The sequence below is a fragment of the Sminthopsis crassicaudata genome, chromosome 2 (assembly GCF_048593235.1).
Source record: "Sminthopsis crassicaudata isolate SCR6 chromosome 2, ASM4859323v1, whole genome shotgun sequence".
In the NCBI taxonomy this organism is placed as follows: Eukaryota; Metazoa; Chordata; class Mammalia; order Dasyuromorphia; family Dasyuridae; genus Sminthopsis; species Sminthopsis crassicaudata.
Genome location: NC_133618.1, coordinates 602,955,054 through 603,198,604, shown reverse-complemented (window position 1 = coordinate 603,198,604; position 243,551 = coordinate 602,955,054). Strand labels below are relative to the sequence as shown.

Here is a 243,551-nt window from a genome sequence, read left to right as displayed (position 1 = left end):
TCTGAAATGGAGGACTTTTTTTTTTTTTTTTTTTTTTTTTTTACATTGCAAAATGTTCACTGAATCATTCTGTGCTGTCATCTTTTTCTCATTCTGAAAGAATGACACCACCATGTCTGTCTCATGAGTGCCTCAGCTGTATTGAATCACATTTTTTTTTTTTTGTTCCAAACTTATGATTTCACTACAAACCAACAAAAATATAGGCAATGTGACCAGTTTATATGCAATGGCAAAAATCCAAACCAGCTAATTGCCTTATCAGTTGTAGTTCCTATACTCATTGGACTAAGTTGCTTGAAGGTAGGGCATATATCATTCTGAATTTCATATATGAGGAAATAGCAAAGTTTCCATAGGATGATGCTATTAGAGTGACAATTCATCTAGTTCAATGCCCTCACTTTACAAATGAACAAAGTGATGTTCATGGTATGCTGGCAGTAAAGAACAGGGCTGGGATTTGAATCCAGTTCTTCTCACTTTAAATCCAATGTTCTTTCCACTATACCATGCTGCCTTGAGTCCTTCCCAGGAACTGATCAGAAAACTCAAAGTGAGATCCTCTGATCTGCCTCTGTTGTGCTATTTTTGTTCTAGGCCATAAAATGATACGTTTAGAGCAGATCTCTGAGGTCATCTGCTCTAACCCTTTCTTTTTTTTTTTTTTTTTTTTTTTTTCTTTTAACATATAAGGGAACTGAGTCCCAGGGAAGTTAAATAATTTGCTTAGAGTCACACAGGTACTATCAGTTAGGATTTGAACCCAGGTTCTCTGAATCCAGAGCCAGTGCTTTTTCTATTATAAAAGGTCTGTCATATAAAATAATCCAGTCAAGTTGGCATCTCATAAAGAAATGTACTTTCTTATCTAGAGAATGTATCTGAAATTACTTGATGACTTTTATTGAGCCCTTTAAGTTGATTAGGTCTGACTAATGAGAGATATTATTAAATAATAAAAAAAAAAAATGTTTCCAATGAGATTTTGATTGATGTGGTCAGCCTTTTTTTGTTGAGATGAAAAGCAACATGGCAGATTCCTACCATTGGCTCCATGTCACTACTTGAGACAGAAGTCATGAACACATCAGACAAACATTGGGCTTTGTATCTGTCTTAGAATTAGCTTGCAAAGTGTCTGCTTTCATGTGACTCCTAGATTTCTATTGTGATCATATATTTAAATGGTCAAAGTATACCAATTTATGACCTTGGAAAATGAAACCAAAATTGATCTTTTTTTGGTGTTGAAGATGGCTCAGTGTCTTGTTGAAGAATGAATTGATTGAGCCTTTCATTGTTTTTACATTATTCTTAAACAAGAAACATTCATCATCATAGGCCACATTATTTGTTATCAAACCTTGCAGGGTGTCTGTATAATCCCAATTCAAAACTTTTAAATTTTTCTATTATTTCTGTTGTATTTTATTCTTCATGACTCCATTTTGGAGTTTTCTTAGTAAAGATACTGGAATGATTTGTCATTTCTTTCTCCAGTTCATTTTATAGATGAGAAAACTGAGGCAAAGAAAGTTAAGTGATTTGCCTAGAGTCATACAGAAAATAAATATCTGAAGCTAGATTTGAACTCAAGAAAGTGAATCTTCCAGATTCAAGGCATGGCACTTTATGCACTGTATCATTGCTTATCCTATTACTTGTTTCCTTCTACTTATCTCTCTCCAGTCCATAGTAAATCCAGCTAAGTGTTCCATTCATACCCATGAAGTATGAAAAGCCCTGAAGAAAAGTTTCTTTTATAGAGAATATATTGGAGAATATGGACCATAATATTATCTGCCCTAAATTTTTTTAAACTTTTAAATTAATAGCCAGTAAAATAAACTTGTATTATTATTCATCCTCCTTCTCTCCCTCCCTTCCTCCCCTCCCCCCCTCCCCCCCATCTCTCTGTCTCTTTTGTGTGTACATACACATAATCTTTACTCCTTCAACCCTGCAAGGTAGGTGCTACTCCCATTATATAATGCTGGAAAATGAGGCTAAAAGAGTTTAGGTGATTTGCCTGCTTCCAGATACCACAGATGAACAATGAATAGATCTCACAATTTAATAGGAGGAGCACTGTCAAGGGAATTGCATTTTGCAAATTTTAGAATGCTTTTAGTGATCCCAAGGTGTTCGTCAACTCCCCAAAAAGCGTCTCCATGATTCTGTATCTTGGTACACTCTATTCTTCAGAGAATCAAAGTTATGAGTAAACCCAGTGGATAGTAGTAGGCATAGGTAAGCTACAGAATGTTTTTGAAGTTGACCTTTGCAAAAGAAATAGTCCAGAGGATATAATCGAGAAATGAATAAATAGGAAAGAGAATCAGTGATATAGCAAGACCAAAGGATTGTAGATGAACAGCTTGAATTAGAGCTGAACTGATTATGAAATATAAGGGAAACCAAGTTCTCTAATAGGCCAAGAAGCTTCTGGGAGACCTGTGGGAGAATATGGGCAATAATTGAGAAGTCAGATGCCTTGTTATTAACATACCAATGGAGGGAAAAACCAAACTGATGAAATTACAAATCACAATGCTTATTGAAATATTGCAGAGTACCTCTTTTTTAGGTGAGAAAACTGAGGTAGAGAACAGTTAACAGTTTTTCCAAGAACACATGCTGCAGAGCTGGAACTCAAATTTCAGATATTATACAAAGAAATTCTACTTTATTCCTCTTAAGTGTTTACCAAAACTTGTACCAGTATAGCAGAGTGTCAACTAGTATAGATATTCCTAAATATATGGTTCTTCATTTGAGGTCCATGGAGAAGAATCTGGGGATAGATTTTGAAGGAGTCTGCGAACTTGGATGGGGAAAATAAAATATATGTTATTTTCAATACTCTCCGACTGAAATAAACATTTCCTTCAAGTATTTTCTGAGTAGGGATCCATAGATATGGTTAACCAGATGATTGTCAGAGAGGTGCATGACACACAAAAAAAGGTTAAGAACTCCTGCCTTCAAGAGTCTATTTTAACAAAAAGATAAGAATGCATTTTCAGTGCTTTGCTTTGGTTAAGCTACACAAACTAATAAATAGAATTTTTACAAAATTTGAATTTATATACTATGTCAGTATTAAATTTTTTTGCACTTTTTTCGATTTAAAAAACAAAAACAAAAAATGAACTAAGTTTTTGGTTTAAAAGATGGAATGCATCTAGTTTGTAGCCATTTTAATTAGAAATTATTGCTTCTACAGTATTTGAAAAAGTCTCTACTTGTATAGTTTTCTTTCTACAATTTTAAATGATCAATGTTCATAATGAATTCAGATTCTCACAGATGGGGAGAATTAAAAAAACCTAGTCTGTAGATACTTATAAAAAACTGGGCTTTTTATAAAAGTCTTAAAAAACTTGTAGACATAATTCTCATCCCACTCCCAGGTCTCCTCTATGTGTTGTTTTTTTCCTCCATTAAAGAATATAAACTCCTTAAAGAGACAGATTTTTTTGCTGGACTATACTCTGTCTCTCAGAAATCTCTGTCTTTCTCTTTGTCTCTTTCTGTCTCTTATCTCTTGTTCTCTCACCTCTGATTTCTTCCTAGTCTTCATCCTCTTAAGTTCTGTCATCTCTGAGTTCTTTGAGGACAGAGACTATCTTTGGCTTCATTTTGTGCCCCTAGGTTTAGTATGGTGCCTGTCCCATGATAGAGGCTTATGGGCAACAAATCCAGCCTTAGATATTTGACACTCACTAACCATGTGACAAGTATTTTAATCCTATGTCTAGTGTAAAAAAAAATCTAATCTATAATCAATTTAGTTAGCAGAACTTCAAGTTGTAGAATTTTTGAATTAAAAATAATTCATAAAACATGGGAATATTAGGGTAGGAGGAAACCTTAGAGATCAATTAGTCTGACCTTCTTTTATAAAGGAGGAAATGGAAGTTTGGAGAGGGCAAGATACTTGTGCAAGGTAATGCTTAGTAAAGCATGAAGTTAAGATTTATACTAGTGTCTTCTGATTCCACATACAGAACTCTTCCATTGCATTGTTAGCAGCACTGTCTGTAAGATCTTCATTTTTGCCAAGTCCCTAGTGTTGCACAATTTAAATTATCCCAACCATAGTTTGATTTGTTTTTTGCATTTCAAATTTAATATTACTTAATAAGTCACAAACGTAATAATAAGTCACTACCTACTTTTGTAGATGATTAGAAAATGCAGTTACCAAGTTATACAGTGGGGTACACTGTGATCAATGTTATTTCTTTTAGAGTTCGCTACTCATAGACTTTTTCCTAGAAGGAACCTTACAAAGATTATCTCAATCCCTTTTTTCTGATTGTAGAAGAGATTTTGGCTTTAATTTGCATATATTAGAAACTCAGAAGAGACTTAAATTTATTTTGAAGTTGTGACAAATCTAAATGATTTATCAAACATTCTGAAGCCATGATTTTCCAATGATTTCTCTTTTACTAAAGCTTGCAGGGAAGATTCAGTCAATTTACTATAACAGGTCAGACATTCAAGTAGCAATTTTTTTTTTCTTGGTGGCTCTATGTTATACATATATATATATATATGACCAAGTTATTGTTAAAAATTGATCATTAGTGGAAATAATGAAACTATGCCCTATATATATCTAACATGAAAATGAATTCAGTGAAAATGGATTTGCTACTTTAAAATCTATCAAATGACATGTTTTGAAAAATTAGCCTTGAGTGTTTGTCTATAAATAATTACTTACTGTTACAATCATAGGTATATTGGTTTAAAATACTATGTTGGTCCAAATAGGCCAACCTTAATATAGGTGGCACCCCTAGAATGAAATATTTCTAAAGTAGATACTTTTTTGTTTTTATGGCATCTGAATAATCCAGTATATATCTCCCATTACCACCCAAATATTTATCCTTTTTAATAAAAAAAGGAAGAAAAGAATGAGGCAGTTCAGAAAGACCATAAACATAGCAAATTTTTGTTATTCCAGGATCTTAGGAATGGCTCAAACTGGAGTTCTAAAAACTTTCCATGCTCCCAGAGTGGTCTGATAGAGGGCAAAGTCTGATCAACGCTCTCTGAGTTCTGCAAACTCCTAAACTGAGTTTGGGTTTGTGTAACCCTTCAATTGGCTTGTCCCTGAGTCCTCCAGACTCAGCCACTATCAGCCAGCTAGAAAGCTTTACAGCTTTAGAAAGACAGAATTGTCAGATTTCTTTTGATCTAGAATTCCTGTGCTGGTTTATTCTGTTCCAGGTTTCAGAATGGACTGAAAGCTAGAACTAAAACCCTGTTCTGCTCTTGGGGTCAAAGATAGCAACTGTTAGATAGAAACCTGTTCCTAGCTAATTCCATGACTGTTCCTCAAAGTGGGGCTTCAATCTGGAATCCCACTGCTAGGCCCAGATTCCCTTTTCAGTCCACTCTCAATGTGTTCCAAAATTGAATAGTATATGACAGAACTACCAGTTGGCAACAAATTCCATAGGCTGAATAAGGTTGGGATCCTCCTGGATGAGTCTGGTATTTCTTCCTTTGGTGCACAGACTTTAGTTCCTACAAGCTAAAATATCTGTGCAGCACACCCCTGACCAGATTCCCCAGTGTCTACTAGCCTCCTTCTACTGAACTGGGCTAGAAATATGACTCACCATTTTTTTCCCCTTGGATTTACTTATTAGGATTTAGTCTGGTGCATTTTCTAATTCATTGTGGAGAAATTGTGTTGGGGGGAAGCTAAGCTATCTTCCTGCTCTTCCACCAACCAACATGTCAGCCAAATTCAATAATATATGAGGTGTTCCATACTCATAGACTCTAGTATTGCAAAGAAGGGAGAGAATTCTCTCACATCTCTTCTTCCAGACCAAGTCTGGTCATCATAATTATACAGTTTTGATTTGCACTATTGTTTCCATTTATATTACCGTAGTAATTATGTATCTTGTTCTCCTACTTTCTCTTTCACTTTGTTACATTATTGAATGGAATACTTCCCCATGTTTCTTTCTTTACTACTATATACTACCTGATTATATTCCATTATATTCATGTACTTACAATTTACCCAAAACTCTTCCCAGGATAGCAACATCTGCTTTGCTTCCTTACTGATCTTTTGATGTTTTTTTTTTTTTTCTTTTTTCTGTTTTTGCAGATCGACATTTATTTCTTAGATACCCACTATATGATAAACCCTCAGCTGGGATTTGTTACTACAAATACAATGAGTTAAAACATTATGTGTTCCTCAAAACCTTATTTTTTAATCTATCTGAAAAATAGCATTAATTATATTGAACCGTTTTCATGGGATGGATGTTTTTGGGAGTTTGATGAAGCCTATGGACCTCTTTTTCTACAATAGTTTTAAATGTATAAAATAAAGAAGGTAAGGTCATAAAGGAAACCAGTTATATTGAAATACAACTATCATACTATTTAAAAAAAACAAGGTTATGAATCCAGGCTAAAAACTCCTGGGTCTTAGGTTGCATTTAAGATTTTTATGTAACTTGAATATAGAGAGAAACCATAATCTTTATTCAGACCTATTTAGTCAATGAGCTGCTTAAATGATCACATGACTTTTTTAATACAGGATTTTTAATATAGAAAACCACTGGGTAGTTGTTCTTTTTTTCCCATTGGATTGTTATTTATAACCTTTGATTTTCAAAATAAATTATGAATTAATTTGAATTACTTTTATGACTCAGATTTTATTTTTAATGGGAAAAATAGTTTTCTGTCAGGCTACTCATACAAATTCAGTTCTACACATATCTTTTTTTCTTATTTAATTTTTTTTAACATTTAATGTAAAGATGGTTTTCAGCATTCATTTCAGTAAGATTTTGAACTCCAAACTTTCCCTCCCTCTCTTAAATCCCTCCTCCCCATGATAGCAAGCAATATGATATAGGCCATATGTGCACATTCATTTTTAGCATATTTCCATATGAGTCATGTTGGTAAAGAAAAATCAGAACAAAAAAGAAAAACCACAAGAAAGAAAAAAAAACAAAAGAAAAAAGATGAAAATGGTTACATACATCTTTCTTAAGTACTTATTATTTGCAGAGCCTAAGGATAGGCTCTCCAAGAAATTTTTTAAAATGTAGCCAAGATATTGTCCTAGTCTTGTGAGTTGTATAGTTTGCTAAGGGTTGTGAAACATAAATGTAATGTTGAGGTAAGGAAGAGGTTGGAAAGACCATCATTAACAACTCGGCAAAAGGGAAGTTTTACAGAGGAAGTGTCTCTAGGCATATTTTAAATAGTATCTATTCAGATTATATTTTGATAATCAAAATGAAATACAGTTAATCCAGATGATTCTTGCAAAATCCTTTGCTACTAATGTTGATCTAAGTGCTCTAGTTTATCTCCATAAATCAGTAGATAAATAGTTCATTTTGACAATTTGTGTAACCTATGGATAAGTGTTACAAAGAAATCGGAGAACTTGAAAGTTAGAGATAATATTTTTAATGACCATCTAATCCAATCCATACACCAAAATGATCTCTACTATAATCTGCTGGACAAGTGTTCCTCCAACCTAGCTGGAAGATGACATTCTATTCATCACAGTCATGCCCATAGGCAAGCCATTCCATTTTTGGACAGCAGCTCTTTGTGATCTCAACCCATTGATCCCAATTCTGCCCTAAGAGGCAAAGCAGAAAAAATGTCTTTTTCCAAATAGTCCTTCAAATTCTCAGACATTTATTTTGTGTTTTCTGAACTTTCTCTTTTTTAATTTAAAAATACCCAGTTCTTCAACTGATTCTCATATGTCATGGACTTAAAACCCCTCACCATCCTGGTTGCTTTCCTTTAGATGCTTCATTTTATCAATGTCTTTCTTAAACTATGGTACCTTTGATTGAGCATAATAGCTAGATGAGGGTTGATAAGATAAGAGTACAATGGGAAAATCCCATATTTCTGGAGGAAATGCCCCTCTTAATGCAATCCAAGAGAGCATCCATTTTTTTGTCTGTCACATCACACTGGTGACCACAAAAGCCACTAAATTACATTATAGGCCATCACCACTACCACGGATAATATCTAACATTTATGTAATGTTTCCTAAAACCCAGTGAGCTTTTTTCCAGTACAACTGCTTTATACTTATAAAGTTGATGTTTGTACCTAAGTGAAGAAATTGATAAAACCCTTTTGAAGTTCATTGAATTGGATTCAATCCAGTGCAATAAGCTATCAAGATCCAATTCTTTTGGATCCTCTCATTCAGTCTGCTTGCTGTCTTTTTCAGCTTGCTGTCATATGCAAATTTAGTGAGTTTACAATCCATACTTTAATGTAAATTAATAATAAAAATGCTAAAACAGCAGAGGTCCAAGCACAAATCTCTGGGAGTACTCTACTGGAGACTTCCTGTTACATTAGACTGTTAACAACTATTGCTTGAGTCTAACTATCTATATGACTATTTTCATCTATTCTGTTGATCTCCATCTTTTCCATGAGAAGAAAAGTTAAGAGATGTCACTGAGAATTTTATGAGAATAAAGGAGTTAATTTTTTTTTGTTAAAATCTTTACAATATTCACCTTATCTAATTTATTGAACCTGCCAAAAAGGAAATAAATTGAAACTGGCATGATTTTTTTTTTTTTTTTGATAAAACTATACTTCTTTGCAATCACTGTTGCCTTTTCTAAATGTTCCCCAGCAAAAACATAGAATAAAGATTACTAAGGGAAAGTCAATACTCAAAATAAGAAAGAGAGATCTCTCTTTTCCTAGCTGCACTTGATTAATTCTGGTCACCTGGTTCAGATGAAATACACCCTTGAGTTCTTGATAGATGTGATTGCTGAACAATTGTCAGTACTAGTTGAAATGAATTGTTCTATTATTTTGTCCTGTTATGATCCTCCCTACACTTTTTTTGGTTAATACTCTTGGGAAAACAGATTAATTTAGTTCTAGCCATGGTTTCTGTAAATACTTTTCTTATTCTATCAGCTATTTTAGAAGGCAATATTTTTTCCCATAATCTTCTACTGATTTCCTTAATATTTTGCTTATATTTAAGCAAAGGAGATGCTCTAGATGCCATATTTCTCTGCTAGCTTGTTGGGATAGACTATGGAGGTGTTTCTTGGCCTTCTTGTTATGGTGACTACATAATATTCCCATTTGAAATAGTGATAATCCTTGTCAATATCCTTTCTTTTTGCCTATTCATTTTTTTTTTTCAGATTCAATAGCTTAAATAGGTTGGCTTGAATTGTGTTCTCATGAAGCATCTTTTTATTTTATGTGTTCCTCTAATTCAGTACTAATTTTGATCGACTAGTACCTTATTTGACAGCACACAGATTGCTGATTTAGAAATGAGCTCCATATAAGTGTCCATTTCCCCATAATTTTTTAGATAGTTAATTTCATTTTTTTGGTCCTGATGTTGTTATCCATTTAACATCAATGAACATGATGCTGTATGACCAAATTATAGAACACAATCTCTGAAGAATCAATCTGTGAGTGGTCCAAAGTCCAAAGAAGAGATGTATGGTGGTCTAAGTAAGTTTTGGCATTTTTGTTACAACTAAAGATTATTTTCATGTAAGAGAGGTTGGACCATCCTTGAAATTTTTATCTGAAAGGGAAAAAGGCCAGCAATATGGTAAGAGCAAGATTTAATAAATGATGGATTTTCCCAAGTGCTTCATTGATATCCATAGAATGTTGAAATTTTTAGATAAAACCCTTGAGATAGATCCCTTGTGGGAATATAGATAGAAACTGCACAGAATGAGAAGGTGAGGATGGCATCTGACATCTGTACCACTGAAAGGAGAGTCCATATGGAAGAGATCATACGTCCATTAAAGTGTTGAAGACATTCTGTGGTCTTCATCTTCAGTCCTAAATTCCTCCTAGAACATAATATACAAGAAAGATGGCTCGAAATTTCTGAGGTTGAATACCTTTGGCTTCTTTGATGTTTTAATTCTGAATTAGGTTCACATTTGTTTGTTTTTTGTATTTTTATATTGAATTCTCTCATTTTCAAGTTATTATTGACTTAGTTCAGAAACTCTTCAGGTTTTTCCATAAAAATTCTCTATATCTTCATCCTCTACAGGAGAATCTGAGGTTGAAAAAGGATCTCATAGGCCACATAATACAACCACATCTGATCTTTTTACAGTATCTCCAAAAAGTTGTCATGCAATGTTTGAAAATTTCTAGTGAGAGAAAACTCTTTCAATAGCCAGTAACAACTAATGACTTTATTCTTTGTTCATCTTTCTTGTGCTTAACAAAAAGCAGATTTGGGCAATTTAGGCCAGCTTTCATAGAGGAATGACAAGAAAAAAAAATGAAAAACAAGAATGGTTGAGCAAGCCCCCAAAGAGTCAGAGATTCTGGTACTAGCAGGCGGCCTACAATCTTGGCGCTGGGGGAAGAGAAGAAATAAACAGCTTTGGATTCACTATAAGACAACCTGGAGGTGGAAAAGAGACCCATTTGAGTGATTTAAGAAAGAGGCTTTCTCACTGCAATCCTAACTTTTTGTGTGGAGGATGAGGCCTGTAGAATCCATATAAAATAACAAAAAGATTTAAATAGTAGAGAGAGACACTGACCCCAGGCTAGTGAAAGACTTGTTTGTCAACAATTAGGATAGTGTATCGTTTCACAATCCAGCTGTGTAGCACCATCTGCTGGAAGAAAATTGACAGAAATGAATAGAAGAACAAAACTGGAGGAGTGGAACTCAGCCTCTTTCCTTATTGTGCCCTCCTCCAGGGTAACACTGTAAGTCATGGAGAGAGTACTCATCTTTGTTGTCCTACTGAGAGGCTCTAATGCAAATGCTTTGTATACTTTATTGAATTAAAAAAAAAAAAAAACCAAAAAACAACTATTGATGGAGTTTGATGTAGTTCAGGGCTAGGGAACTTTTTTTTTTTTTTTTTTCCCCCCCTCCAAGGGCTATTTATATTTAGAACACTATTCATGGACCATATAAAATTATCAATGAAGTGTGGGAGATTGTTGTCAAATGTTAATGCCTTTGGGAAATGAGTGTAAACTGTGAACATTGTTTTTTGTTTTGTTTTGTTTTGTTTTGTTTCTCTTCCCAGATTATTTTTACCTTGCGAATACAATCCTTCCTTTGAAACAACAACAACAAAATTCGGTTCGGCACATATATATTGTACCTAGGATATACTATAAGATATTTAATATGTATGGGAATGCCTGCCATCTAGGGGAGGGGGTAGAGGGAAGGAGGGGAAAAACTCGGAACAGAAGGGAGTACAAGGAATAATGTCGTAAAAAAAAAAAATTACCTATGCATATGTACTGTCAAAGAAAATGATATAATTATAAAAATTAATAAAAAACAAAGTTAAAAAAAACCCAAAAATAAAAATAAACCCTGGACAAGCAGGAAGCTGGCCAGGTGCCAGGTGCACATGGTGAGAGTTGGGATGGCTCCCAAGTATGTTTGAGCCTCTCCCTGCAGGGATTAAATAAATGCTTTCTCTTTGTACCTGGAAAAAAATGTGATTGCCTTGGCAGGGCTAGACCAAAAGATTTCATGGTCCTTATGTGGTCCATGGGCGAAATATTCCCCACCCCTGGTATAGTGGATAGAGTTAACTAGCCTTGTTGTTGGGTAGTCCGTGGTTCAGACCTACCTTCCATCATATGTTAGCTGGGTGACTATGGGGGGAATCATTTAACCTTTTTTTTTCCTCCCATAAAATAAAGGTGATAATAATAGTGTATTTATCTCACAGATTTGTTGTAGAACTTAAGTGTAGTAATGTGTGCAAAGTTCATTTTAAATTGTAAATCACTATGTAAATTATTATTTTGAAACCCTGTAAGGTTAAGTGCTTGTGAGAGGTACTAGTGGCTACCCATAGGGATGGTGATACAGACATTTCCAGCATTCACATTGGACAGAGGTAAGGAACCAGAGAAATGAGAGAGACCCAAAGTTTACTTAGATCTTTTGTATCAAGGGAACCTCCGATGCAAAGGCTTACATTAACCTCAAGCCTAAATCTACCTCTTTGCAACTTTTATCCACTTATCCTCATTCTGTTCCCTGGTACTATGACAAACAAGTCTAATTTAGCTTCCTCATACAGTCCTTCTCATATTAAAACAGCTATCATTCCCTCCTAAGTCTTATTTTCTTCCTTAAACTAAATATCCTTAGTCTCCAGGCATCAACAATGGCAGTGTAGAAGTTGTAATTATCTTGACATTGGTCTTTTTGCTTATGTTCTTCAAGAGCACAGCAAGGTGAGATGACTAAGCATCCCATGAAATTTTGTTTCCTATTGTCTTTAAATATAGGAGGAAACTAATGCTTTTTTTTCCCCTCTCTAAGCAGAACTTGTGAAACCTTATTTCTTTATAGCTTTCTAGCATCTTCTGGTTTCAGTTTAAAGTAAGAATGTCAATCTTGATATGGTTCATTTTCTCCAGTGGTATAATTATTCATCATTACATAAAAAATTCTGTGCACTTAGTACTTATTCTTAATTCCCCTTTTCTCACCTCTCTCCACCATAACTTTGGAATCAGAAAGAGGTCACTCAGAACTTAGGATCATTTTATATTTTTCTTTATTTTATGAGTTGCCATAGCCACTCAGTAGCCAATTTATACATGATGAACTTCTCCATGAGTGTCCAGGTGAGGTCTTCAGATACCACATGGAGATTTTGTCACTGGATCAAAACTTAAAGAAAATGCCAGAATTGTACCTGAGAACCCAGGGCCATTTCCATATCACAATGACTTTCCTGACCAAGTCCAATTCCAAGCGTATCCCAGTATCACTGTCCAAATTAATTCTCAAGAGCAATTCAGTTGCTGAATTTGATATTCATGTATATTGATCAACATTTATTAAGGAGGCACTGGAAATATAAGTAAAAAAATAAATAACTCTTGTTCTCATGGAGGTTACATTTAATCAGGAGTTGGGGGATAGGGTGGGAAATAGCATGCAACAAGCTGGAGGACTTATTCTTTCCCTTTCCTAAGAAAGCTCTCTTCTTTCTGCCCCCACATGTGTAGAGCATGTTCAGTCTGGTTCTTTCTCAAACCCTCTGTCTCTCTACATCCCCACCTAGGATCCCTAGGAAGAATCACTTGAGAATTAGTTTGACTTGTATGTAGATGCTTCCTCAAAGAGAAGAAAAGAAAATATATCGATCAAGGATAGGACAGCTATTTATTTCATTCACACAAAAGAAATGCTTAGCATAAAAGACTCACCAGCTGTTTAGATAAAGATTTAAACAGATACTAGTAATTTATAATAACTGTTATATTCTTCTGGGGGGAATGATACTTAAAAACACAGAAACACATAGTGCACTATTGAATCAGCATTTCATCTTCATGTAGGCTCTACATTGTGTGTTTCGAGGTCCAGTGTTCTGATAAGCCCAGAGCTTGCTCCTTTTCCTGCCAGTGGTCATTATCTCTAATACAGAAACTCCTGCTGACTGTGCACCGAAGGACCAAGTTACTCAGATCTCTTAAACTCAGAAGTTTGTTTATAAGGCAATTTCAGGATCAAAGTTTAGGGGAAAAAATTACAGAAAAGACAGGCAGGAGCTCAAGGCCCAGTCTGTTTGGCTAACCCAGGCATTTTAGCTACAGGAGCAGGGACATTTTTCCTGGGATGGGGGCCCTCACTACTCCTTTATTCCTCATGGGAAATTTTAGAGTGGGGAATCTTACATGCTACACATACAGAGAGAGGAAGGGAGGAAGAAAGACCCTGAAATTATCTCTCTTTTAAAATTAATTTTCTTCCTATTCCTACTGTTGTTGGGGAGTGCTGAGGAAGGTGAAGCTCCAGGACTTTGCTACATAATATGAAAGTACCAAGTCTTTTAGCACTGAGCGTACACAGATGGTCTATTAGAACAAGCAGACTATTATTATTTATTATTATTATTATAGCTTTTTATTTACAAGATATATGCATGGGTAATTTTTCAGCACTGACAATTACTTTTGTTCCAATTTTCCCCCTCCTTTCTTCCACTCCCTCCTCCAGATGGCAGGTAGACCAATATATGTTAAATATGTTAAAGTATAAGTTAAATACAACGTATGTATACATGTCCATACAATTATTTTGCTGCACAAGAAGAATAGGACTTTGAAATAATGTACAACTAACCTGTGAAGGAAATCAAAAATGCAGGCGGACAAAAATAGAGGAATTGGGAATTCTATGTAGTGGTTCACACTCATTTCCCAGAGTTCTTTCACTGGGTGTAGCTGATTCAATTCATTACTGTTCTATTGGAACTGATTTGGTTTATCTCATTGTTGGAGAGGGCCACATCCATCAGAATTGATATCATATAGTATTGTTGTTGAAGTATACAATGATCTCCTGGTCCTGCTCATTTCACTCAGCAAGGGAGACTGATTTTTGAGATACTGGAAAAGATCTTCACTCTGGGTATATATGGTCAATGGGTTTTACTCTAGTTAGAGCTAATAAGAAGGAGGTACCCCTTTTTGCACTCCTTCTATAAGTATACATAAAATAGGGGAATCAATAAATGAACATTTGTTAAGCACTTACTATCTGCCAGATACTGTGTTAATTGGTGGGGATACCAAAAAAAAAAACAAAAAAACAAAACAAAACAAAAAAACCAAAAAACAAAACAAAACAAAACAAAACAAAAAAACAACAATAAAAAAAGAAAGAAAAAAAGCCAAAAAGGAAAAGATAGACCCTGCCCTCAAAGTGCTTACTATTTAATGAAGAAGACAAAATGAAAACAAATATAGATGAAGCAAGCTCTCTGCAAAATAAACAGGAAATAATTTACAGAAGGAATAAACAAGAGGGAACAAAAATTTACAAATTTCTCATTTGAGCCTCACAACAACTCTGCTAAAGTGGCTATTCTTATTAATCTCATTATACCATTGAGGACACCGAGGCAGATAGAGTCTGAATAAGATAAAAGAAACAAGGAGGCAGAGGTGAGGCGCTAGTGCATTTATGCCTGAAGGATGTTCAGTTCAAAGGCAATAGAGGCAAAAAATGGAATATCACATGTAAGGAACACAGAGAAGACCAGTTTGACTGAATCGTATGGTGAGTCAGTCAATAAACATTTATTAAGTGTCTACTATGTGCCAGGAGCTTTGCTAAGTGCTGAGTGTGGGAAGAGAAGCAACATATAACTAATCTGTAAAGTATAGGTTGTGAAAAGGCTGTAAAAGCCACAGGGAAATATTTAAGAGTCAAGAAGAAGTTGCCATGATCAGACCTGAATATAAACAAAGTCACATTGGTAGCTATTTGAAAGATGGATGGGAGTAGGGTAGCTAGGCAGTTGCAGAATCTGAACTAGACTGCACATCACTTGACTCAGCACACAGACAAAAAAAAAAAAAAAACAACATGGCTTGATTGTTCTAAAGAAGGGGAAATAAACTGGTTTAAGTTCATTACTTAGTGGGTAGAGGTGGAGGGGAGAATCAGGGAAGCCTTCATGATGGAAGTGGTAGCTTAGAAAAATTTAGTTATCAGTTATTCATATTATATTCAGATGTGCAAAATGAAATATTTAATGACGCCTTCTGTTTCTAATGGAAAATGTGATTTTGGGTGCTCTGAATGATCTGGCTTGAGAGTTCAGAACTATCAGAGGAGAAAATGCTTTCTTCATTTCTCTTTATCCAGAGCCCTAGAAACATAACTGGAAATTAATCTGGAGATTTTTTTTTTTTTACTTATTGAGCTAGTCATAGCTCATATTTCTATAGCTTTAAGGCATATACCAAGTGGCGGAGAGACATTTCACAAAAGATTCAGACAGATCAGAAACATGTCTTTATAATAGCCTGTTTTAATTCACAAAAGGTGACTAACTCTAACTCTGAAATACTTCCCAGTGGTTACAGCATTCAACTGTGTATTCAGAGGAAGCTCAAGGTCTAAAGCAAAAAAAAAAAAAAAAAAAAAAAAAAGGGGGGGGGAGTAGGGGACAAGAGTGAAAGGAATAAAGGGAATGGGAATGATCTAACTAGAGTGGTTCTCAAAACCTCTCATTCATTGTGTGAAAGATTTGCTTCTCTATAGACAGTTACATAAGTTTTTTCTTAAACAGTGAAATGCAAATTAATGATTTTTATAGTGAATCTTTTTTTATATTCTACTGTGTACATGAAAATGTTCTCCCTCTTTTTTGTCTTTATGTATTTAAGTTCAAAATGAATATTTTTTTTCTTTTAAGAGAGATTTGCCTCTCAACTTGGCTTGTCAAACTTGCCTCTCAATTGCACAGCTCACTTTTCTTTCATTAGGATTGATTAGGGATTCCACCTTTTCTTGTTTTAGATAGAACATTAAGTTGTTCTATGTCCTCTGCAACTCTGCTTTTGCTCTTTGGGGATTTTAGTTTCCTTGGGAAAACTATATTGCTCTTCAGATGAGACAACCAAAGATGTAAACCTTAAACTAGATAGTATATCTTTTTTTTTTTTTAATTCATTTTTCCAAATTATCCCCTCCCTCCCTCCACTCCCTCCCCCCGATGACAGGTAATCCCATACATTTTACATGTGTTACAATATAACCTAGATACAATATATGTGTGTAAATACCATTTTCTTGTTGCACATTAAGTATTAGATTCCGAAGGTATAAGTAACCTGGGTAGATAGACAGTAGTGCTAACAATTTACATTCACTTCCCAGTGTTCCTTCTCTGGGTGTAGTTGTTTCTGTCCATCATTGATCAACTGGAAGTGAGTTGGATCTTCTTTATTTTGAAGATTTCCACTTCCATCAGAATACATCCTCATACAGTATTGTTGTTGAAGTGTATAGTGATCTTCTGGTTCTGCTCATTTCACTCAGCAACAGTTAATGTAAGTCTCTCCAAGCCTCTCTGCATTCCTCCTGCTGGTCATTTCTTACAGAGCAATAATATTCCATAACCTTCATATACCATAATTTACCCAACCATTCTCCAACTGATGGACATCCATTCATCTTCCAGTTTCTAGCTACAACAAAAAGAGCTGCTACAAACATTTTGGCACATACAGGTCCCTTTCCGCTCTTTAGTATTTCTTTGGGATGTAATCCCAATAACAGCAATGCTGGGTCAAAGGGTATGCAACAGTTTGATAACTTTTTGGGCATAGTTCCAAATTGCTCTCCAGAATGGCTGGATTCTTTCACAACTCCACCAACAATGCATCTAGTGTCCCAGTTTTCCCACATCCCCTCCAACATTCATCATTATTTGTTCTTGTCATCTTAGCCAATCTGACAGGTGTGTAGTGGTATCTCAGAGTTGTCTTAATTTGCATTTCTCTGATCAGTAGTGATTTGGAACACTCTTTTATATGAGTGGAAATAGTTTCAATTTCATCATCTGAGAATTGTCTGTTTATATCCCTTGACCATTTTAGATAGTATATCTTTAGCTTAGTTAGTAAGTAGCCCCACTCTCTCTTGCCTGTTGGTACAAAAAAAGAGTCATTCTGATATCTGTGTGATTTTACTGGCATGTTATTGTTTAACAGTGGAGAAAATAATGTCAATCAACTCATTGATTTGTATTTGAGAGGATATCCCATATTTCATATCAGTAGTGTCTCACCTATCTCCTGCAATGAGCAGGGATGCATTTCATCATCTGTTACCTGGGATCAATATTGATCAAAGTAAAATGATTAGCGTTTGATTTCCTTTTAGTATTCATTTAGCATAGTGCCTGGTACATAAGAATCACATACTTTCCCTCTTTCACTTCAGTTGTTGTAGTTGTCATGTTTTGTTCAATACTTTGCTTACTTTGTTCAATATCATTTCATGAAGGTCCTTCTCTGTTTTTCTTAATTCTTCATATTCTCACTTTTATTATGGTAAAATTGCATTACATTCATTTGCCACAGATTGTTCAGCCATTCACCACCTATTTTATCAATTCTGTTTTCTTTATAAATGAAAGTACGGTTATGAATATGTTTCTTAATCTGGGAGTTCTTTTCTGTCATTGACTATTATTCTTTGGGGAGGGGGGTGAAATATATGCTCAGTAATAGGACCATTATCAAGGGGTATGAAAAGTTTAATTAAACTACAAATGTTTTTTCAGAAGTCAAACTATTGTGCCATTCCCCTAACAATACATTAATATGCATATCTACTCAGCCCCTCTAACACTGACTATTTTCCATTTATGTTTAAAAATGCCAAAAAGCCTAGGAATAAAAGAACATTTTCTTGATATAATCCCAAGGATTCATATAAAATCAAGATGAGATTCATTTGTAATGGAGAAGCATTCATTTTCCAATAAGATTAGAGATAAAAAAGAGATGCCTATTATCTCCACTATTTCACATGATTCTATAAATGTTAACTATAAGAATATGAAAAGCGAAATAAATTGAGAGAATAAGTATAAGAAAAAGCAAAATTATTTATATCTATTGGTGCGACTAGAACTGTTAGCTAAACCACTTTTCAAGCCTTCATTCAGTGCATTCTCTTTCTGTCTGAAATATCTATTTTCTATCTCTTCCTTGTTTTTTTTAAAGTAATATTTTGGAGTAAACTGATAATTTTTCTTATTTTATGAGGCTTGATTTTATGTCCTGCTATTGTATTAAAATATTTAGTTTGATTGGTTTTTTTCCCATTAAATCTCTTGGGACATAGTGTTAGGAATTGAGTTTTCCATACTAATTATGTTCCATCTCTCCCTGATATCATGGAAACCTTTGGGGGTCAGTGCTAGTATGGAGAGATTTTCTTTGTTTTTTTGTTTTTATTTTCATTTATTTATTTTTATTGTTACTCTGGGTTGATTTTCATGGATTCACAAAGAAGAGAGAGCTTGTAGAATTTTAGTAGTAGAAAGCAGTTCAATTTTACTAGGATGTATAGAATAGGAAATAGAACAAAATGGAAAGGTAGGTGAAATCTAGAATAATTTTCAGGTTAAGGGGTGTGTGTGGTGTGATGTGTGTGTATGTGCTCATGCATGAGCATCTTTTCTATAGACTATTATAATAGATTTTCTGAGAAGGAGAATTAAATGGTATGATTTAGCCCATAGGAAGTTTAGCTTGACAGCGATGTGAAGGCTGATTGGAAGTCTCATAAAAGAATTGTTAAACCTATAAACTCTGATCCCTCAAATGGAAATGTACCATATGGTAAGACATAAGTTGCTTCTTTCTATCCAAAAAGATGCTAAAAGAAACATAACTAACTGGTAGAATTTATTTTTTAATTTACTTTTAATTTCTTTATTAAAGCCTTTAATTTTCAAAACATATGCATAGATATCAGCATTCACCCTTGCAAATCCTTGTATCCCCAAAATTTTTTCCCTTCTTCCCCCCTCCCCTACATGGCAAATAATCCAATATATCTTAAACATGTACAATAGAATTTCTTTTATAAAATATTTACTACTAATAATGAAGAAATTTATGTCAAGGTATAAATGAAAATATTATAGTTTCTGTCTAATCATTTAAAAGTGTATTTAAAATCATTGTCAAACAATTTTTTAAAAAGAAAAGTTTTCAATTTTCTTCATATTGAAATAAATTTATTATACTTTCTGTCCTGTTTGTTGATGTACTGTTTTTCTAAGAATTGATATAGTTACATGAATATTTATATCTAACTAAGCTCATTTAACTCCATTTGATTTAATTTTTTTCCATTGATAAACACAGGAATGATTTTTCAAAGTTAGACTTCAGTAAATATTTTTCATCATAATTTTTGGGAAGCTCAAATTCTTGACTTTGCTAAATAACATTTCGTCCCTTTAGCAGTTACCTAAATAGTAATAAAATGAAACTTATATAGCAATAAAAAGTAATCCATTGGAGATAAGTGTAGTGATACTAAATGATGTTGGAGATCTGTCATTGATTTGCTAAGTGACTGGACAAAGCATATCACCTTTTGGGGCCTCAGTTTACTCCTCTGTCAAATGGACTAGATGGATTCTAAAAGTCCCATTTAGTCTTTACATTCGAGATCTTAAGATGAAAAAAAAAAAGGTACTGTGGTATTTTCTACCTCCCTTCAGCTCTAATATCCTATGTATCTATGATTTCTTTGAATTTTTTCCTATTAAGAAGATATTTACTGCCCAAAGGGAGCAAAAGTTTCATGTGGAGTCCTCTTATTCCTGAGAAGAAAAATGTGTTCTTGAAAAATTATGTTGGGTTACATGTTCTTTCATAGAATAATTCTTCATGCTCAATACCTTAGCACAGACAACACTATTTAAGCCATTTTAGTATTATTAGCACTCAGACATCTTAAGACTGTTTTAAATAAGGGTTAGCTTGTTTGCAACATAAAAAAGCACAACCATACTTAGAAGAAACCTTAGTGATTATTGGCAGAGTGCCTCTGAATTTCAGGGGAGAAGAGCCATATGAGGTGGAGCTGCTGACAGAATAAACACAGATCACCATCCATATGTTTCAAAAGCTTCTACTTCCTTGAAACCATCTCTCCAACAGGCAGATGGAGTGGGTCCTATTCAGCATCCATAGAAAAGCTGTGAAGACAATAGAAACTGTATAGGACTGAGGGGTTTTTTGCATTGAGAGTTTGATGTTGATGCTCTCTTTTTTGCCATCTCACTCTCAATTTCGGTGCTTTTTGGCACGTTTTTCTCATAACTCCCTTGGAGTGGGGAAGAGAATGTTCTGATCTCAGTTCACAGGGAAGAAGGAATCTATGAACTCCACTGAAACTCAGCTTGGGGCTATCTTGAGTTCAGTTAGGGTGAGTCATTACCCATTCCTAAATTAGAGACTGATAAAAGATGCTTTTAGAAGGTCATCAGGCACTTCTTCATGTAATTTTTTTCTGGGAGTTGTATTAAAGAATTTACATTATCAAAAGACTCTAAAATTTTATATGAGGAAGTGAATCTTTCAGTTTTTTGAATGAATACTTGAAATTTGAATTTCATCTAAAAAGAGTCTTTATGGGCTTTTCTATCATGAATTTAATAAAGAGTAGAAAGTGCCATTTATCCTGGACTTACACTGAAGCACCATGCTAAAACTTTGGACTATTTATTTTTGGTGTTGCTGAGTTGTTCAATTGTGTATGACTCAACTTGAGGTATTCATAACACAAATGCTGGAGTGATTTCCCACTTTCTTCTCCAGCTCATTTTGCAGATGAGGAAACTGAAGCAAATGGGTTAAGTGACTTGGCTAGGGTTACAAGCTAGTAAATGTCCAGAGCAGGATTTGGATTCAGGTCTTCCTGATTCCATGTCTGGAAATTTATCCACTGTGTCATGTTGGAATAATCATAGATATAGGAGGGATTACAGAGTCCAATACTCTCATTTTGCAAAAAAGGATACTTGTATCTAAAGAAGTTGAGTATGGCTTACCTAAAGTCATATAGGAAGCAAGAGTAAATTTGGGCTATAAACTCAGGCCCTCTAACTCTGAATTCATCACTCTATCACATCATGCTCACTTCTTTCCTGTTCAGACTTAGATGTAATGAAGAATTAACTGTAACATTCCTTACAGGGGTCTCCCCCAACCTCCACTGTCTCTCATTGGATACTCATTGTGACTGACTACTTTTTCAGGGTTCTAGTGATAATCATGATGGAGTAGGCTTCTGATGCTATCACTGATGAGCCCCCATTGGTGTCACCCCATTAATAAATAGCTGACTCTATTAATTTTTTAAAGAGGAGTTTTCTTTTAAGGTATATTTAGCAGGAAGAGTTAATATACAACATCAACATTTCTCCCCAAATCTAGCGTTTTTCCCATAAATATATACAACTTTGATGAGAAAAATTAACTAAAACTTAAAGTACAATGGTAGAAAAGCATATATGTAAAAAACATACATGCCTAAAGGATATCTTTTACTCTTAGGCTTAGAAGTCTTTTTCTTCCTGATAGAGTCCTAATGAACTTCTCTTTAGTGTAGTTCTCAGCTGGCTTCTGAGGACCTGGGCCTTTATAGAATCTATATTCACTTCTCTCTGATATGAGATATCATTTCTTGAAGCTGCTCAGGAAATTTTCCTCACTTGATTAAAGCCTCTTCAAATTTTTATAACCACTTATCCAGCTTCAGATGGGAACTCAGATGGAGACTTTGAAACTCCCAAATAATATTGCCAGGGCACTTCCATCTCAGAATACTTAGAAGAAACTCAAAGATACAGATAGGGAGGCAGGTTCATAGCAGGATGGGATATAGGCCGACTCTCTTCCTCCAACTGATTCTCATGACCTCATCTAAGAAGTTCTGTTTCATCAAAGCTGCAAAAAAAGAGAAAGATGAAGAAACTATGTTGCCCCTTTTCAAGTTTACCCAAGTTCAACTTAGCAACATCTGAATTATTACTTCTTTCACCTCTGTTGCCACTTAGAAGACTTTGCTATCACAAAATATAAGCTCTTTAGCCAGAAATGGTCAGAAGTTAGCTTCTACCAATTTCTACCTGGACGATTGGATAAAAACCATGCAGGAAATATCTGAACATGTTCCAGGATATTTTTAAAGAATGTCACCCCAAATTATCACTATGTACTCACTAACATATATTTATTATGTTTTAATTATATATAAAATGACATAGTCCTTTGCTTTGGAGGGAAGTCTTATATACTTTAAGGATGGGAATAGTAACATATTCTCAAAATATTGTGTATATTGGCTCTCTTTTCTGGAGAGCAAGCTTGGAATTGGTCCCCTTCCAATGACACATTTATTTTTTGGTCCTTCCTTGTGGATTTTTTGATAGAATACATAAACAACCAGAGGTCTCCATCTATGGTTTGTCACTATGTTCCAACTTTTCACTCATCTCTACTCCATGATTGGTCCTGCACCAAATAGTATTTGCCAGTGAACAGCTGGCCATTCAATAGATTTTAAAGCATGAGATAATTTTCATTTTTGCCTCTTCTTCCTCTCTTCTAAATATAGTTTTGGATTGGACAATGATAATATGGTGGTAACCTGTGTTATGGTATGCAAGCATGAGGAAAATAATTTCTTGCCACTTTATTTACTATGTTTTTTGATGGATTAAAAAAATCACTAATATTATCCCTGATTAGCAAATAAAAATAAACACTTTGGTCACAAAAGGCCTTTAAGCAGAGGTAGCTGTAATGAGAACTGATGAATCAAGGGATATTTCAGATGCTACAAGTGACAGCATCAGATTAGGAACCTGTAGAAAAAGAGATATTACGAAAAAGAAAAATGGTTGATTGTTGGGGCATGTTGCTAGAGGTGACAGATGAGATCAAGGATGGCGGGGGAAGTAGGAATAGAAATGGGAAAGTAAAACAGAAGGGACAATATTTTCTTAGATATTAGAGTAAATCAAGATGGAATGGATTAAGATGTAGAAGGGTTTGAAGATACAGAGTAGGAGAAAGAGGGAGGCCATGGTGAATGGCTTTTAATTTTGTCAGTAAAGCAGGAAACAGGGTCTTCTGCTGAAAAAGGTACTTCAATGGGGCTTATAATTAGCTAATTAGAAAATGACAAAAAGGAATACAGTTTAGCAGTCAAGGTCAAATGAAGATTAAATGGCTTAATTTTGCAATGAATCCAGTCATATAGTTTCTTGACTTTCTCCAATAGCACCTCAAAATTTAGAAGCAGAAATGAAGATATCTAAGAGTGACCCAGGTTCAATGATAGGCATAAAAGTGATAGATCCAAAAGAAAGGATTCAAGGGTAGAAAATTATATATGGGGGGCAGCTAGGTGGCGCAGTGGATAGAGCACCAGCCTTGAATTCAGGAGGACCCGAGTTCAAATCTGATCTCAGACACTTAACACTTCCTAGCTGTGTGACCCTGGGTAAGTCACTTAACCCCAGCCTAAAAAAGAAAAAAAAAAAAAAGAAAATTATATATGACTGAAATGATTTTACACAGGGTCAAGAATGAAGGGGGAGAAATTTTTGGGATAAGAATTCATTATTTGACAAAAACTGCTGGGAAAACTGGAAATTAGTATGGCAGAAATTAGGCATGGACCCACACTTAACATCAAATACCAAGATAAGATCAAAATGGGTCCATGATTTAGGCATAAAGAATGAGATCATAAATAAATTAGAGGAACATAGGATAGTTTACTTCTCAGACTTGCAGAGGAGGAAGGAATTTGTGACTAAAGAAGAACTAGAATCATTATTGATCACAAAATAGAAAATTTTGATTACATCAAATTAAAAAGCCTTTGTACAAACAAAACTAATGCAAACAAGATTAGAAGGGAAGCAACAAACTGGGAAAACATTTTTACAGTTAAAGGTTCTGATAAAGGCCTCATCTCCAAAATATACAGAGAATTGACTTTAATTTATAAGAAATCAAGTCAGTCTCCAATTGATAAATGGTCAAAGGATATGAACAGACAATTTTCAGATGATGAAATTGAAACTATTTCCACTCATATAAAAGAGTGTTCCAAATCACTACTGATCAGAGAAATGCAAATTAAGACAACTCTGAGATACCACTACATACCTGTCAGATTGGCTAAGATGACAGGAACAAATAATGATGAATGTTGGAGGGACTGTGGGAAAACTGGGACACTAATACATTGTTGGTGGAGTTGTGAATGAATCAAACCATTCTGGAGAGCAATCTGGAATTATGCCCAAAAAGTTATCAAACTGTGCATACCCTTTGATCCAGCAATGTTACTACTGGGCTTATATCCCAAAGGAATACTAAAGAAGGGAAAGGGACCTGTATGTGCCAAAATGTTTGTGACAGCCCTTTTTGTAGTGGCCAGAAACTGGAAACAGAGTGGATGCCTATCATTGGAGAATGGTTGGGTAAATTGTGATATATGAATCTTATGGAATATTATTGCTCTGTAAGAAATGACCAACAGGAGGAATGCAGAGAGGCTTGGAGAGACTTACATCAACTGATGCTGAGTGAAATGAGCAGAACTAGGAGATCATTATATATTTCAACAATACTGTATGAGGATGTATTCTGATGGAAATAGATATCTTCAATAAAAAAAAGATCTAATTCAGTTCCAATTGATCAATGATGAACAGAATCAGCTACACCCAGAGAAGGAACACTGGGAAATGAATGTAAACTGTTTGCATTTTTGTTTTTCTTCCCAGGTTATTTTTACCTTCTGAATCCAATTCTTCCTGTGCAACAAGAAATTTGGTTCTGCACACATATATTGTATCTAGGATATACTATAACATCTGCCTGCCATCTAAGGGAGTGGGTGGAAGGAGGGAAGGGAAAAATCGGAACAGAAATGAGTACAAGGGATAATGTTGTAAAAAATTACCCATGCATATGTACTGGCAAAAAAGTTATAGTTATAAAATAAAAAAAGAATTAAGGGAGAGAAAAAGAAGCCTAGAGGAGCAATGATAAATTTGGGAGAAAATGAGGGGAATGATCAAGTTGGAACTTGAAGTAAGGATGATGAGTAATTAGAAGAGGAATGAGACTCAGGGAGAAGTTGAAGAATAAAAGTGAATCATAGAAGTGTATAACAGAGTCCAAGATCATAGAAGTGAGATTTGGATGATGATGAAGTATAAATGATAGTGAAGTATAAATTCTGACCATCTTTATTCATGGCTGAGATAGAACAGAGATCACAAGAGGATCAGAGATGACTGAAAGTAGAGTCTGAGGATCCCTGGGGGGGGTCCCTGAAACCTTTTCAGGAAGTCCAACATATTTTCATAATAATGCTAAGATGTTTTAATTTCATTTATCATAATTATCAATAGATATAACCTACTTAAACAAAAACTCTTTGAGGGGGTTCTCAAATATTACCTTTTTATCTTTTTATTTTAAAAATACATGCATAGATAGCTTTCAACATTCACCCTTGCAAAACCTTGTATTTCAAATATTTTCCCCCTTCTTCCCCCTCATTTCCTCCCTTAGACAGCAAATAATCCAAATACATGCTAAACATGTGCAATTTTTGTATACATATTTTCACATTTATCATGCTGCTCAAGAAAAATCAGATCAAAAAGGAAAAAAAATGAGAAAGAAAACAAAATGCAAGCAAACAACAACAAAAAGATGAAAATACTGTGTTGTGATCCACATTCAGACCCCATACTCAGACTAATCCCACACAGAGAATGCAGATGGCTCTCTCTATCACAAGTCCACTGGAACTGGCCTATCATCTCGCTGTTGAAAAGATCCATGTCCATCATAATCTCAATTATTTTTTAAAAGTGTAAAGGGATCCTGAGACAAAATGTTTGAGAACTTCTGATTCTATGAGTTAGAAAGGAAATTATCAGGTCCTACTTCCTCATTTTACATTTGAGGAAACTGAGGCTCTGTAAAATTAAATGACTTAGAATTACTCCATTTTTTCATCCATGAAATAAAAGGGGTTGAATTTATTTACCTTTAAGACAATGTTTCTAAATCTGTGATCCTAGAGGTGAAAGTAGCTTTGTATGAATGAATAAAAAAAGAAGCATTTATGAAATGACAGATACTGGGCTAAATGCTAAGGATACAGATAAAAAACTGTCAGTCTCTCCTCTTAAGGAGCTCAGACTATTATTTGGTGAGATAGCACATAAAGGAAGGTTCAGTTGCCTGAGGTGCTTAGGACCCATTTCCTTACTTGGAGTGAAGAGGAAGATTGTAAGCAAGGTACCAAAATCCTTGACACAAGAAAGACAGTGCCTTAGACACTGGTAGAAGCCTAAGACAAGGGTTTGGATATGGAGGATAAAGTAGAACTCAAAGAAAGAGAGATTTTGAACGATGTGGGAGAGGAAGTATTTCGAGATGGCAGCAATGAGCAAAGAGTTTTTCAGCTTGTCCTCGGCCCAGTGTTTTTGGGAGACATGAAAGAAAAGCAGCCAGCCTTAGAGAAGGTAATAGGGGTAAGGTGAAGAATCAGAGAATGTTAGGAAAACTTTGAGATTATTTAATTAAATTTCTTCTTTTAACAGGTGAAGTAACTGACTTCCAAAGGAGTTAAGTAATGTGTCTAAGATCATTCAGCTTAATAACAGAATTAGGTCTATTAATTTCCAGTTCTGTACTATTGCCACCAAATTTAAAAAACAAAACAAGACATTCTCTATATAGTGCTTTAGTCAAGGATAATGCAGGAGAGGGGCCCTTAATGTGTCTTAAAATTCTTTAGACAAGGAGAGTAGAAGTTAAAAATGAACATGTGATAATATTTTCATTCTTCTAGAGTCAATTTAGACTTCTTCAAAAAGCCATATTTAAATTTATAGCTCCTGAAAGCACATTACCCAGCAAAATCTGAAATCATATTAAAATTCAGGTTATTAAAAATACATTCTACTTTGAATAATGTACTTGCTTAACATTTTCCCTTTCTTGATCATATTTTCCTTAATTATTCCCAGAATGAGAAAAAGATTTTAGTGCCTTAGTGAAGTAGATAATAACAAATCCTCTGCCTCATCTCCCGCCTTGAGAAAGCCAAAGGAAAAATGGTATTCTTTTGAGGCCCCTTTACACACAATGCTATTTAGAAAGGACCCAGTACATTTTGAATGCATGTAATTACATAAATAAAAAAAAAGCTCAGGCTCCAGCTTTTACACAAAACTTTTCATGATTTCACAACTTATTTGTGCTTTCCCTTGCCAAACTGCCTTGTACAGGCTTATCTTGGTTTATTGTACTTTGTAGATATTATGGATTTTTGGTTTTTACAAATTGAAGGTTTGTGGCAACCCTGTTTCAAGCAAGTTTATCTGTGTAATTTTTCTAATAGCATGTGCTCATGTAATGTCTTTGTGTCACATTTTGATAATTCTCACAATATTTCAAGCATTTTCATTGTTTTTAACATTACATTATCTTAGTTGACAAAGCAGTGGCAGGGTTTGAGAAGACTGACTCCAATTTTGAAAGAACTTCTACTGTGGGTAAAATGCTATTAAACAGCATTGCATAATGCAGAGATTCTACATGAAAGGTAGAGTCAATTGTTAGAGTAAACGTCATTGTTTTCTTATTTTTAAGAAATTGCCACAGCAATAATAGAGGAAACAAGTAAATATAAAAATACATATAGCACAAATACAAATTAATAAATACAAATATATTCAAAATAATTAAATACAAGATAGTTTGAGAGGAAGGATAATAGAATCGGGGTATGAGGCATAGTTTCATGTTTGAGCTGCATCTTAAAGAACAATGAGACCTGATAGGGTAGAGTCAAGAAGGGAGTACATTTCCAGGCTTCTGGGACAGCTGGTTCAAAGACATGGAAGCAGAAGGTGGAGTGTCATGTGTGAGAAAAAGAAAGAAGACCAGTTTTAATGGATCACAGAGTATGCTAGAATCATATTTAATGATCAACTCTTCACATGTTTTTGTTGCATCTTTCCATGCCTTAGCAATATTCCAGATATTATAGGACTTCCTCAGTCTCTCATTGTCTAGTTTTTATCTATATCCAAAGCTATAATTACTCGGGCAAATGCAATGCATAAATAGTATGCCTTGAAATTTATAATTATTCCCTGATCCATAGGTTCTAATTGTGAAGTAGTGTTAGGGGGGAAGGTAGACCACTTTTACACTTCATTAAATCATCCAGATAGGGAAAGTGACTTGGGAATTATCCACATTCAGTTAAATGTTGAAATTATTATTACAAAATTTCACAGTTGCTTGAATGAAACAGTGCATAAACTATTGTTTAAAGATGAAAAGGATTATTCATGCCTTAATGTTGGCAACATAATTCATGGATAGTGTTTCCTTGATGATCTGGGATTCTCTGTATTTTGCACAAGAACACATTTTAGATTTGCAATTCCCTCCAAGGAGAAGAGTAACCAATTTTTTTCTCAATGTATTTTATTTTTCCAAATGCACATAAAGATATTTTTCAACATACATATTTGTAATACTTTGTGTTCCAAATTTGTCTCCCTCTCTTACCTCTCCCTTTCCCAAGACAGCAAGCAATCTGATATAGGTTAAATATGTGCAATCCCTTTAAATATATTTTCATATTTGCCATGTTGTGCAAGAAAAATCAGACCAAAGGGAAAAAACAGCCATGGGAAAGAAAGAAAGAGTAAAAGAAAGAAAGAAGGAAAGAAAGAAAGAAAGAAGGAAAGAAAGAAAGAAAGAAAGAAAGAAAGAAAGAAAGAAAGAGAGAGAGAGAGAGAGAGAGAAGGAAGGAAGGAAAGAAACAAAGAAAGAAAGAAACAAAAAAAGAAAAGGAAGGAAGGAAGGAAGGAAGGAAGGAAGAAAGATGAAAATACTATGCTTCCATCCTTAATCAGTCTCTATAATTCTCGCTCTGGATGTGGATGGCATTTTCCATCCCAAGTCTATTGGAATTGCTTTAAATCACCATATTGTTGAGAAAAGTCAAGTCCCTCACAGTTGATCTTCACATAATCTTGTTGAGAGTCACTATTTTTTTTATAGTCTGGAAAAAGTTTTTCCTTCACTGAGATATGGTTCAAGATAGCATTTTTTAAAATAAAATAAGCTAAAATAAGCCAGTTTCATCTACATTACACATTTGCCCCAACAAGTAAGGACTTTTATCCATTACTTTTTGTAGAATCTTTAGGAACATTCTTCTGAGTCTTCATTTTCCATCCTCCATTATTTGGATGTATCCCTTCTTATAATGTTCACAGTCTACATGGCGAGAATACATTCATATCCTACAGATGCCAATTTTTGTTCTCTTTTATGTTTTCTAATTATTTTCATTTTTATTTCCAAGTCTATTGACTTGAACTTATGAGATGGTTCACTTTTCCCCTAGAGCACATTTGCTACCAATCATGATAAAAATATAAGGATTGAACACAGGGAAAAGTACACTATCATTCAGATGGGTGGGAACTGACTTTAGAGACGTTTCTCAGCTTCTCACTACCATTTATTATGCTTCCTGCATCACACAATCATACAGCTGTCTGTTTTGCCCAAGGAATTTTCATAAAAACTTTGAATGTGGTTTTCTTTTGGAATTCTTTATTGAAACTGAATTTCCATATTGCAAATTTACACATATAAAGAACTATCTGTACAGCCAGTTCTTGTTTAACCTAAGTAGATATTCCACAAGTTTCCTCTTCCCCTCTGGAGCCCTACTCCCTTTGAGGCTACATGCCCCATAGTTGGAGCATCTTTAGTGCCTGAGGTTCTGCAGAAGGCTGAATAGCTTCAGTTCTAAAAGCAGAAGCACCTGTACCACTATTGCTCCTGCAGCCACCTGCCAGAACCATAATGTGATTTTACATAAAATGAGAACTGTCTTTGGCTATTACTTTGTCATTTAGATAGAGGTCATCTCTCATGGTCAACTTCAGGCATGGCAAACAAATAGTGGTGTGGCTGTCATGAGACAATGCTACTTTTTTTTTTTTTTTTTTTGTAAAAGCAAAAGAACAACATGACTTCCAATAATTAGGAACTGTAACTTACCCCTCCCCCCCTTTTTTTTTGCCAAATGTATTCTCCAAGCTCTAGTTCCTTTACTCTTAGATTGTGTATGTTGTAGGAAAATCTGTCCCAGATTTTGGGGGGAAGATTTGCTTTGTGATATTTTTTCTATTATCTTTTCTTTGTAAATATTCTAAGTTAATTCTATCTGGCTAACTGGTAATCACTGGGAAGCACAATGACTGGGGACTCAAATTGATAATATGAGAAGCCCTAAAACTTCCAGAGTTACATCTAGGAAACAGGAGAAATAGTGAAGCTGGTCTAGCAATATCACAGTTATCACTAGACAAGTAATCTCAGAGAGGATGTTATACACACACACACACACACACACACAGACACACACACACACATAAAAATATATACTTAACATAACACTTGGGATGATTGCCACTGAATAGATTTTTCTTCAAATACATATGAAACAAAAGCTATTCTAGTACGTGTGGGAAAATTAACTATGTTTTCAAATTAAGTTTTAATTACTGTTTCATATTTTGAAAACCCAGCACTTCTCTGATCCCTTAAAACAGAAGTCAGCATGAGATATACACAATCCTGAAATGATTTTGACATTTGAAGCAATCATATCATTTAGGTCAAGACTCATTGTTCTTTATGACTGCCCATTAAAAATTCATTTTCCCAGAAGCTGTTTTAATGGCTGCTTATTCTCACTTCCAACTGAGGGAAGGTTTAAGTTAAGACATTTCTTTTTTCACAGGTAATTTTTGAAGCAATTATTTGTTAATATTTCCCCCTCTTATCCACAATGTATTTTCCTTTTAAATAAAAGAACAGGATAAAAAGGGGAAATCCTACTTTCAAATAAAGTCAACATTGTTGTTTCAATCAGCAAAAGGAAGAGAATAAGAAGTGCAAATTACTAATCAGACCAGACCACATCCTTATGAGCACCATCAGAATAAAGTGATGATTAAGAACAACTGGCCAAACCAAATAATAATGATGATGATAGCCAAACAAATTAACCAAAAAAACACTTTTAGCATGATTCTAAAGGACTTTGTTGTTGTTGTTGTTTTACATAAAATAAAGATTTTACAATATTCCATTTTGCTTAGAAAATTTATTATTATTATCATATTCAAGATTACTTTGTATTTCAGAGCCACTTCAAAATTACAGTCCTTTTAAACTAAATTTCCAACTAGTCCACTGATTGGAATAACTGTAGAAGGATACTTTGCCTTTCTTTTAGTATAATAATTTAAAATCAATAACATGGTTAAACCGATTCCATGGATAATGGACAAAATGCATTGGTGAGATTATTACTGCTTTGTTACTTTGCTATTACAATATATTGAGCACCTTTTGTTTTCCTTTAATTCCCACCTATCCTCTGCAACCTTCTCTTCTCATACCTTTCTTTTTAGGAAAACAAGTGAAAAACAGAGCATTTGGAATGTGACCTGAAATTCAAATTCAAAAATTCAAAACCAAAATTCGTATGCATCCTGAGGAAGTTAAAGGTCCTTTCCGAGAGCTGAGTTTTTTGGGCTGAGCAGGACCTTGGAGACCATCTAGTCCAACTATGGAATTTTACAACTATGGAAACTGAAGCTTGGAGAAGCCATAGGTAGATATCAGACATAGTTGGCAATATGACTTCTGCTTGCTGAGCCAGGCTCTTTGCCTCCTCAGGACACATTAGAATTGCAAGAGCAGTGAAGCAGAATTACTAGGCTTCCAGCTAGGACTGGAATGCACATGCCAGAATAAGGGGCCCCCCGTTCCGTTATTTGTACCCTCTGTTACAGACACACTTGCTGTTCTGGCACTTTATGGGCTCAAACCTGGCACTTTTCCCACACTCTAAGCCCATTACTATTGCTCCCTTCAGAAAGTTTTAAAAAATCAGTGTTTTTTTTTGACTTAAAGGAGATTGTTATGGCCCTGTTGCTGCTAAAATACTCTTGATTTGCAATGATCATGTACAGAAAACTTCCCTGTGACTTTAAAACATTGTTTCTTAATCGTGTGTGTGTGTGTGTGTGTGTGTGTGTGTGTGTGTGTGTGTGTGATAGACTTCTGAGAATCAGGTGAGATCTTGGATACCTTCTCAGAATATTTTTTTAAAATTCATAAAGGAAAATACATAGAATCGCAGAGGAAATCAATTGCATTAAAAATTCCTTCAAGAGAATATAAAACAACAGTTTCACAGACGCAAGTTTTCCAGTTAGTTTTCACTAGATTCTCTGCTAAATAAATTACTGATTTTTGCCGATATAAAAAAAATTCAATTTCAAGTTTCCTTGACATTTTGGTCTATATGTTGTTATACTGAGAAGAAAGAAAACAGACATTATCACTTAACATGAATCATCATTTTCTTCAAACAATCATGTACCATATACCTACTTTGAATGATTTCTTACCCAATCTTAATGAATAATTGGGTGTTGCCTCAGTTAAACTGAGAGCTGTTAAAGACCTTAGATTAAAAAGACCAACATCTCCCACTGCATCCAGGATCATCTCCAGACTTCTTGATCTATATCAAGATTGGAAAAAGTTTAAGAAACCTTGCCCCAGATAAGCAAGTAAAGCACTCAGTGGCCCTTGATGAATACAAGTCACCTGGTCCAGTTGGATTATATCCTTGGATTTTTTTTTTAAAGAACTGGCAGATAGGGGCTGTTGACTCTTAGTAATATTTGAAAGATCATGGAAAAATTACTAGAAGATTAGAGAAGGGTAAATTCTTTTGTTCTCAAAAAAGAAAACAAATGGTCTGCTATCTATAGACCTGACTTTGATTTGGGGCAAAATTCTGGAACATCTCATTAAAGAGATAGTTGGTAAATAGCTAGAAAGGAAAGTGATGATTACAAAGAGCCACTCATCATGCCTTCATCAAAAGTAGGTCATGCCAGATTAACCCCATTTTCCTTTTTGATAGGATTACTAAACTACCAAATGAAGGACTGCTATGAATATAGTTTGCTTAGATTTTTAGCAAACTTAAGGTTTAAAAAAATGGGAACTTAAAAAACATCAAATAAAATGGGTATTTCCATATATATAGTAGAACAGAAGAAGAAACAAGAAGAATTTTCATATGCATACTTGCATATGATAATATGAATCTCTATTATGTATATTAGGACAACTTTTGAGAATATGAAGTATTTCATACTATTCTGAGGGAAAATGAGATGATATTGCAGTCAGATTGTGCCAGAAATAAAGAATAGTAAAGATTTGATATCTATGTGTTCTCCAGTAGAATCCAGGGATCTGTGTTTGCCTCTGTATTGTTTCACATTTTTATCAGTGATGGATAAAGGAATAGATACTCTCCTTATTATATTTTCATACGACACAAAGCTGGGAGGGATAGTTCATATATTGGACAATGGGCCAGGATATAAAAGGATCTGATAGACTGTATTTGAATTGGGCTAATAAAATAAATTCAATGGGGATAAATATAAAAATTTTGCACTTAGGTAAGAAGCAACTTCCCAAGCAAAATAATAACAGCTAACATTTATATAACACAGTGGTTTGCAAAGCATTGTATAAGTATTACCATTCAATACTATCTGATCCTCATGAGGTAGATGCTTTATAATTCCCATTGTTATAGATACAGCAATGAAAGCAGGCAGAAAAAAGGGACTTGCCCAAGCTCACATTACTAGTAAATATCTGAGATCAGATCTGAACTCAATTCTTTCCGACTCCAGTTTCCTCTTGGGTTGCCTTATGAAGGGCATAACTTCCAGGAATAGGGAATTGATAGCCTCTCTGTATTCTGCCTTTGTTAGTTATCATTGTTCTTGACAAAGGTTTAAGAAGGGTACTGATAAACTAGAGAGCATCGAGGGGAGGGCATGCAGGATGACCAGTAGCCTTAAGTACATGATATATGAGGACTGGGCATGATTAACCAAGAACATGGAATACTCAGGCAGCCCATGAAAGATGCATTCACGGTTTTGAAGAAGTGATTTGAAGAAAGAATTAGTCTATTTCCATATGACTCCAGGAGAAAGATCTAGGAGCAATGAATGGAAATTGTAAGCGGCCAATTTAGGCTTGAGAGCAGCAAAAACTTACTAATAATTTTGTTATTGAGTCATTTCAGTTCTGTGTAACTCTTTGTGACTCCATTTGGGATTTTCTTGTCAAAAATACTGGAATGATTGGCCATTTCATTCTCCAACTCATTTAATGTTTATTGACTATGGATATTGCTAAAATGAAGTTTTCAAGCAATAAAAACTATTCTCCAGAGATGTTATAAGTAAATTTTACCTGGACAGTATATTGCATTCTGAAGAGGAATGGGGGTGTGAATGGGAAGGGCGCTTAAGGTCACATTTTTCTTTTTAATGACTGAATTAAGATTTTAAAAAAGTTCTTACAGGTTAAATCTAACAAGCTGAACTTCAGTAGACAACAAATATTTAATTTAAATAGTGGGTTTATCATTTCATTTACTCTAATTTTTACCACTAGATGGCAGTGCAATACAATTTTACTTGGTTGCCCATGTTGGCACTTTATACCAATAAATCTCATTGAATGTCAGAACTGCATCTGATCCCACCTCCTCATGATGACCAGAGATGGCATGACTTCTCCAGGTTGTCTAATTTCATTAGTTGTTTAGGAAAAATAATGTTCATTAGTAGGATTAGGTCCAATCCAATAGTTGGATCCCCAAATCCAAGAACAGTGCTTTTCCCATTTCTTAGTAGTAACAATAATTCAAGAACTATTTCTATGGCCTCAGATAATTATTTGTAATAATTAGGATTGTGATGACATCACAGTAAATAATTTTATTGGAAAAAATCCAGTGTGTATAGTTGCATAGTGGCAATAGTTGTCCATCCATAATTTTCTTTTTTACTTTTGCTTCTTTCTAAATGTTAATTTCAAATATATTTGAAACATAAACTGCATTTGAATATTGTAGGTTTATGCTAAGTCTGAGGCGATAAAATCCCTACTCTGATCATCAAAATTTGAAAACTAAGCTTGCATTGGACACAATATTTTCCCTCCAGTCCTCGGTTTGAATCCTAGCTGTTCTACCACCATGACTTTAACTTAGTCATTTCCTAGCCTAGGGAAGAATTTGGATTTGATGACCTCTAAAGACCTTTCCAGTTTTAAAGATCTGAATCTATCATTAGTTACTCTAAATGTTTAATCTGGGTTCTAGGATAGTGAAGATCATGCTGGAAAGGCTTGAAGTACGGACCAATAACAAATTTTTGTTCAAGAACCAACAAAGCTAAATTTAGAGAGCCTCCGCAGGGGAAGGTTGGGCGCTGGAAAACAAATTCTGTTTGATTTTTTTTTTTTTAATTTTTGGTCACATAGATTCATTAAACTATCTAGGTTTTGAGAAGTTGTTACGTACTTTTACAGATATATCCACAGAGATAAAGTCACTGCTCCTTCAAATATTATATTGAAGTGTAAGCAAAATATATAGACCAACTACACGCTCTAAACCAGGGATGGAGAACTTTTTTTTTGGTCAAGGGTCATTTGTATATTTATAACATAATTCTGGGTCATACAAAATTATCAACTTATAGAAATCAAGGAGTGGAAGGTTATTTTACCAAGCTTTTACTCATCATTGTTTGTAGTTGCTTTAGCAAATAATTTCATGGGCCTTATACAAAACTCAGGGCGGATGTTCCCTACCCCTGCTCTAAATAGATACTATGACCTTTAAGGCTGAGTTGAGAATTCAGCTGGTTTATATGACAAAGTATTGTTTTTGTTTTTGTTTATGTTTTGTTTTTTTTCCTGATGGTGATGGTAGCTACAAACAAGTGTATGAAGAAAATGTTAGTAATACCACAATGTGGAGGATAAGCAGTATGGTAATAGTAGGACCCTAGACTTGAACTCAGGAAAGCCTATTTGACAATTTTGACAACTCCCATTTATGGGTGAGGAGGATTGGGAGGTGGAGGGAAAAGTGTTGTGTTGTGTTTTACCCATATAGATTATGTGTTTCTGCAGAAACTAATTTAAATATAGCTTGCATAAGGCATAAATAGGTATCTCTAGAGTCTTCTCCATCCACCTCTCTCCAAGAGAGACTGATTCCTTCCAGGAGGAGAAGAGGAGGTGGGTCTAAGGCTGGCTACTATCCTCTCCTCAAAGAAAGATATAATTCTAACCTGCCACAACCTATCTACCTATCCCCCTAAATATTGTTAGTTAAGGAAGATAATTATTAGTTTCAAAGTGAACACCTGATTAATATCTCTTAACAGGATTGCCCAAAAGTATAAAACCAGTGCTTGGCTACTTTGACACAAAATGCCAATTCTATAATGAACTCATACAACAAATAGCAAACAAGCCCATTTATCCAAACTAGTGGCAAACAGAAGTCAGAGAAGATAGACAGGTGAGAATAAATCAGATATTAGACAAGGGGGAATGAGCTCTTCCACCTGGCTGAGTTAATTTAATTCAATCAAGAGAGAAAATCCTGTATCCCACTCAATGAGAAATTCCTTGAAGATTATACTGAGGATTGGATTATTATTGAAATGTTAACTCTTTTATGTTCCAGTTTCTTCCCAGAGTCTTTCTTTCCCTTTAAGAACTTGAAAAGGATCTAAATCATGTCTTCTCTTTCAAAGATCTCTCTTTTCCCTCAAATTTTCACCAACTCCATCCTTGAAGTAATCTGATTCCCACCAATGGGGAGAGTCTTATGCAAATAAGTAGAAGTAGAATAAAATCTCATGACTATGGACTTTGAGCTTGAGGCCACTTTCTAGGATTATTTTTATTTTATTTTATTTTTTTCTGAGGCTGGGGTTAAGTGACTTGCCCAGGGTCACACAGCTAGGAAGTGCTAAGTATGTGAGACCATATTTGAACTCAAGTCCTCCTGAATTCAGGGCTGGTGCTCTATCCACTGCGCCACCTAGCTGCCCCTCTTTCTAGGATTATTAATTTATTTTATTTTATTTCATTTTATTTATCTATTTATCTATTTATTTATTCATTTATCTATTTATCTATCTATCTATCTATCTATTTATTTATTTATCTATTCATTCATTCATTCATTTATTCATTCATTCATTCATTCATTCATTTATTTATTTACTTATTTATTTATTTATCTACTTGCTCATTTATTTATTTATCTATCTATTTATTTATTTACTTATCTATTTATTTATTTATTCATTTATTCATTTATTTATTTATCTATCTATCTATCTATCTATCTATCTATCTATGTATTTATCTATCTATCTATCTATCTATCTATTTGTTTGTTTGTTTGTTTGTTTGTTTGTTTATTTATTTATTTATTTATTTATTGCTGAGGCAATTGGGGTTAAGTGACTTGACCAGAGTCACATAGCTAGGCTGTATTAAGTGTCTAAGGCAGGATTTGAACTCAGCAATCTAGCTGCCCCCAGGACTACTAATTTTATACGAGCTTTCAAGTAGAGATAATTAACACACAGAAAAATATAAATTATAGGGCCTTTATGTATTGACATATCAGAGTGTTGATGGCTTAGAATAGAGGCTAATATTTACAGTATCATTGAAATAATGTAATCTTAGTAAAACTGAAAAGAAATCAGTCTATCAGAGATGGAGATGAGATTTTGGAGAGTGTAAGAAGAAAGTATTCAGTGCCTAAAACTCTTTGAATTTCTCTTTACATGGAATTTTTATTGTCTTTTTTGTTTCTCTGCAATTGGATAGGTATTAAATTGTTTTAATTTATATCTATCTGATTATTAGAGTGTTTGAATACTTTTTCATTTGATTGTGTATTTTTTTGAGAACTACCAAAACCCAATCTACATTACCTTTCTGGTATCATAGTTCTCTTCTAGAATGGAAGACAACAACTTATTCAGGACTTTTGAGCAAGTGTCTGTTGAAGAATGGAGCTATATCTATAGCTTTAAATTAATTACTATAAGTTTTAACAGAAACACATGACTAGTTTGAAAAGTAGAAGAGATTTCAGAAATTAATTAGCTCAAACCATACCTCAAAAAGAATTGTCTTTAATGATAATAGCTAGAATTCACATAGTCCTTTATTTATAATTTATAATGCCTAAAGAATTTCATATTTTTTATCTCATTTAATCTTTATAATAAACCTGTGAAATAGGTGTTAATATCAAACTCATTTATTAGCTGTGAGACCTTGGGCAAGTCACTTAATCCTGCCTCAGTTTCCTCATTTGTAAAATGAGCATTGACAAATCACTCCAGTATCTTTGCCAAGAAAACTCCAAATGGAGTCATGATTGAAATAACTTAACGACAACAATAACATATGTACACATAAATATATATCATTGTTCATTAACTTCTATTTTTATATTTATTTTTTTAAAATGTGAATTGTGAATTCATTTGAAATTTATTTGGTATAATTTATACAGTGTGAAGAGTGGGACTACTTTAATTTTTGGCCAAATTGCTATCATTTTCTTCAACATCTTTTATAAAATTATGAATCATTTCTCTGATGGTATTTTAAAAATACTAATTTACTATATCTATTGGTATCCATATTATGATAATCTATTCTTCCACTCATAGATTATTCTATTTTTTTCTAGTATCAGATAAGTATTAGGAATTACTTCTTTAGAATAACATGTGAGCTCTAGCAATGCAGCTCTCCTTGCTTTCCATAATTTCCATGTAAAATCTTGACTTTGTGTTCTTCCATCAGAATTATGTTATTTTATCCAAGTCAGTGAAATAATCCAGAAATTATTTGTATAGCACTAAATCCAGAAGTTAATTATGATAGAATTGTTTTCTTCACTCTAACAAATAGCATGGTAGATGGAGTGCTAGGTCTGGAGTAAGGAAGACAGGTTTAAATGTTTCCTCAAACACTTATTAGCTCTGTAACTTTGATCTCTCAGCAGTTTTTTCAACTGTAAAATGGGAATAATACATCTACCTCCCAGGGTTGTTGTGAAGATCAACAAGATAATATTTGTAAATGCTTAGCACAATAGGAATTATGTGAAGCTCACTTATTCTCTAGTTCTTTGTTGGCAATCAATTCCTCCCTTCTCCAGAGATCTGAGAGAGACAATCACTTGTCCTCCTAATTTGCTTATAGTATCATCCTTGATATCTAAATCATGAAACTAGTTTCACTTTATCTTAGTATAGGATGTTAGATGTTGGTACATTGACCCAGTCAATGCCATGTTATTTTCCAGTTTTCCTAGCACTTATTGTCAAGTAATGAATTCTTATACCAGAATCTGGGGTCTTTGGGTTTGTCAAATACTACATTATTGCAATCATTGACAATTGTGTCTTGTGAATCTAATCTATTTCCCTCATCTACTATTCTTATTTCTTAGTACCAAATGATTTTGATGATTGCCACTTTATAATATAGTTTTAAGTTTCATATAGCTAGGCTACTTTCCTTTGCATTTAAAAAAATAATTCTCTTGAAATTCTTACAGATAAATTTTGTTATTTTTTCTTCTAGCTCAATAATGTAATTTCTTGGCAATTTGATTGGCATGACACTGAATAAGTAGATTTTGGAATTGGCACTTGTATTATATTAGCCCGGCCTACCCATGAACATTTGATAATGAATGCTTACTATTATTATTAGTTTGATAACTATTTACATTTAATAGCTTTTCAATTATTTTTCATTAATATTTGTGCAAAAGTCATTTTTCTAGTTTTCTTTATATTGATATTTCCTTGATAAATTTAGTCTCAAATACTTTATTTGAATTATTTGAAATGTTTTTCTATTTCTATAATTTTTCTGTATTTTGCATTATTAATAATCAAATTGCTAGTGATTTTGTAGTTCCATCTTGTATACTGCTATTTTGCTGATGCTATTATTTCAGATGTTTTTGTTGAGTATCTTGTATTTTCTAAGAAAACCTTCATAGAATTTTAATATAGACATTTTGATTCCATCTTTGCCGTGACACAAAATATTCCTATTTTAATTAAATATGTAAATAGGTTATTCTTTTATAACTCTCTTAGAAACCTAATGCTTGATATTTAAAATTAATTTAAGTTATTCTTTTGGTTTCAATTTTGTGAATTTGACTAATTCATCATAATATTTTTGGCCTACTTACTTTTGGTACACTAATTTGTTTCTTTTTTTATCTGTACCATTTATTAATTTTCTCTTCATTTTGTTAATATAATTAGCAAGAGATGAAAATATTTTTATGAAGATACTTTAGTTATCCCATAAGTTTTTCTGTGTTTAATTTATGTTTTTAATAAAATGTTTATATTTTAAAGATTTGGTCTTTGAACTAAGGATTATTTAATAATTTATTTTTAATTCTCCAGCTAGGCTTGTATCTTTTGATTATATATTTTTCTTCTTGAATAATATTTTAAGGTACTATTGTGAGAGAAAATATGGAGTGGTGGATAGTGAATGAGCCTCCAATGCCAAGAAGTTCTGAATTTCAAGCTATTTCTCTCTGATACACATGCTCTATGATCCTGGGCTAATTATTTTTGGTTTTCTAGACAATTCTCTAAGATGGTAAGATGCACAGGAAGTAGTCATCTGACTCAGTGGAGGGGATTTCTTATCAGTAAATTTTCTGGATCAATGAAATCAAAGAAAGGCCTGTTTCTATTTCTATTGTGTGTAAAAAGTTTTTTTTTAAACATAGAAATTCTTTATATCCTGTGCTTTTATATTTTAATCTGTATCTTGATTCATTTTTGTGGATATTCATTCCATTACTGAATAGAAAGAAAATTTCCTACTAGTTTCCTGGATTGTGGGTTCCAAATCATCAATAAGAAAACGGGGCACTCAGGGCTTTATTTCTAATCTTGCCTTCTATTCCAGAGGAAGAATTTTATTTTTGGTTTTAGTCTTAGGGGTCCTCTCCAGTAGGGAGTGGAGGAAACTTAAAAAAAAAAAATATATATATATATATATATATATATATATATATATATATATATCCAGAATATAAACATGAGTCAGGTATGAAAGAAGAAATTTTATTTCTATATGCAAAAAGGGAATATAATAAGTAATAAAAACCATAAAATGATGAAAACATACTAATATTAAAGCCTCTTTGGGATCTTACAAACAGCTGCTTTATAAGAACTGTTTAATAGCTATTACACATTTTCACTTCCATTGAGTACAGAACGATCAGCATTAAGCAAGCTCTTTCTTTCAGGGGTTTTTCTCTCACTAGGGATCACTGGGGGGAAGAAGCCATGGTTGCTATTGTTTCTGTTGCTGTTGCAACTTCTCTCTGTCAAAGATACCCTGGTGCTCTGTTGTCCATGAAGGGAGAAGACATCAACTATTTTTTGAAATGTCACTTGGCTCATTGTTTTCTAAAGAAGGCACAAACAGGAGATGACCAGATTCCAAATTCAAGCTTACATAATAGGGAAAGGGATCCTCATGAAGTTTTATCTCAGCAACTGATTAAGAGTCCTTATTGATAGAAATCAGTCAGAGAATACCTGCTCCTGTTCTGAAATGCGGGGTTGGCAGAGGGAATAGTGCCTTTTATCATGTATCCCTAAAGGGGTGCTATTTATTGTTGGTAAGCTGTTTTTCTGTTGTGTACAGATCTCTGTGATCCCATTTGGGACATTTTCTTTTTAACAAAGATATGGGAGTGGTTTGCCATTTCCTTGTCCGACTCATTTTACAGATGAGGAAACTGAGACAAATAGGGTGAAATGACTTGTTCCAGCTCACACAGCTAGTTAGGGTCTGAGGCAGGATACACATGAAGATGTCTTCCTGATTCCTTTATGTACTGTCAGCAATTTGTCTCAAGGGGTTATATTGTCATATGTAATAGATGTGTATAATAATAATAATAATAATAATAATAATAATAATAATAGCTAGTTTACACAGTACTTACTATGTGTCAGGTGTTAAGTGCTTTACAATTATTGTCTCATTTGATCCTTATAACAATACAGGCAGAAAAGTGCTATCATTGTCCCTATTTTACAGATAATGATAACTAACATTTATATAGCACTTTTTATGTTCCAGGAAATATTCTAGGGGCTTTGCAATTATTATTTTATTTTATCCTTACAAGAATCCTGTGAGTTAGATACTATTATTATTCTCATTTTACTGATGAGAAACTGAGGCATATAGGGTAAGTGATTTGCCCAGGGTCACACAGCTAGTTGGTGTCTGACGAAAAATTTGTTATGAGTTCTTCCTGACTCTAGGGCTGGTGCTCGATATATCCACTGTGCTACCTAGCTGCCCCATGGGATTTCTTTAGTACCATGAATTCAATGTGGAGGAACTACCTCTCCCAAACCAACCAGCAAATTAGAATAACAGAATATTGTTTTAGGAGTTGAGAGGTTGATCATAGTGTTCACAGTTACATGGCCAGTATGTGTCATGAACCCAGGTTTTCCAGACTCTACAACTGGGGCTTTCTCGATCACAAGACACTACTTTTCAAGTCTTGATCCTCATTCTATCTCCATCAGTGTCCTTGCTTCCTTCCAATTCCAACTGAATTCTTTCCTTCTCCAGGAAGGCCTTTTCTGATTCCTTTTAACTCTGACAACTTCCCTCTGGTAATTATTTCCTGGTTGTCTTGTCTGTAACTTTTTTTTTTAAACTTATTTGTTTGTATGCCCAAATGGCCATCAAACTGTATATACTCTTTGATCCAGTTGTGTCTCTACTGCGTCTGTATCCCAAAGAGATCATAAAAAAGGGAAAAGGACCTACATGTGCAAAAATGTTTGTGGCAATACTTTTTGTAGTGGCAAGAAACTGGAAACTGAATGGATGCCCATCAGTTGGATAATGGCTGTATAAGTTATGATATATGAATGCTATGGAATATTATTGTTCTATAAGAAAGGATAAGCAGGATGATTTCAGAGAGGCCTGGAGAGACTTATATGAACTGATGCTAAGTGAAGAGAATAGAAGCAGGAGATCATTGTACATGCAACAACAAGATTATGAGATGATCAATTCTGATAGGTGTGTCTCTTTTCAGCAGTGAAGTGATTCAGGTCAGTTCTAATGGACTTTGAGGAAGAGAGCCATCTGCATCCAGAGAGAGGACTATGGGAACTGAATGTGGATCACAACATAGTATTTTCACCTTTTTTTTTTGCTGTTTGCTTGTATTTTGTCTTCTTCCTCATTTTTTTTTTTTTTACTTTTTGATCTGATTTTTCTTGTGCAGCATGATATTTGTGGAAATATGTGTAGAAGAGTTGCACATGTTAAATTATATTGGATTATGTGCTGTCTCCAGGGGAAGGGGTGAGAAAAGGGAGGGAGAAAAATTTGGAACCTGAGGGTTTGCAAGGGTTTGCAATATATTTTTGAATATGTTTTAAAATTAAAAGCTATTATTAAAAAAATTAAAGGAAATTAAAAAAAAAATAACAACCCTTGTTTGTCTGTGGTCTCCTCAATTAGAATGTGAGCTCCTTGAGGGCAGAGACTATATTTTATCTTTCTTATTTTCCAAGTACTTAGCACACAGTTCCTGGTAATAGCAGGCACTTAAATTCTTAGTGACTTAATGACTTACTATAGATATGTATTTTTAATATAATCTAGTTGATCTATTCCTAGTGCATCCACATTAAGTATTTGCCTCCCATTTAGGCATGTCATAGTTTTTATGGTTTTCAGAGAGTTTTAAATGTGTCAGTATCACCTGTCCCTTAAACCAAAAAACCCTATCATCCTGACTTCTAAGATCTTACAGCATCTCTCCCATTTTATCCTTTTGTTTCTTCTATTATTCTTTAAAAGTCTACAGAATTTCTTTCTTGACTTCCTTTTATTCCTGGGCTAATTTCCAGTAAAGAACTTTATACCTTGGGATCCTACTTACCCTTTGAAAGCTGTTTTCCTAAAATCTAGGATGTATTTCAGGATCCAGTATTTCTGATTTTCCTTTCCTTTATTACTGAGATATAGTGGTCGATTCCCTCAAAGTTCCCATTATTTTTCCCTTAGTAATGTATTAGTTCATTCTTTGTAGCTGAGAAATAATTGTAGAATAATTCCCTTTTCCCTTGTTTCTTGCAACTTTTGGAAAATTAAATTACCACTACCTTTATTTTGCATTTAACAGAGAGAGAAAGAGAAAAAGAGAGTTCAACAGGTGTCCAGATAATGAGGGAATCAATTCATATCCTTATTTAATAGGAACAGCTCCATGCCTTGGGTCAGCTCTGATCCCCAAACTAAAAAAAACAGAGGATTCATGAATAAAAAGGGGAATGACAGATATAGTGGCAACTGAAAGGACTTCCAAGGGACAAACCAAGGGATTTTAGATTTGCTTCTGGGGGTAATAGTACCAGAATTTATTGAGTAGGGATGTGACATGATCATATTTATGCTTTAGTAAAGTCACTTTGATAACTAATTGGAGGATGGATTATACTGGGGAGAGCCTTGTGGTAGGGACACCTACCTTTGGGCTATAATAATAATCCAGGAATGAGGTGATGTCTGTTCAGAAACACTGGGATGGGAAAGGTATGATGAGGGAATTTGTTTATCATTGACAAAATGAAGTCAGATTAATTATAAACATCACTAAAGGCTTGACCTCTGGATGGAATTCTCTAAGGGTGTTAGGTGAAGGGACCAAAGAGTTGGGGTCAATGAAACATTTTTTTCTTTTGCCTGTAGGCAGACCAGGCCAGGAGATGAGCAAGAAGAATAGGATGGACCTTTTGTCTCCTGTAAGCAGGAGGGCATACTATACGTGGGAAGGATAGACTACAAGTGAGCATCTCTGTTCCTTTGCAAACAGGAAGAGGCTAGCCTAAGAGACCAATGTGTTCACTGATTCCCCTGAGAAAAGAAATAGATTAGCCATGAAGACTAGCATACAATTAAATGATGTTTTTCTAAAACCCAGTGGGTAGGAAGAGGCAGAAAAAAACACATTTTCTGTATTTTTTCTGAATACAAAGAATCCAATCTCTTCCTCTAGGATCCTCTAGGAGACTGGCAAAATGATGGAGTGGTATCTCTGATACTCTGAAGGCAGGAAAAGATTGGTCTGAAAGACCAACATATATTGGAATGATGTCTCTATTATCCTCTAGTCCACCTGGGATCTGGTTCACCTTATAGGATATTTTCAAGAAAGAACAGTTTTCATTTGGCCATCAAATAAACTAGCATTCTTATTATACTTGAGTTATATATGTATGTGTGTGTGTGTGTGTGTATGTATGTGTGTGTGTGTGTGTGTGTGTGTTATTCATACATATCAATGTAATCCTTGGCTCAAAGAACCAGTTGCATAGGACTATTTTCATTAGTGGAGATTGATCAAGCATTTGCTTGAGAGATAAAACTGGTGAGAGCTAGAGAGAAGAGACATTTTTCTCTTTTTATTTTGAGGAAGATTTGTGATTCCAATCTCTCTTCAGGTTTCTAAAGGGAGAGAAAAACTCTGAAAGCCAACAAGTAGGTGATAATCTCTATTCTATTTTTGCAGAATTTTCCCTTGGGTGAGATTTGAGGCTCTCTATATTGAGATGAGTTATCTCACTCTCAAAAGGAGAGCTCATGATCTCTGTATTATTTAACATATATTCTCTTATGTATATTTTCATTGATTTCTGTTTTATTATCAGCTTGGGTAAATGACTTTATTTGCTATGTAATATCTGTGTTCACTATGGAACCAGCATTTGATAGGAAGGGAGTCAAGTCTTAAATAAATTGTTTGGATCTTTCTTACCCATTAAGAGAAAAACAATCAATAGTGCAGTTTGAACCTAAAAATCATTTCCCCTTTAATAACAATAGTTAATGGAGCAAATATATATATACACACACTCTTTTAGCCTGCTACCCCCTCTCTCTGAGGAGAGCAGAGTCATTAGCCTCCAGATTCCATCTCTTCCTATCCCTTCTGTCAGGAATCAAAATCTTACTTAGGAAAGGAGAGGAACAGGTTATTCTACAGACATCGAGTTTTGTCTATATCTGAGCCAAATTCAGACAGATTCATGTAGATATACCTAGTCTATTGGAACAAATCCAAATTAAAACAGTACAGCAATCTACCTACCCACAATATGCACAGAGCAGAGGATAGAATGTTCATCTTCATGAGTTCCAATATATGCTTAAGTCACTTAACTCTGCTTGTCTCAGTTCCTCATTGAAAAAATAAGCTGGAGAAGGAAATGGCTAACATTCCAATATCTTTGCCAAGTCGGATGGGACTGAACAACAAATAATATAGTATATTAAACATACATATATAAGTATATATTGTATATAAGTTGCTTATAATGTATAATATATTCACAATAAATAATATTTACCAGCATATTACTGCTAATCATTATTATTGGATTATAGTTTGCAGAAAAGTAATTCCCGTAATCACTAGGAGACTGTATAAGTCCCTTCAAGTAGAAATTTAACTACAATTTCCAATTTACTTAGTCAATAAGTATTTATTCAGTACTCACCATGTGCTAAGTACTGGAAAGACAAATATCAGCAGAAAGCTAGTCTCTCCCTGAAGGAATTTACATTCTGATGGGAGAAAGAAACTCTTAGAAGAAAGATAAAATGGAGGTTGTGGGAAAAGGTACCCTCTTCCCTTCTCAGGACACTGGTAGATGGACAAAATATAGAAATTTGTTAAGAGCAGAACCTGGAGAAAAAAAGGAGACATGACTGATCTAGACTCTTTATTTAAAATGGAAACGCTAGGAGGAAATCACTAGGAACTTTAGGAAAAGAGTATGCTTCCAGTGTAAGAAGGCCAGGAACTGAGTAAAGTAACCGTCATAATTCACACATAAACAATATAAACAAAAAAAAAGGAGGGGAAGACAGATATATGGTGGGAATGAGCAATATGGTGCTGTTTGAAAATATTTGCTTGTGTAAATATTCTGAGAGGTTTGTTAAAGTTAAAGCAAACATGCTCCAAGGAGACTTATTTCTTCTCCTCTTTTTTTTTTTTTTTTTTTTGGTATGCATTTTTGTTAATAACATACCTGTTTTATGTGCTTTAAGTTTTTCTTTGTGTATAAATGATCTGCTGGATAGAGACCTGGATCGAGTCAAAGGAAGACTTGAATTCAAATTTGGCTTCAGATACTTGCTAACTGTGTAACTCTGGACTATCTATCTGTGAATGTCTTCAAGTGTAAAATGAGACACCTACCTCAGAGGGTTGCTCTAAAGATCTACAAATGCTTAGCACAGTGCTTGGCAAATTGTCAGTGCCATATAAATGTTTATTTCCTTTTCCCCTTTAGTTAAAAAATTTAAATAAAAAAGCTGATGTGATAATAGCACTAGAGCTGGAGCCAGTTCATAAGACATTTACTTCAGTGATTTCTTTTTATACATGAGTGCACTGAGGCCTAAGGGAGTTATGATTCTCCTAGGGTCACAGAGTGGTACCTACTTCAGAGATGGGATTTGAAGCCAGGTCTTCTGACTCCTGAGGAATATTTGTAACAATATTTTAAAAATTAATTTTAAAACTTTAAAAAAAATTTGAGCTCCAAATTTGTGAAGTGGTGAACAAAAGATGGAAGAAAAAAAATGGAAAGAGATAAACAAAATCTATTTGGAGGGTATATATAGTATTGCATAACACTGTTAATAACCACTGAATTATAGAATTTGCTAAAAGGGACTTTAGAGATCATTTAGTTTAGCCATTAGAAATCTATTGTAAATCAGAAGAAAATACATGAGAACACAAGGTGGTCAACTCTAGGTTTTATGTTTCATACCCTAACTTAATCTATAGGGCACTTTGGTAGCCCATAGCACAGAGTCCTGAGTCTGGAGTCAAGAAGTCTCATCTTGCTGAATTCAAGTATGTCCTCAGACATTTACTAATTGTATGATTCTGGACAAATCATTTAACCCCTTTTTCCTCAGTTTCCTCATATGTAAAATGAGCTGGAGAAGGAAATGGCAAACCACTCCAATATCTTTGCTAAGAAAGTCCAAAATAGGATTACTGGAAAGTCAAACATAGATGAAAAAAAGGTTTAATAAATGATTATGGATGGGGTTTTTACTTATAGCAGACTCAGAGTATTAAGTTAATACTTTTCAGGGAAACATATTACTTCAAATACTATATATTTTTTTAGCTACAGAAGATCTCCCAGTACTATCATAAAAATCATAAGGAAGAAGTACTTAGAGATTCTTACTTATTAGCAAATGCTATGCTTAGATAAGACATAAAGTGGATTTTTTCCCTACATGGTTCAATTTGGCTCTTCTAAAATTATTGACCAAATCATAGAAGATTTCTCCTTTACTTTTGTGGGTTTTTTTTTTTTTTTTTTGTTGTTGTTGTTGTTATTTTTTATTTATTTATTTATTTATTTATTTTTTGAGGCTGGGATTAAGTGACTTGCCCAGGGTCACACAGCTAGGAAATGTTAAGTGTCTGAGGCCAGTTTTGAACTCAGGTCCTCCTGAATTCAAGGCTGGTGCTCTATCCACTGTGCCACCTAGCTGCCCCCAAGTTTTTTTTTTTTTTGTTTGTTTGTTTAATTTATAAGTGCAAAGTAAAAAGTATCCTAAAAATTAAAGAAGAAACATACAAATTGAAATTTATGATAAATAGAATAACTTTTTTTTTAAAGAAATAAATAGACAAACTTTAGCTAATTTAATTTTTAAAAAAGAGATAGAGAAGGAAGTTGTGGAAAGTAAAAGTTACATTTCATCAATGTGTTATTTAAATCTTTATGTATTTTCTTTCCAATTAGATAGTAAGTTCTGTGAAGGCAAAACCGCTTAATTTCCCCAAAGAGAGCCTAAAATAAAGCCTTCCTTGCACACAGTAGGTGCTCAGAAAAATATTTGTTGATTTGATTTCAAGGAATGAATGAATGAGAACAGTCTTCTTAGACCTCTGCAGCTTGGTCACTTAGTAAAGCAGCTCATGGAAAACAGGCCTTTTCTTTCTTTTTCTCCACAAAGAAATGGCTCACAAAATGCCTTTTCCTGAATACTTGAAAAGAATAGCAGTTTTGAGAACAGCATAGAAACATGGACTTATTTTGTCTGGTTTCCAATAAGTTGTCTCTTCTGAACTAGCATAAGATTTAAGATTCCTAAACACAAAAAGATGTTTTGCTACTAACACCTAAAAATTGTATAGTACTTTACAGGCTTCAAAGGTTCTTCATATACATATTCTCTAGAATGAACAAGTAATTTGGACAAGAGAATGAAATTCTGAGCCACAGTTAAATCCATAAATCAGCCCACATTACTGTAAAGAGTGAGCAATCATGTGGAAAAAAGATTTCAAAGTTATGCACTGGAAAAATGACATTTCTTTCAACTTGGGGGGCTTAGGAAGTTAACTTAGATAAGCTGATCCCCCAGGAACAGAATAATAATCATAATAACAATAATTATAATAGTAATATCAAATCACATTTTTATAGCACTTTATCATTACAAAATGCTTTACAAACTTTATCAATTAATCCAATTGTTGATTAATCACTTTGTGAGACAGATGAAAAAACTGAGTATCTAACAGGTTGTCTGACATTCTCAAGGCCATATAACAAATGAATGGCAGAGCTACTCTAACCTGCATCTTCCATTTCAAGTACAATACTCATTCTATTATGCCATGCTGTCTAGATTACTGGGTTTGATGTCTAGCTCTCCTTGATTTGCCTCTAGTTCTAATATTTCTATCAACCTACTTGGAATGGCAAGAGTATCATACATGGAAAAATTCGAAATTCTCATAGAATTACATGTAATTAAATGTTAAATTGTGTAGTAGAACTCAAACTACAACAACAAGGGGGAGCTGGAGTAATGGGGGGCAGGATTTATGGAGGAGAAGCAATGTGAGATGGGCTTCAAAGGATGCATGTTATTAAGACAGAGGAGGGAGACAAGGGAAATTTCAGAAGGGGAGAAGACTTTGAGCAAAAACACATAATTAAGAAGGACCACACCAAATTAAAAAGAGAATGAGTTACCTGCTCTGACTGGAAGAGAGATTATGAGTGAGAGTGGGGAGAAAGAGTTAGAAATAAAAGGAAGCCAGATAATACACGTTCTTTATGGCCAAGAAGAGGAATTTACGTCCTAAGCAGCAGACAGCCTTTGTTGGTTTTTAAACAGAGGAGTGACCTGATGAAAGCAGGGTAAGGAACATTAGTCTGTCAACACTATGTAGACTGGATTGGAAGAGAGGGAGATAGGAGTCAAGGAAGTCAGTTAATTAATTGGCTAAAGTAAGCCAGACATTAAGTGGTGAGTGTCTTTAACTGAAGGAAGTGTGGTGGGAAGGGAGAGAAAAGCAAGGATACTTGAAATATTTCAAATAGACAGGATTTAATGAATAACTGGATGACAGGGAAGAAGCAATGAAATGAGTTAAAGATAACTTCAAATTTTATAGCCCAGGAGATTGGGAAAATGGTGATGCCTTTTATTTTTGGAATAATATTTTATTTTCCCAAATTACATACAAAACAATTTTTAACATTTGTTTTTGAAAAATTTCAAGTTCTAAATTCCCTCCCTCCATTCTCCAAAACCCCTCCCTGGGATGGTAAAAAATTTGATATAGGTAATACATGTGCAATCATGCAAAACTTATTTCCCTATTATTTACGAAGGAAAACATAAACCAAAAAAAAAAAAAACCCTCAATGAAAACAACAAAGTGAAAACTAGGATGCTTTGATTGGCACTGAGATTCTTTTAATTCTTTCTCTGGAAGTAGATAGCATTTTTCATCATTAGTTCATTGGAATTATAGTTGTATTTCTGAGAAAAGTTAAGTCAATATAGTTGAACATTGAACAATGTTGCTATTACTGTGTACAGCATTCTCCTGGTTCTGTTCACTTCACTTTGCATCAGTTTATGTAACTCTTTCCAGTTTAAAAAAATATCCTGCTTATAGTTTCTTATGGAACAATAGTATTCCATTTCAATTGTATGCCATAATTTGTTTAGCCATTCCCCAATTGATAGACATCCCCTCAATTTCTGATTCTTTGTCACTAGAAAAAAAGGTGTTTTAAATATTTTTATACAGATTATGTGTGTGTATATTTGCATATATGTAAAATCATTCTATATATAGTTATACTTATCAGTTTTTCTCTGGATGCAGATAGTGTCTTCCTACATAGGTCCTTGTGGCTAATTTGGATATTTATAATAGTCAAATTTTTCTATGTCCCTTTCAACATTTGTTGTTTTTCAAACTTTTATTATTGTAGCCAATCAGATCAGTGTAAAATGATACCTCAAATCTGATTTAGCCTATGTTTCTCTATTCAATAATTATTTAGTGCATTTTTTTCATTACTATAACTTGTTTTGATTTCTTTATCTAAAAATTCCTGTCATATCCTTGGATCATTTGTCAATTGGGGTATGTTGCAAAGTTCTTTATATATTTGAGATATGAAATTTTCTGAGCAACTGTCTATAATTCCCTTCCCTCAGTTTTCTGCTTTCCTTCTTCTCTGGGCTATTTTTTTTTTTATTTGTATAATTCCTTTTTAACTAAAAGTATCCATTTTGCTGATTTTATTCTTGCAAAAACTCAGGGAGGTAGGTGCTATTATTGTTCCCATTTTACCGATAGGATAAAGAGAAGTTGTGGCTTGTCCTAAAGCATATATACAGCATGAAACTGCAACTGTAAGTTCAGTATCTAGAAATGAATCCTTTCCTCTGTCCTGTTTTTGGATTTATAGGGACTTTCTCTTTTACCTTCCTATATAGGACCATTCCTCCCAACCCCCTTTCCTATATCCCACACTCTTTGAGAGAAGTCTTCTTTCTATTCATTCACTCACAAGAAGAACAGCAGGAACAGTGAGGGTGGAAGGGTTTAGGATGCAACTGATGGCTTGTAATTGCAAGGGATAATTAAAGCATTATCACCATCAATGTGTTTATTAAACTTGCAGGAGCTATTCTAGAAGAATCATACAAAAATCAAATGTCTAAACTCTATTAAATAAAATCAATGGTTTTATGCAAGAGCCAAAACAATATTTAGGTTTTATTTTCAAAATTGAAGTGGAAAAATTAGGCTGTGTGAAGTGAAAAATAGAAAGTTATGTTTCCTTCTTTTTTCCTCAAAAATTTTTTAAAAGAAGCCAGTTGTCAAACATTATTGTAATAGACAAATATTTGCCTGACAGCAAAATAGCCTTTTGCTACTTTTAAATTGTTTATCAAAGAAAAACATTTAGCTGAAAAGGAGATGTCTCAGAAGCTAATTCTCAAGAACCTCTTCTAGAGGCATATCTTAACTCATGTCCTACATTTCAATTTATAGGCTTACTTGGAATAGTTTAATGAAGCCTCCATCAAACAATATTTGTTAAATCCTGGGGTTTCAGACAACAGTTAATCATCACATTAAACTAGCCCAAGGCATAGCCCTGAAGACATGCCTTTGACATTTATAATTCAGAGGCCTAAAGACCTTAAAGACCTAGACAGAAGTTTATCTGGGAGTCCAAGATGACAAAAGCCTGAAGGTGTCTGGAATGGTGGGTGGGGCAAGAGGTAGAGGCCATTGGATTAAAGACTTTACTAATCAGTCTCACTTACCATAATTTGTTTTAGAAAGAAACTTAAACTGCCCTTTCATATTATTCTCCAAACTCCAATTTAAAGAAAAGGAAAGAAAAAGAAAAGAAAAGAAAAAAGGAAAATATCCCCACTTTGCCTATTAAGCCCAGAGAGATTGTCACTAAATTGGTGTTTGTCAAGAAGTTGCTCTCTCTGAAAGGTACATACATGTAACAATCTGAGAGAAGCTGCACTGGCTGAAGCTCGATGGAACGAGGTGTTCTTCCCTGTGCCCTCAAAAAACTCCGTTCACGTAGAGTGAGTTTACGGACTGGGTTCATCTCCATGACATCTGGGTGCCTCACTTGTCTCATCTGTAAAATGGAGAACTGAATAGTCACATGCTTCTTATAATAATAAAGAAAAGAATCACTTTCCTTCAGTTATTATGTGCATTAAACAGTCCTCAAGCACGGAGGCCATCATTTAGTAAGCACCTATTGTGGGTCATTCAGTAATAGATACTAAGACAAAAGCAAAATAGTTCTTGAGTTTATTCAGGGAGTGAGAGATCTATCAATACACAATATTCATACACACATATGTATTTGTAGCTACACACACATATAAAACTGTATATATGTATATACTTAGGTATACAGATATATGCAAAATGTATAGAACTGGATAACAGTATTTTTGGAGGATTTGAATTGTATATCCAAAATTAAAGTGGAAAATTTTAGCCAGTTAAGAGGGTTATTTTTTTTTCTCTTTCTCCTCCAATAATTTTAAAAGAAGCCAGCTGTAAAACAATTATAATGGACATTTACCTGACAGCAAAGTAGCGTTTTGCTACTTTTAAATTGTTAAAGAAAAATATTTAGCTGAAAAAGAGATGTTTCAGAAGCTAATTCTCAATAACATCTCTTAGGGACATATGATAACTTGGGCATCTTGGGGAAGCACTAAGAGCTCTTTACATTTTTATTTACTTTATTCTATCGTTTTTATTAAATTCTTCAGTTTTTCAAATGACTCCTCGTCTGTAAAATCCTCGTGAACCCTTCCCGCTCCCGATCCTAGACATACCCTTGTTCGAGAGTGCCTGATTGACATATTTGATGGGATTTGATGGTGGCTGTTCATCTCCAGATCTATCTCTTGGTGGGTCAGTTCCGCTAGGCTGGTGAAACACGGAGCTTCACTTACATATGGTGGGCAGTTCCATTACAGGACCCCAACACTCTTTTTCCTCTATTTTACCAATGCAAAACTATAGAGTTCTTCCGAACCCCCACCCCCACCCCAACTGAAAAGTGTCGGGAGCTGAGAGAGCGGAGCTGCTCTGTGTAATTCGATCTCCAGGGATCGAGGAGCCAGGATTTCTCAGGGACTCCTCCGCGGCCACTGGCCAGAGCTCAACTGAAGGCAGCTGCAGCTGCGGGCCCCCCTTTGCGGCCGTGGACTCCCGGTGTCACTGCTCCCATTCCCCCCTCGCCGGCCCCCTCCCCTCCCCCCTCCGTCCTCCTCCCCCTTCCTTCGGAAGCGCTGAGTAAGCCCAGGGCTGGGAGGGTAGGGACTAGGAGCTGCCGAAGCAGAGTTGGGGGTATGTCCGGATCCAGCTACAAGTGCCCCGAAGCTGCAGCCGCCTCTGCGAGGTGAGGGGGTCCCAGGCTGGGCCGGGGTGGGAGCTGAGGTGCTCCGCGGAGAGTCTGAAGGGATAGAGGGGCATTTAGATGGGGATGGTGGCGGGCAGACTGAGGATTCTCTGGCATCAGGTTCCCAGGTAGGGGGCTATCCACAGAAATCTCTAAGCACCTTGTTGGTCTGAGAAGAGGGAAAAGTGAATGCAACTTCTTCACTTCCTCCGCTGAGAAGGCATCCATCTGAAGCTCGGCTGCTGCTCAGTTGGATGGAGGAAAGGAAGACTGGGTGGATCAGGTAACCAGTGCGGGTGATGAGTGCGTGGGACATTTGAAGAAAGAGGGGGCCGTGGGCCTCGGAGGGGAGCTCAGAAGGGCTCAGGCAGCGTCAGTTTTCCAGGGGCGCTCTCCGGAGGCTTGGCCCACCCGCAGGCAGACAGAGAGGGGTCCTGAGTTCCTAGTTCCGGATGCTAGACGGAGCTCCGCCGGGAGTCCCGTAGCCAACTTGCGCTTCCCAGAGAGAAGCGCAGTCCGAAGGTGGATTGGACAGTCGGCTTCCTATTGACCTAGATTTCTGCCAGCACCGTATTGTATCCAAAAGGAAGAACCGGTGCCCGGCTTCACTAGAAATCAGACCAAGCAGGACTCTGCTAGCAGCGATTCGGAAGCCGGGAGAGGCAGGCAACCTTCTTGGCTGACTCCTCTGGATTCTCATGGGGGCTCGATCGTAGGGAGATCCCCGTTGGTTTTCCGATTTCCTGGGATTTCCAAATACAAATCTCATTTCCTCTGGGTTCTTTCTTTTAAACTTGTGTCTTTTTCACTAGAGGAAAAGAGTTACTTTTTGCTTGTGATATGAGGTAATTGAGTTATATTAAAATTGTTTTAAACTTTGAAAGGTTTCACGATTCCCTTCTTAAGCTGAATTCAAAGCACAGCAATTGCTCTAGAAAATTGCTTAAGAAAGTGACCTAAAATGTTTTCGTGTATTTCAGGAGGGATATGTAACTAAGATGTTCCCAACTTGGAGACAAATGTCATTATCTAGAGTACTTGGTCTTGCAATTGTTTGATGGATTTATCATATACCATTGTATATTAGGGTATCTGTTTTTGTGTTTTAACCCTGTGATATAATGTGAGCTCCATGAAGGCAAAAGCTACATCTTATTTAACTATTCCTCCAAGCACCTGGCATAGTACTTGTGCAAAGTTGACTTTTAATTTTTGTTGAATAAACTCGTCGTGCTTGGATGCATGAGTCATATTTGCAGTAGGTCAGGTAGAACACACTGTTTCCTTAAGCACTGGGAGGAGTTTAAAAAAACTTTTTTTGGGGGGGATGGTATTATGCAATGATTTTCACAATTCTGAAACATTTAAAAAAAAATTATAATTTGAGTTTACAAAGCTAGGTGGCGCAGTCGATAAAGTGCCCAGACAGGAGTCAGGAACACTAGTCTTCCTCTGTTCAAATCTAGCTTCAGACACACTTACTAGCTCTGTGATCCCTGGCAAGTCACTTAGCCCTGTTTGTTTCAGTTTCTCATTTGTAAAGTGAGCTGGAGAAAGAAATGGCAAACCTCTCCATTAGCTTTGTCCAGAAATCTCAAATGGGGTCCCGAGGAGTCAGACACCACATAACTTGACCAATTAAAATTTTATAAGATTTTGGTTTAGTGCTGGAAGGGACTTTACAAGTCACTGAATCATTTTACAATTGAGTAAACAGAGATCCAGAGATTATTTCTTATTCAGTTACTTAACCAAGGGTAAAGGAAGGGAATAAATGGTATAGTCTGGGATTTGAACTTTCCTTGTGATGCTGAGTTTATCACTCTTCCTACCTTGCCAAGTTAGTACATTTTGGTAAAACGATTGTATTTTGAGTACAATGAATTAAAGACTGAGAAGTGCCATATATGTACATATATTAATGGTTTCTCAGACATATTCAAATCAGATACAGATTGAATATTACAATATAGGAAGGTTATTTTTTGACTTAGCAGTTTCTTGGAATGAGAAAGATACCCATTTTTCTGTGCTATAATTTGTTTTTCCATAACAATAACAACAAAACTATCATGCCAGAAATAGCTTCTGAATGGGCAGCAGTCACTGTTGACCACAGATTATCACCAATGGCTCCTCAATTTTTTGCCACTGCAAAAAGTTACCATAAATATTTAAAACATATTTCCCCACTTCCTTTGATATCCTTATTGATTTTACTGGGTCAAAGGATATCTGAATATAGTTTAGGAACTTTTGGAGCACAGTTCCTAATTGCCTTATGAAAGGCTAATTCACTGCTCTACCAAATAATGCATTATTGTGCCTGTTTTCCCACAGTCTCTAATATTTATCATTTTCCTTTTTTTTTTAAATCACTTCTGTCAATTTAATGTGTTAGATGAAACTTCAAACTTGCTTTAGTTTCTCTATTAGTGATTTGGAACATTTTTTTTTTCATATGGCTATAGGTAGGTTGGATTTTGTCCATTACTTGTTACTTGTTCATATCAATTAGGGAATGTTTTTAGATGATGTAGAACTGGTAATAGGGTACCTGGAGGTCACCTAAACCACACCACTTATTTTTATGGAAGAAGAAATTGAATTTCAAAGAGGAGAAGATAATTTCCAGAAACCACAGCTCATAAAGATAAAGATCTGCAAGGGACTTTAGACAGCATTTAATACAATCCCTCATTTTATAGATGGGAAAACAGATTCAGATAGACTGGTGATTTACTCTTAGTCTCAGCAAGTAGCTTAAGTAGGATTTGAACCCACTTCTCACTCCAAATCTAGGCTTATTTTCACAACATTGCCTTAGTCACAAAATAGATTATGACAAAATGGGTTCTAAAATTTAGAAAACCTAAATTTCTTACCTAATACTCTTGTTTTCATATAGCACTTCCCTATTTGTTGCCAAAGTATAGAATCTTAAGATTTCAAAGGTGAAAAGGACCTTAGAAAACATCTAGTCCATCCTTCTGCCTAACATTATTGAGATAAATCATTCAAATCCATGCCCTTCATTCACAAATGATACTTTTTATGCTTTGGGGGGGGGGGCTTTATGCTTTTTGGGAAAAGGAAACCATCTAATCTTATTCCATTGGCATAGAGAGCTCCCTTTACTAGTGTAAATCAGCAACTGTTGTATAACTTATAGTCTTAAAGTCACTTGTATCAGTGGTGGGAGAGAAGATGTACAGTTAGTTTCCTATCTACTATTGTACAACATTTCATTCTTTCTTTATGAAAGTTGAAACAATATTAGTAATGATCTACATCTATATACATTGTAGTACTTAGTTTGATTATTTGATGATTTTATGCAGTTCATGAAAAGTGAATGAAATAACATTTCCTTTGGAATAGAACTAGTTAGTAAGTCAGAATTAGCTAGTTAGGTAGGTAGAATTTAATGAAGTATAGGAGAAGAATTGCTCTCTTCACATCATTTTGCCATTCTGGTTTCATAGTGCTGTTGATCATTCATATTATAAATTTGTTGGTCAGAAATGCCTAGTTTAGTTTAGTTTCAAAGATGTTTTCCAGTTTATATTAGCTTTAGTTTCTGTATTTTCTTCTCTTTATTCCTTTAAACTTAGATCTAAGTTGTCACTATTGATATTGATGGATGGATCTATTAGTAATTATTAGTTATTATTTTTATCAGTTGCCCCCAACTTTAGCATTATCTTAGTAAGCTTTATTTAAAACTTCATGCTTCAAAAATGACTTGGCATGCAAGCTGGGGTTTGTTTATTGCATTATTAAAAGAAAGGATTATCAAAATGTAGTTGGCTGCTTTTCAGTCACCTTTAGCCAAAGAAGGGTATTTTGTCCACTCTAGTTGAATATTGATGCATTCTTTATCTTTAGCCAAGCATTTTGTGTTTATATTTAATATAAGCTTGAAGTCTAAGATCTTAGAACTTAAGAAAAAAATCTTTAGATAACCAATCTAGTCAAAACTTTATTTTTATTATTGTAGAAAGTAGGGTCCAAATCCTATTGTAAAGAAGTTCTGAAAATATGCTAAGATCTGGCCAGTTCAGTGCTAATTGCAAGTTATGTTGCATATAATTTATATGTTTTAATTTTATATGCTTAAAACTTGTCCTTAAAATAGTTTAGTTGTTTAATTTAGAAAACTAAATTCAGTCATAAGAGAATGGCTGATTCAAGCATATTGTCTTTTAGTTTGCATCAAGGGAAATCAACTTTGTTGTGATGTCTATTTAATATTGTGCATGATGGTGAAAAGGTGAAAAATGGGAAACTTGGAAAATCACATGAAACTCTTAGAAATAATAATAATGATGGTAACTGACATTTATATTATGTTTTAAAGTTTATAAAGCATTTTACATACATATACTGTCTCATTTCATCTTCACAATGACTCTAGAGAAATAGAACTTTGATAGAATGATGGATAGATAGACATGGTAGATGTTATCTCCATTTTACATGAAGAAAGTGCAGCTGAGAGGATTTAAATAATTGCTCATGGTAACACAGATATTAAGAATTGTTTCTCTTGACTCCCAGGCTTTCTATTGCCTCATAATAAATTACTACCATCTGTTGAATCCTCCTTAAGAGATTACTTATTTAGTTGCCTAGGAATCCAGGAGAGAGGAACCTTTTCTCCCTTTATGCCTTTTCTTCATTGGGGATCCTTCTCACCATTCAGGATTATACCTAAATGAATAAATTGCTGTACCTACTCACATATTGGTGATAAGGCTATGATAAAAAGATAAATGTGGCAGGTATGTGTGGCAGTGCATACAACACTGGGCTTAAAGTTAGGAAGAATCATCTTTATGAATTCAAATCTGTTCTCAGATGCTTCCTAGCTATGTGACCCTGTGCAAGACACTTTCTTTATATGGACATCAAGTAGTATTAAGTTTGCTGCAGTTTCCTCATCCGTATATGAGCTGGAGAAGGAAACAGCAAACTATCTTGCCAACAAAACTACAATTGGGGTGAAGAGTCAGTCATGACTAAAGTGACAGGACAACAATAAAAGGAAGACATCCACCTCTCTAGTTATTAACTTTAACTATCTTCTTTACTTTTCTCTGTGTTATATACTACTTCTTTACCCTTCCCCTCAAGTAACATGTAGGCAAAACTCGAACTACAGGGGCAGCTAGATGGCACAATGGATAGAGTGCTGGCCTTGAAGTCAGGAAGGCCAGAGTTCAACTGTGACTTAGATACTTAACAATTCCTAGCTGTGTGACCCTGGGCAAGTCACTTAACCCCAATTGCCTCAGCAAAAAATAAATAAAAATAAAAATCCCTAACTACAAATCATGAATGTCCATATGATCTCACATGGGTTAAAGTCACTGCCTTTAATATTCTTTTGAGTCAGCCATTCATCTCTCCAAATCTCAGAAGACCAGGAGATATTATAGAATGTTTCCTGTACATAAAAGAAAGAAGAGAGCTTGGTATTTTTGAGTAACTGTTCAGTATTAACAGTCACTATATTGAATGTATAGAAGACATGAACCCATAACTTTCAAATTTAATTCTGAAGAGCAGGATGTATCCTCAAATCAGCATGAAAAATTGCCATGTATATGTTTATCATGTTGAATGTTTCAATATTATAATTACCTTAGAATCTAATACATTTTAAGTTCCTTCTAGACATTTTTAGGTGAGTTACTATTTTCTAACCCCTAAACTATATTCACAAGACAGTTGAAGATAGACCTACCTGTTTGTTGCACATAAACTCTGATTTCAATTGGTGTTTTTTGTCAATTTCCATGGAGAGATAGGTGAACTGATTTGCCTGAGAAAATACACAGCTGCATGAGTGACCCCATTCCAGACCAGTTGAATCATTTGATTTAGTAATTTCATCTCTTTGAAGCTGTGGCTTCAAAAATAAACAGGCCAGAGGACATAACAGGAGTTGCTTTAAAAAAAAAAAAAGGTAAATCATTTTAAAGGAAGAAGCCAATGGCTTCTTCACTTTTCAAAGACAAGTCAATTAAGCAAATGAGTATCAGTTGTCTTAATAACAGATGGTCAGAATGAAAGAAATCACTGGCACCATATTGAATAGAAGCTGAGGTCAAGAGTGGGATGCATTTACTGTGAGACTGTAGTACTGAAAGCTTAGTTCAAGCTGATATCAAATTAGTTGAAAAATGGGAAATTGGCCAATTAAGGGAACTATTTAGTGATATCATGGCTATTTGATTTTTCTAACTAATTTGAGCTGTATAGACATAAATTAATCAGTTTACTGGGAAAATAAAATTAAACGAACTATTTTATTACATCATAGCCATTTGATATTTCTAACTAATTGGACTAAATGGAAGGTATAACTTTAATCAATTCAATAGGGAAAAACCAAATAAACTAAGTGAATGTTTCCCCTACTCCCACCTTTCAGCTGATTATTATAATTAGCCTATGAAACATTCAAATCTGCATGCTTGGAAATGATTCATTGATTGAATAGATATTTGAAATTCAAATATCCAGTGGGATCTGGCACATACCTTCAACAAGTATTTGTTGAATGGAATTGCAATGATGTCTGACTTTTTTTACTTTTCACCTCCAATATAGGAAAATGTGAAAAATTCAGCCAACTCAATAATTAATGGAAGTCATACTTATATAATGTTAAAACATGCAATCTAGTCTAACCAGCTAGAAGAGTCAGTTAATTTATGTTTTGATGTAATTTCTATTACATGATCAATTGACATCTCATTGATATAGCCTATGTTAATCCAAAACCAAATGACTTGATGTTTTTAATCTTTAACCATTTGGTTGTTTCATAGTGCTTCCTTGTTCTTCATTTATTTTCTTTTATTGATAAAGTGGTCAATCTTTCTGCTTTGAAATCTTGACTCCTAGGATATTCCAAGATATTTCAAAGCATTTAAAACCATATTTATTCAACAGTACAAACATTCAGAGCATCTTGATGATACAGTGGATAGAGTGAAAGGCCTGGAACCAGGAAGACTTTTTTCCTGAGTTCAAATCTTACTTTGGACCCTTCTAACTATATGACCCTGGGTGAGTCCCTTACCCCTGTTTGTCTTAGTTTCCTTATCTGTGAAATGTGTTGGAGGAGGAAATAGTAATCCACTTTCTTTGCCAAGAAAATCCTAAATGGGGTCAGAAAGAGTCAGACATGTCGGTAAATGACTGAACTACAATAGCAAAAAGTACAATTATACAGTACTTCAGAACAGCTTTTGATTTCATATGGGTATTTCTCTACCATCAGTTATTATAACATCTCTGTATCACTACCATTTTTAGCTTTATTTTCTTATTCAATGCATTCATTCATTCATTTGGCCAGGAAACATTAATGAAGTACTACATGTTAAGGCATAGTCCTAGGCACTGTAGTTACAAAAATCAAGAGTATTGACTTCAGAGCTTTTATATCATTTTGGAAGAGGTTCAAGATATAAAGAGATAAGGATACACATGATTTGAAGAGAGAAAGATCCCTAAGAACTACTCTTGCATGGTGAAGGACTGCTTGTGGAACATGGTGCTGGGCTGAAATGGCAGAGGAAAGGAAACTAAGCATTCCAAGAGGCAGAAATGAGGAGGAAGTGAGGGTATTTCAGGGAGACAACTGTTTAAGAGTCATTGAGGTAGGTGATGCCATTTAGGAACTAGGCCAGTTTGATTAAAATCTAAAGTGTGGCAGTTCATTTCCTGGTGCTTGGGCCTCTGCTAGCATACGATTTTAAAAAAGGAAGAAATTTTAAATGTTTTTACTTAGTATTTGGCTGTCATATGGGAAAGAAATATGATTTAAATGGCATACATATGGGACTGATAGACTCAATCTAAATGACTCATTTGGATTTTGATTTTCATGTCTGATTTTCATTTTTAAAAAAGGCCAAATACATGTACTGTTTCATTATTATTCCCTCTCACACTCTATGGCTCAGCCATAATTGTAGCTATCTGTGGAAGCCCCTCCATCTTTTCACACATTTTTCCTTGCCTGGATTATTGTACCTCTTCATTACTGGCTCTGGGATCCCTAGATCCTTTCAAGATAGCTCAGGTGTCCTCCCTACCCCCATGGGACCTTTCTTCATTCCTTCAGTTACTAGAATTTTTCTTTTCTATCAATATTCCTTATCTGTGTACATTTTGTATCCCCCAATAGAATGTCAGCTCCTTGAAGAAGGAGCTCAGCCTTCTACATGGTAGGTGCTAAACAAACATTTATTGAGTTTAATGATCTTTCACTTTTGCTAGTTTAATAATCAAATCAAATCATAGGTACTTGGATTATGACCTTCAGTATTTCATCTGATTGATGAAGCATCTTTTTTACTTTGAATGTTGTTTAACTCTGATCAATTTGTATATAACTTCAGAAAATTCTCTCATAGACTATTTCTTTTAGTATTTTTTTTCTCATCACATTTTATTGTTTTTCTACAAAATCAGTATTTTTTTTAACTGGCCTATACTCTCCCGTATTGTTTTAATTTCAAAATCCACATAGCATCTGTGATTGATAGAGGTCATTATTCTTAGTTATTACTACACATTGAAATTTGATGAGAGATACTTTTCCTACACATTTTTTTTCACAGCTCTCATAAGAGTTAGGGAGGGCACAGTACAGGGCATGGAAACTAGCTGAGAAAACTTTTCCATGAAGATTCTACTCATATCCAGCATGAAACCAAAGGGCTACTTCTCTATGTAGCAGGGATAGTAATGAAAGATTTGAGGAGTCCAGTGAGTTTTGATATCATAATCAGGAAACCTAAGGAAGTTCCTTTAGAGCTCTTTGTTTCAGGAGCAGTTTTTTTTTCAAATCCACATAAAATAAATTTTTTTCCATGTAGAAAAAGCCCATCACTTGTACCTGGATTATTAGATGGAGTAGTTCACATGAGGCTTAGGATGTGAATGCCTTAGTCTATGCTGAAGAATTTTCACAGCCATAAACTGCCGGACTGGCAAATATCTTCACTGGGGTGATCTAGAATGTGAATAGACCAAATAAATCGTCTTTATGGTTACAAAAACTCAAAATATTGATGATGGGCAGGGGTCTCATGCTTATATATGAAAGGTCACAAGTGACACCACGAGCCATGTCAGACTTAGTATGATCTTATTTAACAACAAAAGGATGCTCCATATGATGGGATTGAGTCTTACAAGTAATTTCTCTTTCATTCTACCTTCTACCCTGATTTCATTATTTAGGTGGTATGCTTCAACTTTTGTGTTAATTTCATCCAAAGCAGGAAAAAATAGAGAATAATTGAGATAGATGATATTGATCTGAGAGTTTCTATAGATGGACTGACAAGACCACATTTATGTGACAAAAATAGTTAAGTGAGGAATGGAGTGGGCTGGGAAGTAGAGAAGTCAATGGTTCAGAGAAGAGTTCCCCAAAGATGGGGGAGACTGAGGAGAGAATGGCAGCACAAGGTTCAGAAGATGATGAGACTGTGAGCCTCATGTTTCTGTTAAAGGTTAGAGGGAAGCAGATCTATGAGATGGAAACTATAGATAGTTTCTGAAGGATTCTGAAGGAAGGGGGTGGGAGGAGTAAGAGTAAGATCTGGGCTAAAGAGAAGGGTCATGAAGGCTGATAGTTATCTCACAGGGGGAGGGAGTCTCCTGGGAATGGAAAGTTTCCCCTAGAAGGATTCCTCCTTCAAAGTAGTGTTCTAGGGCAAAGCTCTAGTTGCTTTGTTTTAATTATGACTTTGATAAAATGCAATTGGTGATAATATTTTATTCCCTCTCCTCATATTTTGGGAAAAGAAGTGGCTTAATGTATGATGGTAAGAATGATGAATTCAGAATCAGAGGACCTGAGTCCAAATCTATATGACCCTGGGAAAACCACTTAACCTGTCTGGGCTTCAGTTTAAAATAATTAAAATGAAAAAGTTGGACCAAATGACAAAGAAAGGGATTTCCAAATAAGTGATCCTTCATGTAGCTGATGATTTAAATTAATTGAAATAATCAAATTGACCATATACGATGGCTATTCCATATAGAGGTGGAACCCAGAAGATCTCAAGTACAAGCTATCATAGTTTTATTTGATACAGAAATCAGTATCTACCTTACAGATATTAATTGTTATATATTTTGATTGGAGTATTAAAGAAGATTAGCTAACCATCTCTAATTATATTTGACAGTTTTTGCTTAAGATGTAATTTGACAAAACAACAACTCTGTAGCCAGAATCAGCAAGTTTTTAATTGAGACTGTAGGAAGTAAAAATCTATTTTCGTGAAGTTTCTTTTTGTTTTTCCCATGCAAGAATGTGATACTAGCCTCTCTGGGCTGCTGAAGATCATCAAGCTTCCAGCTGTGTTGCTTTGTGACAATCCATGTGGGTGGTGTGGGTCATGAGAGAGGTGCAGAAGACTTCAATTTGGCACAGTGTGGCGTCATCAGCTTCTGAGTTAGTTGTGTCACGGGAGACCAGCAATGTTGTTTTCTGTTTTCTGAGCCGATTATCCCATTATCTCATTTCCTCTTTGAATCTTGGATTTGAGTATGCCCACTAGACCTGTATGTTATTACTGTTAATTCCTCCTAAAATAAGTATATGGAACCTCACATGTGCAAGAAAGAAATTTCCTATAAAGGGATTTACCTCCTCCCATGACCTTGACCTCCCACTGTAGTATCAGACTCTGGCCAACTAAGATAGGTGATAGGAAAGCTCCAATGAAACATCTCTGCTTGAATAAGACAGACATGACATTTTCTCTAACAAGACAGGAAGGAGAGAATTAGTGCAAAGTAGAATCAATGAATCACAGAATTTCAAAGTTGGAAGAACAACAATCAGGGAGTGAATGAAAAACAGTTATACCATGTGTCACACACATCATCTACAATCACTCCTATTTTATTCTGGAAAATATAGAATCACAGAATTTTAAAGTCATACATGATTTCATAGATCTCTGGGGAGGGGAAGGCCAAGGCAGGAAATAACTGATCACCATGTGCTCTTAAATCACAAAGGAAATCATAAAGCCAATATAACACTTTGCTATGTTTAGATGTGGAGTAATGAAACCTCTGCTTTACACATCATCCATTGCTGGTGCTGAAATATGGAAAGGATTGGCTTCTGTTTTGAAATATATCTTCATTTGTTTTAATCATCAAGAATGAGGTTTCTGTGTTTTCCAGGAACCAATAATTCTAGATAACAATTTCTAATCCCTCTTCAGTTCCAATGATGACAACATGTACCCTGAAAATATAATAGAGTAGGGATATCATTCAAGCCCATATGAATTATTTTAATTGCTATGGCTTTTGTCAAGTCGTTAATTTCATTGGACTGGAAGGTAGGAATCATTTATGTTTTTCCCACTACTAGATTGGAAACTCCAAGAGGAAAAGAACTTGTCAAGTTGGTTTAGTGGGTAAACAATTGATTTTTTGTTGTAATCTCCAAAGAATATAGATAACTTTCTTGATTCCAGGTGGTGGAAAATCTATGATCTAGAGAGAGTGAGTATTGGAATTTAGGAAACTTGTTATTGTTGGTTTTCTTCCTGGTGTAATGAAGGAACAATACATGTGGTTAATTGTAGGGGTGTTTAAATGTTTTCCACATTAAAATGGGAGCTTCCTGAGGACAGGCTATGTTTTTTTCCAACTTCTGCTTTTTTATTTTAAATTTTAAAAAATTAACTAGCTAGTTAAATTTTTCCCAGTTTCATTCAAAATAATTTTTACATATTTTTAAGATATTTGAGTTCTAGGTTCTCTTCCTTATTTTTACCCACAGTTAAGAAACTACATGTGAAGTCATACAAAATATTTGTTTTTCACAGAAGTCAAGCTATGAAAGAAAAGATAGATTTCCCACCCTGGTGAAAATGAAAACCCTCAAGAAAAATTAAGTTAAAAAAGAGAGAGAGAGAGAGAGAGAGAGAGAGAGAGAGAGAGAGAGAGAGAGAGAGAGAGAGAGAGAGAATGCTTCATTATGTATTCAGGCACAATCAGTTATTTCTCTGGATATGGATAGGATTTTTCATCATAATTCCTTCAGAGTAGTTGTGGATAATTGTACTGCTGAGAATAGCAAAGCCATTCACAGCTGGTCATCCTGGAATATTGCTATTATTTGTATGCAGTATATTTCACTTTGTTCATGAAGGACTTTCCAGGTTGTTGTTCTTGTTGTTGGTTGCTTTTTTTAACTGATAGCATCCTACTCATCATTTCTCAGAGAATGATAATATTTGATAATATTCCATCATAAATACATAACAGTTTATTGAGTTATTCCCCAATTGATGGGCATACAATCAATTCCTAATTTTTTTTGTCCTGAGAAGAGAGCTGCTATGATTTTTTTTTGTACAAAAGGGTTATTTTACTTTTTATTTTTTTCCTTCTGAATCTCTTTCAGTATTCATACCTAGTAGTGTTATTAGATTGAGGATATGCATGAATTTGTAACTCTTTTGGCACAGATCATCCTTTTTAAAATCATTTATCAATTAGGGCATGATTCTTATTTCCTAAATAAATTTGACTCAGTTCCCTCTATGTTTGAGATATGAGGCTTATCAAAGAAACTTGCCTCTAAAATTTTTTTTGCAATTACTATTGCTAACTATATTTCCCTCCCATTTATTCTCTCTCTTCTTTCATCCTGTCCCTCCTTAAAATTGTTTTGTTACTGACCACTTCTCCCCCAATATGCTCTCTCTTTTATTAACTTCTCTCCCTTCCCATATCCCATTCCATTCCTATTTTCCTGCAGGGTAAGGATAGATTTCTATACCCTTATTAAGTATGTATATGTTATTTCCTATTTGAGACAATTCTGATGAGAGTAAGGTTCATTTACTTACCCTCTCCTCCATCTCTCCCCTCCAGAATAAAAGCTTTTTCTTGCCTCTTTTTTAATGGTAGATAATTTGCACCCTTCCACTTCTCCCTTTCCCTTTTCCCCAGTACATTCCTCTTTCACCCCTTAATTTCATTATTTTTTTTAAGATATCCTTTCACATTCACCTCACAGCCATGTCCTCTGTCTATATATTCCTTTTAATTTTCACAATAATAAGAAAGTTCTAATGAGTTAGAAGTATCATCCTCCCACATAGGAGTGTAAAGAGATAAACTTTACTAAGTCCTTTATGATTATCACTTTTCTGATTACTTTCTTATGCTTCTCCAGGGTCTTGTATTTGAAAACCAAATTTTCCATTCAGCTTTGGTCTTTTCATCAAAAATGCTTGAAAATCCTCTGTTTCATTGAGTAACCACCTTTTTCTCTGAAGAATTATATTCAGTTTTGTTGGGTAGATGATTTGGTTGTATTCCTATCTCAACTGCTCTGCAGAATATCATATTTTAAGCCCTCCAAAACTTTAATGTAGAAGCTGCTCAATGTTGTGTTATTCTGACTGTGGCATCACTATACTTGAATTGTTTCTTTCTGGATGCTTGCAAGATTTTCTCCTTGACCTGGGAGTTCTGAAATTTGACTATAATATTCCTGGGAGTTTCCATTTTGGGATCTCTTTCAGGAGATAATTGGTAGATTCTTTCAATTTCTATTTTACCTTCTGTTTCTAGAATATCAGCACAATTTTCTTTGATAATTTCTTGAAAGATGATGTCCAGGCTGTTTTTATGATCATGCCTTTCGAGTAGACCAATAATTTAAAAATTATCTCTCTTGGATCTGTTTTCCAGGTCAGTTGTTTTTACAATGAGATATTTCACATTCCCTCCCCCCCCCCAATCTATTTTTTCTTTTTCTTTTTTGGTATTGCTTTATTGTATCTTGATTCCTCATAAAATCATTAGATTCCATTTGTTCAATTCTATTTTTTAAGAAATTGCTTTCCTCAGTGAGCTTTTGTATTTCCTTTCCCAAATGGCCAATTTTGCTTTTTAAAGCATTCTTCTGCTCATTAATTTTTTTTTAATTTCCTTTTGCATCTCTCTCAATTCTTTCCCTAATTTTTCCTCTCTTTCTCTTACTTGATTTTCAAAGTCCCTTTTGAGCTCTTCCATGGCCTGAACCAAATTTTTATTTTTCTTAGAGGTTTTGGATATAGGAGCTTTGACTTTGTTATCATCTTCTGAGTGCGTATTTTGATCTTTCTTATCACCATAATAACTTTCAATGATCAGAAATTTTTTGTGTTGTCTGCTCATTGTCAGCCTATTACTCAGCTTAAAGTAAGGCTCTGTTTCTAGGGTGGAGAATGCATTGTCTCAAGCTTCAGGGGTTTTGTTCAGCTGTTTTCAGAAATCCTTCTAGGAGTCTAACTCCAAACACTCTTTTCAACCCTAGAGCTGTTAGGTGTGTCCCCGCCTCACTGTAGCTGTAAGATCTAGTATGCTGGCTGGACTGGGGCTCTGTAGACCCTGGCTGTGCTGGGACTGTATACCAGACTCCCACCCCATTCCACAGACCTTCTCCATTGACCCTCCAAGTCCTCTTTGTGTCTTGGCTGAGAGGTCCAGAAGCCTCCAACATAGCTGCTGACTCAGAGACTGGGCCCAAGACTAGAGTTGGGTCTGGGGCTGCACCGGCATACTCTGCAACAGGACTGCACATTGAACTCCCACTCTGTTGTCACAGATCTTTTCTACTGAGCTTCTAAATCGCCTTTAATTGGAAAATGTTCTACTCTGTCTTTTTGGGTATCGTGATGTTCTAAAATTTTTTGAAAATTATTATTTAAAGGAAGTTGGAGTAGTTTGAGGAAAAAGTTGGGTAAGTCTATCTTTCTGTTTTTACTCTGCCAAATTGGCTTTGTCCCACCAAGGGTTTGTTTTTTTTTAAACTTAAATACAAAATAGGGTGGGGAGGAGAATTACCATGTGCACAGCAGAACATGTGAGGATTCAAAATATAAAGCAATATATTTCCATTTTAAGAAAACTTATATGATAAATACTACAGATTGTGTTCAGAGCTGTTCAGCAGAACATGTGAGGATTCAAAATATAAAGCAATATATTTCCATTTTAAGAAAACTTATGTGATAAATACTACAGATTGTGTTCAGAGCTGTCTATCTTTGCTTTTTTGTAGGTTTTCTTTTGTCTGGTATGCACTTTTTACTTAATTTTTATTCCCTTCCTTCCCACCTCCCCCAAGAAGGTTACAATTAAATATGTGTGTGTGTGTCTGATCTTGCACTTTTGATAGTAAATGGTGACTAACTGAAAATAATTTTTTCTCTTGACAAATATATAATCTATAGTTGAGAAGTTAATTAACTTGTAAGTTCACATAGCATAAAGGGCAGGGAGTCAATACAGCAGAGAAAAGACAGGGATTTATTTGAGCTCTCCCAAATTTCCCTCCAAATAATTTTAAAATAACTCCTCAAAATGAATTCTGGAGGAGAACCAACAAAAGGTTGGATTGAAACAATTTTCCAATCCAAGACAATTTAGAAAGTTGAAAGTAAAGATTTATTTTAATGGGGTGTGAGTAGTCCAGTGCAGGCCATATCAGCACATATTGCATCCCAGCAAGTCAACAATAGTCCTGGGGAGTGGCTGAATTAGCAGCAGTGGTGACTTCTGAAACTCTCAGCCCACAGTTGGTATCAAGGTACCTTTTGCTGGCATGAGGTGTAGGATTCTGTTGCATTGCTCATACATGATTCCAGGTCATAGTCTCAGGGTAAGGAAGAACAATTGCAGGAGTGGGAACTCTAATCACTATTCAAGGGTGGAAAAGAGTGCTTGTGGTCACTCACAGACTAAAGCACAGGCCAAAAGAGTAATGATTACACCTCTCCTTAGAGCATACTGAATTTAGATCATAAGAACTAAAAATGTACAGACCTCAAAACTAGCTCCAAGAGCAGCAGCAAGAAAAGTCCAAAGTTTGGAATATTGCTCCCTCCACTCAGAGTAGAGTCAGATTTTAAAATAAAGTCAAATTAAGAAAATTGAAATTTAAGAAATAAGTTAAAAATAAGCAAACAACAACAAAAAAGGATCTCACCATAGAAAAGCTGTTTGGTGGTAGGGAAGATCAAAACATGAATTCAGAAGAAAATAAAATCAAAGCAGTTATATGCAAAACTTAAAAGAAAAGTGTGAATATGTCTCAAGACCAAAAGCAAAGCAAAAGAAACAAACAAAAACATAAAATCCCAAACTAAACAAACCTGAAATCCAAAGATTTCCTGGAAGAGTTCAAAAAATATTTTAAAAGCCACGTAAGAGAAATAGAAGGAAAAAATTGGGAGAAGAAATGAATGATGCAAGAAAATCATGAAAAAGGAGTCAACATTTTTGTAAATGAGATCCAAAAATTAGTGAAGAAAATAATACTTGAAAAAACAACTTAAAAAGGTATTAAAAATGCACTAAAGAGAACTCCTTAAGAAGTAAAAATAGCCAGAAGAAAGTGTTGTAGAAAAATTTGCTAAATAGAACATCTTAAAAAGTAGTATTAGCCAAATGAAAAAAAATGTACAAAAATTCACTGAATAAACTAATTTTAAAAAATTAGAATTGGTCAAGTCAAAAAGGAGGAATAAAAATTCAATATAGGAAATAATTCCTTAAAAATAAAAATGGTCAATTGTAAGCTAATGACTGAATGAGACATCAAGAAAAACCAAAGTAAATGAATGGAAAAGTAGAAGAAAATGTGAAATATCTCTTTTGAAGAACAACTAATATAAAAAATAGATCGAGGAGAAATAGCTTAAAATTATTGGATTATCGGAAAGCATGATCAAAAGGAATACTTATATATCGGCTTTCAAGAGATGGAAAGAATCCACCAATCACCTCCTGAAAGAGAACCCAAAATGAAAACTCTCAGGAATACTAGAACCAAATTCTAAAGCTACCAAGTTAAGGAGAAAATATTGCAAACATTCAGATAGAAACATTTTCAGTCAGGATAACCCAAGATTTAGCAACTTCTGCATTAAAGTATTGGAGGAATTGAAATATGATTGTTCTGAAGGGCAAAAGATCTTGAATTACAACCAAGAATCACCTACCCAACAAATTTGAGTATAATCCTTTACAGAAAAAATAACTGTTTAATTAAATTAATGGCAGACCAGAACTGAATAGAACATTTAACTCTAAAATGCAAGAATCAATAGAAGCATAAAAAAGTAAAGAGAAAAGAAAAATAATAAAGGATTCAATAAGAACTGTGTAATTTTTAAGGCAGATAGAAAGAGTATACATAGATAGAGGGCATGGATATAAACAAAGAACATGGGTATAGACTATGTTGAAATAATGTTCCCCCAAAAAAAGGAGTGAGAAAAAGGATTGCATTTGGAAAGAAAGGAATGGAGAGGTAAAGTGGGGTAAATTATAGAGGAGGGGAAAATGGAGGGGGGCGAGAAATGTTTGATCCTTACTCTCATTGGAAATGATTCAGAATAAATAAAACATACACACTCCATTGGGTAGAGAAATCTATCTTAATTTAAAGGCAGTAGGGAAGTGGGATGAGAGAAGGAAGGACCAGATAGAAAGGAGGGCAGTTTTGGGGAAGTATTGGTCAGAAGCAAAACACTCTTGAGAAGAGACATGGTGGAGAGAGAGAGACAGGGGGAGAGGCAGAGAGAGACAAAGAGACTGAGGTAGATTAAGAGACAGATAAAAAAAATGAGAGACACATACAGAGATAGATAGATGCATAGAGACAGAGAGACAGAGTCACACAGAGAGAGACAGATAAAGAGATAGACACATAGAAAGAGACAGAGACACACAGAGATACATACACACACAGCCAGAGAGAGACAGAGACAGTGACAGTGAGACAAAGTGAGAGAGACAGAGAGAGAAAAAGAGAGACAAATGGAAAGAGACAGAGAGACAGAGGCACACAGAAAGACATAGAGAGACACACAGAGAGATAGAGAGAAGAGAGAGAGAGAGAGAGAGAGAGAGAGAGAGAGAGAGAGAGAGAGAGATAAAAAGACAGAGACAGATAGGAAAAGAGAAAGACAGAGAGACAGAGGACTAGATAGAGATAGAGAGAAACAGAGACAGAGGCAGAGATAGAAACAGAGAGAGACAAAAAGAAAGAAAGAGAGAGAGAGAGAGAGAGAGAGAGAGAGAGAGAGAGAGAGAGAGAGAGAGAGAGAGAGAGAGAGAGAGAGAACACTGAACCTGTAGTTGGAAAAAATTCAGGCTTGGATTTTGGCTTATCTTGAGACCTTGCACAAGTCACTTTAATAGTCCTTGGATTAGATGATCTCCAAGGTCTCTTAACTCTAACTTCCAATATATATTTCCTTCTCATAGATATAATTTTCCAGAGAGCTTTTTTTGAAAGGATTTCAGAAGGTGATCTTTTACCTATGAGCTGGAGATTCAGCTTATTCTTTTCCCTGTAAATGAACTGGAAGAACAGGGCAAGTTGTGTATGGGGCAATTAGTCCTGGTACTTCAGTTGATTACCACAAGCATATCCAATAATAATTCAAAAAAGAAGTAAAGGAGAGGCTTAAGGGGAAATGAGAGGGAAAATGACAAGAACATTATGATCTCATTTATTCCTCCCCAAGGCAAACACTGCCTCTTCAATCCCTTGTTCTTTGTTTCAGACATGAGTTTAGGTTATAGTTATGGCAACCATATGTCCTGAATTTTGTGGAACAGTCTTGATAGTAAGACTTGCACACTCATAGAACACACAGTCCCTAGTATTTAGCACGTCTTATGCCTCATACATTATTGTGAGGCTTTGTAAAAAGAATATGTGTAATTGTTAGTCCAAGCATCCTGTTTTGGCTTCTGTAAAAATATATTCATTGTTCTTAAAAAGAAAAAAAAACGAGTGATACACTATTGATTTAGAATAAAATATGAATTTCTATGTTTAATTTTTAAAGTTCTTCAAAACTTGGCTTCAATCTATTTTTCTAGTTTCATTTTATATTACTCCCTCTCCCATATCTTTTATTCAGCCAAATTATCTTTCTCTGTGTACTTTATTCACAAAATTCCATGTTCCATCTCTTTATCTTTTCATCGGCCATCATCTGTGCTGAGAGTACACTCCTCACATTATGTCTTTCCCATAGAATCTGTTTCTCTTCATGATATAACTTAAGTATTACTATTTACATAAGAAATTCTTAATATGCTTTAAAATTTTATTTTGGCAACTATATTTCAGCATAATTGATTTCCTTTGTAATCCTATGTACTCTATTTAAGGCATTAAAATATTATTCTGAAACATCTGTAAATTTCCCCAGATAAACCTGGTGCCTAAAGGTTTGTCTAACGAGTATATGAAATAAAATTTCTTTAAAGGACCTCTGGTCTACATGGTCCCTTTCAAGGGTTAGTGCCTCCCCCCCAAACTGTTTGTAATTTACTATCCTTGTACTTATTTGTATTTATTCTCTGTATGGCTATTTTGTATATACTTAAACTCATTTGTTTCATTTTAAAATGTATGATCTCTGCAAGTAGGAATATTTTCATTCTTTGTAATTATCTCTAGTGTTTAACATAGTGTCTGTCACATAGTAGTAAGTATTTAATAAATACTAATTAATTGATTATACTTATAATCAATCAAATTGGTTTGAGTAGTCTTTATTTAAAAAGTACCCTTGATTTCTGCCTGATAAAGGCATTTCTTTTGATCACCAGAGATTCCCTCAACAATCTATAGGGATAGTTCCATAAAATGTTATTACATGATTGAGTGAGGGTTTTGACTAGTTTTTAAAAGAAAACCTTTGAATTTTATAAGCAAGAAAATTGTCAGTAATTAGCTTGGGCAATATCATTAAGTAGAGTTTTTATTTCAAATGTTGACAGATATAATTAAAAAATAATGTTAGACTAGCTTTTGATCAGGGATACAGCTCTTTAGTGCCTTCTTTGATAGGAGCTCTCCACAGAAGTTCTCATGAGAATCTCACAGTGAGCTAAGAAACCATTTCTCAACTCTCAAAATAATTATGATATTATTGAAAAATAATGTAGCCTTCATTGTCATTCTCTTTGTGAGTAAACAGGGAAATACTTTTGGCATCGTGGTCTCTCTGATCTCTAGCTATATCTATATTTATACATATATTCTCCAAATTACTGATGCTTTAATAAAACATATCAGTGCACTGACATTTGATTGCTTAACTAGTCATAGTCTCTATGACCAAATTAGTTTATGTAAAAGCTTCAAATTGCTATATAAACATTAGCTTTTATTCACATTTTCATCTAACTTGACCATTCTCTTCTTGTGACATTTCTACCTATAGAATTGTTTCATACTGAACTTCTTAGAACTGTAGACCACAAAAGCTAGGTGAACCTGATCATTTTACAGAAAGGAAAAAGACAAAATTATGTGACATGCCCAAAGTCATACAGTTGGTGACAGGAGTTGGTTTCAAATCTTGGCTCCGTGTATTTGTCCATATACTTTATTAATGTTTCATTCGTTATTCTACTTTAATCTCGCCATAAAAGTTACAGCATCCAACTTCTGCATGTAGCCAAAATCTACAGATAATGCTATTTTGAACTGATTTATAGTTGATCAGTAAAATAATTTTCTTCCCATGCAGTAATCCAAACCTAAACACATTGTTTAATGATGGCTGTCATCCCTTGGTTTTCCAAAGTTAATGACAACCCTCTTCAGTTGCTAACATGTGGACTAAATCTTGAAGGTTAGTTTACATGATGAAAATAAGCTAGCATGTCCATTTTCCTTACTCTCCCAATGGATAGGGGGATTCTGGCAAGCTTTGGCCTTTGGGGTGGTGCTACTTTTGGGTCAAAGTCATCAGAAAGCTAATCTCATTTCATTACAAGGGACATTGCTCTTTATAACTTAAAAGTTGTGTCCTAACTTATTTACTGCCTGTTGTTCCTTTTTCAGGATAATCAGCAAGAAGTAAATGACTCCATTAGTGCTTCTATAAAAAATGGATGGATATTTTCTCATGATGAGACATTGAGACCATCTGTGGAGGACTAGATACATGACTATCACTCTGAATCTTCAAGGCTATTCTCTATTATTGCTCAAATTCTTTTTTAAGTGTTTACAACATCCTGAATCCTATCTTGGATGCAATATGGATCATATTTAAACACATCACAAATATAATGATGACGTTTCCTGGAGGTATTGCAACCAGAATCACACTTAGCATGACTGACGAAGACAGATTAAAAAGTTTAGATCACCACAGAAAAAACAGTGTGAATTTTGTGGATTTTTATCTAGTTATTGTGTCTGTATTGTTCCATACCTAAAACTATAAATTTTACAATAGATTGGAACAATCTCACTATAGTACATTATCAAGGAAGGTGGTGACAAAGAAAATTGGGAATAACTGCTCTTTTTAAAAATTATATTTTATTTATTTACTTTTTAATTTTACTTGATCTTTTTATAAGCCAAACTGAGGGTATTCCTGAAGCATCACTTTCTGGTATGCCTCCTCACCTGTGCTTTTCTGCTTCCGTGTTCAATGCTAACATTTTATAGAATTTGCAGCAGAGAGGAGAAGGGAGGGACATTCCAAAATGGGTGAGCAACCTGAGGAAAGTCAAAGAGGCAAAAATAAATGAGATATTTTTATGTGGATAGTGAATATTTTGGGGGGGATAATTCAATTTCTCCCTATTTAGAGCAGTATCTTTGAGCCTGACTCTGAAAAAAGTGTCCCTAGTTTCTGAGAGAGTTCATATACTCTGGAAATCCTGTCCTGGAATAAGATGTTTTGATTGATGACTGAATATTCAGTCAGCCAGTTCATTATATCTATTGGTTCTATATCCCTAGACCAGATCATGCTTCATATCTTATCCAATTGCTCATCTAGGACATCTGACCATCTTGTGCATACTTTTCTCTGTTCCCTTTCCAACTTTTACTATGGGCTCAGCAATCAAACCAGTTTAGTACTGCTAAACTACTCAAGGAAGTTGGGTGCCAATGTGCTGTGCTATGGCTCAACTCAACTCATTTTCCTTTTGACTCCCTAGACACTTCTTTCCTAGACCGTCATTCCCATTTATGTGTTGTATCCTTCTGTTACTGATGATGTAAGCTCCTTTTCTATATTGGTCAGATTACATGCTTGCTGATGTAACCTCCAATTTGTTGTTTTAATATTCTGGTCACAAGACTGCCTCATTTTTGTACTAGTATCATCAGTACTTAGCATAGTTCCTGGTACATAGTACTTATTAAATGGTTTTTAAATGAATTCATTATATTAATTTCATCAATTCATACATTCATTGACTCACTAATAGATCATTCTAGTTTAAGTGGCATATTTGTGTAGAGAAGTAATGGGAGATGATTAAAAAATTAATTTGGGATCTATCTTTCTGAGTCTTTAATATTAAATAATTTGTATGTTATTCTATACATAAAATGGAATCATGAGAAAATTTCTGAGGAAAGGTATATCTCGATAAAAGTGGTATTTTATAAAATTTATAAAAAATTAATGTGGTAGTGGTATGCATTTTCAAATTTCACAGAATAATATGGTGACATTTCCATAATTATGAGTTAGCTTTTATAACAACTATTATTCCCGATATCACATCAAATCTGTAATTGAGGATGAATATAGTAGATTCTTATTATTACAGTGCACTGTATACAATTTTATTGCTAATATAGTATAAACCTAGTATAAATTCTGAGTAGGTGGCTGTCATAGCAGTAGTGCGTAGTGGGGAAGGTAATCAATCAGTCAATCGTGATTGAGTGTCTACTATATAAAAGACAGTTCCTGCCCTCAAAGGAGCTCACTAGGTAATTGTGGAGACAACATGCAAATAACTATGTAAAGCAAGGTGTAAATAGGATAAGTTGAAATGATCAACAGATTAATCAGCTACAATTAAGAGGGATGGAGAAAGGCTTCCAAATGTGGGTAAGATATTAGCTGAGACTTGAAAGCAGTCAGGAAAGTAAGGAGACAGGTATCCTACTAGACTATCAGTGTTAAAATCAAATGGAAATAAATAGGTGTCACTAAACCATTCACCAAGATCCCCATAGGCTGCATATTGTCTTAGAAAACCATACCAATTCATGTATTTCTTTTTTAAATGATAGATCTAAACATAAAAATCAGCTAGGAACTACATTTTAATCTGGTTCAGGACATACTCAGGAGTGCTATAAGCTGCATTTGATCCACAAGTACCATGTTTAACATCTTGGTATGAGATTGTAAACTCCATAAATGTAAGAGCTTATTTTATCTAAGCACTATATCTTTCCTCAGTGCCTACTGTGTGGGATAATGACCAATAACCCAAAATAATTCAAATATAAATTTCTCAGAGCTATAGCAGAAAGCAGTTTATTCAATTCCTGCAAGAAAACAGCATTGCTTCCACTAGCATAGTCTAGTGGAGTAAGGCAAAGCACAAGGAACAGAGCAGGTTTTTAATATCCTGAAACAACTTCTTGGGCCCCAGCTGTCCCTGATTTAGCACCAGAGTTTACAATCTGTCACAGGAATCCACTCTACCCTCAGGGTACAAGAATAGGGGGACTATAGATTACCAAGCAGTTTGTGCAAGATTAAGCAAGGGTACAATTAAGGGAGTTTTTCCTGGAACTGTAGCCTGAAACTATTGCAGGGGTCAGTTTTCTGAGAAAGCTTCATGTCCATCCCACTTAATCCTCCTCTTTTTTGTTTCAAAAAAGGACTTCTCACACCAATTCTGATATAATTTTTCAAATTCTATCTCTATCTCACCTTCGGGATTTTCCCTATCTTCTTGATTCATGGGCTTCCCCCCCCCCCCGATTCCCCATTAATTGGATGGTATAGAAATTATAGGACATGAATCTCCACCTCTCATTACCTAGTCAGTCCCTGCTCCCAAGGAGCTTACATTCTTTTGGGAGAAAATAAATTCTACTTTTAATTATTCCTTGATATACTTGTGAGTTTCAGTTTTCTAATTTAAATTTCATTTCTCCAGTTTAATTTCCATAACTGTGGAAAACAAATGTCCATCCATTTCTCACAATTTCTCTTTTTAAAAAATAATTTGGTTTCCACATCCTTTTCTAACCCCTCACATTTAACTAATTTTTTACATCCTACTTCATAAAAGTCTATTAACTCTTGCATATATATTCTTACACAGAGTAAATAATTAATCACTGATTTCTCTGCTAATTCTTTTGATCGGTCTGTATTAAGATTGAAACTTCCCAATTATAACACATGTTCCTCCTCTTCCTACCAGTAACCTTTCCCTGAGTCATTCTTTTTTCCCATGCCATTCTGCCAGCTGCATCTAACTATTTTTCTATTCCCTTACTGCCTCTCTAGTGTAATTTATCCAATAATATTTACTCATCAGAATAGGAATGACCCAAATCCAAAATTAGATTACTAGCCTTGAATTAATTCATCAGTAACTCTCCTTGCCTTAATTCTTCCTAAGTTTGTCTTTCTTACTTCAGTCTTACTGCCAAGAAAAAGTAATAGCCAATTGGATTGGTGAACAGGTACCCACTCAGTTCGTGGACAAAACAAGTCTGAGACTGCTGTCTTCCCAATACCACCAAGGTTTGTTTAGGTATGCTCATCCGAGGAATTGCCAGAGCTGCCCTCAGTTATATCCCAGACTCAGTTACATGTCACTACAGTCCCGACTGTTTTTGGGGATTTTGGAATCTTTCACCCTGCTGTGAGAGGCAAGCTGATTGATCTATGAGTTAAGGAACTAGTATAACGCATTGCAATTTCCCCCAGAAATGTTATTTTGGGAATAGGAGTAATTCATTCTCATGTTTTTCCATATCCAAAGGGAATGGTATTATTCTGGAGATGGGGCAACCTCTAGCATAGACATAGAAATTCTTTTTGTTTAGACTCTTATTGAATACTTTTCCAATTCTATTCAGACATTGATGTCTGTCACTTGCCTTAACTTGATTCCAAATCTTCCTAAGAGATCTATACCTATTTCATGTATAACCAACTTACTCTTTCATCTGCCTTTTCTAGATGTCTAGCCCTTGTAGCAAACCAAACATTATTCCAAATTGGACAGGCAGTTCCATTAAAAACTTCTCTCTCTATTAGGATACAATTGTACCTATTTGTCAAGCCTCTACAATTACAATTCTGAAATTTGACAAGCATCAAACAGAATTGCTTATGCAATATCCTTTCCGAGTAATATCAATCCAAATCTTAACCTAAGCCCCACATACTATTGCAACAGGGGAACAGCATTAATCTTACATAACCACCCCTCTTTACAAGATTGATGAAATATTTATGAAGTAACCAACTCAGACACTGCATGATTTGGGGTCCAGTCACCAAAAAGTTCCAGTTCCTTCCCAAACAAATAGGGCCCAAAGTCTTTTGGGGTAGGAGTCAATGAACTTATCTTCTGAAACTACTTCCTGCTGAGAATGGATGTTGAAGTGGGTCATCATACAGGGCCCCATTTGAAGGGACTTGAGAGATTGAAGATCCAATGGGTTAAGTCAGAATCCTGAAACTAGTCAATACAGCTGTCTAATGCTGGTCATTTCAAAGTGAATCACTCAAGTTTAGAGGAAAACCAAAATCTAAAAACAAAATCTTAAAGAACTAGAGAGAAAGAGCAAATACACAGAAGAGAACTCTCATTCTTGGGAGGTGTGCTTATACCCTCCCTGAAGAATCTGTAAATAGTTAAGCATCATCTCTTTTTAGAGACTATATTATAAATAAAAATGACTTTCTCACTGATGAAACAAAATATTCCATAAGTTATATCCCTCTAAGAAAACCTGAATACATTAAAATCCTCTTCTCTAAACCACACAAAAGACATTTCAGCTTCAGTTTCAATAATCAATAAAATTACAGGTCCTACAGGCAGTTGTATCAATTGTTTTTACATTTTATATAAGTTTTTCAAAAGGCCTTATTTCATATAGACACATACATATAGTAATAGAAAACCAGGCCAAATACTCATTTACCTAATTATAAGATATAATGACTACATATTTTCAGATGGAAAACAGCAAAATGTTACATAATAGATCTGTGCTTATAGCTTCTATTGATTACTTATTCTGATTATAGAAATTTGCTTATAAGAGGAAAGCAGGGGCATGATTATAAAAGTTTCAAAACTGATCCTTCAGGGCCTCAGTTTGAGGGCATAGTTGACAACCAATCATATAGTAACAATCCCCCTTCAACCAATTCAAATCTGAAATAGTGAGTTTCACAATAATTCATCAGATAATCAGTCTCAAATTCAAAACTCAAAACAGTAACTATAATCACAAGAGATTTCATCTCAATAGCAAGTTTTATTAATGAGGTTTTAAATTCTAAACTATCTACCCCATGCACCTGTTGAGCAAGAAAGCTATAGACTATATTCATTAAATAATGAGGCCATGATGCACTTAATAATATTAGATAATTTTCTGAATGAGTTTTGAAATAATCACTTTCAGAGAATTTGAAGTTAACTAGAAATCTAACAAACTTCTCTTAGAAGTTCTTTGCATTAAGTGGCAGAACCTTTGATTTAGCATCATAAATGACTTTGCCTTAAAACAACCACAGACTTGAAAAATAAAAACAAATATTCAGTTATTAACACCATGTTAATGTAAGCTATTCCTTTAAACAATAGAAGCAATTAACATTAAAGTAATTTCATTTAACCAGAAAGATGGTGGAAGAAATTGTTGGGTTGAGCTCCAGTGAGTGGGTTTGTACTCTCACTTCTAAGAAGCTACACCCAGTAGGAGAAGCCTTCACCTTCTCAAGCCAACAGATCTTTCCCTTTCCCCTTCCCCATGCCACAGAGTGTCTCTCCTAACTCCACTATACTCTCTGATCCTACTTCTTTTTTAAAATAGCTTTTTATTTACAACATATATGCATGGGTAATTTTTCAGCATTGATAATTGCAAAACCTTTTGTTCCAATTTTTCCCCTTCTTCTTCCCACTCCCTCCCCCAGATGTCAGGTTGACAAATACGTGTTAAATATGTTAAAGTATAAGTTAAATACAACATATGTATACATGTCCATACAGTTATTTTGCTGTACAAAAAGAATCAGACTTTGAAATAGTGTACAATTAGCCTGTGAAGGAAATAAAAAATGTAGGTGGACAAAAATAGAGGGATTGGGAATTCTATGTAATGTTTCATACTAAATTCCCAAAGTTCTTTCACTGTGTGTAGCTGGTTCAATTATTACTGTTCTATTGGAACTGATTTGGTTCATCATCAGAATTGATCATCATATAATATTGTTGTTGAAGTATACAATGATCTCCTGGTCCTGCTCATTTCATTCAGCATCAGTTCATGTAAGTCTCTCCAGGCCTTTCTGAAATCATCCTGCTGGTCATTTATTACAGAATAGTAATATTCCATAATATTAATATACCACAATTTATTCAGCCATACTCCAATTGATGGGCATTCACTAAGTTTCCAGCTTCTGGCCACTACAAAGAGGGCTGCCACAAACATTCTTGCACATACAGGTCCCTTTCCCTTCTTTAAGATCTTATCTTACTTCTTATAGATAACCCTTTTAGAGTGCTAAGTCCCTTTTAGGATTTAGCCTGCCAACTAAGGGCAGCCCCAACTTCATGGGATGTTTCCTTTCTCCTGGCAAAAGACAAGTTCCACTAAGGAACTTGCCCTTTCCATCATTAATTATTAAAACTTCTTTCTATATTTTCCCACTCTATTTCATATTTACCATTCCTGGTATCTACTCTATCCTTCCCTTTTTTGGTTCTGGAATCATATATTTTGCTCCTCTCCCTCTATCACACCAACAATCCTTAACAATTGTAAGTTTCAATACTGTGACAATAACCCTAAACAACTTAATTAACAATTTCACAATTTTCCTAAGTGATAACCAAGTAGACATAACATAGCCCATCATAAAAATGGATAGAAATCCCTTGTAATTTATAGTCAAGTTTTCAATTTTATCATATGCACCAATTGAGAAAAATTATTTAAAAAATCAATACTTTAGCTTGCAAGATTCTAATTGGATGTTTCATTCAAATTATCAAATGCTTTTGCAAATAAATTTTTCTTGTCCTTTGTTTTTAAAACCAATTTTTTTAAACTTTAAGATTCATACTATAGGTAATATCTAAATAATTTTGTACCAAATTTCATAAAACTTATACACATATCCAGCAGAGCTAACTAAATTTTAAAGCAGAGCTCATAATTTTTTACAAATTACATGATACATAATTAATTTATTTATTTTTATTAATTTTATAATTATATTTTTTGACAGTATATATGCATGAGTAATTTTTATAACATTATCCCTTGTATTCATTTTTCCAGACTTTCCTCTCCCTCCCTCTACTCCCTCCCCTAGATGACAGGCAATCCCATACATTTTACATGTGTTACAGTATAACCTAGATATAATATATGTGTGTAAATCCAATTTTCTTGTTGCAAGTTAAGTATTGGATTCCAAAGGTATAAGTAACATGGGTAGATAGACAGTAGTGCTAATATTTTACATTCAATTCCCAGTGTTCCTTCTCTGGGTGTAGTTGTTTCTGTCCATCATTGATCAGCTGGAAGTGAGTTAGATCTTCTTTATGTTGAAGATATCCACTTCCATCAGAATACATCTTCATACAGTATTGTTGTTGAAGTGTAGAGTGATCTTCTGGTTCTGCTCATTTCACTCAGCATCAGTTCATGCAAGTCTCTCCAAACCTTTCTGAATTCATCCTGCTGGTTATTTCTTACAGAGCAATAATATTCCATAGCCTTCATATACCATAATTTACCCAACCATTCTCCAATTGATGGACATCCATTCATCTTCCAGTTTCTAGCCACTACGAAAAGAGCTGCTACAAACATTTTGGCACATACAGGTCCCTTTCCCTCTTTAGTATTTCTTTGGGATATAAGCCCAGTAGTAGCACTGCTGGATCAAAGGGTATGCACAGTTTGATAACTTTTTGGGCATAGTTCCAAATTGCTCTCCAGAATGGCCGGATTCTTTCACAACTCCACCAACGATGTATTAGTGTCCCAGTTTTCCCACATCGCCTCCAACATTCATCATTATTTGTTCCTGTCATCTTAGCCAATCTGACAGGTGTGTAGTGATATCTCAGAGTTGTCTTAATTTGCATTTCTCTGATCAGTAGTGATTTGGAACACTCTTTCACGTGAGTGGATATAGTGAGAATTGTCTGTTCATATCCTTTGACCATTTATTAATTGGAGAATGGTTTGATTTCTTATAAATTAGGATCAATTCTCTATATATTTTGGAAATGAGACCTTTATCAGAACTTTTAACTGTAAAAATATTTTCCCAATTTGTTACTTCCCTTCCAATCTTGTTTGCATTAGTATTGTTTGTACAGAAACTTTTTAGTTTGATGTAATCAAAATCTTCTATTTTGTGATCAATAGTGATCTCTAGTTCTTCTCTAGTCATAAATTCCTTCCTCCTCCACAGGTCTGAGAGGTAAACTATCCTCTGTTCCTCTAATCTATTTATGACATGATACATAATTTAGAAAGCAACATATTTTATCTGATTAGGAGGTACAAACATGTGACTTCTTTAGGTAAGTTTATTTTAATAACAATTTTAACTTCAAATCAAATACAGATTTAAACTTCTAGTAGCAATATTACAATATTAATACACACATAAATCTTATTCTCAATACAGCAATTGAAAGTAATTCTATCATATACCATTTAAATTTAAGTACACATTAAGTTAGGCCATATTTTTAGGAAAAAAAACTCTTTTCCTCCCTTAAAAACTCTATTCTCCTAACTTGCCCCAAATCTCTGAAATGTCAGTAAGCTATTTGAGACCTGAGATGGAGACATAGGCCCCTGGAAACAAAATGGCAATGGTCCGTGTATCTCCCCCTAAATTTTGTACTTTTCCTTGTGTGTGGACTGCTATTCCCAAGCCACGTGGAGATAGACTACACCCTTTTACATAATCCAGAGTCCCCTAAGAAGTTGGGGGTTTGGTAACATAGAGACACATTTAGAGAGAAACTGAAGCTGACTGAGTTTTTTGGGGAGCCTACCATTCTTGCAGAATCTGGAGTGGATATAATTCCACATGCAGCAGCTCTAGTTATTCCCAGTCCCTTCTAGGGAGAGAAGCTTGAAAGCTTAAGAAAAATTCAAGTTATTTTGCATCAAGATGCACAAAACAAGCACTTTTACATTCCAAAATGGCATTTCTTTTGCTTTGTAATTCAGCTGACTGAAAAAACCATAGAAGACAAAACACAGACTCATACACACAAACATGAACAATTTTTAAATTCTTTTCTTATTTTTCCCTTTACACCGAGGGGACTCACCCCAATTTTGCAATTTGTTTCTTAGGTTCATGCATTGATTTATTGGATTTAGATTGTTCCTTGCCCTTTTACTGAATTTGGTAAGGAATCTCTTCTTTATAAGTCAAATTCAGAGGGGTTATCCCCCTCCCTCAGTCACCTACAGGAGTTTTCTAGGTGCTGCCCCTTTCCCTGGATCATTATCTTTCCAATGATAAAGATCCCAGGGCTCCATTCAGTTTTTCCTGAGAGTTATATGTGTATATTTTATGTGAATGTTCCTCTCACTGACTGGCCGGCCTTTATCTCTCTTAGTCTATCAGAGCTTCTTTTGGTTTTTGCTAGCCAGCAGAGATGATACCCTTTTCCTGTAGGAACCGAATAAAGTGTTTTCTGCCCTGGCTCTGAGAAATGTCTTCTTGAATTATTTTGGGGTAGTGGTTGTTGTTCCAAAAATTTTTCTGGGGGCTCATCTGGGATTTATGTTCTCAGTGGCAACTCTGCTTATTCCCAGAGGCAGGGAACTGTTGGAGGAGCACCCCTGATAGTCTTTGGACTTGAGGGGGGAGAATCTACTGTGGGAAAGTAGGAGCCCAAAGAAATAATCACCTCTGCTAGCATAGTCTAGTGGAGTGAGGCAAAGCACAGACAACAGAATATGCTTTTTATACCCTGAAACAACTTATTGGTTTGTATCTGACAGTACCAGGACTCACAATCTGTCACAGGAATCGACTCCACCCTCAGGGTACAAGAACAGAGGGACTATAAATTACAAAGCAGTTTGTGTGAGATTAAGCAAGGGAACAAGCAAGGGTTTTTTTTTTTTTTCCTGGAACTGTAGCCTTAAACCATGACAGGGTCCAGTTTTTTGAGAAGGCTTCCCATCCATCCCACTTACTATTTAAAGATTCTGTATATAGTATGCATGTAATTAATGTATGTTGAATTGAACTAGAAGAGATGGTTTACCAATTATTTCTGTAATTCATCAGCTCTATTCCTTCAGCACTCACAGTCAAAAAAAAAAGGCTAATCAAGGTTGATACATGGCATTGCAGGACCTGAAGGAAAACTCTGAGACTATTTTCCTTCTCTTGTTTCTAGTGTAGAAAAGTTCAAATGATCTTTTGTATGTGTCAATGCTTTTGAAAAATATGCTTCCTTTGGATTGAAAAAAAATTACTTATGACATGAAAATCATCTTTAGGACCTTTCTTTAATCTAAAAAACCCTTTCTCTCTCCCTCCCTTATATTTAATTTTCCTGTTTATTTCCATAAAAAGTATTATAAAACATGTCAATGACTTCAACCGAACTCTTGGGTTGCCTCTGTGTACTATTGTTGTCAATCTTATCTCACTGGAAAATTACATGTTTTCCATGATGCTACTCTGTGGTGTGACTTGCATTTTATTCTCCTTGACTATTGTTATGGATCAACATTGAGTATTTTTAAACATATAGAACTTATCATGGTATAATGGCACCAACATAGAAAAATTAATTTTCCAGATAAGATATCTGAAGTAGCTACTCAACTGACAAAATTCTTTGTTTAGATGGAAGTGTAGTATATATATATATATATATATATATATATATACATATATATATATATATATATATGTAAAACAGTTTTAAGTTCATAGAGGAACTGAAGACAAATGATATATATAAAAGAATATTTTAAATGATGCATAATAAAACAATACCACAAGACCCAAGATTGTGGTTTCATTTCTTTGTTTATTTATAAAGGTCTACAGAAATTACTTAAAATAATGTTTAGCCTCAGGGAGGGAGAAGGTGAGAGAGGAAGAAAGAAAATTTGGAACAAAATTTTTTAAAAATGTTAAAAATTTTCTTCATATGTAATTGGTAAAAATAAAAAAAATTAAAAATTGATTGGTTAGATTATTTGTAAAAGTCATATGACTATATAGTGTGATCATCAATTATGTCCAGTTACTGAAATGTGAATGCAAGAGACTATACAAATCAGAATTAATTTATTGATACTAATTAAATAAGGGTTGGAGATCATTTTTCCATTGTTAGTTTAAAGTAAAATTGCAAAAGAAGAAAAATTAAATTTTTTTTGAGGTGGGGAAAATTCAGATCTTGGAGCAGATTGACAATCTTCATGAACTAAGCTATTTGATAATGATCATAAAGCTAGTATATACAATGGGCAGGAATGTATTCTCAGTCTTCTTGACTTCAGGGCCAGCTCTCTATCCAATATATCATAGTATGATAAGGTTAATCTTTACTTGGCATTTACTTTACATTTTCAGTCATTTGGGCAGCATTCATTTATTTTTACAAGCCTAAAGTAAATACTACATTTAGTTAGCATCTTGGAAAATGAACTGTTTCATATAATTAAAAAATTTAGGTAAAGAAATTAACTCTTTTAAGTATACAAATTTTTATTAACTTTTATACATAATTCTTTTTTAAATGCATCACACACTTTTTTGATTTCTCAAAGAATATTATTTAACTTTTTTATTTTTTTCTTTAAAAATTAAGAAAAATTGAAACAAGCACAAAAAAAGAAAATTTACAATTTTATAGCAGAAAAAAGAGGCTTATATTTTAAAAGAATATGAAAAATAAGTATATGCTTAAATGTATATAGAAGTATATCTTCTTATATAATATGTGTATACATGTGTATTATATTAATGTATATAATAATTCTACAAGTTCCTTTCAAACTTCTTTGTTTCCTTCTGAGCTTCCTTCAGTTACCTTTTTGTGTATTAAAAAAGATGTTTCAATGATTCTGTTTTTTGCAACACAGTTGCTATGATCCACTTCTTTCTCAACTCATACTCCACCCCCAATTAAAAATTGAGAGAAAAAGAAACATTTTAAGAAATAAGCTTAAGCATGATAATTGTGGAAATATGTATAGAAGAATTGCACATGCTTAACATATATTGAATTACTTGCTGTCTGGGGTGTGTGTGGAAGGAACAGAGGGATTAAAAATTTGGAACACAAGGTTTTGCAAGGGTGAATGTGGAAAACAATCTATACACGTGTTTTGAAAACAAAAAAGCTTTTAAAAAAAGAAAAGAAAAGAATTAATTATCATGCCAGGTAAACTCATGCAATGGCCATGTCCAAAAATGTATATCCCTTTGTACACTTTGAGTCCATTACCTCTGTCAGGAGATATTCTCTAACTAGTCATATGCTTCATCATAGGACTTCCCTCTGGAGGCATTGCTGATCATTGCATTGATAAAATTTATTAAGTTTTTCAAAGATGTTTTTCTTTATAATGTTGTCTTTATATATAATGTTCTCTTGATTCTGTTCACTTAACTTTTCATTATTTCACTGTATCTGGAATATTCTGCAATCATATCCATCATTTCATACCAGCAAAATAATGTTCCATTCTCAAATTGATGGGCATGTTCTTATTCTCTTAGAATGCTCTTCTTTTTCTTTTATTAACTCCCCTCCCTTTAAGATCAGGAAATCTGTTTTGCTTATGGCCATTCTTTTCTTAGTATTATTTTCCCTCTTACTTCCCGCTGCCTCAAGCCCTGCTGGTTTCCCTATTGAATTGGATGCATTTCTTCATCAACTATTTTATATGTGTGGATGTTCAGCCCTCCGTTGTTCATTTCAAGTGAGAAAGAGGTCTATCCCTCTGTTTTATGTTTGTGTGCTCTTCTCCCACAACCTAAATATGAGAAATATTTACCTTCCTTTCTATTATTACTAGTAGACTATTTCTACTTTAGACTATTTCTTTCACCCTCTTTTCTCTTTACCCTCTTCAAACACTTAGAACAGAACCATTCCATCCCCATTTCTGTTTTTTTTTAATGCTTTCGTTGAGAAAATTAAATGTCTAAGAGTATACTCGTTTTTTTCTCCTTCTATTAGAATGTCAGCACTTCATTATCATATAACCCTTTCCAAATGCTCAAATAAATTTACTTTTATAGACTTATATATGCACAGCAGAACATCAGAGAGGATTCAAAATGTAAAATAAATTTACATTTCAGGAAACCTTGTATCATAAATACTTACAATGTGTTCAGTTTTCTTTTTCTTTTTCTTCCTTGTAGGTTTTTCTTCTGTTTTCTATGTACTTTTTAAAACTTTTTTCCTTCTTCTGCTTCCTCTTTCCCCTTCACCATGAAGACTACAAGTAAGTTTGGAGCTCTATCTATACATAAATGCATACATAAATACATGCATACACACACATAAATATATCCATTATATAAATAGATCACTGTAATCATAGGGTTAATCTTTTCTTTTTTTTTATTTATTTAGAATTTTTTTCCACAGTATATATGCATGAGTAATTTTTTAATAATATTATCCCTTGTATTCATTTTTCCAAATTATCCCCCCCTCCCTCCACTCCCTCCTCCTGATGACGGGCAATCCCATACATTTTACATATGTTACAATATAACCTAGATACAATATATGTGTAAATACCATTTTCTTGTTGCACATTAAGTATTAGATTCCAAAGGTATAAGTAAATAGGTTTAATCTTTTCAACAGGAATGCTTAAAAGTTCTTTATGTCATTAATGATCCTCCCCTCCCCATATATTTAATTCAGCTTTGATCAATAAATTGTTCTTTATTGTGAGCTTTTTTGATTATAAGTTATTTTGCCTTTTGGAATACTGTATATTTGTAATAAAAGCTGTCAGATCTTGTGTGATATGGATTGGTTTATTGGTACTTGAATTCTTTTCTGGATGCTTACAATATTTTTTTTCTTTGACATGAAAGTTTTGAATTTTGGCTATAACATTCTTGGGACTTTTCCTCTTGAGATTTCTTTCAGGCAATAATTGGGTTATTTCTTGTTACTTTGGCCTCTATTTCAAATAGATCTGAATAGTTTTCATTTATGATTTTTGAAATATAGTCAGACTTTAAAAAAATATTGTTTTCAGGAAGTATAATGCTTCTCAAGTTACCTCTGCTTGATATGTTTTCCACATCGATGGATCTTGATAGCATATATATTACTTTTTTTTGTTTAATTTTATTCTAACATACTTGTTTTTTCAGGGAATCATTGATTTCTGATTTATTATAATTTTATGGGATTAATTGGGTCATTGCCCTGTCCCTAGGACTTTCAAGATTTTTATCTAGGGGCTTTCAGAATAGGCTGGCATTTTGTGACCACTCTGGATCTTCCTTTAGTTGCTCCCTGATCTTGCTATGTTTGGACACAGACATTTCCACATATCTCTGGCTCATCACTGGTTGTACTAGAAGGTTGGGCTTATATGTCAATACTGTTTCTGAATTGTTTGATGACCCCCTTTCCTTTTGCCCACAGGATTCTGACTAATTTTTTTGTAAAGTTCTGGGAAAGAAGAAGACACTAATTTCTCAGTGAATCTTGTTAATGATTTGGTTTGGTCTGAATTTTAAGTTTTTGCTGAAGTAGGTATGTTGGAGGGGTAAATTCTTCACTATTCAAATTTCCATCTCTACTGGAAATCTTATTTACTTTCTTTTTAAAGCTAAGTTCAGGGAAAATATGTGGTTTTGACATCTCTATAGGCTTTTCTTGGAGACCTCTAGGCCTTAAATTTCATTTTAGTGATTTCAAATATTTATTGTGACTGAGTATAGTGATAGAATTAGAGGCAATGGTGGTATATTATCAGAACTTTGGGTTTTAAGCCAGATCCTGGGGTTATAATCTTATTTTGCCACTTATTCTAGTGTGACCTTGAATAAATCATATAACCTGTCATAGATTTTTCCAATGTGTAAAATGGGGGAGGGATAAATTAGGATAATTAGGAATCTTTAATTTCCCTTAAAGTGACAAATTTTACAATGTAAGAATAACTTATCAATGTTAATTATTGTACTATAATATATGTAAAACTGAGATTCTTAATCATTAGAGCTAATAACTATTTGTCCTGGAAGACTAGTATGCTCCTTTGTTTCTTGAGTCAGAATTTTTAAATTTTTCTTTCATCTCTCATGGAAAGACTGTTGAAACTTTCCATTGCTGTCCATGTCTTTTTCTTATATAATATGTTTATCTGTACATCTGTATAAAATGCTTATATTCACTTCTACTTTAATTTGTCTTTTAAAATTTGTTTTGGGTACTATACAAGAAAAAAAGATAGCTACAATTGAGTTAAGAATAAAAAATCTCTTAGAACTTTGAGGAGCTCTTCAGATAGTAAAATGGATAGACTTTGTGACATTTATTTACTTTGGCTGTTCATAGACTTTTTTGCTTATTATATAAATGACTCTTAGGTGAAGTAGTAATGCAATTTTATCAACACAGGTTAGGCATTTTTATTTGACTGGCCCTTCAATTTGTTTTAAAAATCTTTATAATCCTATATTTTTGCATCAAGTAGATACTTTTAAATGTTTCTTGTTTAGTATACTTCTAGCAACATTGAAAAGTCTAAGTTTTAAAAATTACTTAGACTTTCAGCTGAATGAAGCTTTTTTTTCCTTCAAATTAGATCAAATTAACGAGCTCTATTGTAGCTTATGACAATTGTATTAAATAAGCCTAACAATTTAGTCATGAAACTTTTAAAAAGTATGAGTAGGCCCATGGAGAAAAAATGGTCACCAGAGTGATCTTTCCCATTCTATTCCAGTCATATGACTTTTGCAACTAATCTGACCAATAATATTGTTAAAAAATTTATTTTTACCAATTCCATGTGAAGACAATTTTTAACATTCATTTAAAAATTATTTCAGAGACAGAGAGATAAGAGACAAAAACATAGATACAGATTAAGAGTAAGAGAAGACAGAGACAGAGAGGGAGAGGGAGAGACAGACAGAGAAAGAGAACATGGCAGATACTATTACTCCCTGTTCTTATCTTTCAATAAACTCTAGTGTTTTTCAGCATGTTAAAGGGGTTTGGAAGATGTTTAAAGGAAGGTCTTGATTCCCAGAAAAAGCAACAGAGTTGCCATGGACTATCTTAAGTACCTCAAAATGAAAACATTAGGATTAAAGCACAAGCACAGAATTTATATACAGTAACTATCCCAGTTAAATTCTACTTCAGTAATAGGCCCTTTGCTCCCAAGAAAATTCTTTTTTGGGGGGAGGTGATTGTATAGTATCTAAACAAGGAGTATTGTGGATAGCTTTTGGGGAAACTTGTTTGGAGCTTGAAAATTTAACCATATCCTTCTGAGTTAAAGTTTTTACTTTGAGTTCCTTAAGATTAGTAAATCCTGTAATCTCCTTCCACAGTAAGATTTCATCCTTAGCTTTGAATTCTTAGCAAGCTAGGGTTTACACTAATGTGAGTAACCACAGAGGAGGCAAGGGCAGAGTCATATAGCAAATATAGTGACCTAATTGCTAAGAAGCTGGTTAATTCTGAGATTCTTCAATTTAATCCCCCCTTCCACCTTCTTCCCAATGCACATTCCTATCTTTAGACTTTATTTGTACCCTTCCAATCCTATATCAGTCTGTTTTAATCTTTTGATGTTGAAAATTTATAATCTGGGTGTCATGCATTCTTATGTTCACTGAAGGGCAATCACCAAAATATTTCCTGGCATGACAAGAATGAAGAACCTATTTATTTATTTATTTTTCACTTATTAAGTGAATACATAGTCCATCTCCAATGGAAAAGTAAATGTAGTCAGGAAAACCCCTTAGGAATAAAGTACAGAAATTCTTTGAGGATTATCCCTCAGTGACATCCTATTTTATATATCATATTTTACTTTGTATTTTATATATTTTTTTCTATTTTAAAGAATTTGTTTAATTTTTAAAAAATAAGAAAAAGAAACAGAAAAGGAATACAAAACAAAAGAGAACATTGTCATGTGCCTAGTAGAACATTAGGGAGGATTAAAAATATAACAACAATAATTTTCTGTGTGGAATTCCTGGAAATTGAGCATTGATATTGGCTCTCATATGTTAAATTTTAAGATCGACATCAACAATATCGACATCAACAATAAGACATTTCAAAGAAAGATTTGGGCAGAGTTAAGGCAAAAATAGTAATTATACAAATAAGATGCAGAGGGAGAATAGACACAAAGACATTAGGGGGAGAAGAGGATTCATGGTTCTGAAAACCCACTCACAAAAGGAATGGATTAAATAGTCAACATTATACATATACTATGAAGATTATAATACCCTCCAAAATTTATAAAGAAATAAGGGAGGAGGGATAGTCAGACCAGGAAACAAAGGATATGGGAAGAAGACAAGGGAGTGATTGATTCATGGGTTGGGGGGAGGTGAAATAATAACAAGGCAAATTAGGGACAGAATTAAAGCAAAGAGTTAGCAGGTCTAGGAACGATCTATGTGTGTGTACATGAGAGTGAGGGTGAGGTGTGTGTGTGTCTTTATCTGTGTATATATAAATCTATATATGTAAGCATAAATATATTCTTTCTTAATTACTAGCCTGCTTGGGCATAGAGAGGGCATAAAAGAGGGGAAGAAAGAATAAATTTTAAAAAGGTGAGCAGCAGGAGAACAAAAGAACAATTTGCAAGCAAGGAAATAAAGAAAAGATGAACACTCATAAATATAATTTCTTCTACTAAAATATATACTCTCTTGATTTGGTAATTTGTTGTTTTATATATTTATATATATATGATATGTATATATATATATATATATATACACACACACACACACACATATGAGTGTGTATGTGTATATGTGTGTGTGTGTGTGTGTGTGTGTGTGTGTGTGTGTAAATTTGTGACAGCTAGCCATTTTGTGATTATACAACCAACTGGTTTTTTTATAATGAGAAATGAATACCTTATGTTTTACTTAAAGTTTGTTAAATGTCCATTTTTTCTCAATGTTACATATAATTTTGCTGAATATCTTTGGGCTGTTGGTAGTTATGATTCCAGGACCTGTGATCTTTGTTTTTGTTTTTGCTAAGACAATTGGAGTTGTGACTTGCCCAGGGTCATACAGCTAGGAAGTGTCAATTGTCTGAGGTCATATTTGAACTGGGGTCCTCCTGACTTTAGGGCTAGCTCTCCTAGCTGCCCCCAGGATTTGTGATCTTTATTGTGCCTGCAGATTAGTCCTGAACAATTTTAATCGTAGCTACAACACATATCAATTATTTTCTTTTCTTATTTCTTCCAAAAATTTCTCTTTGATTTGAGGTTTTTGAAATTTGGCAATAATGTTCCTATGTGTTTTCTACAAAAGGATCTCATTGAGTCAGTGATCAGTAGATTTTTTCTATTTCTACTTTCTCTTCCTGTTTATCATTCCAGAAGAATTTTCTTGGATTATTTCTGGCATTATTGTATTAAGGTCTTTTTTTTGGGGGGGTCACAATTTTCAGGCAGTCCAATCATTCTTATGTTTTCTCTTCTTGTCCTCTTTTCTAGATATGTCATTTTTCTTATAAGATGTATCATATTCTGTCCTAGTTTTTCATTATTTATAATCTATTTTATTTCTTGGTCTCTCATAGCTTCACTGGTTTCCCCTTGCCAATTCTAATTTTCAAAGAGTTATTTTCATCTTTGAGATTCTGTCTCCTTTTCTAGTTGGTTAACTTTTTTTTCATAATCATCTTGGGTTTTTTTGGGTGTCTTTATTTATTTATTCATTTGTCTATTCATTCATTTGTTTTTTTTTGTTTATTTTTATTTTTCCTCAAGGTCTTAATTTAATTTTAATTTTTAAATCAGTTTTTTTTAAGTTTTTCTATAAATTCTATTTAGGCAGGGAGCCATTTCACATTAATTTTTGGGGTAGATTTCTTTTTTCTTTTTCCTTTTTTTTTTTACTTCAGAAGATGAACCCTGGTTTTCCCTGTTCATAGAATAAGTTTCTATGGCGGGGTTCTTCTTTGCCAGTTCACTTTTTAAAAAGAGATATTAATGTAAGCATCTCTAATCCTGGGATGGAGAGGATGATGCTTCTGGCTTCATCTCAGCTCTCTCCTCTGACCAGAAACCCCAAACCAAGAGTTCCACCTTTCTGCAAGTGCCCACAGCTGGCAACCTTCCTGCCCCACTGTCTCTGCACACACTAGATGCTGGTTCCTTCTTGCCCAGGGTGGTGTCTCAGCAGCACAGCTAGTCTTGGCATTCCCAATCAGCCTAGGTTCTCTCATCTTCCCAACTTCAGACCCTGACTCCTCAAGATGTCCAGGAGGTGAAAGTTTCTGTAGTTTCTGCTGAGGCTCTAGCTATACCCAGCTAACCCCAGGGCTCCCCACTTGGTGATTTGTGCAGGTAGCCAGGAGTTGTTTGCACTTCATATGGGTTAATTTGGGTTTTAGTCTTTCTTCAGATCTTCTCAGATTGTATTAGGAGGACTCCATTCTTCTCCAAGTTTTCTTGATTTTTCACGTCACCTTAAGGCGCAAATTTATTCTATTTGTGGAGGAAATTTGGAGAGCTTGAAATTTACCAGCCTACTCCACCATCTTCCCAGCATCCTCCTGGGAGAAATTATTTAGATTTGAACATGTAGCTCTTTTTTTGCCTCATTCTCCTTCAATCTTCTCAGTCTGTTCCCCATTGCTTTTCTCAAGCACCCTCTTCAGTGCCAAACATAGTGTGCACGTATAAGACTCTCAATAAATATTGACTTGTATGCCCTCCCCAATTCTCCTTGTTGTCACACTGTTTTATTAAGCTGGGTTTTTCCACTTGTATCTTGGACATTTGTTCCAAGTGACTTTGGATTTTACTTTATCCTTACCTACTTCCCATTACTCAGACTATTGGTAAATCTTGATTTTCCTTTAACAACATCTCTTGAATTTCTCCGTTTTTCCCTGCCTCTATAACTACAGCAATTTCTAGGTTTGTATCATCGTTGATTTGGTATTTTGCAAACTCTTCCTCAATTTACCCTCACAAGCGCAGCTGTTCACTCTAGTTATTTCCCAAATTTCCTGTAGAAGTTGTTCTCCATTGTTGTGATTATACTCTTGTTATGACTATTCCAGTCCTCTCTTTAGAACTTTTCTTTGGTTTCTCAGTAAGCTTTCAATTTGATCCAAGGCTCTGCCTCTATCCTCCATCATTTAAATAAATGTTGTAACTCCAAACTCTCCATGTAAATCTCATGACTTTTTATACATTCACTAGACTCACAATCAGCACTTGATTCATTGCTTGTATCTTGACTCACCAACCTGAAATCCAGGGATCTATAGAACCCATATTTCAAAGGTCTGTGAATTTGGATGGTAAAAAAATTGAGTGTTTATTTTCACTAACTTGTAACTGAAATTAAGCATTTCCTCTAATTATGTAAAACATTATTATAAGAAGTCCATAAGATTTACTATATTTGCCAAAAAGGTCCATGACCAAAAAAGGATTATGAACTCTTGGTTTAATTGAGTGAAGGACAGGGATGGCAAAGGTCTTTCCTGTTCACTAAGTAGAATGCAAGCCCTTTGAGGGCAGGGATCAGGTTTTTCTCAGCCTAGCACAATGTTTTATACACAATAGTCACTTAACCAATATTTGTCAAATTGAATTTGCAGATTTATTAGAATCTGTTTCTTCAGAAAGAATGGGGAGATTGTACTCTATGGAGCTCAAATGGAAGAGTTGGGCTTAATATTCTATTAAGCTCATTGTATTGTTCCCCCCCCCCCATTTCTAGATGGATGGATTCAGAGGATCTTCCATCTTCTGTCCCACTTCTGTTCCTGTGGTCTTTTCCTACAATTATAGTTTTTGCAAAAATCTATTGTTACTTAGGTTCTGTATTCCAAATGTAAAATGTAATTTTAAAAAGCTAGAAACCCTTAATGGAGAAATAGATCTATAATTTAATATTAGACCAAAGGAGACATTGCATAAAGAGAACATGCTGACTCATCTTCTATATGCCAGTTGTTCTTTAACTGAGTGTCAGCACCTTCTTGAAGATGTACCTGGAAAAAAAGATCAAAGTTCTTGCCTGCTTTGCAAGGTACTTCCTGTCGTCTGTTTTTTTTGATGTTAATCAGAATATGACTCCTGAGAACATTTTTTAAGGGGAAAAAGAGAGGTAGGTTTCTTTAGTTCCTTACAATTGCAGCCTTTGATAAAGAGGTATAGACCAGAGAATGAGAGAGAATATGCTGTCTTATCTTTGGCCAGATCAAGAGCCAGGGCTGATGTTGGAGGTTGGGGATTCCTGATCCTCTGCCAAGTACAAGTTTAAAACAATCACATTGCCCTCTAGCCTGTGGCCGCCAACATGAGCTGGCAGCTGGGAACTTTAATGTGTAGTGCTTATGGAAAGAGCCTTCCTTCAGCAATGTCAGAGACACACATGCAGTAATAATGACTGGCATTTATATGGTAGAGCCTCTTATCCCAAGGGCTCAATGCACTTAACATTCACTTCACCTGCCAAAGAAATACCAGCACCTCTAAGTGCATTACCCAGGAACTAGTGATTGAGGGCAAAGAAGTTCTTTCTCAGTTATACAGGGAATGTTTATGTGGGCTTCAGGATACTATGAACTTCAAAATAAAACAGGCTATACTATTGTGAACAATCATTTAAGAAACACTTACTATGTGCCAAGGTATTGTGCTAAGTGTACATTATATGCCAGATGTTAATTTCCAGTCCCTTTGAGTTCAATATAGTAGTGAGCATTCCTGAATCTGTGCAGTGGAGGGTCAACCCTGGTAACTGAGGTTAAACAATCCCCTTTGAGGATTAAATTGGTTATCTTTATTGCCAGATGAATTTAGTAATAAAGCTGCACACTTATTTACATAGCACAGCTCCTGGCACAAAGTAGGTGCTTAATAAGTGCTATTTGACAGATTTTCATTTGTTAGCCTTGATGACCAGCAGTCAAGCTATTAAGTTATGTGTTGTCTGAAAGCTGTTTCCCCTAGGACACAGTGCACATATATAGTAATAGGGAATGGATCTATTTCTTAGGTTTCATTGTTACAGAGAATTCCCAGGAGAGGAAACTCCCTTCACCAATGCAGTTTAGCACCTATTCTTAAAGTTTTAGTCTTAGAAAGTTGCCTAGAATAGTGATTCTCAAACTATTTGATCTCATAAGCCCTTTTTACTCTTAAAAATTACTGAAGATTGCAAAAAGCTTTTGTTTATATTTGTTATATCTATTGATAATTTATATCTATTTATATTTTCCATATTAGAAATGAAAACCAAGACAATTTTTAAAATATTGTATTCATTAAAATAACAATAACAAGTCCATTACATATTAACATAAATAGAATTTTTATGGAAAAAAAGTTCCGAAAACAAAACAAACTTACTGAGAATGACATTATTTTACACATTACAAATGTCTTTAATGTCTTCAATATAAGAGAGTGGGATCTCATATCTTATGCTTTCCATCTGTTGAAATCTGTTAGTTGATTTAGTTGAAGTAATTGAAGACAATCCAAACTCATGCAGATTTATAGTTGAAAAAGATAATGCTCTAATAGCCAAATAATTTCTTAGTATTATTATCAAAATAATTTTTATCTTAAAGGCCCCTCAGGAGAATCTCAGGAGATTTGCAGACTACTTTGAAAACAGGTGGCTTAGAACACTGAGAAGACAGGTAACTTTTTCAGGGTCACATAGTTGTTATGTATAAGAGACAGGGCTTAAAGCCCAGATCTTTGTGCCTTTGAGATCAACTCTTGATCCACTACATCAGAAATGACTTTCTTAATGTTAATAATGAATTTATATAGTTCTGGTGAGCTTGCCAAGCTCTTTCTGTACCTTATCTCTTTTGAGTATCACAATAAATCTGTGTGAAACAGATACTGAAGACATCATTATCCCCATTTGATAGTAAAATCATTATTATCCTTTCAGTGCACTTACTTAGTTTTCAGGCAATTTCTTCCTCTCCCAATGTTTGTTTACACCTTCCTGATATTTGTTCATGGTTATCTCATCTCCCATAGTCATTGTTTAATTTAGCTGTGCTTTCCTTTCCTAGTATTAGGTATGAGGAACAGTGTGAGGAAGCCAAAATAAATAAGGCACAAAGTCTCAGAAAATTGGAGTTAGAAGAAATCTTAGGCATCATTTAATCTACCTCTTTCTTTTATAGATGAGGAAAATGAAGTTCAGTAAAGGGGAAATGACTTTATCTTAAATATAGTTGGCCTCTAGATTTTTAGTTCACTGTTCTTTCTACTGTACTGGATACTTTGACCTCATGAAGCTTATGATGAACAAACCCAACAGGACAGGAAATAATGGACAATCATGTTGTGAAGATCTAAAAGAATTGAAGGAAATTATAGAAAACATGTAAGGCAGCTGAGACATTGAAAGGACAGAAAGGGTATTAAAAGGATAATAGCATCTAAGCAGAAGAAAGTAGAATCTGTTCATAAAGATCAAAACTCTCTTCTTTGTCATAATTTAGCATTTTTAATGAGAATGACAGGGTACTTGTATTATGTAGAATGGAATGGGATAAATAAACCGATGATAGGATTTTTTTTATGATATAAGATGGATGAGAACAATGATAGGATGATAGAACATTTTTTTAAATTCATTTTTCCAAATTATCCCCCCCCTCCCTCCACTCCCTCCCCCCCCATAGCAGGTAATCCCATACATTTTACATGTGTTACAATATAACCTAGATACAATATATGTGTGTAAATACCATTTTCTTGTTGCACATTAATTATTAGCTTCCGAAGGTATAAGTAACCGAGGTAGATAGACAGTAGTGCTAACAATTTACATTCGCTTCCCAGTGTTCCTTCTCTGGGTATAGTTATTTCTGTCCATCATTGATCAACTGGAAGTGAGTTGGATCTTCTTTATGTTGAAGATTTCCACTTCCAGATGATAGAACATTTGTAATGATGTAAGGACTTTATGAGTAGTTGCAATAGACTTTCCTTATAGCCAAATCCAAGTATATAAGGTGATCTTGGAAAACCTTCTTTACTTTTGAATTGGGTCATCACATTTTTCAAGAGTAGTATTTTAAAAATTCTGGATTTGGCAGGTCTGAGAGTCTTCTATGTCAAGGCCTAAAAAACCCCCACATATTTTAAAATGTATGTACATAAACATTGAAAAAATTTAACAATGTGACAGCATTGTAGATAGAATTCTATCTACAGGATCAGGAAGTGTAACCTTACATTCTGCCTGTGATACAGTATTTGGGTCCCAATTGACTCAGATTGAATATAAATAGCAATCATTTCTCCTTTGGCTAGAAACCCTGAGGATTCCCCCCCCCAAAAAAAATTCATTCATTCATTCATTCATTCATTTAAATTTTGGGGGGACTAGGTTAAAGAGGAGATTCTTTGCCTCAATTGCTACTTAGTTTTAATTACTGAATGGTGCATTCTCAGTCAAACTGAAACCTTAAAAAGCCAGTCTCCCATTGCACCGAGTGCCACCTCCAGTCCTCCTGATTTATATCTGGCCCAGGGCCCAGATGACCCTTGAGGGGAAGGTGAGACAGGTAACCTTGCAAGTCCCTCCCTCACTTAAATTCAGTTCATTTGCATGTCATGGAATCAACTCTCTGATGTCATGGCCCTCTTTGAGAATGAAGAACAAACAACAGCATCTTAGCTGTGTTGGTTATGCATGGTAAGTCAATGTTCAGTGTGACTATATGGGTTAAATGGAGGTTTAGGAATTGTCCCCAAGCCTGATAGTTTTGCTTCAGTCTGTTGGGACGAAGACAGAACTTCATAATATGCAGCTTCTATTAAAAAAAAAAAGAAATTAGTGAGACTTCTATAATGCAGGATTGCTTTAAGACATATGAAATAATGTATGTTGAAGGACAGAAATCTTTAAAGTGACATATGTGTCCTTTAGGTAAAGGGTTGGGCTTACCATGATATTTAAAAACCTATTCCAGTAATAAAAATCTCTGATCTTACTTGTGAAATAAGATATAAGCACAATAAAGCATAGAATGACTAGTATATAAGTATATAAGTCCTTAGGGTCAGAGAGTAAAGAAGTTTTTCAAACAGGTTTGAGCAAGGCGTGGAGCATGTTAATTTTGAGAAAGATTTTGAAAGAAGAAAAGGAACATGGATCGTTAGAGTAGAATGGGGGTGAGTTAATGGGGTGTTTGAAAGGCCATTCAGATGAGAATTTTGGAAGCAATCCTTTAAAGTCTTGTTTTCCCCTCTTTTAGGCAAGTTGGGAGAAGAACAAGTGGTCATAAATATGTCACTCACCTATAAACCTGTCAGTGTTGGATTTAGAAATTCTTGCATTGAGATTCTAGGACCATGCTACTAGGACCATTTTATCACTATATTCTCTCATAAATGTCTTGGAGCAGACTTTTCTTTACACAGATTTTCAACTGAGAAAACAAAGCAAAACACAAAACTGTTGTTTTTGGCTTCCAGAAGGGAGGCTTTGATGAAAGCTGTCCAGCTGTCTCAGAAAAGCCAGGGATCCTGGAGAGGGTGACCCTTTAACCCTCTATGGCTTAGGAGGGTATTGTTGCACCTGCTGGGCTGGGGGGTGGGGAGAAGCATCCAGCTTTATGTAGTTCAAATAAAGCCCTTGTAGGTCAGATGGCAGTAGAGTTAAGTCAAGTCAGCAAACATTTATTAAGCTCTGACTATATGCTAGGCACTGTGCTAAAGGGTGGAGATATAAAGAAAGGCCAAAAAATAATCCCTGCCCTTAAATGACTCAGAATTTAATAGGAAGACATTATGCAAAAAACCATGTACAAACAAAATACATATAGGATATATAATTTTAAAGGGAAGGTACTAAGATTAAGGGTATTAGGAATGGTTCTTTGAAGAAGATGGGACTTCAGCTAAGGCTTGAAGGAAGCTAGGGAAGCCAGAAGAGAAAGGAAAAGAGTTCCAGGCATGGAAGACTGTAATTGAAAATGGCTGGTATCAGTAGTTGGAGTATCTTGTTTGGGAGGCGGCAAGGAAACCAGTGACACTCAGTCACAGAATATATGGAAGATAGATTAAGCACTGGATTTTTTTAGTTACTGCTAATTTTCCTCAAGAATAAATAAAATTAGAATGAAATTTTAACCTTAACTTTCCCTTGGCTCAGAGAAGAAACTACTGTATGAGTCAATAAGGGGATGTTCAGTAATATGGAATATCCCTAACAATGGTGGTTAAAGACTGTTGCAAAAGTAAAAATGCTGCTGCTGCTAATAATGATGAGAAAGATGATAGTGATATTAATTGACATTCTTGTGATGCTGTATTGTTTGCAAAATACTTTATATATATTATCTCATCGGAGCTTCATATCAATCTGTTGAGATAGGTAATGCAATTATTATTATATCCATTTTATTATTAAGAACAATGAGGCTAAGAAAGGTTAAGTTTTTTGCCAATTATTTAGGATCAGAGATGGGATTTGAACTCAGGTCATCATGATTCCAAAACCCTATCTACCCCATGACATTCCAGGCATAGGGAAGCTTCTAAAAAATGAGAGATGACAAATAAATACTAAAGACAATTTACAAGCATTTCTTAAATGTCTTTTATGTTTCAGACGTTGTTCCACATATTGAAGATAATGAAAACAAAACTTCCATCCTCCTATTAGCTTACATTCTTTTTAAAAATACATATTTTATTTTTCTAATTACATGTAAAACATTTTTAAACTTTCATTATTTAAAATTGTGAGTTCCAGATTTTCTCCTGTCTTCCTTCTTATTGAGAAGGCAAGCATAATTAGCTTACATTCTACCAGAGATGGCAGCAAGAGTTTAGGCAGGAGGTGATGGAGACCTTAACTAGAGTAGTGGGTAGGTAAAGAATGAGAAGAGTTAATAGTCTGATTTTAGTGGGAGTGGAGAGTATGTGAAGGAAAATGATGAGAAAGGTAGACAGAGAAAAGTTGTGGAGATCTTAAAGAATAAGCAAAGACATTCTAATTTTACGATAGTCAGCAGGAGCTATTGAAAGTCTTTGAGGGGCAGCTAGGTGTGGCAATGCATGGAGCACCAGCCCTGGTCAGGAGTTCAAATTTGACCTCAGACACTTAATACTTTCTAGCTGTGTGACCTGGGCAAGACATCCCAATTGCCTCATCAAAACAAACAAACAAATAAATAAGAAAATCTTTGAGCAGAGTAGTGACATGATCAGACCAGTAGATTAGGAAGATGACTATGGTAATTGTGTGGTAGATGGACTGAAAATCAAAGAAGCTGAAGGCAGAAAGACTAATTAAAAAGGCAGTGCAATTGTCTAGATGAAAGTTGATGGGAAGTTTTTTAAAAAAAGAGAACAGATATGAGAGATGATATAGAGCTAGAGTTGACAGAACTTGGAAACTTTGGATAAGGTTGTGAGGAAGTGAGACGAAGAGACAAAAGTGACATCTTTTTTTTCAAGAATAATTTTTTTTTAAAAATATTTTTATTTAAAGTTTTGAGTTCCAAATTCTAGCCCTTCTTTCTTTCATCTTACCCCTTCCCTGAAATAGGAGTTATTTGTCCTTTATTCTTAAAGAGACATTGAGAAAGTGAAGCTGTGACATGCAAGTGAATTGAATTGGATTTAAGTGAGGGAGGGCTGTACCAAGTTACAGTCTCATTTTCTTCTCCAGAGCCATCTGTGTTGAGTAGCAAGGTATAGATCAGGATCACTGGAGATGGTTCCAGATGTAGTGGGAGACTTTGATCTTTTTAAGGTAAGGTCTTTAACAGATTTCAGTTTGACTTGAGGTGATGCCCAATAAGTAAGCAATAAGATACAAGCAATATATGTGTAATTATGTGAAACATTTACATATACAAGAAAAGTTGAGTAAAAGAAAAAAAGAAATAAAAAAATAAAAAAATGCATGCTTCAGTATGCATTCAATTAATATCAGTTCTTTCTTTGGAGGTGGATTTGGCTGACTTTGAATTTGGAAAGACAAGACTTACTGAAAAAAATGTTTGTATCCCATATAGAAATGTGATATTTGGGCAGAAGGGCTGAATTAAGAGAAAAGATGAATTCAGTTTTTAAAATGTTAAGTTTTCAAAAATATTTATTCCATTTTTAATTTATGAAATAAAACAAGCATTTCCATGCCATAGTAGAATTTGAAAAATGATTATACATGAAACTTAAAATCTATTATGTAGAACTTATTATTCCTTTTAAGCATATAATAAAGTTTTCATATAAATTTCACCTTTTTTTTCCTTTTTTCTTCTTTCCCCCAGACATGGCTACTATTAGATACAAATATATGCGTGTAAGATCCTTCTATACATACTTCTATTTATCAGTTTTATTTCTCTGGACACAGATAGCATCTTTGTTCATATGTCCTTTGTAGTATATTTGGGTATTTATAATGGTCAAAATGACCCAGTTTGAAATGACAGTTATTGAAGGTAACCAGCTCTCAGCTGAGATGTGGAGCTGGATTTAAGGAGGGAGATTAAGGCTGTTTATAAAGTTTTAGAGATCATCTTCATGGAGCTAATAATTGACTCCTCAAGGGAGAATGAGCTCGTGAAGGGAAAGAATGTTCAGGAATGATTGCCTTCTTCAGGGTTTTGAAGTTTATTTTTTATAGAAATTCCCAATTAATAATAATAGATAATGATACAATAATAATAGCTAGCATTTATATAGCACTCTAAGTTACTTTGTAACTAGTATCTGAGGCAAAGTTTGAATTCTAGTTTTCCTGACTCCAAGTCCAGAGCATGTTCCCCTTCCCTGTAAAGAATAATTTTTGAATCATAATTGTCCAGTGGGCAAAATGTTACTAAATTCATTCTCTTTCACTAACTAGAATAAATTATTTGATATGCTAAATGACTCAAAAGTTTTATAATCAATCATCTACAGATAGCAAGTGTTAAGTTGTGTTGGAAGTACAGTGAGTTCAACCTCACAATCTCATTCCTCTCATCTTCCCATTATTAATGATAATTTCATCAGATAGTTCACATATGCACAGTAGAGCTCTGGCTTCTCTGTTAAGTTGCTAACTGTTACCTTACCTACAGAATGTTATTAGGAAATTAAGGCACTATCCAGACCAGATGTTTTGATTGATTAGATTGGACTATTCATCCAAACATGGAATTTTATATATAATATTAACCGTCAGAATTGATTGGATAACTAGGTACTTTTTTGGGGTGAATATAGAAAAAAATCTGCATTCTGTTCCAAAAAATCTATTATTGATCCTTTTGGATTAGTTTAAACAAAATTTCTCTTCATGACACCAAAAAGAGTTATTTAGGTAGAGCTGGTGGAATTATAAATAAAACTTCAAAGCTTTCAGTTTCCTCATCTATAAAATGCTAGGGCTGAACTTTGTGAACCTTAAGGGCCTGTCCACTTATAAAATTGAACTTCAAACCAAGGTTTTTATGGATAACCCACAAATCACAAAGACTCTCTTTCTTGCCCTGTACAATAAATACTATGCTAGATAAATGAAGGGATTTTGCCACCCTTATATTCTATGATTGTCTGAATACAAAAAAGGCTCTCACATTATTCACTAAATTAAAAAAAAATTGTAAATTGTCATTTATTATATTTCCTTCTCTCCCTCCTTGTAGTAGACCTACTAAAGTAGCAAACTTTCTGATTCCTTGGGTTTAAAAACTAGATGGCCAACATTTTAAGAACAATAGAGATAACTAAGGGGTGTAATGAATAAAGCAGGAGGCCTGAAATGAAGAAGACCCAAGTTCAAATCCAACATCAGACACTTGCTAGTCTTGTGACTTTGGGGTGTCACTTAACCTCTACCTATGTTAATTTCCTCAACTATGAAATGGGGATGTCATAAAAATAATAATGGCACCTACCTCTGGGTATTGTGAGGAATTTATAAAGTGCTTAGCATGGTGTCTGGCACAAATTAGACCTTGAAATGGCATGTTTCTATCTTTCTGAGATGTGAAATAATGGTAAGTATACTATTTAAAAGAGAGATGATAAGATGTTTTCTTATGAATAGAATTGTAGATCTATTCAGAGATACTAGAGGTATTTCTATTCCTTTATTGTTACTAGATAGTTAAGGGCCACTGTTCCACCCACACTGGTGAATCAGTTTTCCACTGAATAGGAACCAGTGAGAGTGCAGGTAGGCCTTCAACACCTTATTTTATAATTCCCTTATTTTACAAATGAGAAAACTGAGGTCTAGAAAGATTCTATAAATATTTTAAGCCACACAGCAGATCAGGATTTAACTCAAGTTCTATCACTTCAATTTCCAAATTCCTTTCCATTGCATCTACACTTCCCCATGTTAGCTTTATGTTTATGAAATTTGTGACATCTGTTGCTCAAAGGCCTTTTGGTCTTACTTTCTATATTTTAGCTATTTTTCAGATAGGCAAGATTTCCAGAAACCTGAGAATCTGATTGGACAATGTATAAGCATATATTAATTTTTTAAAAACCAATTACCTCAGTAAATATAGGGTACTGAAATAGGTGCTGGAAATTCAATGGTCAACACAGTCTGTTCTCTAAGAAATTTTTGTCTAAAGTCATAGAGCTCAAAAGCTTGAAGTGTTTGGAGGGAAATTAATTGCAATTATGCAGGTAGAAGTGTGAGTGCTGAAAGGTTTGCCTGAACTGGCTAGATAATCAATCAAGGAGGATTTAATGAGGAATCTTCAGAGAGGTACATTTTTAGCAGGATTTTGGAAGGAGGGAATGTCAAAATTTCAGTAGTTATTTAAATGTTTTTTATGTTTCAAAGCACTCAGGTAGTTTGACAGGAAAAAAAGAGATCTAGAGAGGAGATAAAAAATAAGTGTCATGCCATGTTTTATATATCCTTCACTATGTCCTAATTCCAAGTTCTGTTACTTAAAATTTTTAATTTTTAAATTTTACATCAGTTGATGTGATCTACCTTAGTCTTTCCTTTGTTATCCATTCTTGAGGATTTTAAATTCATTTTTGAAAGTTTAAATTAATTTTCATTATTAGGACCTTGACAACACGGCAAATATGTCCTTGACAACTATCAACAACCAAGAACATATTTTAAAAAGAAAAATAGAAGATTGTATTAAACTGTGAATCTGTATTGTACTTTTTTGTTTTATTTTTTAAGTATATGTAGCATGAGTCATGGCACCTGTCTCTTTCCTTTCTACCCCACTAGTGCCAGCATTCTTTCTGTCTTGGGCTTGTTTGCCTACCCAATCTCTCACACTTTCACATAGGCACATTCTTACAAATCACTCTCTCAGGGTAACAGGTAACCCTGGGATTGGGAGAACTATACTCTTATTACTAATACTTGTCATTCAAATGTGTTTTCCATAGAACAAATTAGATTAAATTTTAATTAGAAATGTTTACTAATCAGAAGACAAAGCTATAACAACAACAAAATAGTTCACCTATAAATGAGGGAATTTTCTCCCTCCAGTGCATAGTGTCTATGGTGGGGACAATGAGTACAAATTTATAGAACTACAAAAAAAATACATGAATAGGGAGCACACTACTAGAGCAGATCTGGATTGCAGGACTTCATGATGTCTTTTGTCTTCTTCAGAAATTATATGTATGAGAATTCACTGATCTAGGCTTTCTGTGCTGATTAGTTATCCAATTCTATTGGTTATTACCTCTAGGATATTCTACCTGTGGGCTTCTTTGCTTTCCTATGGGAGGGCTGTCCCTCTGTTGGTTGCTCTCCTATTGAGGCTGCATAAATTTAAAGATTTTTTAAGTCTACTTTGTTGGATGGATTTCTGAGGTATTCCTACTTTTCAGGTTTTAGGTAAGAGGGTAAGTTCTGAAGTCTTTCCTAAACTCTAAACTCAGTTATGTTCTAGGATTAGTTCGTCTTTGACTCTTAAGCTCAGCTTTATTCAAAATCCAGCTATTCTTTGAGACCTAATAAGTTCATTTTAGCTCCCAGAAACTGATGGAAAGCCCATTCCCCAGCACTATTCAGCTCTTCCAAGCGTTTGTTGGTAGTGAAGGTTCTGAAGTAAACTTTTCAGAAGATTGATTTTTACCAACTTAATTTTCCAAATTAGGATTTTTTAAATGTGAAATAAATGGCTTCCTTTATTTTGTAGTGAAAAACCAAAACCTACATTTCTGCTATCCAAGACACAACTGCTATCCAAGGCACAACTAGGCAATATACATCTTTCTCACAATTGGCCACTAAAATATTTTAGCTATTAATCTCAAAATTCCCATATCAGTCATGTGCAAAATAGAAAATGGGAAACATATCAATTTGTATCTAACCTCTCATCATCCGCCATTAAGCCTATTCTCCTTATTGATTACTTCCTAGTCCAGTTAACTATTTCTTAACATTTTAATACTATTTTATATTTCCAAATATATGTAAAGGTATTTTCACATTCATCATTGCAAAACCTTGTGTTCCCAATTTTTTCCCCTCTCTCCATCCCCCTCCTCAAGACAGCAATAATTCAATAAAAGTGAAACATGTGCAATTCCTTTAGATATATTTCTATATTTGCCATATTGCTCAAGAAAAAAACAGATCAAAAGGGGAAAAAACATGAGAAAGAAAAAACAAACAAACAATAACAACAATGGTGAAAATATTATGCTTGATCTATATTCAGTCTCCATAGTTCTCTCTTTGAATATGGATGGCATTTTCCATCACAAGTCTATTGGAATTGCCTTGAATCATTTGGCTGAAAAGAGCTAAATTCATCACAGTTAATCATCACATAATATTCTTATTAATTGTGGACAGTGATCTTTTGGTTCTGCTCCCATCACTTAGCATCAGTTAATGTAAGTATTTCCAGGATTTTCTGAAATCATCCTGCTCCAGATGACCATTTCTTGAAAGGCCCTAGTCATGCTTATTTGACCCTTATTTTGATTCAACCTCCAGATTATTCTGCCTCCTCACCAGCAATCTTGCCCTGTTACTCTGTCCTTATTACTTAATATTTCCCTTTATATTTTCTTCATGAGGGAAAGGATTATTTTATTTGCCTGTATTTGCATCCTTAGCAAAATCCTTAATATTGCTAGACACCAAGGATAATGGTTCTAGCACTTGGGAATATTGTGGACCACAAAATCCTTTATGGGCAGCATATTTGACTCCTCTGCAGTATCCCACATTCTCTTTCTCTCTTGCCATTTTCATTTGTAAATGTTCTTATATAGATTTGGCTCAGCTGATTCTCATGATATACTTATATGTAGTTGTGTTTTCCCCCTACTAGTTTTCCTAGCTTCTGGTCTTAATCTTCCACTATTCAATATTATTTTGCCTCAAAGGAAAATCTTTATCATCTTTCCATTTTGCTTCAACTTCTTTACATATTCTGCTTTCATTTGCATTGAGAATACCAATTTCACATTGTTGGTGGAGTTGTGAAAGAATCCAACCATTCTGGAGAGCAATTTGGAACTATGCCCAAAAAGTTATCAAACTGCATACCCTTTGATCCAGCATTGCTTCTATTGGGCTTATATTCCAAAGAAATACTAAAGAGGGGAAAGGGACCTGTATGTGCCAAAATGTTTGTGGCAGCCCTTTTTGTAGTGGCTAGAAACTGGAAGATGAATGGATGTCCATCAATTGGAGAATGGTTGGGTAAATTATGGTATATGAAGGTTATGGAATATTGTTCTGTAAAAAATGACCAGCAGGACAAATACAGAGAGGTTTGGAAAGACTTACATCAACTGATGCTGAGTGAAATGAATAGAACCAGAAGATCTTTGTACACTTCAATGTTGTATGAAGATGTATTCTGATGGAAGTGGATATCTTCAACATAAAGAAGATCCAACTCACTTCCAATTGATCAATGATGGGCAAAAACAACTACACCCAGAGAAGGAATACTGGGAAGTGAATGTAAATTGTTAGCACTAATGTCTATGTACCCAGGTTACTTACACCTTCGGAATCTAATACTTAACATGCAACAAGAAAATTGGATTTACACATATATATTGTATCTAGGTTATACTGTAACACATGTAAAATGTATGGGATTGCCTGTCATCTAGGAGAGGGAGTAGAGGGAGGGAGGGGATAATTTGGAAAAATGATTACAAGGGATAATGTTATAAAAAAATTACTCATGCATATATACTGTCAAAAAATTTTATAATAAAGTGACTTTTTTTCGATTATGGACAACGTTCTGATATATTAAGAATATCAACATTTAAATCTAAGACAATTCTGAAGAAATTATCATGAAAAATGCTACCTATACTCAGAGAAAGAATGGATGGAATCTGAATAAAGATCAAAACATATATATATTTTTAAGTTTCTTTTGTTTTTCTGGGATTTTTATTTTGGTCGTTTTTCTTTTACAACGTGTTAATATGTAAATATATTTTCCATGATTACACATGTATAACCTACACAAAATTGCTTGCCTTCTCAATGAGGTGGGTGGAAAGGGAGGGAGAGAATTTAGAACTCAAATTTTAAAATGAATGTTGACAATTGTTTTTTATGTATAATTGAGGAAAAATAAAATATTAAATTAAAAAAAATCAACATTTAAATTTATGCTTTGTGATCCTTAACTAAACTAACTAAACTGTGATTCTTTGTAAATAACTAAAACTCTGTGATTTAAATTTTTTCTTTTTTTGATTTGTAATAGTCTTTTATTTTTCCCCCAATTATTTGTCAAAACAATTTTTAGCATTTTTATAAGATTTTTAGTTCCAATCCCCCCCTTCCTTTCCTCTCATCTATTGAAAATAGCAAGTAATTTTGTTAGAGGTTATTTACATGGTATCATATGAAATATTTCCATATTAATCATTTGTGAAAGAAGAAACAGATCAAGAGGAAAAAACACATGAGAAAGAATAAGTAATAAGAACCTGTTTTGATATCCATTTGGAATCCATCTATTCTTTATCTGGATGTAGATTGCATTTTCCTTGATGAGTCTTTTGTACTTGTCTTGGATCATTGAGAAGAGCTGAGTCATTCGTAATTATCATCATACAGTACTGCAGTTATTGTTTATAATATTTTCCTAGTTCTGCTCCTTTCACTTTGTATGAGTTTGCACAAGTCTTTCTAAATTTTTCTGAAATCTGCTTATTATTTATTTTTTCTTTTCTTTTTTCCAATTTATTTTAGTGGTATATTATTTTTCTAATTGCGTATGAAGATAGTTTTCAACTTTCATTTTTGTAAGATTTTGAATTTTAAAATTTTCTCCCCCTTCCCCTTCTCTCTCTCCTCTAAGATAGTAAGTACTCTGATATGTTATATATGTACATTGATTTTTAACATATTTCCATATGAGTCATGTTGGAAAGAAAAATAAGAACAAAAGAAAAAAAAACAAAGAAAGAAAAAAACAAAACAAGACAAAAAGGTGAAAATAGTGTCCTTTATGCATTCATTCTTCATAGTTCTCTCTCTGAATTCAGATGGCATTTTTTATTCAAAGTTTATTGGAATTATTACTGAGTTGCGGAAAAGAACTAAGCCTATTATAGTTGATTATTACAAAGTTTTGCTGTTGCCATGTACAATTTTCTCCTGGTTCTGCTTGCTTCACTCAGCATCATCAGTTCATATAAGTCTTCCCAGCCTTTTCATCATTTTTATAGAAGAATAGTAATCTATTATATTCATATGCTATAATATTCACCAGTCTCCAATTAATGGGCATTCATTCAATTTCTAATTCCTTGCCATCACAAAAAGGGTTGCCACAAACATTTTTGCACATATGGGTCCTTTTCCCTTTTATGACCTCTTTGGGATATAGGCCCAGTAGAGACAGTGCTGGGTCAAAAGGTATGTATAGTTTGATAGCCCTTTGGGCATAGTTCCAAATTGCTCTTCAAAATGATTGGTGAATTTCACAACTCCACCAAAAATTCTTTAATGTCTGTTTTTTCACATTCCCTCCAACATTATCATTATTTTTTCTTGACATCTTACCCAATCTGATAAATATGAGATGGTACTCATGGAACCTCAGAGTTCTTTTAATTGGCATTTCTCTGATCAATAGTGATATAAAGCATTTTTATGTGACTATAGATGCTTTAATTTCATCTGAAAATTATCTGGTCATATTCGTTGACCGTTTATCAATTGGGAAATGGCTTGTATTCTTATAAATTTTACTCAATTCTCCATATATTTTAGAAATGAGAACTTTATTAGAAACCAACTTTGTCATTATTAAGAGAGTTTTCCTTTCCAAACACTGCCACTACCTAAGGAACAAGGAACCCATATAGGACTGAGGCCATTTGAAGAATTCTGTCTTAATCATAGGTTGCTAATTTGAACTTTGAGTGCTAGCCATAGTCTGTCTCTAGGACTGTACTTGAAATTTTTTCAGCTTGGTATAACCTAATATAGGTAAACTTCCAGTGGCAAGCTGTTGAGAACATAGGATCACCAATAGAACAATATGAAGCATTGGGATAAGAGTCTTGTGAGAAGCTTTTTATGTCGTAGAGAATTCTTGCATTTGACTGTCCTTTTGAGACTCTTCAATTGTGTCATATAGATTAACTTATAAAAATATTTACTCAAATACCTTGATTTTTTGTTATGACTCTAACTGACCAATTAATATTCAGAAAATCATACTATACAACAATTTTTCAATCTTAACACACACTAATTTCAGTAAAGTAGGAAACTCCTGGATTGGGCTCACCAATACATATCATAATTCATCTATGACTTTTATGGGATACTGCCTTGATACTATTTAAGGAACATAATAGACATTAAATGATTTGTCCAGGGTCACATGCCAAAGATATTATTTGACCTTGAGTTTTTCTGTCTTCAATCCCAGAATCCTATTCTCATCGATAACATTTAATGTGTTTTGGGATTTTTTTCTGCTTTCATTTCAAAGATTCTCCCTTCAAGGGGAGATTATTTTGGCTTTATGGCCCAAGTCTCTCTTTTATATTTTGCTCATTGGTTCTCTTATGTGATACGAAAATGCTATGAAAAAGAACATTTACATTCTAATAAAATCCAGTGCAATTGATTCTACTTATCTATTCATCAAGAGATAGCACATCACAAGAGATAGTAGTCATTTACATAAGAATCCCAAGAGAGGATGGAATAAATATATTTTTTAAAAATATATTTATTTTAACCATACATGCAGATGGAGAAGACCAAAACTCTCAGGGTCCAAAGGACCTTGAAGGCCTATTGCAGTCCCCGCCCCCCTTTCCTCCTCCTTCCCCCAGCTACATAGGCTATAGTTAGCTAGGAAAGTGAAAGGGTCTGTAAGAGAAGGTTATCCTAGAGTAGCCCACCCAAATATGAATTAAAGAAGTCAGACTGGTCTATTCCATTCAATAACAAGCACTTATTAAGCATTTGCCAGGCACTGGACCATGAGCTGTTGATACAAAGATTAAACAATTCTTGACCTCAAATATCTTACATTCAACTGGGGGAAGATGGAGGTTGTTATTCAACACAAATAAGTAAATTTAAGAGATTTTTGAGGAGAGATAGTTTATTAAAAATTAGAGGTGTCAGGAAAGACTTTTAATAAGAGGTGAAATTTGTGCCAAGTTGAAGATAAAGATTCAGAGTCTGAGTTGAGGATGGAATGGATTCTGGTCATGGAGAGCAACCTGAACAAAAGCATGAAGGCAGGAGATGGAATGTCAAGTTTAAGGGGGGAAAAGTTAACTTTGAAAGACAAAAATCTAGGCTGAAGATCTTTATCTTTTTTTTTTTTTTTCTGATGCAATTGAGGCTAAGTGACTTGCCCAGGGTCACACTGCTAGGAAGTGTTAAGTGTCTGAGGCCATTTTTGAATTCAGGTCTTCCTGACTTCAGGCTTAGTGCTTTATCCACTGCACCTCCTAGCAGCCCAATCTTTATCTTTAAAGTTGCATTAATATTCCTGAACTTGGCATTCCACTTGAATTTACTTCACTGATTTGCTGCCCACATCAGGTGTGGCCTTCAATTAACGGGGCTATATTGAATCCTTACTATGTACTAAATTTCAGATAGTCTTGCCTCTTCTTTCCCTCTCTCTCTTCCATTGTAATTTTGATAGTTATTAGAAGAGTGAAAAATAATTTGTGATGAAAATGAAAAAAGATTATTTGTGCTTTTGGATAAGTACATTAAATCAGCATCTTAACAATTAAATATTGGTTGATCTCATTTATAGCAGTGTTTCTAGATGCTTTAAAGCAGGGGTTCTCAAACTACGGCCCAAGGGCAGCCGCTGAGGACGTTTATGCGGCCACCAGGTTATGGCAAATGGGTTAAGGGGCTGAGACAGAATGTGAGCTTTTGTTTTTCCTATAGTCCCTCCCTCCAACAGTCTGAGGGACAGTGAACTGGCCCCCTATTTTAAAAGTTTGAGGACCACTGCTTTAAAGGATTGTAACTGATTTTTTTTTTTGCATATTCCAGGGAGGAAAAAAAATGAATTTATTTATATGGTAGTTTCCTATTAGGAGAAGTGTTTTTTAAAATTTATTTTTTAATTTCCCTCTCTATTTATTAGTAACATATTCTGGTTGAGAGTCTCCAGTAGAAAATAAACATCTTTTTTAGAGAAATGATCTTTTAAAACATTCTCATGGCCAATCTTAAAGTATAAACAAAAATCTAGAACTAAGTGGGACACTTTAGATAGGTCAGGACACTTGAGATTTAAAAAAGCAATTCTTTTGTATGTTATCTATTCCTGTTTTATTTAAGTATACAGAAATCTACTTCAAAACAAAACAAAACTCTACCTCAAGTCTTTATTTTCACTTTTAAAATAATCACATTTTTAAAAGCCACAAAGAAATCCAAAAGTTATAACATGGGAGTGTGTGATGGGGAGGGGAAGAATACACAGACCCAGCTCCGGAGGGGATGATATCAAACTCCCCAGCAGCTGGACTGGTAGAAAGGATGTTTCCTTCCCAAACTAATCATGAAGTTCCAGGAGAGGAGCTCAGCCCAAGTTTGGGTCACTCTGGAGCCTGAGAAAAGTGCTAGGTGGTGGGCACATCCAGTGACAATGCTGCCTTCTGCTGTCTCCCTGGAGATATCTCCTGGATCTCCCAGAGGCACAAATATCCATCTGTGATCATCAAGGTCCCTTTCAGTTCCAAACCTATCTCTCATTTTTAATGATTGGAAAATTATAAAGAAGCCTAATCATAAAAGATAAACATTAGAAAGAGAAACAGCATTCTAATGGAGTACTGTGTCCCAATCCTCCAGCCAAGTCTCCTGTTGCTCTCTATCACTGCCTGGGGTTGCTCAGAGGTCCTATTGACATTAATACAGCCAAGGAGAGTTGAGTCATTAGCTGGTGAATTTGATCTCCCTAATCTGAATCATTCTAGAAGTACCATTTCATCTGAGTCTTATTGTAGGGTATATAAAGATATTTTGTGGTAAGATTTTGAAAGCCCCTGAAAACTGAAGAACTTGGCCTTTATTCAGTAGATTGTGCTATCTGAATGACACAATCAAGCTGCGTTTTGGGAAGATTCATCTGGCAGGGTATATAAGATGGGTTGGAAGGGAAAGGAGATGGAAAGCTTTTGTTTAGTTATTCTCTGTCCATTTTTCTCATCTGAATCTTCTTCCTATCTATTGATTTCTTCCCTATTGCCAATTATCTCTCCCTCCCCTTTCTTCTTCTCTCTCTCTCTCTCTCTCTCTCTCTCTCTCTCTCTCTCTCTCTCTCTCTCTCTCTCTCTCTCTCTCTCTCTCTCTCTCTCTCTCTTTCTCTCTCTCTCTCTCCCTCCTCTGTCTCTCTGTCTCTTTCTCTCTTCACTAGGTCTTTTTATATTGCCCAGACTGGAAGCACAGCAATCACTCATAACCCCAATTTTGCAGTGGATTAACAAAGGAGTTTTGACTTGGTCCATTTCCAATCTAGGTTGGTTTAGTGCTCCCTAGGCAGCATTCTGGGCTCTTGTTCCGGGGGTGGGGGGAGGTGGGGAGTGCATCTATTGTTGTCAGTCTCAGTACAAACATATGATCTACTCAACCTTTTGTAGCTTAAAATTCCCAAGGTCAGGTGATTTATCAGCCTTAGTTGTCTGGAAGCTGGGACTTAGACATGTAGCATAATGTCTTGCCAGTTTCCCCCTTTTCTTAAAACAAACAAACAAATAAACAAAAAACTTTTACTAGAATCTATCTCTTCTCAAACTTCCTCTTTCTATCTTTGTAGATTCTCCCTTTCTTAGCTAAACTAGTAGAAAAAGTTATCCATCCCAGATATCTCTATTTCCTTTCCCCTTCTCTTACTGTTCAGTTATTTTTCAGTCATCCCATTTGGGGATTTTCTTGTCAAAGATACTGGAGTAGTCTACCATTTCCTTTTCCAGCTAATTTTACAGATACGGCAACTGAGGCAAACAGGGGGTGAGTGACTTGTCCCAAGTCACACAGCACTATCCACAGCACCATTTAGCTGCCTTCATACTTTTGTAATATGACTTCTGTCTTCATCATTCAATTAAAACTATTTTTCCAAAGTTATTAACAATCTTTTATTTTCTAGATCTGGCAGTAATTTTCAATCTTCATATTTTTTAAACCTATTTACTTCATATTACATTAAAGATCACATTTTTTTTGGGATACTCTCTCCTCTGTGGATTTTTTGACACTATTCTTTTTTGGTTCTCCTATCTGTCTCTCTGTTTTTCCTCCATCTTATTTGCTGGCTTATCATCCTGTAAGTGTAGGTATTCTCAAAAGTTCTATCCTAGGCCATCTTTTTTTTCCTATACTTTCTTGGGAGCCAATGGGTTTAATTATAATTTATATGCAATATATATATGTATATACACAGTATGTATATACATATATATCTGTCTCTGTCTCTCTGTTTTATTTATATGTAGCTCTATAAATCCAGTTTCATATTGAATCTTTCAAACTGTATGTCCCAGAGCCACTGCAATCTCAACATGTCCAAAACTGAATTCATTATTTTTTTCCCTTCTCTTCCAAACTTTTAAAAATTTCTTTTTAAGACACCACTATATTTCCAGTATCTGGGGTTCATAATCTTGGTGTTATCATTGACATCTTGTTCTCCCTCTCCCCCAATTTCAGATCAGTTGTCATATATGGCTATTTTTACCTCTATAACATCTCCTGCATCCAAACCTTTTTTTTTGGTTCACACAGCTACCATCTTAGCTCATCAACTCTCACTCATACTATTTTGATAGTCTCCGAATTGGTCCCAATTATCTCACTTTTGCAGTTCATCATCCACACAACTGACAAAGTGATTTTAAGTGGTCACTTAGCCCCCATTTCCAAACCATGTTGCCTGCACTTTGGCCATTTTCTTTTTCCTTATTATCCCTGTCCCACTGGAATATTAGATTCTGCTCATGGAATCACCCTGCATTCATATAGGTGACATTCAGCTTTTTTTTTTTTTTTTTTTTTTTTTTTTTTGCCTAGAATTAGGCCTCCATTCCATTGTCCTGGCCAACATTTCTAAATCATGATGCTTTGTGTGTACCTCCATCTGTTATCCTTTTGGTGTTGTCTTGTATCAGAATATAAACTCCTTAAGTGCAGGGATTGCCTTGCTTTCTTATATTTGCATCTCCAGCACTTAGTCTAGTACTTGGTACATACATGGCAAAAGTTTCATTCATTAATTCATTCATACATTCATTTTTCTCCCCCCCCCTTCATGCCTCAAACCCAACTGGTAGCATGATTTGATATAGCAGATGATGGTTTTTCATTTAAAGGAACTGGGTTAAAATTTTTACTCTTCTATTTATTCTCTTTGTAACATTAAACAAGATACCAACCTCCTTTGGTGCAGTCTCTTCATCTCTAAAATTAGGGGGTTGGATTAAATGAAGAGGGGATTAAAGTTCCTTTCAACTCTAAATCCATGATTCTATGATTATTGTTCCAAGTTTTGTTAATTCTTTTTTATAATAATCTCTTTCTCTACCTTAACAAAGCTATCACTCTGGTCCAAACTGTCATCACTTCTCTTTTGACAGCCTCACAATAGCATCTTTATATATATACAATTTTATTGATATCTTATTTTTTAATTGCATAAATTTCCTACTGTACCCTTCCTCCTTCTTCCATCCCAAATAATTTAAAAGAAAGAAAAGAAAAAGAGAAAAAATCAGCAAAACTAAACAATATATTGAGAAGATCTGATAATAAATGAGATGTTCCATATTTCTGGACTCCTAACTCTGCAAGAGTTACTATCTTTTCATATCTCTTTTTGGAGGCCAAGTTCATTTCTTGCAATGTCTATTTCCAAATATTTGTAATAACCCTTAACATTTATACTGTTATAGTAATGTGTGTACTGTTTCCTTGATTATAATTCATGCTTTGTATTTTGTATTCATTTGAGTCTTTTGACAGTTATTTGTATTTATCACATCTACTGCTTCTTAGAGCATGATAATATTCTATTATTTTCATTTGTCACACCTTTTTAAACATACCTTTTAATGGTCTTTCATCAAGTAGGCATGACATGAAAGAGGGGATATATTTTGACAAATACTTGTCAAGGTAGTTTTCAACATTCACCCTTGAAGAACTTTGTGTTCCAAATTTTTCTCCCTTCCTCCCCAACTCCCCACTCCCTTAGAAGGCAAATAATTTAATTTAAGTTAAACATGTGCAATTCTTCTAAACATATTTCTACATTTATTTGATACCTTTTTTAAATAGATCTATTAGTAATGTCTCATGCCAAAAGAAAAGTATTGTGATATTTTGATTTTTTTTTAATTTTTGAAATAGCACATATTCTAAATCAGTAACCTTGGAAAATTCCAAATGACATATTACTTGCTTGTGATTCAAGCACTGTGGACAACTATAAATCATGAAGATAAAGAAAGATCTATAAATCACTATTGAGTTTGCTATCCTACATTCCATTGGAACAGAGAATGAACTCCAAGGAAACTTTAAAGATAAATCTTGCACAAAAGTAGGAAAATCACTTTCTTGGCTTTGTTCAGCCATTCTGAAGTTTTTTAACCATAAAAATGTCACTGATATCCAGATAACTCCTCTTGATTTTTGAGGAAGTGGGCCAGGGACTCTTCCTCCCATATCTGCATAAGTCATTATGCTCATTATATACTCTAGTAGTGGCTGAAGAAAAATATCAGATTCTTTAAGGGTTTCCAGAGAACATCTATCTCCTAGCTTTTCTCTTTTCTGTGTATCAGTGATCTTCTCAGGCTAGGGTGTATCCCATTTTTTATTATCTAATCAAATTCTTGGTTAAGGTTCCAACTACTCTGCCTTTATTCCTTCTTTCATGATGCATTTTTAGTGATCTTTTATCAAGTGGGCATGGTATGAAGGAGGAGATATAGTTTGATAAGTCTACTTTAACTATATATAGTTCATTACTTATGATTGATCAATGAAGCAAAAGAAATAATAAAACTAAATAAAATGTTTAAGTGGTCATGTGGGCTGAGTGCCAATACCTAGGCACCTTTCAACCATCTTGCAGACTACTCCAAACCTTGGAAGACCTTAATGCATCTGATAGTGATGTTGCATGTAGGTGGAGCGGTGGGTGTTGGATGATGGGACTAAAATCAGGAATACTGGAGTTGCCATCCGGCCTCCAATAATAGCTTTGTGACCTTAGTTAAGTCACTTAATATATTTTTGTTCTATTTTCCTCAATTGTAAAATAATTTTTCTAAAATAAAGATCAAGTGAGATGATATTTATGAAGCACTTAGTTGGTGCCTAGCACATAGTAGGTACTTAATACATATTAGTTATTATTAATATTAGTACTATATGTTCCTACTGGAAACTAGCAAGTATTTCCTCCCCATCTGTTTTTCTGCTTATGATTTCTGAAAGAGTCAATATCCACTTGGGGCAGAGTACAATGGTGGACTCAATGAACTGATTCTTCCTCCAGATCTTTTTCTTTGCTTATTGTTCTATTGTTGTCTAAAACCTCTAATCCTGCTTTCCATTTTTTGGTAGGGCATATGGATACAGATATAATAATATAGATGCATATTATTCCTCATTGCTATCTTATTGCTGACTAAGAAATAGGGTAAACTCAACAAAGACTTTGTCACATAGACAAATTCTTCTTTCCACACCATAATTCTTTCCTTTCCTTGAACCAGCATGTTTATCTGAACATTCTGCTTCATTTCTACTCCCTTTGGCAGATATGGCCCCTTAAAGTATCATCAGCTAGGACATTGAAAATTATTGTCATAAAATTATTATTTTTCATTATTTAGAGATTACATGGATCTAAGAGATGAAATAAATACCTACAAATACCTAATCTCCTTCAGGCAAGACACTAAATATAAAAATATCAAAAATAAATATATTACCAAATATTAAGAGAAATATAGGCACTCTGAAATAAAAAATTAATTTGAAGAAAAAGTATGGGACAGGTATTTATTTCCTAAGTACACAAGAAATGTTAAACCAAAATCCCCTCAAAAATAGGCACTGACAAACTTAAAATAGGATTCACTAACTTATAACTTCTCCCAGCTTTTTGGGAGGTTGTTACTTAGACTCATTAGAACATAAATCTTTGGGATTTCTAATTAGGCATTTTACATTTCACTTTAGTTCTGTGCTTTTAAATAATTCTCAGTATGTCAGCTGTTAAAATAATCAATCTTTGGTCAGTCCTCTGGTTGCTAACTGTCACCTCTGATATAGAAATTTTTTCCTGGTGTCAGTCAGGATTTCCAGACTTTTCAGATTCATGAGGTTGTCCTCAAGCCTAGACATAACCAACAAGAGGCTAATGTTTGGTCACCTACTCAGAAATTCAAACAATTTGAAAAAGGCAACTATGGGGCCAAGCACAATCTTTCCTACAAGTCCAAAGACCAAGAGCACTGTTAGCCATGTGAGAGGATCAAAGCAAAAGTAAACACCAGTTTCAAGGCATTTTTTCAGAACTGCAAACCTAATCAATCAATAAGGTTTTTAAGGTATTTTTAGTAGCATTTCTTCTCTGATGCAGTAGATCCTCAATTCAAGGGTTTGAACAAAGAGTCCTTTTATAAAATCATATTCCATTACCCTCAGGTAGTAGTTCTCAAAGTGGCTAAAAAGCAGTTAGAAAAAAACAAAAACAAATAAAAAGTCAGTGAGTCTACAAAATAATCAGCGAAAAGGTTCTCTGGATCTCAGGAGCTCTCTGCCAAAATTCTAAAAAATGATTTCTATACTCTTTTTGCTCAATTTGCAGCTGTGTCTCTGATCAATATACTTAGGGATAAAGCTGATCCAAATTGCCTCAGGTCTGTACAACTACCTTTCTTGCTCCAAACAGTGCTTGGCTATTATTGTGGGAGTGTTTGTGTTTGAAAGAGAAGAGGGTATAAACTCCTACTTCCCAGTTTCACCGATATTTTGTTCCATATACTATGTGCTTGGTGTGATGCTAAGCACTGGGGATGCAAATACAAAGGTTGAAAATTTTTCCTTTCTTAAATAGTTTATATTTTAATAATAAATTAAGGGAAGACAAAAGATACACATATAGATAGTTAGGGAAAGAGGCAAAGGTAAGATAGAGCCAGTTCAAATCTGGCTGTAAATTTTCAGTGTGAGTATTTTACACCTTGGAAATTGACAAATGCTACAAATTAGAGCTTGATGTATTGTTTTGTTGATTTGCTAAACTTAAGAAAATAATGAAGAAAATGTTAACAATGGAATTTAGACTAAGAATTATGATGATTGTTAAAACATTTACCTGCACATTCCTGGACCAGGAGCACTAACAAGAAAGATTTCACATAAAAATAATGTTTCAACTGTATCATTCAAGATACAGGAATTTTCTGAAGTGAAGCTGGGAAAGAAAGTCATTCTATTCATGGGGAATGGCACTTGCAAAAGCATGGGAATTGAAGGTAGAGTGGTATATGTGAGAAGCAGAGAAAAAGGCCAATATAGTTGCAGAATGCAGAAGAAGAAGTAGGGTACAAAGAGACTGGAATAATAGATTGGGGACAACTTATGAAAATCTTTAAAAACTAAAGAGAGTAGTTCAGAATTTATCCTAAGGCAATATGGAGCCATTGAGGGGGTTTGAGTAGAAAAATGATATAGGATAAACATTTATGTTTAAGGAAAACCAATGTGATTGCTGAGTGAAGGATATTCTAGAATGGGGAGAAACTTGAAGCAAGACCAAGTGCGAGGCAGTAATTTAGACAAGAAGTAATGAAGGTGATTTATTGAATGTAACCTAAAGTGAAATCTCTGAGTAGAATTTATCAAAGAACTAAGATCCAGGAGTGGAAGCAAAAGGGGAGATTTCAATCCTCTCCTTGGATGAAATCCTCATGACTTTAGCCAAGCATAAATATGTCGCCAAAGAAGTATTGTCCAAATAGTTGTCCTGAAGATTTAATATTTGTAGAAATAGGGAATTTTATGGTAGTATTGGGACCAGGTCATTATAACTAGAAACTAAGGAATGGCTATCCTCAAGGAATCCATACTCCTTGGCATAGGAGTCAATGTAGATGATGCAAAGAAATAGTGGAGAATAATGCAAACCATCATTAAAGACTATTATAACCTCCTATCTGTTAACTACCTAAGAAGAAATGATCTGGTGTTTAGAAGTTTACATTAGTTTGCTGTCTTTTGTAGACAAACAGATGACAAATCCCCCTTTACAGATACAGATTCCCAAATATCCTAAAATAAACTACTGGAACCAGACAATTGTCCCAGACTGAACTTTTGCCCCAACTTTCCCAGATACAACACTGATTCATAAAAACATAAGGACATTTTTTTTTTGTTTGTTTTGTTTTGTTTTTACAGAATGAAGCATACCTTTTTATTGATTTTTTTTGGGGGGAGATATGTTTTAATTTGCAACATGACTTATATGAAAATGTTTTACACAACTTTACATGGTTCTTCTCAATGGAGCAATGAAAAGGGGAGAATCTGGAACTCGCAATTTTATTTTATTTTTTTAAAATTAATTTTAATTATAACATTTTTTGACAGTACATATACATAGGTAATTTTCTTTTTTACAACATTATCCCTTTGTACTCCCTTCTTTTCTGAATTTTTCCCCTCCTTCCCTCCACTCCCTCCCCTAGATGGCAGGCATTCCCATAAATATTAAATATCTTATAGTATATGCTTGGTACAATATATATGTGCAGAACCGAATTTTGTTGTTGTTGTTGTTGCAAAGGAAGAATTGTATTCGGAAGGTAAAAAATTCTGGGAAGAAAAACAAACAAACAAAAAAAATGCTCACAGTTTACACTCATTTCCCAGTGTTCCTTTTCTGGGTGTAGCTGATTCTGTCCATCGTTGATCAATTGGAATTGGATTAGATCTTCTCTAGAAGATATCCACTTCCATCAGAATACATCCTCATACAGTATCATTGTTGAAGTGTATAATGATCCCCTAGTTCTGCTCGTTTCACTCAGCATCAGCTGATGTAAGTTTCTCCAGGCCTCTCTGTATTCCTCCTGTTGGTCATTTCTTACAGAACAATAATATTCCATAACATTCATATACCATAATTTACCCAACCTTAAGTAAAGAAGACATAGTTAGGAGATGCTCTCATCTTAGACATAGGATTATATATATTTGCCATTTCAGAAAAAAAGAAGGTATTCTCTTCCTTCCCTCTACCTCTCTGGAGCTCAGAGAATAATCCCTACAGCTCATGGACAGCAGGAAGGCAAGAGAAGTCATGCTCTTCTCTTGGACTCCTTTGTGTACACACTCAATTCTGGCTCAGAAGTCTGTTAGTAGGCTTTTTTTCCACCTTGAAGAAAATAGGCAGGAAACTGTTAAATGATACCTGTACATGCATTGAATTGGAGCAGGGTTGTGTCATCTTGTACTTCCAGAAGCAGGCCGGACCTATTCTGCATGGTTTGTTGGTACCAGATTTTGCATGGAAGGCTCTATCTATCACAGGTTGGATACAAATAATCCACATGAACACTTGGAGTGGAGATGACTAAATTTGCCCATCTCCTGTTTCCTTTGAATTGCTGCAGTTCTGCTTTGCCCATAGAACACAGTGCCTTAATAGATGCCACCATGCCCTGCCAGATGGCCTCATGCCAGTGTTGCCCATGCATCACAATTGATTTGACAGTTCTTCAGAGAGACCTTATATCACTTCTTCTGGCCTCCAAGGGAGCATTTGTCTTATGTGAGGTCTCTGTAAAATAGTCTTTTAGGCAAACGTATTTTTGGCCACATAGAGTCCAGCACAATTTGAGCTCAATTATCTGATGCTATTTCCCATTCAGATGCTTCAGTTTTACTGTCCTGCCAGAAATCATGCCCCTGAGGAAAAGCTAAACTACTCAGCTCTAAACTCCCTAGGGCCGCACTTTATCATCTCCCCTCCTCCCATTTCCTACCCTATCACCATGTGCACTTCCTGTCTTCCCCTTAGTTCCTCCTCTGCATCTTTTTTTTTTCCTGGTCATCATTTCTCAGCTTTTGGCTCTCCTTATTAAAATGTAAGCTCCTAAGTCTGTATTTGTATTCTCATCATTTAGCATGGTGCTTGGAAGACTGAAAGATAATAGAGAAATAGAGAGATTATATATATATATATATATATATATATATATATATATATATATGAAATCTTTATCTTTATCCATATCTATATACACAGGAGATATTGATATGGGTAGGTAGATAGATGATAGAGAGAAAGAAAGATGGATAGGTGATAGACATATGGGTAATAGGTAACAGATGATAAGAGATTATAGATGGATATATAAAGAGATGATGAAGATAGACAAATAGATTGATGATAAATAGATAGAGAGACCGAGCATTTATCAAGCACTTAGTATGTCCCAGATACTGTATTAACTGCGAAGAGCACAAATAGAATTAAATTAAACAATTCCTTATGAGTAAGGAACTTACATTCTAATGTGAGGAAAAAACCACATAAAATGGAGCTGGACCACCTCCTCTTCCTCATGTGACTAGCGAAGGTCTAGAAGTGGTGTGGAAGCTGTTTCTTGGCAAGGTAAGATAAAGATTTACCCATCAGAGCCTGAGGACCCAGGGTAGACTCCAAGGTTGCTATGGGGGCTGGGAGGTGAGAATTTAATAAATATATGTTCTCCAGGAATGCATGATTAGATTCTCAGGAGAATAAAAGATAAATGTGTTAAGTTCCAGAAAATGGTGGAGGAACTCGCTTGTGTAATACCATAACTCTTTATAGTCCTATTGACTGATCTTCACATATGCATTCATCAAAACAGGAGTGAACTGGGCTCAGTATTACTTAGACATTTAATTGGAGGCAAAAATGGAAAAGGGAAATGATTCTGCTTAATGACATTGTCAACAAATTACCAAATTGAGACATTTGCATTTTCTTGAAATTATCCAGGATTAATTAATAATTAAAATTATTAGAATAAAATGAATTGCAGAAATTTGTAAGATCTTGAAGGAACTTAAGAAATTGATTTGGTTCTATCTCCTTATCATACAAGAAGAGGAAGCTGAGCATTTTTAGTCTCTTTGATTGCTCTGTGAGCTGTCAGCCAAATCTTCCCTTGATGTTCTGCAGACCAAAAACTGGATAAATCACTAGCTATTTATTCTGGATCTTCTGTAAAGTAGCCTCCTCTCTTCTAATAAGTGTCTCACAGAATGCAGAGACTATGGCGGTTTCTGTAGCAAAGGTCATTATGCAGCTTGAGGCCCAAAGGTCTTGGACTGACAGCCAAAAATTTCTGGTTAAAGTAAGTAATGATTTACTGCCCTGTTACTGAGAAAAACAGCTTATTGTAAAAATAAGGGAAAAAGTAAATGCTTCCAAAGCAAAAATTAGGAAAAAAATAGGAAAAGGGAGTAATGATACTTTCTAAAAAATAATATTTGGGGGGAAGAGCGTAAAAAAGGTGATATGTCTTCACTAAGTAGCGTGTGATCCTGGGCAAACTACTACATTTTATTTAGATTAGTTTTGTCATCTGAAAAATGGCCATAATAACAGTACTTACTTTGCAGTTAACTAAGGATTAAATGAGGTAAGGTATGCATAGAGCTTTGTCAACATTAAAAAGGCAATAACAAGATTATGTGATGATTAACTCTGAAAGACATGCTCTTTTCAGCAATGAGGTAATTCAGGCAAATTCCAAGAGATTTGTGATGGAGAGAGCCATCTGCATTCAGAGAGAACTATGGGGACTGAATATGGATCACAACATAATATTTTCACCTTTGTTATTAATGTTTACTTGCTTTTTTCCTCAATTTTTTCCTTTTAGGTCTGATTTTTCTTGTTCAGCATGACAGATGTGGAAATATGTATAGAAAATTGCACATGTTTAACCTATATTGGATTACTTGTTGCGTAGGGGAGTGTGGGAGTAAGGGAGGAAGAAAAATTTGGAATCCAAGGTTTTGCAAGAATAAATGTTGAAAAATATCTTTGCATATGTTTCAAAAATAAAAAGCTATTATGTTTAAAAACATGTATAAATGTCAGTTTTACATATATAGGACATCCAGGTGGCACAATGGTTCACAGAATGCCAGCCTTGGAGTCAGGGAGCCACATCTTCCTGAATTCAAATCTGGTTTCAGACAACTTAGCAGCTGTGGGTCACTTAACCTTGTTTGTCTCAGTTTCCTTTTCTGTAAAGTGAACTGCAGTAGGAAAAAGGAAAGCACCCCATACCCCAATATCTTTGCCAATAAAATACCAAAGGGGTTCACAAAGAGCCAGACACATGCTAACATATGTAGAGAATGCAAGGTTCCTTTGCAAAACTAGGGAATATGCATTCTTTAAGGGCAGAGAGAAAAGATTTCTTTCCTCTCTGTTCTTCTCTTACATGTTTCTAGATTTTTACTTCACTTTGGCTTCCAGGTAGTCCTGCTTCTTCCATGGATGCTTCTCTGCACGGCCAGTCATTCATATACTTACAGACACTGTTGTGAGAAGGGTTGATAATAATAGCTGATAATTAAATAATCCCTTTTGGTTTTGCCCAGGTTCAGAGTACATTTGGATAATAGTTTATTCCAAACCCTGGCTCCAAGCCTGGCTAATGCATCTTTAAGTTAGACCATGCCAGATGACACATGAGTTTAGTGCAAAAGGTATTTAATGAACCAGAACAGCAAAGTAAACAACAGAGAACTGAAAGTACCTGCATTCTATCTGAGTAAATTTGCTGCACCCATATCTGCTACCTCTTCCTAAGCCTGTAGGGAAATACTAACTAAACACTCTAGTCAATGCATCTGGTTTGTTTCTTTAGCTTTATGGGAGAGAGGGTGTGGCTCACTCATTCTCAGCACTCATGAGTCTGAAACTGTTCAGCTTAATCCCTTGACTTTCAACTTTGGTACAGAAGTTACAAAACAGTGTTGACTTCTCTTGGTAGCAAAGGAAAACAGCTGTCATCAAAATCTGGACGAGATATTGATGTTTCAGGACACTATAACCATGCCTTAGTTCATGTCTCTCCCAACTATGATCATCTCTTTCACAGATGTTGCTTTTTAACTTTTTGAGATTAAAAAAAAATCTTTCATGTTCAAATATCTCCTGATCCAATCAGAGTGACACTATCACAAGCTGGTCTGATAAAATGTCTATTAAAATAGAAGTGTAGACCAGAAGGTTTTCCTCAATGAATGAATTTTTTGGTCACCTGCACTGTGAGAAATGAAATCTGTCCAGTTTTGTTCTCTATGTATTTATTTGATGCTCAAAGGCTATGATGTCAAACTTAGACAGAAACAGGGTTTACTAATCCAAACATAAATACTCCCACGAGGGAATATTTGAATTAATTTTATAAGATAGCATTACTTATGCTTTATTATATTTTTATTTATTTTGCAAAAAATTTCCCAATTCATTTCAATCTGGTTCCAGGATATCCAGGAGTGTTATGGGCTGCCGCCTCTGTCTTAAGGCTTGTGAAATGCTTTATATGTCTCATCTTATTTGTGACTCAGACAACTCTAAGAACTAGATATTATAGGGGTTATTATGTTCATTTTAAAAATAAAAAGTCTGAGGTTCACAGAGATTAAGAGGCTTATTCACAATTACAAAGCTAATAGGCACTAGAGGTAAGATTGGAATCTGGGCTTTCCTAATTTCAAATTCAGCATTCTTTCTTTTATTTTAAATAATATTTTATTTTCTCAGTTATATGTAAAGACAATCTTAAAAATTCATTTTGTATCTTTTAAATATTTTTATTAAGGCTTTATATTTTCATAACACGCACAGATAATTTTTCAACATTGACCCTCACATAGCTTTATATTCCAAAATTTCCTCTCCTTCCTTCCACCCCTACCCTAGATGACAAGCAATCCAATAAATGTTATACATGTCAAATATGTAAATAGTAAGATTTTGAGCTCCAAGACGATAAGCAATATGGTATAGGTTTTATATGTACAATCATGTAAAACATATTTCCATATTACTCATATTGTGAAAGAAGCACAACAAAAAGGGGGAAAAAACTATGAAGCATTTTCTTTTAAGAGTCTTTTGGAACTGTCTTGGATCATTGTGTTACTAAGAAGATCTAAGTCATTATAATTGATCATTGCACAAAGTTGCTGTTACTGAATAGAATGTTTTCTTAGTTCTGCTCACTTTTATCAGGAATTTGAAATCTTCCTGTTCATAATTTCTTATAGAACAACAAGTTGTGGAATACGAATGTGGTAGAAATTCATATTCCATAACTTGTTCAGTTATTCTCCAATTGAGAGAAATCCTTTTTAATTCTTTACTACCACAACAGAGAACTCCATATTCTGCTTGGTCACATTGTCAGAGTTCCTGAATAGAGTTCCCTTCTGATTACTTTAAGATTACTTAGCAATGTGCATAATTTCACTAGACCATGCTGTTAAATGAGGTTGCAACATTGGAATTACACCTCCTTTGTTTAAGGGTTTGGGAAATAATTCTTTCTCCCTGATTTGTACCCATAAGGTACAATTATCTTAATTCACCTTCTGGTTTGTGTATTAAAGAATTGAGCTTTTAAGGAATTGTTGGCATCCTTGCTTAGTACCCAAATGGCTTTCTATGGATATTCAAAGAATACCTGTTGATCAATAGGCTCTGCTATTAAGTTGGTTGACATGTATAAATGTTGCTAGGTTTCAATGGGTTTCTTTGCCTTTCACGTGTTAAAGGAATAGTAATTCCAGACAAAATAACTTTCACTTTTTCTTCTCACTGCAGTGGCAGTATATGAATTGAGAATGCCTCTTAAATTTAATTAGCTTGGGGGGAATCTATGACATTTGTTATGTGTTGCTAAGAACCCTTTTCTAGGGAGCAAATGGGACCAAGCTGGGTTAGATCTGACCTCCAGCTTTAATCACCATTTCTTCAATACTAGTGTGGTTGTAGGGAAATATTGAGCAGCACAATCCATTGTTCCAGACTGACAGATACTTGTGATATCTCCATAACCCCAACTGATAAATAAGGAGATATAGGACAAAACATTGGAGATTCTTAGTTGTATTATATCTCTCAGCCCAAACCTATTTCATCCTTGTACTTATTACCTTATTCTCACTTTTTTCACCACTAAGTAAATATAAAGCTGCCAGGTCAAAGATGAACCAATTTAAGAACAATCATTATATGGGTTCTTAAATTATAAAAGTGTCAATATGATCAGCTACTATTTGATTCACCTATTCCTTAGCTATTTGGAGGGCAACCCAGGAGAATACGTCACCATTCCTCTAATTCAAATGTCTCTTTTAGCCAACAGGAATGAATGAGTCCATACTATATTTTATCTACTAATTACTTAACTATCCAACACTTTATAGACTTCAACCAATGAATTGCTAGCTTTATGGGTTCCAGTAAAATTCAGGGATGCCTTAATTTAGGCTCTTGCCCTTATTACTGTGTCCATTCTGTAACTTCCTCCTCATCCTCCTTCTCCTGCTCCTCTTCTTCCTTCTCCTCCTCCATTCTTCCTAACTCAAACATCCCCTCATATTATAGCTCTCAGGGTCAAACTCTCCATGCCATCAAGATTACAATGAAGTGATTTAATAATTCCATGTATTAATATATTAATGGGAGAAGGCTATAAAAGTACTTCTTTGTCCTGTTTTACAGATCTTAGCCTATACATGTATTGCCATCACCTGTAAATTATCCACTGCCAGGCTAATGAACTCCAAAATTCCTTTATGTGATCATAATCTCTTATCATTTCATCTTTCCCTATGCCTTACACCCTCTAGTCATATTCTTATCCTTACCATGACTTCTAATCCCTCTACCCTTCAGCTTTTTCCCTCAGGATATTACCTAAAAACTGGTTACAATCTACTTTCTTTCCTATTTTAATCAGTTAATGAGCTAGTTCAGATTTACATTATTTTCAGCATTTAAGTTGCTTACCCCAAACCTGTCATTCCTTGCTAAATCCCAACTTTATATTATTCTTCCTACCTTCTGGTTTTGATCCTATCTATCTGTTACTGAATAGTAGAGAAAATGACGATACTATGCTATCTTGGTCCATTACAAATTTACATTACACAATCTTCTACTGGACTCTTATTATGACAAGGAAATCTTTTTATACATCCTTAATGAATTTGCTATTCCACTCAGTATAGCAACAATTAAAAATCTTTTTGCAAGTTTTCATGCCTCCCATGGCACCCACTCACCCTACTCTTTAAGCTTAAAACATTGCTTCCTATTTCATATGCAAAAAAAAATTGCTTGCTGAGAGCTCCTTTATTTTTTATCCTTCTCATCTTGGATCAGTCAGATAATTACCTCATTATCTAATCTTCTTCATTCCTGTCTCACATGAACAGGTGGATCTCCTTGACAAGGCAAACCCCTGTTTGTGCCCAAGTGATACATTTTCATTCTATCTTCTTTAGCAGATTGTTATTTCTTTCATATACATTATCTTACTAATCTTCAATTTCTCCTTGTTTACTGGATCCTTTTTTTTCCCCTACAAACCTGTTTATGCCTTTTGTCCTTATAGAATACTTAACTTGATTCATCTGTCCTTATTAATTGTCATACTATATCTCTTCTCTTTCATGGCTAAGCTCTTAAACAGTGCTTCCTCTCACTTTGTCACCATTTTAGTCTGGCTTCTGACCTTAACTTTCAACTTTACGAAAGGTCTTTCTCCAGTATTAACAAGGATATCTTAATTGTCAATTTTAATGGCCCTTCCTAAGTCCTCATCCTCATTAACCTTTGTCTTTTTAAAAAATTATTTTAGCCTTTGATACTGTCAATAAAGACCTTAGATACTGTCTCTTCTAGACACTGATTTTTCTTGGTTCTCTTTCTATTAATCTGAGCATCCTCATTCTCATTTTCTAAATCTTCCTTCCTTCCTTCCTTCCTTCCTTCCTTCCTTCCTTCCTTCCTTCCTTCCTTCCTTCCTTCCTTCCTTCCTTCCTTCCTTCCTTCCTTCCTTCCTTCCTCCCTCCCTCCTTCCCTCCTCCCTCCCTTCTTTCTTTCTTTCTTTCTTTCTTTCTTTCTTTCTTTCTTTCTTTCTTTCTTTCTTTCTTTCTTTCTTTCTTTCTTTCTTTTCTTTCTTTCTTTCTTTCTTTCTTTCTTCTTTCTTTCTTTCTTTCTTTCTTTCTTTCTTTCTTCCTTCCTTCCTTCCTTCCTTCCTTCCTTCCTTCCTTCCTTCCTTCCTTCCTTCCTTCCTTCCTTCCTTTCTTTCTTTCTTTCTTTCTTTCTTTCTTTCTTCTTTCTTTCTTTCTTTCTTTCTTTCTTTCTTTCTTTCTTCCTTCCTTCCTTCCTTCCTTCCTTCCTTCCTTCCTTCCTTTCTTTCTTTCTTTCTTTCTTTCTTTCTTTCTTTCTTTCTTTCTTTCTTTCTTTCTTTCTTTCTTTCTTTCTTTCTTTCTTTCTTTTTCTTCCTTCCTTCCTTCCTTCCTTCCTTCCTTCCTTCCTTCCTTCCTTCCTCCCTCCCTCCCTCCCTCCCTCCCTCCCTCCCTTCCTTCCTTCCTTCCTTCCTTCCTTCCTTCCTTCCTTCCTTCCTTCCTTCCTTCCTTCCTTCCTTTCTTTCTTTCTTTCTTTCTTTCTTTCTTTTCTTTCTTTCTTTCTTTCTTTCTTTCTTTCTTTCTTTCTTTCTTTCTTTCTTTCTTTCTTTCTTTCTTTCTTTCTTTCTTTCTTTCTTTCTTTCTTTCTTTCTTTCTCTCTTTCTTTCTCTCTTTCTCTCTTTCTTCTCTCTCTCTTTCTCTCTTTCTTTCTCTCTCTTCCTTCCTTTCTCTCTCTTTTTTATCATCTATCTATCTATCCATCCATTTATTTATTCACTCTTTAATTTATTTAGTTATGAAATGAAGAGCAATCTCCAGAATGATATTTGAACAAAACATCAAAAGTATGAACTTTTAATTTTGCTCTATTCTACTCCAAAGACTGTGGGGCTGTTATGTTCATCCCTCATACTCACCCTACATATTCAATCTGTTTATGTGTCAGCCTTTTCAATAGTCTGTACTCCCATAGGCACCACCCTTAATCACCTTATACCTGAACAGTTACTACAAGAGCTTTTTGGGTGTTGTCTCTGACTCAAATCCCTTCCCATTCTAATCCATCTTCCACTCAGTTTCCAAAGTGATTTTTCTAAAGCTCGGCTCTGACTATGCTACCCCCAACTAATAAACTCCAATCCCTCATTACTTCCAGGATAAAACAAGGCAAAATAAAATCACTTTTGGCTTTTCAAGTGTTTTACAACCTATCTCCTTTCTACCTTTGATGTAATTTTACATTTTACTTCCCCTACAGATACTATGATGTAATTCTTCTTGTTCCTCACTCAAATATGATACTTTATGTACCAATTTTGTTCTTTTTGATTAGCTGTACTTCATGCCTGGAATGTTCTCCTTCCACATTGCCATGCCTTGCTTTATCTAGATTCCTTCAAGACAGCTCATGTTTCACTTCTTTCAAGAGATCTTTCTGGTTCCCTCCTTCTAGCTCTCTACTATTCTCAGCTTATTGCTTCTCCCTGAAATGATCTCTCATTTAAGATCTCTTTACATTACATATATATATATATATATATATATATATATATATATATATATATATATATATATATATATATAGTTACTTGCATATTGTCTCCACCATTATAATGTGAAATTCTAAAGAGCAGAAAACAGGTTTATGGTGCTTAGCACAGTACCTGGCATATAGTAAATACTTAATAAATTTTTGACTAATCAGCTAAATGTATGTACATACATATTTCATGTGAATATTTTCCTCACTGGATCAGACTAGATGGATTCTGAGGTCCTCTCCAAATCTGAAGTTCTGTGATATTATAACCTACAGTCTGGATTTAATTTCTTAGAACAAATTCCTACTAAAGTTTCTGGGGTATCCTTGAGGGACCAAAGAAGGCTTTTTCTAGTGCTGTTGAATGGAACTCTATTCTTGTGAATTTTTCCCAATATCCTTAGTTGAGAGTCAAATTAGTCAGCCAGATTTAAGTATCCTTCTGAATATGTGAAGAGATATTACAAAACACATCCCCCCAAAATTTGGGACACTCTCCTATATTACCTTGCACCCCTGGGAGTCCAACTTAAAACACTTTCTATATGACATTTGCCCCACGCCATTTACTCCAAATTTGGTATAACCTATGGATGAATCTTTCTTTCCTGACCATCTTTGATCTATGCTGGATCAGGCAGGTCACTGAACCATCTGATTTCTGTCATATCTCAGAAATGACTCCAGTTGCTGGCCTTCTGATGCCTGATATTCTGATTTTTTTTTTTTGAAATTTACAAGTTTGCAGATATCTCCAATACGCCAACTTCAACTAAAGTCAGGAACTATATACAACAGAGGCAGAAGCCATTCAGGACTATACATTCATGAGTCATATAGTCACTTAGGAAGTGACTGAAGGCTTATAGAAGTCCTTGCCTCTTTATTTGAAGCCAGAAGGAAGAAAAGGCTTCCCTTTGGACTGTCTTTCGATTATATTCCTGTTCTGTTTCAGAAGCAGGTACCTTTTTATCAAGGGGCAATTATGGGCTGTGTGTGAATGGCTTCAAATCAAAAAGAGGCATCCTTCCACTGTGCATCATCTTGCCTTTCTAGGCATTAGCCCTGTGGTCTCTTCCACATGGGCTGTCAATAAGCAGAGCATGATTCATAGATTCATAGACTCAACTTCTACTGGCCAGGCCCTTGATCCATTGACAAATAGGGTCCCTTGGTTATAGCTATAAGCAGAATAGAACAGTTTAACCAACTCTTCCAAAATTCTTGAACTAATATTAAATTGGTTTGCTTCTTTTTCTGTTTTTTTTAAAAGGACTCATTATTCATAAAAGCAACAATTAGAATATATTTAGGTAACAAATTAACAATAGCTCACTCCAACCACTCTTCCCATTCCCATTAAGACAGAAAACCATGAAATTAATGAATCCATGAAATTAAATGACATGATCTGTTTGAATGGGCAGAACCACACCTTTGTTTATGACATACACAACACACAATACACATTATATTCCTCATGTTTCTATTTTTCTACTTGCACAAATGGTTTGGAGGTTTTATCCCAACTATATCTCTATTGAAAGGGGAAAAGGGAAACAGTTCTATACCCCAGTGGGTTCCTGGACAAGGGTGCTGTGTGATGACCCTTACCAGAAACTGCACTATAAGTCTGAATGTGTCCAAGTCCACTTAAGCTCTTTGGGCCTTCATTTCCTGTTTATTTGGTGGGGTCACTGAGAGGATCAGATGAGATCAGTCATGTGAAAATGTTTCCAGACTTCATAAAAGCAAGACCTTCTTAATAATGATGCTATTCCTGGTAATAACAAAAACAGCACCTGGCTGATTTTGACCTTATATCTCCAGCACCTAGCACAGTGCCTGGCACACATCAGGGGCTTAATTAATGCTTGTTGGATTGAATTCTGTTTCTTAAGTCTTGCATTCTCAAACTTTGGAAACCTTTTAAAGAAAGGCTTCCTTCAAAATCTGCTTTCTGACCCAAAGATACTCTGAATTGAGCGTTTAACTTTTTTTTTTTTTTTTTTTTTTTTTACCATAATAACTATGATTGTGATTGTTGCTTGCATCTTTTATTTGTTTTGGGATTTGTAAAATTGTGTTCTTTGCTTAGACAACTTCACATGATATTTCTTTCTAAATATTAGCTTATGAAACATGGGAATTCCACACTAAACTAAAAGACAGGAAATGATCAGAGCAGAGCAGAGGATAAATAAATAATAACAATGTTTGATTCGTTCTGGAAAAAAAGAAAATGTTTTTCTTTGGGTAGGGGCTTATCATTTACATAGTTATTCACATTATATGACTATATATATTCTGACTATTCAGATTTTATCTCTTATGATTAATTTATCTTGAGAAACTTCCCAGAATTTTTCTTAGTTACAATAGTCTAAAGCAGTAATCCTAAAATATATGTGTACATCATATTTAACAGTGGATTTTTTTATCCACTGATTCCTATCCATTTAGTGAATGAATTTTGGGTTCTGAGCTAGAAAATTTAGCTTGTTTTTTTTTCTGTTCTATTATCTGATATAACATATAAACAAAAGGCAGTGTGGAAGATTGGATAGAATGTTCTCTTTGAAGTTTGCAAGTCCTATACCTAAGTCCTGCCTCTCATAGTTGCTGGTTATATGACTGTGGACCAACATTTAATTTCTTTGTGCTCCAAGGCAGCTTTCTAAAATTATAAATTACTAAAAAGATCTCAATTTCACCTACAGAAGGATTTTTGTAAATTCCTTATGTAAATGAGATTTCAAGTCTTAACAGATTTGCTTCCTATTTCTACTCTCCAGACAAGGCTTGTTTTTCCTAAATTTGGATCATTACTTTAAAATATATATAATCTGTATCTTCACTAACTTGCTAAAATTGTCCAGCCAAAAAAATTTGCAACTTCCATCCTACAGACCACTGATATTGGACTCTCTTCTTATTGATAGAGATAACTGCTCTACCTTGCATCAAAAGTGAAATAGAGAAGGTCAGAGCAGGGGAGTTCTAGCCTTCTTCAAGTGCTCCTGGGGATTCTTAAAGCTTCAAGTATCTTCAGACACTTTTGGCTTCCAGCTTTGGGAGAAAAAAATGGAAGAGACCAATCCAACTTCTGGGAATATTGGGAGGAACTGTCATTCTTCATCATGTCCTTACCCCCTACTTTTAGAAACGTCAGGGAGTTTTCCCTTATATGATATCAAGAACTATCTTTTGGTTGAACCAAGTTATCTCACCCAGTGGAGAACCCCTTCATTCTTCATTGTCTAGTGTCTATTTTCTAATGAATAGCTTCTGTGATTTCTGTTTTGTTGTGATTTGGATAAATATGTTTCTTTTCTATTTGCTATATGTGTTCACTATCAGTGTTGAATCAATATTAGATGGAAAAGGTGTCAAACCTTGGATAGAGAGGTTGGGTTCTCCTTTCCCCTCAAAATGACAAAATAATCAGAAGTTAGATTGAATCTGATACCAGATTAAAATATTTAAAGAAAAGATAGATATAATTATAACATGGATTAGATATAGATTCCATAAATAGATATAATTCTATACACAGATATTATATATTATTACATATATTAATAGATATTTATTGTACATAATAGTATATATAGATATAAAATATATTTAAAATATAGATATAATATCCATTTCCATTCACATTCATAAGTATTGGTTGATGGTCTGTTACAAGGTTGGAGTGTTACCTTTCATAATTGCTGACTGTGAAGATGGGCAAGTCACTTGACTTCCGAGTGACCTAAATAATCTTTTAAGATTTTCTTTTATAAAAGAGGATTATATAGGGAGTTCCTCACACGGATAAAATTTCAGTTTTGATCATGCTGCCTTCCCCTATTTCAACAAAAACAAAGCAAAAGAAAGTAAAAAAACAACAGCTGACTCATAGCCACTTCAGGCACTTTATTCTTGTTTCATCATGACTGGAAATGACTTACTGACAATCCATCAGGATGCTTTCATCTAAAACTCTCCCATCAAAGTATAAAAAATACGTATTTTGCAACAAAGCTGGAAATTGAATAATGTGAAAAATTGTTCATTTGGACCCCCTATTTTATTTCAGTCAGTATCAATCATTTTGACATGAATCCTTAGTAGTAGTAATTGTAGGTTCTGAACATTAGGTCCCAGAGCTATGAATTGCAGATTGGAAGTTCACTTGCTTAATCATAAGAAGCCAACTAGAGGCCCTCCACCCTTGTTTTTCCTTTGTTATGGTGACCAAGTCCAGAATGGCAGAGTTGATTCAATTACATGGAAAGTTCCCCAAATTATTTTTGTACTTCTGGATCACTCTCTCTTATCCAATATGAACAGGTGACCATCTTATGACCATCATATGACATTTAGTTGTTGGAGAGGTCACATTTCCAATCTGAGACCCACTTTTGAGATTCTATTTTTTGATTGATTCTTTATTTTCAGTCTTTGAAATAAGATCTATCAACTAATGAATTCTGCATTTTGGGCAATCCCTCTAAATTGCTCAGGTATCAAACCTTATAAAAATAAGGAGTAAGAGAGCATCTCAGATTATGAGTGAGAATGGAGGTTGAATTCATTAAAGGGTACCATGGACCCATTGGCTCAGAACTCTGCCTTGGTTTCTTTTACTGTACTTTGGAAAATTATAAAGTCTACAGTCAAAATCCAGGGTAAAAATCCTCTGTGCTTTGCCATTGTCATCCACACTCATAAGTATTCATTGATGGTCTGCTACAAGGTTGATTTTTCATTTGTGTCAGCCTTTGCAGAATGGAAGTCTTTTTCATCTAGAAGTCTGGGTATCAGGCAGCTAGGTAGAAAAAGGATAGATTGTCTAAGTAGCTGGTTGATTTTGAAGAATGTTGAAGTGATGTCTGTCCTTTTTTGTCAAAGGTTAAAGGAAAAAAAATATAGCATTTGCCAGATGTTTTCAGCATGATTAACGTTTATATTTGCAGTGCCAGAAAACTCTGCTATTCATTATACCAAGATTTTTTTGTGTGTTAATGAGTTATATGTGTTATAGTTTTTGGCTTAAGATTTTATTTTGTTTTATTAAATTCTATGTCTTAAATTAGCCAGGATATTTTTTCTTATGTGATCAAAACTGGCTCAATAATACAAAAGGATTTAAAAATATTTTCCCACTTACATATAAAACATTTTACTATTAAATTTAAAAACATTGAGTTCCAAATTCTCTATCTAATTGCTACCCTCTCATTGAGAAAGCAAACAATTTTATATAGGTTATACCTGTGCACTCATGTAAAGCATATTTCCTTATTAGTCATGTTGTGAAAGAAAACACAGATCAAACTCACCCCCCCCCCAAATGTTTAAAAAATGCATGCTTAAATCTTTATTTAGATTCTCTATCAATTTTTTCCCTGGAGGTAGACAACATTTTTCATAATGAGTCCTTTGGAACTATCTTAGATCATTGTATTGCTGAGAATAACTATGTCATTTACAACTGATTATCATACAATATTGCTATTTTTGTATACAATGTTCCCCTGATTCTGTACTTCATTTTGTATCATTTTCTGTGTTTTTTTTTCTGATTTCTCTGAACGAGTCCTGTTCATCATTTTTATAGCAAAATAGTATTCAATAATAATCATATACCATAACTTTTTTAGCCATTTCTCAATTGATGGTCATTCTTTCATTTTTCAATTCTTTTCCACCTTAAAAAGCACTGGTATAGGGTCAGCTAGATGGCACAGTGGATAGAGCACCAACCCTGAATTCAGGAAGACCTTGAGTTCAAATCTGATATCAGACACTTAACATTTCCTAGCTGTGTGACCCTAATTAACCCTAATTGGGCAAGTCAATTAACCCTAATTGCCTTTGGGCAAAAAAGATTACATTCAAAAAACACAGGTATAAATACTTTTGAAAACATAGGTCCTTTTCCTTTTAAAAAACTCTTGGTATACAGATTTAGTAGTCTTCTTGCTGGGTCAAACTGATGAGGTAAAGACCTAATGATGAGATTTATAACCTCATTAAAATTAGGATTAATTGAGGTCTAGTGGCAGGATTGGGGTATAGGGAGTCAAATGGAGCTCCCCTGCATCCCCTTTGGATTCAGTGCAAGGATACAAAGTTAAATGAGGTCTAGTGGCGCCAAGAGTCCCCTATAAATTCATTTACAGGCCCCAAAACCAAGATTGATAAAAAGAGGCTTATTGCAGGGTTTAGAAGCAAGGTTAAAGTCTGGTTAGTAAAAGCATTAGATAGAGGAAGAAATACACCATAAGTGGAGGGACGGAGAGTCTCTGATGCAAAGCATGGTTGCTGGCATCTTTTAATTCTCCGCCAAGGGATGATTCCACCTTGGCTCTTTTGTTTGCTTCAAGAAGCCTAGGACTTTGGGCAAATTCTTGGTGGGCTTTTCAGATAAGGAAGAAACTGTTTTGGAGAAACCTGAGCAGATAGTTGGGGGTTGAGAAAATCCAAGCCAGCTCAGATCCAGGGGGGACTGGGTACAAGCCCCAAACTGGCTCAGATACGGATCTTTCCCTTTAGAATACAAAAGGGTGGTTTTGACCAGATCTTGAAATCAAAAGTCAGTCCCAAAGGAAGTTATAGATCATACAAGGAATCTTAAATGGGCTATCGCCCCCATCAAAAGTATATACATAGGTTTATAGCATTTTGGACATAGTTCCAAATTGCTTTTCAGAATGATGGATCAGTTCATATTTCCACCAATAGTGCATCAGTGTCCCAATTTTCCCACATCTCTAACATTTATCATTTTCTTTTTTCTTTCTTTCTTTTTTTTTTTTTTCTATATTAGCCAATCTGATAGATGTGAGCTGGTACATCATAGTTGTTTTGATTTCGTCATCTGAATTTCTTCATATTTTTTGACCATTTATCAATTGGAGAATGACTTATATCCTTATAAATTTGACTCACTTCTTCACATATTTAAGACATGGAGCCTTTATTGGAGAAACTTGCTACAAAAATTTTCAATTAAATTTTTGATTTTCCTTCTAATCTTGGCTGCATGGGTTTTGTTTATGCAGAAATCCCTTATTAAATACAATAAAAATTAATTACATATGTAACATCCTAAATTTCTTATTTGATCATAAATTCTTCCCTTATGCAAACATCTGATAAGAAAAATATTCCATGCTTCCTTAATTTGCTGATGGTATTAACCTTTATATCTAAAACATGTACCCTTTTGTATTTTATCTTGGTATACAATGTGAGGTGTTGGTCTACATCTAATTTCTTCCAAACTATTTTCTGCTTTTCCTTGTTCCAAAACCATGGATCTTTGGGTTTATCAAACACTGATTACTATGGTCATTTACTATGCATATTGTGTACCTAATCTAATCCACTGATCTATCACTCTATCAGGGGTTCTCAAACTATGTCCTTGGGCCAGATGCAGCCTTCTGAGGACGTTTATGAGGCCCCAATGGGCTGAGGGGTGGAGACAGTGTGAGTTTTTGTTTTTACTATAGTCCTGCCCTCCAACAGTCTGAGGGACAGTGAACTGGACCCTTATTTAAAAAGTTTGAGGACCACTGCATGTCTTAGCTGGCACCAGATTGTTTTAATAATTACCACTTTATAATACAGTTTAAGATCTGGCACAGTTATGTCACCTTTCTTCACATTTAAAAAAATAATTCCCTTGATATTCTTGACCTTTTGTTCTTTCAGATGAATTTTTTTTTTCTGGCTTGAAAATACATTTTTGCTAATTTGATTGGTATGACATTGAATAAACAAATTAATTTAGGTAGAGCTTTTATTTTTATTATATTGGTTCAGTTTACCCATGAACAATGATTATTAATGCAAGGTTGTTTTTTTTAAAACACAGCTTTAATAATTATCAACAAGGATAAATAACTAAATAAAAGAACAAAATAGGGAGTAAAACTTTACATAAGTTTTTAGTATTTAACAATATAGCCAATTGACTTATAAATTAAGGAAAAATGTTTTGTTTTGAATCCCTTTTCAAAACCATTTAAGGTTCTACTACTTTTGCAAAGTCTGAGTTTAATTTGATGTTAAATATACCTAGATTCTTGGCTTTATTTTATTAGTGGGGGAAGTGTATGTTGAAGTTTATTTCTGTGATTTCATTAGTGTAGGGAATTCCTCAGTACAAACTTTCTCACCACTGGTACAGATGAGCAGATAATTTGTAATTAATAGTCTTAGAGTTATATTGATTTACTAAAAGAGGGTCAAGTGTTCTAGATAACAACTAGTATATGTGGGAGGCAAAACTTTAACTCTGTTTTCCTGACTCTTAAAGGTCACCAATAACTGCACTGTGTTATTTTTCCTAATTCAAATATTCTTAAAAAGGACATAGATGATCATCTTGCAAGAATTACTCCCTTGGGCTTGATTTAAAAGAGAAGTTGTAGGAGTGTTAGGGTAGGGTATTCTCTGGCTTACTTCCAGAGTGAAGCATGCTATAATTTCTCCTCAGGGTACTTCCAGAGGTTTAAAGTATCCCTTCTTCTTCCAACATTTGTTCAGGTCCCCACTGGATGTGTTCTTCCCATTGTTAACTAATACATCAGTTTTATTCAGCCACTTAATATTAATTAGTGTTTACAAAAGGATATTTCCTTCAAAGATAAAACAAGAATAAATGTACATTTAGTTCACTTTCTTCTCCTTCCCCCATCTTAATTTAGTTTCTAAATAGTATTGGTTTTACCAAATTCAGATTTAAAATTATCACGAATACTGGATGAGTCCTTGTTCAGCTATGGCTGGGCTCTGAGCCCAAAGGTTACTTCCAAAGTTTGCTGCTTGGAGGATTGATGCTCTGCTATGCTGGCTACAAAATACAACTCCAACTTCCAGAATCCTGTGCTTCCCTTCCAACTCTGGCTCTCCTGGTCAGCCTGGTCTCTTCCTAGGTGCTGCAGATTAAGGAGTTATCAACTGAAGCTAATACGAATGAGATAAAGTTCGTCATAGTGGATGCTTATGTCTATTTTAAATGCCTTCAAGGAACCTCCCCTTTACCACATGGTTAGCCATGGAATTAAGTTGTAGAATGTATATACATATTCCACAATCTCTTCAAAGTATTTCCTTTATAAATTATCATGATTCTCCTGGAAGAAACTTCCCAAATATGTGGAGAGGATGTATCAACCAAATAAAGCATATGGGGCGTGTACATGAACTAGAACCCTATTATTTATGATATATATGCATAGATAGATGAATAGGTAGATATCATTATACTCTTGGGCTTAATACATATTTACATGCATACATAGCACACATATAAAATCTAATAGCTGTATTATATTGAAATACATATACATCTAAATCTACTTCTCTACAGTCAAATCATTGACTTGTCAGAGCTAAGATCAGACTTTATAATAAACCAGAATAGTAATGAGAAAAAAAAACATGTTAAATCTACCTACAAAGCTCTAACTTTGACTTATTTAAATGAACTATTGAAAAAAAAATTGAAAAACAGAAAGGAAGAAACAAACATTTATTAAGTGCCTACCATGGGTTAAATGCTTTACAAATATCGTATTTGTTCCTTACATCAAACCTAGGAGCTAGAGCCTATTATTATTCCCATTTTACAGTTGAGGAAACTGAAACAGACAGAGGTTAGGTGAGCAGTGTCACAGAACAAGTAAATGTCTAAGTTTAGATTTAAACTCATGTCTTCCTTACTCCAGGTCCATCATTCTATCTCCTATGTCAGCAAACTACCTCTATTTTGGAGATGAGGTCTTTATCAGCTTTCTTAGAGGCCTATCTATTTCCTTGGTTCCTGCTGCTAGTCCTTTGCCTCTGCCAACTTCAGCCTCTAGCTCCTTCAGAATCTCCAGCCAGCACAAAGGTGGAATATGGAATAAATCTAACTTGACCTTCCAAAGTGGGCTTGTGCTTTTGTGGGCTTCTCCTTATATGTGAATCTTGTGGTGTACCTCTGGAGAACTGTTAAGCACCCTGCTAAACAACCATTGTCTCTATCAATTCCACTGATTTAGCACCTTGTAAGAATTCTAACACACTCCCTAATCCTTACCTACAATTCTTTTAACCCCAAGCTTAGAGCTAGCATCAACAGTGAGAAGAGAAATTCCAAACATATGCTAATAGAGTTATTGTCCAATAGGTAATTAGCCTTAAGTGCTCCCTATCTGATTCAAGCACACCTTTTAAGAGTTTCAGCTCTTTACAAGTTTTCTCATTTAAATATGAGGAGAGACACAGATTATTAGGAGGACCAGATGGAGAATTGTCCCTTGTGAAATGGCAGTACTTTGTATTAGAATATTTGAATTCAACTATCTCAACTTTAGTGACAACCTATCTTTACTCTATCTGAACCACTTACTAAATTGGTTATATCTTAGAGCTTACTGTTCCACTTCCATGGTCTGGAGCCAGTTCCCTGTCCCTCAGACTGTTGGAGGGCCGGACTATAGTAAAAACAAACACTCACACTCTATCTCCCCCTTTCAGCCCATTTGCCATAACCCAGCGGGCAGCATAAACGTCCTCAGTGGGCCGTATCTGGCCCCTGACTCTGGAGTATTGATATTCCCATTTCTGACTACAATCACCTTTCTTTCCATTTCTTTTACTTCTACACTCTATTTAAACTTATCTTACTCTGACCTCCATTTCCCTCATCTCACTTTTTCTATTGCCTCTGTCTGACTTTTTCTTCCTTTCATAATCTTTACTCTAAAATTAGGCAGTTCAGCAATGCATTGTCCTCTCATCCTTTGCCTCCTTGTCCTTCTGCTATAACAATTAGTTCAATTGCTAAATCTAATTGCTTTTTTTCCTCTCTGTCTTCATTTTCCTTGTCCTTTCTGTAGTTTTTAACACTTTTCAAAAAACATAGCCATCTTCTGGATAGTTTTTCCTCTTGGCTTCCATAATGCTATCTTTCCTGATTTGTCTGATTTCTGTTTCCTTTGCTACCTCATGATCCATTGTTTGTCCCTTGGATTGTAAAATGGGGGTATTAATCATAGCAATTATTAATATGTTAATAATATATACTAAATATACTTTATTAATAAAATATAATTATATTTAATGGTGTTTCACTACTTTTGCACAAGCTCACCACCATCATGGCCATAATGTCATCTCCACCTATAGATGTCTTGTCTTCCTTAAGGGCTCAACTCAGCTGCTATCATCTCCATGAAGCTTTCCTTGTTTTAACTAAAAACTTTATCTCCATCTGCCAACATTCTCAGATCATGCACTACAGTGAAAAGCACAATAGCTCCAGAATCAGAGATCCTGGGTTCAAATCCCATTTCTGACTTTTACTGTTTGTGGGAACTTAAGCAAGTCATAATCTTTCTGAGACTCAGTTTCCTTATCTGTAAAATGAGGGAATCATTAGCATTTTGAGGTCCCATTTGTGTCTATATCTGTAATTCTAGAGGAGATAACATGACTCAGCCTAGGAAATGCTGAATTAGATTCAGAAGATCTCCATATCAACTATCATTAATGTGACCTAGTATTACTCCAATTATATTTAACCAATTGCCATCAACTAACTTTTACAAAATAACATTCACTTTGAAGATGTAGCAAGAGCAAAAATACAAACATTTCCTCTCATCACTTCCTATCATTGCTTCAGCCTTTGGGGCTTAGACTAACCACAATTTTCACCTAGTGCCAACCTCACCAATTTTACATCCAAATGAGACATTACCCCTGACTGCAGTGTCTAGCACATTTTTCCTCTTCTAGACCTGATGGTTCTCTCCTGATCTTTCAACCCTCACAAGGTGTAGCCTTTGATTGTCATTTCCAATGGTAGTGCATTTTGTGCTTGATATTCAATTGAAGTCATAACATTTTTATATATGAAGAATACTTCCCTTTATTATCATAATGCTAAGATAAATATTATTAGAAAAATAAAGTCACTTTGGAAGATGTTAGAAGCCCTTAAAGTTTCCATCATAGTAATAGTGCTGCGCCTTTAGAGATCCAATACACTCATGGCTGAATTGGTACATTCTATGTCCAAGATCTCCAGCAACTCATAGTATAATCCAAAGCATTTGGCCTTTTTTCCCTTAGTTCCCTACATAAATACCAACACTCAGGGAAAATCACCTGGGTAATTAGAGCCAAATCTCCTCAAAATAATAGAGGAGTCTCACTTTTTTTGTTATTGTTTTGTTTTTCCTCTCTCTGCCACGAGTTATGCAACTCCATGATGTCCAATATAAAGATGCAGTTTAAATAGCCATCCCTAGGTCCTTCTTGCATTTATCTGGTGCTGACAGGCAACTGTAAATTAGGAGAAGATAGGTGCTCTCATTAGTATTAGTGATAACAGCTGCAATATTTTCACCTTGCAGATCAACAACCCTGTCTTTTTCCTTCTGGTAACTTAGAGGGAGAAGCCAAAAACCATGAAACTGAAGTTTGCTCAAGGTTTTAATTGCTTAGTTGCTCAAGTAGTTAGCAAAAGCCATTACTAAAATCCTGATTCTAGTCTTGCATGCTAGTGCTCTTTCCACTATACCATATTGCCTTTCTTTGGTGCAGTAACTGAATGCATATTATAGCACATAGGAAAGATGCTAGGAAAAATTCAGCTTTAATTTATTTCAAAGATTAAATGCAACCATGGCATAATTTTGATTTCAGATGGCCGGTGACCAATGTGCCAGGTAGCATTCCATGCTACCCTTGAATGCCAACGGGAATTCATTGGAACAGCAAATCATCTTCAAAACTAAAACTGAGTCTTTTGGAGTAACCTGGCAAAGAATAAAAGTCATCGGTCCTAAGTATGGCAGCACCAAAGAGAACTTTGTACATTTCCCCACCTGATGGAGGGTGGGGTTGGATGATTGTGGCTGGTTGTTTCCTTGTCACCATCTGCACCAGGGCAGTCACAAGGTAGGTAGAAATTCCTTGATTCCTAAATGGTTTTGTTCTTTTTTCCCCTCTAGGTTTGCATGATTCTTTGACCCAGCCAGCCAATCTATAAACTAATTTTCTTGTAGGTATCCTGTCTTCTCAAATAGCTACATTTACTTCAGTATTCTTGAGTTATCTCTATCGGCCAAAACTTTCAGTATTTACAAAAATAGGGTTTTTAGGCTTCTTCAGATATCCATCAGCAATTCACATGATTTTGAAAGATGTTTTAAATATCCCTCTCCCCTATTATTAACCCAATCTGCTTTTGTTTATTGTTTGTTTTAGGGAATAAACTCCTTAGTTATTAATAACTTTTATCTTATTTCTTTGCTAAAAAGTGCATGTTCTTGGATTTAATGGAAGATCCATTAAACATCATCTAATTTGACCCTCTCATTATACAGATGAGTAAATTGAGGTTCAAAGAAAAAAAAATGACCTGTCACATAGTCTCTCAGAGCTCCTTAAAAATAGCCTCAAAAGATAGGCAATCGTTTGCTTTCTGTGACAAGTTAGGAATACAATTGTTGAGAGAAATTCATCTGTAAGATGATTTCTGAAAGTTCCTTTCTTTGAGTTAATTCATTATTTCTTAAATTGAAATTTTTTTAGTGATCTTTAAGGGGAACTCAGATTATTTTAAAATGCAGCTCTGGACTCATATTCTCAAGTCACTAAAAAAAAAAAAACTGCTTGAAAGAAAAAGAATAGGGGCAGCTAGGTGGTGCAGTCGATAGAGCACCAGTCCTGAAGTCAGAAGGACCTGAGTTCAAATCTTATCTCAGACACTTAACACTTCCTAGCCGTGTGACCCTGGGCAAGTCACTGAATCCCAATAGCCTCAGCAAAAAAGGAAAAAAAAAAGAATAATGAAATATTCTATTCAAAAGTCAAGACAAGCATAGGAAAAGGGAACCCAGAAAAAGGCTGATACATATGTAATATATGTATATCATAGTGCATTTATAATAATATATACATGAATATGTATATATGTAAATACATATATAATTTTTAAAGAAAAGGGCACCATATACATATGTGTATGTGTGTGTGTGTATATATATATATATATATATATATATATATATATATTCATGCTACTATTATAGGCCTCATAATTGTGTTCCCTACTGGTGCTTTATTTCAAATAGAAGTTTTTTATTGTCTTTTGATTGGATGTATCCTTGGTAATTAAATGAATTTACTCTAATGATAATTTGAATACATCCTCACTTGATGAAGTTAGACATTCTTCAATAAGAAAGTCTAGCACAGAGAAGAGGGGAGCTATTTCCTAATCTTACAACTTTATTGAGGACTTTTCTTCTAGTTTCTTCCCAAGGAAACTCAAAATTGCAATGGACCCTAGATATCATCTAGTTGAATTTCTTTGTTTTGTAGATGATGAAATTGAAACCCAGAGAAGGTAGATGACATGATTGAGGTGAAAAGGGTAATAAGCAATCATCAAGAGAGTTGAAAATAATAGACTTTCATTTGGTTTTGAAGTTGAAGTATCTCCCTAAAAACATCAGGATGTCAAGTTCATGCTCTCCAACTCTTCACCCTTTCAGAGATGAGAGAGAATGAAGTTAATGCATTTATACAAAGGTCTGGATGTAGAAGTATTTTCCCACATTATTGTCCCCACTCTAGAATAATTTTTAAAAAGTCATCGAACATGCTTGACAAGAGAGTGGAATAGGATAGGGCTGGAAAGTGAATACACTAAACTTGTATCTTCTTCTGTCTGAATACTTGGATAGGATTTTCCTATCCTATAGAAAACAAATGTATAAGAGCAGAACCAAGATGGTAGAGAAAATGCTGGAAGAAGACATATAGAATCCAATGATTTCCGACAATCTTCTTTGGAAGTGGGAGTGGATTATAAGTGAAGTAGTGAAACATTTATTGGATTTAAGAGGCAAAAAATTAATACAATTTCATACTGCATTGAAATATGTATGCATATATAGATACAAATATGTATACTTAACTATATATGTCTACATATACAGGTATATGCATAGGCACACATTTATGTATATGAAATAAGGATATGTATATTGAAGTATTCTTCAATAAGAAAGTCTAATGCAGAAAAGAGGGAAGACATTTGCTTATCTTATAACTTATTTTGGACTTTACTGATAATTCCCTTTCCAAGGAAACTCAAAAATGCAAGGAACTCTGAATAACTTTATATGTATATGTATACATCTATACATATGTATGCATACATATATTTCCTTTTGTACTTTGTCTTGTTCAGACAGCACTGGGACATTATGTTCCATTCTAAACATTTCACACTGGGAGAGATAAACTGTATAGCACATTTCAGTTGGAGGGTGATTGTGATAAAAAGGGATCTCAATCATATATTACTAAGATCCACTGAAGGAATTGGGGATGTTTAGCCTAAAGAAGAGAAAACTTAGTGGGGGATAGTGGTCTGGCACAATGTAAATACTTAATAAATGCTTGTATTGGGCATAGTATTTGGCATATAGAAAGCACTTGTTAAGTGCTTGTTAATTGATCCTTTGAAATGATTAATGTCAACAGTTTTTGAAGGTCTTTACTGGGCAAGAACAACTCGAATTCTTTGTTGGTCCAAGAAAGAGCAGAAGTTCCAAGAAAGAAAGACTTTTGAGCAACATAAAAACTATCTATCTGACAATTAGAATGGTTCCTACATGTTTGGGCTGCTTTAGGGGAAACTTCAGGCAATAGATGATCATTGGTTTGGGATATTACAAAAAAGGTTCATGTTCAGATATTGATTAACTAGATGAGCTAAGCACTTCCTTTTAAACTTTGAGATTCTTTGCTTCTAGAAATTAAGAGAATAATAGGGTCAGAAGTAGGGGACAGAATGAAGGAAGGGGTTCATGCTGAAAGGCAAAAAGCAAACTTTTTTTTACTAATAATCTTTTATAATATAGTCATTTAGGTTAAAAAATAAGTAACTATTGTCAGTTTAATAGAAAGTTTTTCAATTCTTAATTTTTAAAAGCATGGGAATTTTATGTTCTTTTAATTTTCAATGGAAACAGATGCTTACTTCCTGCTCTATAAAGTTGGGAATGTGTAATATTACTTTACTAAGAAAAAGTACTCTACTTTCTCTAAAAGGTTCCTCTTTTAACTTTTTATGTTAGTATTTACGCTGATTTGGGGAAGTTATATTGTATTTTTACAACTATAGATAGAAATGACCCCTTCTTTTGTTACTGTGTATCAGTTCTAGAAGTTAGATAAAATTAAAGTGAAATTCAGATATTATCCATGAGCTAAAGTTTTCCAATATTTGATTTTTAATGGCCAATGGTTTTCAAATTGTGGGGGAATGTTTCCTTTTTTAATCTAGTTAAATTTTGTATCTTTTCTCCTTTCTTAAAACAAAGAAACATTATTTCTGCATTTTAATCTAAAATTCAGGCATGTTTCACTTAAATCAGTTACTTTTTGTTGAATAAAATGATACAGACAAAAAGGTCTGAGCCAGTACAGAGGGTAAGTAATTTTTCTGAGTATATCTTGTTTTAATGTAATGTTAATACTCCAATGGATCTGTGATCTCATTTATACGAACATGCTGTTGAAATATTTCAGAGTATAACATGCATGTAATTTTAAAGTTATGGAAAACTATTAAGAAAGTGTATTTCCTCTCTTGATTCCGACATATTGAATTAAAAAAAATCATTATCTATAAAAGGGGTTTGTGATAGGACCGATTTTGTAAATGTTTCAATCCTTGCTGTTCTATGAACAAGATTTTCCATCTCTGGCCTCCCTGGATATTCCCCATTCCTGGAATGTTCTTCCTCATGTTTGCCTCACGGCTTCCTTTAAATACCAGTTAGAATTCTATATTCTACATGAAATTCTACACAAATTCTCCATAATTCCAACTTCTCATAATTTTAGTGCCTTCCTTATTTTAATAATTCTCAATTTATCTTGCATATAGCTTCTTTGAATATATTTGTTAGCTTTTTTCTCCTCTATTAAACTGTGAGCTCCTTGAGGGCAGAGATTATTTTATTTTATTTTTTAAAATCCTTAGCAAGGGTCCTGGCAGAGTTGGAACTTAAATAAATATTTATTGAGTGAGTGATTATATCACAGTCTAATTGTCAACTCACTCCTTTGAAGGTGTACGTTATTTGAAAAGAAACACTGTTATTTTAAGGGGTCTCTTTAACTTTTGCAGAAGCTCTTTCTTGGTTAAAATTATAAAATCAGTGAGCCCACATTTAAGGAGCACTTCCAGGTTTTCCAAGAGCTTTGCCTAGATTATTTCATTTGTTCCTCACAACATTCTTGTGAAGTAGAGTTATCCCCATATGTAGATGGGGAAAATGAAGTAAATGATGTCCAGAATTGCTACTGAATGGAAGCAATTTAATGATGGAAGAATTCTTGTAAATTGTTTCTTAGTTGTTACTTCCTGAGAAGTTTTTCTACAGTTTCTTTAGTTCAACAGTCATAGTTACCCAATTATCATACCATTTGTTTGCAAAGATCATTCTCACAGTGGTCAGTTGTGAAATACTGTGGAGAAGCAACATGGCCAATCAGTGAATTAGAGACAGGGAGTATTAGTGTTAAAACAGACCTTAGATATCATCAAATCCAATCCCTTCAGCTAACAGATCCTAACAGAGCAGGACAGGATCTCTGATATCACCAGTATAGGAAATACCTGAATGAGAAGGTTTCCTGCATTAGTGCAGGTTGAAATCATCTCTGCAACTTAGAATTTAGAGAATTGCTGCCCTAGAATTCTGAGGAATAAAATGACTTATCCAGAAGTAATACTTGACCCTTAGGTTTTACTGGCTTTGAGACCAGCTCTTGGTACAGACATTTGACCAATGAGAACTGGGATGACCACCCAAATCTCTATCCATGAATATATGTATTTATACTTCCCATTTTGGAAGTAGGAGATATATGTATGTATGTATAAAATTGTATATATACATATATAATGCACATATATCCATATACAAACATTATTAGTGTTTTTTTAATTTTTATTCAGTTATTTTAGTTCTAGCCAACTTTTTGTGACCCCATTTGGCAAAGACACTGGAGTGGCTTGCCATTTTTTGCTCCAGTTTATTTTATAGGTGAGGAAACTGAGGCAAACAAAGTTAAGTAACTTGTTTAGCTTCACAGAACTAGTAAATGTTGAGGTCAGATTTTAACTCAAGGAAGATGATTCTTCCAGACACATAAATACACATATACATATTCACATAAAGATACAAATATATGTATATATATATATATATATATATATATATATTCTTTGCAAACATGTGTATAGGTATATATACATATATGTACATTTCTTTTTTTTCCTTTTCCTTTCATTGTTTTTAGAAACATAAGCCCAAAATGTTGTTGAGAAATCTCTATGGTACTTGCCCCTATAGAGCCAAATAAAAAGAATGGCCTATCCCTCTCATGCTCCCTCAAACTATAATATTGAACAAATAAACTAGTGACATTTTAACAATTTGTTCTTAGTATTCTTGTGTATTTAGGTGAATAGGTCAAGTGTTACTCCTGAAATATTATTTTCTCTCAAGTCCATTAAGGCCAGGGGTTTTTTAATTGGGGTCTATAGATCACCTAATGAATCCTTGGGAAGATTTCAGGGAAATCTGTGAAGTTGCATAGAAAAAAATTCACATTTTTTTCAATGTGATTGATTTCTTCGGAAATATTATGTATTTATTTTATGCATTTGACATTATTCTGAGGAGTCCTTAAACTTCACCAGACTGGATCACCAGGACACAAAATGGGTTAGGAACTCCTGAATTCTAGAATGTGTTTATGTTTATTAGATTCATTGGCTTGATTATCTTGAGTGTGGTGATGGAGAGGGAGTGAAAAAAAATCAAGAAAAATTTTGAAATTGTGAGACACAAAAACAAAACTTCCCTAAAATGATTCAGTACAAAAGAAAAAAAATTAAGATAAGAATTGGTGAGTGTTCCTTAGTGATATCATGATTTATGGGGCCCAATCACAGTTAGGTTATTATAGATTTATGGTCACATGAAAGAGAGTTAGTGAAACATTAAAAAAAAATGAACAGAAGAGAATAGAAGGAGGACAAGTACGGTAGCTTTGTAACTAATATGCTGACTTTATTATATACTTTAAAAATATATTCTATGAGTCAGATTTCTCTTATTCTTTGTATATAGAAATGCTCATATTTGATAATGTTTGTCCAATTCTAAAATAAATAAATACTATTTAAAAATAATCAAATGGGAACAGACCATATTTAGACATTTTGGATTAAAAAAAGAAAAAAAATCAGTTGAAAAGGGATTAATGGAAATTATTAACCTTGAATTTAGCCAGAAAAACAAGGGTTTATTTTTGACTTATGTACAATTTTGACCTTCTAAGTTATCTTCAGCTGGAGAATGTTCTACTCTGTTTTTTGGGATATTCTGATGCTCTAAAATTTGTTTAGAGTCATCATTCAAAAGAATTTGAAATGGTTTGGGGAAGAGGTCAGCAAGTTTCTGCCTTTATCTTGGCTCCACCTTCCCTTGTGCACAATTTTGTTCTGAAATAAAGAAATATTTTCTCAGTTTTTCACTTGATTTTCAAAAAATGTGATCTTTGGTTGTATTAAATGAAATATAAAGTTCTACTGTATTCTCTTCTTATCAGACCACATTCTGAACATCACATTTTAGGAAAGACAATAATTTTAGATACTAAAAATATCTGGCATTTGTGAGGCAGTATGGGATAGTGAATAGGCAGATAGTCTTTCAGCCAAAGAAACTTGTTTCAGATTTTGCCTCGGACCCATCCTGACTTTGTGATCTTGTGTAAGTCATTTGTCTGCTTAGTTTCCTAGGCAACCATGTAAGATTTTAACTTGGAGAACAGTTGTCAGGCTAAATAGAAGTAGTTTCCTCACCAAGAATTCCTTGTAATGATAAAATCACAATGAAGATAGGAAAACACACACACACACATACACACTTTTATATTGCATTTTAAAATTTGCAAATGTACATCATTTATTTCACTCTCATATCTCCATGAAAGAGCTCCCAGAGGCATTATTATTCTTATTTTATAGATGAGAAAATTAAGACTCAGAGATGTTAAATGAATTGCCCATTTAACCATGATAATATAGGTAGCAAGTGTAAATGGGCAGGACTTAAACCTAAGTTTTCCACAGAATTGTAGCACTCTATTCTTTGCAACATCCAGTCTTTTAGGTAATGAGCAGTGAAAAAGGAGATCGCTTGAAAAGTGAACTTTTTTTTTTAAGTTCAAATCTGTAAAAGTATTTTAAATGAAATTAGTTCAATTATCAAAAAATTTATACAAGCTCTGGGTGTATTATAACACACCAATTCTAATTAGATGAAATTAGTTTTTTTTAAAAATTACTTTATTTCTTCCTCAAAGGATATGGAATCCTAGCATTAGATCTTATGCAAACATTGACTTCATCTGGGGTGAAGCAAAACCTTTTAAAAATATTTTGACTGAATTCATTATAGTCATTGCTTGGAATCAGTGCAAAAAAGGAACTTGGGTTGGCCTTCACTCTCTTTCCATTGTCTTCACCATCCTGATCATATATATCTTCTTCCTATATAGACCTCTGCCCTACTCATCTCCCTTATGTCCCAGACTGTGATCACTGCTACAATCCTCCATAATCCCATTTTTGGAGTGAAGATGAGAGTTTAAAGGACTATCCTAGGATGCTATGGACTCTCAAAAAATGGTGGGATGGATATAGGTATAAACAAGTTCCAGCTGATCATATTAATATCTCCATGCCTTAGTGCCTTACTATATATATGTATATCTCATGCTAGGACAAATACTATATGAATTTCTTTATGAGAGAGCAGTAGAAAGAATGATAGACTTAGTCTTTTAAACTCTGACTGACACTCAGCTGTGTGACCATGGACACTGCACAATCTCTGAGTTCCACTTTTCTTTTCTGTAAAATGGAGGTAATAATTTCATTGAGTAATCAATATATAAGGTTGATGTGAGAATCAAATAAATGGTGTGTGTAAAATGCTTTGCAAAGTTTAAAAGCCATGTAATGTTGTTTATTATTTTAATTAATCTAAGTTTATTTTAGTTCATACTGACTTGGAACTGAGTTATAAAGTCACATGAGAAGTGAAAGTTTCATTAATTGTGCCCAAGTCATAGTCCTTGGTACTTGTGAAGCTGGAGACTGATATGAATATATAATTCTGGTCCACTTTTGATTTTTCTAGTGATCATGCTCAGAATTTCCAGAGGTGACAATTCATGTCCATGAAGACTTGAATTGTCAATTACACTAAACCTTTGGGTCCTGGTCAACCCTTGGTATAAAACAATTATTTTGTGTTTTTCAGATGTATCTCCATTTTTTTTGTGGAGTTCCAGACATATTTTGCTCAGGATTATGCACAAACAGCATGGATCCATTCCATTGTAGACTGTGTCACCATGCTTTGTGGTGAGTGTTACTCTCCAAAGAGAAAGAATTGACTTATCTTTAATTGTATTTGGTAGTAACTTCCCATCAGGTCTTAATATGGACTTTTCTAAATATAAGATTATGGTGAGAATTAATAAAGGGAATATGAGCAATAATCTTTCAACATTCATTTTTATTTTAAGTTCCAAATTCTCTTCTCTGCTCCAGTCTCTCCCTTGGTTCATTGATAAAGTAGCCAATAAGATATCCATAAGGAGTCATGTAAAACATTTCCATAGCAATGATCTTTCCACCTCTCCGCCTATCTTGTAATGAGCAAGATATCATCTGAACAACTGGTGGTCTTGTTGTTAATACATAAGAAAGAAACATATAGACTAGATAATTCATCCATAGATAGAGATTCATTGCTAGCAATTGTTTGAGTTAATTTTTCCATTATTTTGAAAATAAGATATGAATAGATATTTGATTTCTCTTTTTCATGTCTTTTTATTATTTTTGACTATATTTGTTAAATTAAATCTGGTTTATTATTAAATGAGTTTCAACATTAATTCAATTAAGTTTATTGAAGCACACAATTAAATGAGCTTCAAATTGTTTTAAACTATCTAGCTTGTTGGGTCCATAATTTGTGGTAATTGATTTTTTTATTCAATTTTGTTTCATTTTCAGTTCTAAGTTTTCTCCCTTCTTCCATCCCTCTCTCACCCATTGAGAAGGCAAGAAACTTAATATCCATTACAGATAAGAAGTCATGTAAGACATGCTTATATATTAGTTATATTCTCAAAAAAAAAACCCAAGTAAAATAAAGAGAAAAAATATGCTTGAATCTGCATTCTGAGTTCATCTGTTCTCTTTTTGGAGGTACATTGCATTTTTCATCATGAGTTCTCTGGAGTTGTAATGGGTTGTTGCGTTGATTACATTTGCTAAATCTTTCACAGTTGATTATCTTTATAATTTGTCATCATTGTGTATATTGTTCCCCTCACTCTGCATTATTTCAAATCACAATAATATTTCTTCACATTTGTTTACCATTAATTTATTTAGTCATTCCCTAAATAATAATAAATGGTGTCTTTTAAGTTTCCAATTTTTCACCACCACAAAAAGAGTTGCTATAAATATTTTTGTGCATATGAGTCCTTTTTATTTGATCTCCTTATGATGAATCAAAGAATGCACAGTTTTATAGCCTTTTGGTCATAGTTCCAATTTATTTTCCAAAATGGTTGGACTGATTCACAGCTCCACTTTTAGTGCTTTATTGTCCCTATTTTTCCACAATCTCTCCTACATTTGCCATTTTTCCTTTTTTTATTGCTATTTTAACTATTCTGGTAGGTATGCTTTGGAACCTCAGAGTTGTTTTAATGTACATTTCTCTAATTATTAGGGATTTAAATAATTTTTACTGTGGTTATTGATAACTGATATCTTTCTTTGAAAACAGCCTGTCCTTTGAACATTTATAAATTGGGAAATAACCCTTATTTTTATAAATTTGCTCCAGTTCCCTTTATCCTTGAAAAATCAGAGAAGGGGAAAAACTGATTAAAAAATAGAAGCAAACTGGTTGGTGAAATTTGTTGTTAGAGGATTGCAAATGTTTTTATGATTCTTAATATTTCTGTGACCTTAGATAAGTGATTTACCTTCCCTGGCTCTAAATAAGACAGCTTGATGATATAGTTAAGTAGAGTGATGGATCTAGTGTCAGGAAGACCTGAGTTTAAATATTACCACATATGGCTTGCTGTGTGACTTGGGTCAAGTCCCTTTGCATTTCTGTATGTCATGCTTCTCCTCTGTAAAAAGGGAGAGTTAGACTTAATGACCTGAGAGATAACTTCTAACTCTCAAATCCCTGGTTTTGTCATCTGGTTCCTCATCTGTAAAACATGATTGGGCTAGAATTAAGTGGTCATATTGACTTAGACAAGCACAAATGAACAGTATGTTGTATTATTGTATGCATTTATTTTGTTATCCTTTTATCAACTACATTTTAATCTGGTTTGGATAAAGTACCTACAATGTTTCATATCTGTTATCTGGAATTCTGTTATCCAAAAACCTTCCATTCTCTTCCTGTCCCAAATCTTTGATCTTGTAGCACTTTAGAATGTAGTGAAATACAGAAATCCTTTAACCTATAGGTAAAAGAAGAAAGTTTTGCTCATTTCTGATGTTACCAAATGAGATATTTCTTATTGAAGTGTCTTTGAAAGGTTTTAATAAACTTAAATTGATTAAATATATTATTATAGCCGAGGTATATATAATTGTTTTATTAGAAGAATTCAAACAATTTTTTTCTGATCTCTTTGCTTATGGGATCTTCTCAGATTAATGTTAGTAGAAGTAATTTCTAACCTATCAGTTTATGGAATTACTTGATTAGAGTCCTTTGCCCCAAATCCACTTCTATCTTTAGAAAAATATAAACATATACATAACTTCTCTTGCACTAAAACATTTCTTTTTGGAGAGAAATTTGATGGCCATTTTGGTTCTAAAAATGAGTTTCATCAGGTCAGACAAAGACCCCTTCATTGACAATACTGAGAGAATTTAAGGGAGCCAATGTAGTAAAATACAGCTATTACCTGGTCTTCCTCTTTTTGGGGAGAAAATGCCATCCACACTTCATATTTTAGGGAGGACTTCAATTCAGTAAATATTTACTTAGTGCCTATTACGTAAAAAGTGTAAAAAGTGTGATAAGCTAGAGGAGGTGCAAAGGGAAATAAAAGATGCTCCTTGCCCCTCTATAATCTTTGTATTAGCATTTCCAGTGACTTTTCTGCTTCACTCTAAGAATCATGGAACCTTTTCATCTAACTTATGCCTGAAACCTCCTATATTCTCTAGACAATGTGAGCTCTTTGAGAGCAGGGATGATTTCTGATTTTCCATGTATATTTATAGCTCTCAGCAATACTTTACACATATAGTGAGTGCTTCATAAATGTTTTTCCATTCATGTATTTATTTATCAAAAAAGATGTTGGGTATGTTGAAGAGGGGATACTTGTTTAATTATCAGCTTAGATTAAATATCCTCTGATGTCCCTTCCAACTCTGAGATTTGTGACTTCTGAGAATAATATCAGTCATACCTAGTAATGCAAGACATTCTCAAGAAAGGTCTATTTGGGGCTATGTAGCCCTTGGCTACCATTAATGATTAGAATGCCAGTTGAGGCATTAAACTAAGTAAAATAAATTTGGAAGTGGAAACTCCACAATATAGCATTCAGTAAGATATGCTATACTTAATTCAACATAATCACACTTTAACAATAAATAAATTCAGAAAAGAAAATACATCCCCAAAATGACATCTGGATGATCAACCTTTTTACTGAGCTTACATATAGTTGAAATAATGACCAATGATTGAGTTTGGTTTAGCAAATGAGGAGAGTTGGTACCTTCATAAATTGTGGCATTTACCTATTACACTTCAGTCTTATAGAAAATAAAAAAAACAAACTTGTTTTTCCACAGGGTAGTCTTGACAATCCTAATTGTTTCATAACAGAGGTGCTTTGGTAAAGATAAAGTAAAAAAATTTTATTGTCCCGAGTCTTCACAAACAGCACACAAAACTTCAAGCTGGCAAAGATCCTTGAAATGGAAGTTGTACTTTTGGACTGTGTTAAAGAGGCAGGTGAAATTTACCAATGGAATCTTTTGGTCAAAGTCCTGGGCTTGTACATTGGGATCTGGCCACATTCATGGCAGTGGTATAATTTCATTTAATTCAACAAAACTCTATTAAGCACATATTTGATGCAAGGTACTGATTCAAGGACTCTGGATACAAAAATAAAAGGAGATAGACTGATATAAAGAAACCTTGAATTTAAGATATGAGAAAAATATTTGATTACAAAAAGTTATGGTAAAAGAGAGAACATCCTAAATGCAAAATAAAGGTTCAAGAAAGGTGCTATGAAAAATTTAAAGAGGGAATGATCATTTATATATACTAAATATCACAAAAGTATAATATCAAGCATTAGCTCTTTTAATTTTATTAATTTATTAGATGTGGGCATGTCAAAAGTTGCCATTAACAAACTATACCCCCAATATCTACAAACAAAAATAGATTTGATAAAAATTAATATTTTGGAAAATACTAAGATAAATAAAATCTCCAATTTTATTTCTCCAATCTCAACTAGTTATGGTCCATAAGGTCTATATATCCCTATTAAACAATTTATTTTGGGGAAGGAAGTTTTGGGTGACTTGAAGGTTGACTTCTTATTGACCTTGTATCTTATAATTATACGATTTGGAGCTAGAAGGAGAATTAGATATAATAACAACAGTAACAATAACAATAATCTCTACCTTTTATATAGTGCCCCCTTTGTGCCAGACACTGTGCTCGGTGCTTTACAAATATTACCTCATTTTATCCTGGGAACAGGATAAACAAGCCTGGAAGTAGGTACATTTCTGTGCCTTAAATGTACAGAGGAGAATTAGTCACTGAGGGATGAAGTCACTCACCCAAGGTTACACAGGTAATATTAAACAAATCTAGAGTCCCCTTACTCCAAATCCACTGCTTTTCTCACATCATACTACAAAATATAAAAGTTGAACTAAATGCTACTGTTAAAAATATATATAATGCTTCAAGATTTATAAATTACTTTATGTATATTCATTTGTGTTTTACATTAATCTTGTGAGTAGATGATTTATTTACAAATGAGGAAAGTACTGCTACCTCCAAACCATGAGATAATACACTGAAGCTTTCTCCTTGATGGTTTTTTTTGCATAATCTTGCATAATCATATAGCATCCCCAACATTTTTCCATGAATCCTGTGTTGCCATTTCTTGCTAATAGTATTAGAAATTTATTTTCATGTAAAATACCAGAAGTACCCAGAGAATTTATCAGCTTTCCTGGCCAAGAGATGAGTTTGTTTTTCTGGAAAATCCTATGAGATTTTGGTGTAACGCGTCCTGTTGATGCAAAGCTTCTGTCATTTTAAAGTGCCCTTGAAACCTTGAGGTTGATCATAATTATTGTTATTTTTGAAGCTCCGCTCGGGAGTGTTATCAGTAACCACTTATCCTGTCAAGTGGGAATCATGCTGGGTGGCTTGCTTGCCTCCACTGGTCTCATCCTGAGTTCATTTGCCACCAGCCTGAAGCACCTCTACCTCACTCTTGGAGTTCTTACAGGTAAGGGAACTCCAGATCACCCCTCTTCTCTCCACATTACTCATGGCTTGACAATATCTTACCTGAGAAGCCATTCATGAACTACTACTCCGTCACTTCTATAAACCACTCAGAATCTGGTATTTCTCCATATTTAATAGTTTAAAAAAAAGAGCTTAGAGTCCCTATTGATTGTACTACCCTCATCATACTGCATCATCTCTTAAGTTCAATTGCATCATTAAAATTAAATACTGACTTCTTCATATACAGGATCTTATCTGAATTAAAATGAGATAACTACAGAGTCACAAGTCTGTAGATGGGTTCTTCTAAAGCTTTATTACCAGGAAATAAAAATCCTTCTTGTAGTGTATGTATGTATTGCTTCTGTAAGAGATCTCAATTTTTTTTAAAGTATACCAAATAAAAATATCCCTGTAACCAAAACATTGCTAATATGAATTTTCCCAGTTTCAAGGATACTTCCTTTAGGAGGATAATTATGGGTAAATCTTTTTCAAAAGGAACAGCTTGTATTAAGCAGTAGGAAGACAGTACTTTTTTTTGTGCTGAGAATTCTTAGGGGAAAAAATTGAGATAATGTGATGAACTAGCTAATGCTGACACAGCCATTTAACTTTCAGCTGACAGGACAGCTTATTTTCAGGCACTGCACACCATAGGAGGTAGCCTAAGTTAGATTGTAAAGAATGCAGTCATGTAGAAAGATGTTAAATTCTTTCTTCTACATTAGCAAGCAATAATCAAGAGGTCACTGCTGTTAGACACTAGAGTTTAGTGTAGTGTAGTATTTTTCTTTCTAATGGTGTGATGTTGTGCCACAGAACAATTCCTTGTTAAAACCATTCCAATGGATGGTTACAGTAATGAGCACATACTTTTTTTTCATTCCTTAGGGTTTACAAAATGCTTTCTTGTCAATAACCCTTTGAGGATAGAATTTATAGATGACGAAAATGACACAGAGAGACAAATTAACTGTCCAAAGTCATGCCGTTAGTAAGTTTAAGGACATAAATCTTCTGACTCTAAATCCAGTTACCTTTCTGCTAGACCATTAGCAAGCCAATAGAATGAAAGGGGGGAAGTTCTAAATATTTCCCAGGTCCTTACCCTTTTCTAATACAGATTTGCAATAATTATAGTTCATATGTATGAAATTATTTCTTTCAAACATCAGATTAGATTTTCTCTAATCTAAATCTAATTTAATATAATCTAAAATTCTGTTCAATTTTAGTGTAATAGTGTATGGAATAATAGGTATTCTATTTATCCACATTATTTTAGAAAGCTCCAGAACATCAAGGCTTTCTTTGTTGACCATTGCAATAATTATAGTTGATATGTATGAGACTATTTCTTTTTTTTAAAATAGTTTTTATTTACCAGATATTTGCAGAGGTAATTTTACAACATTGACAATTGCCAAACCATTTGTTCCAATTTTTCCCCTCTTTCCCCCGTCCCCAGATGGCAGGTTGACCAATACATCTTAAATATGTTAAAGTATAAATTAAATACAATATATGTATACATGACCAAATAGTTGTGAGACTATTACTTTCAAACAATAGATTAGATTTTTCTCTAATCTAATCTAAAATTTTGTTCAATTTTAGTGTAATAGTGTATAGAATAATAAGTATTCTATTTATCAAAATAATTTTAGAAAGGTCCAGAACATCAAGGCTTTCTTTCTTGACCAAGTCCAGTGGGGAATTAGGCAAATATCTGAATCATCTAAGGAAAAAATTGAGAAAAAGCTATTTTGGGGTAGTTAGACAACACAGTAGAGTACTGGCCCTGGAATCGGGGTGAATTACAAAAAGAAAAGGAGATTTCTTCTCCTGTAATCATTCAGATAGCTTGCCTAGGTCTAACTATGGTAAATATATTATTTACTAAGTACCTTCTTTTTTAATTCTAGAATCATAGTTTTAAAATATTTCCTTTCCTGAGAAAAGAATATTTACTGTATTTAGCAAGAATGCTTAGATTTTGCTTGGGAAGAGTTTTTTTCAGGTGGAGCTGTAAAAGGCCTTGAACACATGGAAAGCCACTTTTAGCTTACTCCAAGAAAGTTATCACATGATGTTGCTTTGCATCGAACTATTTGATTGCATAATCAAATGACATAATATTTTCAAAGTGTTTGGCAAATAGGTGCTTAATAAAGGCTTATTCCCTTCCCTTCTCATAGCTGGTAAAACTTCCTTTCCCATATCTGGTAGAAAGTCCCTTCTCATTGCTGGTTGAATTAAAGGCACCATGGGACAACAACAAATACAATAATAATTAATAATAATGACAATAATAGCTAATAGTTATATAGTGTTTACTGTGTGCCAAGAACTATGTTAAATGCTTTGCAAATATTATCTCATTTGATCCTCACAACAATGCTGGGTGGTGGATGCTATTATTATCCCCATTTTATAGGTGCAGAATCCTAGAAAAATAGAATTTAAGGGACATCCCCAAGGTCACACAGATAGTAAGTATCTGAGTCTATATTTCAATTCAGATCTTCCTGAATCCAGGCTCAACACTGTATCTGCTGTGTCACCTAGCTGCTCCAATAGAAAGAATAAATTTCCAGCCCTACCATTAATATCTCTAAATTATGTGGCCATAGGCAAGTCATTTAAGCTATCCAGTGTCATAGACAACTCCCTAACACTCTAAGTTGAAGTTAGGCTCTCAAGTTGCTTGCACTGGGAGCTCCCCCATCCTGATGAAATCATGGGTTTTTCTGGATTTTATGTATGATAGTCCTAACAGATTTCTCTTTATTTCCCAGGTCTTGGATTTGCACTTTGCTATTCTCCAGCCATTGCCATGGTGGGCAAATATTTTAACAAGAGGAGAGCTCTTGCATATGGCATAGCTACATCAGGGAGTGGAATTGGGACCTTTATTTTGGCTCCTGTGGTTCAGCTCCTGATTGAACAGTTCTCCTGGAGGGGGGCATTGCTCATTCTCGGAGGCTTTGTTTTGAACCTCTGTGTTTGTGGTGCCTTGATGCGTCCCATCACCCTGAAGGAGGACCATAAAAATCTCCCCAAACAGGACTCTGTCTCCAAAACACCAAAAGAGAACTTACCATCTTTGTCCCTCTGCTCACCTTTACTTAAAGAATGTACCCAGTCCTGTTTGTGCTGCTCCCTGCAGCAAGAATACCACTTCTTACTCATAGCAGATTTTGTGGTGTTTGCTACATCCATCCTATTTATGGCTTATGGCTGCAGCCCTCTCTTCGTGTACCTGGTGCCTTATGCCCTGAGTGTTGGAGTGAGCCATCAGCAAGCTGCATTTCTCATGTCCATACTTGGTGTGATTAACATTGTTGGCAATGTTACCTTTGGATGGCTGACAGACAGAAGGTAAAATGTGTGAAATTACAATTGCATGTCCATTGGGGAACACCTAGAAATCTACTTCTCCCAAGTACTCATTAGAGAAACTCCTTGGTGTATTAGGCAGTTACTGTGGTATAATAGCAAGTGCTCTGGTTTTGGAGTAAGATGAGAGGTTCATCTTTCCTATATAATATCTGTGTTACCATGGGCAGTTCATTTCTCATCTGTGAAATAAGGGAATTAAAGTATATGATCTCCAAAGTCTCTTACAATTCTAAATCTTATGATCTCTTTGCCTTCTTGGAGGCAAGAATGGTGTAAAAGTACTTAACCTCCCTGAGTCTCAGTTACCACAACATGTATAAGAGTGAGAAGCAAATATAATTTGAGTGGAGGAATACTGGTTCAAACCATGGAAAAAAGAATAACAACTACTACTACTACTTCAGCAAAACCTCTATTTGGTTCCATGAGATTCTGTTTATATGTATCATCATTATCATCATCAGCAGCAGCACTATCATTTCTACCAACCTCATCTTCCTTCTCTTCCTCATTATTCAACATTTAACTCATTACAAAATACTTTCCTATCCATTGTGTCATCAGATATTCACAATAACCCCAGCTTCAAAAGGTAGGAAGAGTAGAGATAATACACACACACACACACACACACACACACACACAAGAGGTTTCCCTTTATCCAATAATGATTGATAACAGAAAAAGGCCATTAAAACCAAATCTATTTTTGAAAGGACCAACATTTACTTCATAAAAAATAATAGAGAAAAGGGTTTTTTGGAAATTTATCTTGAAAAAATAAAACTTAAAATTCCAAATCTTAGTCTTCTTGGAAAAGAATTTAAGAATTATCTAATTTTCATTGATTCATTATTTGTTTCTCATTCTAATGTCTATCACTTAGCAAAAAAATTAGCATCATTCTCCAGTGTAAGCTAGAATGTGATTTCATTCTAACATTCTATTTTTAACTCACACACATATGTATATGTATATGTATAAATACCTCCACTTAACACCAGAGAGAGGTCACATGTTTTAATGTAAAGGGTACTGGATTGCATCATAATGTGTCTTCCTATCAGTTTTGTCACTTTTTAATAATGTGACTTGTCATTTAATCTGTTAAAAATCACATTTTCCATAGGGATATATAATAGTGTCCTTATTATCTGAATATTCTGTATTCTAGTGCCTAGAGCTATAAATTTACATTTTGTTTTGATTCAGGACCCTGTACTATCTTTTTACCAATGTACATCAGCAGCTGTCCAGCAATATAAAGTCTAAAAGAGTTGCCAGGGGTATTTGGAGGTTAAGTGACTATGTGCTTAGCCGCTTGAGGAACTTTTTAAGTGCTTCCTAATTCTGAAGCCAGTTGTATGTCTACTTCACCAGATCTGTTTTCCTAGGAGGCCAGTTAGGGTTAGGGAAGCAGAAGTCACCATGACACAAAAATATTCAATAATAAGCTATTCACTTACTAAATTGACCCTCTCCCTTTCCCAAAGATCCCTCTGTGCTTAAAGTGAATAAAATCTCCTTAATTGTTGAAAGCACTTCAAGGAGCAATCTGAGTCTAAAGAATTAAGGGAGGCCCTTGGGCAAATTGACAAAATTCTCAAATATTGTTTCAGTAATAATCATTCTTTAGAAAGATGGTTAAGAGCAATCATAAAGTGAAAAATATCACATAGTGTTATCATATCATTTTGATATAAAAGTTACACCAAAGAAACAATGAATATTTCATGTGTTCTTTGCTCTTTTAAAGAATAAGTGTATAGATACAGTTAAGAATTTAAACTTTGGAATCGGATAAAATATTCTAATTTTTAATATTTTAGCCTTATTTTTCAAGATAAACATCTAATTATCCCTGCCAATTATTTGCTATGAAATAAATGGTTTTCTTCTTTTGACTAGATTCACTTTCAGTGATCTTTTTCTATTACTAATTATCCTTAGTTAAAGAGGAACCCTCCTTTCTATTTCATGAAGTTGGGGTGATTGTGAAGATCTAATGAAATAATAGATAGGAACATATTATAAAAATGAATAGAGTGCTGAATGGTAATGATAATAACAGCAATGTAATAACTGTTATTTGTATAGTATTTTCAAGTTTAACAAATCATTTAATGCATTATTTCATTTGATTCTCTCAACAATCCCACTAGGTAAGAACTAAGCATTCACATACCCATTTTTATGAATGTAGAAACTGAGACTCAAAAACATTAAATGGCTTGTCCATGGTCATTGAGCTAACAATTGTTAGAGGATTTGAAACTAGTCCTTTTTGATTCACTCATTTAATGCTGTATCACTTAAACACAAGGTAGTATCAAACATAAGGTAGTATCACTACTGAATGGGAGAAGGGAACTAAATCTTTAATGACTTGGAATGCATGATTGTGAGAGTTTTGAAGTCTAAAATAACAAACCAGTGATGATCTCAGCCAGACTATCATCACATATAGCTTCTTTATTCTACTTCTAGACTTTTAAAAACAAATTTTTTTCTGAGGCAATTGGGGTTAAGTGACTTGTCCAGGGTCACAACAACCAGGGAGTGTTAAGTGTCTGAAGCCAAATTTGAACTCAGGTTCTCCTGACTTCAGGGCTAGTGCTCTATCCACTGCACCACTATCTGCCCCAACTTCTAGACTTTTCTTTCCTTTAATAGGTTAAAAGTACACTAAGATGTTTGAGACCCCTTCCATAAAATATATTGAACTAAGTTAATTTTCCTAAAATGTAGCTCAAGTGCCTACAAAACATCCTTTTTCCTCTTGCTATTAGTCCCCTCCTTGCCCTGAACCTTTCCTAGCTCTCAGTTCTTTTTTCTTTCTTGAAATTGTTTCATATTGACTTTATACACACTTTGTATTTATTTATTCCTGGACATGTTACATTACATAGAATACTCCCTTTCCCCCTCACCAAAGTCATAATGGAGAGAGTCAGGGAGGACTCCATTCAAGTCTTGTGTCAGACACACAATGGATGTGTGACCTTAGAAAAGTCCCTTAGTTTCTTGGTTTGTAAAATAGGAATAATATTAACTCCTATTTACCAAAATTATTATGAAAACAAAATAAGATATTGTTAGGCTGAGTGAACCTTAATGTGTTCTATCCATATTAACTATACTTCAACTGGAATGTAGGCTTCCTAATGTAGGCTTCTTTTTCTTAGTATCTAGCATATTTCCCTGCACTTAGTAGATGCTCAATTATTGTATGTTGAGTTGAATTTAATTTAATTCATCTATTTAACTCAAATAGGATCAATAGATGAAGCAACAGAAAGCAAAACAGTATGTAATAAGCATTAGTAGCAGTATAATAACAGGATGTGACTCCTAGTGTCAGTAATGGATGGCAAAACTCTTTCTTTTTTTATGCCTCAGTCTTCCTGCCCTGCCTATGCACACACATATAGAAAGTAGGAGAAATGGTCAGATAATACAGGAATGTGCACTGAAGTTTTTAGTGACAGACAAATGTGAGAAGTTGACTAGAGAAGTAATTACAGCATTTGATAGTTTACACTTCAGTTTTTTTTAAAAAAAGGAATTCCTCATTGAGAACAGAGCGACATTAGTCCAAGCCATGCTCACTTTTGTTCTTCCAATCCACAGGTGCCTGAAGAACTCCAGATACGTTTGCTACCTCTTTGCTGTGGGATTAGATGGTCTCTGTTACCTCTTCCTTCCAATGCTCCAAAGTTTCCCCCTGCTCGTGCCTTTCTCTTGTACCTTTGGGTACTTTGATGGTGCCTATGTGACCCTGATCCCTGTAGTGACAGCTGAAGTAGTGGGAACCACCTCCTTGTCATCAGCTCTGGGTGTGGTGTACTTCCTCCATGCAGTGCCATACCTGGTGAGCCCGCCTATTGCAGGTCAGTTTCACAGAGAGATATTCCCCCCATACTAAACCATCAGACCTGTTTGGTAAGCGAACAATACTGAACTGAATAAATAAATAGATGAATGAATGAATGAATAAAAATGAGGGGGGGCAGAGGATTTGGAATAGGGGGAAAAAAGTGACACAGTCATGAAATGGTTACCTTCCAATTTGACATTCTAAACTTAAGACTCAAACTAAGTGGAAACTCTATTAAGCACTCTTGTATCTCTCTCTCTTTTCTTTTTCTTTCTCTCTCTCTCTCTCACACACATCACATTTATAGATGTTTATAACACATTATACATCTGTAAATATTGACATAGTAACATAGTTATATAGTGTTATATAATGTATACTTTGTCATATAATTTTTATTTAATATGTATAATGTTATAATTTTATCTTCATTCTTAATAATGTATAATGTATAATCTATAATGTATAATAATTATACACATAATAAATAATGTATAAACCTATTGATGGAGGGAATGACTGATATAGTTAATTCAAAATATCATGCAATTGAAACGAACTTCTCTCTGCCTCTGAAATCCATTAATATAATTTCTAGGATGCTCAAGAAAGAAATAAAGGCTGGAAATGTGGATTTGGGAGTCATTCAGATAGAGATTATAGGCAAAATTATTTGAATTGGCAGGCTATCTGAAGGACAGTATAGAAAGAGAATAGCAACCTTCCTAGGTAGCTCGTGGAACACTTACAGATCAGGTGTATGAAAAGGATGAGAATTCTTGGAGAAATAGTACGTGGAGCACTACTGACCATGGGTAAACTCTGTGGCTGACAAAACAACGTACATGGAAAGTTTAGGTCATTTTGCATACTGTGTTGTGTTAGACAATATACAGAAGACATACATATGAATGCTGAAGGCTTTCATGGAGAATGCTTCTTTATCTTCCATTTCAAGTCCCCTCCAGTATTCTAAAATACTCTGGTATTTGAATTGAAATAAAAACACTAATTACAGTTTTGCCATTACCACTTCTAAGTGTAAAGGATTTGAAGCAATACAGCAGATAGACACCATGTATTGGAGTCAGAAAGACCTCTCTCTGATTCACATTACTAGTCTGGCCATAGACAAGTCATTTAACTCCTTAGGGCTTGGTGGCAACATTGTAAATATAAGTTACAGATCCAGATATTTATTGCTGGTTCCATAATGGTATTGAAGGAGGGTGGTTTCTTTTAGTGTAGACTTGATAGTGTTAATTTCTTTGAAATGTAAATTCAGATTGGTAATCTGAATAGTTTTTAAAATAAAATACATTCATTTTTGTATATCTTATAAAAAAATTTCTAAGAACTTCTTTTATTCCCTTAATTCCATGACATCAGTTGCCTTGTATGATGCTGCGAATCAGATTCTGCCTTGTGTCCACTCCCTGTTCTTCAATATTCACATAAGGATTGAATATGTGGCAGTACAGAAATTTAGAATAATATTAACAATTTGATAATCTGATTATTCTAATAATAATAAATTATATGTTTTAATAAAGTTTCTTTTGTAATTTAATTTATTTTATTTTATGCATGTAAAACCTTTATTCTGAGGAGGAATTCATAGGCTTTTGTAGATTGCCAAAGGACCTGGGACACAAAAAAACATTAATAGTCCTTGCCTTAGAATAGGACTTCTTAAACTTTTTCCACTCATGACCTCTTTTCATCCAAGAAATTTTTACATGGCTCTGGATATATAGATATACAAAATAAGTTTACAAATCAAATAATTACTGATAATAGATCATGATTTCATAATGTCCACATTCAGTTATGAGACCTTGTATGGGATCATGACCTAGAGTGTAAGAATCTGGCCTTACAGGATACAGCTTAAAGCAAATTGCTTAGTTCAATGACCTCTATATTTCTTATAATTGTGTTATATAATGTAGAGGGATAAATGTATAAATGTTGAAGACTCCCATGAAAACTTGTATGTTGTCTCTCCCAAATCCATTCTCATATTCTGAAACACTATTAATTTGAGTTAAAACAAGTTTACTACAACTTGTCACAATTTCTCCCTTACCAAGTTGTAACTGTTAGGGATTTGGATTGAATGGGGAAATGAATGGTATGGTGAACAGAAGTTGGTTAGGACTTGGAGTTGGTGTCTTAAAGCAAGTTGCTTAGATCAATTACCTACGTTTTCTATACTATTTGGCCATTGTAACACTCTCTCTAGTAATTGCAAAAATTTGGTCTTAAGAAGGGGCAAGTAATTGAACTGACACCTTAATAAAGACAACATTTTGTTTTGTTTTCCTACCAGGATGGCTGGTTGACACCACTGGCAGCTACACTGCAGCTTTTCTTCTCTGTGGATTTTCAATGATCTTCAGCTCTATATTACTTAGCTTTGCTAGACTTCTAAAAAAGATGAAAACATCCCAAGTGCAATCTCTTGATGAAGATGCTGGCCCTAAACTGCAACTTTGGCCTAATGGAACAGTGGCTTATTCCGTAGCAGGAGAACTAGATCACAAAGATGAAGACATAATGACCAGTGGAGTACCTGGGTACCACACATGACCAATTCCCATAGAGCCTAGAAACATTTGCAAGTATAAAAACTGGGGCCACCGTGTAGATTCATTCCCTACCTGAAACATGATCTCTCGAGTGAATGATTCTCTATTATATTTTTATAAGGGAAAAATAACTGATATAAAAAGGCAAATGACAAAAGAAATCTGAATCCATCTGGTGTTTTTCTTTATTTCCAATATGTATTGGTCAATTCTAGTCTCATTCTTTTGTCAGTTCTGCCACAGAGGTAATACTAAGAAAAGTGACTAGATAACATTATATTTATAATTGGGCTCTGTTGGGAAGCAGAAGTAGAACACCTAACTGGTTCTTGATATTTTATGTCTTTATCCCCACTCAGTGACCTTCCTCAGTAAGGGGTGAGTTGAAATATTTAGCAGATTGTTCTATCTTTATTATGCTACTTGTAGAAAACAGGATTTCATACATTTTCTTATGGTTGAGTGAACCTCTACTCTAGCCCAGATCCAAAATAGAACCCCCAGTTTAATCATTTCTCCTATTCTTTTCCCATTTCTTTCTCTCTGTCCATGTCTGCAGACCATCAAGTTGATGACTTTTGATTTCCAACTTGAAGACTACTTTCCTAATAACTTGAAGGCTACTTTTCCATAACTATCCAAATGCTAAACTCTCTCTTTAAACATGTAGAAAATGTCTTACAGTGTGTTAGCAGTGTACAAAAGTCTACCTCAGATCTCCTATATTTTGCTTCCAATGTGAAAACCACACAAAATCACACTTTCTTTTCTCTACAAATATCATTTGTATTTCTGGACATTCCATTAGAAGCACTGATAACTTAGTTGTTGGTTTTTTAATGTCATAAATTGAACAAGATGTCACAAATTGATCTAGATGGAACCAGTGAACTCTCACATCATCACAATTGCATGGCAAGATTTTGTTTTCAGCCTTTCACATTGTTTCTCAAATTAAGAATTTTAGGTAGTTTTTGTCATCAGATTATCCTTGGTATGGTATAATGAAGACAAAATATATTTAATACTGTATTCATTTTTTGTCCCATTGGTGTTCATCTATATATAAGCTGTCAAGTCCTCCTTGAAGCTTTTGATTGAGAAAACACTGATGGTTAATGTAAATGCCAGGCCTGCTTCCTATAATAGAATGTTGGTCAAAGGAGAGGGAAAGGATGAATTTTCCTGTGAGAATTCAAATTACCTTTTGGAACTTCATTTGGAAGAAGAGAATGGAGAAACTGATGCAAAATTTTACAAAGGATCCCTCTTCAAATCCAGAGATGCCCAGTAATACCATTACAATTATCTTAGAGGGTTTCAGATAGCTTCATTTAACAAGGGTTACTTAGGGAATAACCATACATGCATGCAAGGAAGGCAGCAAACTAAACATCCCTCAGCATATATGCTTGACTCAGACTTGACTTTATTTTTAAAAAGCTTGTTTGAAAACCAAGACATCAACATGATTAGACTGCTGTACTTGTTTCAAGAAACCTGGGTTATAAGTCTGCCTCTAATCCTCTTGAGCTATTTGACTGGGGCAAACTATTTCATTTTTCTGGATTTTCAATTTCCTCATCTATAATAGAGGGAGTTGGGAAAAACAAAACCTACCTCACAGGGTTTTGTGAGGATTGAAGTAAACTATGAATGTAAAATAACTTTATAAACATTAAAGCAATCTTAAAAATAACTTTAGATAAATGGAAGCTATTAGTGGAATAAAAATTATATTTTTCCCTTTAGCTTTCAGAATAAAAAATCAACTCCATTAATGGAAAGCTGATGCTATATCAAAAAAAATTGAATGCTTTGTTATGTCTTAGGCTATTTTTTTTCTGTGCTTGCAACTTTTCTACTTGCACCTGAGAAGGCATATATGAAGAATGAAATTGGCAGGAATGGGAAAAGAAGGGGGTAGTCAGGGAAATAACAGCCCAAGTAGGTTGATGTCTCTAAGATGCTAAAAGAAGAGACAAATTTGAGCACATTAGGAATACCCTCTGTGGAAGAAACATCCTACAGATGTAAAGATGTAGAAGGCTTTTACTCTGAATCAAGAAGCACAGAGGATTATAAGGCCATAAATTCACCAAAGTATTGCTGCCATTTACATCTTTTTTTTTTTTAAATGAGAAAATATTTTGTAAAAGCCTGCAGTTAAATGAAAGAAAAAATAAAAAGGCAACAACCTACATATGGCTTTTGATAGCACATCATACTCAAAATCATTTCTCAAATCTTCATGATGTTTGACTTCATGATCCTTAACTTTAAGGATATTTGACTTTTTTAGCATGCTCCTAGATGTATTTTTACAAGTTGTTTGGGAGGAAATGTTCATATTACTTTAAAAATATTGAAATGTTATTTTAGTGTCTCAGAAAAGTTAATGAGAAACAACATAGACTCTTGAATTTTTTCTGAATGAGAAACCTTTGGTATATTTCAAATATGCACAAGTGTCCATTGTGATGTTTATTCATTTGGGGAATAGTATTATAAGAACCCTAAAGGAAATTATAGATTTTGTAGCTCTGGAACTTTGTTATTTACTAATTTAATCCCACTGTTGGAGTGCTGTGTACCTATATTTTGGCTATTCCACAGGGCATTCATGGGAAATGGTGAGTTTCATGTGAACAAATTGTGGTGCGTTGAGTTATTTATCTCAAATATACCTATATCCCATTGCATATGGTACTGTGGAAGTAGAAAAATACAAGAAAATGGCTCACTTTGGGGGATATATCATATGCAAATTGTAGTCTGCTTCCAGATTCAATTATTTATCCTGATATTTTCTTATTTCAAAGATATAATAAAAAAAGTTTACAGTAACATGCTTAAGCTAAAGTTTTATTGATTCTTATATGGACCCCAGGCAAAGGGACTGGTCAACATAGTTTAAGAATTGATAAAAAAAAAAAAGAGAATTGATTGAAATTGATGCTTCATGGCTTCAAAGATGGGCGGTATCATAAGTGTTGATATACCTCTCATTAATGAAAATTGCATCCCCTGTAAAATTTGATAATCAGCTTTTGTATTCTTCTCACCCTCAAAATAACAAAACAAAAACATTGTCATCCTGAGAATAAGTCTCTGAATTCTAAGACAAGAGACATAAAATTCACCACTGAACCCATATTGAAGCCTTTCCAATTAACTAGAACTATCTAGAGCTTATGCCCAACTAGTTTAACCTATGACAATCCAAGATAACCTCCACCATTCAATGAAACATCAGACCCCATTAGATGGGAGGGGAATAATCATTTATTAAACACCTACTTTGTACCAGTCATCATACTAGATGCTTTAGAATTATTGTTTCAAATGAAATAGGTGATGTAGATATTATTATAATTATTATATTACAGTTGAGGCAGATAAAAGTGAAAAGACTTGCCCGGTTAGTGTCTGAGTTTAAATTTGAATTCAATACTTTCTGACTCCAGGTTTAGCACTCTATCCACTGTGCCATCCAAATGCCATTAGGGGAAAAAAAAAACCCAAAAACTTTTTTTTCTGAATCTGAAGATTCCTACAGAAAGAGCAAAAATGTATTTATTTAGGTAACATCTGCCATGATATTTCTTGATGTATAGATGAGATTTTTTGCCCTGATTGGTCTATAAAAGGTCATAAATAAATAAAATGGATGCTCTGTTTTTTTTTTTTTCCCAGCAGAAACTCGGTACTAATAGAAGCCAGAGTATATATTATCAGAATAGGCAGGACTTCACATATTTTGGGTTTAGAGTAAGAAGATGTGGGTTCAAGTCTGGCTCAGCCACTCACTTCATGTGTGAGCTCTATGACTTCCATGCTTTTTTTTTTTTTTTAAATCTGAAAAATGGGATTTTAGGTTAAATGACACCTCTGAGATTTATTTGTTTTTTCCTGAATTCTACTTCTAAGTATCTATGAAATTTTTTTTTAACTTAATTGATTCTGCTCAGAGTATAGTAATTAATCATTCCTGTTTGTCAGAACTCCTATGTGCTACAACTTTTCTACAAAGCCATGCCTTATAGTATGTAACCATATGGCACTCTTGCCAGTTGCTTAAGCATTTATTAATGTCATTATACATATCTACTATGTTCCAAGCATTATTAAGCAATGGGCATATAAAGAAAGATAAAAGACAGCTCTTGGTCTCAAAGAGTTCATAGTCTAATGGGGAAGACAATATACAAATAACCATGTGCCAAAAAGATATGTGCGGGGCAGCTAGGTGGCGCAGTGGATAGAGCACCAACCCTGAAGTCAGGAGGACCTGAGTTCAAATGTGATCTCAGACACTTAACACATCCTAGCTGTGTGACTCTGGGCAAATCACTTAGCCCCAATTGCCATAGGGGAAAAAAAGATATATGCAGGATAAATTAGAGATAATCAACAGAAGGATTAGTGTAAAGTCCTGTTGTCTCTCAGTTGTAATCCTTCTCTGGGAGGTCCCAGTCTAGACTGTCTCCTTCCAGACTGCTGTCCAAACTCATTCTCCCATTTTAGACTGCTCTTCAGACTCAATGTTGCCTTCTTTTATCCTCAAAGAGAATAATTGCGAGAACTCAGGGGCTTGTGGGAAATATTTCAACAAATGAACTTCCTCCTTTTAGAGGTGTAAACTCCTTTAAATATGTAAACTCCTTTTCAGAAGTCTAAAGGTGTAAACCCCTTTTAAAGGTTTGAACTAAAGGTGTGAATTCTGAGCTAGAGAATTGTTTAGACAATCTGAGTTATCACTTTATAATCCTAACAGATTAGCATTAAGTAGCATTCATTAATTAATACTAAAGAGGATCAGGAAAGGAAGTAGGATTTTTTTTTTTTTTTGCTGTCCTTTACCCTTCAAAACATTTTTATGTTTTGGGGAGGAGCTCATATTCTAATAGGAGGAGACAACATGTAAGAAGTTTCAGCTACATGTCAAATGGAAAGTCCAGTAGTCCTTAGTGTGCAGGGATAAAACTGATGATTATGCGTCTTCTCTAGTATCATTTCCATTAATATACTACATTCTTTGATGTTGGCACTGAGGAGGTAGGGGCCACAGTAAGTGCAGACTCAGTTGCCACATCTCATGTCCTGAACATATGAATAGTCCAGTGCAATTCAATCCAATCTGATCCAATCCAATCTAATAAGCATTGATTAAATGCCTACTATGTGCCAGATTATGGGAGGTTATTGTTGCCTCTACTGAGTGCTGGTGATAAAATTAATAATAATAATAACAAAAGATAATCCCTGCCCTCAAGTTTACAATCTAGAGGAGAAAACATACCAAAGGAGGCAAAAAAGGAGTGGGGAGTACCAGGGGATGATCTTCATGGAGGTATCTTGTTCTATGGAATTAGACCTGGAAGAGCATCAGATGCAGACTGGAGTAAGCTAAAAGTCCACTTTCTTTCCTGTATAAAAGAAGTCATTGGAAGGACTTTACCACTCCTGCCCTCCAATCAGAAGAAAATGAAGGTGGTAGTCAAGCAGGGATCAAGATAGCAACATGGTGATGAAATTAGAAGTAATGCCCTTTACCCAGGAGGGTTGAGACCAGGCAGAACAACAGAGTTATATGAAATAAAGGATTATGGCTTCAAAGGACAGGTTGTATACATAGGGCTTGTGGTCTAGGGGGTTGAGGAGGGTTGTGATTCTCAGGGATCTTGGGTTTACTCTCTGTAGTTGGTAGGTGGCTGGCAATTGGCATTGGTGGTAACTGAAATGACAGTCCATTTCTACCTGAATGAGAAGGTTTCCTGCATTATTATGTGTATTATAAGGAAAATTGTTATATTTAGTAATAATGAATATAAACCATTAATGACCTATGCTTCATTTCTACCCAATCAAACTCTATACTTCCTTTAAAAACTGAGGTGAAAGAAAGTATGGAATTCTTTGGAATGCACAGCCCTGGCATAAAATATATATATATATATATATATATATATATATATATATATATATATATATATATATATATATATATATATCCTTCTTTCCTCCTTCCTTCTTTCCCTCTTCCATCCCTCTCTCCTTCCCTTCTTCCCTCCCTCCCTCTCTACCTCTTTCCTTTCTTTTTGTCTCCTTTACTTTCCCCCTTAGAATGACAAACTTTCGAGTCTGCTTGTTCTGTTAACTGATATCTTTGCAGCAGCCATCATCCAACTACACCATAATTATCCACAGACCTATGAGATAGCAACATGGAAAAGGACTTTGAAGTTCTGAAAGAGAGCTATCAATACAGAATATTTTTGTTTGAATTCAGTGGATAAGGTCCGAGATCTTTGATTGTACTCCAGGACCTCCAGTGGTCCAAAATATATTGCACATAAAACGTATTTTGGTGGACAATTGTATTTATCACTGAAAATAAGCTACATGAAAAGTTCTCAAAAAAGAAAACATTTAGAACACATAAATATTTCAAAAGAATAGTGACTTAAACATTGTAGATAATAACTCCTTGAGCACAAAGTGCATCTTTTAGGAAACAATTTTAAGAATTAATTTGCAAAAAAAAATCAGTCATATTTCTGATGACAAATGTCTCTGAACTTAGTTAGGCAAGAGTCCATCTTTGGATTTTTCCATTTAATAAGATCTCTCAGATCTCAGTCTCCCTAATTAACCTTTGAAAATCTAGCATCACCCCATGTCAGGATACATCATCAGAGAAAAAGCAAAATGGAAGAATAATAACAATAAAAACAGCAACAACAATATTTTTTTTTTGTTTATTCACTTACATAATCTTTACCATCACTCTATGAGATAGTCAGTGCAAATACTATTATCCCCACTTTATGAATAAGGAAATTGATTCAGAAAAGGAAAATACTTATCTAAAGTCATTATTGAGAGTAATTGTCTACTTACAATATTGTGTGTGTGTTTGTGTAATAGCAAGGGATTTTATCAATACTCATCAGTCTTTGAAGAGAGAACTATTCTCATTTCTCTAATAGTTCAAGAATATAATGTTTTTTTTTTTTAAGTTGGGCTTGATTTTGTTTACCTTTATAAAGGCTTGTCCCTGTCCAAATCTGTCACTTCAACACTTGTCAAAGAAGGCAGTGTCTTTTGTTTCAGTGTCCAGTATATGGTCTTCAACTTTTATACCCAATCAACTTTCCAAATAGTGAAGAATAATTGTCTCTGAAATTGTGATAATTTATGGATCCAAACTCTGTGTTAATGAGGTGAGTAGACTCTCAGCTATGGACTCAAGTATTTATTTTGGCTAAAGGATCACATGTGTCTAAAAAGCTTTCCTATGCCAACAGGCAAAGTGATCCATACAGGGGGGATAGCCTAGAGGGGATTTTTCTGTGGGAGGCCCAGCTGCTGAAGAATCTATTTCTAGGAGACTTTGTTTTTGTCACTGGTATAGGCCGGATAAGTGTCCTTTTGAAATAGAATGAAAGGTTATCCTTGAGAGCAAACAATGCTTTATAAAAAAGACCATGTTTGATCTGAGTTCCAATGGAACAACTCCCAAAATGTGTATAATGGAGAGTTCACTGAGGAAGAATAAAAGTACTGCAATTAAGAACCCAGCTAACATTAGATATTATAGGTACTGGACCAAATCAGTCTGGTTATGTCACCTCCTTTAACTTCTTTCAGTAGGCACATGAATAGGGTCAGAAGAAGAGCTGACCTTTCGTAAAAGGATTCTAGAGTCCATACTCTTCACTCTGAATATAGAAAAAATTAACCAACTCAGCTTTGAGACTCCACCAGGTGCTAAGTTGTCCTGATGGACATAATAGTGAGTAAAAGGTTCATTTTATATTTATATAGGCTCATCCCAGTTTTATGGAATCTACCAGGTTTTTGTTAGCTTCTGTGAAAATGTGTGATCCAGGTTTGGAAATAACCTTAGCTAAGTCCAGTTAAAATTCATTTAGGATAGCCTGCCTCTTTCTTTTCTCATTGATATCGAGGGTGTTTAATACACACATTGATACAGAGGATATGCCAGAGCATATCCTGTTTCACTCTCTTTATAGATCAAGAAACTGAGGCTCAATATAATGAAGTGACTTCCTTAAGATGACCTAGTTAGAACCTTCTTCCCTCCCCCTCTTCTTCAGCTTCCTTGTTGTACATGTTTCCACCATTATATATTGTGAGATCTTTGGGGTCAGTGACTGACTTTCTAAAAAAGTTGTATTTGTATCCTCATAGCTTATAACAGTGGCTGACATATAACAGACACTTAACAAATGTGTATCGACTGATTGACTAGAATCAGGACTAGAATCCAGATAGACCTCTGCATTCTTAGTCCAGCAATCTTTCTACTGCACAATGTTCATTTAGAGAGATTATTCAGCTAGGTCATGGGCTCATAGAGAATAGAGAAATCACAATAAATTGGAATAGTTGAAGAAGGGTTTGTTCAGGATTTAGGACTTGAACTGAGTCTATTCATGTGAAAAAAAGTTCTTGGGCTTATACTAGGCTGCAAACTTGATGTGCAGTTCTATTACTAAAAATGAAACAACAACAAAAACTATTTTGAACTTGCACACATATTGCCCAGTATGAGGGAGATGTTTTACAGACAGACTGTCCTCTTCTGAGCACATTGGGATGTTGTGTTAAAAACATCACGTTTCAATGAAACACATGGGCCAGTTCACATCTAAAGGGCAGCCAGGAGAGGAGAGAGCCTAGTTAGAGACATTAGCAGGTGAGGATCAGTTGAAGGACATGAGGAGGTTTATCTTGGAAGGGTACATGATAGCTATTTTCAAATATTTGAAAGGTGCTGTCTCTGTGAACAGAGATTAGATTTATTGAGCAAGGCAGAGCTGGAAGCAAAGGGGAAGAGATTAGGGCTGGCTGATTGTTACACTACAGAGAACTTCTTAACAATTAGTGTTCTGCAGAAACAGAATGAAAATTCCTTTATAAAGAAATAAAAACATTGTCACTTGGATTGTTCTAGCAAAAGGTAGGCCATCATCTTCCCAGGAGATTTTACTAGGGATTTCTTTTTGAAGTTGGGAGGTTGATCTGTTGCACAATAGTTAAACTGGAGAGACCTAAGAGATCATCTCCAGGGGATCTTAACTGTGGGTCCATTAACTTGCTGTAAACAATATTTTGATAGCTATACTTTCATAAAATTGGTTGTCTTTGTAATTTTTTGAATTTTACTTCCTTCATTTAAAAATATTATTCCAAAAAGGATCCTATAAGCTTCACTAGACTACCAAAAAGGTACAAGATGCACAAAAATTAATGACCCTTGTTCTTATCCAATTTCCTTGTTTTATAGGTAAGAAAACTAAAGGAGAGAGACAGACAGACAGACAGAGACAGAGACAGAGACAGAGAATAAGAAAGGCAGGCAGATACAGAGAGACAGACAGAGATAGAGACAGAAAGACAGAAACAGAGACAAAGAGGTCCAGAAAGATACAGGCAGACAAAGAGACATAGAGAATGACACAGAGAGTCAAAGACAATGAAAGACAGGGACAGAGAAAGAAAGAGATAGAGACAGAGACAGAGACACAGAGACAGAGACAATGAAAGAGACAGAGAGACAGTGACAGAATCAGAGACAGAGAAAGACAAAGACACAGATATAGACACAAAGTCAAAGAGACAGAAAGAGAAAAGAGACAGACAGACAGAGAGAGAGAGACAGAGAAACACACAAAGATAGAGGCAGAGACAGAATAGAGTCAGAAAGACATATAGTAAGAGATTTTCTGATGTAGTGGACAGAATACTGAATGGAGGTATCAGGGACAGCAAGATGACGCAATATAGAGAGTGCTAGGACTGGAGTCAGGAAGATTTATGCTCCTGAGTTCAAATCTTGTCTCAGACCCTTACTAGCGGTGATATCCCTGTTTGCCTCAGTTTCTTCATCTGTAAATAAGCTGGAGAAGGAAATAGCAAACTACTCCAATATCTCTTCCAAGAAAACCCCCAAATGGGGTTATGAAGAGTTGGAACTGAAACCACTGAACAACCACAAAATCAGGCCATTGGATTCAAATCTTGGCTCCACCATTTGCTGGCTGTGTGACCTCTAGCAAGTCACTTAATCTATAAATTATGGGGTCCAATGAGATGACTTTCAGGAGCCCATCCAGCTGCAAATCTAAAATCCCATGGCCAGTTCAAAGCTGCACAACTGGGATTAAAGCCTAACTCCACGCCCTATGTTCTTTTTTCCTCATCCACAGTGATCAGATGCCAGTTTGGGTCTCTTCCAGATCTGAGAGTCCACAATGAGTTGAAACAAGTCATTATTTGCTATTTGACTTTTGTCAAAAATAGTGGCAGGTTATTAGTGTGGGAAAAACTGGATTAATGTGGTAATCCATCTTGGTAAATGTGGTCTTGAAATACATAGTCCTTGGGTACAGAGGCAATCTGATTTTGGGGTTGAGCCCAGCAGAGTTATAGGCAGACAATTACTTCAACAATACAGTGAAGCGTGAGTCCCTTTGACAGAAGTCCAAGAATCTCCACCTTCTTTCTGTCTACTTAAGAAAATCAGAGTCACACTCCACAGCTCCTTCCAGTTGAACATTCTATGACTAAGAATAATACATTTTATAGTATTTATATTTATATTTATATCTATAGTGAAGATTCCCTAGCCTATGAATCAAGTATCAAGTCTCACTTCTCCTTCTTGGATTTGTGAAGCCTCTGAATAGAATCTTTTGGGGATGGAGATGGATTGTTTTTGTTTTTATTTTCCTCTTCCTGTACTCTAAGAGAATTTCAAATCCTCCAGCAAGACAGCCTGGATCCACAGCAAAATAAGATAGTACTGCCATCTGCTGGAAGAATGTGAGAACACCTCGGAAAGGTGGCCAGCTCCAATGGCAATAAGATGGGACAAGTAAATTCTGCTGGATGGGATTGACCGTGGCAAAATGAAGAAAAAAAAAAAAAAGAGGTAGCATGTTGGAGGTGATTAAATATTGATTGGTCTAATAGTCCAGAAATTCTTAGGGTGCAGCCTCAGGTGGGCTATTAGCATCTTTGAGAAATGACTTAACATTTCTGAACTTCAGTGTTCTATCATCTATAAACTGAGCCTTAGCAATTTTGTTGTTGTTTAGTCATTGTTATCTTGTCCAATTCTTTGTGACCTCTTTGGATATTTTCTTGGCAAAGGCCTTAGAGCAGGTTGCCTTTTCCTTCTCCAGCTCATTTTACAGATAAAGAAATTGAGGCAACAGGGTGAAGTGACTTGCTCAGGATCATACAGCTAGTAAGTGTCAGAGATTAGATATGAATTTGGATCTTCCTGACTCTGGGTCTGGCACGCTATTTTTTTGATTTGAAGATATTGAATTTGATCATCTTTAAGGTTCCTTTCATCTCTAAAAATCTTTAATTCTGTAATTTAGTTAGCACATGGGTTGATAGTCTCAGACATGCCTACCAAAAGTGAGATATGAGCTAATAATATTTAGTAATCAAAATTAGTCAATACGTATTTCCTAAGCATTTAACTATGTACCAAGCCTGGTACTAAATACTGGGGACAGAAAATAAGGCAAAAACATGGTCCTTGATCTCAAAAAGCTCACATTCCAATGGAAGATAAAAATAGAAAAAAAAGTTGTATGTACAACTGAGGAGACTAAGAAACTTTTTGAAGAGGATTGGATTTGAGGTAAGTCTTGAAGAAAACCAGAGGTGAGAAGAAAGAGTAATCCAGGGCTATGGGTCAAGGAGCCAGAGAAAGAAAGAGACAGAGAGACAGAGAGAGAGGCAGAGACAGACAGAGAGAGAGGCAGAGGCAGAGACAGAAAGACAGAGACAGACAGAGAGAGAGAGAGAGAGAGAGAGAGAGAGAGAGAGAGAGAGAGAGAGAGAGAGAGACAGAGACAGAGAGACAGAGAGACAGAGACAGAGAGACAGAGAGACAGAGATAGACAGAGAGACAGAGACAGAGAAAATGTAATAAAACAATCTGGGAATTATCTGCATATGAATGTTAATTGAAGTCAGGAAGCAAATGAAATCACCAAATGAATAGTATATAAAGGGAATAGGAAAGAATGCCGAGGATAGAGCCATGGTGGAGTTTGGATGGCACTGAATGAATGTTGGAGCTGTACGTGCTTAGTTCTGAAACTTTCTAACTTTGGGACTATGAGCAAGCCAAATAACCTTTCAGAGCTTCAGTTTCTTTACCTAAAAACAGGGATGCTAATACTTATACTAACTACTTAAAAGTATAGTTGAAAGTACTTATAATATATTAAAGACTACCAAAAACAGTTAAAATTCCTTCCCGCACCAGCCTACACATATCTTGAATCTACCCATTTTCCTCAAGGTCTATCCTGGGTTAAATGTTGGATCCTTTGGATCTTGTTCATTGCAATAAGAACACCAATTGTTAAATCACTGATAGAAAAGGATCATTTAGGAGAAATGGAACAGAAAGGTTATTCTGAAAGGAAAGCCAAATTTCAAATCTCAGTTAAACTCAAGAGGCAAGATGTTTATTATTGAAAAGTTCAAACTGATGACTATACTGCAGTGAGATGGACATATCAGGGTTTCATGGGGTTGACATGGGGGCCTTGAAGAAAGATAAATGGGCATGAATTTAGTTTATGCAGAGGAAGGCTAAGCTGGTTTGAAATAAAAAAAAAAGAGACAAATAAGGTGATTGAGCATTTTAATGTTTATTTAATTATAGAGAAACAAGAGTAATTATTAATGGGAAAGAAGGTTTCTCTAGTTTATCAAATATTTAATGTTTGTCAAACCAAAGGAGGGATTTGGGATAATTTATTTATTACTGAAAAGAGATTATAAGCTTTTGAAAGAGAAATTAATGATTGTAACAGGTCCTTAGATTCCTATGGAACTTAGGAGAATATAAGTAAATATATGAGTTGAAAGGGAGCTGAAGGTGGGTGACTTACAACTGAATGTGCTTGGACTCCAATTAACTGTATTAATTGAAGGGCTGCATCTCTATCTAACCTGGTACAGTTAGATTCCTATTTGATGTATCCAGTCTTTTTCATTCAATATTTAACATCTTCCTACTTGTTACATCAAATATGGGAAAATAAGTAGATATATGTGAACAAGACCTACTATCTCTATATAAATCCCATGACCTTCAGCTGCCTTAGGAAGCTACTATTATATGAAGGTATCCCACTTCAACTAGGGAAAGTGATATAGAGCCAAGTGGAACTGGTTATACTGAACAGAGAGAAGCCTCTCCAAAGAACTTTCTCCAAAAGTGCAATATACCAAGGTTCTAGTGATTGACATGTTTGTGTTATTTTTATTCCTTCTGAATATTTTGCTGTAGACCCCAAGCCTTTCCATGTATTAGTAAATGCTATTTCTTTATGCATGGTTGATCTAATTCTTTTATGAATTCCTAAGTTTCAAAACTCTTATTAAAGACATTAATAGAGTATCAACCTTGAATTCAGGAGGACCCGAGTTCAAATCTGGTCTAAGACACTTAACACTTCCTAGCTGTGTCACCCTGGGCAAGTCACTTAACCCCAGCCTCAGGGGGGAAAAAGACATTAATAGTAACTGGAACTAGCAATCTGTTATTAAAAAAATCAAAATTGTAATTTTTGACTTCATTCTTATGGTAATCTAATATTCTCTCTTAAGAAAATACACACACACACACACACAGATCAGAGAGTAAGCAACCAGGTCAATTTTACTTTTACATCAGAAGGAATCTATACTTATTGCTGACCTGATCACTGCCTCCTGTCCATCTTAAATAAACTTCTATCCCCCTGCCCCCAATTTCATGACTATCTTATTCAGAAATGGCTTTCTTCTTCATATCTCCTTTTTTTCTTCAACCTTTTTATTCTTTGACTCAAACTCACTTTCTCTCTTTGAATTGGTTTGGTACTTCATCAAGGAAAAGAAAAGTGAGGTTGAAGCCTCTAGGTTGGTATGGCAGTCAACCAGACCCTAATTGAAATTGCTAGATGTCTCCTGTGGATCTTTCACTTCTTTGTCAGCATTGGAGAAGACCTTGAATGTTGGAATGATGGAGAAGAATGAAGGCAGTCAAGTGGCAGGTGTTACCTGCATTGTTCTTGCTTGGAGCTAAGAAAAGATTAATCTTATTTAATAACAGAGTTTTAACAGCTGTTGGGGAAGATAGAAAGCAGGGGCTTTGCCCCAAGGCACTGATATCTAAAGGGATGGGGCACATTTTTTCTTTGGAAGAGCCCTCCACTTCTATGCAGTAAATGTTATCTGAATGTCTCATCTCCTACTCTAAGACCACACACATCCTACTTCTTCAAACTCCAATGTTTAGGGTTGGACTTCCCCAATACAATTGTCCTCACTGTTGTTGCAACCTGCCATCTACCAGAATCACCTCTCACGCCCCAGATTTGTTTTGGGAGGGAGGGGATGCAGGTGAAAATATTCTTTGTTATGATTTCCCTTTTCCTGTTAAAATTATCTCTTTGGAAATGCTATTAGTTTACTTTCTACATATTCTATTAATACCATGATTATGAAGATAAATTTGTCTTACAGTAAAAAAAAGATATAAACAAAAATCAGATATAGAGGCACAAGAGTTATACAGCCTCTGGGATCTTAGAGCCCTTAAACAACTGCCCTCCCCTCGCATCCATAGCCCTTAGAAGTTGAAAAAGCCCAGATAATTCCCAGGAGATCCAAGCTATCTTTCTCAAGCCCTTAGGCAAAAGAAAAAATTCAAAAGCTATTCTGAAAGACTCAAAATGTCCTTTTGATTGAAGATCACAAAGTAGGACAGTGTGATGGGCTATCTAGGCTCAGGTCAAACACCACAATTCTTACTTAGGGATCCCACCTGGATTTAAATAGTGTATTATTTGCTGGTCATGGCCCAACAACCTCTGAAACTTACTTTCCCTTTGTAATTTCAATTGATAAAAACAGTTTTGATCTGGGAAAAATATTCATGTTATTGATATGGTTCATAGTTATGATACAGATTATTTCTTTTTCTAGCTAGGAAACCTAGAAATAACTTGATTTTATTTATCCTTGATTGTATTTCCCTAGCTATAAGATCCAATATCGCTTTATAATAAAAGGTATTTAAAAATAAAAATCTGTCATTTCTAATGAACACAAGTAACTGACTTGTTAGATTTAGAAGCCAAATTTTTTTACTATTTTTTTAGGTTTAGTATTTACTATGAAAATTCTTAGGGCCAATTTCTCTTTCATGTCTTCAATCCATTTTAACACTGACTGATAATCTTATTGATTTCTCCATCTTCTGTTAAAGATTCATGCAAGTAACTAGTGAAGCCAAATAATAGAGGAGAATGCCTTGCCCTCCCTCACTCCCCATTTTGCTTGCAAGTAACTCCGGAAACCCCAAGAGCATACATGGCAAAGGAGTCCAAGTGGTAGATAGCCCTGCAGCCTCCAGTGGTCCTCAATCAACCAATTGTGATGAAGCTGTGCCAGTCCAAGGGTCCCCTGTATTTTCTCAGCAAGGGGCTAAAACTCCACATTCCCCTTTTGACTAAGGTCTGTGCCTTGTAATCTACTTTGTGTAAAAAGAAATACAAATTTTAAAAAGCATGAACTATTTTAAGTTGTTTTGAAAAATTAATAATTAAAAATCCATTCTAAAATGTGGGATTTTAAATGGATAGGCGCAGCTCTAACAGCGCACTGATATAATCACTGTTTTTAGAATCCTGTTCTAGGGCTCTTTCATAATACTGTACTGCTTGTTTCTTCTCCCCGTTGAGCTTGTGAATGAAGCCCAGGGCTCCCAAGCTCTTTGCATCTAAGCAATTCTGATTCAGACGTTTGAGAGCTAAATTCTTCAAAGCCTCAACTATTACAGTGCAAAACCTGGGCTTTACTTTTATCCCTTCTAAATAGTGATACATAGCGAGTTCTCCATCCCTCCTCTGGAATTCCAGGAAGCGGCCATATTTGAAGTGTGCCTGCTGCTTCTCTTCTTCACGGACATGGTCTAGGGTCAGCACTTTTTGAAAAATGTTCTCCGCCTTTCCAAGCTGACTTGCTTCACCATACATGCCAGCCAGGTCTAAGTAACAATACACAAATAGAGGTTTCTGTTTGATGGCTATTTCAAAATGAAATATGGTCATTTGAATTAGTCTGTCGACTTCCTGTTTGTCCTTTCCCCTAGGCTTGTACCTTGTGGCCTTCTTGATTTGGTTTATTTGTTTCCTGTAACAAAGTCCCATTTGATGATGCAGGAAAGCAGAGGTTGGTACCAGTTTTAAGGCCTTTTTTAAGAGCTCAATAGCCCTCTCTGGTTGGTCTTCTCGCCGGTAAAATTTTGCTGCATAGCGAAAGACATAGGGCTCTGACTCCACTTGGTCAAGGGCTTCTTTAATATATTTTTCTCCTTCAGAACTTTTCCCTATGTCCTGAAGCTTTAGTGCCAGGAGAACCTTAACAAATGTACTTTTAGGATTTAGCCTAAGTGCTTTCTTCAGAGGGTTCAAAGAAAGGCTTTTACAATCGAAGCCATCTTTCTCAAAGTCATCCATTCGGTAAATGACAATGGCCAATCCAGTGTTAAATTCGGGGTGCTCGGGCTCTGACTCCAGGGCCTTTTCAAAGCAGGCTTTGGCCTTCTCATAATACCTCCCTCCAAACTTGAGTAGCGACCACCCTTTCTCACACTCAATTTCTGGAAGTTCCACTTTATAGAGGAAAGGACTTTGCAGCTTCTTACAACTTGCCTTTACCTTATCCAAGTAAGTCTGGGCTTCCGTAAGTCTGTCCAGGTGATAATAGATCCAGGCATAGTTTCCCCAGGTCACAATGCTTCTCTTTTCCACTTCATTGGAGTAGTCTTCTTGAATTCTTTCTTCTGCATTTTTTAAGTTTTCTAAAGCTTCTTCATTTTGGCCTTTTAGATGTTTCACATAGGCCAGTAAGTTAAAAAGGCTGACTTTGGATTTAATGGTCAGATATTCCAGTTGGTCATCAATTCTCTCTTCTGTATAAGACAACTCAATGTCCTCCTTCTGTAAATTCCAAGTAAAGTGACAATCCAACATCAGCAGGAGGCATTTTAAGGAATGCTTAGGTGTTTCACTGTAAGAGATAAAAATCCAGTTTAGTTTCAGAGGCATAGGTAGAAATTTCTAGTGACTCATAATCCCCAATGTCATTATTTTCACTAATAATAATACCATGACATCTACGTGTCACTTACTATGTACCTAACATGGTAGGTAGCACTGTAGTTCACAGCGTGCTGGACTTAAAATCAGGAAGATTCATTTTCCTGAGTTCAAATCTGACCATAAACACTAGCTATGTGACCTTGGACCAGTCCCTTAATTCTGTTTATCTCAGTTTCCCCATCTGTAAAATGAGCTGGAGAAGGAAAGGAAAAACCACTCTAGTATGGGGTCACAAAGTTGGACACAACTGAAAAACCACTTAATAAGAACAACATATATCTAGTACTAGGTTAAGCAATTTACTATCCCATTTTATCCTCACAACCACCCTGGGTGGTAGAAGACATCACTATCCCCATTTTATAGAGGAGGAAATTGAGGCAAAGAGATTAAGGGACTTTCCCAGCATCACAAAGCTAATAAGTGTCTGAAGCTGAATTTGAATTGAGGTCTTCCTGCCTCCACTGAGCCACCTAGCTGCTTCTAACTTACATTTTTCTTAAATTTGTTACCTTTCTATTTCCTTTTTTCTCCTCCCATCTCCCCACTCTCTTGACTATAAGCAGATAATCCTGGGTCTGGTGTCTAAGTTCTAATTGGGTCCCATACCTTTACTAGCTGTTTGACCTTGGGCAAATTATTTAATTTTTCAGTTCTTTCATCTGTAAAATGGAATAATAGAACCTACTTCCAGAGGTTGTTATGAAGATCAAATGGAATAATAATTACAAAATATTTAGCACAATGCCTGGCACATAGTAAATATAAATATTGATAATGTTTATATATAATTACATATAATAAAATAATAATAAATATGTATTAACAAATTTCAAATGTGCTAGGTTCTGGGCATACAAAAACAAAAATGAATAATCTCTGGCCTCAAAGGCATTTGAGTTGGGGGTGATAAGCTTGGGAGATTCAATAAATACATAAATAAGGAAATATAAAGTTTGCCACATTTATGTGAGAAACAAAATTAGAGACATATTACTAATATCATTAATTTAATTTAATTACTTTTCCCTTAGGCTTAAAAATATTTCATAAATATGCTTGTTATTTATTGAAAGACTATTCTTGTGAAGAAGACATGATTAGGGATTTTTTTTCTATTTAAAGTGATGATATAATGCACAAATTGGGGACCACGTAAGGGGGAAAAACCCTAATATTTGTTTATTTAAGAATTGAAAAGTTTCTATCCACTGGATTTTAAAATTAAAGACACAAAATATAATATTGTATTCAATAAATCACTTTTAAAAGTAAGTCCTGAATTATGGGCACTTAAGGAAAAATATTGGGGGAGAGAGACCACTTTCCTTATTTGTATGACATTTTGGACACTTTTCGTTCTCCTTCTGGGTCCTTTCTGGAAAAAAAATGTTCTGCCTACAATCTGAAGCAAAGGAGGAGAGAGAATGGATCATTGATTTCAAAGGGTTTTGAGATGAAAAGGGAAGAAAGGCCCTTCCTGAGCTTCTACTCCAAATCTGTAAAATGGATGGTTTAAATGAATTCATATCTAACTCCTAGGATCATATCACCTCCTACTTCTCTCCCCCACATATATATTTATAAAATAGGTAGGGATAAAGAATTTTAAAACTGGGTGCTTATAGGATTTCTTAAAGCTTCTCCAGTTTGGGGAACTCTCCGGGATTCCCAAAGTTCACCTGTACCATCTTATTTGCATGTTCTCTCTTGCTGACACATTTACTTCCATTCTGGTTTATTTACTGCCTCCCCCTCCCCAATTGCTGCCACATCTACAAATTTCCATATCCTAACATATTGGGAGAGAGGTCCCCCTGGCCAATTCCTAGCATGGCTTTTGCTGTTAAGAATAAATCTTAACTCTGTTCGGCATTTAATAGTTTTCATATTCTGGCCTACTTTGATTTCTTATACTCTATGATCCAGCCACACTGGTCTAATTGTTATTATTATTATTTTTTTTGAACACAAAATTCTATCTCCCATTTCCATATCTGTTCATTGACTTTCTTCTTTGGCTGGAATGAGCTAAACCCTCACCTCTGCCTCTTGATTTTCTTGGCTGCCTTCAAGACTTATCCTAAATCTCACCAATGGGAGAAGGCTTTTCCTGATCCTCTCCTGCTACTTCCACCTTCCTGGTTTTTATTCCCTTCCATCTACTTTCTTCTTTATATATCTTGTGTGCACCATATTATTTCCACGTCATCTCTTAAGAACAAGGACTGTTTTTTAACTTTCTTTGTATCAGTAGTGCTTAGGTCCATCCCTGATACATAAAGAGCTCTTAATAAATGCCAAATAAATAAATAAATGATGACTGACTTATCAACTGTTGTCTAAACTTGACATACAATTTGATGGACAACTCATTGGAACTGATACGCTTATTTTAGACACATATGGTAGAATTTCAATAAACAGGAGCAGAGTTGAATAAGAGGAGAAAGAGGATGGGATTTTATCTTGTTTAATGCTTTCAGTGAATCCCAAGTTTCTTCCTCAAACAAAATCTGATCTTTTTAACAAAAAAAAATTTAGTGATGTTATATGGCTGTAAATCATGAAATGCTACAATTTGTGAAGAACTAATAGTTTGAATCACTTAAAGAATAACACAGAGATGAATGATAAGCATAAATAGAAAATATCTATTAGTATGGATATTTGTGAGAAAAATAGCATGAAAGATGACATCCAAGAAATTCATGACCATGAAAGAGGTTGGCTATTTATGTATTGAGAGTGATGTACAACAGATACACATCGCTTTGGCTCTTCTGGAACCCAAGTATTGTACAGAGCACATTGGTTGAGACCTCCATAGAAAATTGACAAAAGAATGTATACAGGTATATATGATGAGAAGGTCTTGTTATAAGGAATGTTTGCATCTGTGTGATCAGAGATATATGGAAATACTGAACTATAGAAAAAGTATGTGAAGATTACCAAAAGGAAGGCAATAATTCTAAAATTATAGCTTTTAAGATGACATTTTAGCTAAAGCAACAATGACTTTTTCTGAAGTGACCTAATATTTTGAAGGAACCTATAGAAAGGTAAAAATTGAACAAAACGAATATTTATTGAGCAGCATATTTTACCTGTTTAGAGGATCAGGGTGGGGGGAGAAAGGGAAGGGCAGAAACTTATGTCCACCATATTATTTTAGGTAGATAATGGCATTAAACCTCTTGTTTGTTGTGACATCCCTGTCATCTCTATCCCTTGTCATGGACTATGCTATTTAGGTATCATAAAATCCATAAGTCTTAGAATTGGAAGTGACCATTGAGGAAGCATGGTCTGGTGGAGATTTCAAATACTATATTTAGAGTCAGAAGCACTAGTTTTCAATTCTAGGTCTGATGCTTATTGTCTTTGGGGGAATTCACCTTGCTTCTTTGAGCCTCAGTTTCCTTATCTGTAAAATGAGAAAGTTGAATTAGATAGCCTCTAAAGTCCCAATCCAGCTCTGTATCTGTGATTCTATGATTCCAAGGGCCCTCTAATGGACCTTGAACTGAGAGACATTTGATGTGTTTTAGCTGTTTTAGGAAGAGTAATCTCAAAGTAATGTGTAGGATGGTCTAGAGCATGGGAACCAAGGGAACCAGTTTGGAGACTTGTAATAAACTAGATATTTTAAGATTATGAGGCCCTAGTTTGGGGAATTCAAAGTAAGGAACTGATTCAAGAGAAATAGGCTAGAATCCTGACATGATAATAATGGGAGGCACCTTACAGAGTATCAGCAGGTTCTGACCTGGGTTTCAGGTCTCCTGCCTCCAAACTCAAGTGTTTTTCCTGTTGATACCATGCTCTAGTACCAATAAGATTTGGTAACTGTAGTAGAGGGAGGAAAATAAATCAAAACTAATCTCAGACTTTACAAGCCAGATTTCTAAACTAGAAGACAGAAATAGAGAAGTGCAGAGAGGAAGCTATAATTTGGAAAAAGAAGATAATTCTGATTTTAGTTTATTTTTAAGCACATTCATTATGCTGGTATGATAGGATATATAGGTAGAAGTTTCCTAGAGGCAGTTATAGATAACACAAAGTGCTGGGCCTGGAGTCAAGAAGACTGATTTTCCTGAATTCAGCTCTGACCTCAGAAACTTAACTAACTGTGTAACTGTGAGCAAATCACTTAACCCTATTTACCTCCATTTCCTCATCTGTAAACCAACCTACTATCTTTGTCCAAAAACCCCAAAAAACCCAAATGGGGTCAGAAAGAGTTGGCTATAACTGAAATGACTGAACAACCACAAATTCGGAGAGGCACTTGAAGACAGTGGACTGAAGCTTGGCTCAGAGGTTCAGATTGGTGATGAGGATTTGATAATCATCAGAATAGAGGTAATGCCTGAGAGTAAATCAGATATTCCCAAGAGGAACTGCCAAGAAAACAGGGCAGATAGATAAGAGTAAACTTTGGGGAATATTTACATGTAGTAGTCTGGGGAAGAAAGTGGTTCCATTAAAGCGAGTGTAGAAAATAGGAGGTAGGAGGAGAATCAATATGGTATCTTAGAAACCAATGGAATAAATGGTTTCATAAAGAAAGTACTGGTCAAAGGTGTCAAATAGGTTAAAGGGTGCCAAAGACTGAATTAAGGACAACACAATTTGTAATGGCATTTTCCCCCCAAAGAGTATAAGGGCAGCCCTACAAGTGTGGGTTGGACACCTTGAACTAAAATGTTATTATAGAGTCGATTTATAGAGTGTAGATTTTAAAGCAGCATTTTATGAAATAATGATATCTTTTGTTTTTACATCACTTTAATTTCTAATTGTATCCCATCTTTACTCCTTCCCCAGAGAAAATATACTGGAAATAAAGAATAAAAAGAGAGGGAAAATATAATTCAGTAAAACTTTCTATCACATCATCTATGTCTGATTTATGAAATGTCTCCCATCTCTGCAAAGAAGAGAAATTTAGTACCACTTTTAAGTACTCAGTGATTTTGAGAACACACATAACTGTGAACTGAGTAACAAATCTCCCACTTTGAGGTAACTTTGCTATTTAACTTCTCTTTAACCAGGCTTGATCCTGGACCATTTAAGTTGCTCATTGTTACTCTTTTTACCTTATTTCTTCCCCTTTATCATCCTCTGCTATTATCTAGTGTTTAGAAAAACAATATTTTCTCCTAGTTCTTTCCATAGCCAGTATCACTTTTAGGGGAAAAAAAAGAGTATTGCTTCCTAAAGATTTCTTCATCCATTTATCAAAGCTTTCTGGATGCTATGATGAGACATAGAAAAAGAGGTCCTCTGGCTCTGGATTTAGAGCACCTGTGTTCAAATGCTGCTTATGATAATTACTATAGGGAGCAGCCAGGTAGCAAAAATGGGTAAAGCATTAGCCCTTGAATCAGTAATACTTGAGTTCAAATCCAAGCCAATTGATATAAAAACAGATACGACTGATTGTGGTTTTCTTTATAGCCAACCAAATTAGGCATCCTTTAGCTGTGTGACCTTAGAAAAGTCACTTAGTGCTTTAAAATAAGGAAAGAACAAAAAGACTGAAATTATTTGTGTGATTTCAAATATGTAGCAATAATTCTGACTGTCTTCTTGTATATATATATATATGTATATATATATCTAAGTATATATATATATATCTAAGCCATCCTTTATATATATATATATAAAGGATGGCTTCTTTATTCCTCTTCAGTTCTAAATCTAGGATTCTACGATCTTTGCAAAATGAGTTAATAGGAAGGGCCAACCGCATAGGTTTGTGGGAGAAAAATTGCACCTATCTTACCTCAACACACTAGTGTGTGTCCTTTGCAGAAAGATGAAACCTCAAAAAATCTCTGTACACAGAATATTTACATTTCATCATTGCATCAATGTGGAACAGGTCTAGGTAGGCTGTATAATGGACACACAGCACAGCTGGCAGGGTTTAATCTTAATATTAGCTGTTCCAGATGGGAGGGGAGGACCCCTATCAGTTACACAAAGTTAGAGCCCACATGGAGATATAAACCTTATTCCTCTTCTTTTGGATTAAGAGATGGGAAAGCAAGCTTTATTCACATGCTATCTTTTCTGACTTCATTTTGAACTATATAGAACCCGTGTTAAGGGAGTAGCCAATAGACCAATTAAAAAGTGTGTGGTTGAGAACAAAGGAGTGGAAGGGACATTTACCAAGCTTCCTGCAAACTGCTGTGAGGGTTTGAAGACTCTTTGCTCTCTGGGTGATTCCAAGAAAATTAGAGACACAATGGGCATGAAAGAGATGACAATGTACGGGAAAAGCAAAATGAACTGTGCCAGTGGATTGCCAATGATCTAAGCAAGGTTAAGGTTGTAAGGAAAACCTTCCAGAAGTAAAGAAATCTGTTGGAGCAGGCAATGGTGAGTAATGACTAGAAACGAACCAAGAGCAGCCTGTTAACTCTCTGCTCTCTGGTCCAGGAGTTTGGAGATGCCCCTGAGAGCAATCTCGCTTTGTCTTTGGCGCACAGATATTTAGCCTAGTATGGGACTTTACTTTGGATCATGAAACATTGATTAAGCTGCTACTGCGAGTATGCCCTTGTGGTGGATGCTTTCTAAAGTCCTACTTATAGACAAATCCCTCACCCCAAGAGATTGGCGTCTCTGGATGGGCACTCTTTGGACCATCAGTTTTATTATTACTCTTGAAAGAAAAAAACAAAACTAAATAGAAACAAATAGGATTCTTCCTTCCCCTAAACTCTCCCTTGCCTTATTTATTAATCTTGCATCCCTCCCTCCCCCCTCCCCAATCCCCTAACAAGTGTGAGAGTGGCCTCCTACTGCCAATACTTTCTTTTCAAAAACTGACCTTTCTTTGAAATGCTATCTTAAGCCCAAGCTAGCTTCTCTCTCAAATTTTCTCCAGGAGAGCTGGCAGCCTCAGTCAGGAGAGACGATAGAAATGGGGTGGGGGGAGGGAGAGGGAATCCCAATTATAAAGCATCCTGATATTGGGTTATTGTTTGTATTAATGGACTATGACTAAGCAAATATTGGAAGGTACAATGCAGGATCATCTGCATTCATGGAAAAGCAGGATTGCTTGATGATTAGAATTCAAGAGAAATTTTTGGTTGGACTATCTTTGCCTGCAGGGAGAGAAAAACAAAAGAAAAAGAAATCCATTTACCTCATGTTTGTGGTGCTGCAATAAAGTCCTGCTGGATTGCAGCTTGGTCTTAATTGCTTTCCAGGTAGCAGTCTGCAGGGCTGCTCTGGCGTGCTTTCTCAGGATGGAGGAGGGACAGGGTTTGCGGGTTGTGGGTGATCCTTGCATACGCTGCTTATAAAAGAGAGCCTTGCACGTCATAGATGAGCATGGAGTGGGAGGGGAAATCGAAACTAGAAACTGCAATTGATTACTAGCCGGGAAAAGGAAACTAACAGAGAAAGCTGTCTGGGATCTCTGAACCTCTAGGCACCAGGCTCTGGTGGAAAATAAACTTGGGCAGAAGAGCATCTTCTCTGGACCAGGTATTGTGCTAAGTAAGCACTTTGTAAATAGTATCACATTCGAGCCAACCTGGGGATATAAGTGCTATTATCCGCATGTTGCAAATGAGGAAACTGAACCAAATAGAAATTAAGTGACTTGTCTAACTTCACACAGCTAGTAATAGATGGCAAATTTGAATTCAGGGCTTCCTGACTCCAACCCTGGAGTTTTACCTGTTACAGTATCTAGCTGCTTGGACTAAGGTAGATAGTTAAAAAAAAAAAAAAAATCTTCACAAAACCCAGCTGGGTTTAATGTTAATTTAAAATAGAATTTGGAGTTCTGGCAGAGAATCTAGATTCCACCACTGCTATCATGCACAACTGGTTTATCTACTGTGCAACAGTATCATAATACTACTACAGTGTATCACTGTACTAGTTTTCAAGTCTTTGTGACTCCTTAGATGACAGCACACTAGTGTTGTCCGGGGAAAGAGAGCATTTTTGGCAAACAAAGGCACTGGAATGGTTTTCCATTTCATTTTCTGGTGCATTAAGGCAAATAGGGGTAAAGTGACTTGCCCAGGGTCATACATCTAGTGTGTGTCCAAGGCTGGAATTAGATTATGGTTTTCCTTATTCTGGGGTCCACAAGGTCAAAACTATTTCAATAATAATGCTAAGACATTTTAATTTCTAATGGAAATATCAAGAGACATAATTCACATAAACAAAAACTCTAGGGTGAGGTGAGAGTGTGATCCCTCAATGATTAATAAAAGTTTGAGAACTGCTATCCTATGCAGGTATAGGGTTGTTCTGTTTTGGAGACTTTCAGAATATTCCTTGAGAATGTTAAAAACAAACTTAAGTTTGGACATGCATTCCAGTTTATTTTAGCCACTGTCTATGGAGTAAATGCCAGAGTGGTTTCTTAAAACCAAAGGTGTTTTGTATATGATAGATATTCAGTTAAAAAAAAAAATTGTGGAAGTAGGCTGAAATCATGGAAAAGTGCTGATTTGATTTATGCTGGAAGAAAGAAGGTGTTGGATTCAGATGGACAGAATTGGCCTTTAATCTTTAGTAGAAAAAGCACCAAAATGAGTTACAAAGCAAAGATGATTTGAGCTTTGTAGGCATCTGTTCATATGTTTTGTTGTTCCTCCATGACCTTGGCTTCCTGGCTGGCTTCATACATTTCTCAAACACAATTTTCTTCCCAAATGGAAAAGGACCTCATATAAGAAAATAAAAATGAAAGTGAGAAATCCATAAAAGCTACCAAACAGATAGATATGTCATTAATATTTTTGCTATTCTTCTAGGCATCATGAGGACAAAAAAAAGTACAAATAATAAGCACTACTATTTTTGCTCTCTACAATGTTTATAAATGATTTTTTAAAAAATAAGGACTTCTATCTATCTTCATATTGGGCTATCATGCCATATTTTTGTATTGTGTAACTATAAGGACATGATAGAAATGGGCAATTGAATATAAAATGCATATTCTATTTCTGAAAAAAAAAGATGACAGGTTTTTGTTTTATTTTTATTTCTGGAAAACTTTTTTTATTAATAGGATTTTGTGGGAAATTAAAAATGGTAGAAACAACAATGAGGAAGCAGAAAATTGTCTCAGAAACCTTGTGCTATCCCTGTTCCTTTCCTCCCCACCCACTCCCTGACTTCAGTGTCTCCTCTCTCTTTCTGAATCTGCTGGGCTCTTTATTAGACTGAGGGCTGGACCCATGATGGACACTAGAGTAGGGGAAGGGGAAGGAGGAAAGAGGAGTTTATTCTACTAGGGGCCTGATCCAGATCATTTCTGGGCTCTCAGTCCTTTTCTACTCTCCTAGTTCTGTACCCCAGGATAATCAACAATGATGACAGTCGGAAGGAGGTAAGCCTTGTCCCCTTTGCTCTCAATTCCTAGAGATGGGAGTGGGGCATGAGGATTAAAGGATGAAGATCTGCGCTTTAAACCTGGGAATCTGCACAAAGAGTGAGGTTCCTTCTATTCCTGAATCCCTCACACCTACCCCTAAACCCAAGACCAGCACATTCTAGTACTTATAGGGAGTACAAACTAGTCCCTCCGAAGGTATTACTCATCCTCCCAGTGCTAACTAGTGCATATCACCAGAATGGTGCTAAAAATGGGAGTGAGAGGAAGGGACAAGGTGGCTTCCCAGGCAAAGTGTAAGAAATCTGTTATATGCAATGTGATAAGGGAGAAACCATCAGAACACCCCAGGACAAGAGGAGAACATTTATTTTTTGTTAAGAACTAGATACCTTGTAGAGGGCCTCAAATAGTGGGGGAACTCTGGGTAAGGTATAAAACTCTTCAGCCCAGAGGGAACCTGCTGACAATGTCTGGTTTGGCTCCCCACCTCCCCTAAAGGCTCTCACCCTTCCTGAGAAGTCAAGGAGGGCATGGCCATTTGTATTCTACTTGAAACAAGGGCTACATACAGATATGTGACTTATCACCCAGGAGAAGTAGTAGCATCAGCCCTCCTGATACATACTCCCGAAATACGATTTGGTGGAATTTACCCAGATTTTGATTCCCAATGACAGAATCCCGGAATATTCTGGACTTCACCTGTTACAGTTGATCATCCTATGCTCACTATCTATATAAATAGCATACCATTAGAAGAATTGGCAGACACAGGTGCGGATAGTATGCAGATAGATAGAGGTGCCAGCTGGCTCAGTCACTGGTTAAAGATTAAGGCATACACCCATATGTCTGGCATAAGACGATCAATAGCAGCTGAAGTTAGTGTTACACCTTTGAGATGGAAATTTGAAGATAAAACAGGAGGTTTTACTAATTTTGTAGTAAAAAAAATCCCCATCAATCTGTGGGGAAGAGACATCTTACAACAGTTAGAATTATAATTGAATACTTAAGCTTTTTAAGCAGGGCTTCTGTTGAAGGCCTGCCAACACTCTCACCTGTTTCTATTCAATGGAAAACTGATACACCAGTGTGGGTAGAATAGTGGCCCTTAACTCGTGAAAAAATTCAGGCCTAATTAGATATAGTTCAGGAGCAACTTGACCAAGGACATTTATAACCTTCTCTAAGTCCTTGGAATTCTTCTGTATTATTATAAAAAAGAAATCTGGAAAATGGAGGGTGTTGACTGATTTGGTAAATGAACAGATGGAAACTATGGAAATTCTTCATCCTGGGCTTCCATCTCCTACTCAATTGTCTAGGGAATGGCCTCTTTGGGTTATAGATATTAAGGGTTGTTTCTATTCTATACCTCTGGATAAGGAGGATATGAAAAGATTTGCTTTTTCAGGGCCCAGTGTTAATTTAGCTGAGCCTTATAAAGTATTTGAATGGAGAGTTTTGCTACAGAGAATGAAAAATAGCCCTATTATGTGTCAAATGCATGTGGCTGCTGCTCCTACTCCAGTAAGAAAAGCATTTCCAAAAATTATGTCATTGCATTACATGGATGGGGTGTGTACCTGAGGAGCAAATGTTACAAGCATGTCTACAAAAGACCATAGAAACATTAAGGAACTACCAATTGTATACAGCCCCAGAAAAAATTCAAAGGCACACTCCTTTTCAATATTTAGGATATGAAGTATATACTAAGGTGTTTACAAAACTTTCTTTAAGAACAGAGAAGTTGACCACCTTAAAAAACTTTCAGAAATTGATAGAGACATCCAAAGGATGCAAACTACCTATCGATTGCAATCATTATATGACATTTAAGGGGAGACACTGTTTTAGACTCACCATGCCAGTTTACAAAGAAGCTCAAGAGACTTGAGAGAAGTTGAACAGGCTTTATCCAGTGTGGCTGAAAGTCATTCAAAAATCCTTGGAAATATCAGTTTTTGCTGCAAAAGAGGCATGCACAGCAGTTCTTCATCAAGGAGACAATGTGATTGTGTGGGTGAACCTTCCAGTACAACCAAAACAAAGCCTTACTCCTTACCCAGTGCTTGTGGCTAAATCTTATTAAAGGCCAGTAAGCAAGTAGTACAATTATCTGGAATAAGACCTGGCAAGATATACACCTTTTATACTGATGCACAAATTAATGTATTTGTGGGATTTGTGGGATGTGGAATGTGAAACCATCCCAAAGTGGCAAATTTTATGGGCCATAGCTCCAAATTTTGCACATGGATCTCCTTTAAAGATAACCCAGCTATTACATATTTGGTCATGGATTTTTGAAGAAAAGGTTTCTAAGGTTTCTGTTAAAGGACCAACTATCTTTACAGATGCATCCAAACATAACATTTGTGCTGTATACTCTCATGACTTAACTATAAAGAGCGTAGTCAGAACTCCTTTTCAGTCCACTCAGCAGAATGAATTGCATGCAATCATTCTACCTCTTACTTATTATCCAGGAGATATAAATATAATATCTGATTCAGCTTTTTCAGTAGGTGTGGTACAAAGAATTGCCATAGCCCAAATAAAATTTGTAGCCTCTAATATATATCATCTCTTTAAGGAACTTCAAGAGAAAGTGAGAAAGCATTTAGCTAAGTATTATATCTTGCATGTTCACTCTCATAGTAGACTTCTAGGTCCTATTTTTTAATGGAAATTCAAAGGTAGATAGCCTTCTAACCATGTTCGCCAATACCCCTTTATTTCAGGCAGTCCAAGAATCTCATTCTAAATATCATCAGGCTATTCGAGCTTTATGTTTGCAAATTGGGATAATAAAAGAAGAAGCATTGTAAAAGCCTGTATAGCTTGTCTTCCTTTCCATGGTATTACGCTCCTTCTAAGGAAGAATCCTTGAGATTTGAGACCCAGTAAAATTTGGCAAATGGATGTGACCCATTATAAATCTTTTGGTTGTCTGTCTTTTATCCATGTTGTAGTAGACACCTTTTCAGGATTTACTTTTATAATACCAGCAGCAACAGAGGCTGCCTGAGTGGTCACTGAATTCCTTATACAAGCTTTTGCAATTATGAGTGTGCCACAAGCAATAAAAACAGACAATGGATTTGCATATACTTCTAAATGTTTTGCACCCTTTTGTGCACAGTATCAGATTTTACACAAAGAGGCAGAAAAAGAGAAACCCCTCAAAACGAAGGAAAAGACCCAAGAAGAAGGAGAATACCCAAGAAACACTGGGTGATTTCATCTATAACTACATGTGCCACTGAAAGAATATGCTGTTAACCCTATGTGTATGGCAATTGACTCATGGACATCAAAAATTGTTAATGAGACTGCTGCAGGATTTCAAAACCTGCAGGAATGATTGGATTCCCTGAGACATGATAAGACTGTTGCAGGACTTCAAAACTTGCAGGAATCACTGGATTCCCTGACATGTGAAGGGACAATAGATTGATTTTGGACTATCTCTTGGCTGCTGAAGGAGGTATATGTGTGGTTGTTATTTATATACTCTCCTTCTAGAACTCATGGAAATGTTTTATAATACCATGTTGATTCCTAATTGTTTGCTACATCATTATTTGCTTAGTGATTCCTCATGTTGACTCATGTTGTTACATCATTACTAGCCTGTGTTATATTACTACTTGCTTGTGTAATACCTCCCATGCTGGTGGATTTATGTATACCTGTTTCAATTAAAACAAAAGAAAGTGAAGATGTAGAGGGCCAGAGGTAATGGGGGAACTCTGGGTAAGATATGAAATCCTTCAGCCCAGAGAAAACCTGCTCACAATATCTGGTTTGACTTCTCACCTCCCTTTGGTGCTCTCATCCTTCCTGAGAAGTCAGGGAGAGCATGACCACCTGTGTTCTACTTGAAGCAAAGGATACTTATAGTAAGAAACATTTGCGTATCAATAGCAGGTTTATTATAGTTAATACATACACAGTGTGCTGTGGTGGGTGACATAATCATACCAAGATATTTAAGGGTTGAGAGGACTTGAAATAAAGGGACTCCATCTTTGACCATCCTTGTGAGTCTCCTTATTCTTCTCTCCTCCACTAAGACCAAGAACTCAGGCTAGGCCTGAGATCCTTCAGATCTGGATGGTATATATTGGCACTCCAGTGTGGGGGCTCTAGAAAGCATAGTACATTTTGGCACCTCAACTTGGGGACTCTAGAAAGCATACTACAATCCCTCATTTTACAAATGGAAAAACTGAGGCACAGAGAAATTAATGACTTTCTCAAGATTACACAAGTATCCAAGTTTATACTTGAACCAGCGTTCTCTCATTCCAAATCTAGTATCTTTTTAGGGTAAATTACTTACCCTTGGTCACACAATTAGCATCTGAGGCCAGATCTAACCTGAGGTTCTATCCATTTTACTACCTCCCTTTTAAAATTGATTCCTCTCCTCTCCTCCCTCCCTCCTTCCCTCCCTCCCCCCCCTCTCTCTTTCTTTTTTTTGACTTGGTAAAAAGGGTTATTCTTTGCCTCACTTCTTTCTTATCTAGTCTTAATCAATGAATTGGTATTGCCTCAGCTGAACTGAGACCTATGCAAGATTTTAGTTTAAAAAGACCATGGTTTCCCACTGTATCCAGGGCCACCTCTAGTTGTCCTCTTCTATGTCTAGTCACTGGACCCACATCACTCCCCATGAAAAATAAGGCTGGTGATTTTGCACAGCCCTCCCTCACTTCAATCCAGTTCACTTGCAATATTACCACCCTGATGTCATGGTTTGTCTTAGAGAACAAAGGATATATAATAACAACAGAGAACAAACATGGTTTGTCTTAGAGAACGAAGGATATATAATAACAACATCAGAATGTGTATATGTATCAAATAACAGGTTGAGGGTGAAGGGGACATACTAGTAGGAGATCAGATCAGAGTGATTGACCTTCAAAGGATTATAGTCTGCAATAAATGGTGTGAGATGGCCCAGAATATTCTGTTCAGATCCACAGCTACAGCTTTGGCTTTCCTAGTTATCTCCCCTTCACCACAGGATGGAGATAGGGAAGGGAGGAGAAGGGAATGATTCAGAACCTTTTAACAGTTGTGCTCAGGCTCCACCAGGGGTAGCACAGGACACAAGCTCCTTTTGTAGTCATATCCATTCCTGCATTCATCAGAAAGGCTGCTGGCCCTACCCTCTGGGCTTGTTTGCCTGGGATGCTCCTGTACCATGTTCCTTCTGAGGCATTTCTGGGAACATTCTGATGTCTTCCCCTACAATGAATCCACTATATATTGGGTATTCTTTCTGTGATTCTTCTTCTGTTCTTTGTGTGTATATATGAAGTCTAACAGGTTGGTTGTTAATGTAAGTGTAAAGGAAGGGAAAAATATTTCCCTATATTTGGGGAGAATGGTGTCTCTGAGGGCCTGCTAATAGAGGGACATTTCTAGTACCAAAGCTTTTAACATAGACCTATGCATGTAGCCAATCCTACATTCTGGGGGAAAGATCAGAATACATGAATTGTTTCTATTTAGAATGCCCTCACATCATTAAATTCCTCAGGAGGAATCTCTACCTACCTCCTAATATTACTGGCATCCAATGGCTCTGTGAACAATATGAACAAAAGTAGAAATAAGATATTAAGGTAGAGGGCTAGTGTGTGTGTGGGAACTGATTTTACTCTACCAGATTAGCAAGTATGTGAAGAGATTACTTTGGTAGTATAATCTTATCTGGCTGGAAGTGTTCATATTTAAACTAGTTTTCCTATTTTGGCTTTTGCAGAAATTGAGCAACTTTGTATCTCTCATATTCAAGGGAACAGGGTATTCTAGATATTTACCACTTAGCTCAGTTTCCCAAGGGGGCCAGTCAAGGATTTTTCAACCTTTCTACTCTCTTCTTACCTTGATGTTCTTTATTTTCTGACTATTCCACATTTCTTCCCACCCCTCACTTCCTACCAATGATCACTGGTAGATGTACCTTATTTAATATGCTATCATCCCATATTTTTAAGTATGGGACTTTGTTTTAAGGGATTCACAAGAAGTGCATCCATATGAGTAGATTTCCTGATAAAATCTTTATGATTTGAGTTTTGCCCTTTTCTGGGCATCTTTTTATATGGCTCCTGAACTTCTTAGGTGGAGTCTTGGTATGCTGGATGTCTAGATGGGTCCCCAAACCAAAGCCCCTAAAATCAAATATGACCTCAGACACTTTTGTGCTGAGTGACATTTAATCTCTGTCTGCCTCAGTTTATTTATTTATAAAATGGAGATAATAATGGTACTCACCTTATAAAATTGGTGTGAAAATCAAGAGAGATATTTGTAAAGCACTTAGCACAGTACCTGGCACATAGTAGGCACTATATAAATGCTTATTTTTCCCCCTTCTCCTTCATTCATTTAGCAATAATCTCTATTTTAGCCAAAATTAAGTAAAATTCCAACCATCTGTATCTGAGATAATATTCTTACAGTAGTATAGGCCTAAAAACAGAGTTAAAAGGACAAAATTTTATAAATATTCTTAAAAGTATTTCTAATTTATATCCTTCTGAGTGAGCACAGTCCAACCTATCACTTCCCTACCTTTTAAATGTATAATATGTGATCTATCCTGGTAAATATCCTGAATTTTCTAAGGTAGTTATAGTCTGATTAATCCACATGCCACATAGTTGACTATCAATGAAATCTTCATTTTTTTTTATCATGGTGGTTGGAGCATAGGAAGAAAATAAAAGGACTTGATTTTGATGGTGTTAAAGAAGACCTCCATTTTAGTTATTACACATGTGGAAAAAATTGCATACTAGGAGTTGGAGGACCCTTACTCCCATGACTAGAATGATCATGTAGGACCTGAGAAAGAATATGTTTAGACTTATAATATATCATGCATTTTCTCTTCAACCATTTGCATGCAAAATCTTGGGCTCCAATCAGTATCATTCAGTTTGCAATTTGTGCCCAGTTTCTAGTTCCAAAATGCACTTAGAAATGCCCACCCATCCTTCATGGCATGGTGTATGCTGTCAATTTGCCTGGATAACACAATGCTACTCTCTAGGGAGACATGTTAGGGAGGAACATACTCAAAGGTGGGATTGAAGTGGCAAGATTATACTGTAAGAATGGGAGTGGTTGAGAAAGATAATCCGTTCCAGACATAGAAGGGACCCAGATGTGATGGAAAAATTCTCAAGGTCTATTATAGTTATCAGTCTTGAGTGAAGCTCTTATAGGAGAGTTTCTTTATTGGGACCATAAACTGATAGACAGACCTAAATTTAACTATTTAAGGCAGATTCAAGGGAATGACTCAAAGCTACTGTAGCAGGTTGAGAGCTCATCCAATCAAAAAGCTATAAATCTTACTGCTTTTGACTTAACAGTGGAAAAAGTAAAAATGATTTTGCCTCTATGCTTCTATGGGCATTAGCCTAAATAACTCCATATTGGAACCTTATCACTATAAATACAATATCAAACAATATGGAATTTGTAGTCATCACTGACAGACACAGTATTAAGTCCTGGGGCATACAAATAAAGGCAAAAGGCAATCGTTGTTCTTAAGTCACAATCTAATGGGGAGGACAATATACAAATTATTAAGTATAAATATATACAAGAAAAAATAGGAAATAAGAAAGAAGGTGCTAGAATCAAGTGGGGTAAAGAAAGATTTCCTGTACTATGTAAAATTTTGACTGCAATGTGAAGGAAACCAGGGAAGTCAGGAGACAGAGATGAGGAGGGAAAGAATTCCAGACATGAGGGAGAGATGGAAACCAGTATCACTAGGTCAAACATTACATGTAGGAGTGCAAGGTATAAGAGAACTGGGAAAGTGTGTGTGTTGAGAGGTGGATAGGAAGGAGGTAGTTCATGGAGGTAAGGACAAAAAGAGAATTTTATATTTGATTTTTGGAGATGATAGTAAGTCACTGGAGTTTATTGAATAGAGGGAGTAGAATGGTCAGATTAAACTTTAGTGCTTGAGAATAAGATGAAACTGGAAAGAAAGGAGACTGTGGCAGGCAGATACATCAGTGATTATTGGAATAGTCTGAGCTTGAGGACAGGGCCTATGGTATTTACAGCTTTAGAGGAAATTAAAGTATTTAAGAAATATTTCAAAGATAAAGTTCACAAGCCTTGGCTACTGATGAAAATGGAAAATTAAAGATAGTAAAGAATTGAGGATGACTCATAGATTAAAACTTGGTTATGATATTCCTCTAAATTTTCCTCTTGATATCTCTTTCAGGTGGTAGTCAGTGGATTTTTTCTTAGTGGAATAGTTTCTCTTTATGTTTTCAGAATATCATTCTTGAGAGTTTCCAATTTTTTTCTGGGATGATTTTCCCCTTTTAAAATTTGTAAAACTCTCTCTCTCTCCCCCTTTTCTTCTCTCTCCTTTTCCCCCCTCCTCTTTTTTACTTTCTCCCTTTATTCCTCCCCCCTTCTCTCTCTCAATTGATTTTTAAAACGAGTACTATTTATTACCACGTTTATTTTACAAATGAGAAAACAAGCCACAGAACTTTAGGCCATGAGATTTTTACCTATACTTTTTCTGAATGCTCTGAAACCTGCTCTCCAAAATTCATGGTGCATATCAGACTCCACCCTGCTTTCCTTTTCTTCTCTATCACAAAATCTGGGAAGTACAGGCCACTTCCTAAAAGATTCTCCTCATTTCTACTCCTCTGGTAATCAGTTTTTCTTGGTTGCTAAGAATCAGATCCAAACTGTAGTTCTTTTCATTGTCACCTCCATCTTTGTGAAATTGTACTTAAGGTGTGTCAAGAATCTAATACTCTGTTCTGCTCTGCTCATTACCTGCTCTATAATTAGAGGACACTTTAGCAGATGTCCAAATGGTTTCCAAAGTTCCCAGTCACTATAATTTCATGCCTCTGAGACAAGCCTGCAATCTCTTTCTCTCAAATTCTTCCATCTGCTTCTTCTCTCTGTCAGGTACTCTGAAGCATATTCTAATAATATATTGCACTTATTTCTAGTTCCAGTGATCATCATGCATACATTGTCCTCATTCTGCACTTTAGATTTTCTCACATTGTATCTTTCTCTTCCTTCCTTCCCCTGCACCTTCTTCCCTTTCTCCCTCCTTTCTTCCATCCCTCTCTCTATATTTTTTCTTCCTCCCTCCTTTTCTTCTCTCTCTCTCTTCAGTCTCTTTTTCTCTTTCTCTCTCTTCACTTTCTTCTTTCTGTCTGTCTGTCTGTCTCTCTCTTCACTTTCTTCTCTCTCTCTCTCTCTCTCTCTCTCTCTCTCTCTCTCTCTCTCTCTCTCTCTCTCTCTCTCTCTCTCTCTCTCTCGTCCTCCTCTCCCTTACCTTGGTAAGTGCTTATTCTATTTCTCCCCTCTCTATACTTAATTTGTATATAACTACCAGAGACCGGCCATCTTGTAAGCCCCTTTTTTGGGTTTGGTTTTTTCTATGAATTTGTGGGGCCATTTGTTGCTATTATTCTAATATTATATTCTCCCTAAGTCATTTTACAGCTTCAGGGATGACTTAGCGTTTCCAGTTTTATTCTCTCAATATGTCCCATTATAAACTGGTGCAGATATGTCAGTCACTTCTATTAAATCATGATTCTGTACCTGTGTTCTCAGTGTGATGGGTCATGCTGGTGATGCAGCTGAGTGAGAAGAGCATGACACTGTTTTTGAGATATCAAGCCTTGGCTACTTTGAGTCTTCTAGGACCTGACACAATCAGCTGATGTTATGTATAAACAGAAACTGCTTTTTCTGATCTGGTTCTCTCTAGTGCCATTTTCATCTCATTCATGAGCATATTCTACATTGGGGTGTTAGCATCCAAATCAATCAATCCATATTTATTAAATTCCTATTATATTGCAGGCATTATGCCAAGTACTAGGGTAGAGAACGAGGCAAAAGATATTTCTTGAGCTCAAGAAGCTTACAATTTACTGGGGAAACAACAACAAAAAATATAGAAAAACAAACCATAAACAAAATGAATAGGAAATAATTACCAGAGGATGAGCACTAGAATTAAGAAGGATTCAAATGAGGTGACTTCCTTTTTCCTGACAGGGACCTTTTGGTCATAAAAATCTATTTCATTTTCATTCTGTGTATTTTTCTCCTTATGCTTTTATCCTTAAAGGCTCACAGTACAGTTCTGAAAACTGGAATCTCTTGCCCATTCCTCCCTCTAATTTTATTGCTTTTGACTTTTACAGTATGATAATCTCACACTTCTCTTTTCCTTGAGATTGTACAATTATATTGTAAATCAGTGCTGCTACTGGCTGCCCTTATTCCTCTAATTGTTAAGTAAGTCAAGAGCGCTGACTAAAGATGTTTTTAAACTCGTTTGTCTTATTATGGGGATGGATGCTAATGTGTTGTATAGTGTAATGCTTCCCTCAGTTTTGAGCCTGGCACAGAGTGGGCACTTAATAAATGTTGATTGATAAGAGCTGGCATCTAAGTATGTAAACAGGTGACTCCTAGCATTTTTGTTACAATATATATCTGTAGCAAAATTTAGCAAGGGTTCAGGGACATTCCTGAGCTGAGGATTAGAGCGTCTATGATAGGAACAGTTGCAATATGAAGCCAAGAGATGGACCTGAGATCCTGAAAGGAAAGGGTTTTGAATTTCTGATGACTAATAGTGCTGAATTTCCTGTTCTCCTCAGGACATGAGCCCCCAGGAAAGTCTCATATGATTCAATAGGTCTCATGAGATAGAGATTAAAATTCACTAGATTTACAGTATCTGCTGCTTTCTCCACATAATCTAAAGTTCCTGAGGGAAGAGATTGTTTTGATTTGATTTTTACATACTGATCACTGAACACAACACCAAACACATAGTGGTCTCTTAAATGCTTATTGAAGGAATTGATGAGTTTTGCTCTGGATGATTTTTTCTAAGAAATTAATACTTACAGTGATGATAGCATTGCAGATCCATCAACATATCCTAAACATGATCAGCTTCTGAGATTTTATGTGACATTTTTATATTCTTAGGCCAAGAACATGATATTTTCAAAATATGCACACCTGTAGTCACCATTAATCCCTTCTGTTTTTAGGAGCAGACAAGGCTATCACAGTTTGGCTCCTGTACAGTTAATCAGACCTTTTCTTATCCCAATAGCTTTCCAAACCTAGGCTTCACTGTGATGCTTCTCAAACCAATGATATCCTTATTGGTAATATGCCAAAAAAGGTGACTTGGCAAAATGAGCTCTCTATTGGGAACTTGCTCTAAAATCACAAAGAACCTATTTCGTTTCTTTGGAGCTTATTTTCACAAACAAATGAAATGGAAAGAATGACATGAACAAACTCTGGTAGGATTTTGGGTTCAGAAAACACTTTTATTTATACAAAAAATATCCAAGGCACAGATCAGATTCAAGCAGTGTATTTCATCTCATGGATCATGTCCTTATGAACAAAAGTATTCTATTTGTGAAGAAGAGGGAAACAGTCAGACATAGGAAAGAGGACTAGTCTGGGGCTAATGTGTTCTTAGTCCTGGTTTCTTAATCCTTTCTCTGCCACCAATTTGCTTGACAATCATTTGCTTTCTCTGAACCCCAATTTCCCCCCCTTAAAAAAAGCACCTAGTACTAGATAACCCCTAAAGTCCCTTCTAGTCACATTGTCTATTCTATTCAAACCTATAGAATTACAATGATTACTTTGCCCAAAGGTATGCTGAAATAATATAGAAACTGGTAAACTACTGATTAAACTACATGCATGTCAGTCCCTTTATATGTTCATACTGCATAAACATATATGATCATAATATAGGATAGTCACAAATATCACATTCTGTTGCCAACCTAAAAATATATTTTTTAGGTTTTATGCTACATACTGCAGGATTAGAAGGAGAGCTGCAGCTGCAGGGGATTATAATAGTCACCAAGCTCAGGATTTGACTCTTGTCTTAGAATTCTCATCCTGGCTCATCTTTGGCTTATCTATTTTTTTCGTTCTCTCACCTTGGGAACGCAGCTCCTAGTCGCTCATAATACAAAGAGGGATACTCAGAAGGAGAGCCTCAGCTCAAAAAGAGCACTGATATAGTCCCCGTTGTCGGGGTCCAGCTTCAGGGCTCTCTGATAGCACTCGATGGCTTGCCTCTTTTGTCCCTTTAGCTTATGAATGAAACCCAGGGCCCCCCAGCTCTTTACATCAACTGCATTCTCATAAAGTCGGCGTGTGGCCAATCTCTGCAGAGCACTAATCAGTTTGGATGTAATAGAAGACTCCACTTTTATTTTTACACCTTCTAAATAGTGATGGATGGCGGTATCCTCAGATTTCCTGTGAGTCTCCTGAAAGCGACCATAGTGAAAATGGACCTGTTGTTTGTTTTCGTCCGTCACGTGCTGCAGGTGAAGGGCTTTCTGAAATACATCTTCTGCCTTTTCATACTGACCGGCCTCTGCGTACATGTTGGCCAGGTCCGTGTAGGCAAACACAAACATGGAATTCTGCTCCATGGCTGCTCGAAAATGAAATATGGCCGATTGAATCAGCTCTCGTTTCTCTTTCTCTTTTTCCCTGGATCGTTTCTTGGTTGACTGTTTGACGAGGATCATCAGAACTTTGTAGCAAACCCCGATCTGATGATGCAAGAAAGCAGAAGTGGGTGTTGCCTGCAAGGCGATTTTTAAGAGCTGAAGAGCTTTACTGGGGGAGTTTTGTCTGCGGTAAAATTTTGCTGCGTAGCGAAGGACATAAGGCTGCGAGGACATCTTCTCCAAGGCCTCCCGAATGTACCGTTCGCCCTCAGCTTCCTGTTTTAGGTCTTGAAGCTTCAGGGCCAGTAGGGCCATCACAAATGTGTTGTCTGGATTCAGTTCAACTGCCCTCCGGAGAGGGTCCAAGGATGATACCCTTTGACAAGAATATTCCTTGTCGTCCAGTCGATAGGCTGCGATGGCAAAGCCAGAATTAAACTCAGGATTGTCGGGTTCTATCTTCAAGGCTTTCTCAAAACATGCCTTGGCCCTCTCATAATACTTCCTTCCACACTTTAGCAGAGCCCACCCTTCCTCACAGTAAACTTCTGGGCACTCTATCTTATAGCGGGAGGAATTGGGAAGCTTCCTATAGCCCTTTTGCACCTTGTCTGCATAAAACTGAGCTTTGGGAAATCTTTCCATATAATAATATACCCATGCAAAATTTCCCCACGTGACAAGGCTTCTTACTTCCACTTGGTCAGCATGTTCCACCTGGATTCTCTCTTCAGCATGTTTTAAACATCTCAGTGCCTCCTCATTTTGACCTTTCAAATGTTTTACATAGGCCAAGAGGTTATAAAGGGTGACTTTGGATTTCATATCCAGGAATTCGATCTGGTCGATTATTGTGTCTTCCAGATTAAGTAGATCAATGTCTTCCTTCAACAAGTTCCACGTAAAATGGCATTTCAGCTGCCTCAGGATAATTTTTAAGGAATTTCTAGGCATTTGACTGCAAAAGATAAAATCAACTTCATTTTAGAAGAATCAATGGAAATGACAAGGAAATCATCATTCCCTAAATAGTGAAATCTCTTAATTGTATATCATGGTTTTCTCTGCCCCTTAAATAGCACTTTTCCCACCTGCTGTGGACCTTTAAACTGGTAACTAATAGAGTAACTGCCATTTGATGCTTGGAGAAGCAGTGTTGTAGTAGTAGTGGTGGTGGTGGTAGTAGTAGCAAATAGGTACTCAAGGAAGCTAATGTAGTATCTCACAAACCTTAAAACTTAACTTAAAATGCCATTTACTGTTATTTCACTCAATCTGAGCTCATGTCACAAGTGCACATGAAATCTGTGAAACAGAGGTTGCTTTGCAAGCTACTAATTAATGCCTTGGGCTTTTGGTAAACAAGCTATTTAGAGTTTCTTAATAGCAATTATATATAAAGAGCTAATAAGTGTCCTAAGAAGAGAGGGATTTGTAATAATCTGGCTTTTAAAGGTTCTTTCACCTGCTTAGGATGGGGAAAAATCCATAATGATTCATTTACATAAGATATGGGCATGCCTGTGATGTGGATTAATGTGTTTCATCACATGGAAAGGACATGTTGGCTTTGGAGTCAAAGAGCAAAGGTTCAAATTTCAGCCTTGTCACTTACTGTGTGACCCTGGAGAAGTTACTTAGCCAGTCTGAGCCCCATTTTTCTCCTTTGAAAAGGAAGGAATTGAACTATATGACTTCTCAGGAGCCTTTTAACTCTTTATTTCTGATTCCATGTACTATGATTCCTCGACATAGGTTTAGCAAGAACAGTCCAAGCACATGGCTCTTTTCTCTAATGATCTAACTAGACTACTCAACTACAGTGAAAACCTAAAGGTGTAGAAAAAGTTTACTGTTGTAATCAAATAAAACTTACAACGGGACATATTTAATGGTACATTGTGTTTGAGTGATGTGGTAATTAGACCCAGGCCCTTAAACTTTTCAAATAAATGACTATAATGTCTATTACTTTTATCCAGTCAAACCAAGTATTTCTGGGATCAGCTAAAGGAGAATAATAGCTAGCATAAGAACCTTGTAACTATAGACAGTTACTTCTTCCTAGACTCCAGTGTTTTACAAATGTAAAACCAGGGGAATCAGACCAGATCACCTCCATGATTCTATGACATTTAAAGTTCCTCTAAAAACCCTTTGATATGTAATATAGGGAGTATTTATACTCTGTTTCTCCAGCAGGGTATGCTACCAGCCCAGAGAGGTTAAGAGCTTCTGAATGACAAGCACATCTGTTCCTAAGTGTCAGGAACAAGGACAGGCTCTGAGAACCCTTTAGCTTAAGGCAGAGTAGTAACTGCTGAATGTGGGGGTAAGAAGGAGACATGGAGCCAAAATTAGAGGTGGCTTTACATATAAGCAGTATAAGTCAAATGGTAATTTAAGGGGAAATGAAAGGCCTTAAATCCCCAACTTTTACATATATGTATAAAAAGTGTATGTATATCTATAAATACACATGCATAGTATATGTATACATGTGTATATATGTATGCACGTACACCCAAATTCATCATATAACTGTACAGATATATAATGTGTATATGAATGGATAGAAATCTCCCCCATGAGACCCAAAATTATGATGAATAAAGATTCATGTGGGCTAACAAACCCAGTCCTCTAAGAGTTCTTTGATTAGAATTCTTTTCCTCTAATCCCAAGCAGAAAGGCTGATCTTGAGACGGGGAAGAGGACAGAACAGAAGTTAGACTATCATAGAATTACTGATCTTAGATTTAGAAGTCTTTCAGGCAGGGACTGCCTTTGCCTCTTTTTGTAATCCTAACACTCAGCATGAAGTACGTGCTTAATAGATGTTTATTGTGTTGTATTTTGCAGATAAGGCAACTAGTGCCCAGAGAGGTTGAGTGACTTGCAGCATGTCAAGTAGTAATAAGTAAAGCTGAAGTTTGAATCCAGGCTTTCTTATTTCACACATGAACACTGTGCACTAAACCCACCTTTCATTTAATTAAATGTATTATCACATTGCATGCTTAGTGTAAATTAGTGGCAGCCTCTCAAAGAAATTTCCTTTGCATCACCCTTTTGGGTGGGTGGTTGCACTACAAGGCAATGGAGCCCTGTGTATAGAGGTGCCAGGACTAGAAAAAGGACAAGGATTTAGAAAAGGGAGAGGGGAGCACACTAATGCTAAACACTATTTGGAAACTTTGAACAGAATGGTACTGCTCCCTCCAGATCAGGGAAGTGAGAGGGTTAACTAGTAAATCGCACACAGTGACCCAGAAAAGGCCTTGGAATAAGGGGATTAAAGGCAGCCTGTAGTTGGGCACCCTCTAAATAGCCAGTTCACTTTGACAAAGTCTTGTGACCCTGGAGACCACTGGAACTTTTCATAAATCTCAGGCCGCTGTAGAAATAAGAATCTGGACTCTTAAGCAGGAGCCAAAGTGGTGGAGGGGGAGGGGAAGGCAGAAGAAAGGAGAAAGGGGGAGAGGAGATAGTGGGGAGCAAAGATGCAAGCTCCCCTCCTTTACCAAACACGTTCCACTTCCTAAGGATCAGGGTTTAGTCTCAGAGAGCAAACAGGCAGTGTGGAGCTTGATTTTGCTCTGCCTACGTGGGCAGGATTTCAGGATGTCTACTACCTTCCTAGCAGTCTCCTAGAAAAGGGTGGTGGCCCCGCTCTCATCCGCTACTCATAACTAGAACTTGGGTGGGCTAGTTAATACCTCCTCACAATCTCTGCAGAACGGGCAGCTGTACTTCAGGTTGGGTGAAAAGATGGCTGTCTCTATTCTCAAAAGATCGCAAATTTGCTCCTCCCTTCTCTCCCTCAAGCCTCACACCCCTTTTTTGTGAACCCCTGGGCAGCCTTCCCTGAGGCCATGGGGAGACAGAACCAGAGAAACAGAGATTCTGTAAAAAGTCCCATGTAAACAGCCTGGGGTGCGGGGTGGGGAGCATAATGGTTGGGACTGTGGGCTGAAGCCGAAGGCTAGATAGATAGAATAGGCTGCGGTTCTTGCCCATCCCGAAGCCTCTGTTCTTTGTCTATGGAGGGAGGAGCTGGGCTGTCAGGGTGTCTGAATCGTCCCCAAACATTGCAAAGGGCTCCTGGGGAACTGTCTTGTTGCATCCCTATTACTACACGAGTTAGGAAAGGTGAACATCTCCTTTGACATTAAGGGGGGAAAAAGCAACGAGGACCTTTTCTTTTTTCACTGAGAAACTTTTTTTTTTTTTTTAAACAAAAGCAAAAAAGTCACCCACTCTGACTCCGAAGCATGAAAACCAAATTAAAAACCCTATTCAAAGTTTGCAAAAAGTCGCATTGTAAGTTTCCTACACTCTCGGGGCGAGCTCCATTTCTGGCTCCGGTTTTGGATCCGGGGTGTTCTAGCCTCTTCCCGTGCCCCCGGGATGGTGGGGAGAGCAGGGTAGCCTCGGTCTGGACAGATCTCGGTCCGAGTGATGCGAAATAGACATTAGTAGTTCTGCCTGGCATTAATGGGTGCTGGCTAGCTAGAGATTTGCGGTCCATGCCTGCATTTGAACTTTTCCTGGCTCAAACACCTGAACGCAAGGAAAATCTCGTTTGGAAAAGTTGCAGAGGGACTAAGAAGATTCGGGAGAAAGAAGGCAGAGAAAGCCATTTATTTACCTCATGCTGGCTGGGGGCTGGTCTGCCTGCAGCTGCAGTGGTTTCCGGGATTTCTTCTCTGTTCTGATTGCTCCTTAGCGCAGTTTCTTAGCTGGGAAAGTTACAGACTTAATTGTTGGGAGTTTTATTGTTGTTGCTGTTCTTGCCCTTTTATTATTTCTTCTTATTTTTGTTTGTTTAAAGTTGAGCAACGTGGAGAAAAACGGAAACCGGAAAGTGAGACTGCTTCCCAACTGAGCTGGATCCTGTTGTGGGGTGGGTGGAATCTGACGTGAGTTGAGAGCTCTGAGTTGAGAGCTGTCAGAGGCCCTGCTTCTCAGAAGAAACCCTCATTCACTGGAGTAAATGTTATGTAGCTAGGTTTTGGAGAAGACTGAATGATTTCTCCCGAAATTTACAAGTATCTGATGGAGAAGAGTTGTTAGGGAACCTGGGGTCCAACTAACACCTGCCTCAGAGAGTTCACCTTCCATCATTTATCCCTAAAGATGATACCACTGATACATCCTCTGTAAATTTTGTGATTGAAATTGTTTTCTCAGGAGTGGTGATAGATTTAACTTGATCCAACTATAAATACCCAAATTCTGTATCTTACATTTGTAAAAGTGAGTGGCTGAAAGTGGTGTGTGTCAGTGGCTCTCAAACTTTTGTTTTCAATATTCCTTTATATTATTAAAATTATTGAAGATTTTTCCAAAGAGTTTTTGTTTATATGGATTATATTTATAGTAATTTTGAATTTGGAGACCTTCTGAAAGGGTTTCAGAGACCCCCCCCTGCAGAATTCTCTAGACCACACTTTGAGAACCCCTACTTTAGGTGGCTATGGAAAAGCAAGATTTTTTTTACTTTTAAAATGTTTTATTGGTATCTCTAATTTTTACACCATCCTTATTTCCAAAGAAATATATATTCCCATCTCCTTCCCTGAGTGCCATCCCTCAGTACAAGGGAATGGAGAAATAAAAGCAATTTTCCAAAACTTACCAACATAAATTAAGTTGGCAGTATGTGCAGTATTCAGAATCTCCCCCTTATGCAAAGAAGTGACCAATATTTGTTCTATCTCTTTTTGATATCAAGTTTAGTCATTGCAATTCATAGCATTCAGGGTTTTTATTTTTCATTTTTAAAAATTTGTGTTTTCATTGTTACTAGGGTCCATTCACCCCATTATTCAATTATTCCTGACAATGCAGACATTATGGACTCCTTAAAGTTCCACATCATTGTGGCTATTTTGTATATATTTTCCCAGTCTATTGATTTCACTTTGTATCAAGTTTATTTATTTTTATTTTATTTGTTTTTATTTTTGTCATTGAAAAAGCAACACAGATTTTTTCTCTTTTCAATGGGAAAGTAAAATAAAGTTGTTGCTGGTCTTCCCAGGCTTGACATTCATAATTTTTCATGGCATGCTAATTAGTATTCCTAGTTCTATTTCTTTTTGTTAGGTATTCCTCAATCTATGGCTATCAATTTTGTTTCCAGTCTTTACTATTTAAAAAAAAAAGTGTTATTATAGCTATTTGAGGATTTATGGGAACTTTCAAACTTTGATCTACCTTGAAAGCTACCTTGAACACCTCCCAGAGTTACTGTGAAGATAAAATGAGATGATATTTGTAAAGTGCTTTGTAAACCCTGAAGCACTATATAAATATTACTATTATTTCTTTTTTTATTAAAGTTTTTTATTTACAAAGTATATGCAAGGATAATTTTTCCAACATTGACCTTTGCAAAACCTTTTGTTCCAAAATTTCCCCTCCTTCCCCCACCCCCTTCCTTAGCTGGCACATAGTCCAACATATGTTAAATATATTGAAATACATATTAGATCCAATATATGTAAATATATTTATACAGTTATCTTGTTGCACAAGAAAAATCAAATCAAGAAGGAAGAAAAAGAAAAACTGAGAAAGGAAATTAACAAATAACAACAGAAAGAGTGAGGATGTTATGTTTGTTCCACACTCAGTTCCCACAATCCTCCCTCTGGGTTTAGATGGCTCTCTTCCTCACTGAACAGGTGAAACTGGTTTGAAGTATCTCATTGTTGAAGAGAGCCTCGTCTATCAGAATTGATCATTGTATAGTCTCCTGATTCTTCTCATTTCACTCAGCATCACTTCATGTAGGTCTCTCCAAGCCTTTCTGTATTCATCCTGCTGATCATTTCTTATAGAACAATAGTATTCCATAATATTCATATGCCATAATTTATTCAGCCAATTTCCAGTTGATGGGCATCCACTCAGTTTCCAGTTTCTTGACACTACAAAGAGGGCTGCCACAAACATGTGGGTCCCTTTCCCTCATTTAAGATTTCTTTGAGATATAATCCCAATAGAAACCCTTTGCTGGGTCAAAGGGTATGCACAATTTGATAACTTTTTGAGCATAGTTCCAAATTGTTCTCCAGAATGGTTGTATCTGTTCACAATTCCACCAACAATGCATCAGTGTCACAGTTTTCCCACATCCCCTCCAACCTTCAGCATTATCTTTTCCTGTCAATCTGATAGATGTATAATGGTATCTCAGAATTGTCTTAATTTGCATTTCTCTGATTAATAGTGATTTGAAGCACCTTTTCATGTGGCTAAAAATAGTTTCAATTTCTTCATCTGAAAATTGTCTGTTCATATCCTTTGACCATTTATCAATTGGAGAATGGCTTGAACTATTATAAATTTGAGTCAGTTCTCTATATATTTTAGAAATGAAGCCTTTATCATATCCTTTGGATATAAATTTTTTTCTAGTTTATTGCTTTCCTTCTAATCTTGTCTGCATTAATTTTGTTTGTACAAAACCTTTTTAACTTAATATAATCAAAATGATCTATTTTATGATCAATAATGATCTCTAGTTCTTCTTTGGTCACAAATACCTTCCTCCACAAATCTGAGAGGTAAACTATGTTCTTCTAATTTGTTTATAATATCATTCTTTATGTCTAGATCATGAACCCATTTCGACCTGATCTTGGTATACAGTATTAGGTGTGGGTCTATGCCTACTTTCTGTCATACTAGTTTCCAGTTTTCCCAGCAGTTTTTGTCAAGGAATTCTTATCCACAAAGCTGGGGCCTTTGGGTTTGTCAAATACTAGATTGTTGTAGTCATTGGCTATTTTGTTCTGTGAATCTAGCCTATTCCACTCATCACCTTCTTTATTTCTTAGGCAGTACCAAATGGTTTTGATACTACTGCTTTATGATATAGTTTTATAACTGGTACAGCTAGGCCACCTTCATTTGCTTTTATCTTCATTAATTCCTTTGAAATTCTTGCCCTTTTGTTCTTCCAGATGAATTTTGTCATTTTTTTCTAGGTCAATTACTGTTTTTTCTTATGTATTTTGGAAGAGTTCACTGATCTGCCTTAATTCCACGTGACTTTTGCTCTAACCAGCAATGGGAAGCAGCCCATACTCTCCTAAAGTCCACAGAATGTCAGGGCTGAAAAGGACATTAGACTACTTCATCACATTCATGTTATAGAGAAGAAAAGTCTCATAGTTTAGGAAATGACTTCCCATATAAACTGAGACTAGAATCAAACTTTGCAAATTCCCAGACCTTCTTTTTATTATGTCCCACTATTCACATGCTTTGCTTTCTTTCATCCTTTCCAGCCTTTTTGTGTTCTCTCCTTGATCACAAAAGAAAATATTATTTCCCACTCCAGCATATTGAATTTAGGCTATGGTTGCTTTTAGAGATACTCTAGGATCATATATTTGGAGCTGAAAGAGACCTTAGAATTTTTTCACTTTACAAATGAGGGAACTAAGATAGGTTAGATGATTTGCCCAAGGTGACACAGGTAATAAATAAGGGTCATAGGTTAAATTCAAACTTACATCCTCTGGCTCCACAATCCTTTCTGCAGTGCCAGGTTGGAATGGGTTCTAGAGGTTGCATGGTATAATGGGAAAAAACGTGAAGCATTATAATACTGAAATGACTTGCCTCATTTGGATGTGAGGAAAACATGCTGCAGACATTAAAATGGTGCAGAATATGAGCTACTAGCAATTCTTTTGATTCAGAAGACTTGGGTCAAAATAGTGTCTAAAGCAATGACCTAAAGTGATTTATCTTAGGCTTTGCTTTCCCCAACCATAAAATAAAGAGGTTGAACTATACATGATCTCTTTTTTTTCCTGTACATGGTATCTATCTATCTATCTATCTATCTATCTATCTATCTATCTATCTATCTATCTATCTATCTATCTATCTGTCTGTTTATTTGTTTATTTATTTATTTAAATAATAATAGTTTTTATTTACCAGATATTTGCATGGGGAATTTTACAACATTGACAATTGCCAAAACTTTTTTTTTTTTCAATTTTCCCCTCCCCCCCAGATGGCAGGTCGACCAATACATGTTAAATATGTTAGAGTATAAATCAAATACAATATATGTATACATGACCAAACAGTTGTTTTGCTGAACAAAAAGAATCGGACATTGAAATTGTGTACATTTAGCCTGTGAAGGAAATCCAAAATGCAGGCAGACAAAATTAGAGGGATTGGAAATTCTATGTACTGGTTCATAGTCATCTCCCAGAGTTCTTTCACTAGGTGTAACTGGTTCAGTTCATTACTGCTCTGGTTCATCTCATTGTTGAAAATGGCCACGTCCATGAGAATTGATCATCATATAGTATTGTTGTTGAAGAGTATACAAGATCTCCTGGTTCTGCTCATTTCACTCAGCATCAGTTCATGTAAGTCTTTCCAGGCCTTTCTGAAATCATCCTGTTGGTCATTTCTTACAGAACAATAATACTCCATAATATTCATATAACACAATTTATTCAGCCATTCTCCAATTGATGGGCATCCACTCAGTTCCAGTTTCTGGCCACCACAAAGAGGGCTGCCACAAACATTCTTGCACATACAGGTCCCTTTCCCTTCTTTATACATGATCTCTTAAGTTCTCTTCAAATTCTAGCAGTATTTTAATTAATGGTCTTGACCCATATCTATGGTTCCTCAGCAAAGTCCTGATTTGATCCATCCATAATTCTAATGGCGTTTGTTACAAGGGATTTTTGTAGGACTACTCCATTACTTTTTTTTTTCTCTCTACTGTAGTTTCCCATTCAATTAGGTTTGTGAATAATTATTTTTAGTGAATCAATAACAAACAACAATTGAATCCTCACTAGCAAAGCACTGTGCTGGAAGTTGGGTGTAAATGAAAGAAATTGAGAAATTCCTATAACCTCTAGAAATTTGTAATTTAGGAAGGAAGTGCTCTCTCTGTCTGTCTGTCTCTTTTTGTCTTTCTCTCTGTCTGTCGCTTTCTCCTTCCCTCTCTCTCTCTGTAAATATATATAAACATATTTGTAGATAATATACTATAGTATGTTATAGATTAGGTTAACCATGAAAATTAATAATAACTTACATTTTTATTGTGCTTTAAAGTCTACAATGGATGAAGGTGGATATCAAAGTTAACGATTCAGCAACCCCCTAACCAGAGGTACTAGTCCTCCACAAACACCCATACACCCCGAATGTATGCAATGTACTTTGTAAACTTTAATGAGAACTATTATTATTAGCTGGTAGGAAGGCAGTATCATGGCACATCTCTGAAACTGGCACACAGGTCTAGATCGATGTTACTCACTGCACTGGATTCTTCCACTTAAAGACCAGATAATACCTACCAGAAATTCAGTTTTGTTTAGTTTTGTTTTGGGAGTGAGGAAGGGAATAAGGACTACCAGCAGTCTTCCTTAGGGGAGTATTAATAATTGATAGGTATTATATAGACTATATTCAAGTTATGGCGCTGCCTGTCCTCAGTGGGTACAAAGCTTTTCCATATTCTGACCTGGAATAGATTTAGTATAAAAAAAATCAAACAGAATATCGAAGACTAATGTGAAGAAGGATCATAAGTCTCTTTCTCATGTCCTGCTTAGTAGCTAAATGAAAAGATGGATCCTATTTTTAAATAGAATTCTGCAACCTCTTAGGTTTCATATTCCTGGAAAGAATTGGTCACCATTCCCCACCCCCCAACAGTCTATACAGCTGTGATAAGCTCCAGGGACAGCTGTCTTGTTGTTGCCTGGCAACAGCAGACCTCATTTTTTGAGCCTGGGGCCAAGGAGGAATTCAGAGGATTCAGATTAGTGGGAGGGAGGGAGGCAGTCCACAGACAGAACTACTCAGATCTTGTTTTATTTTAAAAAATTTTTTTCTTTTTGTTTTGTTTTGGTTCCAATTTAGGCACATATTTGTTTTATTTAAATAAATAAACAATAACAACAACAATAATACAGTTAAACATGTAACTAGCAATGGCAATTAAATTGACTGCTTAATTCCACCCTCCTCCCCAAATACTCACAGTTCTCTTTGAAAAATAGACTTTGTACATCATGCTTTGCTTTATAAGTCACAGTGCAGTTATAACTATTATTGTATTGCTCAGTGCATGGGCTTTGTATCCCCTCTTGGACTGTGTTTCCCATTAAAAGTTTAATGATGAAGTGAATTGACTTTGCTTTTTTATGGGGATAAGGGAAGGAGGGGAAAGTAATTTTGTTTCTTTTTGTAGTTACTTCATGAGAACCATTCAATATTAGCATTAACATATGTGAAGATGAATTAAAAATATTTTGTATGAAACCATGAATCTATTATATATACTTTGCATTTAAAAAATATAAGAAGAACTTGGAATATATCACCTATTATACTTAAGTACAGGATAATGCTATGAAGAAACAAGAGGTAGAGAACATTTTTGATGTATAAAATGGAAAATTTTGATTGTATTAAAATAAAATGTTCTTATATAAATAAAACCAATGTAGCCAAGATTAGGAGGAAAGCAGAAAATTAGTGAAAATTTCCATAGATAATCTCTCAAATGAAGGTCTCATTTTTCAACTACATAAAAAAATACTTCATCAATTTATAAAAACACCAGGCCTACTCTGATAAATAGTCAAGGGATATGATCAGTTTTTCAATGAAGAAATCAAATTTATATGTAATCACATGAAAAAAATTCTCTCAATTAATATTGATTAGAGAAGTACAAATAGATATAACTTTGATAAAATCTTATACTTCTCAGATTGATTAAAATGATAGATATTCTTTAATTGGGGAATAGCCAAACAAGTTGTGGAATATGATCATGATGGAATACTACTGTGATGTAAGAAATGATGAGTTGGTTGATTTAGGGGGAAAAAAATGGAAAGGATGGAGTTATGAAGAAAAATGCCATCCACCTCCAGAGAAAGAAATGAAAAATAAATATACACTTAATATGGTCCTATATAAATATATATGTGTGCATAGGTATGTGCTTATTTATAAATATGCATAGATATGTATACATATATATGTATACACACACATCTAATTTTGGCTTTTCCTAGGGAATAATGGGAAGAGAGGGAGAAAAAAAACTGCACAAAAGAGAACAGAAGAAAACCTAGAAGGAAATACAAAAGAGTTGGATAGCTTTAAAAGCAATGCACAATATTTATTCCATAGGTTAAAAAAAGTAAATAATTCAAATCTGGCCTCGGACATTTAATACTTCCTAGCTGTGTGACCCTGGGCAAGTCACTTAACCCCAATTGCCTCAGGAAAAAGAAAAAAAAGTACACAGTTTAAAATAGAAATTTATTGTTTTATATTGAATCCTTTCTTATGCTCTGCTGTGGATATGAAAGTATTCTTCTTTTTTCTTTTCTCATTTTGCATTTAACTTTAAAATGAATAAAAAGAATACAATAATAAAAGCTTGAATTTGTATAAATTTTTAGATTTTCCAAGCCTTTTAATGAAATTATCTCATTTTTTATCCTCAAAATAGCCCTAATTTTAAAATGTATATAAAACCATTTTACAAATGAGGAATTAAGGCAGAGAAAAGTTAGATAACTTGCCCAGAATCAGACAGCTAGTGTCTGAGGCTATGTTTGAACTCGTCTTTCTGAATCAAGATCCCTTGCTCTATATATTATGCCACACAATTGCTGAATATAATTAATATGAATTTCAAAAATGTCTTGCTTGTTATTTCTGAACCCCTTCTGTTTTATTCTGCTCAGATTTCAGGAAAAATCTTGTCTGTCTTGTCTTTCCTTCCCTCCTTCCTTCCCTCCCTCCTTCCCTTCTTCCCTCTTTCCCTCCCTCCTTCCCTCCTTTCTTCTTTCCTTCTCTCCTTCCCTCCTTCCTTCCCTCCCTCCCTTCATCTTTCTTCCTTTCTTTAAAAAATATCTCCTCATAGTTATTTTAATTTACATTTCTCTAATTTACTAGTAATCTGGTTCATTCTTTTTATATGTTAGTCTAGATTTCTCTCTTTGAGAAATACCTGTTTATATTTAATATTCAACTTACCTACTGAAGAATGGCTTTTTGTTTTTGAATATTTGAATCGGTTCCCTAAATGTTTTAGAAATCAGACCTTATCAGAGAAATGGGCCACAAAGATTCCCCCCTGACCTGATTACCTGTTTCCTTTCTAATTCTAACTGAACTAATTCTGTTGGCACAGCAATTTTTCATTTTTAGGTAATACAGATCACCCATTTTATCTTCTGTGATGCTTTCTACAATTTCTTTGGTTATGAATTCTTTATTTATAATTGCAAAAAGTCTCTCTTTCCACGTGCCTTTAACTTGTTTATAATGTCACCTTTTACATGCTTATCATGTATCCATTTGCAGCTTCCTATTAGTGTAGTGTGAATTTTTGTTCACCAAACTTGCATCAGACTTTCAAATTTTCTAGTTCTCTTCACAATAGTGAGTCCTTACCCTAGTAATTGAGGATTTTGGCTTACTTGAATAGTATGCTAATGTGCTCATTTGCTTCTGTATGCTATGTACCTGATCTCTTCCACTGATGAACATTTTTTTTTAAATCAATGCCAAAGTTTCAATAATTTGTAATATAATTTGTATACTATGTACAAGTATAATTTGATATTTGGTAATGCTATACGTCATTTCCTACTTTTTTCATGGTTTCCCTTAAAATCTTCAACCTTTTGTTTTCTCATATAATATTATTTGTATTAATTCTCAAAAGGGATTTTTGATAATTTGATGTATGGTTCTGAATAAATAAGTTATTATTAAATGATTGGTATCATTTAAAAATATATTGGCTCAGCCCCAACATAAGCCATTCATCTAATTTAACTCCATCTTTATATAAAACATTCTGTTTTCTTCATATAGTTCTTAGTTGTTTTAGCAGATGGACTCCCAATTGTATTTTACCTTCTGTAATTAAATCTACTTTTGACAAAAAATATAACATTGTTTTTTTCTAAAATATATTAAAGTCATAGGAATAATTTTATTTTTCTCAACATGGTAAATATAAAACCAAGAGCCAATCTTTTTAAGAAGGTCAGGGTAAAGGAAGACTTTTTAGTACTGAGGGTTCTTCTAACTGAGGGTTTATTGATAATATATAAAATATTATTTTTGTGGATTTTTAATTTTGCAATATGTATGTATTCATTGGTCATCAGTGCTTGTAAGCTTCCTTAAGTCCTTTGTCTTGATGCTATAGCTAGCATTTGAAGCACTATACTGAATAATATAGTGGTACTAGAAAGTCTTCCTTTACCCTGACCTTCTTAAAAAGATTGGCTCTTGGTTTTATATTTACCATGTTGAGAAAAATAAAATTATTCCTATGACTTTAATATATTTTAGAAAAAAAAACAATGTTATATTTTTTGTCAAAAGTCTTATCTCTGAGATGTAATTTGTATTTTGATAAAATTATAATATATTGTGTTTTACAGTTTCCTTAACATTGAACTACCCCAACTTTCCTGATAAAAATCCAATCTCACTATACTATGTAGTTTTTTAAAAATGGCCTCTTCACTGTTATTGTTATATTTTTAGTCAGTTTTCATTAAGCTTACTCTATCCTTGGTTTAGGAATCAAGACCATAATTACTCCTTAGAAGAAATTTGGTAGAAAAACTTTCCCCTTATTTTAGCAAACAATTTATTTAAGGAATTATTGTCTAAATGTTTTGAAGAATTCAATTGTAAATCCAATTAGATCTGTTTTATTACTTGAAAGTTCATATAAATGAATTTGTACATGAGCCTTATTCAATTTCTTTTCCATAGGGTATATTAAATTATTTTTACTGCATGCCATATTAGTCTCAGTGATTTATATTTATATAAAATTATTCACTTTTCATCAATTTATTGGTATATGATTTAGAAAAAGAGTGTTGACAATTTATTTTATTTCATCTTTCTTTGCTGTGAATTCCCTTTTTCATTTTTCTTCCTGGAAGTTTGGTTTTCTTCTTTGCCTTTTAGAATCGGGTAGACTGGGTAATAGTATATCAGTTTTATCTGGATTAAGTAATAACATAAGACATTTTAGTAATTAATGTAAAACATTATCCCTTCCACATATTAGGAGTTAGGGATGTGGTGACTCTCTTCAAACCCTGCAATCTGGAAAATCTATGTAAGTTTTTTTTATTAACTCTTTGTGCCAAAGAAAAAATATGAATTATTATTATATTAAAAGATAAATTATATTAATATTATACAATACTATACATATATTTTATGCATTTCTGAGTTTCTAAACTTTTTTGTGTCATTTGCTGGCCTTCATATGTCATTTGCAGCTTCCAAAAAAGTTCTGCTAAAACTCTCATTTAGTTTCTTATGATGACCCATGATATATTGAAATTGTGAATGGGAAAATTGTGATGCAGAAGGGAAAATCATTATATAGAAATTACTTTTTAATGAACTTTTGGAGTGATTTCCCAAATACAATAAAAAGTTATAAATCACAAATAGCCAAGAAGGCTTTCATTTCCAGGATTTAGGTTCACGGCTCCCTCTCTTATAGCTTTTTCTGATTTCTTAGGGTTCCTTGATCTGATGAATCCCAACAGACTCAAACTTTTCACATCGGATGGATTTCTATGAAATCCCTTTTTAGCTAATTTCTCCACAGCAGATAGAAGACCATTTTTTGTTTTGATTCTATAACTATTTTTAATTCTTCCAAGTAATGGTTGAGAGCATCAACTTCAGACCTCCTATGAAACTGCAGAAAGCAGCCATAGTTATAGTGGATCTTTTGTCTTATAGAATCTGCTTCATATTCAGCACCTTCTGGTAGTTTTCTTCTGCTTTTTGGAAGTCACCTGCTTCTGTATACATGTTGCCTAGTTCTTTTTTTTTTTAAATAATAATAGTTTTTATTTACCAGATATTTGCATGGGTAATTTTACAACATTGACAATTGCCAAAACTTTTTTTTCCCAATTTTTCCCTTCCTTCCCCCCTGCCCAGATGGCAGGTCGACCAATACATGTTAAATATGTTAGAGTATAAATTAAATACAATATATGTATCATATTGCCTAGTTCTATATAATTATCTACAAATATTGGATTATATTCTATTGTACTTTTAAAATTAAATATTGGTGACTGTATTGCACTTTCAAGATATTGTCTATCGCTGCCTTGGGGCTGATAGTTGGTAGCCTTCTTGATTTGAATCATTTTTGTCTTGTAAAGAAATCTAATCTGGCAATGCAGGATAGCAGAGAATGGAGTGGTCTGTAAAACAATTTGAAAGAGTTGAAGTGCTTTATCTAGGCACAATTTATTGTAGTAAAATTAAGCTACATAATGAAGGACATAGGGCTGTGAGGACTCACTGCTTGCCTCTTCAAGATACTTTTCTCCTTTTTCCTCTTAATCAAGGGTTTGGAGCTTCAGTGCAAGAACTTTAATGTAAGCATCTTCTGGGTTAATTGTGACTGCCCATCTGAGTAGTTCTAGAGAAATACTAGGATGATTTTTACCAGCACTGTTAGGCGAAACATGGCGATTACAAATCCAGTGTTGAATTCAGGGTTCTCAGGCTCTGATTCCAGAGTCTTTTGGAAACAAGCTTTGGCCCTTTCATAATATGTCCATGTAAACTTGAGCAGTGTCCAGCCTTCTTCACAGTCAATTTCTGGAAGTTCCACTTTATAGAGGACTTGAAAGCATCTTATAAATTGCCTCTACCCTGTCTAGGTAAGTCTGGGCTTCAGGCAGCCTGTTCATGTGATAATAGATCCAGGCATAGTTTCCCCAGGTCACAAAACTTTTTATTTCTGCTTGATCATCATGAAGCAGTTGGATCAATTCTTTACTTTTTCTCAAGATTTCCAGAGCCTCCTCATTTTGACCCCTCACATGCAAGCTAATGGATTGTGAATTCCCACATTGAACTTTGTGTCCAGAATCCTGTTTTCTAAATCAGGCAACTCTATGTCTTCTCTCATTAAATCCCATGTGAAGTGGCATCTCAACTGGAGCAGGGCATCAATCATAGGATTCTCCTCGTATCTCACTGTGGACACAAATAGGATGTTCTGTTATTAGGTATTGAACAAACAATGGAAAGGAGGTTAGAATGACCATTTCCTACTTCTACCCTCATCACAGAGAAATGCTTAGGTTATCTTCCAATTACTTTCCTATGCTGTCATTCTCTAAGAGTTCACTTGTGTAGAAAAGTTTGCTTATCTACTTTTACCTGTTGGCTTCTCCTTCTCAATCTGTGTCTCTTCTTTCTCTGTGAATAAAGACATTTAAAGAAGGTATCTCTACTAGGATGAATACAGATCATTCAGATGTTTGGGTAGTAAGAGAAGGCTCCAAGGTCTCTATGAATTTCCTTCTTTCCTCTTCTTTTCTTGAGAAAAACACTCTTAATAATAAGTGAAAATGTCCAAGAGATAGAAAATGAAAATGAGAAGTAGTCTCAGAGGGAAGGGTCATGAAGGGGCACACAAGGAACTGTGTCCTGGATAAGGTGGTGCTTCAGCTAAATGGGCAAAGAAGTCAGAAAGCATAGATGAGAAAGGAAAAATTCTAGGTATGGGGCCAGCCCGTAGAAATGTCTGGAGGATGAGATGTGTCTTGCCTGGGAAAAAGGAAACTGGGTAGCTGAATACTAGTATGTTTAGGGAAGCACAAAATCTGGCAAGGCATGAAGGACATGGTTCTGGTTGTACAGGGCTTTAAAAACCAAATATGGGAGTTTCTATTTGATCTTGGAGTAATAGGGAGTCAAAATACTTTATTCAGGAGTTTGGATGTGGCCACCAAAATGTTCTTCCACCCAAGGGTGGATGCTGAGAACAAGAATATGATCAGACCTCTACCCGAGTAAATTCACATTGGTAGATGAGTGGAGGATTGGAATGAAGAGATAGACCTACCTATATATTGAAGGTAGAGGAGACTTCTGAAATTCCTTTCAAATCCAAACCTAGAATCTTCTGACCTTGCCCTCTGTATTATTGTATACTCAAGCCAACAGGGAATCTCTAGATTCAAAAGTAGAAGGTAAAGAAGTAGACAGAGGAAAAGTGGGAATGGTTTGGAAATATTAATTCATAGTTCACAATACTAGACAAGTCTAGAATGACTGGGACTTAGTTCTCTTTTTCGAAATATTTCCACCTGTGGCCTGAAATGTTCACTTTGCTTCTTCAACTGAACTTTTGGTTAACAATTATTAACTCTTTACAAAAGAAAATACTTCTGTAAAGCTAAGAAAGTTCTAAGTTACTGTTGTTACACAGATTTAGCTCATGTTGCTTTACCCTTTAGATATATTTTTTCTTTCAGCAACCATTTTAATCTATCAGATTAAAGAATTTAGTTATCTGGATTCCAGATTTTGTCATCCACAGGTTGTTTCTGTAAGATATGATGATTTTTAAATTTATTACTTTGTGGATTGGGATGAAATATATCCCTAATTAAAAAAACAAACCAAACCAAAACAAAACAAAACAAAACCCCCCCAGCAACGTGACCTGGAATTCAAGTGGAATTCAGAATGAAAAAGTAGGAAAGGAGACAATTAATTTTGTAGAATGAAACTCTGAGGGAGTTAGGAAAAGGAGGAAAGAGCCTTGAAGTGAAAGAAACAAGTTCCACTTTTGATTCTCCATTTCACTTACTAGCCATTTCATTTTGTACAAGTTCCATCCTTTCTGGGCTATGGCTTCTTCGTAGATAAAACAAAGGGAGCTTGACTAGATAATCTTTTAGTTCCCTTCCAGTTGTATGAACTATATTGCTGAGGTTTTTAAGGAGAAGGAACAAAATTCATCCATTACAAAATTTCTGTATATAATTTTCATTCCCCTAAAGGAAAATTTTATTTATGTCTCATGACTCTTTGTTCCCAGCACCCAAAATTCAAGCTAGAATAATGTGTAATGTTCAAGGAGATAAAGTACAATGCTATATAACCTAAGAAAAAAAAAGAAATTAACCTATAGGAAATGGGATGGACAGTTGGAAAAATAGAAACCACAGTGAGCTAGAGATCTCTTTGAAAAAAGGTAACTTATTAGTAAGTGCTGAAAGCCATGACAGAGGTTTGGTTAAAGACAGGGAGTTATTTTTTCAATTGAGATCTGTTTTTTTAAAATCACTGTCATTTCTGATTATATGCTTTCCCCTACACTACCCACTAAGAAATCTCTGACAGAATGAAATATATTTTTTTAAAGAACAAAAGAAAGAAGCTAAGAATATGAATTCTGGGGCAAAATAATTTGTAACATAATGGGGAAAGTAATTTCATTTAAAATTAAATTAACTAGTGGGAAATGATGAAGGACAAAGGACAGGAAGTGGAATCATTGACTTTGGGACACTTCATAGTTCTGATCCTCAATTTCCTTATCAGTGAAAAAGGGGCATAGGACTAATATATATGATGAGTTTAGTTTTGGGGCATATAAAGACTGCAATTATGATGAGATATACTAGTTTTTTCAACTAACTCTGAGATATGGGACTAGGAACAATGTTGATAGATTCCCTAAAGATATAGGTCAGAAAATAATCTGCCAAAAAGAACTAAGTATTATTGCTGAGTATCCAAAAACTCAGAGAAAAATGAAAGCAGAACAGAGATGTAAGAAGAAAGTTTGTGAAGATGTTAGAAGAATGAAAAAAAAAAGACAAAGGAGGGTTTAATATTCTCTTTAAAATGTAATATTCTCTTGTTGAGGTTTTCTTGGGGTCTCTGGGAGCAGCCTTCCTTTCAGTTCAGTAATCACAAGTGCAGCCAGGGATTAAAGTCCAAATCCTTTATTGTCTGTTTCCAAGTCTTGTCTCCTTTCCTGCTGCCCAGTTAGCTTTCTTATAGTCAAGATCCTTTATTATCTCCTTCCTGGGTTGGATAGCTTTCTGGAGAGCCTTTCAGTCTGGCCTTGGTTCCGAGAGCTTGAACTCCCCACCTGCCTCCTCTGTCTTCTGAATCTCCCCGAATTCCAAGGGTTTGTGCTTCAGCTTGCAGCCACAACAAAGGTGGAAGATGGAATGAATCTGTCTCAGCCTCCAAGAGCTTCTATTGTGCTTGTCCTTCTGGCCCTGAGAGCTTCTTGCTTATATGCCCCACGCTGATTATACACCAATCATTATATCATTAGGAAACCATTATTTGTTGTAGGATTAAATCAATGCCAAAATAGACTTACCCAATGTCTCCTCAATTCCACTTACTTGGCACGTTGTTTCAAGTTCTGGCCCATAACAGGAGGGGAACTAATGAAATTAAATAAGCATTTATTAAGTTCATGCATAACCTTGGCATGAAACCATATAAAGTGTGGCCTTATATAATCTTATGACTTACTTGGAACAGATTCAAACTTGGAAACATTCTCAAAAGTCATATTTTTTTCTGACTCTTGCCTCCAAACTAGAATAGGTACCTTGAAATATTGTTCAAGTCTTCATCTGCATAGATGTGGGTAAAAGGGACAAAGCAATTTGGTGAGTTCTCAAAGTAGCATTGCCTGTTGAATACAAAACAGTCTTTTACTCTATAGAAAGAGTATTAAAAAACCACTGAACAATCAAGATTGAGATTCACATTCCTCTGATGGTACTTAGGCTGGTATCTATCTTTATAATATTGCCTTAAGGATTTGAATTTCCCTCATCTAGGAAGGGAAATGAACTTGGAGTTCCTAGAAAGACAAGCCTTTGCATTTCTGATGAGTACCATTTTCTACCCTGGACATCTACAAAACTTCTGGCCTAAGGCTTTGAATTCCTTCCAGAATGGGGAAAACAACAATTTGTTATTTCTAGAGAGGCAACTCCCTGCACTAAACTGTCCCAACAAAAATTGGGAGCATCTTTGGATTAAGTCCAGGTTTTGTTACTCAGGCCAGTTATGGCTGAGGGGTGGAGACAGAGTGTGAGTTTTTGTTTTTACTATAGTCTGGCCCTCCAACAGTCTGAGGGACAGTGAACTGGCCCCCTATTTAAAAAGTTTGAGGACCACTGCATCATAATTTAGTCCCTTATGTTCGCAAGAAAGTTCCTTTTTCTTGATTGGCGGGTTGGTTCTATGCTTCCTCATCACTCTACTTTTTCAGGTTGCTTCCATTTCTTGAGCCAATCAGCTCAGCAGGGAATAAGTGACAGAGGTGAGATCTAAATCCATTTTCTCTGACTTCAAACTCAGTGTTGATAAGTGTTCATTAATAATGACAACTATTTGTATGAAGCAGCTGTGGAAGAAACATTTATTTCACAATTGTGGGGGTAATTTCTCAGGTTTGGATTTATACAAAAAACTATCAATGATTACTGATAGGATCTTCATTCCTAGAACCTATTTAATTAATTAATCAATAGACATTTATTAAGTACATGTTTGTGCTAGGCACGTTGTTAGGCAATGAGAACACAAATAAGAGAACTCCTGATTTCACAGAGTTTGATTTTCAATGGGAGAAAAAAGTACATGTAAATATAGATAGAGCAAATATGAAATAAATAAATAAACATTAAGTACAAGGTAATTAGGGGTGGTAGGTCTTAATAGGCAGCTAGGGGGCATCGTAGTACATGGTATTAGGCCAAGAGTCTGAAGGTTCACAACTTCATATCCAACTTCAGACACACGTCACTAAAACCTGTTTACCTCAGTTTCCTAATCTGTAAGTGATCTGGAGAAACAATTGGCACACCATCCTATTATCTCTGCCAAGAAAACCTCAAATGGGGTCACAAAGACTAGGACATGACTGAAAATGACTGAACAACAGCCTTAGGTTCTTAAAATGTCCTAATTAGCTGAAGAGATCATGAATGGCTTCTTGGTGGTGCTTCAATGTGGGCTATACTTTAGAGGAAAAAAGGGTTTGTATGAAGTAGAAGGAAGGAGGGAGGGATTTTCAGACATAGGACATGATCAGTTCAGATGAAGGAAATAACAGACCAAGTGAGCAGAACAGAAAAGTGATTGGACTGGATAGAAGTACAAGGGAAAGGGAGGAAGATCCAGTCTGCCTGGAGAGAGGTTGGTGGCAGTTCATAAGGTTTTGTTTTTAAAGCTAATAAAAGGTATTTTTACTTTAACCTGGAAACCATAGGGAGTTATTGCAGTTTTTAGAATATCAAGGAGGGGACAGGGGGTTACATATGTCCACTTAGCTGGAGGTACTTTTATGGAAATTTACTATGTGGAGGCAAGATATTTGAAAAGGATATCATTATCTCTCTAGGAGTATCAATACGAAGAAATTAGTGTAGGAAGGAAACATGTGAGTTACTGCTGAAGTCTTTGAGAATGGAGAAAGCATGATGGGGTTGATATAGGAAACACATTAAAAAGCAGCCACCAACATTTGGTTAGGGCAATGGACATGGATGAAGTGATTTTCGAAGATAAATCTTGCATGATGAAAGAAGAAGAGTCTGTAAGGGACACTGACAAACAAGTAGGCTACCAACTCTTCTTATAATAATGATGGTGGCTGGTGACCAAGAATATTGTCATATATCATCTTCTGAAAGCCAGTAGGGGTTGGGAAAGGTCAGGGTATAGAAACATTTTTTGGTGAGAACAAGGAATTAGGGACAACTTGAGAAGGGGAAATCTGAGTCAAAGACAAGTTTACTAATGATAATGTGGAGTTTAATGAATGTTTCTGGAGCAAAAAAAAGGAAAGTTGATGGGTTTTAGAATATATGGCATGAAGCAGTTTGAAGAATAGTATTCTGTCTCTGGGGTGGGCTAGACTGAATTTAAAAAAGAAAAAAATGATTTATAAGGTGTTCATACATGGCTGATTCTGTGTTAAACACAGAAGTTACAAATAGAAAGAAAACAGGTAAGTCTTTGTCCTCAAGGTGCTTCCATTCTTATGATGGAAGATAAAATATATAGGGGAATTAAGGCCAGGGAGGAGTTTTGCATGAAGTCAGAGGGAATGGAAATTTAGCGTTATGGGGCCACCAGATGAAATGTCCTTTCCAAGAAGAAAGGTGGTGATTTGATGAATTGTCCTGAGAGCTAGATGTGGAAAGTAGGGAATGAGGATTTCTGGGAGTGGGAAAAGTTTATCAACATGGCAGGGGTGGTTATGAATTAGTGGATCTGGATCAGAATGAAATAAAGTAAAAATTTAGCAGTCAGAAAGCCAGGGATGGGGTTCAGATTCCTACTTCTGTATTTATATTCTAGTCAGAAGATGAAGTGAGAAGACATGGCATGAAAATGTGGTTAAATAATCATTTATTAATAACACTGAACTTTGTAACGTTAATTTATTGACATCATAGAACCAAATCTCTGGAGTTAGAGGAGCCATGAGAGATCTAGTTGTTAAGTGCTTTCACTTCACTGAGGAAGGCCTAGCATGTCTCATGGATGGGGTTTCAACTCAGTTTCTACATTTGTAATTCCTGTTGCCTTTTTACTGTCCATTTGTACTCAGTAAACATTAGTAAAAACGACCAGGTATTTAGAGAAAGTAGTTCTACTGGATAAATACTGGTCTTGGACTGATTTCAGAAAATCTTGAAAAGACTTACATGAACTGATACTAAGTGAAGAAAGCAAAATCAGGAGTACACTGCACATAGTAACAAGAAGATTTTGTGAAGGACAATTGTGATGAACTTGGCTCTTTTTATTGGTGCAATGATTCAAGGTAATTCCAATAGACTTGGGATGGAAAATGCCATTTGTATCTGAGAGAGAACTATGGAGACTAGATGTGGAAGAAAGCTTAGAATTTTCACCTTTGTTTGTTTGCTTTTTCTTTCTTGTGTTTTTCCCCATTTGGTCTGATTTTTCTTGCACATGGCAAATATAGAATTATGTTTAACAGAATTGCACATATTTAATCTATATCAAATTGGTTGCTATTTTGGAGAGCAGGGGAAAGGGAAGAAGAGGGGAAAATTTTGAAACACAAAAATCTTACAAAAATGAATGTTGAAAACTCTCTACATGTATTTGGAAAAATAAAATATTATTGAGGAAAAAACAAAACATTTCTCCTAGGATTTCCTTGGGATAGGAGATTTCCAGGTGAGGAACGTGCATCTATCAACACAAATCAATATAATATTTTCACTGGAACATTTAGCCTGAGTTACCTAAAGACCACCAAGTAAAATGATTTGACCAGTGCAGGGATCCAGTCTCTGCAGGAGGTCCAGGGGGTTGAGCAGGAGGAATAGGATCGGCTTCAAAGGAAGATAGGAGTAGTGGGGTAGTTTGAGTGAGGAGCTGATGGAAATGATGTTCCCCCTTTCTCTCAGGCTCCTTCAGGCTTTATTTTATACTATATCAGGATCATATACTTTTCTCTAGGTCAACATAGTCTTCAGACATGTGTCTAACTTATTGACCTTTATATGTTACTACATTTGCATTTAATATTTGAGTAAGTTTTTTTTTATAATTAAGTGTTAATTATTGATTACATTATGTGAAACCAATAATGAAAGGTAAATGTTATACAAGGTTAAATTTCAGTGAATTTTGTTAGTTTACTTACTTATGTCTTCTTTGTCAATTCTATGGATTGTTTCATTCCTGACTTAAAACCATATACATAGGCATTTAGGGCAATGCTTAGTTATACTTTAACCATCTTTTGGTTCCTAGACATACTGATCTTTTCTGAGTCTAAATAGGTAAATGCCATTATTTTCTAGACCTTTGGATTCTCTCCCATAATGATAATGCTCTCCATGATGTTCTCTCCTTTATCACTAGTCTCATTGAGAGATTAGTTTTATTAAGACAGAAATATGCATATGCAATCATTTCTAGTTAACTTGCCCAAATTCTCCTTGTCACCAGATTTTTTTTAGATAATGTTTTAGTGCTGTAATCAAGCCAATTATAAATAATATAGGAAATAAGAATGAGAATCATAGAAGGAAATGTTGTTTCTGCAGGAGTGCTGTGCACATCTGATCTCAGTGCTGAGCTTTGCCAATCAGCTTAGAGATTGAGACTTCCAACAGACCAGAGTAACACAATTAGTGCATGTCAGAAATAAGACTTGAAATCAAGTGATTCTGGCTTCAACACTAATTCTCTCTCCATTCTACAGTATTGTGTTTCAGTTCATTAGTAGCTTTACCAGCCACTGGCATTTATGATATTTTGGGACTGAATTCACAAATGGAATTTTACATTAAAGGCAAATCCATCATGGAATTGCTGATGGGGGGTTTTATTTCCAGTATCCTATTCATCCATCCATCCATCCATCTATCAGTTAGTCAACAAACATTTATTTATTAGGCACCTACTATGTTTCAGGCACCCTGAGCATTGTGCTAGATATTTGGGATACAAATCCAAAGGAAGAAATAATCCTTACTTTCAAGGATTTTGCATTTTAGTAGACAAGTCAATATGAAATAACTTACAGCATGACTATGAATGAGATAGTCACAAATGAATATAAACTCTGTAAATACAAGGTGTTTTTAGAGTAAAGAATGCAGAAGCAGCTGAAGGGATCTGAAAAGACTTCAGAAAGAAGCTAATGATTGAGTAGCATCTGGAGAGAAAAGAGGTGTTCCAGAGAGCAAAAGGGAGGAGCCCAATTCCAGGGCTTTCTCATAGGACTGAATGGCTTCTCTTGATTCTCCTTTCATTTTATGAATGAACCCCAGAAGACTCAAACTCTCCACATCTGATGAGTTTCGATGAAGACGCTTTTTACAGAGTTTCTCCAAAGCAAGGAGATGCTTTTTAAACATGTTATTATCAGTGTTTATTTTTATTCCTTCCAGATAATGGGTGAGAGCGTCAGCCTCAGATCTCCTATGAAACTGCTGAAAGTAGCCATAGTTATAGTGAATTTTTTGTCTTACAGAATCTTTAAGTTGCTTCATATTCAGCACCTTCTGGTAGTTTTCTTCTGCTTTATCAAAGTCACCTGCTTCTGCATACATATTGCCTAGTTCTATGTAACTATCTTTAAATGTGGAATTAAACTCTATTGTCTTTTTAAAATGAAATATGGCTGACTGAATTGCTTTTTCAAGATTTCCTTTATCCCTGCCATGTGGATGATAGTTGGCAGACTTCTTGATTTGATTCATTTTTGTCTTGTATAAAAATCCAATCTGGTGATGTAGGGTAGCAGAGGATGGAGTGGTCTGCAAAGCAGTTTGATAGAGTTCAAAAGCTTTATCGAGGCACAATTTGTTGTGGTAAAATTTAGCTGCATAACGAAGGACATAGGGCTGTGAGGACTTACTGCTTAAAGCCTCTTCAAGGTACTTTTCTCCTTCTTCTTCTTTATCAAGGGACTGGAGCTTCAGTGCAAGAAGAACCTTAATGTAAGCATCTTCTGGATTGAGAGTGACGGCCCGTCTGAGTGGTTCTATAGAAATACTAGGATGATTTTTGCCACGATTATCCAGGCGAAACATGGTGATTGCAAATCCAGTATTGAATTCAGGGTTCTCAGGCTCTGATTCCAGAGCCTTTTGGAAACAAACTTTGGCCCTTTCATAATATGTACATGTAAACTTGAGCAGTGTCCAGCCTTCTTCACAGTCAATTTCTGGAAGTTCCACTTGATAGCGGAAAGGACTTGAAAGCTTCTTACAACTTGCCTCTACCCTGTCTAGGTAAGTCTGGGCTTCAGGCAGCATGTTCATGTGATAATAGATCCAAGCATAGTTTCCCCAGGTCACAAAGCTTTTTATTTCTGCTTGATCATCATGAAGCAGTTGGATCAATTCTTCAGTTTTTCTTAAGATTTCCAGAGCTTCCTCATTTTGACCTCTCACATGCTTTACATAAGCTAATGTATTATGAATTCCTATGTTGAACTTTGTGTCCAGGAAATTAATTTCTTCCAGAATCCTGTTTTCTAAATCAGGCAACTCTAGGTCTTCTCTTATTAAATCCCATGTGAAGTGGCATCTCAACTGGAGCAGGGCATCCATCATAGGATTCTTCTCAGATATCTCACTGTGGATACAAATAGGATGATCTGTTATTAATTGTTGCTATTAGTCCTTCATTCTCTAAGAGGACATTAGGGTGACATCAGGAAGGACTGATGTCTTGACTTGCAAATGAATTAGATTTAAGTGAGGCAGGGCTGTGCAAAGTCATCAGCTTTACTCTCCTCTAGAGTAATCTGAGTCCAATGGTAAGACATACTGGACTACTGGAAATATCTCCAGATGCAGTGAGAGACCTTGACCTTTGTTTATTTAGATCTATTTTTATTATATATATATATATATAATATATATATATATATTATAAAACTAATATGCATATATTAGTTTTATAATATTTGCTTTTGTAAAATTTTGATTTCCCCCTTTTTTACTTTCTTTCCCCTCCTCTTTCCCAAGATAGCAAGCAATTTGACATGGATTATACATGTACAATCATATTAAACACATTTCCACATTAGTCATGTTATGAAAGAAGAATTAGAACAAAAAGGAAAACCCATGAGAAAGGAAAAACAAACAAACAAAAAAAATTCCAGTAAAAATAGTATGTGTGAATCTGCATTCAGACTACATAGGTCTTTCCCTAGATGTGGATAGCATTTTCCATCATAAGTTTTTTGTAATTGTCTTGGTTCATTGTATTGCTTAGCAGAATTAAGTCTGCCAAAGTTGTCATATATTGTTGCTGTTACTGTGTACTATGTTCTCCTCACTTTACTCAGCATCAGGTCATGGTAAGTCCCGATTTTTTGGAAATCTTTCTGCTCGTCATTTCTTAGAGCACAGTAGTATTCCATTAAATTCCCATGCCTCAATTTGTTCAGCCCTTCCCTAATTTATGGGCACCCCCTCAATTTCCAATTCTTTACCACTACAAAGAAAGCTGCTATGAACATTTTTGTATATATGATTTCCTCTTTTTTAATGATCTATGAGATAAAGACCAAGTAGTGATATTATTGGATCAAAAAGTATATACAGTTTTATACTCCTGTAGGCATAGTTCCAGCTTGCTCTTTAGAAGAGTTGAATCAGTTCAAAACTCCACCCACAAAGCCTTATTATTCCAGTTTTCCCACTTAATCTCCAACATTTATAATTTTCCTTTTCTGTCATATTAGATAATCTGATCTAATCTGATCTGATCTCAGAGTTATTTTAATTTTCATTTCTTTAATCAATAGTGATTTAGAGAATTTTTCCATATGATTATAGATTTAATTTCTTCATCTGAAAATTGCCTGTTCATATCCTTTGGCCATTTGTCAATTGGGGAATGACTTGTATTCTTATCAGTTTGACTCAATTCTCTATACATTTTAGAAATGAAGCTTATAAAATTTGATTCAACTTTTTGCTTACCTTTTAATCTTGGTTGCATTGGTTTTGTGCAAAAACTTTTTAAATTTAATGTAATCAGAATGATTTAAACTAGATTGTTAATGGGGCAGAGCCAAGATGATAGAGTAAAGGCAGGGACTCACTCAAGCAAGCTCTCCCACAAACCCTTCCAAACTGTTTAAATAATGTCTCTAAACAAATTTTAGAGCATCAGAACCCACAAAAAGAATTTTCCAGCTGAAGATAGCTTGCAAAGTCAACAGGAAAGTTCTCCTGCACAAGAATGAAAATCCAATGCAGCTTCTGGAGGCCTCAACCCAAGGGAGTTCTCTTTACTAGCATTGAGGAAGGACTCTGTCACTTTAGTCATTAGAATTCACAATCACAGTGGAGTGGGGATCCTCTTCACAGTTCTGGGGTAGAAAAGGGCGCTTATGGTCAGGTCCCTAGAAGACTCTCTGAAAACAGCTGCACAAAACTCTTGAAAAATGGCACATAACACTCTACTCTTTAGAAACAGATACTTACTTTAGCAAAGAGTTAAAAGCTGAATAATAGGCTGGGGAAATGATCAGCAACAGAAAAAAGACTGTGACCATAGAAAGTTACTATGATGATACAGAAGATCAAAACATATACTCAAAAGATGACCAAATCAAAGCTGCTACATTCAAAATCTCCAAAAAAAATAAATTTCAAGCATTAATGATTAAAAGATTGGCGCTGAATAGAAAATTTGATTTTCATATATGGGACTTAGGAAAAGTGTAATCAGAAAAGGGAAATCATAAGGGACTTAATAAGGAAGGAGGAAGGAAAAAAATCTAAAACTCAAAGTTTTAAAAACAAATGTAAAAATTGTTTTATATATAACTGGAAATGTGTGCATATATATGCACACATAAATATATATTTTTGAGGAGGGATAGGATGAAAAGAGAGAGAGAGAATATAATAAACAGAAAGGGGAAAAAGGATGGCGGGAAATATAATTAGCAATAATCACTGTGAAAAAATTTGAAATATGTTTCTTTGATAAAGTCTAATTTCTGAAACACATAGAGAACTAAGTCAAATTTATAAAAATAAAGACTGTGTTGGAGGAGATGTAGGGAAAATGAGATACTAATACATTGTTGGTGGAATTGTGAGCTAATTTAATCATTCCATAAAGGAATTTGGACTATACCCAAAGAATTATAAACTGTGCATATCCTTTGATCTAGTAATATCACTACTAGGATTCATGTTAAAAGAAATTAAAAAGAAGAAGGAAAAGTACGTATATATACAAAAATATTTATAACATGTTTTGTTGTGGCAAAGAATTAGAAATTAAGGACAATGCCATAAATTGAGGAATGGGGTGAACAAATACCAAATTATGGTATGTGGTTATGATAGAATACTATTATTATAAGAAATGATGAGTAGGATGATCTAAAAAAAGACTTACTTGAGCTGATACAAAGTGAAATGTGATACAAAGTAACAGCAATATTGTAAGATGATCAGCTGTGAATGATTTAGTTATTCTCGGCAATACAATGATCCAAGTCAACTCTGAAGTACTTATGATGACAAATGCTTTCCATTCCCAGAGAAAGAACTGATGATGTTTGAATACAGATTGAAGAATACTTTTTAAAAATGTATTTTTCTTGAGGATTTTTTCTGTATGTTTTTTCTCCCCACAACAGACGAGTGTCTGTTATGAAAATGTTTTGCTTCTCTCTCTCTCTCTCTCTCTCTCTCTCTCTCTCTCTCTCTCTCTCTCTCTCTCTCTCTCTCTATATATATATATATATATATATATATATATATATATATGTGTGTGTGTGTGTGTGTGTGTGTATGTGTGTGTGTGTATAATCCACAATCCCCATATACACATATACATATGTGTGTATTTAAATTGTTTGCCTTCTCAATGTGAGGTGGAGAGTAGGGAAAGAATTTGAGCTCAAAGTTTAAAAACTAATGTTAAAATTGTTTTGACATGCAACTACAGAAAATAAAATATGAACTAAACACAAAAAAATTACCATTGTCCACCTCCACTCCCATAACAGAGAAATGTGTATGTCCTTCAAAAACTTTCCAATTCCTTCATTCCTTAAAAGGGCATGTATCTGGCCAAGTCCAAAGAAACCTGCTCCTATATAATTGAATTTCTCTGTCAAATCTCTTTTTTTTGTGGAAGGAAGATTAAAGAGAGTTTAGTGAAGGAGTGACTGCTATGATATATGCAGATTGCTCAGGGCTTGGGTATAAAAAGGGGAGAAAAGCAAGAGCTTCATATTCTTCCCTTTATCCTTTGACATTCTAGATATTGCATTGTATTGAATCAGGGAGGCATTTTTCTGTGAAAATCACTGATGGGCTCCGTGTTTACTATTGCTATTTGAGTTAAGCCTTTCCTTTCCTACAGGTCCCTCTGAAGAAGTGTCACTGGGATCATCCAGTCCTTGATGCATATCATACCTCTATTACTTCTATGCCATGAACTCTGTTTCCTGGGGAGCCAATATTGTCAGTCATGCTCATGCTCCACACTACAGTATAATAATTTGAAACCTCCCTTTATAACAGGTGCATGACAAAATGTATTAGAAATTCTTAGATAGTATCATGTCTCATTGGTCTACTTGTTTGGTGCAAGGAATGGAATAGAAGTGGCTAACAGCTTAGAGGTACACCACCTTCCCCTATTTTTCTTAGTGAGATTAGTGAGCTGATGAACTAACATAGCTGTGGTACTTCCAGGCTTTACAGACGATGGCAAAGAGATATATAATTTTTGTAATTTGAGACAGCATCTAATCCCTAGCAGTAACACACCATGCTTTTTCTCAGGTTGAAAGACTCCAAAATGCTCATGAAATCTATTAATACTACCACATCAAACCCCTAACCTTTAGATCAAAAGCTGTACCTCATTTGTAGTTAGCATAGTGTATCGCCTATAGTAAGCTCTTACTAAATGCTTGTTCAATTGGATCAAATCGGACTGTTTCTGCCTTGTGCTGTGAGATTTCTTTTTAAACACATAGGAATTTCATAGATTTCTTTGTCAAACAATGGGCTTGGGTAGAGTGATCTTGAAGCTCCCTTTCTGGTCTAAGGTAGTATGACTCCAGTTGGGATCATCAGTGATGCTATCTATTGAAATTGGCATTATATTGGCACTGTCCATGAAATTTCAATTTAGGGCTGTTTCTATCATGTGTCTATAAAATTGTATACATGGACTCATTGATAACAGGAAGGAATGATAAACAAATCATTGGTGTGCAATGCATTAGACACAGAAGTTGTACTGTGACAGGCAAGCAGACTTCTATTCAGTCAATTATTTAAAAATTTATAAACACCTTTCTTTTTTAATTTAGTATTTTAATTTTCTTACATGTAAAATAAATTTTAATTTTTAAAACTTTGAATTCCTGATTCTCTCTTCTCCTCACTCCTTATCCTCCCACCCCCCAATGAGAAGACAAGCAATTTGAAACAACTTATATGTGTTCTCATGCAAAATATTTCCATAATAGTCATTTTGTAAAAGAAAACAGAGACCAAAAATACCTTCAAGAAAAATAAAGAAAGTTTAAAAAGTATATTTACTCCAGGGATGGACAGAATTTTTGATCATAAGTTCTTCAGAGTTGCTTTGAATCATTGTATTGCTGAGAACAGCTAAGTCATTTACAACTGATCATCTTATAATATTGCTGTTACTTTGTTCATGTACATTTCCTTTTTGCATCATCTGATGGAACTCTCTCCATGTTTTTCTGAGATCATCCTGCTTGGCATTTCTTAGAGCACTATAGTATTCCATTATAATCACATACGTAGTTTTTTCAATCATTCCCCAAGTGATAGGCATCTCTTCAATTTCCAATTTTTTACTCCCTAAGAAATGCTAATTGAACACCTTTTTAAGGTCCCAGTAAAGTATTAGTTGCTAGAATTATAAGAGAAATAGAAAATACATTCTGGAACCCTCAGGGAGATTAGTTTTTGATTCCTGACAGTATATAAAAAGGCTTTGTATTTTATATCTACGAATTCAATAAATATGTCTGATATGTCCTCTATGGGATAAATAGTTGGCACAGTAAATAGAACTTTCTAGTTCTCATTTTACAGCTTTTTAACTATGGCTTTCAGGGGTCTCTTGTCACTATTGTTAAATGGAGTGAGGAGCGTCTAAGTATGACCATATGTTTTCCTGTCCTGCTATTTCTGGTAAAGGAAAAGTATTTGGGGGTTAAATAAATTAACAATAAAATTTGAGAACATAAAGCTATGTGTGTATGTATACATATATATGCATGTACATGCATATATACATACGTATATATATATATATATATATTTATATGCATATATTTATACATATATCTCCTGTGACCCATGACTCAGGATTTCCTTCTAAGTTCATCATGTCATGCCTGGACTATTGCAAGAACCTTCTAAACATTCTCATTTGACTCCAGTCTTTCCTGCCACTTGTCATTCTTGTTCCCCACTGCCAGATTAACATTCTTAACATACCCCATTTCATCAGTTTATGCCCCATTTGAAAATTCTTGAATGGTTGCCTGTTCTCTAGAGGGCAAAGTCTGAATCTCTTCATTCGACCCCCATTTGACATTGATCACATATTGGTTTGTAGGGTGAATTCAATCCCCAATGGGTTATATGAGCATCTGCCTTCAGTGTTAATAAAGAATGCTCATCTATTTAAGTCTGATTAAGATAGCAGGGAGGAAATTTCAAAGGCAACACAAGAGAAAGAAAGAAAGCTCTTTACCTCATAATTGATTCCTTGTTACTTCTTTTGAGGTTCTGTAAGGATGTTAAAGAGACGAATTTCCTCTTCAGAAGCCGGGTTTGCTTCTTTCAGGCTGTGCAGACCAGAGTTAAATAGACAAAAGAGGAGGATCCTATTAGGTCACATGCATGTGGTTTGGGGAATAGAAACTGAAAATGAATCATAGTAAGTTTCTCAGCAACTGAATGAATGCTGAATTCTGGGACTGAGGAGTCTTGAAAAACATGCACCTAGATTAAAAAAACAATAAAAAATATTCCCTGTATTTTGTCTTTTTATTCCCTTCATTTTAAAATATTTACCCATCCTCTGGCCACTCTTATTTCCCTCCAAACCCTCTAGCTCCCCATCCTATTTTTACTTTGCCCAGGTTGATATTTCTTGTGGCAAAAGAAAGTGTTTTAAGGAAAGTCATAAAATCATGAATATAGGCTTTTACCTGGGGCAGAATGATTTGGAAAACATTTAGGAAAATTTTTTTAATAAAAAAATTAGACTAGTGGTAGAGAAAGTGGTAAAGCAGTATGGGATTAAAGCTCAGTTTAAAAAATGGATTTCTGTGGTCTGCATATTGACTTAGAAAACCTGAAACTTCTTTTATGTTTCATTGCCTTTTTATTCTTCTTGTCACACATTTCCCAATTACATTTTAATCTAGTTCAAGCTTTGGGAGTTTTGCTGGTTACTTTGATGGGTCAGAACGCAGAGTTTGACAAAAAATACATATCTAGCTAAGAAATGTGTAGCACTAAATTCTTATCTTTTGAGAGGATCTTGCTAAAATCTTATTTGTTGATAGGACCTTGCAAAAACCTCTTCCTGTATCTTCATCTATCCTGGCTCCTTATTTGTCCCACAAATCCTGGTTCTTTCCTTATTTTTCTTTTACATTTTACAACCCTGTAGGCTATTAAGCCTGCTGGCTGAAGTCCAAATTTTCAGCATATAAAGCACCCCCAAATTTTACTAATTACCAGAGTCTTTCAGAGTCTTGTCCTTTTCACTTTTACATTAATAAAATCTTTTATAACTACAAGAGAATCTATTTACCT

At 35.1% G+C, this 243,551-nt stretch overlaps 4 protein-coding genes and 1 pseudogene across 8 annotated transcripts; 1 reads left to right on the top strand and 4 right to left on the bottom strand.

The window, feature by feature from the left end:
• The first annotated feature begins 54,555 nt into the window (after window positions 1-54,555).
• SLC16A12 (solute carrier family 16 member 12) lies at window positions 54,556-170,256 on the top strand. 5 transcript variants are annotated; one of them, XM_074295813.1, is made up of 8 exons: window positions 54,557-54,872; window positions 146,178-146,432; window positions 154,901-155,004; window positions 155,665-155,748; window positions 160,074-160,217; window positions 163,024-163,606; window positions 167,258-167,517; window positions 169,837-170,256. In XM_074295813.1, exons 2-8 carry the CDS (start codon window positions 146,323-146,325, stop codon window positions 170,094-170,096), a joined length of 1,545 nt encoding a protein of 514 aa, XP_074151914.1. In that variant the 5' UTR covers window positions 54,557-54,872; window positions 146,178-146,322; the 3' UTR covers window positions 170,097-170,256. The 5 variants fall into 5 exon arrangements, with proteins under 5 accessions (XP_074151915.1, XP_074151914.1, XP_074151917.1 ...); XM_074295814.1 differs by lacking the exon at window positions 155,665-155,748 and having other exon boundaries at window positions 54,556-54,872; XM_074295815.1 differs by lacking the exon at window positions 155,665-155,748 and having other exon boundaries at window positions 54,870-55,155.
• Window positions 170,257-182,789: 12,533 nt separating this feature from the next.
• On the bottom strand, window positions 182,790-194,641 carry LOC141558500 (interferon-induced protein with tetratricopeptide repeats 5-like). The gene is made up of 2 exons (XM_074295812.1): window positions 194,495-194,641; window positions 182,790-187,222 (listed from the first exon to the last, which is right to left on the bottom strand). Exons 1-2 carry the CDS (start codon window positions 194,497-194,499, stop codon window positions 185,782-185,784), a joined length of 1,446 nt encoding a protein of 481 aa, XP_074151913.1. The 5' UTR covers window positions 194,500-194,641; the 3' UTR covers window positions 182,790-185,781.
• Window positions 194,642-208,110: 13,469 nt separating this feature from the next.
• LOC141558499 (interferon-induced protein with tetratricopeptide repeats 5-like) lies at window positions 208,111-214,195 on the bottom strand. The gene is made up of 2 exons (XM_074295811.1): window positions 213,944-214,195; window positions 208,111-210,250 (listed from the first exon to the last, which is right to left on the bottom strand). Exons 1-2 carry the CDS (start codon window positions 213,946-213,948, stop codon window positions 208,813-208,815), a joined length of 1,443 nt encoding a protein of 480 aa, XP_074151912.1. The 5' UTR covers window positions 213,949-214,195; the 3' UTR covers window positions 208,111-208,812.
• A 10,624-nt stretch (window positions 214,196-224,819) lies between these two features.
• LOC141552991 (interferon-induced protein with tetratricopeptide repeats 1B-like) lies at window positions 224,820-229,728 on the bottom strand (annotated as a pseudogene).
• A 2,854-nt stretch (window positions 229,729-232,582) lies between these two features.
• On the bottom strand, window positions 232,583-242,601 carry LOC141558498 (interferon-induced protein with tetratricopeptide repeats 1B-like). Its single transcript, XM_074295810.1, has 2 exons — window positions 242,479-242,601; window positions 232,583-236,319 (listed from the first exon to the last, which is right to left on the bottom strand). Exons 1-2 carry the CDS (start codon window positions 242,481-242,483, stop codon window positions 234,864-234,866), a joined length of 1,461 nt encoding a protein of 486 aa, XP_074151911.1. The 5' UTR covers window positions 242,484-242,601; the 3' UTR covers window positions 232,583-234,863.
• Between the last annotated feature and the right edge of the window lie 950 nt (window positions 242,602-243,551).

What these genes read in the sequence shown, in the direction of transcription:
- SLC16A12 (XM_074295813.1), top strand. Translation starts at nt 146,323, where the DNA reads ATGGCAGCACCAAAGAGAACTTTGTACATTTCCCCACCTGATGGAGGG. An exon ending in GGATGGCTGACAGACAGAAG is followed by an intron (nt 163,607 to 167,257) that starts GTAAAATGTGTG and finishes TCCAATCCACAG; the next exon opens with GTGCCTGAAGAACTCCAGAT. An exon ending in GGTGAGCCCGCCTATTGCAG is followed by an intron (nt 167,518 to 169,836) that starts GTCAGTTTCACA and finishes TTTTCCTACCAG; the next exon opens with GATGGCTGGTTGACACCACT.